At 45.3% G+C, this 288,358-nt stretch overlaps 1 protein-coding gene, 1 long non-coding RNA gene and 1 other non-coding gene across 3 annotated transcripts; 1 reads left to right on the forward strand and 2 right to left on the reverse strand.

Moving 5' to 3' along the window:
• The first annotated feature begins 4,951 nt into the window (after positions 1–4,951).
• On the forward strand, positions 4,952–210,834 carry Epb41l4a (erythrocyte membrane protein band 4.1 like 4A). The gene is made up of 23 exons (XM_032885655.1): positions 4,952–5,605; positions 96,091–96,195; positions 118,688–118,739; positions 123,625–123,703; positions 129,543–129,640; positions 130,753–130,873; positions 132,754–132,841; positions 134,929–135,017; positions 135,566–135,629; positions 148,729–148,820; positions 150,285–150,362; positions 155,621–155,742; positions 175,330–175,420; positions 179,228–179,311; positions 179,801–179,914; positions 182,538–182,585; positions 183,434–183,511; positions 196,600–196,719; positions 203,921–203,968; positions 204,743–204,811; positions 208,706–208,816; positions 208,932–209,013; positions 210,308–210,834. Exons 1-23 carry the CDS (start codon positions 5,507–5,509, stop codon positions 210,440–210,442), a joined length of 2,067 nt encoding a protein of 688 aa, XP_032741546.1. The 5' UTR covers positions 4,952–5,506; the 3' UTR covers positions 210,443–210,834.
• Positions 210,835–211,795: 961 nt separating this feature from the next.
• On the reverse strand, positions 211,796–212,796 carry LOC116884809. Its single transcript, XR_004385897.1, has 3 exons — positions 212,493–212,796; positions 212,176–212,238; positions 211,796–211,923 (listed from the first exon to the last, which is right to left on the reverse strand). It is a non-coding gene; the product is annotated as an uncharacterized LOC116884809 (long non-coding RNA).
• On the reverse strand, positions 212,327–212,460 carry LOC116885116. The gene has a single exon (XR_004385979.1). It is a non-coding gene; the product is annotated as a small nucleolar RNA SNORA13 (small nucleolar RNA).
• Positions 212,797–288,358: the final 75,562 nt, after the last annotated feature.

The following is a 288,358-nucleotide window of genomic DNA, read 5'->3' on the forward strand; positions in this document are numbered from 1 at the left end:
AATACTGTATTTATGACAAGTTGCATTCCAAAAAACTTAAGTCACTTTCTAGCTCTTCCAGCAATGTGCCAACAATGTGCCATTTTGCCGTACTCGTATACATGCAGTGCATGTGTGCACGTGTGTGCACCTGTGTGTGGAGGCAGAGGCCGATGTGCTGTGTCTTTCTCAATCGCTTCCCGCCTTTCTTTTAACACAGTCAGGGATCTGCCTATTTCTTCCCCCTTTGTGATAAGGTTACCGGCTTATGATTTATTCTTTTTATCGTGATGCTGTAGACCTGAACTCCTCCGGCAACGTGTAGCAGGCATTTTGTTGACTGAGCTGTCTCCTTAGCCTCTCTCCTCATTTTATCCCACTTGGCCAATCTCTGCAATTGCTCTCAATTAAACAGGCAAAAGGTAAAAATCTGTTGTTTAGAAAACTGCAAACAAATAACCAAAAAACCCAAGAGCCTGAAGGACGAGACTTCTCAGAGAGCCTGCGTGTGAATGGAGGAGGGACAGTAGGGTGTTTGTAAGTCCACTCCTAAACCACTTACGCTAAGTACAAACCATCCCATTGCATCCAGCAACAAAGACTTTGTTTTAAAATTGCATAATAGCTTCCAGTAATTCTAAAGAGCCTTTATTTGCAGCGCACAAGGAGGAAGAGACAGCTTTCGAAGGGGCAGGGTAGTCTTGGGAAGTGAGTTTCCTTGCAACGTGGGCAACAGCCTTGAGGCATTTCAATAAATGGCACCTGAGACTTCAGGACTTAGGAGGGAGGATAACTGGTTCATGACATAGCCATGAAATGAGTCAGAAGACAGCATAGTCTTCAAAGGCGTATGTGCCCAGGCACATTCTATATTAGAAAGAAAAATGAGTTTGTTGTCCAAGTAGCCAAGGCAGTAGCATTACCAAATTCAAGGATATTTTCTCTCCTCACAAGCTATTCCTTCTGTTTACATTGACCCTAGGGGATCTTCAGTAACTCTCCTTGACCGGCATTGACTTGATGGCTGAAGTAGATTAACCGGTGAGCTATTTGTAGGTAATTAGAAACAACCTCTACTATTTTGGGGGATAAGATAACCTCTAGTGGTTTACTAAGTGTCCTTGTAACTAGCTAGAAATGGAAATTCTCAAGACTAGCTCTAGACCTACTTAACTCTGGGTGTCAGGTCAGGAATCCGTGTGTTACGTTCATCATCAATGTTTCCAAAGGTTCCCCCCCCCCCCCAAATTATTGTTAAGCTTCAGAAGTTTGGAGGATGTAAAGTTACAAAAAGGTAAGAGATGACTTGGATTGCTTAAAGACATCTCTATAATGAGAATATAGAGGTTTTTTTTTCTTTTTTCTTTTTTTTCCCGGAGCTGGGGAATATAGTGTTTTAAAAAGGATTCTGAGGTCTAGAGAGACAGCTCAGCCATTAGGAGGCCTTTTGCTTTTGTAGAGAACTGGAGCTTGTTCCTAGCATCCACACAGGGATGCTCACAGCATCCATCTGGGAACTCTAGCTCCAGGGGATTCAACACTCTCTTCTCCTCTGACCTACACCCTCCTCATACATCCCAAACACCTAGCAAGTAATTCTGTGTCTGGCATTTTGAAGTGCGTGTTTCAGCCAGGGTGGAAGATGTCTTTGTAAACTGAAACACCTTTGAGGATGAGGAGTCTTGAACTGTTCCCTGCTGGTCCACGGATCTCTACAGAACTGCATTTACACTGAATTTGGATGTTACCAGACTCATCTGTGTCAGGCTTATTGTGACAAAATATGATTTCAAGCAAAGAAAAATATTTTATTAGAAATATTTCTGAAAGGAGATCAAGGGCTTGGTTCGAAAGCTTAAATAGGATTACTAAGCTGTGCACACACTGAAAAACTATTTTTTTCTGATAAAAATGACCATCATAGCTTGTGAATTTTTCAAGTTTTAAGAAACCGCCAACCGTTATCCAATGTGATTACCTCTTTTGAGCACAGTAGCAGTGAGACTACCAAGCTCTCTGCCCTCCTTGCTAAGACTCCGAGGGGCAGCTCCGTATGAGTGGTGCCCTGTGGAGATCTTAATTTTCATTCTTCATGGCTGATGGACGTGAACTTCTTTCCGTGCACTTTCTGCCTCTTGCACATCTTCCTGCTCATCCAGTCCATCTATAGTTTATTTAAAAAGAAACAACCACACTGGACCGTACAAAAATGCGTATTCTCACTCCGGGCCAAACTGTGTCTTTTAAAAATGTTCCCCATTGACTATATTTAGAGATAGGATCAACAAGGAAACAATTAAGGTTAAACGAGATCGTAAGGGTGATCCCCCGACACTCAAGGATTTGTGTTCTTATAATAAACCCCAAAGTTGCTTCTATGAACACTCGTATGGGGATATACACAGCAAGATGGAGGTTGCCTTCAGGTCAAGAAGCTCCTTATTAGAATTGGACCTTGCTGGCACGGTGAACGTGGACTTCCCGTTTCCAGAAAAATGTCTATCGTGTAAGCTACTTAATCTATACTCTATTATTGAGCAGACAATGACGATGAGCTTAATCATTTTATTGTGATGTTCGAAATTGGAAAAACATCCAAATGAATAAAAGATATACATACACACAATTTTGTGTGTGTGTGTGTGTGTAAAACAATGTTACTGAGCAGTAAAATTGAATGAATTATTTATACAACATAGACTGAGTCTTAGAATTGTACTGAGTGATGCAAAGCAAACTGAGGGGGGGCACTGTGTGAACCATTATATACATTTGAGAAAGTATAGATAATCTGTAGTGACAGAAAGCAGGTCAGCAGTGGCCTGGGAGGGAGGCATGGGGAGGTATGGGGGGAATCCGAGCATGCTGGAGTAAACTAGAGATGACGCATGTATCATGAATCTATCAGTTTGATTGTGGTGACAGTTGTATGGCTGTATATATGTCAAAATGTAAGTTGTATACTTTAAATATATGGAGCTTGGTGTGTCTGTTATATTCAGTAACGCTGCCAAAAATGTGTGGAATTTCCTTATCTGTAGGAAGCTTCAGTTTTGTATTAAATAGGTTTTTAATGCTCTTAATCTCTAATCTCTGATAAAGAGATGGAAAAGAAGTGCCTCACTTGGTAAGGGCTGCTGTGTGTATGGAACGCCATGGCTTTGCCACAGAATTACCACCGATTCTGCCCTCCTCTCACTAGGAGAGCAGCAGACAAAAATACCGAACTGAAGGACCTTAGAACAGTAGATGGCCGAGAACTCACAACGGAGAGACGAACGGGTACACTCAGGAGCTCCCTTTTTTCTTTTTCTTTTTCTTTTTTGGCTTTTTATAGGTTTAGATGGTTCTGTTACATATTGTGGTAAAGAAAGAAAACCATTAAGGTATAGTTCTTTCTATTTCTTCCTCCTCCACCCCTCCTCTCTGTCTCTCTCTGCACCTCTGCACCCCCCCCCTTCTTTTTTCTTTTTGATTTTTCAAGACAGGTTTTCTCTGTGTAGCCCTGACTATCCTGGAACTGTTTGGAACTCGCTCTGTAGATCAGGCTGGCCTCGAACTCAGAGTGCTGGGGTTAAAGGCGTGCATCAGTCTCATTTGGCGATTACAGGAAAGCTGCATTGCAGAAAAGCCTCCACAGTGAGGTATTAAAACCCAGAGGTTTAAGTTGGAGTTTTACAGTAGAATTCAAAGTTGCATATAGAATTTGATTAACACCTCAAAGCCTGCCTCAACATCAGAAACACTGGAAGATAAACTAGGGTTTTACTGGCAGTTGGGCGCATCCGATGTTTACTGGAAGTTGGGAAAAGCTAAGTTTCATACAGAAGTCCTTCGTGGGAAGTCACTGTGTGGACAACTCTGCCAACTGTTGCAAAAGTGTTTTCCTGTGTTGGGGACACAAAGTTTTTACTTAGGTTTTAAGCAAAAAAAAATTTTTTTTTGAGTTTTGACTATGCAAGCTAACAAGTGGTAGAGGAGCAAATTCATAGTTGATGTTAAGTTCTTTCTCGTTCTATTCTTTCATACAGAACAAAGTTCTGCAAGGCACCCCTCTGCTACGCCCGCTCCGCGGTGCGTCCTCCCTTTTGCGTCCGTGACTGTGACCAGTACTAATTTGCCCCTGCTTCCCAGTAAGAGAGCTCAGACTGCACCTGCTCCCAGGGCCAGCGGGGGTCCTGGGTCTTCCACACTCGGCTTGAATTGCTCGTGCACGGACACGACGACCCGCCAGGGGTCACTGTAGCCTCAGAGCTATTGTACCCACCAGTGCCTGGCCCCGGCTGGCCTCGCGGAGGGCGTGGGACTGGGACCGCAGAACACTGGGGTCGGAGCAGAACTGCGCCTTGCCTGCCTGAAGCCAACCTTCCGGTCTCCCAGGGAAACGAACGCGGTGACCTCGCGACCGCCGGGCTACTCGGCGCAGCGCACGCGTTCTCGCGGGGACCTGCAGGCACCCAGCCAGACTGACCACCTCCGCCCCGCCCTCCGCCCCCGGCTGAGACCCCGCCCTGAAGGGGGGCGCTCGGGTCACCGTCCCGGGGCTATCCAGCTTCAGATCCGAGGCTTTTTGCCGACGCCCCGGGCCGGGACCGGCTGTACCTGGGCTGCTCCCTCCAGGGCCCCGCCCCGCGCGCCACCAAGAACTTTCCCTGGAGCCTCGGAGGCCTGGCGCCCCGGGTTCTGCCGCGCCCGCCCGCAGGTCCTCAGACACCCGGCTTTTCCAGGACGTTCGGGGAAGGAAGCTTGAACTTGGCCATCTCCGCGGGATGAGTTCCGGGACCTTCGGACAGAAGCTGCGGGCCGCGACGAGCTGACCTCCCTCGGTTGGTTTCCAGGAGCCCTGGTCGATCCCCCGGCAGTGAGAGTGACGGAGGGAGTGGCGACCTTCGCCGGTAGCCCTGCGTCCCAGTCCTGGTCACCCTCCACACAAAAGAGAAGCTGAGCGCTCTCGACTCTGCCTTCCCTGCCTTCCCTGTAAGGGGCTGCGGGGCGGGGTCGGCGCTGGAAGTGCGCGCCCGGCGAGGACTCCGGAGCTGCGGCTGGGGAATCGCTCCAGTGCTAGCGTTGGGCTGGCGCTGCGGAGTACCGAGGGGCATCAGAGTCCAGGGAAGGTCTGGAGGGCTCGTCCCGCCCTTTTCGTGTCTCGGGTCGGCGGACCTTAGCCAGGCGACTCTTGTTGTCCTCAGGTCGCCGCCCCATTCTTCAGAAGAGGAGCTGCTGCGGCAGGATGCGCGGGGACGCGCCACCCCTGCTTCCCAGTTCTGCGGACGCTTTCCGGGCGACTCCGGGCTCTTGACGCCCCGAGGCGCGCTCGCCCTCCCACCTTCGCTGTCCGAGCCTCTCGGGGTGCCTTCGGCTCACCATAGAACCCCAGACCTAACCCTCACCCGGGGGCCCCACCCAGACCCGCGCCTCTCGCCCTCTACACGGCGCGCACAATAAATTAATGCTTCGCGCTTGAGGGGAGGCGGCGGCGGGCGCCGCGGTCGCTGCTCTCGCCTGACTGGAGACGCTTTCAGCCGACATGGGCTGTTTCTGCGCCGTTCCGGAAGAATTTTACTGCGAAGTTTTGCTCCTGGACGAGTCCAAGCTCACCCTCACCACCCAGCACCAGGGCATCAAGGTAAGCACAGCCCGGGGTGCGGTGCGAGGTCTGCGACGTGGGGGTCCGCGGCTTTGTCTCAGGCTGTCACCGGTCCAGCTCGGCCACCGGTGGAAAAGCCAGGCAGCAGTCCCCGGCCTCAAACTGAGGAGGGGGTCAGTCGGGCTGAGGTAACTTGGAGTTGCTTAGAAAAGTAACTTTGGTGTCACGAAGGGTCCTACGCCCAAACTTCCAGCAGGAATTCGAGATCCAGGGACGGGGACAGACCCTGCCTCCCCCTCCCACCCCGCACGGCTTCTTTAGAAGCTCTTAGGCCCCTCGCAGCTCCCAGACAGGCGCAGAATTGAATGGACAGGCTGCACCCCACTCGGGTGCTGGAGGCGTGCTTCTTGCTTTGTGGAAGCCTTCCTCCTCCAACCCCCCTTTCCCTGATAGTGTTCTTCGGGGAAGCAAACCAATTCACTCCCTCGCTGAAGCATTAATCAGGTCGTTGTGATTGTGCTCCTCGGATTGGGTAATGCTACGTTTGCCCCGAAACCAATTTTCCTTCCTGCAAGAGAGCTGGTTTTATCTCCATGTTTAAGCAAGCATCTCACAGTGCAAAACCATAATCGGTTTGCTCCTGTTTATAATAATTAAAACTGTATTGCTGCTCCTAACCCAGAGAACCCACAGAAAGCTGCGAACTTGCACCGACCCCACTTCCTTAATTTTAATGAGTTCATCTTTTTGTACCTGACAACCTGAGGATGCACCTGCGCGTTGGTTTCGCTTTTTCTAGCAGTGTAACTAACGAGGAGATCCGAAGACTCTGTGTGTTTTGTTTGTCTTTCCCTCTCAGTATTAAATCACCCAGGCATTTTAGTTAAGGCAGTCTTGAGTCTGCATGTGCCCTGGTCCCCAGCCATGGGGCTGGGGATGGAGTTAGAGTTCCCGATGCCCTCTTCCCTCTCCTTGTCTTTCAGAAGTTAACCGCATGAGGTCAGTTCTGGGCATTTCTTTGAGGGAGTCTGCCCTGATTACCTTTATGCCCATTAGAAAAACTGTTCCTGGCTAGAAGCCTTTTCGTGGATGTTGCCAGTTTGGACATACAGAATTAGGATTTCATGGGTGTAATTCGCCTGCAGAAGAAAGGCCAACGTGACCAATTAAACACTTAACCCCTTGCTTTGGGAGGTCGTGAGTGCTGCTCCTTGGGAATTATAATAAGCAAAATTCAATCAAATTCTTATCTTTCAGTTTTCCCCAAGAGCATTATGCCAACGTTTGTAGAGACAGTGTTCGTTTTATGTTTTTTAAGTTTTCTTCCTGTGCTCACCCCTCCCCCCCTTACACTCTTAAGAAAGTAGGGGAAAACCAAACCCTTACGGTAGGATACAATAATGGAACACTTCGTGGTGTGTTATGTGAGCAACATAGGCCGAAATAAAATCAAAACAGCATCAAAAAGGGCCAGCTCTTGGTGATACATACACAGTCCCTGGATTGGGCGTGGAAACAATCAGAGAAGGTTAAGTCATGATCAGATGCTAACCCGACAGAGATCTTTTGGAAGTGCAAAGGAATGCATCTGGAATCTAGGGTCACCTGCTGCAAGATCTTCCGGTTTAATCGTGGAAAGCCATCGTCGTCGGCCCCCCCCGCCCCCCCCAGCCCTGTCAAGTGTAGATTCTGTCAGGAGAGCAGCTGAGACTTGGGATCAGATGGAGTGAGTTTGTTAAAGAAAGGTGAATCAGAAATCCTTATCCGTGCTTATTTTTAATAACTGTGGCATTTACCTCGTTTTGCAAATGGGTTGAAAACTGCTGAGTGATTCAAAGGCAGAACGACGTCAAGATCCTGTCCTTCCAGCCCAGTGCCACGCAGCTAAGCAGTATTTAAAGCGGGCTCTGGTTGGAAGGAATCAGTTTCACCACAAGCTCGGCCTCTCTCAGTGTCACAGAAGCGCACCATGCTGATTTTGACGTCCGTGTGTGTAACACAGATGTCTGCTGGAGTTAACCACATTATCTGTGGCTACTACACCTTCTTAAAGACGTGTGCATCAGGACACATCTGCCTGTGGTCTGTACTGGGTTAAGCATGTTCGTGTTTGCCGGTGGTGTGAAGTCTGTAAAAGCATCTCCCGTGTAAATGATACTTAAACACTGAACATGCGTGCTGTTCATAATTGACTTAGCCTTCTTAAGTTATGGCGTATAGATGCAATTACTATATATATGTGTGTGTTTGCTGTTTATTTATTTTATGTGTATTGGTGTTTTGCCTGTGTGCATGTCTAAGAGGGTGTTGGATCCCCTGGAACTGTAAGCTGCCATGTTGGTGCTGAGACTTGAACTCAAGTCCTTTGGGAGGAGCAACCAGTGCTCTTAACTGTTGAGCTACCTCTTTTGTCCCAATTAAATTAGATAAATCTAACGTCTTCTTAAGCTTACCGGTGAACAATGAGCTTTAAAACCAGTTGTCAATGGCCGCTATCACGGCGAGCACTGCACTGATTTACTTGATGATTGGACATCGCTCAGTACAATCAACGTTAATGAAAGCTTCCACTGTTTCTAAGGGAGAAGAGGCCTGTGCATCTCTGTTTAAAAGCATAGAAGAAATACCTATGTATTCCGACCTTAGAAACACAGAAATTGGATGAAAAGAGATTCAGGGTTTTGCGAGTAGTCAGGAAGAGAAAAGTCTTAGGCCAGAATTTTTCCGGCAGCATGCCTGAGATTTAAAGTTCGGAAAATTGACAGAAACGTAACTCTAGTTGAAGCCATCACACTGGGAAATGCAGCTCTTGTTAGTACTGGGAGGAAAGGAAGAAGGACGCTGAAGAGGAGCTGAGAAACCAAGCACTGGGTTACTAATTGTGTGCAAAATTGATCCTCAACTTTACCTCACACCTCTTCTGTACACGGCTTACAATCCTTTGAACACACACTCCGACTTCCAGAACTTCATGGCTGTCTCTTGTTCGAAAGTCTTTACTTTTAACTTCATGTACTTGATGTAATTATTTTTTTCTTCTTCTTGTATTTTTATACTAACCGAACTATTTTCAGAAATTAGGTAGAAATGAAAACGAAGTTAAGCAACACCAACTAGCTCATTTTCCTCCAAAATTAAAACAAAAAACATCAATTAAGATTATTTTTTAAAAGTCCAGGTAAAGATGCCTGTCCCTGGGGTCTGAGCTTGAACCTTGGAATCCAACTAAAGGTGAAGGAGAGGCCCAACTGTACAGAGAGGACCTCTAACCTGCAAAGCACACCTCGCCCACAGATGCACACCCATACAGCAACAGCAAGAAGAAGAAGAAGAAGAAGAAGAAGAAGAAGAAGAAGAAGAAGAAGAAGAAGAAGAAGAAGAAGAAGAAGAAGAAGAAGAAGAAGAAGAAGAAGGACGACGACGACGACGATAAGTCTTTTCAAAAGTATTTTGGGAGATTTCATGATGCCCCTTTCCCCCCTATTCCCAAGTGAAGACCATCATGAGATCCGATGCCCCCTTCTGCCTTCTGAGGGCACCAGCCACACACACAGTGCACGTTATATGCATGCAGTCACCCACACACATAAAAATATTAAAGACACAAATAAGGACCACTAATTTTGGGTTAAAAGTATTCATATATTTTATGTTATTTATTTATTTATTTCTTTTTGAGCAGGTTCTCACATTGTATCCCAGGCTGACCTGGAGCTCGTGACAGTCCTCTGTCCTCCAAGCGGTGAGCTTATAGAACAGGCAGGAGCCACCACATGTGGGCTATGTCTTATTTTAATAGAAGGAATTTTTTTCTGATCCCTATGTGGACATATCTCTGGTGCCGGAGAGATGGCTCAATGGTTAAGAGCACTTGATGCTCTTGCAGAGGTCCACAGTTCCATTCCCAGAACCCACATGGCAGCTTGCAACCATCTGCAAGTCCAGTTCTGGGCGACGACTTTTCTGACTACCGCAGGCTCCCCGCACATGCACTCAGCAGCACACACGTGCACATAAAATAAATGGTAAAAGAGAAACATCTTCGCATTTCTGTTATGATGATGCATTGTGAGTTAGAAGACTGTAGTTATCAAATGTAGACATGTGAGAGAAGCTTGGTAAAAACATTATTTTGTGTGCATCAGTTGAAAAGTGGTCTTTGGACTTGTTTAAGTACCAAATTACGAGTTGAAAAGTTAGCAATGAAGTAAATTTCCATAACTTAGTGAAGGTTTTTCATTGAAAAAAAGAACCTGTGCTCTGGTTGAAAGCATTTCAGTACAAGGATGATAGTTGTTCATTTTATATGTTCCAAAATGTATCATTTAAATAGAAAATAAATAATTTTCTGTTTAAAATTTAATTGGGAAAACTTTTTTCTTGTAACCATTCTGGTGTTACTTAGAGATTTGCATTCTTCCTTTAGAGGTAAACTCACTTGATAGGCAGGAAGTCTTTTTCCTTCGGTCCCTTGTTGGAGTCCAATCTGTGATTGGAAGACCTGGGTTTACATAAGCTGAAAGCTATCAGATGTATGCTCAGCCGGCACAGAGCTTTTAGCTGTTTGTTCTGTACTGCTATCTCTTTAGACTGTTCAAGGAAAATTTCCTCTGTGCTTGGCCTCAGCTTTTGAGTAATATTTGTTCTGGGAAACTCTGGGTAGGCCCTTTGTGGTTCTCTGAGCAGGGAGAGGTAGAGCACTTTTCCTTTTGTTCTTTAAGCAAAACTTGAATGTGGTTCAAACTGTTCCTCTGGCTTGTTATTTGGGGAACAAAAGATTTTCAGAGGAAAAAGTCACAAGGTTTGATTGGTCCTTAGAATTGCTATGCAGATAAGAAAAAGATTAATATTTTTATTTTAGCAAGGTTTGGTCCTCCGAATGAACACCGAGGTACTCATTTTTCTAGGATGACTAAATTATTGAAACTGACATGGCAGTGAGATAGGGATTCCATTAACCTAAAGAGAGAATCTGTTTGTTTTATGTGTTTGATTATTGCCTGTGTGTAGTCTGTGTACTGGTGCCCAGAGGGGCCAGAAGAGGGTGTTTGGTCCCTGGAACAGAAGTTACAGCTGGTTGTGAGCTGCCGTATGGTTGCTGGGAATTGAACCTGGGTCCTGTAGAAGAGCAGCCAGTGCTCTTAACCACCTATCTCTTCAGCCCCTCCATTAACTTTTTAAAAATTTGGTTTTAAGATGCAACATATAATCTAGTTGTAAGATACAGTTCATTCACTCACTGTCAGGCCCTGTTACCTCCTACCCACCCCGAGGTTCCTGCGTGAATTCTGGCAATCAGTTTTGATTCTTTAATCAGAAACCATCTAGGGAACCAGACAAAAGTAGTTGGGTGAGGTTTTAAAGTATATATGTGTCATGAGGAACTCTAAGCCTCATTTCACGTGGACTAGTAAGACAAACTCAGAAGATTAGGGGGCAGGAAGTGAAAAGAAATAGTTTTCATAAATTTTATTATATATAGATATATCTATATATCTATATATAATATATATATATACTGATATATTTTGATATTTAGCATGTAACTCACAAAACCCAGGGACCTTATAAACAAACACAGCTTGAAGGAAGTGATCCTTTAAGTTCCATATAAGTGACATTTCTGTTAATGTAACCCGAATGCGGAGCATTTAGAAAGAAACTTGTCATCCCAGAAGCTCAGTTTTACCTACCACGTTAACTTTCCCTCTGCCTTTCCCGACCTCTCCTTTTGTAGCAGCCCATCCCATCTAGAAAGTCCACCGCACAGTCCCCTCATCTGAACCGGCTTTTGGGACTTGGATCAAGCGTTTCATCTGCTAAGAACTTCTCAGAGGAACCTGACTAGGCAGGACTAAGCAGCACCCATCCGTACCCCACACGTCTCTGTCTCAGTGCCCAGCACACTTCAAGCATTATTTCTGGGCTCATCTGTCTCTTCCTGCAGCTTGCGAGCCCATGCCTGTGAGTCCGGCAGCTAGAGCTCTGTGCTTCGTGTAATAGATGCTTATTAACTGTAATTTGAATGGAAGGGAGAATGGAATGCTTCAGTTGGAATGGGCTAGATTGAAAATCCTTACTATAGATAATGACATTCCTTTGGCATTTTATTTTTACTAGAAAAGACTGCAGAATAAAGTGAGTTCCACTGTGAAAAATCTGTTGCCAAGATACTGTAATTTTTGTATTGATAATGGGTAGGGAACGAGACGATTCGGTGGATTGAGTGCGTGAGGCACACTGAGGAGCTGATTGGCAGCTGTTGCAGAAAACATGAGTCACACCATTTTTTTTTCCCCGTGTAGAAGGGGTGGGGAGGAAGCGAGAGAGGCCAGCTACTTAATGTGGTCTGGGCTGGCTTCAAAGTGGCTGTATCTGAGGATTCCCTTGAATTTCTGATTCTCCTGCCTTTACCTCTCCGGTCTTAGGTCTTTCCTTTCTCTTTTAAATGTAACATTCTCCTTCCAACCTGCGTCTTCTAGAAGAAACACGGATTTCATGCATCCCTGAAAGAGTCTCCTGTTGCCTTGATTGAGAACAGTGCTGGGTAGCGTCCCAGTGTGGACTGGGATCCTGAGGAGCTTGGCTTCAACGTTTTAACCTTGCTCGCTTTACCCTGGAAGCAGCATGAACCTGATTTGGCACTGTTCTCAGCCTTAATAAATACTGGGTTTGTGGGGGAAGGAAGCACCCCCCCCAAAAAAAAACCCCTAAAAACCAAAACAGGTTGTCAGAGACTGCTTGGCAGAGGTTAGCTCTGACATTTAGCCCCTGTAAAGCTGGTCCGTGTGGCTCCTGGCCATCCTGCCCTGGGTTGCAGTAACCGATGGTGTTCTTTGCTGTACGTTTTGTTGGTAATGTCACATACTAAGACTAAATAGACACCTGTTATCACATGTCCTAGGCAAAGACAAGGTGTGTTAAGTTCAGGAACCAGTCAGTTTACTTTGTGACTCAAGGAGCTTGTAAACTGTAATTTGGAGAGTCTGTGCCATTCTCAAAAAAAAAAAAAAAAAAAAAAAAAAAAAAAAAGATGGTCTCCTGTGCCCCCGGAGCTGTGTGTGCATTTCCTGTTTGTTTTCTTTTTTAAGTGAAACAGCCATCCCTCCTGAATGCTGTCTATTGTTAAGACCTTTCTCTGTAACTCAACACTCTTGGAGAGATAGATCCCCAGGGGCTGAAGTGGCTCCTCCAGAGGCTGCAGGCTTGAAAGGGCCTGGCTGCTTTTCTGTTTCCTGGCCTAGGAGATTGACACTCCAGGAGGAAGTCTGAACAAGGAAGATGGGGAGGCTGGGAAAACTAGGGAGTGCTGGGTGGGAGTATCCAGGCCCGTCCCTAGCCCTCTGGGACAATAGCACAATAGCAGAGAGGTCAGGTGCCGAGGGAGGGGTCAGCCAGTTGAGACTGGAAGGGGGTGAAACCGAATTCTGCAGCTTTACAAAGGACACCTTCCGAGGCTGCCTGGAAGTCAGAGATGCGGGTTCCAGTCTTTGGGTGAAGGGTTCTGTCTGGAGTCCTGCGTTCAGCTGGGTTTGTGTAGCGGTGTATGCCTGTAATCCCAGCAGCCAGGAGGCCAGGGTGAGAATGTCGCTGCAGGTTACAAGCCAGCCCAGTTAACAGAAGTGAGTTCCAGGATAACCAGGAGCTACACGATGAGATTTGTGTCAAAAGAAACCAAAAGAAACCAAACAACAGTCCAGATTTCCACACAGCCGGTAGCCTGCCTGAAGACCGGGTTTGCGAGCTAACCACAGAGATTGTTGTGTATCGAGATTCCTTCGCGCCTTGCCGTTCATTCAGAAGCAAGTTTGAGAAACGATCTTGGCCCTTTTGCTACATTAAATATCATTTCTCAAAACTGGTCTTCCCGTCCCCACTGTTTCAAGCTTAACATGGGTTCACAGTTTGCACACAGGCAGTCTCCCCTCCATCTGGGGTGTTGTGTAGATTGGGGGTGCTATGTAGATTGGGGGTGCTGTGTGAATGCCTCTACTCCTTCCTTTGTGCTCCCTGTGTTCATGTCCTGTCTGACATATACGGACACGTATTCTTCTTGAGCCAACCTCAGTTTCCTTCTCTGTATGTTGAGCAACATGTTAACTGTTACCTCATTTTATTCGTGGAAATCTGAGAGGAGGCTTGTAAGATCAAAGATACTCAGTAAGTGGTGATTGATGCATGCCCTATGTTATTCTTGAAACACATTTACTTCTCGACTATCATGTTAATGCCTCCCACCTTACCACCCTCAGTGACGTGAGGTTTGAGGTGTCTCTAAGAGGTGTGGCTTGGAGCTGCACACCTCAGCAGCTGCTGAGAACTGAGAAGGGTTTGGCTGAAGGCAGCAGCAGTGCAGAATGGGAGATGAAAGGTGTTTAGAAGGAGGAACTGTAAGGCCTACAAGAATGTGGACATGGAAAGATCGTGGCCCAAGGGGTAGAGAACATTGTTGGTAGCTGTTCGTAACCCTAGCTCGCCCTTTCATCCCTGACGCAGCTGACCTTCAGTGTGGCCACTGGCCCTGGGAGGAAGTTGGTCCCAGCCCTACCCAGTCTGGTAAGGGTGATTGCTCTAAAGCTGTACCTGTTGCCCCTGGAGCTGAAGGACAGACAGCACAGACTCGACGACTGACAGGCACCTGCAGGCTTGCTGGTACAAGTGCTTCTGGGAAAGTGAGTCTATTTCCCGTCTAGCACATTGCTTATATACACAACCCCTCCTTATCGCCAGAACCATTTGATTATTGATTACAGCCCGTAGGACGCAGTGACTCTCAAGGTGGCAAAGAGGAAAAGACTGGACAGGTGACAGTGGTGTCTCTGATCTGCCCTGGGCCTTTGCTCTCTGTCTCTGGATCCCCTCAGCGAGAGCAGGCACACTTCCTCACTGAAGCAGGAGCTCTGTTATTGAGGACCTTATCAAGCTGAGGTACAGGAAGAGAAGAGGTCTGGATAGTGGCAGAAGAGAAGTGGTGAGGGCATTCGTACCCACTGGGCCGTGCACTGAGCAATCCCAAAGGCAGTGCAGGTAGTGGGGAAGTTGGGGTTGAGGTAGGGCGACGTGTGGTTGGTCGGTCGGTTGCCTGTTTCAGCATCCCTGGGGGTAGCTGAGATGGTGTGACAGATAGCTGGAATGGAGGCTGTCTTTTCTCAGATATGCAGGTCTGAGAAGCCATTGATAAGTGACTGTCTAGTCTCCACTGCTCTACTGAGTATTCCCTCCCCTCTGTCCTCCGTCCCCCTTTCTGTTCTCCCCGCTACTTCCTCATTCTGGTCTTGCAATCCAGTTGAGCCAGACTGTTTCCAGGTTTGGGAATGCTCCACATTCCTGCTAGTCACTCCTGCCCTCCTTAATGGAAGGAATGTGATGGGTGAGCCACCCTATCCTGACATAGGCGATCTGCCTCCAGTCTCCTTCCTGTGAGTCAGCTCTGCCAATATGGCCAAGTCACCTTCTCCGAGTGTTCACCCTTGTGAGCTGTCGTATGTGAATCTCTTAACGACAAGCCTCATGGGTGGTAGCTGCTGTCAGCCGGCTGGAAAGCCTTGAGGGAGGGGAGGCCTTTTTTATGGGATTCCCCAGTCGGCCACTGTGCAATGGCAGGGGTTGTTGGGTTTGTGTTGATGGGATGAACTGATCCGAACAGTAAAATGTACCTCTTCATAGACACGAGCTGATGAGGTTGAAGGGGACGTCTCCCCTTCTGGCTGTTTTAGGTTTTCTGGGCATATGTGTGTGATAATAAGAACGGGTTTTGCAGTTCTGATATTAGTTTTAGAAGCAGCTTCTGAAAAGGAGATGTAAGTTACACCCACTCGTAATACACAATTCCATGGTTTTTTAAAAGGTATATGTAAAGCTGTGCCGCTATCACAGCGGCCGTCGCAAAGCTCTTTCTCGTTAGCAGCCGACTCCCGACTCCCTCACCCTTCTCTACGTGCACAGTTCAGACATTCCATATAAGTGGTTTCGTGGTGTGTGTGTGTGTGTGTGTGTGACTGTGACTAATTTTCACGTGATCTTTTAAAGACCTATTCATAATGTAGCATGTGTCAGCACTTGACGCCTTCATTGCTTGTAGCCCCTGTTGGATATACTGTATAGTCCGTGTCTTTTTCCAGATGATGGGCTTTTGGCTCGAGCTCACCTTTGGCTGGTATAAATGCTGCTGTTGTGACAGTTCATTCTCAGACAGTTGCGTTGACTTATGTCTTACTGTCATATATGCCCAAGAGTGGAGGGTTAACAGCTTACGGGCTGCTTCCATAAAGGCTGCATCAGATCCTGTCCCTCACTGAAACCCCGGCCTCGCCACATCCTTCTGACAACATTTTATTTTCTGTCTCTTTGATTACAAACCTAGTGGGCTCAAAGTGGTGTCTTACACTTAAAGTTTTTAAAAATTATATTGCTCTATTGTGGTTGTATTGTGTGCATGCCGCGGTCCATGTGTGGAGGTCAGAGAACTTGTGGGAGCCTGCTCTCTTTCTGTTGTGGGTTCCAGAGACTGATTTCAAGTCTCTGGACTTGGCCACAAGCACCTTTACCCGCTGAACCCTCTTGCCTGGCTCTCACAGTTGTTTTGATCCGCCTTTTCCCCAGTGAGTAGTGAGTTCAGCATCGCTTCTCATGTTTACTATCCGTCTGCATAGCTTCTTTCGTGGAAAGCCCATTGGTCTTCTTTGTAAGTTTAAAAACTGTGCTATTATTATTATTATTATTATTATTATTATTATTATTATAAAACTACATCCTGTATACATGTGTTACTAGATACTTACTTTGCAGGCGTTTACTGCAATTCTGTGGGTGTCCTTCTTACTTTCTTGAGGGGATCTCTTCAAACATAATTTTTTCATAGTTTCGATAATACGATTTATGTTGTTCTTCAGTGACTCCTGCTCTTTGTATTCTGTTTGAGCAGCCATTGCTTAATGCCGAGGGATGGAACTGCACTCCCGTGCCTCTGTCAAAGGTTTGTAAGTCTAAAGTCCGTGATCTGTTTTTCCTACTTTTAGATGAGATTCTGTTGTCTCAGAATTGTTTGTTGAGATTTTCCCTCTTTTTTTGAATTGTCTTGACACCACTATAAAAAAAAATCACAAACAACTGCTGATAGGAACTACGAAGATTTCCCCAAACTCTCAGCTCTGTTCCACTGGTCTCTTATTTATTTTTTCTAGTTCCTCGGTGAGCTAGGCTTGTGTCGCTGGGAAAAGAAGACATTGTATTTAAACACTTAATTTTTGAGACAAGCCCTGGGTGCCTAAAACTTACTATGTAGACCAGGCTGGCCTTGAACGTGGGGACATCCTCTTGCGTCTACAACCCCAAGTGTCGGGATTACTGGTGTGCCACATCATGCCTATTTGGAGAGACGGATTCTTGTCAGCTTCCGGGTGCAGCGCTATTGTCTGTCTGTTTGTCTGTCCACCCGACACCCCCACAGCAAATGTCACCAGGGACTGTTTCAGGCATGGTGCCACTATTTCTGTGCAAGCTTTGGGCATTGCTCTTTATGTTCTGTGAGGGTTCGGCCTTTAATCCCTTTCTGTAAGTCACTTGGAGGAGGCCTGGAAAGGCTATTCGTTTGTATTTTATGAATTATTTCTCCTTGGCAATTTTGACAGGTGGAGAATATTAGAAAAGTTGTCCTTCATATATGTATGTAGTGTTCATCTGTTGCCTTGAAACACGCCGGGAAATTGCTCATGCCTTGTTCTAAGCGATGCGAGGTGTACTGTTTCCCCCCCTAATGAAATGATGTATAGATGGCTAGAAGACTCTTTGTGAACACGTATTTTTTTTCTCAGCATCCCTTTCAACCCTGAACTTGAGGGATTTCTAGCAGGGTTGCAGGTTAAAACCTGGGGAGCAGCCATGACTTTGTGGAATCAGTCTTAGATCTCCTGGGGCTAAGGGAAATCGTAGTCACTCCTTAGGGTCTTGGAACTGGCATGGTGTGCTTTTGTGGCCTTATCTAGATTATACATTTTTAAAGTTCACAGTCACTCAGTCATTTGAAAATTCTTAGTAGCTGGGTAAGCCACAGAAAACTCCTCTGTAAAGAGAGAGAGTGTCAAGAGCCCAGAATCTGGGTAGTGCCACCAAACCTTTCTGCAACCTCATTTCTGCTTGTCCCTTGTGTTGGTCCCTCATTCTGCTGGCCAGCAACTCACCTGTGTGACCCTCTGCCAGTGCTCACTCACCCTCATTGATTTGGCTCCAGAGAGCCTTCCTGAAAGAGCAGAAGAGAGAGTGGAGGAGGGGGCATAAGTTAGAACAGACGGGATTTCTGCGGGTGAGGGAGCTGGGCTCAGATTGTGGGCCTGGACCTGTGTGGGTTTCTCACCCCTTTGTTCTTGCCTTGGTGCCTCCCCACAACCCCCAGCCTCTGGCTTGCAGCATGGGAGAAAGGAAAAACGGAAGGCAGAGGCCGGAATTTATTGAAAGCGTTTAGGTTCACTGCCTGCCTGTCTCCTGTACTCCCAACCTCTTCAGCCACGTCCCTTAGAGAAGGTCTTATATCTACGGCTTGTCCTGGTTACCTGTGCAGTGTGGGTGTTTGGATTTGTGGGCCTCTCCCTGGCAAGGCCTTCTTTTAAGTTCACATAGAAATTATTATGTGGGATTTCTCTTCAGAGTGATAGTCATGGCCGTGCAGGTCAATTGTTTTTGTCCTTTTTTTTTTTTTTTTTTTTTGTAAATTTTTTTGAGACGTCTCAAGAATAATTTATTTCATGGCATAGTTTAAGAGCAGTGCTACATGGACTTTTCCTTTGGTCTTTATTGTTAAAGCCTTTGTGCTTTTCCCTGCATCCCTACAGCTCCGTGTTGACTCTCTCTAGGAGGAAAGAGTAAAACCTGGCTAGAGACCTTTTCTGTTTTGTTTTGTTTTTCTGAGACAGGGTTTCTCTGTGTAACAACCCTGGCTGTAATGGAGTTGCTTTGTAGACCAGGCTGGCCTTGAACTCACAGAGATCTGCCTGCCTCTGCTTCCCAAATTCTGGGATTAAAGATGTGCACCACCACACCCCACTGATGGTGACTAGTCTTATCACCTGAGAGGAGGTGCTACGAGAAGACAAAGGTAAAATGGTCCTGTCAGAAGGTTCAGGTGGGCTGAGGGATGTTTTCCTGATGGCCATCACTTCGCTATCACTATGATTATTTCAGATTATTTTTCCTACATAGTTTCTGTTTACAAGGGTCCTTGGAGGATACTCAGCATTCCCTTGAATTTCTCAGAAAGTCTTTTTTTTTTCTTTTTAGATACTTTAAAAACCTGTTCTTTAGTAGTTGTTTAAAAACAAGTTTTGAGTGTGAGGGTGATTGGGGGTCTGGAACAGTGCTGTGTATCTGTAGTTCCATGTACAACATTGTTATGAACTCAGATGTATTGGGATTTATTGAGCTAATTGTGTGCCTTGTTAAGAGGGAGACTTCTGTGCACAAGATGTTTAAGTGCCAGGTGGAGGGATAACATTCAGTTAGGAAACAGATATACACCACAGGACACTTTATGTGGGAGATTCCAGTTGTGTAGACGGTATTATAAGAAATTGTTTCTTGTATGTCAGAGCGAGGTTAATAGACAATGAAACTTTAGAAAAAAGTGTTTATTAGGTCTGGGAGTTTTCTAGTAGACTTAGCAGGGTCTTTTAAGAAATTAATTACATCATTTACAAATTGGGAAATTTGACTTCTTCCCTTGCTATTGGTAATACCTTTACTTTTTCTTGTCTAGTCGTTACAGTCTATAGTTAAGGCTTTTAGCTATATACTTAAGGAGAGACAGGGAGTGGACAGTCTCGTGTTGATCTAATTTTAGAGGAATTGCTCTTAGTCTGTGTCCATCTAATATATTGTTGGCTGTAGGATGTCATACAGGTGAAGGCAGGTACAAGATGGAACAAGGTCTGTCATTGGACGAGAAGGAAGGATGGGCGGGAGAAAAGTTTTAGAGAGAGGAGGAGACTGGAGGAGGCAGGAGAAGCAGCAGAGAGAACATGGAGGCCGATGCTAAGATTCCTCTCTGCACATTTACAGGTTGTGATGAATGTTCTTAACGGATGGATTTGTACAGGGCTTTGTATGTTTAGGTGGGCAATTATATCTTATCAATTGGATCAGAGGTTATTGTGTTGTGTGATCTTTCATATGGCGATTTAAGTTTAAGAGAATGTGGTGGCTGGAGACACTAGGTCGCCACGGAATTGGGATGTGTGTTTCTGGCATGGTGGCAACCTGCCTTGGGAACTGGATGGGTAGAGAGATTGCTGCCAGGCTCAGAGAGAAGCCATCGGCAGTGTGATATGGGATGGAGCAAAGCGGGTGAGAGGCTTTGCTGACTGAGATGAAGATTCTACCAGGTATCTTGGGGCACTGTGGTGCTGGAGCTAGTGTGGGATAAAAGACAGCATTTTTTTTTTTTCATGTGGAAGGTTTAATGAGAAAAGAGTAAAAGAAGAGAGGAAAAAGTGGCCGGCCATGGACACGTGGTGGGGGGAATGGGGGCAAGAACAGAGAAGAACAAAGAGCAAGAGGAGGAAGAGAGGGTAAGGGGAAGTCGACAGCATTTTTTTAAAAATAATTTTACAGCAACAGTTGGCCATAGTTGGCTAGCATAGCCTTTATTATTTTGAGATACGCGCCACCTATTCCTAAACTCCCTAGAACTTTTATCATGAAGGCATGCTGAACACTATCAAATGCTTTTATTTAAAAGCATCTATTGAATTCATTAACTGTGGCTTCAGTTCTTGAGTTTGTTTATATGGCGTGGTGATTTGATTAGGTTTGGCCCCCATAGACTCCTGTGTTTGAAGGCTTGGCCTGCATAGGAAGGTTTGGCCTGCATAGGAATGCTCAGCCACAGGGACTAGCACTATTTGGAGGTGTGGCATTGTTGGGAAGGTGTGGCTTTGTTGGAGGAAGTGTCACTGTGTGGGTGGGCTTTTAGGTCTCCCATGCTCAAGCTCTGCCCAGTGCAGAAGAGAGCTTCTTTCTGGTGGTACAGATTCCTCCTGCTGCCTTCAGTTCAAGATGTAGATTTCTCTGCTCCTGTAGCCTCCACATCTGCCTGCACTCCACCAAGATGATAATGGACTAAACCTCTGAAACTGTAACCAGCCCCAATTAAATGTTTGCTACTATTAGCGTTGCCTTGGCCATGGTGTCTCATCACAGCAATAGAAACCTAAGAATGTTACATTTATTGATTTATGTAAGAGGGAACCCACCTTTTCTCATTGGGATGTAGCCCACTTGGTCATAATGTATCATCTTCTTAATGTGTTACTGAAATTTGGTTTGCCAATATTTTGTTAAGAATTTTTGCATCTATGGTCATGAAAGAAATTGTTTAATTGGGCTTATGGTTTCAGAAGGGTAGGGGTCTCTTACTACAATGGCGGGGAACATGGCAACAGGTAGGCATGATATTGGAGCAGCAGCTGAGATCTCACGCACTGATCCACAAACAGGAAGCAGAGAACACATTGGGAAATGGCATGAGTCTGTTGAAATGTGAAAACCCTCCCGGAGTGACACACCTTCTCCAACGAAGTTCACGCCTCCTAATCCTTCCCAAACAGTTCCATCAGCTGAGGCCCATTCAAACCTCTGAGCCTTTGAACCAGCACAGCAACACTAGCCAACCTTGACGTGGGGAGGTTTTGGAGAGCAGAAGGCAGGAATCACTGAACACTATCTCACCGATGGATTGCTGGATGGATAGTCCTCAAGTGAGTCTTGGCATTAAAGACAAAACCTTCAGCTTTCCTATAGTTTTGGATTTTTTATTAGGGAGAAGCTGTTGATTTGGGCGGCCTGAAAGTGATGACTGTGGCTGCCCAGGATAGAGCAGCAGGAACATCAGCAGAGAGATGAGTTTGGTGGAGAAAGACCGGCGTACCTGGGGGTTTATCAGACCGCTAGGCTCTGCATTGGATGCCAGGGATGGGTAATTTTTAGCAATCCGGATCTTAAGTCTAGGATTGTTTATTAAATAATGCTCTCATCAGTGGATGATAAAAATGCTTGAGTGCAAAATGCAGCTTCTTTGGTGGGAGGAGGAGACAGATGTGCGTTTCTCTTCCTCTGTTATGTATTTTGGTTTTGGTTTTTGTTTTTGTTTTATTTCCAGTGCTGAGGACCGAACCCAGGGCCTTGTTCTTGCTAGGCAAGCGCTCTACCACTGAGCTAAATCCCCAGCCCTCATTATGTATTTTGGGAACATCACTCACAGGGATGGCGTGTCCCTTTCTCCATTTACAAAATAAAATGGCTGCCGAGATTAGCCCATTTATGTCACATGCCCCCCCCCCCAGGCTCGGAGGCGTAAACGGCTGTAAAATGTGCTCAGTTTTCAAGTGCTGCAGAGTTGTTCGTGGCTGTTTTGCTGTTTACTCACGAGTGGCCTCTGGCAGGCTGTGTAAGTCTGTACCTGAGCGTTATCCTAACGGGGTGAAGTTGGTAAGGTTAGCTGCTTTTCATTCCTGTGAAGGCCGACCTCGGCAACACACTGCAGGAGTGTGGTTGCCAGCCAACGACCGCGTCAGGACCAGATGAAAGTTAGTCACTAGTGTTGTGTAGCATGTAGTGTTATGTGTTAAAATTAAGAAACCGAGATTTAGAATGCCTTTAGACAACTCTAAATGGCAGGTTAAGTGTTTGCAAAAGGCTTTCTTATTATTTGCATTTGCTGGATGGTTTGTTGAGTTGGAGACAACTTAGAAAATAACCACTTTCTCCTGTGTGTGTGTGTGTGTGTGTGTGTGTGTGTGTGTGTGTGTGTGCGCGCGCACGCGCGCGCCTGAATGTTTTTTATGTATGTGCTGTCAACACGTGTGTGCCAGTGTGCATGAGTGTGAAAACTATTCTTTTGTTAATTTCATTTAGGACATCATTAAGTTAAAAATTAGCCTTTGTAATAATTTCAATTTTTTTGAGGATCAGGAGAACTTTGATAAATAATTTCTTTTAGAATATTTGCCAACACACCGTGAAGGTCTTTCCCACAGGCCGCTTGGAAGCTGTTGTCTACACCAGGAGGAGCAGCGCTGTGAGAGTGTCATAGAAACATCAGTATTGACGCAGGCATAATGGCCACATCCAGGGTACTGTTACAAAGGAAACCAGACCCCAGCTGACAGCAGATCAATTCTCTTAGGTCGACAGATTCCTTTGTGAGAGATGCTGGAGAAAGCCAAGGCCCCCAGCGTATTATCAGGTTATAAAACCTTGGGTTTTCTTTCGATTTCTTCCTTCTCTCATGAGCCAGAGGAGAAAGGAAAGCGACCTAATGTTTAACTATATTAAGTATTTGGGTGAGCCGTGTTTAAGGATAAACAGCTAACTGTTTTCCAGAAAAACCCTTTCTTTTAAATTATTGTTTTTTTTTTTTTTTTTTTTTTTTTTTTTTTTTTTTTTTTTTTCAGGTGGAAGGTCTCCTCTTTATTTTTATCGAAGTGCCTTTATAGTTAAAAAGAAACACAATGAAGGCAGGAGGGAACATACCATATTTAAAGGAAGAACCACTATTTCTCTGTGACTGTGGTTATGTTTTTCTATTTCTGTAAGCCAAGTCATCTGTTCAGGTTTTTTTTGTTCAAATGAGTCTAGAGAGCAGAGTGGGGCATAGCCAGGGGAGTTTCTCAGTGAGGCGAGCTCTTGTGGTCCTGAGTTTGATCCTCAGCACTGCATAAAGCCAGGGTTGGTGGTGCGCGCTTGTAATCTCAGGACTTGGTGGAGATAGGCAGGAGCATATGAAGTTTAAAGTCATCATTGGCTCTAAAACAAATTTGAGACCAACCTCAACTACACTAGATCCTGCTTCAAACACACATATGCACTCACGCAAGCAGGAGCACACACACACACACACACACACACACACACACACACACACAGAGAGACTGAGAGAGACTAACAAGGAAAACCTCTATACTGTGTTTTGCTTCTGAAGTAAAAGATGCTCAATCCTATAAATTTTATTTTGCTATAAACCTGGATGTCCTGCTATGGTGTACTTGTTACTTATGGGCAATTTACAAGAGAAATTAAACTCTAATCAGTTGAAAATTAGAAGCAAATGGCAGGTCTTTTAAATAGTGTACCATGGTAACTATGCTGGGATTATCTAATTCATTAAGTGTGATATATAAAAGATGGCAAATCTGCTCTTTAATTGGCTAATAACAGTCAGCCAAGTGGGTGGGCAATAAACCTCTCAGGTTGATTACCTCATGTTGTTGTGTAATGACTAGCAGGATGGTGGAGCTCTTGCTGGGCTGAAGAACTGGGGGTTCTGTTTTCTTAGATGACTGTGTATTTATAGCCATTGAACCTAGATGTTCTCAGCCTTGGGCAGAGAAGACTATTTCTGCAGTAGACAGTAGTCATGCAAAGATTCATAACTGGCTCATATGCTAAGAATGAGTGGCCATGAATTTTCAGCCCGAATCTGACAGCCCATTTCTCCAACTTCCAGGAAGGCCCAAAGAATAATACTGAAGAGGAGACAGAAAGACATAAGATCCTTTGGGTGGGGAGGCATGTTAGGCAATGCTGTCCTCCAGAAATGGCGTGGCTATTGCTTTTATGAACTCAGCTTACCTGTGGTTATTGCACAAGACCAAGGCAGCTATGCTTCATCCATAATGAGGAATGATTGATTGTTGACAGCTCCTGGGGGAGAGGGAGAGAAAGAGGGAAAGAGAGAGAGAGAGAGAGAGAGAGAGAGAGAGAGAGTCTCAAGCTCCAGTGAATAGCGTGCACATACATTTAGTGCCACATGGTCTTTGGGCTATTCAAAGGCAAAAAAAGAAGCAGTACAGAGGTGCTCATGTGTAGAGAGATCCAGGGAAGTTAAAGGGGGAGAATAGAGTGGATGTGACCATATTTTTATTGTATGGATATGGAATTCTCAAAGAATAAAAATTTAATCCATAAAAAGATTGATGTATTTTTCTCTAAAAAAAAACAGAAGTGAGGAAAGCACTGTGAAATTGACACACCTTCTCACCCTAGCCAGAGAAGAATGGGCTGAAAACCTCTGACTAGAAGGCAGTCTCAAGTCTTCTCTGGCTGTACTCTGGTGGCTTAGGATGACAGAAAGACTTCTTTGACTGGGCTGGCTGGTAAAGTTGTTTGTAGCACAAGTGTGAGGACATGTGCTCCACCCCTGAAACCTGGTTTGAAAAAGAATGCCTAGTCATGGAGGCAAACATTGTAAAAACATTGTAATCTCAGCTCTGTGGAGACTCAGAAAGGAAGATCCTGTGGTTTTAACCTCTCTGCCTAGCCAATCTGGGAGAGTTTTAGACAAAATGAGAGGCCCTGACTCACACGAAGTGGGCAGATTCTGGGGATGAAACACAATGGACTCCAAATGCATATGCATGTGTATAGAAACATACATACACACACACACACACACACACACACACACACACACACACACAGGAAAGATTTCTTTCCGTGTGCCTACCATTGTTTTCAAAAGATGAGCAGTATTTATGCCTTGGAACAGGGTTGCCTTCAAGTATGAAAACCAGGGCTACCAAGAACATAGGTGCTCATTCACCAAAACACACCTCAGCCCGCATGAGCTTTTCCACTGTAAGCTGATTCCCATTTGGGGTCGAGGAGGGAACGGAAGAGGCTGCAGGGATATTTTTATTGTTCTTCTTGGTGAGGGGTGGCCGTTTCATGTGATAAGTGGCTTGTAGTTTGCCTGCCTCCATGTGGGTTTTTCCACTGGTAACTGCCGAGTGGGTCAGAGCCAGAATCCTGACAAAGACTCTGTGGTTTCCTGGTGTAGAGCAGACAGGCACACCGCTTCTTGGCTTCACCGGTGTACGTGACTCCTTCAAGTAGATAGTTTTGTGCCTTGTGCCTGAGGTTGGAGAGCAAAGTGACTAAAATGTACCCAACCCTCCATGTTTAATAAAATCTCCTGCCTGGAATAGGATTTATAGCCTATTAGACGTGCAGTTGCTATGTTTTCTATAGGTGCTCGACTAAAAGTGTTCAGAATTAGGGGGACCTTGGGTCACACACCACATACCACCACTGCAAACCAGGGGTTCTTAACCTTCCTAACTCACAATTCCATTCTTCCCAAGAAAAAAAAATGTAAAAATAATGCATTTATTAATTTCTTCAAGATTTCATGCAATAGATTTCGATCATAGGCAGACCCCTCCGTCCACCCTGTGTCAGATCCTCTCTGCACTGTCCATCCCCCCGCCCCCATCACTTCCTTTTGGCCAACTGCTCCTAGGCATGGGGCCTGCCCTGGGAGTGAGGTTGATACACCAGGTGTCACACCATTAGAGAGAATTGGCTCTCCCTCTCCCAGCAGCCGTCCAATGGCAGGAGCTCCTCGGGCGAGGAGCGGACTGCAGGCTCAGTCTCTCCTCCCTGCTGAGATCTTGTCTGGTTTGCACTTGTGTAGGTCTTTCGAATGCTCTCTCAGTCGCTGTGCGTGCACACATGCATCTTCCCTATTGAGTTCGGAACTCGTGGAGTCATTCACCCCTCTGGCTCTTGCGATCTTTCTGCCTTGTCTTCTGAGAAGAGGCCTTGTGAGATAGACACACATTCAGGGCCAAGCTCTCTGAAGTCGCTTACTCTCTGCACATCACACAGTCGTGGGCCTCTGTGTTAACTGCTGTGTACTGAGGCCGTGCCTGGTGCCTGTGCTTACTGACCAGGCCAAGGTGACCTGATATGGCCGAGAGGAATGAAATCAGGCCCGGTTGGAGAGGCCACAACATAACTGAGGCTGTGACCATTTTATTGAGAGCAATCATACATTTTATACCTTTGTCAGAAAGAGAATGTAATGGCTTTGCCAGGATGAATGCAGTAGCTGCTAGGGTACAATGAAGTTTGCAAGCTGTGCGGGTTGCACAGGGTTAATGTCTGAGGCCAACTGTCCTGTCGAGCTTCCATGCTTCCTTGACCACTGAGGGAGCTTCCGTACAGAGAAACACAGAGGTCTGCATGTGTCACTGTGGGAATGCATCAGTCTCTCAGGAGCTGGAAGGCACAGTGTGCTCCAGGAGCCGTGGGCTCCACCTTAAAAAACCTATGAGCTAGGCCAGGCCAACGCCATGGCTCCCCGCATACTGTTCGTAAGAAGTTGCTTCTGGGGTGAAGGCCGGGCCACGCACTGTAGCACGAAGTCATTAGGTTCTGTTTCATGCCCATTCAGCCCAACAGTAGTTGTGTGTTCTCCTGGGGACCTCGTGACCTAACCAGCTGCAGACTCTTGGCCTCGCTGACAGTGTCAGGTACGGGTTCCACCGAGTGGATCAGGCCTGATGTGCAGTTTAAGAATTGATGGCCTTGAATTCAGTGTGGAGCTGAGGACGTCTGAGCTCCTGGTCCTCACACCTCTGCTTCCACGCGCTGGGATTGCAGGCATCCACCGTCCTGGCTTTCGGTTACTTTTGTAGGCAGGGAAAGGAAGAAAAGCACGGTTCTTTATGCAGCTGTTTTTATAATGTTAGGAGATTTTACACCACACCAATTAAAGCTTCCGGGCACGAGTAGGGACTACACAGTCGGCATGGGTGTGTACTTGCTATCCCATGGTTGTGGTATTTATGGTTATAACCGTTCATGCAGGGATGATGTTCAACAACTCATTCTGGAGCTGGAGTGATGGGGGCTCAGTGGGTAAGAGGACACTGTTCTGGCGGAAGACCTAAGGTGGGTTCCCAGAACCCACACGAACCATCAGTAACTCCGGTTCCAGAAGGTCCAGCGCCCCCTTCTGGCACTGCACACCTGGTGCACATACGTACAGTCAGGCAAAACACTCATACACATAAAATAGAAATAAATCTTTAAGATTTTCCTACAACTTCAAAAGTGTCTCCTATAATTTAGTTACTGAGTAAAGAGTTATTATTATTATTATCATTATTATTATTATTATTATTATTATTTTGCCAAGAGGTGTTTTTTATTTTCACAAATCATACAAATTTATATGCCAGGGCGGACTGGTAAGAGTTGACAGTCCAATTAGTGGTAACAGGGTGTGTGTGCTTGTGTGTGTGTGTGTGCGTGTGTGTGTGTGTGTGTGTGGTGTCCCTTCAAGGACCTGTGGCCAGTGGCACTGCCGTTGCAGTCTTGGGTTCACAATGCAGTGTGTGGCTCTTGCCCGTCGTGCGGGAGTCTCTTCTACATCACGAGGGGGGTCTTGGAGACTGTGGGGTGGGCTAGGATGGAGAGGGGAGGTCCTTCAGTCTAGGCTTTGAGAAAATTTCCCTCCACGTTTTCTCTTCAGTGGTCTCTTTGGCCTGCAAGTTGTTCTTCTTCTGCGTCTTGGGTTTCTTCATTTTGGCCTTATGGAAGTGGTGATTTCCCCATGTCCCTCCTATCTGTCATTTTCCTACGACCTGTGGAGTCTCAGCTTGCACTTCAGGTGTTCCCACTGGCAGTGCTGCCGCAAGAGACGAGTAGGGCGTTCTTAAAGTGCGGGTGGTGATAATCTAATGCACGTTCTGTCCAAGTAATGGCCCTGGGAGCAATAGCAGCTTCCTCGTAGTTGCTAAGGTGTGGGGGCTGAGTAAGAAGGGGCACAGCCTGGATTGTGAGCCTAGAGATACCGCGGTGCCTGTGTGGTCTGGAGCCACTGCTGTACTGACAGCGGCCGTTTCTTCACTTCCATTTGTAGACTAGACAGATGGCATCCGGAAAAAAAATCAGGTAGGCTTCCTGTTTCTAACAACTGCACGAGGACTTGGGGAGGAACAGAGGGCGAAGGCGAACATTTAAATGACTTTTCTTTAGAAATTATTTTCTTCATCAAGGCTACGTTGCAGAACAAGATCAAAAAATGCAATTAAAAGTTGCCCTCAAAGGCGAGGCAGTCAGTTCAGTGGGGTTCTAACAGTATTGACCTGACACTCCGCCTTCAGGGCCTCCTTCAGGGGAGTTCAGCAAGTGCTGACATCTTTCTCCTCCCACACTGGGCGGGCTGTTGTGGTATGCAGGACGAGCAGAATCCTAGGAAAACTGCTCAACCCAGAGAAGTACGCTCTCGGGAGGGGAAGAGACCCACAGAGTATCTGTTAAGGACCTGGAGTCTGAGGTGTGTGAGATGAGAGATTGCCGAGAGAACGTCTCAGGAGGGTTGGCACGGGCGGGAGAGGAAGGCTGACTGAATCTGTAAGTATCCACAGGTAAAGGAGAAAATTAGCTTCCTTCCTATAGGGCGGTGTTAGGTGAGGGAAGGACTCGAAATCTAGAAATGGGATGTGACATCTTGGGTGCACGGGGATCCTTGGTGGTATTTTAGGAAGTTAAGTGGGCAGCAGATGACTGCAGACAGGACTGGAGCTCGGGAAGCCTGGAGTCTGGGAAAGTGCTAGTGTAAGGTGTGAGCTGGGTGGTGACGGAGGGCAGAGGAGAAAAGATGGTAAGGACAGCATTCACCGAGCAGATTCATGTTAAGAGCCTGTCAGCTTCTGGGCCTGGGCCAGGTCCTGGATATAGCCATTAGTAGAATAATAGAGTCCTTGTAGGCTCAGCTCGGAGCACACAGCCTTGTAGGCGATTAGGGGCGTGGCCACCTGGGTTTACTGAGTAAATACCGGTGGGGACAGGAGTGTGCGGCAGCGATCGGAGGACGGGAGGAAATGTTTCTTAGGAAGTGGTGCTAAGGCAGAGGAAAGTGCCCATGCAAAGACCTCGGGAACCTGAAGCAGAAACAGAAGGAATCGAGCCAGGCTGGGGTGCAGTCAGATAGTGAAGAAAGGGCTGGTGCTGTGAGGTGCTGTGAGGTGCTATGAGCACTGTGTGTGGTGGTGTGAGGGGGTCAAAGGGATCTGGGGGTCAAAGGGAACTGGGTGTTTGGTGTAGAGGCTCATGGGTCCAGAATTGGGTTGTTTGTCTCCTTTCACCACTGTGGCTGTTTGCCACTTAGAGTCCCACCGGTGTGTACTCAGGCTTATTCCCAAGGATGGCTAATTTGCCTAATTATTACTACTGCAGCTGCTCACTGCAGGATACAAGCTACCAGAGACAAACAAGCCACAGCAGTTGTGTTTAGGAGTGTACGTTTTTAAGAGAGATAGTCACCAAGGTGTCAGGGATGAAGTTTGTGTAAGGAGTGTTCCTCCACTGCCTCTGCCTCTGTTCCTGTGTCCAGGTTCCTGCCTTGCGTCCTACCTGCCTTTCTTCAGCTACGAGTGTCACCTGATTGTAGTAAGCTGAAGCAAACCCTTCCTTCCTCCCGGTGGCTTTTGGCTGAGGTGTTTTACCGCAACAATGGGAAGCTAACTAAGGTTTCGGCCTCAGGGCTAAGCGGTTGCCATTCCGTGTGCCTAGAACATTCTTCTCCCAGAATTACCTCACAAGTTTCTGCTCACGTGCTTCCTCGAGGCTCTCTCTCCCTTCCACTCTGCACGTGGGACTTTCACACACGATTATTGAATGGATGCTTTGTAATGTGGGTTACATTCATTTCTGGCCGACTCTGACCTAGGTGCTTCTGTCAGACTTTTATTTTACTTTGTTTTAGGATAGGCTTTCTATTAACCTCTTCCCGGAAGGGGCTTGACAGCAGGCAAGCAGTGCCCGAGGCTATGGGTGAGCCACATTGAACACCACGGTCGGATGCCTGCAGACACTGCCTTCAAATCTACTGTACGATTTTGTTAATACACAGATTAGTTGGACTGAATTTTATTCTGTAGTTAAGCACATCGGGAGGATCTTAAGCAAAATAAAGAAAATTCAAGTTCTAAAGATGCTCCAGCGGGGAGGGGGAACTCTTTATAAGGCTGAGGACGGAGAGGAAGGAAAAAGGGGGCGGAGGGCTCTCCATGGTTGCTCCCATTTTGAATAATAATAATTCGATCATCATCATAACATAAATTAATATTATGATAATAATTAAAATTAGTATTATATTCAAATAATCCTATCATGATTATTAATTTTAATTAATATTTAAAACATGAGCAAAGTAAAATATCAATAAAATTAACAATACCATTTAAATAATAACAACAAAAGCAACTGTTATTCCTAAGATCTCCTTCTCTCGAAAGCAGCCTGGTCCCGGGCCTTTGTAAGTGCTGTCTCAGATTCCTGTTTAATGTGTGCAGGAACATCTTGGAGTTGTTTCTTGGGGATTCTAATGATGAGAAATCTATTACACCACTTAGAACACTTTGTCCATTAAAACTATGTCCACGGTTTCTTCACACTCCTCCTTTCAGGCCCTGAATTCATACCCAGCTGCCCTTTGGTGTGGGCTGGACTTTTCGTGCTTTGGGGACAGACAGGTCATGAGAAGGCCTGATGGGCTTCTCCGTCTCGTGACTCATGTTCCGTGGAAGGGCAGCCGACCTGCTCTAAGGCCCTGGAGGTGGTGAACTGAGCCTCTCACCAGCACCGGGGCGTACCCGTGTGGGATCTGATCCTTCAGCCGGAAGCCTGCCTTCAGGTGCCTACAGCCCTGGCTGAGCCAGAAGCAAGCCATGTAACTCGAGGGTCCTGGACTTTTGATTCTCAGATGCTGTGTGACCTTCTGTCTTAAGCCTTAGGTTCTGAAGTAATTACAGGGCAGATAGATGGAGATCGTGTTTGCTTGCTCTCTGTATAGCACTCAGTCACGGACTGGTTGCGTAATGTCAGACAGGCATGCATCCTGACCTCGTCCTTCCTTACTGTGCGTCGCTGGGCTGTTTGCTTAGCTGCTGACCTGCTTGAACTCTGCCTGCGAAGGGAGACGGTGGTGACAGGTCATCTTCTAGCATAGTCATGGGGCTCAATGACAGGGGACATGTTACATTAACTGTTAGCACAGTGAAAGCAATAGAAACCATCATACTTTAATGTAATATAATGCCTTTCCAAATCTTTCTAACTTAGGGATACACACACACACACACACACACACACACACACACACACACACATCTATATCTATATATGCATTTTAAGACAGGGTTTCTCTGTGTAATAGCCCTGGCTATCCTGGAACTCTCTTTGTAGAACAGGGCTGGCTTCCAACTCATGGAGATCCCCCTGCCTCTGCCTCCCAAGTGCTGGGATTAAAGGCATGCATTACCACACCTTGTGAAATAAAAAACGTTTAACTAAATAATTTTCTCATACTTGAAAATGTTAGAAATTTGCTTTTTAACTGTTGTTGTGTTCCAATACAGGGTCTTTGTTGTTTTGTAGCCCATAGTTCACTATATAGCCCAGGCTAACCCAAACGTCTTACAAATCATTCTGCCTCAGGTTCTTCATTGTTGGCTGAGAGCGTCCATCCTGTTGCGATTAGTGTGTGTGTGTGTGTGTGTGTGTGTGTGTGTGTGTGTGTGTGCGCGCGCGCGTGCACTCTTGTGCAAGTGTGCATACATGCACATCAGTCCCTCTTCTGGGAAAAGAAATTACTTTAGCAGGAGTTTACAGATCATTAAATTAAGAGCCAACTGCGTCAGAAGTCACAAACTGATCATTTACTTGTAAGTGTGTATTTACACTTGGGGACTGATAACGGGGAATGAGGGAGAGCAGTGGGCTGTAAACTCCCTAGCCAGTGCTGAGCCTGTCCTTCCTCGGCTGCCTCACAAGACCAGTTCGCTAACCGAGTTGCCATTTTACATGAAAGGCCGCTGTTGAGCACCACATAACGACAGTGAGTAGACGGCAAAGGCCTCCGGCTGCCCGCATGCAACATTGGATGCACGGAGGAGCAGCCTTGGTCGGACCTCTGAGGCAGCTGGTGAGGTGATGGCAGCAGTCTGTGGACTTGAAGCTCTTCCAGTGCAGGTCACCTGTTCTGAAGCCCAACTTTCCATTCTTCCTCCTTACCCTTCTCGGCCCGGCGGTGTTGATCCTTGACTGCATATTAGTCTCCTGAGGAGCTTCGGTTGTAGCCTTGTGGCTATGTAGGGATTCTGAGTCAAGTTGTTTGGATAGTGCTTTGAGTTTGGCTGAAATAAAACTCACCCCCTGGGAGCTGGAGAGGTGGCTCAGTGGTTAAGAGCACTGGCTGTTCTTCCAGAGGTCCTGAGTTCAATTCCCAGCAACTACATGGTGGCTCACAACCATCTGTAATGGGATCTGATGACGTACTCATGTAAATAAAGTAAATCTTTAAAAAGAAAACAAAAACAAAACTCACCCCCTGGTGACACCAAGGCCTGGTCAGGTGACTGGGTCTGCTGATGGAGGTTTCTAGACATCCCCTCTTCTCCCAGTAGTCTGTTTATTTAAGGCTGAGAGGCTGGCATTATGCATTGTTCATTTAAACTGTGACCTTAAAGCGCTTGCCCTTTTAAGTTGTGGGAAGGAACATTTATCTTTGTGAGAAATCACGGGCAGTGTCCAGCTATTGTGAAGAGGAATTGTTAGTTTGCCGCCCTTTGAGTTTTGAATTAATTTAGTAATCCCTGGGCTTCTGAGGAATTCCAACATTCAAATCTTCCTGTGTGCCACATTCTGGAGAAGAATTTTGGACGTTCAGCGTCCATATTCCCTGGCCACTCCCTGCACTGTGAGGTCTGAGGCTCTTTATTCCCTCGTTCTTTCTGACTGCCATTCTTCGTAAGTACGAAGGCCAGGAACAGGTGTCCTTACTGAGCAAAAGTCTCCCTTTGCTTTCGTCACAGCAGAAGCCAGTCAGCCGATAGGAAGGTGGCCCGCAAACTGATGTTAGGTGGTTTGTGTGGGAGACTGATCTGGACTGTTGTTACCTTTTCACAACTTTGTGCCCAACTGATGCATGTCCAGTCTTGATCATGTAGCCCCCAAATGCTCTTCATCTGACAGATCTCAAGATCAGAGGCCATTGTTTCTTTGAGCTGTTCTTGTCACTGTAATGTGCCCTCACACACAGTGGCCAGGCCAGAGGGGCAGGCTACTCAAGACCCTCTTTCTGGCTACTGTAAGAAACCACGAGGCAAGCTCACTCCAGGTTAAATGAGGGAGTTGGGCACAAATTCTCATTTCAGTACTTGGCTTTACTGTTTTCTGGCTAAATCTTTTAGAGCAAACTTGAATTTTTCTCTTTAATTGTCTAGTGCCTTGGCACGTTCATAAAATGTACAATTTGCTAAGCTGTTTTACATAGAGCCTCATATATGGCTAATGTCTACTTGAAAATATTGATACTATCTCAGTCGCTTGTGATGAGAATAAATATTATTTTGCAACTAAAAGAAAAACTTGCAAATTACTTAACACAGTTATGTTTTCAATACTAGTCCCACTGTTGAATGCTTTCTTCTGGGCATGGAGTGGCCATGGTTCTCTTGAGCTGTTGTCATTTGCAGGTATCTTCAGGAGTTAAAACATAAGAACAAGGCCGTTAACCTTCCATCATGGGGCAGGCAGGGTAAGGGACCAGGAGGTGCCACCCTTTTCCAAGGATTTATGGCCAGTTAATGACTGCTAGTTTTAACTAACAGAAGCCATTGAAGGAAGGAAGAAGGAAGGAAGAAAGAAGGAAGAGAGGAAGGAAGAAAGAAGGAAGAAGGAAGGAAGGAAAAAGGAAGGAAGGAAGGAAGGAAGGGAGAAGAAAGGAAGGAAAATGGGAGGATGGGTTGGTTTCTTTTCATCTACAGTTCTAGGGTGTCTGGTCCATTGCAGTTTGATGTCAGGAGCTGAGGGTGGCTGATCACATTGTTTCTACAGTCAGGAAGCAGAGAGTCATGGTTCAGCTACCTTTCCTTTGAAGCAGTCTGGAATGGTGCCACCCACATGAGGGTGGTCCTTCTCATGTCAGTTAACCTCATTTTTGAACATCCTTCACTGATGCGGCCAGAGGTTGTCTTCAGGTTGGTTCTGGATCCCCTGAGGTTGACAATATAAACTGCCCAAGTGGATGAAGATCATGAAGCCATGTCCCTCCCCAAGGAATGGGGCAACTGTCATATATATGTATGTGTACACACATACACACACACACACACACTCTCTCTCTCTCTCTCTCTCTCTCTCTCTCTCTCTCCCCCCACTGTTGATGTAAACATTATGTAATATGTGATTTTATGTTTTAAGTAACAGTTGCTTGTGTTTAAAATGCCGTGGTTTTTGGTTTTACATTTTCAGAAGTTCTCTTGAGATGGCCTTGTTTATACCTGAGTTGGCTGAGATCTAAGCATTTAACTCAGGTGGGAGTCAACCTCAGGACCATCATGTATCAGTCTTCTGAGTGCAGGGGCATGACATCTCATGCCCGGCTGAGATGGTTTTTAATAAGGTGTAGTTAAGACTTCACCTTTGAGATGAATATTCAGGGGCAACGGAGGATGTAGGCTCCCTTATTCATCCTCGGGTGGCGGAAGTGCTTCCTGACAGGGCTGAGCCTCCAGTGCTTGTATGGCTGTGCTCAGATTAGCCCTGATGGGAAGGCTCACTCTCCCCTTGAACTTTGACTCACCTTATTGATATATTAAGCTCTCCCTTGGGGTAGAGTTGAGCTCTCCCTACACTCAAGGCATGGGGTCACTTCATTGTCTTTTTAGCTAACTCTTGGGACACAGAGCTAGGAGCCATGCTAATGATGAGTTAATGTGACGTAATAGAAGAAATGAGAATGAATGACATCATCTTTCTTTCTTTGGTTGCTTTTCCTTCTTTGCAGGAGAGTAGGGACTGTGTGTGCAGTGTCTCCCTAGACTCTACTGTCCAATCAGAGTCACTGAGCCAGTAACCCGAGATGTGGAATTGAAAGGAAGGTAATGTTATGGTAGGTTGGTTTTGTCAGCTTGACAGACACTAGAGTCATCTGACAGGCAGGAACCTCTATTGAGAAAAGACCTCTGTAAGATTGGCCTGTAGACAAGCCTCTGGTGCATTCTCTTTAGTAATGACTGACATGGGAGGGCTCAGCCCACGTCAGCCCTGAGCAAGCCAGGAGGAGCAACCAGTGAACAGTGTTCCCCCATGACTTTGCTTCAGTTCCTGCTTCCAGATTTCTGCCTTCAGTTCTTGTTGCCCTGACTTCCCCCAGTGATAGAGTGGGACCTGCGAGTTGTAAGCTGAAATAAACCCTTTCTGCCCCCAGATCACTTCTAGTCATGGGGCTTTAGTCCAGCAGTGGAAACCCAGCTAAGACACAAGGTCAAGGCTTTGATTACAAACTTCCTGCAGTGTTTTCTCACCCCAGACTAACAGTATTGAAACACCGGAATCTGAGAGTTGAATCCCATCTTTTTTTTTTTTTTAATATTAGATTAAAATAAGTACATTATCCCTTTACATCAATATTGGGCTACATAGATGAGATTAGAACTTTCTGTGTGCCTTAAATGACTGTAATGTGTAAGCTTTAAAAAAAAAATCTATCAGGATTTAATGTCGTAAATTTTTATTCGAATAAAATTTATTGCTGAAGGTTTGATGTCCCAGCGGAAATAATTTAGGACCAGACAGAAGTAATTTGCTGTAAGGATATTTTATGTCGGGTTTGAGTAATTTTATGGGCTGGGTTTATGAGGCAAATGCTTCAGAGGCTGATCCATTACTACATGGAGATGCCTTTCCATGGTGACAGGCCTTCTCGGTGGCCCGGCATAGCCGCTGTGCTTGTTAATAACGTGACTAACAGACTGAAGGAGGCCCTGCTTCATTTCATCATGCCTCTTAAAAAATGAGAAGCACTGGGGTTGAGTCCTTTATTAAAGGCGCTAGAAATGTGTGTAATTGGAAGCACTAATTAAACCATATAAAAAGCTAATTATCTGGCTAGAAATGAGCACACAACTTAGTTCCTGAAGCCGTAGCACTAGAGGGAGAAAGGAACGATACTGTGGTTTGAAAGATCTGAATTCACATCGATGCCATCATTTCCGGAAACTTCTCCCGCCTCCAACATCTGTCAGGAGTCAGAAACTCAGTCTCTGAACCGGATCTGTTTAAAGATTTGAGAGCTAACAACTGTTTGCTTGAAAAACACACGATTGAGTTTGGATAGGGTCGATTTCTGTCTCCTGCATTTGGTTTTATGTCTCACCCTTGGTGACTGGTGTGGGCAATTCTTTTTATACAAACGTGGCCGCTTTTCAAGGATTTTCAGGGGATGTCCTTGTGAACTAACAAAGTGTCTAGGAGCTGATTCTCGTCTGTCGTGATAGTTAAAGTGTATCATTTTACAGAAAATCAAAACAAGGTGCGTAGTGTTCAATGAAAGCAATGTAATAAAGTTACAGCTTTTCTGGACAAGGAGAAGGAGAGGCAGCTCAGCCTAACACCAGGCACGGAGATGCCTTTCTCGATGGTTTTGGCAGTTTATGGTCTTCATGTAGCTGATCTCTGATCTCAGGGTTTGTAGCATTTGTGTTTCCTGATTTGATCTGAAGTTCTCACAGCCGGCTCTGCCTGGGCCTCTACTCTTGCAGTTGTTTCCCAAGACTGGGGCTGAGCGCTCCATGAGTGGAGGATGCTCTAGTACCCAGTGTTCCTTCAGGTAACTCTGACGGATCTGCTCGAAGGGTAGATTCACATTTGACTCTTAAAGGTTGTGCTCCTGGTTAAGATCACCAAATGCAGAAGCTGCGTGGCTTTCATATCATTAAAATAATCTTCCTGGGCTGGATATGTGGCTTAGTTGGTAGAGTGCTTGCCTAGCATGCACGAGGCCTTGGATTCTGTCTCATTATTGAATAAACAGGATGTATTGTCTCGTCCCTGCAATCCCAACACTTGAGAGGTCATACACCCACACTGAGTTTTAGTAGGTCAGTGCTCGGAGCAAAACGCAGCTGAAATTGCCTTTCTTGTATCTTATAAAATTAGAGTAGTCCTGGTATGGCAAAAAGCGATTGGCTCCGGTCTTAGGCTGGGCTCATGGAGCAGTTGTCTTGTCGGCTCTCAGGTGACCTGCTGGAGAAGGAGGGTTGGCGGGTGAACTTGAGCTCAAGGCCCCTCTCGGTGTGGTGCACGGTAGCCATACCTTTCCAGAATGCCTGGGCTTTGGTGTAAAAGGCTGTGTGTCTTTTCATGCCATCTTCTGGCCTTGAGAAGTCATCTTCCCTTCATGGATGGTAAAGAGGGGCTCAGCATGTGGGTACTTGGGTTCTCTCTTCCTCTGCGTTACAGCTAAGCTCCCAGGATGTTCCTCCTGCTGCCACTGGCCCTGGGTCCTGCTGTTACCCATTCTCTCCCTGCAGCCTTTCAGTTGTGCTTTAAAGCCCCCCTTTGTTTGGGAAGGATTTTAGACCTCTACTCTCTTCCCACAAGTATTTTGACATTAGATTCTAGCTTTATTTATAGGATTCGATCTAATTGTAATAAAGGAAATTTAAATGCATGGCAGAATCAGGGAAATTTGGCGAAGGATGACTGTTTTATATATGGAATCACATAAAAGGAAGCACTTGCCAAACTTCTGGTTCACAATTTTAAGGTAGTAACCTAGGTGTTTGAGGGCAGGTATATGAGCTCTCTTTGCCTCCATTTTTGCTCACACTGAAGACTGGAGGGTTGGCTTGGCTTCCCAGGTTGCCTGTCGCTTAGAGTTACTACCGGGAGAGGGAAACAACACGGATTTGGTGCCAATTCACTGTGCCCTGCCACCCTTATAAAGGGGTTTGCTTATGTGGACAGCTCCATGCACCCGCACACGTCTGTACACGCCTTTGTTCCTCACACGACCACAAGGATCTGATTGACGGGAGAGAAGGTAAAAGCGATAAAGAACACATGAGTGTGAAATGGCCGCCAACCTAGCCCAGTGCTGAAGTAGCACTGGCTGGTTAAGATTAGAGTTAACTCTTCAGCTGGGCCTTGCCATGGGAGCTGGTCTTCGCCATGCGATCAGTTGCTATAGAATAGTCTCCCTGTCCAGTCCAGCATCTGATGAAGAAAGGAGCTTGTATTTAGAGTACGTGTTGTTTGAAATGTACTTTGACCATGAGAGCCGACAGTTTCAGAGTGTACCCAGAGGCATGCTGGGATTGGGAGAGGCTCCTTGTCCTCTCTGCCTGCCCCTCCTCCAATGGCTGTCAGTTGCCTGGGTTAAAGCTCCTGTGTGATCCCTGCAGTTCACATCATCCCATGCTCTCATCCAGGGAGCGTCTTTGGGAAACACCATGTGGATTCCTTGTTGATGTTCATTTTCGTCATCAATTTGTCATTTGTATCTTGTGAGCCCTTGGACTTTTCTCCTTTCTGGATCATATCAGCTGTGAAAGATTTATGAATAAAAGATCACAGTCTTGGGAGAACTGCTTTTTGACCCAAGAAACTTGGCCTTAGGCGGGACTAAAGCCTAGCAAACTGTACAGACCAATCTGTGTAATCACAAGAAGCAGAGGCCATGACTTTTACCAAGGTACAACGTGCAAGGCCAGAACGTGAGAGCCAGAGTGAGCATGGGGCAGACTGGAGATTTTCACTCTCCGCCGCGCTTTTCAGTTCAGAGCCGTTTCAGCTGCCTGTGTTGAAATGGTTTCTCCCTGCACATGATTGATGTAAACCAAGAGAGGTTTTTAAGGATGGTACTCACTGGTGCAAACTGGAGGTGGCAAGATTTTGTTGTTGTGATTGGATTGTTTGGGGTCCCGGTTATAGGTGCAGAATTCTGCTGCATGCACACTGGTGAATTCTTGTCTGTCTGAGAGGAAGCTGCAGCGTGAGCTCCCCTGAGGAGTAATTAGGTTTGCTGCAGTTGGAGACGCTACCAGCACTTTATATGGTGATGTGAGTCTCTGAGAGACAGCTCTGGGAAGGCGGCGATGCTCATCAGAGAGGCTTTTGAGCCTTCTACATTGTTCCCGAAGCAGCTGAGGAACAAGTGTAGGCTCTGGGGTACCATAGGGTTGATAGCTGAGAGAATGTTGAGCATCATTGTGGAAGTAATTGGTTGTGGCAAGGCTACAGGGTATTCCTCCCATATTGAATACAATTAGACAGCCGGGATCCCCGGATTGCGGTTGAAATGGCGGGACTACAGATGACCATTGAATAAAAATCTCTAACACATGTAAAGGTCATGTTCAGGCACCTGCCATTTGCAGTAGGCAGAGTTCAGTGGGCAAGTACCTTGTTTAAAAAAAACAGGGGTTGGGGATTTAGCTCAGTGGTAGAGCACTTGCCTAGGAAGCGCAAGGCCCTGGGTTTGGTCCCCAGCTCCGGAAAAAAAAGAACCCCAAAAAAAAACCAAAAACAAAAAAAACCCCCAAAAAACCCAACTCTGCTGAACATTCATGCACAGATTTCTCTTCCTCCCTCCCTCCTTCCCTCCCTCCCTCTCTCCCCCCTCCCTCCCTCCCTCCCTTCCTTCCTTCCTTCTATTTTTGGGATAGGATTTCATTCAGTCTGTGCTATCCTTGAACCCTCGATAAAGCTGAGGATGGCTTAGAATTCTTGGTCTTCAGCATCCACCCATTAAGTGCTGGGTTTGACAGGCATGTGCCACCGTACCTGCCTTTACAGATTTTCTGTACAAAAGTCAAATTTCGTTCTCTGTATCAGTGCTGCTTTGTGACAGTTGCTTGTTTACTATTTAAAGTAGCTGTCAGCTGCCCGTCTCTGCCCTGGTGCAGTCCTCTTAGCAGCATGGGTGGCCCAGGCTCTTCTGTTTTTGTGGAACTTCGCTCAGCAGTGAACCTTCATCAAGGGCCGAGGAACATGGTGCTATTTCTTCATTCTGCATGCTCACAATTGTTCACGGAGGAATTTCTAGTTTACTCATTTTTATCACTGCTCTGTGTCGTCCCCTGGCTGATGGAATGGTGACTTTATGGTGACTTCTCATCCAGTTTGAGTTCTCATTGAAACTTGAACATTTTTGTGCTATGCTTGTGCTGCTGTATGAGAAACGGTGTTTGTATGTGTCATTTTTTTTTTCTTTTGAGACAGAGTCTCCTAATGTAGCCCGGGCTGGCTTAGAACTTATCATACTCCTGCCTTTGCCTGCCAGGTACTGGGATTGCAGTCAGACATCTGTCACCATGCCTAGTGCGGACTCTCTTATCACTGTGCGTATAAGAGGGTTGGGTTTAAGATGAAGAGGAATGGAAAAGTGAGTGTTCCCTGCAGTTGACTTTGCCATTCCCAGCATGCTCAGGGGCTTCGTGTTTTTGTCAGAACCTCTGGGGTGATTCTCAGCCCTTTGCTCTGTAGGTCACCCAGTGGAGCTAAAGGGAACAACAACGCACACTGCTGTCTCCCACTGTCCCCATTCATCTGGTCAGTGGAGTTAGGTGCTGGCACTCTTTCAGTTTCTGGATGAGCTTGGAAGTGCAGCACCAGGCTGAGGTTTCTATATCAAACTCAGTATCTGTGTCCACTCTTGGTGGTCCTGGGGAGGGGCGAAAGACCGAGAGATACATTTGGTCCACTTTCCTTGGAGAATCAGCTTTCCTTCAGTAAAAAACAGTATTTCCAATTAACCCAATTAACCTCTGACCCCAGGCAAAAGTCAAGCCCTCTTTCATTGAGTGTTAAATCAGCATCTCACTTCCCTTCGCCCCTCTCCTCCCCCCTTTTCCTCTTTCTTACCTATTCTCACATCCCTATCCTAGTTGCTGGTCTTGATCTCCTGCCTCAGCCCTGTCAGTGCTGGGATCACAGGTGTCCCATGCCCCTGCTAATGTGCAGTTTCCTTGTTAATTGAGACAGAGTCTGACTGTGCATTCTATCTGGCCTTGAACTTACAGTCGTTTCCCACTCCTCCCCAACCCCGGCCTAACCCTTCTGAATCATGAGCACTTGCGGGTTTAGAGAAGTAAAAGCCGAGTCAGGATTCTGGAGAGACTCTACTGTAGTGAACTCCTCTGTTGACTCTATATCTTTCTAGGACTGAACACCTGGAGGGAAAGAAACATTGTTGCAATGTTTATTACTTTGTTGTTCTATATCCTCGGTGCCTGGACTAATGTGCTGTTTTGTGGTATGAATCACTTTTATTTAGAAGACTTTCCTTGTATCAACATCTTTAACACGGTCAAATCATTTCTCCCGAATAAATAGACTTAAAAACAAAACAAAACAAAATGCAATGCTTCCCCCCACCCCCTTCCCCCTTGCTTTTTCTGTCTTTAGCTCTGGGTGACAAGAGTTCCATGGTTCTCAGTTCTGAGCTTGGGAACACTATTCATTCTTGGAAGGTTAAGCTGCTAGGGAACAAGAATGTCCTCAGCCCAGTCACCTGCAGTGTCAATGTCAGCCGGGATGAGCTGCTTTCTTCCGTGCTGCAGTTGGTAACGTCAACTTAATGGTGTGGTTGGGGACCTGGGTTATTCTGTGGGGCTGCTCCTGACATTTGAAGAATGCCACATATTTCTGAGCCAAGCACTCATTCTGCACTAATAATCCTCACGATGAGAGTTCTCCCAGGGATGGGTGCTTCATACCTTCCAAGTTTGCACTCTGGTGGAACTAACAAGTATGCACATGGGTTGCTCTCTCAACACGTGCTGGGGGAAACATACTTCCCTGAAGTGGAAACTTCCGGTCTCTTTGGAAAGTCAGCTGTGGCACGTGATGTTTTGTTGTGGCACACAGGTGTTTTGCTAAAGCAGACTCATGAAAGGATGTTTTCCTGACGCAGACACGTGAAAGGTCGCATGATGTTTAAAAGGAATATAAGTACGACCCCACAGACGGACAGCGGGAGCTCGAACGTTGGTTTGCCTTGCTCTGCCTCCTTAGTCTTCACTGGTGACATGAATTGGTTTGCCTTACATTGTGTCGTTGAGCTTCACTTTCGGTGACTTCACAGGGAGAAACTCACCAAAGAAATTCTTCAGAGATTCCTGTGGCTTCTTGCTGCTTCCTTGTACTTTGGCACCATAACTTTTCTTCCAGATTGAAATGCCCTTGCTGATTCGTGTGTGGTGTCTGCTGAGTGGACTAGAATGAGAACAACAAACATTGGGATCGCCCCCCAAAACCTATTTCTAAATAAGTTCAATTTCCTTGTATCTTAATAACCTTTCTTTTCTACCTCCTCTGGTGAGGCTAGAGGGGAGGTTGAATCCTTATTAAAGTAGGCTGTGAGAAATATATGCCTACAGTTCCCTTTCCCTCTCACAGTGGTCTGCTTTCTTGGAAGGGATCAAAAACTTGATGAACCAAATTCATCTAATTTGTCATATTCTGGAAATCATATCAACAGTCACTTGAGCATCACCCATTAGACTTAAGGCTGGCGCCCTGTGTAAATGGTGCCTCCCAGCGATCAACTAGGTCAACTCCAGTTGTTTCATTGTGTTCTAAAGAGCTCGACTCTGAAACCAGACTTTAGAGTGTGTGGCTCCTGTGAGGGAGAGCATGGGACCAATAGTGACACTCCTGCCTGAGTTCTAACTTTGCCTTTGGCCACGTGCTGGCTGGGGAAGTCACTTCCTCCTCGGTTTTCCCTTCTTTAAAACAGGAGTACGATTTTGATCAAGAATAAATATGTCGAGAACTCTAAAGGAATGTGACTGAATGTAAAGTAGCTGGTGTTTTCATGGAAAGGAAATAGAGGTGGTGTCTCAGTTTGGGTTTTATTGCTGTGATGAGACACCATGAACAAGACAACTCTTACAAAGGAAATCATGTAATTAGGGCTGGCTTACAGTTTTAGAGGTTCAGTCCATAATCATCCTGGTGGGAAGCTTGGCATTGTGCAGGCCGACTTGAGGCTGGAGGAGCTGAGATTTCTACTTCTTGGTCCAAAGACAGCAAGGTGGAGACCTCAAGCCCACCCTTATACTGACACACTTACTTCAACAAGGTCCCACCCACTCCAGCAAGGCCACACTTCCCATAGTGCCACTGCCCATGGGCCAAACCCAAGTCTGTGGGGCCAACTGATATTCAAATCACCACAGGTACCTCTCGTTTTCTACACACTTGACATATGTGTGGAAATTCCAGAGAGAACCCGTGGAGAAGAGGAAGTTCCATCAGAGTGGCTGGTGGTGACACAGGAAATGGGGAGGAAGGCGGGATGTAGAGAACTGACCTAAGGCGACCCTGAGCATAGGGTCACAGGAACCTCTGGTCCTGTGAGCACACCACACTTCTGCTGTGGCGTTCCACTCCTCAGTGTCTGTGACCTGCGCACTGTTTACCACAGGCCAAGGGACCACAGCCAGAGGATTGGGAGTAGGGGTGTCTCTGCTTTCTCTCTTCTTCCAAGGAACTGGATGGGGCCAGGAGTTCCTGCTCTGTGTGCACTGTGGGTATCTCTTTCTAGTCTTGAACTTATATCTGAGTACATTATCCAGAATGTCATTGTTAGTTATCAAGCTATGTAATGATTGTTTCATACACCACAGCAGGGAAGGCTGACAAGACGCTTAGTAGGTGACAGTACTTGCTAAGAACTCTGATGACTCAAGTTTGGTACCCAGAAAGGGAGAACCCATTTCCTACAAGTTGTCCTCTGCCCTTTGTGGCACCCCCCCCCAGTAAATAAATCTTTAAAAGAAGTTTGAAGGATACCATACACATATTTGTGCTCTATGTCAGGTATCTAGGAAATGTCCGTCCACAGTCCTGCCTTCACTTGTAGTGTACAGCCAGACATCAGTGTCTCCCCATTCCGATGCCGCTCTGGTAGCCTTCTCTGGTTTTCCTTCTTACTTCCTCCACAATTAGGGTCATTTCTCTACGTACGAACCACAGTGAGCTCACTTCTTAAATTCCTCAAGTGACTCTCACTGTCCTTCGAACAGAGTCCAAGCTCTTTGCCGTGAGCTACTAAGACCTTTTAGGACTGTAAGGTGTCTGACTCCACTCTCTTTCTCTTCTTACCTGGGTCCACTCTGCTAGGGCGGGGCATCTTCAGTCATATAAGCTGTTCCCCTCCTAGTTGCATCCATGGTAGGATGATCGTGGCTGACACTGTAGTTCTCTTGTTCGTGTTGGTAGCTGCCAGACTCCAGAAATAGTGTTGTCTGAAGGTGCTGTCTGTCCCTTCACTCCACAGTTTCCTGCTCTGGACTGGTAAATTAGGATGAAAGCAGTTCTTGACCTTAATTCTGATTCATTCTACTATTGTAGCTAGTAGGCATGATAAATAAGAGCTTGGGTAACTTGAACTCAGTCCTTGATACTTTGACTAGCGCATGTGTGATTGGCTTTCTCCAACCTAGGCACAAGGACAGCGTCTTGGCACACCAGCTCTCCACGGCGCAAGTCAGCAGTTGAGGCCTCAGAGCAGAGGAGCTGCGACCAGGGCCTTTCTGTGCTTGAGGTGTTGGGATTTTGACCTTGCTGGATTGTGTGGTGTTTGGTTTCAGGAGTCTTTTAAATAACCACGTGTATTGGAAATGACTCATTTCCCGAACAAAATTAATTATAACAGATTCCTCGTTAATTAGCAGAGCTTTCGCTCAATTTTCAAGTGTTATTTAAAGTGCTAAGCAGCACGGGAAATCCTGAGGACAGTACTTGAAAAATGCCAATTAACAGCTGCTAGGGACTTGATAATCCACACGAGCGTGAGAATACACATGTAGTATGCACAGTTACGCCAAGGTTTTCTTATATGAAATTTTAGAGATTATACTAGATGGCAACCTTTGTTTTTATTCAACACTGTATCTCTGTCACCGAAAACAATGCCTGTTGACTGAGAGATGCTTCATGGCTACAACCACCACCAACATCAAAAGTCATTTCTGTGCTCTAAACTACTGGCTCACAAACTTCGGCATTTGAACTTGAAAATTAACTGTATCATCAAGGTTCTCTAGAGGGAATATATATATGTATATATTAGAACACACATCTACACACATTAAATATAATTTGGGGGCTGGTTTAGTGCCCCGATGGTTCTCTGTTTACATGGAGGATCTGTGTACATGGGAGGCAGAGAAGCCAGTAGCTGTCGAATCCAGGGAGTGCACACTAAGCACTTGGAAGCTCCTTGGAAAACAATGAGAGTTGAGTTCATGCTGAAAGCTGGAAGAAGCTGGAGTCTGATATCTGGATGGAGGGACGGAGTCTGGCAGAGCCACCCAAGAAGATGGAGTTAGTACATTTCCCATCTGGGTCTCCATATACTGGCTGCAGCTGCCCACATTCAAGGCCAACAGTCCTCTCATTCCTGTCCCACATGTCGGTCCTCTTTGGAACTGATCCAAGATGTATCCAGAAGTACACTTCACCATCTTATAAGTAAATCTAAATCGGGTCAGATTGACAGATTATCACACCAGACTTTCTCCCTTTTATTAAAAATTTATTTTTCTTATACAATTTATCCTGATTATCAGTTTCTCCCCTCTCTCTACTCCTCCTAGTTCCTCTCCATCTCCCCTCTCATCTGGGTCCCTTTCTGTCTTTCACTGGAAAACAATAGGCTTCTAAGAGATGACAACCAGACATAATAATACAAATAGAATATAGTGAGATAAAACAAACCCCATCACACTGAAGCTGCACAAGGCAACCCAACCAGAAGGAAAAGAGCCCAAGAGAAGTCACGGGACCCACTTGCTCACACATTTAGGCATTCGATAAAAACCCTAAACTGAACGCTGTAGCATAGATGCCGACGACCTGGTGCTGACGCGTGTAGGCCCCGTGCTTGCTGCTTCAGTCTCTGTGGGCTCCTGTGAGCCTCGCTCAGTTGGTCGAGGCTGCCTTGCTCTCCTGGTGTCCTTCACCCTCTGGCTCTTATGCTCTTGTTGATCTCTTCTTCCATGGCGTTCGTTGAGCTCCGAGGGAAGGGATTCGATGGGGATGAGCCAGTTAGAGCTGTGACAGCAAACGTTTTAAAGCACCCATACAGGCAATGCGATGGCTCGGTAGGTAAGGGTGCCTGCCACCCGGATTGATGACGTGAGTTCCTTTCCTTGTAGCCACATAGAGGAAGAGAGAACTAACTCCAGAATGTAGCCCTCCAACTTCCACATGTGTCCCTTGGCAGGTACGTCTTCTCGCCCTCATATGTACACAGGAAATACATAGATAGATGAGAATCAGTAAAGTTGGTAAATACTTCGAGCTAGGTGAAGTTGGTGCGTGGATTCTCAACAGTCAGGCATGTCTGATTTGGTTTGGAGGTTGCTTTATTAATGGCAGTGTGAGTCCATTCTTATTGTTCAGATCTTTTTACAGTGTTTCCAAAGGAAAATTCTTTTAAAATCCAAGACGGTGATAGAAGTCTTTGAGTACGTTGAAACTCTGGAGTAATTCTGAAAGATGAAAGATGACTTCCTTTGTGCAGAAACAGCCGTGAGTCCGTGAGGTGATGTAGCTAACATGAAGCAGAGTTTGGTTTAAGACAATTCTTTTTTTTTTTCTTTTTTTTGGAGCTGGGGACCGAACCCAGGGCCTTGCGCTCGCTAGGCAGGCGCTCTACCGCTGAGCTAAATCCCCAACCCCCAGAGTTTGGTTTAATAAAAACGTTTTAACATGTGCTTGGTGTGAGGGTGAAGAGAAAGGAAGAAGGATACGTATCCCAGAGCTGGGGCTTCTCCAGGGTCGTACGTCATTATCTTACATGCCATTCTGGTGGGGTCTGAAGCTATTGTTTTCAAAACATTACTAAAGAACTAATGTGAAGGAGGATGGTTCTGGAGGGGCATCTGCCAGGGTTATACCTGCTGAGGTAAAAGTCAGGTTCCAGGAATGCTGGGAGGTAAGGTATCTTTCGTGTAAACAGAGTTAAAGCTCTTGCTTGAGAGTCCTAGAAAATGCCCTAGAAATGCAGTGAAACACTACCCTGGGTCCTACTCAGCGAGACCAGAAGCATGGGCCATTGCTACTTTTAACATTGAGAATGTCCGGACAGAAAATGGAAGGACAGTGGGCAGGAAAGGCCAGCCTCCATAGCCAGGGAAGCATCACACCATGGCAGGGACAGTTCAGCATGGCAGATGTGGCTGAGACAACAGGCAGAGCACATAGGCTAATGTGTCTGTGGATGCAGCAAGCAGAGGTCAGTGACCCTTGGACAGCGGTCGCAGTGAATGGGGCTGTCAGGCCTGCACTGTGGGGAAGGAGGGCAGGGTTAGAGATGCTGCGGTGGGACATCTGCATGAGACGTGGGGAGCAATGGACTGTGATGGTTAATATGTGCTTGCCCCAGGAAATGGTATGACTGGGAGGTGTGGCCTTGTCGGAGTAGGTGTGTCATTGGACGTGGGCTTTAAGACCCTAGTCCTAGCTACCTGGAAACCAGTCTTCTCCTGCAGGCCTCCAAATGAAGATGTAGAACTCTTAGCTTCCCATGAGCCAGGCCTGCCTGGATGCTGCCATGCTCCCACCTTGATGTTAATGGACTGAACCTCTGAACCTGTAAGCCAGCCCCAAAGAAATGTTGTCCTTATAAGAGTCGCCTTGGTCATGGTGTCTCTTAACAGCAATCCAAACCCTGAGACAGGGACATCAATGGAGGCCATGGAAGTCTTATTTTATTTTATTATTTTATTTTATTTTATTTTAAGGACTTGATTGACTAAGGCATAAAGATTGGCTCATAAGAAAGAACAAGAAACGAGATGGCTTACGATAGAGACATAAACAGATGAGGGGATGCAAGTAGAAGTATTCAGGACTGCTGTCAACCACACAGTGCAAGGAATGGCCACCAGCAAGATTATAAACACATTGTGAAGAGGCTTCTGTGGCATTTAGCAGTAGAGAGATGGAACAAGGACAGAGGCCTCATTAAGAAAGGCTCTGATGTCAGGCATAGTAGTATAAGGCTTGTAATTCCAGCACTGGGGAGGCAGAAGCAGGTGGACAAGGAGTTTAATGTCCAGCCTCAGCTACAAAGAGAGGGAGTTGAAGGCTAGCCTGGGCTAACTGGGAGGATTGAGGGGCTAAAGGTGCTTGCTGCAAAAGCCTCACGACTTGAGTTTGAGCCTGGAACTCATGGTGGAAAGAGAGAACAGGCTCCTTAAAGTTATTCTCTAACCTTCATACATATGCCTGCTGTCTCTATCTTCTTTCTCTCATGTCTGTCTGTCATACATGCATGTACACACAGTTTTTTTTTTAAATAAGGCTAAATTGAGAAATGGGATTAACGGAAGACTTAGAATGTATAAAAATTCATTCTTTTGATAATTTCAAATGTTTTGGGTATTATAAGCCTTCTAGTGATTTTCCCCTTCACACCAGTCTCTACAAACTCATTTCAATGTATTGAATATCATTGTGGAAAATGGTCTTTTCTAAACCACAGTATCTCACCGTGTGCCTATGTCACGGGTAAGCATTAGCTCCTTGCCAGTCTTGGGGCACACTTGGCTTTAGGTATGCATTGTCCTTTGTTTTAACAGTCAGCTCACAGTTTGCTAAGCTAGGGACTTTACTGACAGCACAGTCATATGGAATCTAAATGTCATTCCTGGGACCCTTCAACCTTTCCTATTTTCATTGTATTTCTGAAAAGGGAAGTGGAGGCTGTTAATTAAATGCAAAGGTGTCTGCACAAAGCACACTTGTGAATCTGCGAAGCATTTGCTGTGTTCAGGGTGGCGTTGCCTCTAGAGACATTGCCCTGTCCTGGCAGCATCTGGTCACAGAGTCCTGCAGGGCACGCAAGGCTCTTTAGAGAAAGATGGCAAGAGTGCTGAGAGAGCGGGGGGGAGGAGAGAAGAGAAAGGGGGGGGGAGATGTAGGAGAGGAGGGAGGGAGGGGAGGCCAGAAGGGTGCTGTGGGTGTTTTCTAAGGAGGTTATGGACGATCAGGGAAGATTATTAAGTGTTGGGTGGGATTGTGCAATGGTTCAGCTCTTGGTTGTCCAGCATGGCTCCTGCCTATGATGGGTACCGGGTACACATCCTGCCCTGCATTGGCCCTGGAGTGCTGGGCACAGCCGAGTGGTTGGTCTAACTATGGAAGGCTTTTTCTAGTTCTCTAGCCTTTCCGGCTGCTCCCACCTTTGGATGTTCAGTCAGAGTCGGTGCAGAGGTATGCTCTGCACATTGCCCTCAGTGGAGCCACCCTGCGTGGGATCCACGGCCACATCTTCCAGATTTGCCGTGTGTGCTCACTAGGACGGTTTCAGTAAACCGCTCTTCCTAATTGGGAGGCGTATGTAATATAGCATGGCCAGCATCACAGATATTAACATGCAGATAGCAGCCAGGCAAGGTGGCACACACACGTGTGGGCTGACGCACAGGGATCTCAAGTTTGAGGCGGCCTGGGCCATGTGGTTAGATCCTGTCAAAAAAGAAAGTGAGTTATCATATCTGCAGTATTTTGCTACTCAAAACATTCACACATAGCTTTTTATCTCTAGTCAAACAAGTAAGAAAGATGGTAATATTCTAACTCAAAGCAAAAATAAATAAATGAATAAATAAATAAATATATATCATGGTATTTTCTTTAGAATTTGGTTCTATTGAAATTCTCAGTTTCTCCTCATTTTTCCTTAAAATTTCATTCATAATTCAACAAACATTTATTTAGTACTTGTTGCTAAGAAATAGGTATCTTTTGTTAAATATTCTGGTTAATTTTTTTTCCCCCGGAGCTGGGGACGGAACCCAGGGCCTTGTGCTTGCTAGGCAAGCGCTCTACCACTGAGCTAAATCCCCAACCCATATTCTGGTTAATTTTAATTATCTTTTCAGATCTATTTTACCCAGAACACCTACATTAAGTTCTAAAGTGTCTGTGGATATGAAACTGTTGTGTAGCTAAATTCTGCTTAAGCCTAAGGAGTGTATCTTTTGTACATTTATTTCATGGTTTACTTCAGTTTGAGAAGTAAGCCAGGAGGTAGAGGTTATCCTTGACCTTAAACTGTTTCTTGAGGGTTAATTGATTGGTGATTAATGGGTAATTCAGAAATCTGAAAGAAGTCTTGGCAGAGTAAAAACCTTGTTTTATATTTTCACCTTTTTTGAAGATTTATTTTAATTTTAATTTTGTGTGTGTGTGTGTGTGTGTGTGCGTGCGCATGCACACGACAAGTGTGTGTACATGTGAGTGCTGGTGTTCTCAGAGGCCAGGCAACGTTGTCAGCTTCTGTCTTAGTTACTGTTCTATCGCTGGGAGTAGCACCGAGCAATTTATAAAAGAAGGTATTTAATTGGGGATTTGTGTACAGTTTCGAAGGGTGAAGCCATTGTCCTCATGTGAGCAGACAGACATGGTGCTAGAGCAGTAGTAGCTGAGACCTTTACATCCTGATGTGTAGACAGCAGGTATACACACACACACACACACACACACACACACACACACACACTCACACACACACACACACACACACACACACACACACACACACACACACACACACACACACACACACTCACACACTCACAGAGGCCTGGTGTGGACTTTGGAAATCTCAAAGCCCATTTCTAGTAACATACCTTCTCTGATAAGGCCACACCTATTCTAATGAGGCCATACCTCCTAGTCCTTCCTAAATAATTCCCTTACCTAGGGGCCAGACTCGAGCCCGTGGACCCTGATCTCCTTCAAACCAGCACAAGTTCCCTGGAGCTGGAGTTAGGGCAGTTCTGAGATGCTGACAAGCATGCTGGAAATTTGATACCGGTCCTCTGCAGCAGCAGCAATAGCTGGCATCTACTGAGCCAGTGCTCTAGCCTGTGTTTTCCTCATGATGGGGGCTCACACTCCTGTCCTCAAACTCCTCCTCCACCTCCGGTGGGCTGGTTACAAGTCTGAGGCACTGTGTTCAGGAAGATTACCATGTTGTTACCTGTAAGACATTCATATTCTCATGTTGCTGTAAAAATATAAAAAATAAAAAAGTAGGGTGGTCTTTTACCTCACTTGGTTCGGCACCGCGGTGCCCCAAGATGTCTGCTGGATATCTTGGCGGAAACACATCCCAACTCCGCAGCGGCGGCCCAGTGTCCCGAGCCGCTGCATAATTTCTTACACTTAAACCGTCACATAAAAGAACACACAACACAATAACCTTTGGCCCAATTGATAAGATATAATTGCCCACCTAAACATACAAAGCCCAGTACCATCCATCCCTTAAGAACATTAATTACAACCTGTAAATACACAGAGCGGAATCTTAACATCACCTGCCATGGCTTCTCTCTCTCTCTCCCTCCTGTCTCTTCTCCTCTCTGTTCCAGTCTCCTCCTCTTCCTTCAAACTTCTCTCCCGCCCATCCTTCCTTTCATCAATGACAGGCCTCCTTCTATCCTGTACCAGGCTTCCAGGCAGTTAGGAGGGTCTTAAAGCCCACACCCACAGTGACACACCTACTCTAACAAGGTCACACCTAATAATTCCAAACATATACAAGTCATCACAGAAGGGACATTCCAACATCTTTCAGAGCATGTTTGGAGGTGGTAGCCTGTTTTTAAATCTGTAGAACTCCCCCACCCCCACAACACACACACTTAAGGAACTTGTACCATCATGTTTTAGGTCCATGCAGCCACACAACAGGACAGGGACCTCCACAGACTAGATGATAGCAGTGATGAAAGCTGTCGTAGCCTTGGGCAGAGATGCAAAAGTCTATTCTTTGGGGAGCCTTTGGGGGGGAAGTACATGGCCTCTTGTGTTCTTTGCATACTAGAAAAGGGTTTTCTACCTTAATATCTTTATATAAAGTTCAGGGCTAGATCTGCTCAAGAAAAGGCACTTCATGTAGTAAATTAGTCATATTAGTCACCACCTGAAAGAGTGTCAGCCTGTAGTCATTCTCCAATCTGTTTGCATTTTGCATAGACCAAAGCATTAATAGAATTACCACCAGTAGCTTAGACTGAAGGAAAGGCCATCCAGGGACTGCCCCACCTGGGGATCTATCCTATATACAGACACCAAACCAAGACAGTATTGCTGATGTCAAGAAGTGCTTGCTGACAGGAGCCTGATATGGATGTCTCCTGAGAGGCTCTGCCAGAGCCCTACTGATACAGATGAGGATGCTTGCAGCCAACCATTGGACCAAGCAACAGGACCCCAATGAAGGAGTTAGGGGAAGGACTGAAGGAACTGAAAGAGTTTACAACCCCATAGAAAAAAAAAGAACAATATCAACCAACCAGACCCTCCAGAGCTCCCAGGGCCTAAACCACCAACCAAAGAGTACACATGGAGGGACCCATGGCTCCAGCTGCATATGTAGCAGAGGATGGCATTGTCTGGCATCAATAGGAGGAGAAGCCTTTGGTCCTGTGATGGCTCATTTCTCCAGTGTAGGGGAATGCCAGGGCGGTGAGGTGGGAGTGGGTGGGTGGGAGGGGAGCATCCACTTACAAGCAGGGGGAGGGAGGATGGGAGAGGGGATTTGACACTGGCATTAGTCTCTATAGTTTTCCTGGGGGTGATTGCTTGGTGGCTTACTGTCCTGAGAGAGGAGGTTCAGAGTCTTCTGCTTGGTCACTGATATCACATACCTATTCCGTGGTCAAGAGTCCACGTGGGAACTCTTCCAATGGATGAGTTGTCTGTGTAATCCAAGAACATGGTCACTACTGGAACAATAGCCACAGGTGGGACCATGAACTCTTCAGGCCTACGGTGATGTGGATAAGGCCAACTTTAGGAATCCCTTGATCACAGTAACCTTTACTAAGGTAGACAGTGACATTTTTATGGTCCTAGGGTGTGATAGAACTGTACCTTTTCAAAAGTAGAGTGGAGAGTGTTGTTCTTTGGGAGAATCGAGAGAAACAGAATTAGTGTTTGTTATGCGTTCACCTCCTGCCCAAGCTCTCTCTGATTAGAGAGAGCACCTAAAAGACAAACAGGTCTCCACCTGGCACTCTCCTTGACTGGTATCCTTTGTCAAGTTGCAGGTCTGCAAATGCTATAGTTGTGTCAGCAGAGACTGGAAGAATATTCCTTGATCTCACACACCCCCTGACGATCAGTTTGAACCCGTCTTGATAATGAGGAACCAGGAAAGTATTGCACTGCATGGTTGGAGTTGTTTGGGCTGTGAAACTCAGCCTGTGCTGATCCATACACAGTTTACCCTCTAGAAGCTGTGAAGCATCATTCTGAAGTGTGAAACATTTGTGGAAAAGAGGGTGTAGGGAATGGCTTCCTCCTTGGAGACCAACCTTCAAGAAGATTCAGACTTTACGTAAAAATTTGAATATAATGCGAACACTTAAGTTTCACTTGGGTACCATAGTATACTAACCGTATGATATTGGCACAGAACAGGGCACTTATACTTATAAATGAAATAGAATAGGCACTCCGGAAGTAGTCAGAAAGCTATAGTCACCTACTTTTTCTTTAAATATTTAAAGTTATATTTATTTCTTTATTTAGAGTACATGTGTGCACAGATGTGATGGTCAGAGGACAACTTAGCAGAGAGTCAGTTCTTTCTACCACGTCGTCATGGGCATGGTGAGCCTTCAATTGGTCAGCCATCTCATCGGCCCAACCCACCCAATTCTCATCAGAGATGTTAAAGACACACACCAGAAAACTGACACCTCTTTAATAAATGATCCTGGGAAACGTGGATTTCCACTTGTAGAAGAATGAAACTAGATCCCTACTCTTGACCTTGTACAAAGCACTAAGTCAAGATAGACAGAAGACCTTATATAAGGCTTGAAACATTAGTAACTTCAAGAGCAGAACACAATCAAAACTCCGTAGCTTTGGAAGAGGACTCCAGTAACACAAGAAATTACTCCAAGGGATTCCATGGAATTAAAAAGATTATGCACAGTAAAGGAGACAGTCACCCTCCAGGTTGGCAAAAACCAAAAATCTTTGTTAATTCTATACCTGACAGTAGATTAATATCGCAAGTATATAGAGAACTGTAAACATTAAGCAAACAAGTATTCAATGAATAGACCAAGGAACTGAATAGATGGTTCTCATAAGAGGAGATACAAGTGCCCAGTAAATATTTGAAAAGCTGGTCAACATCTTTAGCTCTCAAGGAAATAAAACTGCTTCCATTTCACCCTAGTCAGGGTGGCTGTCTCTAGAAAGACAGACAGCAGCATAGCGTAGCAAGGGTGTGCTGGTAAACCAATGTATGGCAATGCAACCTAATGCAGCCCAAACCTAAAAATAGAACTACCACATGACCCAACTACACCGCATGCTGGAGGGATTCTCAACATACCACAGAGAGACCTGTACACCCATGTTTGTAATGCTATTCGCAGTAGCCAAGAAATGGAACTGGGCTAGAGGGCCATCCAAAGAGTGGGTTAATAAAATGTGGTAATAAATATGGTGAGATTTATTTGCTATAAGGAAAAATTGTGACATTTGTAGGAATATGAAGGAAACTAGATAGAGATCATAATGTTAAGCAAAATAAGGCAGACTCAGAAAGGCACCTACAGTGTGTGTTTTCTTTCATTGACGGAAGGTACATGTGTGTGTATGTGTATACAAGTGTGAGCATGTGTGTACATGTGTGAATTTGTGTATGTATATCTGTATGTGTGAGCGAGTGCAAATGTGTATGTGTATACCTGTGAGTGTATGAGTGTATTAGTGTGTGTTTGTGTGTATCTGTGTGTACATGTGTGAGTGTGTGTGGGTGTGTAGGTGTATGTATATGTGTGAATGTGAGAGTGTGTATGTGTGTGTATTGTGGACGTATAGAAAAGGGTCCACGTGATTGAAGAAAGCTATTTGAGGTGCGCGGAGGGAGAGGGGGCGATGGAATACACACAACATGAAGGCAGAGGGGTGAGGTTTGGAGAGGATGCAGAGGAGGGGCAGGGTAAGGAGGGCAGATGAGAACCAATCATGACGATTGATGTATGAAAACAGAACAAGGAAGCCCGCCGCTTTGTTCACCAAGAGAAATTTCAGACTTTTTGTCTAGGCAACAATGCGAGCGTAATGAAATCATCTGAAAGGCTTGATCAATGCAGATCTTACTACAAACGTCTTGTTTGTGTGGGAACTGTCTTTGAAGTAATTTCCAGCTCCTAGTACCTTACTACCTGTGAATAAGTGAAATTACTTTATTACCTTTTTTGCTTATAAGCTGCTAACGTTTCTTTTTCTTGAGGTCCTGTCTTGACTTCCTTTGGTGAAGATCAGCATTGTACCAGTATAAGCCAAATAAACCTTTTCATCCCCAAACTTTTCATTTGCAGTGACAAATGGAATTTGAGTAGAAGTTTGAGGTTTATGCAAAATTTCTGGAAAAAATCAAACAAGATGGTGGGGCAGGTGTCCCTGATAGCCCAGCCTCCAACCTCCACCTGTGAACATCTTCCCCTTTCCCCCTTCACTCTTCTTAACATGTGCCTTCCAGATTCACACCTAATAATATTCCTTTTTACTTAAAGAATGTTCTGTTGTTGTTAATGCATTAATGTTTTGAGACTCAGAAAACAAAAACAGAAAACGCATAGCTGCAGATAGAAAGAAATGTTTGCTAGTACTGTCTTCACATATGGTTTAAAAAAGACCCCAACATTGACCAAGTCAGAATGAGCTTCACAGCTTATCAATCTCCCCCACCCCAGCATATCAATCTAAAGTATGTATGTGTATATATGTGTACACACATACACACACATACATACACATACACACACACATTCACACACACACACACACACACACACACACACACACACACACACACACACACCAGACATTAGAGTGGATCCCTGTAACCTCAGAATGTGGGAGGCTGAGGCTGGAGGATTGCGTGAGTTCGAGGTCAGCCTATCCATGCAGTAAGTTCAGGCTCAGCTTGGGTTCCTTAGTTACAGTACTGTTGCCGCCACAAACAACGTGGCCAAAAGGAAGTTGGGGATGAAAGGGTTTATTTGTCTTATAGTTGAACATTACTGGTTTTCACCAAAGGAAGCAGGGCCGGAACTCAAGCAGGGCAGGAACCTAGAGACAGGAGCTGATGCAGAGGCCATGGAGGGGTGCTGCTTACTGGCTTGCTCCGCATGGTTTGCTCAGCCTGCTTTCTTATAAAACCCAGGACCACCAGCCCATGGGTGGCCCCTCCCACAATGGGCTGGGCCCTCCCCCATTGATTACTAATTAAGACAATGCCTTACAGGCCTGCCTATAGCCTGATCTTATGGAGACATTTTCTCCATTGACATTCCCTCCTTTGGATAACTCTAGTTTTTGTCATGATGATGTTAACCATCAAGGACAGCTACATAACACGACTCGGTTTCAAAACTGAAAACAAAATAAAATAAAACAAGAAAATGTATTCTGTTAGTCTACTAAGAGATGGCTGTGTTTTGTTAGTTTCTGTGTTGGTTTGCTCTCTTGAGAAAGGGCCTTACTATATAGTCTTGTCTATCCTGGACCTCACTGTTTAGACCAGGCTGGCTTCAAGTACAGAGATCTGCCTGCCTCTGCCTCCTCAGTGCTGGGACTAAAGGTGTGCTGGTGCCTCTTTCTTTTTTTTATTTCCTTTTCTTTTCTTTTCCTTCCCCCTTCTTTCTCCCTCCTTCTTTTTATCTTTTCTCTTTTTTCTTAAATAATATTGTGATTAGAAAATAATATCCCCCCATCAGAAGTCTTCCCATGATTTGTGAATGCAGAACTTTTTAAAGAATTGTTTATTTAATTTATGTATATGAGTACACTGTCACTGTCTTCAGACAGATCAGAAGAAGGCATCGGATCCCATTACAGATGGTCGTGAGCCACCATGTGGTTGCTGGGAATTGAACTCAGGACCTCTGGAAGAACAGTCAGTGCTCTTAACCCCTGAGCCATCCCTCCAGTCCATGAATAAAGAATGTTATCTGGGAAAACAGACAACATAAGAATAATTACTTGGCTGAAAATTACCTTTGAGGGGGTTATATGGACCTATGTTCAGTATGACACCTTCCCCTCCCCCATCTTTCTTCACCTCACTGACATCTCCTGCCCCGTGGCCTTCTGCTTCCTTCCGTGGCCATCTGTGAGGCATTGGTTTGTTAGGGGGTTGGTTGGTCTGTTTAATTTGCGCTTATCGAAAGATTGAAGCCTTTGACAGTTCACACCACTGTTTCTTGTGTAGCTGCCGTGTCTTTGACGTCAGCATCATTCGGAATAATGCCAAGCAGCCTGCTAGTGATCCGTTCCATGCAAGGTGCAGGTACCGTGCTCACACTAAGTCACTCAGCTTCCACAGACACCTCACAGGGTGAATACCCCCACGGGGTCCATTTTACAGGAGCAGTTCTATGCTCAAGGTCACACAGCTCAAAGTTTGCCGGTTTGGGTTTTGGACTCACATAACCTGTCACCAGAGTCCATGTTCATAACGTCATAACCACTGCTCCAGAGTTTTCAACCCCAGTTTCATCTGAGAAAACTTAAAAAAAAAAAAAAGAGCTAATCCCTTGGATACATGCCCTAAGTCTGGGGACAAGGGCCAAAGCACGTTTGTATTTTTTAAAGCCTTTCCAAGACATTGTGCAAAGAATTCTACATACTTAACACAATAGCTTGTAGGTTTTTACTTAAATTTAATGGAGTTAGTATCAAATTAAAAAATCAATTAATTTTTATCAGATACAGGTGGCACACTCCCAGTACTCCTCATCGTATGTGGCTGCCCTGGAGTCCATGGAATTGTTTTCATCCATGAGAAAAGGGTAGGTCAGTGGGCCGTGCACCATGCTGTCGGATTTCTTCTTCATCATTGCCTTCTTTGACCCCACGACCCTCACCACTGCTGTTTATAGCAGCCCACGGCATGGCTACACTTTAGACCTCCTTGTCCTCTGGAGCCTGTCAATCCCAGAACGCCTTTTGACGTGTCAGCCTCTCTCTGACTGGGACCTGCCATCCTGCCCTCGGTTACTCCACTTCCCACCATCCCCCTCTTCCTGGCTTCATTTCTCTCCTGCAGCTAATGGATCACAAACACTGTGTGTCCTGCGCATCTGCAGGGTTTTCCATTTCCACTTTACACGGTGATACCCTCAGTGGGCGCCCTCGGTAGAAAGCCGCCATATTCCCTGCTGCTTCTGCCCCGTTTCTGCTAGAGGAGATTGTCTTCTCAAAAATGTCTGCAAAGCTGTGCAGGTCTACGTAGTAGTTGTTCTATGGCTTCTCACGCAGCTCTCCGTAGCTCCCTTTGCAGTTGTTACTGATCTTTTGCGTCCTGGCCTCCTGATTGGCCAGCCTTGGCCAGCCTCAGGGAATGACCCAGAAGAAATGATGCATCTATTCCTCTGCTCCTACACTGTATGCCATCACGTCCTTCAGTGGCAAGGTCCCAACTCCAGTCCACAGTCACTTCATCAGCTGGGCATCTGAACCTCGTTCTACTGCGGTAGCACTTGGCTCAAGTCTCTCCTCTCCTCAAGATATGTGGATGTGTTTTCCTGTCTGTGCACCTCCTCAAAATGGTGTTCTCCTCCTTCTCTCCTCTCTTGGTGTGTGTGTGTGTGTGTGTGTGTGTGTGTGTGTGTGCGTGCGTGTGCGCATGCATGTGTGGTGTGAGCACATGTGCATATGTGCATGTGTGTGCAGGTATATGTGTACATGTGCATGTGTGCATGTGTGTGCAGGTATATGTGTGCATGTGCATGTGTGAGTTAGTGTGTATGTGTGTTTGCATCAATGTATGTATATGTATGCATGCATGTACATGCATGTGTACATGTGCATGCGTGTGTTCGTGTGTGTGCAGGTGTATGTGTACATGTGCATGTGTGAGTTCATGTGTGTGTTTGCATCAGTGTGTGTATATATGAATGCATGCATGTACATGTATGTTGCTAAGCTGGCACTCAAGGGTGTCCCATATGCGAGGTAAATGCTGTGCACTGAGCTATGTCTCCTGCCTGGAGCCAGGTTGCCTTTGAACTTGTGATCCTCCTGCATTGGTCTTTTAACTTGATGGGCTTACAAGCTTTGCCCGGCCAGGCATGGCTCCTTTGACAAACTTTGATAGTTCTGAATTCTCTTCTGTCTGTGGTCTACCTACCAAAATCATTGCCTCTGTGATGTCACCAACCTCACATGCGAGATGTGCTCTGTGGTGACAGAGTTGCTGCCACTGCTGTCTCTTGAAACTGCCTTTGCTGTGTCTCTTTGGGTCCCCCGAATTGCATTTGTTCTTTCTTTAGTTCTCCAGAACCCCGATGTCACATCACGTCTTGTGTTGCCACACTGTGCTGTGCCTGCTTGTGAGGAGTCGGCACTGTCTCAGTCAGGTCCTCCTGTAGTCTCAGCATCACACCTAGTGTTGTGAACAGTGCTGGGTGGCATGGGGCTCTCTCGGGGTTTTGTGTGGGGACAATGCCTTGTTAGGAAACAGCCTGAACACAACTATGATGTACCCATCTGTCGCTCTGAAGAGACAGATGGAATCCGGGACTCCCAAACGGAATTCTTGGGATTTTTTTTCCTTTTTTCTCTCTCCACAAAACTTCAAGAGGCTTCCTCAGTGTCACTGTTGTGCCCCCAGCATAGTATCTTTGTAGATTTGCTCTGAATGTCACCCTTCATCTCCTGCTGACACCCTGCTTTCTGTGCTGACTAATATTTAGGACTTCTCAGCAGCTCCAGCTTTTGTGGGCAGTTGAGAAACATTCAGAGGAGCCGTATCTGTAGACACACTTCTTGTTCCAACGAGACAGTCTTTGCTTAAGCTCTAATCTCATTTCTCACTTCTGAAAAGGGTGACTATACTTTGAAATTTACGAGGATAGTTCTTGGAGGTACGAAGAGAATTAGAACAGGAAAGCTGTGGCCCTTGAGTTTGCAAGCTGCTGGGGAAAGGTTCCGTGTGTTTTGTTTTTATTCTAGCACAGGCACCATGTGCTAACTGCATGTGGAGGAGGTGTTGTGGAAGGTTCTATGAAGGAGACTCCTGAGGTGTCATGGAAGGTTCTGTGAAGGAGACTCCTGAGGTATCACGGAAGGTTCCGTGAAGGAGACTCCTGGAGGGGGAGTTTGAGGGATGTTCAATGATTTCACTTGTTGGAGCTGACTGTGGGGATGGGCAGAGCAATCAGGTGGACGAAGAGACCTGGACAAAGGAGGTAAAAAGTATGACCTACACTGGCTTCCGCGGAGTGTCGGAGGTTGATTACCGTAAGGCACATTGGGAGACGGAAGGAAAGGAGAAGTGACATGCAGCAGAGTCAGATAGTCAGATGCTGTCTCCGCAGTGCACAGCGTGTAAGCAGTGGGTAGCCTTTGGGAGTTTCGTTGGAGGAGCTGCAGGGATTGGCAACTGGCAAGATGCGCTGTGCAGTCAATGGAAAATTGTAGGTGTTGGGGGTGTGATGTGAGGCAGGACGCCAGTGGCTGGTGGCTTGGGCAGAGAGGCAGGGTGTCACTTGGGTTCCACTCTGATCCGTGGCCTCTGGCCGCTCAGCTCCTTACACTTCAGCTCTTGTCTGAATATCTGCTGGTTCCATCATCCCTGCTCTGCGCTTTTTCGTAAGTACTGTTCTGTTCTAACTTGCCCCGGAGAAAGAAGCGAGATTAGAAGTCAGGTACAGAATGGATAAAGTCTGCACGATGGTCCAAGAGCTTGTTTGATACAAATACAGCACCTCGTGCGTGCAGGCGAGGCTGTGTAATCGTTCTGGAACAGGGGGTTAATGCTTTCAGGCTAACAAACTTGGCAGTGTCAAACTCTGTAATTAGAATGTGTGAGTACTTACTGGAACTCTGCATCTCAATAAACAGATACGAATTAACTCTACTGCTTGAAGAGTTACCAGGGTGGCCCTCCATTCTTTAAAATTCAGCTGATTCTTTCACTGTCCTCATCCTGTGCCCGCCACAAAGCAAGGACGCCCTTCTATGTTCAGAACAAATGCCCACACAGTGAAACAGGCAGACATCATTGTAATGTGGTTACAAGCCCAGTTTTGATCCTCTTAAGGTTCACCCTTTGAAAATATCAGTGTGTGTGTGTGTGTGTGTGTGTGTGTGAGAGAGAGAGAGAGAGAGAGAGAGAGAGAGAGAGAGAGAGAGAGAGAGAGAGAGAGGGACAGAGACAGAGACAGAGACAGAGACACAGAGAGGAGACTGAGACACAGACAGAGAGGGGGAAGGAGGAGAGAGCCTGTGTCTGTGCCTACACCTGCCTTGCCCCTGTGTTTTTGTTTTTGTTTCCCCAGATTGTTTGGATTCAGGGTGAGATTAACCACTTATAGCTTCGGGTGCTTTTCTGATAGCATTTCCTGATAGCATCGAGCATGGCTACCTCTGTCACTATTGTGCTGTTGGGCTGTGGTTGGCTTATTGGCTGTGCCCAGCCCCTGTCTAGGTTAGAGACAGTGTGGCTGTTTGGACATAATGATCAACATAGCCAGTATGGCAGCACCTCCCCACCCCTCTTCCCTGATGCTTGGAAGGCTCTGCAGTGTGGTGAGGAGTTAAGTAGCCTGTGTCTCCTTCAGCCCATCATTAGAGAGGCCTCACAGATAATGGTTGGGATAAAATCTTTTGACCAGCCAGGCAAATGATGACTTGAAGTTCTTATTTCTCTAAAGTTCAGTCTGCGCTGTTGTTGGTGATGAGCAACTTTATAAAGTGTTGGCTGCCCTGAACATTTGTGGTCCCGTGGGTTATGGCTGCCGCGTTTCTGCATATGAACTCCTCAGGATAACATTTTTCATAACAGCCAGAACAAATGGTCTCTTATAAAGGCTTCTTTTACTTTCTATTTATTAACCTCTAGGCATTTATAAAGTCTTTCTCACTTGGGCCCTTTGGTAGGTTAAGAGAAAATACTTAACATAATGTTAAGGGATTCGTCATTTAAGAAATGGTAACGGGTTGTGTCTGTTGACTAAATGATGTGAAGTCATGGAACACTGGTGACCTTAGTAAGAGAGGGCAGCCACAGTATGACACCATTAACAGGCTTGGTCATGGCATATTGGAGTAACTTAAATTACTAGACATACGTATTAATCTTTCATCATTAATGATATTAATTAACAACCTCTGTAAATTTTCTTAGTTATTAATTTATCAGCTACACTGGACATTTGGAGAATGCAAGGAGTATTGCAAGCCTGTCTGTGGTTCATACCTGTAACCTCAGAGGCGGAGGCTGGGGCTCTCGGAAAGCCCGAGGTCTCTCTGGGCAGCATGAGAAAGCTATATTAAAACAAAACAAAACAAACAAAACAAAACAAAACAAAACAAAACAAGGATCGGGTGGTGGTGTGGCACATGCTTTAGGAAGGCAGAGGCAAGTGGGTCTGTGCGGGTTTGAGGCCAGCCCAGCCTACATAGTGAGTTCCAGAACAGCCTGACTATGCAGAGATCCTGTCTCACAAAAGCAATCAATTAAAAACAGTCACCCACAACAAACACTGGAGAGATGGCTCAACATTGAAGAACATTTGCTGCTCTCTTAGAAGACCCGGCTCCCTCATTCCCAGTGACGTCGGCTTCAGGGGATCCTGTGCCCTCTCTGGCTTCTGCCAGCCGCTGTGGCACGTGATACAAACGAACTCACTCAAGCCCACACAACACATACACGTGAAGATGAATAATATTATTATAAGCGGATAAAAGGTTGCTGTGTTTGTGTGTAGGTGCGTGTATGTGTGTCTGTGCACTCATAACCACAACCAGGAGTCTCCTTCTGTGCACAGTTGGCCTTCAGTATTTCCTGAGGATTTGTCCCAGCTCCTTCCCGCCCTGCAGACACCAAAATCTTAGTTCTTTAGATAAAGCAATGCAGCCCATATTAAATCTATTATGGAGTAAGAACTGTGTAGATTGTTGTGTTGTTTAAGACCTAATGACAAGGGCTGGAGAGATGGCTCAGTGGTTAGGAACACTGACTGCTCTTCCAGAGGTCCTGAGTTCAATTCCCAGCAACCACATGGTGTCTCACAACCATCTGTAATGGGATCCGATGCCCTCTTCTGGTGTGTCTGAGGACAGCTACGGTGTACTCATATACATAAAATAGATAAATCTTTAAAAAAAGAACTAATGACAAGAAACGCGTACATATTTAGTACATATGCATTTTTTTCCTTGAGTTTTTTTTTTTAAGTCTTCAATTGGCCGAATCTATGGGAAGAGGCACCCATATATGTGGAGGGGGTCTCTCTCCTCTCTCTCTCTCTCTCTCTCTCTCTCTCTGTGTGTCTGTGTGTGTCTGTGTCACTGTGTTTTCATGGCTGTACTGTTAAGTAATGGCCTATGATAATGGGAGTGTTTTGTTTTTCGTTGGGTTCTTATACAGACATTCATATTTTAAAACTCACCAACTGTTTGTATATTTCTCTCTAAAATTATTCTGCAATCGGTAGCAGCAATAAGATCAAAATCAGCCTACGACCCCAGTGTGCAGGGATGACCATTGGTTGGCATTCCTTATGGTTTAACCCATTTTAGCAGTTGAAGTCTTTGTGTAGAATATTCTATCCTAAAGCTAGGTATAGGCGTGTGTGCCTATTACCGTATATTACAGATGCGATAGGGCCAGAGGCAGAGGAATACTGAGAGCATCTGAAAAATAAGAGACAACGGGGTACAGAAGTGTTATTACAGCCTACATCTAAAAGTTGATATCTAGGCCCAGTCATGGTGGCACACACCTTTGATCCTAGCACTTGAGAGGCAGAAGCAGGGACATCTGTGAGTTCAAAGCCAGCCTGGTCTCCATAGTGAGTTCCAGGCCAGCCAGGGCTGCATAGTAAGACCCTGCCAATATAAAAGAAAGAAAGAAAGAAAAAAAGAAGATATTTTGAGCATTTTTGAATGTCATGAAGTAGGCTTTGAAGTATAATATTTAAAAGATATATATATATATATATATAATTTATATCTTATATTTAGTATATATAATATATGGACTTGGAACTGATTCCCATAACCGCCGGCCACATTAGCATCAACCGGATGACTTGTTTCTGGGGGCCGGTATCATTGGTGGGTACCGTTGTCCAGTCTGCGTTCTCAGCCGCCGTGCCTCGTCTCCGGACTGTTTCCTCTCAGCACACTGAATCGGAAATTGGCCGACTCCTAGGAACCTGGACATGTTTGAAATTATGAAGCCAAATTTGAAGAAGTGTTTTTCCAGGCCTGTTGGGAGAAGAGAATCAATTAATTCTTCAAAGCACTTGAGAGCCCTTAATGTAAAAGACATGGTGGAAAGCACTTACTTGTCTGCAGCCAGCTGCCACGCTCGGCTTCTTTTTTGTGCTTTGTTTATATAGCAGTTGCTTTCAAGAGGAATGTGTTCCCGCAGGCCACGCTCTGAGCACCACACTTGTATTGAAAGTCACGAATGCGTCGTGAGCATCTTCTCAAAAGCTTGCTTAGAGCACACTCATTCCGTGCAAAGTGTCTTGTGCCATTCTCTTGAATTCTGGGTTGTGAGAGGTTTGTTTGTGCCGCCTGGACAGACTGTTGAGACATGCTCTTTCACGAGTGTGGCCATGCAAAACCCAGGACTCTCACCCTTGGACTTTCCCTGGTTTGCTCATCGGGTAAGTGGAGCGTGCAGGCTCTCCTTCTGGATGTTGGTGACCACCGTCCCTTCACATACACCTCTTCAAACCCAACCTCCAGGCTTCCTCAGCCCGCGTCACCACTTCCTCCTGCTGCTGTTTCACCTTGCCTGGCGCAGAAGAGTTGATCTCGCCATCTCGGGTGTGCTCACCTGTATCAGGTTAAACTGTCATTGACAGTGAGCACTGGGAACCTCGAAGGTGTGCCTGGCATTATGGGAGTTAAAGTGCCCTGGGCCCAGCCTGGCCTCAGTACTGCCTTTCAGTCAGGCCTGCAGAGGACTCTCTGCTGAGTCGGGGAACACCTAGCCCAGATGCTTTAGATATGGGGGTAGGATAAGGTGAGCTTCCTGTGCCCACAGCTCAGTGGAAAGCAAGAGGAGAGGAGGTAGAATGGACAGCAGGGAGAAAAGGAGGTGGAGGGAAGCTGCAGATCGGATTGGCCACATCCTCCACATCCAGCAACCTGCTTGTCTCCTTGTTACTCAGTATCTCCTCTCACATGAGGATAGTCACTTATTAACCTCTTTTAAAGCCAAGTTTGAAACAGTTTTTAGGTTAGATTATTTCCCAACCATGTACTTCTCTTGCAGAGTTTAGTTAGTAATTGCCTCCTCGTTTGTGAATTGTCTTGATGTGTTCTGTAGAATGAAGTAGTTTTGCAGACAGATACTGAAACAAATCATCTTTTATTCACAGAATTTTGGATTCGTGTGCGCAGTTTGGTTTTTATTGACGTACGGCTTTATGTAGAGTGTCCATTTCTTCAGAGCAGGTAGTAACCGTTTAAAATCACTTCCTTTCCAGGTTATCGGATGCCGTCCGTAAGCAAACGCTTTTATTGCACTGCCTGCTTCGCTCGTTTGCGCGGTTATGAGACTGTATTAGGGACATCCTAATAGTTGATATTTCAGTTAATAAAATATCCAGTGCTTTTCAAAGTCTGTGACTTTGATGGTCTCTCCAAGCAATGCAAAACTTTAGGCTGACAGAGCCGGATGCACACGCACACGCATGGGTACATGTGTGTGCACTGTACACACATACCCAGTGGAATTTGAAATTTATTGCCTGAAGTGTTAAGTGGGAGACAGGTAAGCTATATTTGTATCAATTTCAAACGATAAGGTCGGTATGTTATTGAACACAGTGAATTACATGTAAAATATAGAGATTTGATGAAGATTGATTCACTAAATCAATTGTAAACTCAAAGGCTATGTATGTCTTGCTATCATCTGGTGGCCAGAGTGAGGCCATTGACCATGGGAAATGTCCACATCACCTGGGAGCCACATACTTGCTGGTACCCCTTCCGAGACCACATGGCTCAGAAACTGGAGGTGACCACAGTGGCTGTACTTTATCAAGGCCATCAGAGAGTTTATCTTAGAAATCCCCACGGGGATCCTCACTAGCAAAGTTTTCCATTGTTTCCTCATTCATGTTCTTTATCTGAGCATGCTTACCTGGGTACACACTGGTGTGTTCATGCATGTAGATGCCGCAGGACAACCTTGGGTATTGTTTCTTAGGTTCCATGACATATGTATGTATGTATATGTATATGTATGTATGTATGTATATGTGTATGTATGTACACTCTCTCACCGGCCCTGGAGCTCAGTAAGTAGACAAGGCTGGCCAGGCATGAGCCCCAGGGATCCACCTGTTTCCCCCGTACCCGTGCTGGGACCACGTTGGTACTGTATCCAGCTCTTCACCTAGCTGTATGGACAGAACTCCGGTCTTCATGCTTATGTGCAGGAGGTACCTTACTGAGCCACCTTCCTAGCCTGTGCCCTCACTTAGAGTCTGGCTGCAGTCCCACACTTGGAGTGCTTCTCTCCTGGCTTCTCCTGCTGTGAGGACTGGATCTGTAGAGAACATCCTGGGCCCTCACTGGGAGCTCTGGATTCTATTCCCTTAGCCTGCTCTTCCCTTGGTCCCTCCCTTAGCCTGCTGTGAGGTAATAGGGTGCCTTAGCTAGGCTAGGCCTTAGTTTTCTCATGTATAAGTGCAAAGAATGAGTCTTGCTTAGTCATAAAAGGATTCTTTTGTTAGTCCAACATGATTGCATTTGCTTTAGTATTTGACAAATTTGACAAATCTACTCTATTGATCACGACTCTAGTTAGTTATCAGATTGTTTATGCTAGCTGTAGTCACCACAACTTGGATTTTAGTACAGAAGTTGGTCTCGTGAATGGAGCCAGCGTGTTTCTGGGCAGGGGCGGTGCTGACACTTCCTCATCAAGGAACCAGACACTTTGCTTTAAATCTACCAGCGATGCGACGGTCAACCCTGATGTTTATCTAATGAGTGGAATCTCAGCCTTTGACCAAGGATCCAGCCACACATGCTGCCGTTGAATGGTTCCTCTTCTCTTCACTGTCACCTTAGTTCAGCCACCAGGCCTGTTGCTCCTTCTCCTGGATCATTTCCGTATTGCTCACGCCCCTCCCCATTACTCCAGCCCCTCCCCCATCTGCTTTCTTTGATCCAGAAGGCGTGTCTGAGAGCTCTCTGTTTTCCTGGGATTGGAGGTGCCCTGAGATGATCTGAAGGTTGACTGGCAGACGGCAGGAAATGCGGAGTGGATGGATGGGGCAGTGACATTCTGGCAGCGGTTGGCAAACCTTACTGTGAGAGTTAGGCAGAAAGTGTTTTAAGCATCGTGGGCTGTAAGGTCCGGATTGCAACCCACTCTGCCTCTGACAATATGCGAAACAACAGAGGCCTACCTGCCCCGAGAGCTTAGGCACTGCGCCAGCGTTGACCTCTGCACAGTGCTTTCTTTCACAGGCCACACACAGTCATTGTGTGCGTCAAATCCCAGCAGATGCAGTGGCCAAAAGAGTAAGGCTGGGGAGGGAGTGGCAGTGGGGGAAGGGCGTTTTCTTTTGTTCACTGCTGATAGAAGTCGTCCCTCTGATCTCAAGAAGTTGGAAGAAACCAGAAGAGCCTTTCCAGGGTGGGAACACAGGTGCTGTGGCCAGCAGGGCTGACCGACCCACCGCCTCGGGCTTGCTCAGGCACAGCTAGAAAGAACCTGGGCAGCGGGAGCAGGCAGTGGGAGGTGGGAGTCTCAAGCAGACAGACAGACAGAACTTTGCAGGGGAAGGAGCAGTCTGAGGGAGGCTGGGAGGGGCAGGATGCTGGGCGCAGCGGGGAAGCCATGCTGTCAGTTTGGTTGGCGAGGGAAGGGGTGAGGAGGGATCTTGAGGAGTATGAGGAGCTGAGGTTAGTGAAGTTTTCTTTGAATATCCACTGTGGGCAGACTTACAGGCAGAAGAATATTGTCTGCCGATGCCTTGGAATAGGGAGCAAATGGATAGATATCGGATGGCATAGGTTGAGGGCTTGTCCTGGGGCTGGTTGATGGAGACTGACCGTAGGTCTGAGGGAAGTCGGTTACCTGAGCTCTCCTTTGTCTCCCCACACCTATGTCAGTGAACGCCTGCTCTCCATCTTCCCTCAGGGAAACCTGGCTGCTGTTCTGGAGAAACCTGCCCAGTTAGAAGAATTCACTTTATTTTCATAGCTGCTGCTTCCTTTTCTTCCAAGATGGGTCAGGTGGGCGCTTTGCTCACACGCCCTTTCCTTTAGATATTTTAACACTCGAGGTCAAGGGACTCATAGTCCTTGTACTGTGACCGGGAAGAGTCACTCAGGAGTTGGCCTTGTGACCTTAGGTCAACGTCTGCTTTTCCAAGCCTGCATTTCCTTATCTATGGACGGAGATGAGTATTTCCAGCCTCCCGACGTCTCTAATCGTGATGGGCTGTGCTCAGGAAGTACTTCAGACGACGCCTACAGATTTTAAGGACTCGATACATGCTTCGGTTGCAACAGGGCTTAACACCTGGTAAATAATAGCTGCTCAATAAACAGTGACCGACAAGGGGAATGTGATGTGGGCGGGTGCAGACCGGCTCAGATGTGGTAAAACTGTAATCAGTGGCCGTGATCTTTGTGAGGATGAAATTGTGGGGTTCCAGAGAGACTCCTACACACACACACACACACACACACACACACAGAGAGAGAGAGAGAGAGAGAGAGAGAGATTTTTGGAAGCTGTAAAGTTCAGGATGAAAGATGATGTGATGTCATTTACACAGGCACAAATGTCTGCACGCATGCGTTAGCCGTATTAATAATCAGATGCTCCTGTATCTTCTAGGAGTCTTGCCTGACAGGCTCAACAAACACAGGAGGGAAATAATTAATGTCAACAATGCACCTTGCTTCCAGATGGAGAGCTAGCTGCTGGGATTGGGTTCCCAATACCCTTTGCTAGGTCTATAGACGAGTGGTTTTTATTGTCTTCCGAGAGTGATTTCGTGAACAGACTACAAAAAGGAAAGTGTTAATGAAATGATCTTTGTGACCTGGGGAAGCCACCGGCTGATTTTTGGATAAGACCTTGGGAAATTGGAAAGATACAGACTTGATTCAATGTATTTCTAGAATGCTGTCTACTTCCCATCCCTGCAATTCGAAGCGGGGAGGGCGGTAAATTTCTGACCTTTGCTTGTGGGAAATCTGGTTCCCCGAGGGCGCAGGCACCAGGATGCTGTGTCCATCTCTTTTCAGTCTCTCACCTTGGCTAGCTTTCTCATCTTGCCTTGGGTCAGCTTAGCGGCAAGCCCAGCCACGGGCCCCCATTTAGCCAGACGTGCTGGCCTTCCACTGAGAATAGTTTAATGGCCGCTCCAGTGATAAGTGTCCTGTAAAGAGTGGCCCATCACTCTGGAGCATCCTGGGAGGGGCAGGCAGCAGAAGCAGAAAGGATGAACCAATCGGCCTTTACTCTAGAAGAATCATGGAGGAGATTGCCGTGGCCTCATATCTCACAGTCTCCAGTTCAGCTTACCTCCAGGTAGCATTCAGAGAAGCCGGGGAAGCCTCCTCAGTTTCGAGCTCACCCCGAAGCCTTTCCATGTGTGATGTCTAAGCAGCATGGTCCCGGTTTCCCAGGTGATGGACAGCCGTGCCCCCTCTTCCCTCCCTCACCTCTTACTCAGTTAGCTGTTCGTGAGGGAACTGGAGCTCCAGCTCTCCTTACTGGGCTGATGCAGACTTCCCACCACCCCACATCCAGGCAGTTCTGACTTTAATGTTAATTCTGCCGCGGGTTCTTGAACTATGGCTGTCCACTGCTTCTAATCCCCCTTTGTGTCTTGCTCATCTCTCCCTCACCCTTGGCCGACTTTCTGTTGTCTTCCCCCCACATCCAAGCCTTCCTCCTATGTGGAGACTCCTTCCTCTGGGTAGCCTTTCCGCTGGAGCACAGGCAACCACCAAACGCACCCCGCTGGATTAAAACAGATAGGCAGGCGGTGCGCCCAGACAGGGCGGCAGGTGCAAAATGCTGTGCACAGATGCTCAGAGGCTGGGCCTGGTGTGGGAGAGAAGCACCAGCCGTGACGAGTGAGGGCGAGGTGGCAGAGAGAGCTGGGGGATCAGGGTGGAGGAATTTGGACTTCGTCTTTATTATATCGAAGTTCTAGTAAAGGATATAAAAGTCAAACTTGGCTTGCTAAAATATTCTGGCCGCCGTGTGGAGGGAACAGCAGAAACAGACGTGGGGACGATATCAAGAGACGGTTGTATTAGCAATCGGTATGTCGTTAAGTGTAGAATAAGGCAGACTCAGGGAGATGGGCACAGCATGCTTCCCCTCATATGCTCTCTTCATTTTGTGTGTACACACGTGTGTGTGTGTGTGTGTGATGGAAATAGAGAGCATGAGGAAGGGAGATGAGAAGAGGGGACGAGGAGATGAGAGAATAATAGGATGCATGTGACTTGAAAGCAGAAGAAGGAACGATTTGGGGGGAGCTGGGGACCAGCGAGAGGAGGAGGAGGTGGTGGTGGGGGTGTCTGTTAGTCTAGAAGAGGGAGAACAAAGCCAAATGACATCTGTATGAAGACACTGTAATAAAACCCATTCCTTCGCTAACCTAACAATAAACTAGACATAAAAAAGTCAGCCGCAGTTGTAGGGGGTAGACGGGGAATGGCAGTGGGGATGGAGTCGCATAGACGTTCGTGTCTAGGGGCTTGTCAAAATGGTCAAACTGGCTGGCATAACTGGGCCGGATGAAGTGTGTGGAGAATGTGTTTGCAGCCTGGATTGATGGGGTGAAGCCCCGAACTGGAGGGTCCCTTCTCAAATCCCCCTTTCCCTGCTGTCTAGACTTGGTGATTTTTTTTTTAAGGAAGTGGTAAGTGATGTTTTCTGCATTAGTTTCACTTTTCCTGTTAAAATGTAGCAGAAGAATTCTTTTCTTATGAGATGTTCTTGGTGGTCCCTGAGCACCGAGTCTCTCCTCTGGGTGGGTGTGGACTCGGGTGCCGACACCCTGGGTTTGCACCTCGTGTGAGCCCTTGCTCTCCTGTGCTCAGTGTAGAGCCTGGTTAGCTGCTCAGGAACTGCTCTGTGGCCAGGACGCCCGCCACTGCGCAGCCTCTTGTCTCTTGTAGCTGCCATACTAGTTTTGGTTTTGGGTTTTTTTGTTGCTTTGGGGGTGGGGGGCACGATAATTTTGTGGGAATGAACATGGTTTGGAAGTAAGATTTTACAGTGGTCTAGGCCAGTGTTTGGTGAAACATTTTCTAAAGTCGTTTTCTCTCCTTTGGCTTCCGCCCAGACCTGTAGTCTCCTTTTCTTAAATTTGTTGCTGTTGATACATTGTGGCTCTGTCGCTGACCTGAAATGGGTGCTGAGCAAGGCCCTTTTAGTATCTCTACAGGGAAAACGGGAAGGTAACATGGAGTCTCCCCCTGGCTAGTCAAAAACCTAGCAGATGGCTGGGTGGCCAGAGAGACACTCATGGTGACCTGTGCATTAGAACAGTGGAATAAGATTTGCTGTGTGCATGTGTGTGTGTGTGTGTGTGTGTGTGTGTGTGTGTGTGTGTGTGTGGAGAGAGAGAGAGAGAGAGAGAGAGAGAGAGAGACTGACTGACTGACTGACTGACTGACTGACTGACTGATTTAGTGTCTATGTGGAGGGGAACATGGCAGGAGACAGGAGGGCAGACAATTTCAGAAAGCCACATTCTCCCTCTCCGCAGAGCCTTTCTGAGCCCAGGGGCTGCAAACACAGCATCCTGTTGTTCCGCTTGTCTGTCAGTGTGTGTATATGTTTCATATTCATCTGCACCCCATCTCCTGGGGCTTGATGTCACAACCATTATCTGTCCACTGTGAGTTGCCTGCAGCATCCCATGAAGACCAGCGGTGTGTCTCCTTAATTGGCTGCTGGGGTCACTGCTCATTGACATGCATGTTTTCCATGCTTTTCCCTCCCTCTCCCTGACATTCCCCCCCCATGCTGTTTCTAAGAGGGAGGCCCTAGGAGGATGGGAAGAACGAGGGCTCTTGCTGAGAAAGGAAACCTGCTCAGGGTGTAGCTTCTCAGCTGGTGGGACCTTTCCAGGGTGTGACACACTCTTAGCCTTTTGAGCCATTTAACGCACAGAGGAAGAAAATAGTCCTGTGGTTAGGAAGCTATCAGGTCTCGATGATACCCGAGTTTATTACTTCTGTAGGCACGGGGGGCTCCATGGAGCCTTGAGAATTATGAGGTGTGCTTAAAACTCAATGCCCACCATTTCTGTCTCCTCCCTGAACTGCATGTTGTGTGTGATCTGAGTCTCTCACTGTGCAGTCTGGAACCTGTAATCCTCCAGCCTCAGCATCCAAGTGCTGGAATTACAGGTATGGCTCAGTATCGCCCGGGCTGACACTGATCCCTTGCTGGGGTAGCGCTCAAGACAAGAGAGGAAGAAAGCCTTTCGTAAATGGCCACAAAGCACAAGTACGCAGGTGGCATTATAAAAGCAAGAAATCTACATGGTAGATTCTAAAAAGAAAACTAGCTCCTCATGTCCATCCTGTTGTCCCATGCAGATTCTGACTAGATTTTAAAACTTATAAATTCTGTTACTCCAAACATATCAGTAAGGCGAAATAGAACTTATTTTATCAGTCAGATGTAAAACCTACGAAAGATGGAATGGATTGAGTACCAGGGAGAAGAGGAAAACGGGGCCGGAAAAGGAAAATGTGTCCTGGTGAGGGAGCAGAAGACAGACTTTTGGGGGACTTGGAATGATTCAGGAGCATTAGTGCCAATCACATCTCTTCCCCAAGTCTTACTCGCTCTTACCAGAATGAAAACTGGCCTGGTAAATATTTTCACACTCTGAAACAGTGCTGATGGTAGCAGACCAGAAGAGGAGCCAGGGTCGGGGTGGTCCCCAGGCTAGACAGTGAGTTCAGATGACAGGAGCAGCTCTACCATTCTAGATGTGCCGCTGGGTGCACTAGGTATGGAACGCACCCAAGGCTTGGTTGTAGCAAGAATGGCTTAGAGGAGAAGCGGTAGAGTACGTGTTCTAGTGTGCTTTCGGTTTCCGTGCTAAGCACCATTGGTGTCGTGACCCAGGGTCAAAACATCTTCATTGGCTTCTGCATCAACCCAGTGGGCCCAGTTTGGGGTGGATCTTTAAATGTTTTTGAGTGATGGCAGGACACCATTTGAAGTTGGATTCTTGGACTGTATCCATCTTCAACCCTTGTAAGAGCTTCAACCTTTCTGGTTCGCTTAATGTTCAGTGGGAACTGGAGCTTGATCGGCAAAGTCATTGTTTCTACTGTGTTGGCTTAAGGGTTTGTGAGATGTAGTTCTGTAGTGTGCTTAAAGGCAACTTCCTTTCCTTAAAATAACCATTGGCTTAAACAAAATCACAGGCTCAGGGGGTCAGAATAATATAGAATTTATAGACCAGAGACCGAAAGTTCTTTGTGCTTCAGTGGAATCTGACAACATTAAGAACTTGCACAGTGCTGGCTGCTTGAACACAAGTTCTGTCGCATACTGGACATGTGGCTGTGCCACACCTCCCAGTTTTAAATTGATAAAACTAAAAATGTGAGCTTCCAATGAAAAATGTGAGAGAGCTTCCTCAGCTCCCTCTTTTTCCTTAAAGATGACTTGAGTCCGGGCGGAGGTGGCGCGTTCCTTTAATCCCAGCAGAGACAGGCAGATCTCTGAGTTAGAGCTCAGCTTGGTCTACAGAGTAAGTTCTAGGACAGCCAGGTCTATGCAGGGAATCCCAGTCTTGAAAAACAAACAAACAAACACAAAACAAAACAAAACAATAAAATAATAAAATGTATAAAAAATAAAGATGACTTTAGCAAATGAACGGTATGTGCTCCTGCTGCTGTCTCTCCATTCTGCAAAGCCTGTTAAGCATGATCTAGAGCATGACTGTGTGTGAGCCTCCGGCAGTTAATGGGAGAGCCGAGACTGAAGCCATCTATGTGGTGCTTTATGCTTGTAAAGAGAGCTTCCAGGTATCTTTTAGTTGATCTTTCAAGACAGCCTGTGATGTGGGCTGGGCAGGGGTTATTAGTTCCACTTGCAAATAAGAACACTGCATTTGAAAGTGACTTAGCCAATTCTCTGAAGGTTGCATAGCCTTGCATAGACCTGGGAGGGTACCGGGGTCCCTGCCTTTTATTTAGTGTGGCAGGAAACCCCACGGGCCACTCTTCACCTTTTATATTCAGCTGAGGAGAGGACGAGAGGGCAGAAAGTCTGTCTCCTCTAGAGTGATAGGTTTGCTCACAACTGTATACACTCCTTTTCCTGTTACGAACAACTCGGACTTCATTTTCAGGACAGTCCCTGGGATGAGAGGTTTATTTCAGGCCACTGGACAGATAAAATCAGAAAGAGCAGGCACGTTGCTGTTGTGAGGGGAAGGGGGCAGTGAATTGGATGTGGGAACTGTGGATCTCAGCGTCTCCATTGTTTGAAATGACGACTGGGTCTGAGGTGCTCTCTGGCGTTAGAGATGAGGCTGTAGATTTGGAGAACACAGTGGCCTTTCCAGTTCCTCCAGCAAGTGATCTGCAGAACCAGGGCAGAGCAGGCAAGGCCTGTAATAATGTAATTAGTAATCAGAACTGGAACCGTCCTGTTTCGAACTCAGGAAATCTGAGTTTCCAAAGCCTGTGATTTAGGAGTTGGTGACTCACACTACAACATGATTCATTATGTCTACTGTAAATTCTCTTAGCGCCCTTGTGCTTTCTTCTAGTGCGTTAACTGTTTAACTGAAGGTTGTAACTAAAATTAACGGTTTTATTAGGTCTTTGGCTATTTGAGGATTAATGAGTAGCTTCAAATTTTTCAGACGTGAAAAAGTAAGTGAATTGTAAAATTGTAGTGACACAGATTTTCTTTCCTCACGACTTCTCAGGCAAACATTGGTTGTTTATAGGTTCAAGCTGAATTTTTTTTTTGGTATGTCAATCATTTTATTACCCTACATTAATCGTATAAAATGCTGTGTTTCAGACATACGCAAGCATATATAGAATACACTTTGATTGCATTCAAACACCCACTGTACTCAATTCCCCTCTTCCACCATTCCCCGATGCCCTTTCTTCTGTAATAGAACATTTTCTTTTTTTAAAGGTTATTTATTTTTTTAAGTTTTTGAGTCTATAATTACATCATTTCTCCCCTTCCCTCCCTTCCTCCAAACTACCCCCTATATCCCTTCTTGTCTCTCTTTTCATTAATTGTTGTTACGTGAATGCATATGTACATACAGATATATTCGTAAATACACGAGTGTATGATGTCATTCACGTGTACGTTTTCAGGTCTGACCATTGGGTGTGCTCTTCCCTGAGGAAGGCTATTCTTCCCTCTCTCAGAGTTCTCAGAGTTCCCTGTAGTTCCTTATATGTCCGTCTCCCCCCTCCCCTCCCCCGTTGGTGGTAGCATGTCTCTTGTCCTTGAAGTCATGTTTGGTCGTGTTGGGTGATACTTTCTGGGTGTAGCTTCTGATATTACTAGAAGACACAGTCTCACAGCAAACTCCCTGATCCTCTGGCTCTGAGCAACCTTTCTGTCCCCTCTTCCTCAACGTCCCCTGAGACTCATGTGCAGTAGTTGTTTTGTGCTTGTGTGCTTCGGGACTGAGCTCCACGGCCCTGCATTTGGTTGGCTGTGGTTTTCTGTAATGGTCTCTGTCTGTTACAAAGAGAAGTCTCCTTGACGAGGAGAGAGCCCTGCACTCATCTGTGGCTGTAAGGACACATGTTTAGAAGTTGTTAGGGGTTGCGCTTGTTTAGTAAAGTAGAGGTTGTGGTTCTCCTCCGAGACTCATGACCTCACCAGCTCTGGAGAGTTGGCTAGGTCTCCAGTACTAGACAGACATGGCTTCCCTCTTGTTCAGTGGGACGTGAATGGCATTTTCAAGCAAGTGGCTTGACACCGAGTAATAGGGAGAAATGGTTTCTGGACTCCACTCTGGTTATTGATTGGTGCTGAGGTATATTTAAGACAGCTCCATTTTACTGTGGGACAACATCTCCAGTCACTTTATTCACCAAGAAACAGTTTATGATAAAACAAACGGAGAGCGATTATACCGGCCTTTATTCTTCAGAAACGCAACCCTTTATTCATAATATTATGTTTTTGAAAATGTTAGAGTCTCCCAAGATCATTTCACCTTCGTCTTCCCCCCATACTGTATAGCGTCTTGTAAATGACTACAATTTGTCTGAATTTTCTGAACAAAAAAAGAGACACAGGAGAAGCACGGTAAATTCATGGTTGAGATATCATGTGATGCAAACTTAGAAACCTGGGAGATGTGAAGAGTGGCTGCCTCGTCACTGGGGTCCTGCTCACCTTCCTGTCTTTCCTTTCCCCTCCTCTTCCTTACCCAGGGTAATCTACTGAACGTTTACTATACACCAGACATTTGTATTTATAGCTAAAATTCGTGGCTTGCAGTCTTATCACAAGAGAGACAAACGGCTAGCTGTTGGTAAGTTTGAGATGGTTATATTCTTAGAAGTGGCACTAAGAGATATCTTATAGAACCAGTGGATTTTAGCATGAGGTGTTTCTTGTTTTTAAAAGCATTGGCTACACAGCATTTTCAGTTTTGTTTCTTGCACAACGCCGTCTCTGATTATCCTGATGAGAAGTATGGTTCTTCTGAATCTTAACATTTATGGGAAAGAGCGAGGTGAGGAGACCAGGGCTTGCTTCTGCACAGTACTTTTGGTTCCATGGCATTCCAAGTCACATGGCCAACTTTTCTCAGCCTTATATGAAAACGGGGGCTACTGATGCCTTGTGCCGTCAGTTGTAAGACTTAGATGATGTGAAAGCCCAGCACAGTGCACAGTAGCTGCTCATGGCTGGATCGTGGGGTGACTACCGGTCTGTGATGACATCATCACTCTTCGCCTCTGGAGAGTTTTGGTTGACTGTAGAGTGTACATGGCGTAGATGTGTAACCACCCTTAGTTTGGCTGAGTGGGAATGGATGGATACAAAAGAGAGCCGATGAGTTCGAGAGAGTTGTTCATGGCACGAGCTGTCACATTTACAGCCCTTCTAGAAGCTCTAAAGTAAATGGAAACGCCATGCTGGACTGAGGTCCTACCCGCAGAGAATGACGGACTAAGAGACCTGCAGATTTTAGCTTTATTCCAACAGTGTTCTTTCCTTTTTGCGCCTTTTCAGAAACTTGAGAAGAAAACCAGGCCTTTATTTTGCTTTCCAGCCTGGCCCATGAGCCTTGACAGGGTTTATCGCTTTCTTTGTGAAGCTGGGGGACTCTGTTTGAAGGGGCTTCAGTGAAGAGTTGTGTGTTGTGAGTGCATGTGCCTCTGAAAGTCCCTTGATAGGCCTGTGATGGATTTTGTCTTGGGTATACGGTTGGGTATCCCTTTGAGTTGGGTTGTGGGGTAGAGACTGATCACATGACCAGGGGACAATAGTGTTTGCAGAAGGACAAACTGTGATTTTTTTTTTCTTTTTTTCAGAGCTGGGGACCGAACCCAGGGCCTTGCGCTTGCTAGGCAAGTGCTCTACCACTGAGCTAAATCCCCAACCCCCAAACTGTGATTTTTAAACTATTCATTCTATGACTTCCTTGAAGCCACAGCCGAGAAGGGCCTTTATATAGTCCAGGCGTCCCATTTCACTATGTGGTCTGGAACTTCTGCAGTAGTGCAGTGACGCTGTTTTAACACTTCACTTTTGTATTTTTGTTTTCTTATGAATCTGGAGACCAAACCCAGGTCTCCGAGTGCGCTCGACCACTCTATCAGCGATGTTCTTCTATTGTGTTTTCAAAGCCTTCTTTACTGGGTGAAAAACACCCAGTTTTCATTTGGTTGTGGTGTATTAGAACCAGGCACAAAGGTAAGTTGAAGCAGAAGTTAGGTGTTATAAACGTTATGTAAATAGCTGAACGGGGCCAGCAAGATGGCGCATGTGTGGGGCAAAGGTGATTTTTGCACAAGCCTGGTGTATTAGTTGCTTTTTATTGTGATAAAATACCCGGACCAGAAGTGACTATGGTTCCAGAGGGAGGAGGATCCACAGTGATGAGGGATGCATGGCAGCATGAGGTGGGAGCAGGAAGCTGCATTTTATCACAGGAAACTGAGAGCGTGGCAAAGTGGGGCAAGGCTATAAACTCTCTAACCCCGTGTGACCTGTTTCCTCTAGGAAGGCTCTGCCTTCTAACGTTCTAAACTCTCCCCTAACAGCAGCAAAAGCTGGGGACCAGGCGTTCAGATCCCTGAGACTGTGGAGGGCAGCCCTCATGTAAACCACCATATCTGGGCATCTGAGTTGGTCCTTGGAACCCACATAGAGATGGGAGGAGAGAACAAAAAAACAATGGTTCATTGGTTCAGATGTCCACATTCTCCAACCTGCTGCACATGCCTCCTGTGGTACATGTTTCCCACACGCACATTCTCTCTCTCTCTCTCTCTCTCTCTCTCTCTCTCTCTCTCTCTCTCTCTCTCTCTCTCTCTCTCTGATAACAAATTAAGCAGTAGCTGGACGGTGGCCGTGGCAAGCTGTGCTCTAATTTAGGGCAGATCATTTTGCCGACAGCACAGATAACTGCGCAGCCCTACTTATGACAAAGCAGTAAGGCGGTTGGAGCTCTTCTGTCCTCGGAGAGCGTGCCTCTGCTTCTTTTTACTCCTCACCAGAAACGAGCTTTAGATCGTGAAATGCCACAAGGAATGCGTCTTTGTATAAATTACTCAGGCATTGTGTTACTGCAGGCAAGGTGGGAAGAAATGCATGCTGGGAGCAAGGCTTTTGGAAATCATTTCCTCGAGGGCTTTCCCCTTCCGATCCATTTCTGACCGCCCAGTGCCCTTTGACCTCCGCTCTGGGAGCTGGGACTGTCCGAGTCTTGTCAGTCACAATTCTTCTAGTCAAGTTGTCTTTCCTGTGACCCTAGACCTTCTGGACTGTCTGTCCCCTTAACATCTTAATGTAAGACCAGCTTTGTAGCAGCGAGTCTCCTTTGTATCTGTCCTGCTTCTAAGTGAGACCACAGAGACCCTGGAGGCTCTGCTACCTGAGGTCCCCGAGGCCTTCATGAAACTGGAGGTCGATTTCAGTGTTACTGTGAGTGCCACATCTGATGTCTTCACCGAGTGAGTGAGTGGTGAGTGTAGTCCCAGGGAGTCTCAGACTGTGGAAAGAACCAGAATGGAGTACTCCCTCCTCTATCTACCGACCACGTGAGCTACTGAATGAAAGTGTTTATGGTGTGTATGCGCGTGCATGTGTTTACATGTATATATGTATGTGTATATGTATGTATTTTGTGTGTGCATTGTTGGGGAGAATACTCTGGAACTGGACCTCAGGATCCTGTGCCTTCTGCATGCTGGATAGATGGCCTGTCTTACATTTTTGGTTGTGAACCTAACCTTTAACGGCTGAGCCGTCTCTCCAGCCCAATGGCCTGTCTTAAGAAAGCAACAAACGTTGTCTGTGCACAGGGACTCTGGGCACAGCCCTCTCTTCCAGCCTCACTGCCTCTGGGACCCTTCCTTCTTTTGTGAGATCAGCTGCCTGCCCAGGCTGTGTAAGGTGCCCCAGGAGGGAAACATGCTCTTTGGAATCGGTTTGGCCCCTTTCCCCTGCTGCTGCAGTTTTAAAGCACTGACCTTTGTAGAAAAGATAGTTATTGAAATGATTCGAGTGAAATATTTTCTTCAGTCACGACGGGATGGTAAATGTTAAAGGACGAGTTATAATGCGCTATCTGGAATTTCAGTGGCGTCTTGTGTTATGTTGTGGGATAGAATATAGATGATTCATTTTCAGGGTTCACAGCCCTCTCTTCTTATTTTTCCCACACAGCCTTCCTCCTCACTCATCCCCTAAGGAAGGACAAAAGGACTGGGGGTTGGGCAGGGGCTGAAAGAAGGCACTTGTCAGAGCAAGATGTAGGGTGTCTAGAGGGGTGGGGGCTGGTGCTTTTGAGGGGCCAATTAAGAAATGATGAAAGATTTTACTTAACTAAATTTCAGTCTTATAGAAGAGCTGAAGAAATAACGCGAAGGACCCTTGACAATGGGTCTAATTGTTAGTGTCTTAGGACTCCACATACCCTTCCCAATGGGTCTAATGCTTTATCATGATTTTCTCTTGTGCTAAAACGTTTGTGGGTTAAAACCGTGAAAATATTGCCTTTGAGAATCTTATGGCATGCTGTCCACAAACAAGGGTGCCTGTTTCAGTCATGGAACAGCTGTCGTTGTCAGGAGACTAGACACAACAGCATCCAGTCCACAGACCCTGGTTACCTTAATCTTGCCTTTTGGACCAGAGTGAGATCGCCTAGGATGCTGTGTTACGTATCCATGTTTCTGAGGACTCTTCAATCCAGTGACTGGTCCTTCATGACCAATACTCTCTGGAAAAGGGCTAGGTGTGTTGTGCTTGGGGTTGGGTGTGCGTGATGGTTCCTACCTGTTCCATTTTTATGCTTTCTTCTCTAACATGGTTTTTACTTGTTGAGTGTTAATGGGAAGCCCAAGAATTGATAGTGTTTTGTGTGAGGTTTGGTTTTCCTTTGTGGAATATCTGTTAGGCAGAGAACACTTAGGGCTGTGCAGTAGTCTAGTGATCTACACTATGTAGTGGAATATCAAACCCCTCATGTGTGGTGGGTGAACCGTGGGTGAACAGTAGTCATGACCCTCCATGATTGCTATTTTCCTAGCCTAGTAGCAGGGCAGGACTCTGCAACAGCAGTGGAGGGGCTGCAGCGAGAGCAGATGTGGAATCATTGTGGAGAATGCAAGTGTGAGTGTAGCCAAGGCTAGCCCATGGAGAAAGGGAGGACAGAGTCCGCCTCGCGATGGCAGGAATTGAAAAGTTCTCAGTAATCTTCATTACAGCACAGCTTGAAACAATTATGATTAGAAGATGGATGGATTCGTAGAGAGTTTTTCATAAACCCTCTTTCTAAAAATAGGATGTGAGCCGCCGAGCCTGTCCTCAAACGTCTATTTTAAGAGAATGTGTCTATTGAATAGGGACTGTTGGCCTATTAAATGCCTTCTTGCTTCTTGAGGCTTGTGAGAAATAGTCATCTGGGTGTTACAGAAAATTAAAGCAAGCCTATCAATGAGTTTTCAAAGATTTCATTTGTAAATAGAATTCATTTTCTTAAAAGAAATAAAATAAAGACGGAGTATGTTGTAGCCCACACCTGCCATCTCTGGGTTAAAAGGCTGTGTGAAGACAATGTTCGTTCGTTCGTTCATTCATTCATTCATTCATTCATTCATTCATTCATTCATTCATTCATTCATTCATTGTCTTCAGCCTGTAAAGAGAACTATGAACCACACAGAGTTTTTGAAACATTTGTATCTCTTAATATTCAGAAATTTTTGTAATTTAAAAGCCAATTTCTAAAACCTTGTTAGATACTGGAAAGTCAGATTTATAGAAGAGTTAACAGAAGTCACTGAGGGCTGACTACTCACTGTCCTTTAACGTTGCTCTCTGGAGTCAAACTGACACAAACAGATACAATTTTCATAACTAAACTACAGACTTTTTCTGGATTTTCTCACCTCCCCTTCCAACATCATTTATTTATTACCTTGTTTTGTTGTGTTTCTTTTCTTTTCCTTCCTTCCTTCCTTCCTTCCTTCCTTCCTTCCTTCCTTCCTTCCTTCTTTCCTTCTTTTCGTTCTTTCTTTCTTTGAGACAGGGTTTATCCCTGGCTCTTCTGGAACTCACGCTATAGACCAGGGTAGCCTTGAATGCACAGAGATCAGACTGCTTTCGCCTCCCAATGCTGGGATTGAAGGCGTGTGCCACCACTGTCAGCTCCACTATCCTTTCTTATTCTGAAACTTAATCTCGGATGCTAAACAAATTCAGAAAGATTATTTTTTGAGATTGTGGATTCCATAAACTTGACACATCTGAGCATGGCCGATGTGGATGAAAGTTGGTCTCTGTTTCAGTCATTGGTACTTACGTGGTGTAAATGTGATGGAACCCGTCTGTGCCTTACATTGGTCTTGGATTCCTCGTGGTCGTTATGATTTCTGCTGTCGAAGTATGGTGCTGTCTGTCAGCCTCTGGGCAGCCTCATGTTCGGTTCCTCTTTGTTTTCTGGGTTTCCTCTCACCACTGACGTGAATTTTTCAGGCTCCTGTTGTCACATGATCTGTCAGACACTGAGAGAGGAAAATGCTGTTTTAGTGGCAGTCACACTGCATAGATAATGTTCTTAGACTGTATGTGGCCTATGGGTGGCTCACCCTTAAGGCCTATTTTTCTCATGTATAAAATGAGGAAGGGCTTTCCAGAAATGAAAGAATCAATAATGTTGCCTATTTAAAAATACTCGCACACCACCAAGAATATAATTTTGTCTTTAGTATATTGGAGAGATTCCTAAGCTGCTTAGTTTGGATTTTCTACACTATTTAAAATGATTGAGTTCTAAAGGGACTTTTGCTTATATAGGTTATCATATGTATACCTATTTTTGCTATAATAATTAAAACTGAGAGATTAAACTAGTTTAAGGTGGAGTAATGGCATGTGTATATATATGTGTGTATGTATATATATGTGTATATATACATATATACATATATAGTGTGTGTGTGTGTGTGAGATGAAGACAAGTGGGAGGATTCGAGGATTATTTTGGGGAGGAGGAGGACTTAGTAGTAGGCGGATGGGGAGGGCATTGGGGAGCATGTACAAACAACGCAATGATTTGTGTATAGGACAATGTCACAATAGAAGCCATTTCACATATGCTAGCTCAAGACCCAATTGTAACAAACCTGGCTCATTAAATAACATGCAGCTGGGCATGGTGATAGAAGTTTATCATCCCAGCACTAGGAGGATAAACCAAAAGATTCAGGAGTTCAAAGTCATCTTCTGCTACACAGCAGGGCCAGCCTGGGCTACATGAGACCTTATTTCAAATCAACAAAGTAACAACAACACAAATGGTTAGAAGACTTTTGTGTCAACGAGATTGTTTTCATAAAGTAGGTCCTTTTGCAAAGTGAGACAATGTTCGTTTTGAACTTCAGCTGATGTCTGTGCTATCTGGCTTACTAGTAGTTGGCTGGGTTACTGTTTGATGTTATCGATGTGACATCAGGAACCATGTCAGTGCTTCTAAAAGAAGCAGTGCAAAGTCATGACTGACAACTAATTACATTGTAAGACTGTTCTACTTGCTTATCTGTTTGAGACAGGGTCTCACTCTGCAGCCCAGCTGACCCCGGACTTGGAACATTCCTCCTGCCTCTGTATTCCTAGTGCTGGAGTTACTGGTGTGACCCACACAGGAGTCCTATTCTGATTTCATGGACCATGGAAGGTTCCTCATGTTCTCCATGCCTTCAGAATAGCTGGTGTCACAGAATGGGTTTACGTGTGGGGAGAACTCCTCTCCTATCCTTTCTAAGTTGCAGGAACCAAGAGCTGCTCGTCTTGCTCCTCTCTTCCAGTAAAGTAGGAATCAGATGCTCATTTTATGTGGCTTTTGCGGAGTGAAAGTGTGGGGAAACGTCTAGCATCCTTCCTTAAATACAGACAGCCGGAGTAATTTATTCTTTTTGTTCTCTTTTGTCTTGCTGTAATTTGAAGTATGAGAGAAAGGATGAGTTAGGCAGGGGAAGTATTATAAAGGGTAGAACCAGGCTGGGAGGAAAACAAATCAAGTCCATTGTCTACCCAAAGATGGCAGCCTCTGCTTCCTGCAGCCACTCAGTGTACGTCCGCTACTCCTCCTGTACGTCCGCCACTCCTCCTGTCAAGAGGAGTCTTGGTCTTTTCCCTTCTGGGTGGACCTTGGGGCTTGTTTTACTCAACAGAACACAGTTCTGGGCAGTTGTGGCCTGTGCTCTCTGAGCCCTGGCTGACCTTAGAATGAGATCTCCTGCTGGAGAGACTTGTAAGGTGCAGAGCGAGGATGAGCCATCCGTGTCCCATTCCGCCCACTTCAGGTGACTTGCGAGTGAGGTCACACCGGGTCCTTCACTACAGTGAACAAACACCAGCTGTCTTGAGCTCTGGCCAAATTTAAACCTCGAGCAAGTGATTGGTGGTGTGTGCTGCTAAGTTTTGGGGTTGGTGCAGGCCAACGAATAGCTAAGCCCTAAAGCCTGAGAAAAGTTTATCCCCACTTGACAAGCATACACAAATTGTATATGGGGAAAAACAGCTTGAAAAAAAACCCCAAATTTTTCCACGATGAAGGGTTTGTTGTTGTTGTTGTTGTTGTTGTTGTTGTTTTTAAGTAAATGGATGTGAGGATGGTGCTTAGTTAAAGCCATCAAGAGCTGCTGCTGGTCTTGCTTCCCTGAGCAGAGGCCCACTGGTGCCTGAGAGGTCCTTTCTCTAAGTTCCTATGTATCGTACCCTCCTGGGCTATGCTAAAATACTTACTATGATTTATGTTTTCCAAGAGGACTGGACATCCTTTTGCTCAAAATACTGAATAAAGACAGAGTAGGTTTTGCAGGCGTAGCGGGGAAGGCTAGGCCCGTTCCCCATTGCGAAGGAGTAAGCTGTCTTGTTGATCGCAGTAGTTATCATTCTGTGTGGCTGGCCAAAACCTGCCTTTCTGGTTTGTGATGTTGCACGATTCGGCAAAGCTGTTATTACTCATTGGAGGGATCTTTTGTTCTGCCTGAAAGGCTCGCTGGTGGTATATTCAAATCACCTTGTCCTCCTTGGGAGTTGTCCCCTAAGACTACCTCTGAGTGGGTAGAAACTGTTGTTTCCGGAAAGTCGTTGACATGAAAACAGCCCATCTCCATTTGTGCGCTGTGTGGCACACAATTCACCATCCAGAAATGCCACAGGCACCGCTCTCGTTTTAAAGGCAAACGAGTGTGCTGTGACATTTAAGTCTTTTCTGGCTGACTGAAGGGGTGACGCTTTCCTTACTTGCTTAACTGTCTTATGCCTAGTCTTTCCTGTTTTCTTAATGTTGGAACATCAAATTCCTGTCAGATGTACTTCATTGCATGGGAAGATTATCATCTCTGCATAGTATGTATTAATTTTAGGCCCCTCTACTCTTTACTATCCTGAGTTTCAAACATAGGATACCGATTGCTTACTGCACTTTTAGAATAGGTTGAGTCTCTTGGCATTATATATCACCCAAGCAAAGGGGGAAAGTTTTAATTAAAAGTGAACTGAATTGATTTTCCTCATCTGAGGTAGCAGGGCGATGGCCCATTTCCTTTTTATCATCTTAAGTCTGATTGACTTAGGAAGAAAGGAAGCTTCGTAAGACATGCGAGAAGTATGACGTTTTCATTGTATTCCTGTTCTTCAAGTGTTCATTAGCTTGTAGTGAACGTTTAAGCTATCTTACAGGTGTAAATTATTAAATTCACAGGAGTATAGGCGCTAACACCTCCTCTCAAGCCATCTGGACTTTATTGCTTCTCAGCTTCTTGGATAAGGTCAAGTGCAGAATGTTTACGTGTTAGCAGAATTGAGAAGTAACAGATGACCTTAATAAAGGTCAAATAGATTAAGAGACAGGCAAAACCAGGAGACTTTGTAGGTCCACGGGATAGGGTTGTAACAAAGCTGAGATCTTAAAGTGTAAGGGACAGAAGCATCCTCAGGGTGAAGGGAACATGTCCTTGACTGGACCAGACCACATGGGGATCCTCCTCCACGTGGGAAGAATTCTTTTCCTGATATTTGAATTCTTATTCAGTACCGTCTCTACGGTCTCACTAATGGAAGTTGATTATTAGAGACAAAATTTTGTTTATCTATTTAGAAACTTCTTAGGCGTGTTGCTAAGTGCTGTGGTTGTAATTATATCTTCCGTGGCTTCTGGATTTCTCTTTAAAACGGACAGGAAAATGGCAGTGATCCTGACGGCACTCACATGCCTGTCCTCCACTATGGCCGGGAGAAGTGAAGAATCACGCGCTTCTTAAATTTCAAACGACAGCACCAGTTTGATTTGGCGTAGAAGGGCTTGCCTGGAGGCTTGCCGGAACTCAGCGCCCACAGTGATGGCTAATGAGGATTTTATCTGACTGCTGGAAGGGCTCAAAAAGAATTCCGATCAAGAAGTCCTGAAGTAACTTTAAAGGAGAGTAAAGCGTCAGTTCCTATGTCCTCATCTTGTCCGTGCCCATTTCTTTACTTAACACCCATGGCAGCAGATGCCAAACGCACCACAGGGCAGCCTCGGTGAGCAGAGCAAAGCGATGCCTGGCCTGTGCTGCCGCGCCTCGGGTTTTAAAGATCTTTTACACAAGTAATGTGCGAAAATCAGGTCTCTCCTTCTCTTCCTTCAGAGGCCACTTTGAGAAGATTTTCTTTTTAGTCATGCATGTCTCTAGTGTCTCAGGTGGGGCTTCCTTCCCCACAGATCTGTGTACCCTGGCCTCTTCCTCCCCTCTGCGGCCTTTTAGTTCACCCTTCTTCATCTTCCAGAGAGTGATGGTGTGGGGCTGGGGGGTAAGCTCGGGTTTGAGCCACAGTACCGCATAGAGCATCCCGAATGTGGTAGCCTGTCATCCCAGCCGTCGGTAGATGGGGGAGCGGGGGGTTAGAATTTTTATTAATTAATTTATTTAATCACTTTACATCCAATCGCAGTGCCCCCATGCCACCCCATCCCATCCTCACACCCCGGGGGTCAGATTTTTTAAGTCATTTTAAATCAACATATCAAGTTCAAGGCTGGCCTGGGCTGTGAGAGACTGAGGAAGATAGACTTGTGGGAACGGACAGCAAGAAGAGGGTCCTAAGCAGACTTGCTATCCCTGAGCTGTAGCCCCAGCCCTGTGTTTTCATTTCCTTACTGGAGATGGTTTCTTTGGACCACAAAGGAAAGGAGGATGGAGCCGTGGTTTTATTGCTGTTTTGGCCGTGTCCCTAGGGCACGTGTACACTCACCCTTTCTGCATAGAATACTGCAGAGGGAGTCATGTTCTTCCTCAGATCAGAACGGGATTCACTGCCTAACACTGGACGCTCTCCTTGTGGGTTCTCTTTGGAGGATAACACAATGAGTTGAAGGAAAAGAATCCTAAACGTTTTCAGAACCAGAGCCTCCGTAAGTGCAAAGCTGTCACAGAGTCGACACTCCATATAGTTGGGCAATGAGTTTAAAAGATGGCGTCATTCTCTCATGCAGGAGATTTTAATAATTTCCACATTGAGGCGGCTCCCTCACTGCCTTTGCTTTTCCTGAGGCAGGGTCTCATTTTGTCCCCCAGGCTGCCTTCGAACCCATGGCAGTCTGCCTGCCTCAGCCTCCTGAGGGAGGGCTGTGACTGCAGGCATGAGTTACCACCTCAAGCTCTGAGGCGGTTTTCCAAGCTTGCTTTTGCACACGCCCTTCATGACTGAACGTGTTAGGTCATGTTACGCTCTGTAAGTAGATTGTATGTATGAAAAGTGCCTAGCATTTCTAGAGGGTGTGGGAATACTGAAGTAATTTTCATAGGAAAAATCTTGACACGTGTGTGTGTGTGTGTGTGTGTGTGTGTGTGTGTGTGTGTGTGTGTGAAGTCTCCAGTGTTTCCTGCAAACTCCTTTCCTTTTCTTTTAATGAATCGCCCTCTCATTGGCGTGTTTGGGGAGAGACTACTTGGAGCTTGGAGCTGTGCCTGGTTTCCTTATTCATCCTGTGTTCTATGCCTGAACATAAGAGACCGAAGGAGCGAAGAGAAAAGGACGGAAGATTAGTTTTACATTCGCTTTGAAATATCAGAGAAGATGTTTGGCCATACTCCATATCCCTGAGAAGGTAAAGGGATATGGTCTCACTTGGCCAGGACTATTTGTTTGTAGGTGAATATCATTGCCCAAATCATAGGAAGGAGGTGGTGATGGACGGAGGAGTCCACGCTTAGTTGCTGTGGGTGTCTGCATGAGGCCAGGGTCTCCCATCAGCTGATGTCGTGGGGCCTATGAGATAAATAGTATTTTCCCAACTAATTCTTTTCACAGTGATGTAAGCCAGAATGAGCTTTAAAAACCCTCCTGGAACACTAAACACAGGAACGCTTAACATTAGTACAATAGTTTGTGTTTATGATGAGCCCTTTTATACTCTCACTCGGGGTTTACTTGGAACACTGTCCCGTCTCTTGGGCCAAGCTTTACTGCTTCTACAGGACAAGGGAAGGGCAGGTACTTGGCCACCCCTGAGAACTCAGGAGTAATGGAAACCTGGCTTAGGAGTCGGCCATTGCTTCTTGTTGCAGTTGGGCCCACAACTAGATGCCTCTACTACTGGACACCCCTGACTGAGCGATTCTAAGTCCTTGCAGTGTCACCTCATCACAGTCGAAGTCTTGGGCCGAAAGCCACGTCATGCATCGATGCCTGGGTTTAAATCACTGGTGTGTGTGTGTGTGTGTGTGTGTGTGTGTGTGTGTGTGTGTGTGTGTGTGTGTGTGTGTCTGTGTGTGTGTCTGTCTGTGTGTCTGTGTGTGTCTGTTTGTCTCTGTGTGTCTGTGTGTGTCTGTTTGTCTCTGTGTGTCTGTGTGTGTCTGTTTGTCTCTGTGTGTCTGTGTGTGTCTGTTGTCTCTGTGTGTGTCTGTGGGAGAGTCTGGTTCCAGCCTTCACAGCCATACACAGTGGAAAATTCTCTCCAGATAGGGAGGGTGGGTGTTCAGATTATATACTCAGTACAGAAAACTAAAATGGGAAAGTCTTTATTTTGAACATGTAGTTCATAGATGAAAGGACAAAAATTACTTAGTCACCTTAGATTTCTAAGGGAAAAATGGTAGATTTATCATTTCTTGGTTAAAAATCAAATCAAAACAAAAAGCCTGAGAAAGCAAGCAAGAGAGACCTCCTGTTCAGAAGAGGGTAGATTTCAAGGTTGTGTCACGTCCGTCATTTTTAGTGAGTGTTCAGTGAACCGGGAAGAGAAGGATGCCGTGTTCTCACAGCAGCCAGTGACCGCGGTCCTCGTCAGCGCAGGAAGAGAAGTGAGGGGTCAGTGGTGGTTCGTAAAGGAAGAACCAGAATTCTTTTTTTTAATTGAGAGAGTTTCAGTAGGAAATCGTGGCTGGCCTGACACTCTCTTATATAGACTAAACTGTTCTCAGACTTAGAGACTTTCCTATCTCTGCCTGGAAATAAGGGCATGAATCCATCACGCCTGTCCAAGAACCAGAATGTAGAAATATGATTGTCTCACAAGACAACATACACGTAATTGTTTAGTCAGCGTTGACAAGATGGCTGGGGATAAAACCGGTGTCCACATATGAGTTGCTCTTCAGTAATTTAACCAAACTGTAGCCAGTCAGGGAGTATACCAGCAATAGAATTATAAACTACCTAAGAACGAGGCTGTGTGAACTTTCCGTTTCAGCAGAGCAAAATGCTACATGTACAGTAGCTTGAATGAATCCCACCACCCCAATGCCTCCCAGAGCTGAAGGTCAGGGTCCGGGATCACCTAACACAACGATTCTCAACCTGTGGGTCATGACCCCCTTGGGTGTTGGATGACTTTTTCATGGTCATATCCTGCATGTCAGATATTTACAATGTGATTCATAAGAGTAGCAAAATTACAGTTATTAAGTAGCAACAAAGATAATATTATGGTCGGGAGGTCACTGCAACCTGAGGAGCTGTATGAAAGGGTGGTGCATTAGGAAGGTCGAGAACCGCTCTTCTGACCAGGATTTTTTGTCTTCTGATCTCTTATCTAAAGGCTCTGAGTGAGAGAATCTGTTCCCAGTTTAATTCCGGCTGTTGTCAGAAGCCCAGTTTTGTGCGTGTGGGGTAGCTCTTTCCTTGTTGGCTGTCAGCTGGATTCTGGCTCTTCTGAATCTCACCGGGAAAGGCATGCATGAGACAACTGGCTACAACGCATCTGCAGTCGGTGTGCGTGTCAGTTTTCTGTCAGCTTGACACAAGCCGGGGTCCTCTGGGAAGAGGGTACCTCAACTGAGGAGCTGCCTCCATCAGATTAGCCCGCTGCCTCCATCAGATTAGCCCATTGCAGGTCTGTGGAGGCAGGTTCTCGGTTGATGATTGATGGGAGAGGGCCCAGCTCACTGTGGGTGGTGCCATCCCTGGGCAGGGGTCCTGGGGTGTGTAAGAGAGCACCAAGGACCAGCTAGCAGTGTTCCTCTGCTTCAGCTCCTGCCTCCCGGTTCATGCCCTGCTTGAGTGCCTGCCTTGGTTTCCCTTAGTGATGGAGAGTGGTCAGGTCATGCAAGCCCGTGAAAGCCTCTCCTAAGGTGCTTCGGTCAGTGTCTAGCCACAGAAATAGAAAGCAGACGGAGACAGGAAACAGAGGGGCAGGGTAGTACTCAGTACACTTCCTCTCCCTTACCCAGTGGGAGGCCCACGTCATGAGTGCGTGAGTTCCTCCTTCAGTTTAACCTGTCTGTCCACGCTCTCGCAGACATGCCCAGGCATCATTGCCATGGCCATTTTAAATCCAGTCACCACAGAGCATCTCAGGCAGTCTCCTCTGTCTTTCGGGTGACAAGGACACGTGGGCTCCTCAAGCCTGTGCCTTCCCTTTCTTCTATAGAAACTGCTTTGCATGTTGGGCACCAATCACCACAGTCATTTCTTTGTTTCATGGTCACTGTACCACCTGACACACTGGTGGGGGTGACATCACGTTTAGAGGTTTCAGAGATAAAGGCAGGACATGTTTGCTTGAGGAGAGGCTTCTATAAATTTTGCTTGCCACAAAACCTAGGTAAAAATTTATGATGTACATACGTGTGTGTGTGTGTGTGTGTGTGTGTGTGTAACTGCTTTGAGGCATATCCTATCCTAGCTAGGGTTACTGTTGCTATGATGAGACACCACGACCAAAAACAAATTGGAGAGGAAAGGGTTCATTTGTCTTGTGTTTTGACCTCCACCCTTGAAGGAAGACAGGACAGGAACTCAAATAGATCAGGAACCTGAAGGCAGGAACTTATGCAGAGGCCATGGAGGGAGGGGTGTTGCTTTTTGTCTTGCCTGACCTGGCTTTCTCAGTTTGCTCCTTTATAGAAACCAGGGCAACTGGCCCAGGGATGGCACCATCCACCATGGGCTGGGCCTTCTCCCATCAATCTCTATTAAAACAAATATCTTCTAGGGTCTCCTGGCCTTCCTCTTCTTAGATGACGCTAGCTTGTGTCAAGTCGACATAAGAACTAGCCAGCACAATGCATGTGAAAGAAAACCATCTTGATTTTACCTAGTAAACTGTGTCACCTCCACCCGGATAGTCCCCTGGCCTGTCAATTTAATCACAAATTCCTAACATTATTGATTTCTTTGGTGTTTTGAGACAATGCCTCTTTACATAGCCCCGGCTGGCCTGGAACTTGCTTTGTAGATCAGACTGGCCTTGAACTCATAAAGATCTGTCTGTCTCTACCTACTTAGTGCTGGGAATGAAGGGTATGCCACTGTGCCCAGCCCCAGAATTAAGTTTTAAACTAAGTTTGCAAGATGATTCTAAACTTCTCATCAAGAAAAATATCTAAGACCTGTTAAACACAATTTTGAAGGATATTTTGGATATCAAGCAAGATATATTAAATTCCTTAAGATACTGGAACTATTGTTCCTTGAGTATCTGTGGACTTTAGGAGATGATGAAGGTATTTCAAACCCTAAAAGGAATCGTGACTTTTGAGTAAACAATAGTACAGTTTTTGTCCATTTGGAAACAAAGTTAGGCCCTATTCCAAGCACAAAAAATAATTTCCAGATGGAGTGAAGAGTTAATACACTAAATACAACTGTGTATGTATTTAAAGTACCAAAGGGTTGGCTCATACACTGGTTAAAGACTACCTAGCCCCCATGCTAGGAAATGCACTTGTCTGGTAAGTACATGAAAGAGGGCTTATTTTTAATGGAGTCAAGGAAATATCAACAAAAACAGTTCCCCTTTGCCGTATCCAGCTGCCCCTCCTGCAGTCCAGCTCAAGCGTTGGCCAGGATGAGGGAACATGCACTTTCACGGAACGGTCGGTCGTCGTGGCAGTACCAACTCCAGCTTTAAGTGTGATACTCTTCCATTGAGTGATTTCATTTCCAGATGTGCGTTGCAAAGAAACACACGGGGCCGTGGGCACCAAGAGACGTTTGCTGGACGTGCCACTGTTCCAGCAGGAGCTGCTCAGTAGTAAGGCCAGGGAGAGTTAGATGGCTTCAGGCAAACAGCTTAGTGAAACCTGAAGGGGAGGGGGAGCAATTCAGTTAACTAGTGCACTATTATAGAATTAATTATTAATTAGATCCCAATGCGGGCTTCACCTCAATGGTTTATGTTCCCAAAAGACAGACAGACAGACAGACAGACAGACACACACACACACACACACACACACACACACACACACACACACCACAGCCTTTATGTTTTAATTTGCCTTAAACAGCACTATAGCGGGGCCACTGCCTAACCTCCACTGCTGCTAGAATCCGTCTCCCGCGGGTAATTCCGTGTTAGTACTTACTAGATTCTACGTTCTGTCTTGGCTGCTGCAGACCCAGTTGGGCTGCCCTCTGGGCTGTGCTCTCCTGACTCCTTCAGGTGGCCCTGCCTCTCCGTCCTGCACTCTTCTCAGGCCTGGTGTTTCTCCTCCTTCCTCTCTGCTCCAAGCCCAGGAAATCCTACTATCCCGCCTCTGACCTCACCAGCTATTGGCTGTTGGCATCTTTATTTACCAATCAGAACCAACGGGGGCAGGTTCCCAAGAGCAACATGTAGACACAGTGGTGCAAGCAGTTTTTTGGGGAACATAATCATCGTTTGTAATACAAGCAGCTCCAGACTCTCTTTTCCAAGTGTGTAATTTTGTTCATATCATAATCTATTTTCTAAAAGCCCTATGGTATCTATAGTTTACTTGATACAATTGAGCGCCTAGTGGTCATTGTCTGAGAGAAGCTACAATTGAACAAAAGCCCTAGGATATACTGAGTGAACTCGGGATTTCTTTCACTGCCTAATCATTACCTGCCCATGATAGGGCCACAGGAAGGGAAGCTCTGACTCTGAGCTGGTGCTAACCAGATAGACAGACCATTGTTAATACTAGCCTGGATTACTGCCTGCTGACTACACGTTTCTTGTATATATAATTTTTTTTTAATATATAACATAGTAAGAAGCCTTAATCCAGCCTGAATGCTTATGCTATACCTGTGTCTTGGGAGCGAGAGAAGACAGTAGCATATTCATATACGTGTCAGTGCTTAAAATACAAGCCAGAGAAATATTTTCTGTCTGCCTGTGCTCATGTGTAAGAGATCAAGTCAAATATCCTGATGAGGGTTATTTAGCAGGTTTAATCTAGGGATTTATGATTTGGAGGTTAAAAATATAAAAGCTTTGGCTATTTAGTTTTATAGGTTTCCTATTCTATATACTTAGGAGAGTAGTGGTGTGTGTAGGAATCACTTTTTTCTTTTTTAAAACTTTTTATTGATTCTTCGTGGTTTTTCACATCATGTGCCCCAATCCCACTCATCTCTCTGTTCCTCCATATGTGTCCTTTGCCCTTGCAACCTCCCCACCAAAGAAAAAAATAAGTAAGTAAATAAATAAAACAAAAAATAACATGAAATAAATCTTGCTGCGGAGGCTGGGGTGTGTCATGGTGTGTCCCACCCTTTTGGGCACACATCTTTACTTGCAAATGTTCATTACAATGAACATCGATATGGCCAGAGGTCTCTGGCTTCTGCTAAACTATCAACCCTGGGTTTTCACACTGGGACCTCTCTTGAATATCCTGTTGTTGTCCAGAGTCATAGAAATCTTGCAGCTTTGGATCTGTGGGATCCTTTTATGCACTCCAGCAGTATATAGATGGGGTAGATGTTGGGGTGGACCAACTCAAAGCCCTGGAACTGAGCCTGGGTGGTGGCTGTGTTGTTTAGCCCAACAGCTTTCCAGTACACAGGCCACTGGGGGCTGGCTCTCCTGCTTTGCGCAGGTGAGGGGCAGGGCCAGTTCTCTTGCTGTGCCCAGGTGAGAGGAAGGGCCAGCTATCCTGCGTTTTGCCCAGGTGAGGGGCAGGGCCACCTCTCCTGCTTATAACAGCTGGCAAGAGGCAGACTGGCTGTCCTGTGCTCACACCATCAGGGTTAGTATCCATGCCACAAGGACAGCTCTCCAGCACTGCCGTGGCTAGGCACTGGGAGAGCTCTGCCACTGTGACACTCTCAGGCCAGTACTCCCATGCCCAAGCCACCAGGGCCAGCTCTGTTGCTCAGGTGAGATGCAGGACCATTCTCCTGAGTGCTGCAGCAGGTGAGAGGACCATGACATCAGGACCAGCCCTCATAAACTACCCACATGAGGGGTTCGGGCTGGCTCTCCTGCCTACTGCAGGCAGCAGCAAGGGGAGGGCATGTCTCTCCCATGCCCATACCATGGCTCTTCCATGTCTACACCTCCAGGGCCAATTGTACAGAGCGCAGGTGAGGGAGGGGGCTCTCTCAAGTGGTGCAACCAGCAAGGGAAGAGTCAGCTCTCCCACTCTCCTGCTCTGGGTGTCAGCTCTCCCGCTCTGCCCGGGCAAGGTGTGGGGCTGGATCTCTCATGCTAATACCTTCGGATAGGCTCACCCACATCCACAACACCAGGGCCTGATTTACTGTGCTGCCCAGGGGAAGTGCAGGACCCACTCTCCTGAGTGCTACAACCAGTGAGATTTAAGGCCAATTCTGCATGGCCTTCAGACACCGAGATGACTCTAGGAAGCAGCCCAGACCAGGGACATCTGGATGGCCTTTGAGGTAGCATGGACCACAGACATCGACCCTGACCCCTGATACTGCAGGGCCTCAGACCCAAACGTGGCCCTCAGCAGTAGCATGGGTTGGGACTTCACCACAGCCATCTCAGGTGTCAGTGGAGGATGCTCACAACAGGCTGGTCCTTACCACCCTCATTCTCCACTTCCGCCTCTCTTCAGAGTGCACACACGGTTGACTTCTCTTTCTCTCCCATCTCTCCACCACACACTTGTTCAGCATTGGTGCCTCTGGGGTCTTTTGAACACGCACCTGCCTGTCTCTGGGTGGCTTCAGCTGGTCCACCATCACATGACGGCTGGTGTGCCGAGTGTCTTTCATGTGTTCCTGCCACCACGTGGCAGCTGGTTTGTCTCTGGGTTTCTTCCGTGTGTGCCCGCCACCATTTCAGAAGTCACTTTCCAACTGACAGAATGGTAGGAGTTTTAAGCTTCTGTAATGCTTAATAAACTATTGAATGTTCTTTATGTAGAGGGTTACCTATCTTTAAAGAGTCATTTCAGGGCTAGAAAGATGGCTCAGTGGTTAAGCGCACTGGCTGGTCTTCCAGAGCGGCCAAGTCCAATTCCCAGCATTCACATGGCGAGTTGCTCACAACCATCTAGAATTCCAGGAGATCTGATGCCTTCTCACCGGTTCCTGTTGCCACTAGGCATGCACATGGAACACAGACATACATGCAGACAAAACACCTATACATATTAAATTAAACAGTGAAGACTCACTTCATCCTGGAGATAATTTATAATCCCGTAGTAGGAGGTGTTTGCATTAATTTAATGCTTCTAAAGTTTAAGGCAATTGTCAAAGGCTGTTTCTTTAATATACTGTAATTTTAGCACATCTGTCTTTGTGACTAAGGGAAAACCCAGAGAGAGCAGTGTGGTCTAACAAGGTTGTTCCCCTGAGAGGGCAGCTCATAAGAGATGAGAATTTGATTGTGTCCCATGGAGAAAGACTCGACACCTTGTTAAAAAGCAATGTGTGGATTATTTTGCAGAAGTCAACCAAAGGTTCCGTTGTCCTTGACCATGTTTTCCGTCACGTAAACCTCGTGGAGATAGATTATTTTGGTCTGCGATACTGCGACAGAAGCCATCAGACAGTGAGTACAACGAGCTCGCCTTTTTGGTTATAAATTTCTCTCTCTCTCTCTCTCTCTCTCTCTCTCTCTCTCTCTCTCTCTCTCTCTCTCCCCTTTCTGGGTGTGATTCTAGGTGTTTGGGTTTTTGGAACTGAAAAACGACACTGGAAACTTGACCCTCACTTTTCCGTGGTAATTTCTTTGTCCTTTTTTTTGTCTCACAGAAGTCTGTAGAGATGCTGGCTTCACCACTTCTTTGCACAGAATTCCTTTTGCAGGTGGCTCATGTGGCCTCCACCGTTGCCCCCAGTTTGTAGCGAGGCTCTCTCTGTGTGTGCTGTCCCACCGACTCTCTGTGTCAGGAGGAAGGATTCTCTGGAAAGGACAGCCATGATTGTCTTTTAAGAAAGGAACTGAGGAAGGAGAATATGTGTGTGTGTCCTGCCTCCTACGGCAGCTTTGAGGGTGTCTCAGGCTGTTAAAAGGAAATGAGTATAGGTGTCCATTCTTCAGTATGGTGGAGTAGGGACAGTCTACCTTTCCTGTCCACTGGTTAACTCAGGAGACGGTCCTGTCTGCTATGAAGCTTGCCACACTGCTGACTTGGGAGGTGACAGACTTTGAAGAACAAAGGATTGTTGATTTAGTCTAAGAAAGATTTTAACCTTAGATTGATACTTTACGCAAAAGTGCTCAGGGGCTTGTCTTAGAAATGCCCGACTGGCTGTGGTGGTTGGTTATGCTTGGCCCACAGGGAGTGGTGCTGTTAGGAGGTGTGGCCTTGTTGGAAGAAGTGTGACCCTGTGGGGTGGGCTTTGAAGCTCCGCCCAGTGTGGCAGAGTCAGTCTTTTCCTGACTGCCTTTGATCAAGACGCCAAAACTCTCATCTCCTTCTCCAGCACCAGGCCTGCCTGGATGCTGCCACGCTCCCATCTTGATGATAATGGACTGAACTTGTGAGCCAGCCCCAATTTAATGTTGTCCTTATAAGAGGTGCCTGGTCGTGGTGTCTGTTCATAGCAGTAAAACCCTAAGACACCGGCCATTTATTTCTGTCCTGTGCAGCTGTATGAAATGAAGGGTTCTTCCTCTTCCTTTAGGTCTGCTGGCTTACATGACCATTTGGGGATGAACTCAGTACAGAATGTGGCCCTAGGAATTCCTTAGGGTGAGAAGAAACAGGGAAGTGGGGTGCTAATAGTGAAATATGATTCCTTTAAAAGCTAGCTTCACAATCTATTCCATTAAATAAAACAGAAGTAAACATTGGGGATTTTGGTAGATCTGCACAGAGAACTGTATTCTACAAGGCTACAGACATAGTCAGAGATCCACTGAGCTCCGTCCCGTATAGACCACGGGTCACTCTTGTAGAACTGTAAATGTATACAGAATGAGTAAACTCAAGGCTTTGGAGGGTACCTCGAATTGCATTCATATTTTATTAGTAATATTTTCCTAGTGGAGACAAGTACAGTTTCCTGATTGATGTCAGACCTTGCCCGGGAAAAAGTGACTACCTTGCTAAAATTACACAGACCTTATCTGTCGGAAGATGATTCAATTGCAGTGTCCTCGTGTATGGGAGAGGAAAGCTGGAAAGTCAGAGGGAAGATACATCTGATGGAAACAGAGGCCGGAGTGGTGCATTGCTGGACGAGGTCCTTTAGTCAGGGAACGCAGGTGGCCTCTCAAGGCTGGAGAGAAGGCAAGGAAATGGCTGATTCCCCAGAGAGCCTCTGAGAGGAACGAGTCCTGCCTGCGTTTTTATTTTATCCTGGGAAGATTTCGTTTTGAACCTAAAGCCCCCAGAATTACAAGCAGATACATTCCCATTGTTTTAAGCTGTCACACCGTTGGCAATTTGTTGCAGCAGCAGGAAAGCAATCCTGGTGGATTTGTGGAGGAGAATCTCATTCTGCTTGCTTAGGAGAAGTGCAGGACTTTATAGTGTGGGTTTTCACATCAGGCAGAAGAAGCCCGCAGCACTGCCAAGCTCCCTGAGTGGTGATACCTTGTACTCTCTATGGTGTATGAGCAGGGCTCCTTTATGGTTTATGCTGCTGGATGTGTGTCCCTGATGGGCAAGCAATGTTGCTGCTTTGCAGAGCTTGGGTTTCTTGCTGTGAGAGAGGGATGGGGAGACCTGTTGGCCACTAGTGTTAGAATTTAGCACAGTTGTCTTGGTTTTAAACATTAAGATGTTGAGACTAATCAGAGGATGGAAGGAACCAGGCCACCTTTGAGGGTTTCAGAGACAGTTATAAATGGAGTATAATGCGGTAGAATGGATAGCTGCTGTCAGGAGTCACAGATATCTTTGAATCTCTTCCTAAGGAGATTCCCATGTTTCTTCCTAAAAAAATGCTGAAGTTGCTTATTAGCCCTTAATATCTGAATGATTCTGTTTTGTTTTACTATAACGGAACACCCGACGCTGGGTAATGAGTAAAGAAAAGGTATATCTGGCTTAGTTCAGGAGTTCGAAGGCATGAGGACCTCATGGACGTTGGCACACCGGCAGCAGGTATACGTCTGTGGGAAGGGGAGATCACGTGGCAAGAGAAGTGGGACAGATTACAAGAGACCACAATTGTTCATTTATAGCAGCTTTCTCCAAAGAGCTAAATACATCACTTCCTCCTGGGGCAGCTCCTTCAGTGATCTAACTATTCACTATTAAAGGTTCTATACTATACTAAAGGTTCCAAATACTGCCATACCAAGGAGCAAGCTTTCAACACACGAGCACTTGGGCGGTAATTAGCTGTGTTCAAACCATAGTAGGAACCTGTTCTGTATTGAAAGTAAAATGCCTCTGCCCTCAGCTCTTATGAGTGCCATGGGACCAAGCAGATTTTCATGAACGATCTCCATAGATTAGAAGGCATAGGGCATGTAAGTGGCCTCTCTTGTGGGAACTAGAGTGAGGGAAAGCAGTGCTCATTGTCTTTTATCAAGTAGGAGGAAGGGAACGGTCTGAAGGAAAGAGGAGAGAAAGTCACAAAGGGTCTAGATTCTTACAAATCCTCGGGAAGTTTTGAAGAAGCATATGATGACATTGGATCAATAGTAAGGGTACAATGGGGTGTCCCAGCCAGTCCTGGCCCCTGCAGTAGCAGTTATAACCATGCTGTCTCTCAGTATTAGAGTTGAGGCTCCCCTAATTACTCTTTCAGAGGCGGAAGTCTCAGACTCTTGGAACTTTTCTCAGAAGACAGAATTGGAACTGTCTCTGACACTCATGCCTCTAGACCTGCCATCCTCTGACTTCAGGAAGTTACAGAAGGGGAAAGATCCCGCACATGGGTAACAGTGACACATGGGTGTCCTCTTCCTTCAGTGAGCCAGCCCTCGGCTTCACCAGAGCAGTTGGAAAGAACGTCTTGTTCCTGGATCACTCCCTTCGCAGACACCACTGTCCCTCTTCTGTCACAGCGCAGAGTCCCAGTGCCTCTGTCCTGAGTGGCGTCACCTCTCCCTCTGGGGTAGCTCTAAGCTCCTTCTTTACTCTTCCTTTCCCAGCAGAGGTCTCATGGGTTCCTCCTCTTCTTATATCTTCCCGTTGTTCATCTTTGCTTTTTACGTCTTTTGTAAAGAGGCTGCCAGAGGCATGCTTTGCCTTTACAAAGAACCCGCCTTTCTGCCGCGTTCACGACTGTGGCTTACTCTTTCTTGAAATCTTACTTCGTTATAATGACAGCCCTGACTTCTCATTTTTTTCTATTTTCAGACTTTATTTTTTCTGGTTATTCTTTATCTTCACTCTTCCTCTGCCTATCCATGAGACACTGAGTTTGGCCTTTTGTTGTTTGTTTGTTTGGTTGGTTCTGTGGTTCTGTGTTTTTACATGGGCTTCATATTTAATAGACAAGCACTTACCACTGAGCTCTACTGTCAGCACCAAATATGGCTACTCATCGGGGCTTTATCCTTGATTCCCCGTGTCCTAACTCTGCAGAGGTCCACGCATACAGTGCTCCCTCCAGATGTTCTGGTGTTGAAGGTAACCTTCTCCACTGAGCGTGGGCAGACAAGCTCTCCCTTCTCTGCACACTTTGCATCTAGATGCTGTATTCTGCAACGGATATGAGGTCTCACCTGCTCTGTATTTTAGAAAATACCTAGACTGCCTGACGATGTTGCAAAGAAGGAAAGCTTTCCACACTTCTTACACATGGACCTGTCTGTGTCTGTGTCGTCTTTAGGTACCCGGTAGGGGAGCAGAGGACAAAGATGAAGCAGGAAAATCTATCAGTGATCCCTTTGACTGTGGCATATATGCAGTGTAGTGGTCCAGGGAGAATGAGGACAGCAGATGAAGGGAGCCTGAGGAGGAAAACCACAGGAAGAATTGTTTCCCTTCCGGGAATGACAGGGGCATCCTCACGAGGCTATGTAATGCCGACAAGCTCTCATTTTCTGAGGATAAATATGTGTTCTTTCTGGGCCATGTCATCTGCTCCGTAGATAAATTGTTGTCTAAAGAGTGATAATTTCTGCTCCTAATTAGTGTCTCCAGCCCAGGTATCTCGAGAGACATTGCCGTGTGCAAAGACATTAGACTCAAGGTTGAGGGGGTCTGGCTTTAGACTACGTTCTGCTCACCCCCACCCCCACCCCCAGGAGAGCTGTGTGGCACTGGGTGAGCCTTTCTGAACTTCTGCTTCATGCTCTGCAGTCATACAGTGACAGTACCAGCCTCACGGGATGGCAGTGAACACGGAAAACACCTCTCTAAATGGCAAGGCTGGTGGCTTAAATTGTGCATCGAGCGCACGTGTCAGGTCTTCCTCACCGCTCGGATGGCCTTTCAGTGCCGCAAATGTACCTTTGAAGTGAAAACTTCTTTGTCTTCCCCCTGAGGTCTTCTCTGCTCTCTCATGTTTCTGAGAGCAATGTTTTTTATTTTCATCTACTTAAAAAAAATATTTACCTTGCATATGATTCGAGGATATATCATCATGACTTTGGAAGCTGCAAATCTTGGCTTACTATAAATATTGATATTGTAATGCCTGTCTCATCACTCTCAATGGGCTCATTGAATTTAAATTTAATAATTGTACTGCACTTTGTCTTCTTTCTTTCCTTTATCTCTTCTGTCCTTAAATTTGTATTTTTCTTTCACTTTCTCCAAAAAACTTTATTCTCTGTAGTTACAGATTCATTTATTGAGATAAGTCGGGCTATCCTCCAATGTACTGTAGCTGAGGCTAGCCTCAAACACCTGATCCTCCTGTCTCTGTCTTCTGAGTTCTAAGATTACAGTTATGTGCACCATGCTGGGCCCACTTACATTTTTATCAATAAAAATATTTATCCTTAAAATATTGTAGATATGTACATTGAAAATTCAAACTATTTCCTTGAGAAGTTAAAAACCCTAGTTGTTGAACGCAAGTACAATTTTCATATAATTAATTAAAGTATTATACTAGTATTAAAAGGTTTTTTTGTAATTATGTGTCTGTGTACATCTAATTTTTTTGTAATTATGTGTCTGTGTATATCTATAGTAGGCGCGTATACATGAGTATGCAAGCCCCTGGATGCTGTGACTGTGAGATGCCCACATGGGTGCTACAAACTGAACTCAGGTCCTCTGCAAGAATAGTGTGTGCTCCAGCTGTTTGGCCATCTCTCCAGCTCCGGCAAGCCCTCATAGTTGCCTCTTTATGTCCGTGAGCGAAGGTTTTGATAGTAAACGATTGTTTAAATCAAACCCAGTGGGCTGTGTCTTGCAGCAACAGTAAATCGGCCTCTGAATCTCACTGGTGGAACACAAGGGAGTCTTATTTATTGCTCTGCTCAGGGCGGTCTTCTTTAAGTCACACGAAAATCAGGTTCCAGCAGAGCGTTTCTGCTGTATTATCACCAGGGCATCTTCCAGCCAGGGCTTTTTTGCAAGCGAAACAACATCCTCTAGGTCATCAATGAGCTGGCTTCCAATGGTTTAGGAAAGGTCTGGAATTTTATTCCCCAAGAAAAGACTTCCGCCAGAATATTCTGAGTTCCCAGGAAAGGTGGTGAGCTGTGGTGTGCTGTACTTCTCTGGGCCACGTTGTGAGTTAGACATTACACATATTAGAGATTAACTAGGCAATTAGAAATGCCCATAATTAGTTTCGTAAGACTTCCATCTAAACCAGGGTGCTCCTGAGAGGGAAAAGGGCTATCATTAAAAATTAAGCCTGGACAGTTGTGTGAGCAGGGCTGTTAGCCTCTCAACCATCTCTCTTCCCCTGTGTGTTACATGCTATTTGGAGGTTGGTAGGAGGGCTCAGCGGGTGAAGGTGCTGGCTGCAGAAGCTTGGCAACCCAGGTTCAACCCCTGGAACCCACAAAAAGGTGAGTGGAGAGACTCAACTCTGCACAGTTGTTTCCCGACCTCTACATGGGATCCGTGGCTCAAGTGTCTGAACATAGACCATGCATGCACACATATAATAAAAATCTTGAGATGCTAGTAGATTCGTTTGCATTCCCATAGATGTTTTGACTGGACTTCCTGTCTTTAATCCTTACGTTTTCCCAATCTTGGTTGTGGTTTTCTCTCAGAAAGCCAACTTTCATGGTGTCTCATTGTGGCTTAAACATCTTTAATAGGATTCCCAAAGAGAAAGCCTCAACTCTTAAGTGATGTCTTACAAGCCCTTCAGGATGTACAACCCTTAGTTACTCTTCCTGGCAGTGCGAGGGTGCAAGTCACCCAGGCCCAAGTTCCTGGTGCGTGACTGCAGGGCTCCTCTGCTCCTGCCAGCATTGTCTCCAGTGCTCGTGTGCTGCCTCCCTGCCTGACCACCTGCTTGCTCTCCCCTCCATGTTCCTGGGTAAGTCCTATCACCCATGTCTTATCACCCACATCTCTGACTTTTTTTCCTCCTTTACCCTTTCCCCCACTGTCTAGGAATGACTTCCATTTTTCTTCCTCTCACACGTTACTAGTGCCTTGTTTATAAACGTCCTGAGATTGGTTATCACCACCCATTACTGCTGGGTAAGCCTCTGAGCTGGTTTAGGAGGAAGATCTCTCCCCCTAATCCTGTGTGCAGACCAGGCAGAGGGTAGAGCTTCCAGAGACAGGTACCCGCCCACATTCCTAACGGTGTCTCCACGCTATCATCATTCTTGGAATTCCCTCCCCCAACTTCTTCCACTTAAAGCACATTCTCATTTAAAGCACAGTTTACCTTTCAAAAGTGGCTTTACCAAGAGGTGGGGGCGGTTGGTTAGCTTAGAAATTTATGGGATGACAAGGTGTGTCACACACGTGATATTTCTGATGCTCTGGCAGCTACGAGGTGCTGCTTGAGCAGCTCTTGTGTGCAGCGAGTGGGTAGTGCGACGTGTAAAAGGACAGGTGTGGCATGCGAGGACTTGGGGGACGGCTCTCTGTGGCGGGACGGCTTTGGACCTTCATTTCTGTTATTACATATAATGACGCTCGTAGTAAAACGTGTTTCTCTGTAGTGCATAAGCCATGCTTAACAAAATGGGAACAGACGGTGTTTTTCTGAAATGCTCCCTGTTTGGAGGGGGTCTCATCTCTCTTGAGAGGTCTTACAGTACATCGTGGGAGCTGACGTGTGTAAAAGGACCCTGGGAATCACTGTGAGGGAGCTGCCAAGTGGGCTTCATGCTTTCCTCATGTAGCTCCTGGGAGAAGCAGAGCTGATTTGATTGATGGAGTTTCTTTGTAGGCTGTGTTGGTTTTGACAGGACGTTGTCAAAGTGTGTGAAAGACTTCGATTGCCCTAGAGTGGGCTTCTGCCTTGTTCTGTTCTCCCTTTTCAGCCTGTCATTAGAATAGGCAATGGTGTGTCTTCTGCAGGTCTCTGTCTCTGTCTCTGTCTCTGTCTCTGTCTCTCTCTCTCTCTCTCTCACACACACACACACACACACACACACACACACACACACACACACACACACACACAGTGTGTGTGTTTATCAGGTGTATGGAGAAGGAGGGATTGAATTCTTAAAAGATCTTTATTAATGGCACTCAGTGTTCTCAATTTAAAAAAAACAACCCAAGCTAGAGTAAGGCAAACAGGTGAAAGTGGTAAAGGCTTAAAGAAAAGCTAGCAGAACTGAGACACCAGCAAGAGCACAAACACTTAAACATGTACGTACGTGTATGTGCATAAATAAAAGACGAGGTATGGCGTGGTAAACATTCTTCTACCAGAGAAACAGACGGCTGAGAAATTTAATTTATACCGTATTAGTTTTACAAAAGGGATCCTGTTGATTTTGTTTCCAGTGAACACTTGATTAAGTTAGACTGCCTTCTACCTAGTTAAGTCAGTGTAATCTATAAAGGATAGAATTTCAGATGTTTAATTGAGGATGATTGTGTTTGATTCAGATGTGGAAGCAGCGGCCTAGTAGTTAATGATTCCAGACCCTTCCTTCTTCCCTCCCTCCCTCCCTGCCTGCCACCCCTCCTACCTGCATTCCTTCTTTCTTTTCTTTTTTGATACGGGAGTCTTTCCATGTAGTCCAGGCTGAGCTCTAACTTGCCACACCTGCCCATAAATCCATATAAATCCATATGTACCACCGCACTTGGCCTACACATCCGATTACCAAGGAGGACTTTTTTTAAATCTGTAGAATTATGGTACGAATCTCTGGCAGATTAATTAGCTTTGATTTAACTTCGTTCTGAACCTCAAGAGGATTGCGACTGCTATGTCCTCCATGAACGAATAGACAGGCGGATCGGGCCATGACAGCCAAAGTCTGCTCTTGCTGTCTGTCTTTAATTTTCAGGAACCAAATGGCCAGTCATCTTTTAGCTGTACCGTCTATTCCAGTCATCTTTTAGCTGTACTGTCTATTCCAGGCAAGAGTCGCCGAGGACTCGTTGAGGTTGGCGTATGCTCGTTCCAACGGCTGCCTGCTTTTGAGGTGTGTAAAGCTTGACGTATGCCTCATGAGTTAACAGTGATTTACGGTTTAGGGGTCCCCCGGTCAAGATAGCTCTTGAGTTTCTTTTGGGGTTCAGGATATTCTCTGGGAGGTAGTTATTTAGGAAGTTTCTTTCTTAAACCCATCACCTTTACAGCCTTCCTCTCACAGCTCTGGCCTGGCACTGTGTTTGCTGTTTCTCACCTCAGTTTAATTAAGCAGCCGATCTTCCCTGGGCAGCCGCTGTACCTCAGAAGGGAGGTATGACGTCCCTGGTTCCGAGGAGTTTATTCCCAGGACAGAGACAGTAGATGTTCAGATAGCAGGTGGAGAGTGCTCTGGTGTTAAGATGACATTGCACAATGGCGGGGTGTGGGGTGTGGGGTGTGGGGTGTGGGGTGGGGTGGGGAGGTGTCTGCTGGGTGCTCAGCAGTCATCTTGGAGATCAAATGATAGTTGAATGATACGAATAGGCAGGCTCATGGGGTGGTGGCATATGCCTTTAATCTTAGGACTTGTAAGACGGAGGCAACAGATCTCTGTGAGTTTGAGGCCAGCCTATCTACAGAGCTAGTTCCAGGACAGCCAAGGCTACAATAGAGAAACCCTCTCTCAAAAAACTTAAAAAAAAAAAAATAGGAGTGCCATGGTAGGCAGAAAACAGATGCACCTTGGCCCTAGGAAGGGACAAACAGGTATCTCAGACCTGAAGATATATCACGGTCAGAAAGGGCGCTTCATATGGGTGTGTATGTCTCGCAGCCTCTGTAGGCTGCGTGTTGGGCTGGCATTAGCAGTGGAAAGCTGAGGAGGGATGGGTAATGGGTACCGTCTGATGGAGAAGCTGGGTTTTGGGTGGAAAGTCAAAAATTGTATTATTTGAGGTAGGCCTGTGCCGCAAACGTGCTCTGCCAGGTCCTCGGGCAAGCACAGCAGCATCCCAGCTTTGTTCCTCTCCGTGTCCATTGGAGCCGTTCTGGAGCAGCACTGTCTATGCCGTGCACTTGGCCTTGTTCAATCCAGAGGTCAGTCAGCCGGGCAGGAGCCTCGGAACAAACTGGGTCCCAGTGAACAGTCTCAGTTCTGCTGCCTGAGCGTGGACCACAGCGAACTGAAGGGAGAAGGCCCAGGCTTCTCAACTGTGAAGCTCCTTGTAGAACTGCTTGTACTGAAGGTCTTTCAGAAGCCGTCCCCGCAGTTTTCCACATAAGCAGGAAATACGTCCCTGAATGCATGAAATATGCTGATTTTTTTGGAAGTTTATTGTACTGAGACATAAATCTCTGAAACTCGAAAAAGAAATTGTACTTTTTCTAAATGTAAATATTTTAATTATTCCTAAATGTAAATATCGTTCCCGTGGCTTCTCCAGATTCTCCTTTACTATGCTATAAGACTGAGGCTTGGAGTTCAGAGTCTCATCAGATTTGAGTCTGGGCATTTTCCCTCAGATTTGCCTCCTTGAGTACATAAGGACATATGATAGCATCGAGTGACATGCCGGGCAGAGCAGGGCCTCCATCTGGGCCCGTCTATAGACGGTGAGAAAGAGGAGTGACTTCTTGCGTTCGCTCAGCGGTATGACGCTGTGCCCATTACTACTGACACCAGCTTCCATGTTAGCTGCTCTTCTGTTGCCATGAGAAAGCAGCATGGCCGCTTAGAGGAGGAAGGGTTTACTCCGCCTATGGTTCCAGAGGGATAAGGGGGCTGTCATGGCGGCAGGCAGCAGGTATGGCAGCTGGAGCAGCGGGTTGAGAGGTCACATCTTGAACCGCAAGCACGAAGCAGAGAATGGACTAGACATGGCTTAGAACTCCCAAAGCCCTCCCCTAGCAACACACCTTCTCCATCCAGGTCACACTTCCCACGCTTACTCAAATAGCGTTACCAACGGGGACCAGGTATTCAGATGCCCAAGATCAACGAGGGACATTTATCGTTCAAACTCCCACGGTTTCCATTTGTTTATTTTATTAAGTAGTAATAATAATTATTATTAGAGATAAAGTCTTACTCCGTAGCCTGGGCTAGCTTTAAACTCATGACGACCCTGTCTGAGCTCTCAAATCCTGGGATTACAGATGTAAGCCACCGGGTATGACTTGAACATTTCCATTTAGAAAGGAGGGGGAAAAACAAAGGAGGAAGAGGAAGAAGGAGGAGGAAGGAAGGGAAGGAGGGAAAGAAGAGGAAGAAGAGGAGGATACACCACAAAATAGTAGAAAAGAGATAAACGGAGGCAGTTATTAGCCCAGACAGTTTTCAGTTTCTAATCTTGCTTACATTTCGTTTTTAAAACCCAGAGGCAGATTTGCATATACTTACAGGGTTCAGTACGACATTTTGGTTTTGAGGTCAAGCCAGGCACCTTTAGCTCTTTCTTGGTTTTACTGCCCTGGGAGCTGTCCGTCGTGGTGGGCGGCTCCGATGTCCTGACCGTGGCTCTGTTCTCTGGATTTCCTTCTATTCCATAAAGCAGTAGTGCACGCTTGCAGCTGAGTAGCGCTCCGGTCTGCTTTGCTCCTGACGAACACTGAGAGGGCAGAGTCCTGGCTTCTCCGCCATGCTGGGGGAGAAGGAGGCTTAGTGTAGGTGGTGTCCTTAGGACGTCTAGGCTGATCCGTTTCCTTGTTCCTCTGTCTCCCCAGGGGCTGGCTGGGATTTCAGGTTTATGCCTCCACACTCAGGTGCATAATTATGAGACAAACAGAAAGCATCTTTGTGGGTTGCCTACAACTTTACTAGACCAAGGCAGCACTAACCGATCGCTTTGCTGTCAGTGGGTATGTCCTGTTCTTCTGTTCTCTGAAAGGCTGTAGAGGAACAACACCCTTAGGCTCCTTCAAGGAAACCTTTGCCATTTTGAACAGATCTGGGAAGCCTCGTATGGAATATTTTTGAGGCCTTAATATAAAGGTTTTTACAATTACGTCTTGTTTTCCTGACAGATTCTGGATCCAGTCTTTGCCTGGAAGCTATTTTTTAATTGTAGCACTGGCTGCCTTCTGATAAGACAGGGAATGAGAAAGGTTTATTTCTGAACTAACTCTCTGTCCTGGCCTTTAACTTTTCTCCTCCTCCTCCTCCTCCTCCTCCTCCTCCTCCTCCTCCTCCTCCTCCTCCTCCTCCTCCTCTTCTTTTCTCTCTTTCTCTCCTTTCACTCTATTGTACGCAGGAAAGTGAAGCCACTGGCACTTTCTCCAGTCTGTGTGGAGATCTCCCTATCTGGATCACACAGTTCATTAGGTCCTGGTCTCGTGTGTGTGTGTGTGTGTGTGTGTGTGTGTGTGTGTTAGCAATGGTAACACACACACACACACACACACACACACACACACGTATAATTAGGTTCCTTTCTTCCCACTTCTTCTGGTGAAAGCCTCCAAGACCCCAGGCTTCCACTGATACTCCTGTGTACGGTGTTTCCTGTTGCTCCTCCTTCTAAAGTCAGAGAGGAGTGACTGAAGTAGGCCCTGCTCTGGGAGGGCCCTGCCCGATTACCACAGGACGTTGGCTTGATGTCCATCTGCAGGGAAACTGCTGCAGGCTGCCTCCCAGAAGAGAGAACTGATCTGACTCATGCTTTGCATAGTTTCCCTTCCTAACTACAAAGGCAGGGGGTCGATGGGGGCGCAGGGCGGCATAAAAGGAGCTGTTTAAGGAACCCAGGAGAGGGTGATGCCGATTACCCGAGAGTGTGGAGAGATGTTTGGATTTGGTTTCTCTTTGGAACACAGAAGCCAAAAAGGTTTACAGGTAGAAGAGGGTTTTGACCTTTAAGGCCTGAGACTCTAAGGAGTATCCGAGTGGAGATGGGATATTGGCAGATACACGAAGAGGAGTTCTGGTCGGGAAGCAAGAGCCTCAGGCATTTCGGCTTTTCCTGACTGAGAAGCTAAGTAGCCAAAAAAAAGGACTGTGTGGCCAGAGGGGAAGGGGTAGGAGGATAGAGGAGCACTATCTCAGAACCAGAAGGTGAGCATTTTGAGTGATGGATGGGGAAAGGATCTGTGTTTGCGGATTGGGGGGTGCTGTGTGCCTCCTGGTTTCAGGAAACACAGGAACACATGGTTTCTAGTCTCCTGCTGCATGCACGGTTTTTACTGTCAGGGACTTGTGAGTCTATGAAAGCAGTTGCTCGTTGGTAGCCTATAGAGTCAGAGTGAGGAGTGCTGTGATACCCGACAACCGCATCCCCCGTGAGTGGCTGAGACAGGAACACCGTTGCTTTCCGATGCTTCTGTGTAAACGGTTTCCTGTGTCGTGTTATTTAAAATATGACAGTTACCTCTAGGCTATGTGTCTAAACACATAAAAGAATGAGACCTAGGTCTCATCCCATAAATCTCTTGATGTTTCCCTCCCTGCTCCTCGTCTGAGATGGGAATTATTTCTAGTCTGATGTATTTTGGTCAGGAAATAAGTGCTCAGCCTATGCTGAGGATTCAAGGAGGCTGAGAGGGGTAGAATATAGAACACGTGTTGTTCTCCCCACCTGGTTATTATTTAAAGCACGGGAATGACATGGACAGATATAGGAGACCAAAGCCTTGGGCGGGGAGTGTGGGGAGGGCACTTCCGAGGCTCTACTCAGTGAAGGGGCTATTGGCAGTTGATCTCTGCTGAGGGAGGTAGAGTCACTTTGGTAGGGGGTAGTGATGTGGCCACTGGTGGATTATACATGCCCCCAGTGGATTCCCTCACAACCATCTATATGTGGACAGCACTAACTGGACTGGGATGATGATGATGATGATGATGATGACGGTGGTGGTGGTGGTGGTGGTGGTGGTGGTGGTGGTGGTGGTGATGGTGATGATGATGATGGTGATGATGACGGTGGTGGTGGTGGTGATGGTGATGGTGATGATGATGGTGATGACGATGATGATGAAGTGGAGGAAGAAGAGGAGAAAGGAATTGGAGATACGAAGTTGGAAGGGGAAAGAGACAGTTTGGGGATTTGGGGAACATTGAAGGAAAGTAGTCAGGGTATATAGGTAGAATATGTTACAACATTTAAGATAAAAATATGTTACAAATTTTCAGAGAATTTTGTTAAAGCAACCTTTTTTTTTTTGGATAGTCATGGTGGTCACAGCTATAACTGGATGGGTTTCTGAAAGAGAAATTAGGCCAGTGCTACCCCAAGCTACACAGTGATACTCCTCTCCCAAATAAAGGAGTGGGTATGTGGTTCAGTGGTAGAATCCTTGTCTAGCATGCACAAGGCCCTGGGTTTAACCCTCAAAGCAAAACAAAAACCAAAAAACAAACAATAACAACAACAACCACAACTAGTCAGTATGATGAGGGATGGCCAGGAACGATTTTGTAAGGGAAACGTTGATGTCACAAGAAGAAATTCACCCTGCTGTGTCCTGAATAGCTGAGACTGGCAGGGGTGAAGTGGATCATGGGGTGTCTGTAAGATAACAGGAGAGTGTGGCACAGATGCAGGCAGGTGGGTAGTTGGAGGGAGGACTGTGTTTGATCTCTTCTGACTGCTTTAGGATGGCAGAGAGAATGCCAAGGGGTCGTCTAGGTAGAGAGTATGATTTAGTGGGATTCTGTTGGGCACTATGGGCAGTAATGATTTAAATTGATACCCCTGATTGGTTCAGACGTGAACTGTTTCTCCATTGGCTCATGTGTTACAGACTTGGTCTCCATCCGATGATGTTACTAAGAGGTTAGTAGATCATGAAGCCGTTAACTTCTGTGATGGCGTCATCTACTGATAAGTTCATACTGAATGGACTTTGGGGGATAGGGCCAAGCTGCAGGAGGTGGGTCGCTGGAGTTACAGCTCACAGTGTTCAGACCTGAGTTCTCTTTGCTTCCTGCTTACCTGAGATGAAACTAGCCATCCCCTCATGCTCCTGGCACTGCAGAATGATATGCCACCATGTGTACCTTAAACCACATGTGTTCGGCCATGGTGACATGGTAAGTAGTTAATGTAGAAATGACCTAATATTCCGATGTTGTGATGTCCAAGTCTTCAATTGTGTGTTACCATTGTGTGCCTGCATAAGGAAGACATGGTCAGTTGACTCTGTCCATACTCAGTGGACACTACAGAGGGGAGGATGTGTAAGGGACTTGGAGATGATTACAAGAACCTGACTGATGGCTGATGAAGGACGGAGTGAGGGGCTGAGGAAGTGACAATGGAGAGCTAACTGGACCACTGAGGCTGATGTTTTAATGTGGTCAGAGCATTAGAAGAGGGAGCCAGAGAAATAGGAGTTGCTGAGAGTAGGAGCCAGGAAATTCAAGTTTCTAACCAGACTCTTCCAGAGAGTAGAACGTTATCAGTTCTCAGAACCCACGGGACTGTGCCGTAGGGCGAGTTAACTGCTCCGTGTTTGCGTCTTGGTTTTAAATGGTGACTGTGGTAGATTATATGGTGTAGAGCCATTAAGAGAGTCAACGAGTCTTAATAAAGTCTTCAGTAGTACCTGGCATCTGACTATGATGGGATATGATGGGAGAGGAGTAATTAGATTCACCAAGTCCCTTTCTGTTGATATTTCCCAGGGTCTGTGAGTGACCATGATGGGGGGCGGTGGTTCTTTATGAGGAGCCAATAGTGATTTGTTGAAACTCACTTCTGCTGAAAAAAAAATGGGGCTCCCTCTCTCTGTGCAGATGGTTCCAGGGACAGGCTGTTGTTTTTGTCCACACTGAGAGGTTGCTCCAGTATAGAACTCAGGTTTTATTCATACCAAGGAGCAAATTAAAGCCATAACCTCTTAATGTTGATTAGAGTCCTTCAGTTCTGTACCCAGGGGTAATGAGCAAAGTACAGATAGCTGTTGTCTCAGGCTTCGTGGAGTGCGAGTGTGAATTATGTTGAGTCCTTAATTCCCCAGAATGACCTATTCTTCTTCCCTTCCTTCCTTCCTCCCCTCCCCTCCCTCCCCTCCCTCCCCCCTCCCCTCCCCTCCCTTCCCTTCCCTTCCTTTTGAGATCTGTGACACAGACTCTTTTGACTTCTTAAATAAAGAAATTTTCATTATTTAACATGCATATGGCAATACTTTGTCATGCAGAAAGCAAGATTAAACCCTCCCCATGGCATAGGCCTGTAATCCTAGCCACTTGGAAGGCTGAAGCAGAAGAACCATTCAATACATATTTTGAAGGCTGGTGTCTTAGGGTTTTATTGCTGCTATGCAACACCATGACAAAAAACAAGTTGGGGAGGAAGGTGTTTATTTGGTTTACACCTCCAGATCACAATCCATCGTTGGAGGAAGTCAGGACAGGAACTAAAGCAGGGCAGGAACCTGGAGGCAGGAGCTGATGCAGAGGCTGGATGCTGCCCCCTCTCCCCCCATTGATCACTAATTGAGAGAATGTCTTACAGCTGGGTCTCATGGAGGCATTTCCTCAAGGGAGGCTCCTTCCTCTCTGATAACTGTAGTTTGTGTCACATTGATGCCCAAAGCCAGCCAGTACAGTTGGGATATCGATTAGTGAACAGTATGAGAATTTAAAATTTTAATCCTGAAACTTTTGCCTAGAAAATTGATGACTTGTGATATTATCAGCTAAGGTGCATAAAAGAAACCCATGGCGTTCAGCCAAGACCGTCAGAGACAAGGAAGGTTCTGTCAATTTCTCCTAGTTACACCAGTGCTGTTATTAAGATTGACAGGCCAGGGTGGAAGGATACCTGGCTGCTTGCCTTGTGTCCTGGAGAAAGAGTGAGAGCAGTAGGACAGCGGTCATGCTGAGCAACTGGGTGTTTGGGGTTTATGGTAATAAGCAGGCTTCATGAACCGGGAATGAGACAGTGTCTTAGTTAAGGTTCTACTGCTGTGAACAGATACCATGACCAAGGCAACTCTTATAAGGACAACATTTAACTGGGGCTGGTTTACAGAGGTTTAGTCCATTATCATCAAGGCAAGAGCATGGCAGCATCTAGGCAGGCAGAGTGCAGAACTGAGAGTTCTGCATCTTCATCTGAAGGTTGTTAGCTGAACTCTGACTTCCAGGCAGCTAGGGTGAGGGTCTTGAGCCCATGCCCACAGTGACACACCTACTCCAACAAGGCCACACCCATTCTAACAAGGCCACACCTCCAAATAGTGCCACTCCCTGGGCCAAGCATATTCAAACCATGACAGAAAGGTATGTTTTGATTTACTGCTATCTTTGTATAGAATAGGATCCAGTCCAGTTTGTGACACACACACACACACACACACACACACACACACACACACACACACAAGAGAGGGTTTAAAATAGAAGGGAACTAGGAGGAAAAGTGACACCGGACTGAGATGCTCGCAGTGAATACAGACTATTTCTCCTTGGAACCATGTGACTAGGCAAGACGGCAGTGCACCCTAGCCCAGTCCGGAAATGCCACACCCTGGTGGTCAGCGTCACATAGTGCGATCCTGGAATCTTTGTGTATCTGTTTACTCCCACACTGTGTAGGTGAAAGGACTAGAGTAAGCCCCACTTTTTTTTTTTCTTTCTAAAAATTATCTATCAGCCTGAATTTTGTTGCTATGACAGTACTCGCGTCGAGACTGGTACATTACCAAGCAGATTCAGTGTTATGTGTGATCCAAGGGCTAGATGTCCAAGATGAGACAGGCGCACTAGGCCTTGTGCTGTGTCATAACGGGTGAACGAGAGGAAGAGGCAAAGCCGGAAGAGAAGCCTTGCTTCGTAACAACCCTGCTCCCATTCGTAATCCTTCCCCAGGAAAGCAGCATCAGTTCACTCAGGAGGGCGGCACCTCATGAACTAATCATCTCTCCAAGGTCACACTCTCTCCGTTACACTGGGGACCAATTTCATCAAGAGCGTTGGGAGAGGACAAATGGTGTCCTAACCACAGCACCGTGCTCGTGAATACTGATGCCATAGCTACCGGGCAGCACCAAATGTAATACGCTGGCTGCTCCCTTGCAAAGGAATATATCGTCACCCAAAAGCAGGTTCACCCACCTTAACCACAGTTGGGAGGGTTAGGGAGGTGGTTCAGTTGGTGAAGTGCCCTGACTTGGGTTCCCCAGCACTTACGTAAGTGCTGGGCAGGGTGAGGCTTGCCTATAACCCCAGGGGGTGTGGTGCGGTTAGGCAGATCCCTGGAGTTCATTGGCCAACTAACCTAGCCAAGTTAGCGACCTGCAGGCTCAGTGAAAGACTCTGTCTCAAAAAAAAAAAAAAAAAAAAAAAAAGGTGGAACAGAAAATTGGGAGGAGTTGGGAAGGACTATGACAAATACATAGATACATAGTATGCATGTATTAAAGTCTCAATTAATAAAAATATACAAAATATATAAGAATGAGGAGAAGAAACTGAGGACATCTGATACGGACCTCTAGCCTCCACATTCTTCTGCACAAACACACAGGTACACCACATCCACACAGACACACATGTATTTTATAACACACACGGGCATTTGATACAATTAATGTGTATTTTTCTAACAACAACACCAACTGTAGCATAAACAGATATAGGATGTTGGGGTGATCTTTATAACAACACAAACACAGAAGCATTCCCAACATAAAATATAACAGACATGTATTTTATAGCAATATAAGGTTCTTTATCCCCGTACATAAATCTTGAGGAGTTTTTAATGAACAATTGTTCAGTGTTTTTCTCTTAGTAAAGACTTTTTGCATTTCCCTTGGAGTTTTCTTCGTGTCTAATTTTAATAGCATGCATATACACATTTTATGTGCTTTTCTCGTGCTCTAGATTGTAATTCTGTGTCTGTGTGTCAGTAGCTAGGCTTTAAGTACCTTAAGGTTAAAGGCAGGCCCATCTTACTTCCCAGGACGGTGCCTGGTGTGACGTATAAGGGGTGTGAATAGAGAGTGTTCTGTGCATGTTAAGCAGTGTAAAGCCTAGCCTGGAACCTTAAGATTGGCACCGTGCGTTCAGTAGCAAGTGTCTGCACCCTTTTTCCTCCTGGGGTTGAGCAGCAGCCTGGTATGTTCAATGTGACCAGACACGCACTGCGCTTGATGGCTTGTTGATAACTCGTGGTGACAAGTGCCGTCGGACGGTGGCTGCTGTTGTTCCAAGGTCATATCTTTCCCTTGGTTGAACATAAGTGTATTTTGCATGTGAGGATGTTGGCTTGTGAAGCCTGGTAGATTGTGTTTATTATTTACGTTCCGGAGCATTTATCATTGTCTGACCTCTGTCACCTCTGCCTTCCATTTTGATAAAATGAGATTTGTGCCTGGCAAGCCCTGGATGGATGCTTAGGGATCTGACGTGCGGGGAGTTGATTGAATGGCCTTTGATTGAGTCTTGCTTTGTGCAGAATTGTAATTTTTTATCTCAGCTCCAGGGCTTTATTGTGCTTTTTTTTACATAAAAATTTAATCATTCTCATGGACAGAGCTTAAACTGTCCAGGTTATTATTACTGGGCTTTGTTTGATACACCATGGGTTCCTTCCTATCCTGTTGAGATAAAAACTTCCTTTCTGGTTTCTTCTCATGGCCTTTTCAGTGTTAAAAAACAAACAGTTTTCTGAAGTCAGAAATCCAGAAAATAACAGTGTACACACGCATTGAGCATCATGGTGCACCATTGATAGATGAACTTTTATGTTCTTGCCTATCAGCCAAAAATAAGCATTAGAAAGCAGTTCATTACCCGGAATGCCTTGAACTGAAGAGCACATAAAATTTGATACTTTGGAATTATTTTAGAAGATAAAGTTTAGAAGTGTTGCTCTTACTGGGTCCTTCCTGGTGTCAGTCTCCCCTCCCATTCCCCTATTCCTCCTTTGGTGCTGTCTGTCTCCTCTCTCTGTCTCTGTCTCTGTGTCTTGTCTCTCTCTGTGTCTCTGTCTCTGTCTCTGTGTCTTGTCTCTCTCTGTGTCTCTGTCTCTCTCTGTGTCTCTGTCTCTCTCTGTGTCTCTGTCTCTCTGTGTCTCTGTCTCTCTGTGTCTCTGTCTCTCTGTCTCTGTCTCTCTGTCTCTGTCTCTCTCTGTCTCTCTGTGTCTCTGTCTCTCTCTCTCTCTCTGTGTCTCTCTCTGTGTCTCTCTCTCTCTGTGTCTCTCTGTCTCTCTCTCTCTCTCTCTCTCTCTCTCTCTCTCTCTCTCTCTCTCTCTGTGTGTGTGTGTGTGTGTGTGTGTGTGTGTGTGTGTGTGTGTGAGAGAGAGAGATACAAGGCCTAACATTAAAATCCAGTATTTGGAGTGCTTTACCTGTGGCAAAGATGAGGAGAACCTCTAAGGGCCTATCTGCCTCCAATTCTTGCTCTCATGGGCTTTTATGAATGGGTCACCAGCCATCAATGACATCTTGAGCCCAGCTTGGTGGCATCTAAGAGAAGAGACCCACTGAGCCGCAGAACTATGAGATAATAATAAATTGTTGTTGTTTTAAATCTCACCTTTTTTTCCCCACAATCTGTTATGTAGCCATAGAAGTCTAAGCGACTGCTGTGTTTCTTTAGCTTTCCCTCTGAAACAAATAGGCATACTTGAATTTTTAAAAAGTATTTATTAACCCCACACACGTGTGCACTTGTAAGATGAGTATGATATGTGCGTGTGAGGATGGTCATGCGCCATGTTCCATGCATCAAACTCAGGCTTGACAGCGATCGCTGTTACCCTTGGGCCACCTCAGCCTCAAACCTTTCTACTTAACACCAAAGGAAAGAAACAGTCCAGCTCCTGTGCTTTCGTCTCATGGGAAGGATCCTTAGTTTTTTATACAAAGGAGAATGAGTCTGTTTTGTGTCCTAGCACAGTAACAGTGGGTTGATTTTGTTGTACACCATGCACCTGAATTTCCCAGTGAACCAGAGTTTTAGCACCAAGACAGCTTCTTCTATCATAGTGGGCTCCCCGGAACCCCCCTGCTTCAAATAACTCTTCTGCTTTAAAGGTGACTCCAGGCCTGGCTGCGTGTCTGCAAGGCCAGACAGCAAACACTGTTTTAAGTTGGTGCGTTTGTGTCTGTTGGTTACTTTGTAACGTCTTAGGAATGTAACTTCTCACTGCCGTGAGAGACAGTGGCAAATGATGCAGATGAATTGAGGCTGGTGCTGCAGAGACGGGACTAACTGGGGCACTAGGTATGAAAGCTTATCGTATATAATGTGAAGTAGAAGGTAAGGGGATTGCATAACATCAGAACCACTATATATAACACTTCACCCAAGGCAGGGGGAGGGAACACTGGTAGATAGGTTCTCCAGGACTTTTCTTGTAGCCCCTGAATCTTTCAGGGGTGTCAGGGTGGAGCTGAGTGATCTCATGAGGATAAGGGCAGAAGTGCTAGGAGTTTGGAGGCCATGGTTGTAAAGTGCCAGCTCCTCCCTCCTTGCTGTAAGAATGGTGCCTTATTTAGACAGACAAAGATGGCAGGGTAGGGGCTGGAGAGATGGCTCAGCGGTTAAGAGCACCCGACTGCTCTTCCAGAGGTCCTGAGTTCAATTCCCAGCAACCACATGGTGGCTCACAACCATCTGTAAAGAGATCCGATTCCCTCTTCTGGTGTGTCTGACAACAGCTACAGTGTACTTATATATAATAAATGAATAAATAAATTTAAAAAAAAAGATGGCGGGGGTGTGTGTGTGTGCATGTGTGTGTGCATGCGTTCGGTCCTCCATATTTGTCTAGGATAAATAAATGATGGAAAGGCTTCATTCAGCTTTTTATCCCATGGTCCCTTCAGTGCCTTCTGTGGAACCTTTCTGCCTTCTTTGGGCTTCTGTGGCCTCTCCTTTCTCCTCTTGCAGATGGAGAGCTGAGGCCGGAGGCTTGCTTCTTTTGGTGATCTTTGTTTCACAGGAAAAAAAAAAAAGGAAGACCTTCTGCAGAGCCAAGAATTTTCCTATTCCTGTCTGCAATCCTATTCCTTAAAGATTGATTTGAATTAATAAACTGATACCTTAGATGGGCTAAAGCCGGTTCCCAGGAGTGAGCCGCACACCTTAATAGCAATCGAGTGTTGCATGGATGAGGGTGAGCCAGCAGATGAAGACTTTATGTGAGTTGCTCTGTTTACTCCGCATAGAAACGCGGTGGGGAGGGATATCCAGGGTTTTTCAGTTCTTTGTCTCCTATTGCATGATGATGGCCGGGAGATCGAGGAAGAAATCCCTGTGGATCTTTTGCTCCAGGGTTCAGGTCCTCAGCTGAGCTGAGCTCCCCTCGTGGATCCTGAATGATGATTTGAGTTGAATTGATTTTCTTCTTCCTGATACCCAGTAGCAACTGTTACAGGGCATGGAGCAGCTAATGAAGAGGTAGCCACTGCCTTCCAAGTAACCCAGCTCATTCATACGTGTCTGGCTGTTACCCACCCGACAGCGAGTGCAGGCCGGCTGAGAAGCATTTGCTGCCCTGGCTCTCCGGGCACCAGCAGCGAGTGCTTTTCTCTTTCCTCAGTGTTCTGGCCGCAGAGCACTCCTTGGTGTGTTTGCGGCTATGACATGTTGCATGGTTAAGTGTTTACGTGTCAACAACTATTTAAATGCCATTGGAGTAATGCTTGAGACATAGCCTTATGCGAAGGCTGGCGACACATGTCTAACCGTTATGACTCCCCTTTCTGTCTCACAGTATTGGCTGGATCCCGCAAAAACTCTCGCAGAACACAAGGAACTAATCAACAGTAGGTATTTGATTCTAATTTTTCTAGAGGGTGGTATGGGCAGGGTGAACTGTGTGTGATTTCGTTTAGCGCTGGTGAGGGAACAGCGGGACCAGAGAGCAGCACTGAGCTGTATGCTGTGAGGCTCTCTCCAGACTGGGGGGTGGGGGTGGGCTTAATTTAATCATAGACTCAGCCGATCTATGACTGTATGAAGAAGTCCTAGGGATGCACACTCTTCGTTTTTATCTGTGACTTTCCTGTATGTTTGTCTTTGAAACCTTAGAAAGGTGAAAGGCAGAGAGGAAAGCATTCGGTTATGGAGTGTTTGGTTATCCAGGGGACACCCCGTGACTTGTAACGTTTCTGTGACTTTGGACAGAGATCGTTCATTGTCAGGAGTTATCTTTTGGAATGGTCAATATGAATTAATTGGAAGAGTTGTTGTAATTAAGTAGTATTCTTTAATCTTTTTTAAAAGATTTATTTTTATTGTATATGAGCACACTGCAGCTGTCTTCAGACACACCAGATCTCATTACAGATGGTTGTGAGCCACCATGTGGTCACTGGGAATTGAACTCAGGACCTCTGGAAGAGCAGTTGGTGCTCTAACCACTGAGCCATCTCTCCAGCCCCATATTCTTTAATCTTAATATCCATACCCATGGTTTTTTCATAAACACATGCGCAAATTTAAGTATGCAAAAGAATAATCCTTTAACAAATTTTTGTGGTAAAATTAGGGAAGTTAAACGTTTGAAACATCTTGTGTGTAATTCCGTGACATTTCATAATTCACATTGTTGTGACTCTCCTCATCCACATCATTTTCATTATCCCAGACTGAGCTCTGTGGCTAACTGAGCATTGTATTTAAATTGTGACTGACTGCCAGTCAGAACTAGTGGGCCCCTCTGCCTTTATGATCTGTCTCTCCTATGCCTGTGGGCCCTTTCTCTGCGGTGATGTCAGTTGTGTGAGCTTCCATGGATCCCAGCACAGGAATCAGCTACGCCTCAGAAAGGAACTAGAAACCCGAACTGCAGGACCCTCAGGAGCACGTGCAGATTCTCTGAACATCAGCATCATTGTCACCTCTTTCACTTCCTACCTGTCTGATGGAAATCCACAACATTTACAAAGTATAGCCCTGGCCCATCTGAACCAATTAAAAACAATAACCCTCAGAAGCTCAGAACAATTTCAGGAATAATTATTTTTAAAAGTAACTTGTGGGTTTCTCATATAAGGAAAAACTGAGGTAATAAAAAATGTAAACTTCTTAATGGGATACAGTGTTTTATGCCTATAATCCCAGTACTGTAGAGGCTGAGGCATGGGGGTTGCCACCAGTGGAGGTCAGCTTGGGCTACATAGTAAGTTCTTGTTTCAACAGGAAGCAGGCAGACACAGGCGCTAGTGAGATGTCCCAGTGGTTAGAGCACTGGCTACTCTGCCAGAGGACCTAAGTGTGATTCCCAGTACCTACATGACAGCTCATATCCTGTACGACCCCAGCCCCAGAGGATCCATTCAGGTCTTCTAGGACTGTAGATTTCCCTACCAAGTGCTCCAGATGAGTTTGCTCCAAAGGTCAGTCTTTCTAGACAGTGCACACACAGTACCACATACCAGGCATGGGTAGGCTTGCTGCTCATCCCTGTGGTTTCAGGCAAGCTTCTTCCCTTGTTTGTGGCTGAGAATGAAATATTCATGAACTTCGGGTGTTGTTTGAGACAGACTCTCACTGTATATCCCTGGCTGGCTTGGAACTCACTATGGACCAGGCTGGTCTTGAACTCACAGAGTTCCACCCATCTCTACCTCGTGAGTGCTGATATTAAAGACCTGGGCCGACACTGGGCAATACGAACTGACACAAGCCCCTCCCCATGTCAGTGGAAAAGGCCAAAGTCCTCAAAGAAAATTAACTCAAGCCGAGTGTTTATCACTGTGCATTTTTCAAGTTTCTGCTTAGCTGCTCATGACTAGACACAGATGAGACGTCTGTGCTGGGTGAATAGGGTCATCTGTCACGTTCCACTGAATGAAAGTAGCTTTGGAGTCTATAGAATGTCTCTTCCCTTTATCCACCTCTCAGCGGCATGCGAGCCTCCCTGCCCCCCTGGGCGCCAGAGACCAGCCGCCTGGCCTGAGGGCACAGGCTCACCCATCTGCTCAGCTTGACTGAAGCAGACCGTCAGCCATCCCTGGGCTTCCTGGCTCTTCTAAATATTTAATACTCATCTCCCTCGTGTCTGTGTTCAGGGGGAGTAGCGTGTTTGTCAGAAGTACAAGCGGGGATTGAATACACATAAAACCCAGATATATGGAGTTGCGATAGGAAATTAGACTAAAAGTCTTACAATGTAACCTTTGTAAGAAAGCATTGAGTGTAAGGAGTAGCTCATGAAGGAAGGCAGAGCTGGGGGTGGGGGATGGGCCTGCTCTTGATGCCCTGGGTGTTCAGTTAATACAGCTTTGGAAGAGAGTACAAAACGTGTGTGACTATGTGATAATAGCCAATAATGTGGTTTGGATATTATAAATTAGCTTTATTTTTATGGCTTGTTCTCCCCCCTAGCTTGTAAGTTATGACTTTCATTTATTTAACTAAAAATGAAAGAAGACTAGAGTTTCTTTGTATCTGTTGTATGCTTTCACTAGGCTCGTGGCCCCATGCTTTCTGGGTAGGGGGCGGAGCCCTTGTTGAATCAGTCAGTTGCAACACTGACTGACAATTAATTGGAACGCCAAATAAAAAGTTCCTTTTGAAACAGAGGAGGGGTCTGGCGGTGGAGGCAGGAGGATCAGGACTTCACTTCAGCCTCAGCTGTACCGGAGATTTGAGGCCAGTGTGAGCTGCATGAGACCCTGTCTTAAAACAAAACCGATGCATATTAGAGCTATTAATAATTACTGCCAGCTTGGAAACCAGTGCAGACCACATCCATTCACTCAGCGATGAGAACTACTTCTAGGAACAGCGTACTATAATAACAGTACCCCAGGGACCCTCCTTATAAATAAAGCACACTGTGTTTATTTGATCTTTACCCATTGAAAGTGCAATTCCAGGCTTTGGTTTTGAATGTTGAATTTTGTTGTTTGCTGTGTGTGGTAAATAAATGAAAAGAAATATCTTTTTGCATAGGAGAGACTATGTTCTTTGAGAACAGTTTGAGGGGCTAGAGAGATGACTCGGTGGTTAATAGTCCTGGCTGCTCTTAAAGAGACCTGGGTTTGGTTCCTGGTTCCCAGACGCAGTTCCCAACAACCTATACATTGAGTTGCAGGGATCTGACTCCTTCTTCTGACCTCTGAGGTAACAGACGCACAGATATGCAGGCAAACATTCACGCACGAAAATGGAATAAATGAATCAAATGAATCTTAACAAAAATTAAAAATAGTTTAAGAGTGTACCACATATTGTGCTGTCTCATAGCCTCTCTGGTAATTATTTGGTTTAAGAAATACACGTGATTGAGAAAGTTCTAGCTAATTGATTTGCAGAGTTTTGCTTCTTCCTCTTACCCGCTGTTGCCACAGTTTAAATTCTCTCGTGTGTTTTTCCTGACACAAACAACATAGATTAACTTTTTTCCCCTATGAGGTGTCAGGTTTTGTGCTCAGGACTGTAGACTGGCCGCCCTCTCCACACCAGTATGTACAAATCTCTATCTGTTTTGGTGTCCTGGGGCTGTTCCACTGTCCCTCACCTGTGGCTGACTGACATGGTCCCCTCTGCAGCTCTGCACTTAGAAAAAAAAATTTATATACAGTTGAAGTGATGAGCGGATAGTTTTTAAAAAAAATTATTTGTCAACATGCTTTTTTGATTATGAAAACAATCTTTCCCTCCTCCCACCTTCCTTCCTTCATGAGTAACTCAAAATAGAAACTGATAAAAATCGTATATAGACTGTCCAATCAGCTTTAAGAACCAGTAACATTGTGGTATGTTTGTAAGTGTTTTCCGTGTTTGTGTGTGAACATGCACTTGCTTTCAGTAGTCTTGAACCTTAACTTTTCCATCTTGTATTCTTGTATCTTTAGAAATATTTTGGAAATGTACTTGTGTGTGTGTCTACATGTATCCATTGTGTGTATGGGTAGGTGTGTGTGCCTACATGCACACACTAGAAAAGGGTACTTTATTCCCTCAAGACAGGGTCCTTTATGGCACCTGACTGGCAGTCAGAAAGCCCCCCAAAAACTCCCATCTCAGCCCTACACAGTGCTGAGGCTGCAGGCACAGTTGAACTATATCCAGCTTTTTGCACTGATGTTGGGGTTTGAACTCAGATCCTCTTGTTTATATAGTGAGCACTTTTACCCACTGAGCCATTTCCCTAGCCCCGAATTTTGTTCCCCTCCACCAAGTAAAGAACCTTCCATTTTAGCAATTTAAATTTAAAATCATCAATAGGTTTTAGAAATGTGTATAAGTTAGGCATGGCGGTACATTAGGGTAGTTTCCAACAGTGGGGACACAGGTTAGGTGGATCTCTGTGAATTCAAGGCCAGCCTGGTCTGCATAGCAGGTCTCAGATAGGCCAGCCAGAACTACATAGAGATGCTGACTCATACATGCGTCACACGTGCGCATGAACACGCATACACACATACACACACACACACACACACACTCACACACACACTCACAGTGTCAGTGGATACATAGTATACCTAGAGGTAAGTTGTAATATTAATATTATTTGATATGAGAGCGTAAAGCTTAAAATATAATTTGTATGTAAATGAACTGTCAACTGCTTGAAATAGACGGTTTTCATATTTAATGCATTCTCCATATGTGAATATAATTATTTGTTCCATATTACAGTGCAACGTTGATTATAATATGAAGTGTAACTAGCTTTCACTGTTCTTTTTAAAGCTGGACCTCCGTATACTTTGTATTTTGGTATTAAATTCTATGCTGAAGATCCATGTAAGCTCAAAGAAGAGATAACCAGGTATGGCATTGACTTTATCTTTGAATAATGTGCTGTGTGAAAGGCTGGATTAAAAGCCGATTAAAAGTTGGGCTGAAACACTTGCCTGTGTATCGAGCCACGTGTTGCGATGCGTGTGCCGTGAGGATTAAGTTGTAGCCTTGCTGGGGAAATGACAGGACCTGGGTGCCCTGCTGATAGATTTTGCATCTCTGGGATGGGATAGTCTTTGTCATGGTTCAGTCTTCAGCTTTTGTGTTTTTGTAAGAGCACTCGTTTGAACTGCAAACGGAGGGCATTTTGATGCTACTTTTGTGTTAATAAATATATATTAAGAAAGCCAGTTATTTTTCTTTAATTAGTTGTAGATGAAACATTGGCTGTTTAAATATTTCACTTATCTCTGCAGGAAATGAAAAGATAAGTCACTTTTAATATTAACAGAGGAAATAAAAGATCAGAATTATAATGTGTTATTTTGTCTTTCTTACCAAAAAAATATTTCAGTAAAGACAGATTTTCTCGTTGGTATTGGTTAGATAGATCACCAAAATACTCCACAGCCTCCATAGAGAAGGCCATGGCCTTCCTGATGAACTTCCTTGGCCGGCGAACTGGCTGTGAAAGCAAAAGCATTTGTCATAACTCACACAGTTAATTTTCCAGGGAACTTTTATTATGGACTGAAGTAAAGCTTCATACATTATGGGAAAAGCTAGAATTCAGATCGACAAAGGCAATCTGTGTGGGTTTTTTTTTTTTACCCCTTTCTATTCCATCTTTTTATATGTGCATCTGCATGTGTGTGGGGCTGTGCACATGCAGAGGTCAGAGGTCAGAGGTCAGGTAGGTATCTTTTGCAATCGTTCTTCCTTTTTGAGGAAGGTCTTTTATTGAGCCGGAAGCCAGTTTGGCTAGACTGGCAGACTAGCCAGCCCCAGGGAAATGTCTGCCTCTGTGACCCAGTGGTGGGCTTGTAGGCATGCACCCTTGTGCCTGGCTCCTAACATGGTGCCAGGGATTCGAACTCATGCCCTTGTGCTTGCTCAGCAGCAGGCACTGTGTGGACCTGGCAGTTTCCCCGCCCCCTTTGCATTCTTGTGCTTTTCAGCTCAGACTTTCATCTTTATTTTGGACTCATTGGGCTTTCCCGTCTCACTTTGATAAGGGACATTTGGTTTAAAAGCAGCAAAAGTCCATTATTTTGATGGATTCTGCCTCGGTGTCTGTCTCGAAAGACTTTTGTAATCAAGCATTGTGTAAGGTGATGTGTGTTTGATTGCTAAGTACTTAGTCAACGTGAATTCTAAGTAGTCCACCCTCTGTCCTGACGGTACAGTGAAGTTGCACTCAGAGTTAGTTTCCAAAATTGTTTGTGTTAAGGAGGGGAAAAAACAAGTTTATAATCCATTTCTTTACCTGCGTTTAACTCATATAAATGGGGAACAGAAAATTTCCTTCTGAATCAACTGACGCTGATGCCCCGCAGCGTTGCAAGCACAGCCATTTCCCTTTGGGCATCGCACCAGATGCTACAAGAACCAGATGACACGAATAGCTTATAGGTAGTGACTAGAAACAAACTTAAACATAGGTAAGCTAAATGCATGTTTAATAAGCGATCACTAGGTGATAGGCAGAGGACGATGCTGTGGGCTCCCGTGAGTTGCTGCACCGACAGGTCCATGATGCAACAGAGTGGTGAACAGATGGCGTAGAATAACGTGTGTGTGTGTGTGTGTGTGTGTGAGTGTGTGAGTGTGTGTGTGAGTGTGTGTGTGTGTGTGTGTGTGTGTGTGTGTGTGTGTGTGTGTGTGTGTGTGTGAGTGTGTGTGTGTGTGTGTGAGTGTGTGTGAGTGTGTGTGTGAGTGTGAGTGTGTGTGAGTGTGAGTGTGTGTGAGTGTGAGTGTATGTGTCTGAGTGTGAGTGTGTGTGTGAGTGTGCGTGTGGAGTGTGTGTGTGTGTGTGGGGTATGTGTCTGAGTGTGGTGTGAGTGTGTGTGAGGTGTGTGTAAGTGTGGGTGTGAGAGTGTGGGTGTGTGTGTCTGAGTGTGAGTGTGGGTGTGTGTGGGTTGGTGTGGGAGGTGTGGGGGTGTTGGGGTGTGACTGTGTGTGTGAGTATGAGTGTGTGTGAGTATGTGTGTGACAGTGTGTGTGAGTGTGTGAGTGTGTGTGAGTGTGAGTGTGTGTGAGTGTGTTGTGTGTGTGTGTGTATGTGTGTGTGAGTGTGTGTGAGTGTGTGTGTGTGTGTGTGTGTGTGTGTGTGTGTGTGTGTGTGTGTGTGTGTGTGTGTGTGTGTGGAGTGCGGTGCACAGGTGTTATGGCATGTGTAGAGGTCAGTCTTCTTTCTTACTGAGGTAGGTTATCTCTTGGTTTGGCTGCTGTGCTGTGCTGTGCACTCCTGAATGGACCGGCTCAGGAGCGTCCATTGTGTTTTCCTGTCCCTGGCTCCCATCTTGTGGTAGGAATGCTGGGATTGCAGTTACCCACTCCCACATCATCTGGTTCCGGAGGTGGAACTCAAGTCACCAGGTTTGCTCAGCAAACGTTTTTATAGGCTGAGCTATTTCCCAGGTTAAAAGCTAAAACTGAAACTCAAAAGCAAAAACTCCCTTATGTGCAATTAAAGGAAAACCATTTTTGTGGCTAGTATTTCCAAACTAAGTTTCAGTGCTTTCACGTTTAAGTTCAGGTAGGCGTCCTAATACTTGAGAAACTGAGGCAGGAGGATTGCTCTCAGTTGCAGACCACAAAACAAGCAAGAAAACAATCACAGATTCCAAGAAGATGCTTATCTTGATTCTGTTCTTTGGGGTGTTGGTCCAGCCTACTCTGTAATGGTTTTCGCATTTTTATAATTTTATATGAACTATAAGGTAACGGAAACTTTTGTGTGTATAGTCTTCCATCTGACCGGTTGTGTAATTTTGAGAAAATTGTGTAACTTTTTTTAAAAGATCCCAGTTTCCTGGGGTTGGGGATTTAGCTCGGTGGTAGAGTGCTTGCCTAGCAAGCGCAAGGCCCTGGGTTCGGTCCCCAGCTCTGAAAAAAAAGAAAGAAAAAAAAGATCCCAGTTCCCTGACTACATAACAGAATCACAGGGTTTCCATGTAAATATATTTTAAAATATCATAATATTTCATATATCTTGCTTGGACCTTGCTGTTCAACTAGTTCTGTTCTGATAGATGGGGTTTTATATTTGTACAGAAAGATGACTGGGGGAGTGCAGTCACTTGGCCCACACAAGCACTGACTCCTGTGCAGATGCTGTAAATGCTCAGTAGATGGGTAGGGCGGCTGAGATGGGACAAATGATAGTTTGTATTTCATTGCTTCAAGAAATAGAAAAAGATCACCGTAGAGCCCTGAGATTGGTCCAGGTCTATCCACGTAATCAGAACTGTCTAGGTGTATGAGTGCCTTTAGCTATGCATCAACCTATCACGTCTTCAGAGCATGCGTGTCTGGAGTCGGCGTGTTAAGACTGGGTCTCCTCACTTGCTCTCTCGTCATTCAGTAGCCGCATGGAGCGTCCTGCTCTGTGTGACTGTCTGAAGAGAAGTTCTGGCTTCCATCTCTGGAAGGAAACAGTTTTTGTATTTCTAACTGTGTAAGGTGTTTTGTTTGAGTTTTTTTTTTAATGACCTCTTAAGGAGGTCATTTTAGTTTCTAAAGTGTTTCATAGGATTTTAGTATTAAACTCACCCATTTTCATTACCTGGCCCTTGATCTCTAGCAAGAGAGTTGGCCCAAGAATTAAGCATGTATCTTACCATCTACTGCACAACATGAGCTTAACCTGAAGGATAAGGAGTTTTGTTTTGGTTTTTTTTTTGTAGGGTATTTAAAAAAAATCCTCTTTATTCTAAAGGATGGGAAGTGGGATACATGTGGGACAACAGACCAGGTTAAAACATGCAAAGACCGGAAGAGTTAGGTTAAACAGGACGGCAGACAAGGTTAAACACACAAGGGTCCTGGACGGTGTGGAGAGGAGAGTTACAGCCATACTGTCAAATATTTGTGATTGAATGTGGCTGTCAGGGATGGTTTTCCTGCATTCCTAGGTCCCTCACATGGCACCTAAGAGCATTGTGTCAGCTCCTAGAGCAGCCAGTGAGGAGGTTTTGCCTCAAGCCTGCACCCACACTCCAGCTTGATATCAGTCTTCTGGAAATGGCCAGTGTGATCTCTACCATTTAGATTTCTTCATAGGGCTTTAGCTGTAAGCAATTGGAGGAGGGGCATTTATCACAGAGGATTTCTACACTTGATTTATTTTCCTTGTCTTTGCTTCTCCCTGTGGCATCAGGCATCATCACCTTATAGAGGAAGGGAGATCACAGGGCAGCCTGAAGGATATGGGTATATGAGGGCACATTAGTGGCGGCAACTGGATACAGTGTGCTGGTTTGTGTGGATGTGTGTGTGTGTGTGTGTGTGTGTGTGTGTATGTGTGTGTTGGTGTCTCTTTTTGTGTGCGTGTGTGAGTATGTGTGTTTATGCACATGCATGTGTGGATGCCTGTGTTTATGTGTGTGGATGGGTATGTCAGTGTCTCTTTGTGTGTGTGTGTGTGTGTGTGTGTGTGTGTGCGCGCGCACACGTATACGGGTGTCTTGGTGTCTCTTTGTGGGTATGTGCGTGTGTTCACATGTGTGTGTGTGTGTATTCATGTGTGGATGTATGTGTGTGTATATACAGAAGCATGGGTAAGGATGCATGTGTGGATGCATGTGTGTGTGCATGCATGTATAGATGCATGTGTATGTATAGAAGCATGTGTGTGTATGCATGTATGGATGCATGTCTGTGTGTGTTTGTGTGTGTGCGTGTAGGCCAGAGGTCACTGGGTGTCATTCTTCAGGCACTGTCCACCTTGAATCCGGAGATGAGTATTCTCAGTCCATCAATTCCTCGATTCCATCAGTTAGGCTCGGTTCGCCTGGGAACTCCAGAAATGTGTTCCTATCTGCCTCCGGCAAGCTGGGCGTATAAGCGTGCTGCCGTATCTGCGTTTCAGTGCAGGTTCTTGGGATCAGACTCCGGTTCTGCTTGTACAGTGAGTGAGTGCTTTTATCAACAGTGCCATCCTCCAGCCCACGTATAGTCTCCTGACTGGGAGAGTTCTGGGATCCAACTCCTTGGGCTATAGTTCTGTTTCTGTTGCTTACCTGGCAGTGAGATCTTGGGCCAGTTACATCATCTGTGCAATGAAGATAACAGGGCTGGCCTCGTTTTTTCCTGGGCTATTGTATGTAAAAGCCACAGAAGGCGTTAGTCTTTACAGTGCTGAAAACACTCCTTGGCACCATGACAATAAAGGTAACAGGGAGCGAGCCAAGCCGAAACAATGAGCCGAGTCTTACTGCGTGGGAAGATAGATGGGAAGGCACCACAGTGTTGACTCTGGCTGGGACACATGCTTTGGGGCCCTGTAGCTGAGACATAAAATCCAGGCAGGGTCCTTGTGATGTCTTCCTCTTGAGAACAGCATTTGCTGACGTACTGACAGCGTTTATACTGACGATGGCGACTCTACCTTTAACCTTCTCACTGACCCCATGAGTTGGTGCTGTCCTTTCCCAGTCCTGAGAGGCTGCAGCCTTTAGAGAAGCTAACGCACAGCGAAAGGCTACAGATGCAGCGTGAGGCAGAACCACTGTGCAGGCCAGAAGGTCTGCCGAGAGACTTCAGTAACCCAGTGTGGCCGTGTGACGTGCGTTAGGTTGATTTCATCCCTCTTTTTTTTTTTTTTAATTGAAGATGCTTGGTTTTCTCTTGCTGGTCAGGGCCTGAAGCTTCAAGTCTGAGCAGCACCAGAGAGTGTTAATCTCCTTTCTCCATTTCTCTTTTAGATATCAGTTTTTCTTACAGGTGAAGCAAGATGCCCTTCAGGGCCGTCTGCCTTGTCCTGTCAATATTGCCGCTCAGCTGGGAGCCTATGCCATCCAGGGTACGTTCTGCAGTCCATTTGCCTCAGAAATGCTTGGGGGAAATAGTTGAATTTTTTTTTATTTGTATGTAAGCTTATATATATTTTTTGCAACTCTTCTTATTAGATACTATTTTGAAAAATAAAATGCAACCAATCAGAATTCAAATCTTGACCTTCAAAATCCCTTCAAAAGATAGAAGAATGGAGCTGGCTAACCTTTTTCCTTAAAGGGGTTGGTATGGTTCTAGAAATGGTTCTAGCTTCAGGATTAACCCTGATTCCTAAGTAGAAAGCCACAGCCTCTTTCTCCCCTCTGCCTGAGTTCTGTGACTCTGTAAGCCCAAGCCCATCCCTGTCCTGTCTCAGAGACTACACCATGGCTGTCAGCATGGTGACAGCAAGCCCAGAGTGATACTTCCTGGGTCAACATGGTGGCCGTGTCAGGTGACTCTGAGTTAGTTGGTCCCTTTGAAAGCTAAACCTGGGTGTGTTTCAAATTTGGTGTTGGAAAACGGAGGCAGATAGCTTGGTCTTTGAGACACTATAGACTAGACATTAAATAGACTAGATGTCTCCAGCAGAATGTTAACTAGATAAGCTGACGTGGGGCTTCGAAGGTAGATTATTGGAGGGAGAAGTGGTTTGCTTCTCTGTTGAAGGTTGTCAGACAGACCAAGTCTGTCACGTGCAGCATGGTTCTTTTGAGTACCACGTTCACTCGCTTGGTTTCATGTCCGAGAAGGAACATGGATCATACCAGTGTTGCCAGAATATATAACCTTAAACTCAAAACGTGTGCATTCACTGTATTTGTAAATACTGATAAGAAGAATTGAAATAAAATGATGACAGACTGTGGGAAAGCAAACAAAACACTCTATTTTCTAAACCCTAGTTTGTTTATACCACACTCATGTCTTTGGTGAAGATTTTTCTTTCGTGTTTTATTAAAGCCATCGAGTGGTTACCTTAGCCGTGTTGTTTTATTGATAAAAGCATTTGGAGAAAAATGTTTAAGCATGGTGGATGATTTCTGTTCCTCTACTCTTAGAAGCACTTCCCACAAATATTGTTACCTGTGACAGCGAAGGGAAAAAACTGTATGAATAAAAAGTTATTTTGTTTTCCAGCCGAACTGGGAGACCACGACCCATGTAAGCACACTGCGGGGTACGTGTCGGAGTACCGGTTTGTTCCTGATCAGAAGGAAGAACTGGAAGAAGCTATAGAAAGGATTCATAAGACTCTAATGTAGGCTCATTACCCATCGCGACAGCCCTCATCAGTGACAGCCAAGACAGTTACAATGTTCCCCGTGATAGGCTCCCCTGTGCTGTGGGCGCTCGTTTGCTTCTTTTACAACAGTAAATGCTCAGAAAGCCCCAGCTATCCAGATAGTGTAGAGGAGACCTATTCCTAGCCTGGTACTTAAAGTCACCATGGCTGCAATCCAGGACTCCTAACCCCTCGTCCCTGTATAATTCCCGTAGAGAAAATTGATTTTGTATGGGTTTGGGCACTGCGAGCTGCGTTCTGTCGTTTTTCTCATCACTAGTAACCTGTGAAATCTTATAATATGCAAATACTACTTCTAAGTATATGAAAATAGCTAAACATGCCTTCATGTGTTTGATATTTGCCCAGTAGTAAGTATATATGTCTTTAGAATTAGAAGCAAGAATCCTGTCTAGGCCATGCCACATGAGCCTGTGCACGAAGACACAGGCTTCTGCAGACGTTATGCCAACCCTGAGGCACCGTGAGGGTCCATCTGCTCCCCTGAGAAGACTTTCAGTTAATTGCCCAGAGCCATGACGTTATAATTTCATTATATGTATTTTGGTTAAATCCTCTGTACTGATTAACTTCACTCTTTTGCTTCTTGTGTAACATTCCCCTTCGAATATACTTAGTTACAGATCTATTATAGTTAAGAAAAATGTAGAATTAATCTGCTCAGCAAAAGTGTTTGCTGAGTGGATCTGCCTCAGTGGTTAGCGGCAGAAGTCAGTTGTGGAGTAGCAGTCGGAGGAGCCGGCTCTCCGTCTTGGATTAGCATGCACTAGAATGCTCTCTTGCCTGGAAAGAGAATCCTTCATTTGAAGGTTTTTGCTGAAGTGGATGCTAACAAGAGAGAGCTTGTTACACATTATAAAGGGCAGTGTGTTTGGCACGGACTGTGAATACTAATTCTACTAGGAGTTTGAAAGTCTAACTGCATTTTGAAATTATAGGGTTTCGGCTAATGGCCCTCATACGTGTTTTATGCACTTGTGTGGCCGGTTGTCTAGGAACGAAGCATGATCAAAGTTTGGCGGTTTTCTTGTGACCGGTTTATGAAGAACGTTCTTCCAGGCTTTCGTCTAAGTGCACAGAGGCAAAAGTGAGGGGACACATCAGAGAGCATGTCTCAATTCCGAGACGTTCTTTTATCTTTTGTTAGCCATCACCCCCCACACACCCCACACACACTCACAGCTCCCCCCACCAGTTCATCTGTGGAGCGTCCTGGCAGATGCTCGCCCTTATTAAGAGCAAATGGTGTTTTCTGGGTGTTCTCCAGTAAAGGCCTTAGGAAAATTTCTGTCCTGATTTATGAAAGCGACAAGCACTGTACAGTTTCTGTACATTAGCTAATGTGCTTCCAGACGGCACCTGTGCTCACGAGCTGCTGGCGTGACCCCTGCTGGGCAGGGCCCTTCAACTGTGCACCCGGTGTGGTGCCAGCCCCAGTTGCTCCTGAAGTGCGGCTGCCTCTGCCCCTGCCACCGCTGCTTCTGGTGTGTGGAGACGTCTTGCTCCTTGGGAAGTGACTGTTTTTTTAATTTGAACGCTTATATTCCCAATAATCTCTTTAGGAGCTTTTTAAACAGAAAAACTTTTAACACATACTGAGAATTTGGGAATAGACTGTAAGAAGCAGAAGTAGGCCTGGTAAATGAAATTAACTTAACCTAAATGTTACCTTCCTGTCACCCAGAAGGCTGAATCCTTCCGAGGCACCGAGCCTTAGCCCTTGCTAAGTTAGTGCAGAATGTCCCTTGTTTGCCCAGTGAACACCATGGAGTGTCCTTCTCTGTGAGTGGAGTAGCTCTCGGTAAAACACAGCGTTGTGTTTTTTCTGGGTGCAGGGGTCAGGCTCCTTCCGAAGCTGAGCTGAATTACTTGAGGACTGCGAAATCCCTGGAGATGTACGGCGTTGACCTCCATCCTGTCTATGTGAGTAACGTTTAATTAACACAAAATATTGTAAGCGGATGACATTTTTGTTAAAAAGTCAGAGAAACTCCCTGAGGGAAGCTGCGGCCCTCCTGTCTAGCAAGCAGAGGATGACACCGCCTCCTGTGGTTTCAAACTGAAAGCGGCCCTTATGCAGAGCAAACCCTAATGAGTTCTGCATAAAAGTCAGCGATTATATTTCCAAGCGTTGAAAACAATCAACTGGGCTTGCGAACACAGTCTGGACAACAGTTCCAAAGGGCTCAGCTAAATGTCAAAACGGTTTAAAAACCAGTCTGTAATTGACGCCATTAGAAAATGGAAGGACTTTCTAAAAATAGATTTTTTTTTTGTTATGGCTGAAAAAATGAGTTTTTTGCCAGGTAAAGTAGGTGTTGGGCAGTGGTCCTGGCTGGTGGATGGAGTTGAGTGGATAGTGTTCTGTTGACAGGAGAGCGGTTGTGTGGCTAGTGGTTGGCCGTTTTCTTCAGTAGCCAGGAAACCTGCCAGGTGTTGTCAGTGAGCGTCCATCAAATCCTTATGAAATATTCTAGAGCCAGGTCCTACCCTCTCCAGCATTTCTCTGAGTATCTCTTTCCTATTTGCACCCCTGCATTTATTTTATAGCATGTCTTTGGCTCATTAGTAGTTTCTAAAACAAGAAACCTATTAATTCACGCTTCCTATTAATTCAGTCATTCAGGAGTTTGCCGTGTAGCCCAGACTGGCTCAAACTTTGCTTGTCTTTACGTGTGGGGTGCCCGGATTCTAATTTTTAGAGTTAGAAACATCCTTGAGTATGCATTCAGTGTGTCAGTGGGAGTTACAGACTTGGAGGAGGCAGAAGTTCTCCGGTATTAGATGCTGGTCTCGTTGGAGAATGAAACGATGCCTGCTTTAAGAACGCCTGTGAGGTCTGGGTGGCAGAGTTCTGAAATCTTAGCACTCTAGTCCCAGGTCGAGGCAGGGCCGTCTCATTTGAGACCAGCCTGGAAAAGCAACGGAGAGAGGAATCTTTAAAACGGAAAGTGGTTGTCCTCTCCCTTGCTGGCCAGGTCAATCCTGGTAGGTTTTGAGGTGTTTAAAAGATACACCTCCTGGGAAATGTATAGAGGCTCCTGCATTGTGCTTGTGGAAAATTCTGCAATGTTTATCTTCATTCATATTCAACTTTTCCAGTTTGGGAGGGTGGTGGTGAGAACCTCTGGGAAATGACCCGGATGTGTTGGGTCTTCCTTCCCTCCGAGGATGAGTTTCTGGAGACAGAGGTTGGATTTCTCTGGAGCAGTCGTCTTCTGCTTGCAGGAAGCAGGTGTTTCAGCGGACAGCTCCGTGCATGTTCTTGGTATCCACTTGGCCTGCGGCTCTGCCCATCCCAGGGTCCTGTCTTACTATTTGAGATTTACCGTTGCCTGGAAGAGAAGGTTCTCCGGGGTTTATGAGAAGACGTTGCTCTTCTCAATTTTTGAGAAGCCTCAAAGTTACTAGTGGAGGTAGGAGGGGCCGTGATAGACGTCAGGAACTCAAAGCCTCTGTCTGCAGGCAGCTGCCTAAAATTTCTCCTGGTCAAAGCTGGGCCTCACAGCTTTATCCACACCTGAGAGCAAAACCAAGACAAACGTCCCTTGACAGAAGCCGGCCGGTCTCGGGTTGTGGCTACAGGATTCTTTGAAGCCCCAGTATGTGTTTACACTCTGCCTCCTTCACTGGCTAGTCTGAGGTAACCGATTTGGTCATTCATCCTCATCTGGATTTTAAGCTGCATGGTGATTCCACCTAGGTTTAAGGACCCGTGCATAAGCAGGGTCGGACTGTGTGTTGGACTGCTTCTTTTCACGAACGGAAGTCACAAGTATAGATTCGACACTAGGAAACCTACTCTGGGATTGGGGGGAAGGAACGTCAAATTAATTACTATTGAAGGTTAGACAGTGTTTTGTTTATTTGATGTCTTTCAAAGCCCAAATCCAGTATTACTCCAACAAATTACATCTGTACGGCCAATGGTAGTTTTCACCAAGAGGTTCTTTATGAATAAGGTAACGGTTTTAGGAATATATGTTTTGTTTGTTTGTTTGTTTTTTCAGGGAGAAAATAAGTCCGAGTATTTCTTAGGATTGACTCCAGTGGGTGTTGTCGTCTATAAGAATAAAAAGCAAGTGGGGAAGTATTTCTGGTAGGTATAACTTGGGGACAGCGTCAGTGTTAAAGTGTGTATTTGTATCCACTGGGCTTTTGGGGGGCTTGCAACTTGTGTCCTTTCAGTAGTGAGTTGAAAGGCGGATGAAATTGATTGTAAGTTTATGTAACTTCTTTGTAACGTTCAGTTGTTGTTCTGGGCTCCTAGTTTATGGAACTGTGTAGTAGGATTTCCCACCCACTCTCTCCCACCCACTCTCTCCCACCCACTCTCCCCGTGTGCCGCTGGACCATGTATCCAGGACTAACTGGTGTTTTAGCTCTAAGAGGAGAAGTGGAGGGATTGGGGAGGCCCTGTGTATGTCTCAAAGGTGGTCCCTCTAGGCCTGGGGACTCCAGGTGGAGAAACAGGACGTAAGGAGGATGCCCAGAGTCGAGGACGTCAGGGATGCCCTGCAGCGCCCGCCACAGTAGAAAAGAGCCTGCGTTTCTCAAGCCTTTTCTGCTGGATGCCTCTATGACTTTCTGAAAAATGCCGAGCCCTGGAAACAGCAAGCACGAGACAATGTCTGCTTTGTCTTTCAGGCCTCGGATTACCAAGGTGCACTTCAAGGAAACCCAGTTTGAACTCAGAGTCTTGGGAAAAGACGTAAGTTTCTGTGGGCATCTAGCTGCTCTGTGAGAGGAGAGGATGCTGTCTGCTCATTGGTCACTTAAGAGATACGTGGAGTGAAGCTACCATGCTTTCTTCAGCTGTGGCCTTGCGGAACGAGGTTGATTATGTCACACACACATTTCTGCAGAGGGGGAAGAGGAATGGTGCCGGGGAAACGCCATTTCAGTTTTAGCAAATGAAAGCAAACCTTTCCAGGCAGAGGAGAGAACAGGGTGATCTGGGTTATATCTCAAAGTTGCTTTTCAGTCCTGCCTGTGAAGGTGGGATTCGTGTAATCTGAAAGGCGTAGGCTGTGCAAAACTGCAGAAACGCATCTTCATTTGCTCTGAAGTAAACAGAACAACCCACTGGGGATCAGATGGTCGTAGCCTTGCTGGGTGTGATAGACGAACTGGATGGAAATTCTGGATGCTTCCAAGGGAGACCAGAAGCCAAGGGATGGGGCCTGCTGAGCTCATGGCGCTGTGGCAGTGTTTGAGTGGCAGGTACAACGTGTGTGGCTCTGCCTGTGTTTTCACATCTTCACAGGTAGCTTGTAGAAGCTGGTCCAAGATGGCAAGGTGCGAGAGATTCCATTTGATCTGCCTGTGAAGATAACGCTGCCTTCTGTGCTGTTGGCGCAACCCATGAAGGATAAATGGGTGGAGAGGAGAGGGAGGAGGAGCCTCTCCTCTGTCTCCTTTTATTGTGATTTCATGCGAGTGAAACAGAGAATGGAATTGAACTGACTTCTTTTATGTGTCTCATAAATTCATCTTTAAACAGGCTCTTGGTATGTTTTCTTGTCTGGCCTCTTGCTGTGTAGCCCAGGGTAGCCTTAAACTCACAGCAGTCCTCCTGCCTCAGCCTCCAGGTGCTGGGATGACAGGTGTATGCTACCACGGCAAGCTTTGAATTGACCGTGTTTCGGTGCTAGAGAGATTTTAGGTTTAAACCGGTGCTTTTATGACCACACACGGAGCTGTCAGCACCGTGTGTCAGCCCCCAGGGTTGGGGACACAGTTTTTAACAGAGCATCTCACATCTACAGACTCCTCCTTAGCATCTGTTCAGTGGCTAATGAACTGATGTTTGAGGTGAACTGCAAAGTTAAAAACTCTAATACTACCTGTTCTTCCTCAAGGGTGGTGGTTCTCAGCCTTCCTAGGGCTGCTACCCTTTAATGTGGTTTCTTATGCTGTGGTGACCCCCTCCCCCAACTATAAAATTATTTTTGTCCCTATTTCATAACTGCAATTTTACTGCTGTTGTGAATTGTAGTGTCTGTGTCTTCCAATGGCCTTAGTCAACCCTTATAAAAGGGTCATTCCATCCCTAAAGGAGTCATGACCCACAGGTGAGAATCACCGCTCTAGGGCGCCCCCTACCCCAAAGATTTAGTTGATGAAATTAGAATTGGGTTTTGAGGTGAATTTGAACTTGTGAGATTACCAGATCTTCAGACAGTGGCAGGTCTGAAGTCACGTACAACTATAAATTAATTGTATAGTTTCTTTATTTTGGCGGGGGCTTGGAAATTAATTTTGTTTTTAATGTCTAATTAGATATGTCGTATCTAAAAGATCCGCTAATGTATGAGTAGATTAAAGTCATTTGAGAAGTAGAGACGCTAGTTAGTGGGATTTTTGTAGTTTTCTCCCTGTCTTGCCATGGGGTTTATAGGACTTAATGCAAAGAACCCCATGTACCAAATGCAGGCTAGACGGGCCCCCCACCCCGGGTGCTATTCCTGCTATTCCAAGCATCCTTCCCCTTAGGCCTCAATGATTTTTATGAGTCCCTCTTTTCTTTTCTTTTTTGTTTTTGAACTATGCATATGTTATCACTGTGGAGCTTTAAAATTTCTTCCGTTGTCTCAGAAGAACTTGCTAATGTCGCCAGCGTCTTGAACAATCACCAGCCAAAACTGAGGACAGCAGGGTTGACGTCCTCGTGTCTTACCCAGCTCAGCCTCCGTAATACATCTCCAGATAGCAGCTGGATTCCTAGGCATTTATACACTCAGCCTGTGTCCTCCCTAGAGGTAGAATTCATGTCATTAAGTTCCCGTGTCCCCACCGTCCGGGGTCCTTGGAGCCTGTAGGAGTCAGTGACTTTTGTGTAAGGTGCCGAAGCTGGCCAGTTACTGCAGAGCCTTTCTCTGTATAGCCCAGGCCATGACCTTGAACTCCTCATTGCCCCCTTTATCCCGTCTGATGGGATTACAGGCACGCCTCATCCTAAATTTGTTATTAAATAGGCATATTAATTTAACCAAAACATTCTATTTCCTGAGTATTCTTGCTTACAGGGCTTTTTTTCCCCCCTTTTTTCCACCAGGGTTCCTCTCTGTGAGGCAGTGATTTGCATAATGGTAGAATTAAGTTGATTATTATGGGGGCCTAGCTGTAATCACAGATTGAATTAAAAAGCCCGTTAAAACCCATCACCTGGAACAGTAATCTCATTCAGCTTGAAAAATGGCTGAAACGCTTAGTCTGCTGGTTTTCTGGTCGGCTGGTCTGGTTAGAGGCTTAACTCTGAGAGCTTAGTGCTTTGAGGCCAAGTTCAGAGGCTTTCGGGCATTGTATACACTTCAAAGTGCCCTGCGGTTTAAACCGCACCTCACAGAAAATGCAAACTCTGAGTAAAGGTTTTGCATAAGAATGGGAGAAGATACAGAAAATACAGCATGGAGGAGAAAGTATTTTCTATTATCCTAAAAATTAGAGGAGATGATTTTTAATATTTTGGTATGATTGCTTATAAATATTCCTGCTCCATTAGTGTGAATGTGGTATGTGTTTATATGTGCATATGCACACATGATCCTCGGCATGATGGCGTACGTCCTTCTGTGTTCTGCGGCCCAGTCTGGCCTTGGAATTACGAGTCTTCTCGCCTCTGCCTCCGGAGTGCTGAAACTGTAGGCAAAGCACTGTGCTCAGTGCGTGTGAGCGTTTGTACTCGGTATTATGTCATACACATGTCCCTTCTTCTGATATTCATATATATGTGCCTGCTTGGTTTACTGTTTCTTAGTGCAAATGTGCACTTTCTTTCCATTACACTTTCTGACTGCTTTTGCTTTGTGTGTTTTATTTTTAATTATGTGTTTGGGAGCGGCTATGTGTGGGTCCGTGTACATGTGAGCACACATGACAGCACTGGGTTTCTCCAGCACTGGGGTTGCAGGAGCTGTGCATGACCCGGATGATCAGACCTGAGCTTCCTTCCTTCCTTTCCTCCTCTTTCTCTCTCCCTTCTCTCTCTCTTCTCTTTCTTTCTTTTTTCTTTCTTTTCTTTCTTTCTTTTTTCTTTCTTTCTTTCTTTCTTTCTTTCTTTCTTTCTTTCTTTCTTTCTTTCTTTTTTTAGGCAGCTTCTCAATTTGTAGCCCAGTTGGACTCAGACTCCTTCTAGCACTCCCACTTGAGCTTCTGAGTGCTGGGATTGTAGACATGAGCCCCACACCCAACAGCCGTGAATTCTGAATATAATTCTCATGAATTGTATAGATCAACAATTACATATATATATATATATATATATATATATATATATATATATGAAGTGGCTAATGTGCTTCTGTTATTTCTGTTTCCTGTTTGACCACATTGGTCAGAATGTCTGCAAGTGTTAACTGGTCTGGGAATGTAAGCCCTCTGTGGGTCTCGGAGTACTTCTGTCTCTAACCATCCATCGCCTGTCCATCCCTGAAGGCGGGAGATGACAGTGTTTTGCCCAGCCGAAGTACTGAGGAGCTCTAACTCTGCACTTAACCACCAGGGTATTTTGGATGTGGGGAGACAGACAGAAGAATCCTGGGTACTTAAGAGCCTTTGCCTTGAGAGGCAGGAGAGCCAGAGCCCTCCTCAGTAGGAAGGACAAGGCTGTGTGTACCTGTGTGGGAGGAGGCCCAGGAGCCCTCCTGTGCATGGCTTGAGTTTGAGGTTTTTTCCAGGCATCTCGGCAGAGATATTGAATAAAGACTAGACTGTGTGAGTTTAGAGTTCAGGACCAGAATCAACATAATATAAGAACTTGAGAATCATTCGCATATCCCAGGATGCTAGTTTTGATAGAAGTTGGGAAAGGAGTTAGAATCAGTTTTCTCAGCTCTGGCAACAATGAGAGGGTACGATTCCAAACACCTAGCCTGTAACCTGACAGATAGGAGGTGTATTTGTGGGCTATGAGAAAGAGAGAGTGAGCGACACGAGAAGTCCTTCATACACTGTGATACTTAGCTCGGCTAAGCTTAGTGTCATAGGATGTAAGACCAAAAGGCTCCTGGCAGCCCAATCAGGAGTAATTAAGCCAACTGGCAGAGCTTGGGAGAGCTTTAGGGAGCATTTGCAGAAAGTGATGGTAGCCAGGGCTGGTCACTGCTGGCCAACCCAGGAGGTTGGCTTACATACATGGGGTTCTTCCACATAATGAATGTACATCACTACTGCACAGTTACTGTGGATCCTCTCATTTTGTTGCTTGACCCGATAATGTCGTCCTCCATGCTCCATGCCTCCCCCTTGTTACAGACTTTGTCAGCTCCCTTCGGTCTGGGATGTTTGCCTAGCATTTCTTTCTTTTATGGCATGGACGTTTTAAACACCCTCCTCCCGTCCTGTCACCAGGCAGAGTCCTCTCATGCTTCTCTGCTGATTTGTGGTGAGCGTATGTTTCGCATTCCCAGCTCCATAGTCACACTGGCGAGGTCGTGTCTGTCTCGGCGTTTCACATCTGGAGACGCATAGTGGCCATCTGCTGGCCCTTCTTGCCTGTTGCATTTGATCTGTGGGCTATGATGTCACCTAATTTCTCCAATGTATAGTTCCTGTTGTGGGTAACCCCGCCCCCCAAGCTAGGAGGTAAGTTTTCCGTGGGGAGACATGGTAAGTCACGGCAAGCACTTCTCTGCCTGTCAGAATTCTCCTGTAGTCAACATTCACCCAACATTTTTATCTTAGCCGGTCTTTCACGGTAAGGCTGGAGAATGCTGGGTTTTGGATTCACCCACGTCCTCCATCTTGAGTTTCAGACCTCAGCAGGCCACTGTATGAAGAGCTCTACCCTCTCTCTCTTTCATTATACAACAGTTTTTGACATGGCCTTACTAATCTTTTTCCCCTCAGTGACTCATGCTACATTCCTGCACCTGGAGGTTTGGATGCCCAAGAATTCCTAGGTTTGATTAGTAAGCTTTTCCCCAAGCTTGACCTCTGTCCTCATTATTATTATTATTATCTTTCCTTTAGAGAGCACCATGATATTTATGCATCTTGTGTCTATTTTGGCCCCAGTTTTGGTTCAACCACATCTTGAAGATCTTTGGTTCCTTCCAGTGGGAAATGATTCAGATCTTGGAGAAATGGGTGACTGTTACTCTTTGGTGACCTTTCTGCTGCCTGAGCTTTTCGGTGGCCAGAATCTTTGCATGCATCTATGCAAACACTGCCCCAGATACACATACATGAACTAGGAGTGTATACATATGTACATGTGTATTTAAGTGTGAGGCGTACTTGGGTACAGTTTAGAAGTGACGAGCTTGCATCACTTTCTTTCCTACTCATCTCACATTTTAAGCCCTTTGACCTCGAGGACCTCCCCTTCCGGTATCTGTGCATGTAGTCATTTGCTTAGCCCTAAATTACGCATCAAATAGTGTTAGAGTTGCGTTGGTCAGAACACTGAATTTGCAGTCTTTTCACCCACATGTGAGGACCTAAACTGTCTCGGTTCACAGTTTACTTGGCCCGCCCTCCGTCCCTCATTCCTTTCTTCCTGCTTCATCGCTGTGGTTGTATATACCCTCACAATCTAATTAGGTTTATTTATTTCCAGTTACGGTTCCTTCTGCCTCACATTCTTGCTTGTTTAAGTCTAGGGTTTAAATATGTAGAAGATTAACCTTCTCAAGGTTGAAACTGTGCATAAAGATACGCTCAGAGCAGCATCCTGAACTCCCATACTCTCTGGGCTTTCTCGCCTTTTCTTAAAGCTACTGAATTTTACTGCTTCCTAGATAGTTTTTTTTTTGTAAGGAAAAGGTGTGTGTGTGTGTGTGTGTGTGTGTGTGTGTCTGCACGTCATTCTTTCTTAACCTGAAGGTTGCACAGTGTAAAGGTATTTGTACTTTTCTCCTTATTTTTGTTCCAGAAATAACTCTGTTGTTGAAATATTCAATATCAATCCTGGGCTTCTACCCCGCCTTTGATCATTTAGTTCCCAGAGAAAAGACACACACGACCTTTATATTTACAATGTCCTTATTCTGCACAAGAGCTGGGCGGGTTCTGTGCTATTATGTCTATTTCCCAGCCAGTAACCCCATTAGATAATTTGCCATGTTTTGTCTGGGCTGCTCTTAACTCCAATTAGCCGAGCCACGTGGCTGTTATTTTAAGATTCTTACTCCATGACACCTTCTCCTCTCTCCACCTTCTTCTTCACCTCTCGTGGGTCTTCTCTGACCTGGAACTGGCCTGGGAACCTTAAACCCCACCTATGTCTCTCCTGCCCAGCTATTGGCTGTCAGTATCTTTATTTACTAATCAGAAATGACTTGGGACAAGGTCACACTACCACACTTGGGTCAACCAGGTCTTGGGGGCCTGCACTTGACATCACAATACATAGCACCAGGCCAAACCTCGGCATAACTCTGTGTCCGTCCATCAGGAACTTTCTAGTTTTATATTTAACCATTTCTTCCCGGATGCTGGGCTGGAACCCAGGCCTTGTGTCTACACCCGAGCCTCGCCTTCTGCTTGCTCTCATAAGCATCAGTGGGTGTGGTCCCATGGTGTGGTTACCCCATTGCTTGTTCGTGAGTGTCAGGTATTTTCTTTTTAATATTTTATGTCCCTTTGATGAGTAACTGTCCATCAGTGTGTGTGGAGTGGCCGTGTGGCATCAGGTCTTTGGAGTAAGTTGTTCAGTCAAACAGTAAGCACACATGCAGGCTTTTTGCTTGACATTTCTATATATTCCTCCCCGACTCCAGACCCTCACAGTCGTTCATTTCTACACACAGTATGAGGTGTCTGAAGAGACCTGGAATATAGATGATCAAGTGTGGCCGTCTTAGCAATATTTGGGCCCCGATGCTTGTAACATTTTTGTTCCAGTCTCTTATAATTAATGATGGATTTCTAGGCTCGTGCTTAGGTCGTGTGGCCTAAGTTCATGGCTACCATTGGCTAACGTTCGACAGTTTGTTGTTACGGTTTCACCCATGTCCCATGCCTGTAGTAGGGGACAGGGTGGGGATGGTGGAGGTAGAGTGGGGGATGGTAGCGTCTACCTGTAGACACCTTAGGAGACTGAAACGACCTAGTCCAAGGCTGGTGTGAGAAGCCCTGTCTGTGCTTCTCACCTGAGCCGTGTTGTGGCCCCTGTGGCCTTCTGTGATATCACCCTGTGTCTGCCACCCTTGCCTCTGGCTAGCTTGTGCTCCTGCTGGAGGGAAGCCTGTATCTTTCAGCCCATGGTTCTTTCCTCCTCTGCTTTATTCGTTACTTGTTTTGTTGACTTTCTCCATAATCAGAATAGATTAAACCACTTTTTCCCAAAAAGGAGCAACATTTTTAGAGTGAAGACTATCAACTACCATTAAATGTAAATAAATGGAGTTAACCCATTAAAAACTCACTGCATCTTACCTGATGTCTATGCCTTCACTTCAACAAACGCAATAGTGTCATTAGAGTGTTTCCTAATACCAGCTCCCAGCACGTTACCCACTCAGCCAGCTCCACGGCCCATGCTTTAGTGCTTTGGCTGCAGAGGTCAACCAGGGTCGCAGAGTTTAACCCTGTTTCAAAAACCAACTGCCACCACCAACAAACCCCCGAGCCAACAGCTATGCTGCATATATTTCAAAGGTATTTATAATTAATGTGAGCACATGTGCACACTGTAGATGATGCACATACGCTGAGAAGTGTTTGTGTTTTCTATCCTTTCAAACGGGAGTACTTAAAGTACCCTTTCTTAAGACACAGATCTTTGTCCAAAATAATTAGGCAAACCTCCTAGTTCCTTGTCTAGTGGACATTGACAGTGCACATTAAGCTGCGAGTGATTACCCAGCATGCCCCATACTTATGCCTATGGCCTAATGCACTCCTGTTGGGCCTTATCCTTTGAGGGCAGTATGGTACACAAAGACACAGCTTGGCTTGAAAGAACAGGTGAGATGCACCCAGGACTTCAACATTTCTCTCTGCCTCCCCTTTTCAAGGAATAACAAAAGTGGCATTTTAAAAAAAATCAGGTTTGGACTTGGCGAGCATTGAAGGACGATGAAAATCATTAGAGCAAACATCACGCCTGTGTCTCCTGCACGCCGGCACAGTCCAGTGTTTTAAAACAGCAGCCGTTCGGTCTCAGCCGTTTGAAAGGATGAACTTTCCTCCCATACTTAAAAGTCTGTGTGTCTGGTTTGAGTTTCCAACCAAAGAACATCTACCGTTCGCAACATCACTGCTTGCCTTTGTTCTATCAGAGTCGAGAAGGAAGTTACCTTGCTTGTTGCTTAACGAGCTTTTTATCCCGTTTGTTTCTCCCATCATGCCTGAAGCAAGTTTAAAAGTACAATAGACCGGGCTGGAGAGATGGCTCAGTGGTTAGGAGCACTGGATGCTCTTCCAGAGGACCTGAGTTCAAATCCCAGCAACCACGTGGTGTGTTACAACCATTTATATGGAGATCTGGTGCCGCCTTCTGACCTGCAGGCGTACATGCAGCAGAATACGCATACATTAAATAAAAAATTTAAAGTAAAAATACTTATATAAATCTTGTTTTTAGATTAGTGCAAAAATATGTATAGTATTTCAAACTTAATGTTTCTCTTGAGCCTCTCCTGCTCCTTGGTGAGGCCTTGGTAGGAAGCCTCTTTGCCATAGTCTTCAGGCATTTTCACAACTATGGCTTACCATCCTTAGAAATGCTCATCTCTTGCTCTCCAGTGGCCTGTGCGTCTATCCTTTTAAAATTGCATTTATTTAACATGGATTTCTGTATGCGAGTGCTTGTGTATGTGTGGGAGCACATGTGTGTAAGAGCACACATGGAGATCAGAGGAAAACCTGTGCAAGTTCGTTTTCCCTTTCCATCATGTGAGTCCCAGGATTGGAGTCAGGTCATTGACAGTTTACCCTGAGTGATCTTACTGAGCCCGTGTGCTTGAGTGGCTTCCAGTGACCTTGGATGTGGGAATTGTTTAATAAGAATGTGCTTGTTCCCATAACTCCTGGGGGCTGAGGAATGACAGGACACGCACCTGTGGCTGCATCTCCACAGAAACAAAGAGAAGATGGTTGACTTTGTGACAAAGACTCTTGTGTCAAGAAGCACAGGCTTGAGAGACACTGAAGATGGAGTGGACGCCCAAGTGGCTGTGCCTTTTCAATGTGAACCACTTCAGTAGTGATCCTGTCAGCAGTGACAACACACAGAGCAGAAGCCAGCAGAGTAGCTGTGTGATACACACACACACACACACACACACACACACACACACACACACACACACACAGAGAGAGAGAGAGAGAGACAGACAGACACACACACACAGAGACAGACAGACAGACAGACACACATGCTTGTACTTGCATGCACTCATGCATACATGCACACACACATACTCACGCACACGTGTACACACACACATGCTTGGACACACTCATGCACATGTGTCCACATGCGCACACATACTTACACACCCATCCTGAAGCTCACCAAGAGAGACATCCAGCAACAAAGAGCAGAAACACCTAGAAAGTGAAAGGTGCTTGGTTGGGAATTTGTGGCTCTAATAACACAGGTGCTCAGTTCGCCCCGATAATGCAATCAAAGATGTGCCTCAACTTGATGCTCCTCAGAGACCCCAAGGACAGAGGCACCCACACTCTATCTTAGCTGCAAGGGACTTAAGCTTGGCTAATTTACCAACTGAGAGGAACAGACCCAGACCACAGCTCTGCTTGTGGCAGCATGAACGGCTGAAGTGCTCGAGCCGTTCGGGTGACTCAGCACGCTCGGGATGCTGGGGGAGGGAGGGTGCATTAGCTGTACTCACACAGGCTTTCTTCAGTCAAGCTTCTGAGTGGAAATGTGTGAGTGGCCATGTCTGTCCCGAAATGGTCCAGAAATGCCTTGTTGGCTCCTTCGTGCCAGCCGTTCATGACTGAAGGACTCTGAATTTACTCCGCATACCCAGCTCTGGTTTCAGTAACATTAATCTTCCTGTGGTATTTGAGTCATTCCATCAGTAGTGCAGAAGAAAGCAGGCAGCTTGCTGGAAGCCTTCTGTAAGCGGGGAATGAGTTCATACTTGCATCTGTTCGTGGCAGAGGTAATTAGGGGGCCGAGGGAGGCACCCCAGATCCTCTAGTATGTGTGTATGCCCAAGAAACGAGAGAACCCAAATTCCAGTTGCATTTGAAGTACCTTTTATCACTGCACGAGTGATGATAGATTGAAATGTATGTTAAGAATTTACACATCCCTTGACATCTTTCAATAAGAAAAGCAAAATAACACAGGCACGGGAAGGATAAAGTGAAAGCAATCGGAGGAAAGTTTAAGATTAGGAGGGAATCAGGGGCTGGGGATTTAGCTCAGTGGTAGAGCACTTGCCTAGCAAGCGCAAGGCCCTGGGTTCAGTCCCCAGCTCCGAAAAAAAAGAAGAAAAAAAAAAGATTAGGAGGGAATCTAATTTATTTCCAAGACTGAGTACCTTTGGAAATTTGGGTTCCGTGTGATTAAAGTTTCTGAAACTTTGACCTGGGTACACGATGAATGCTTTTGCTGAAGTGTGTGTTAGAGACTTGGTCTCCAGTTCTGTTTCCAGCAGGTGGTGAGACCGTGTTCGCCGCCATGCCTGATGCTCCTGCCATTGAGACGCACAGGGAGATGGCTTGTGCCTGTGTGTGGTGTGTGGCAGCCTGTCCTGCTTTCCCCTTTCCTTAGTGACTTACCCCTGGAGATTTCATCACAGGCAAACTCATCAATGGATGACGGACTGGGATACTGTAGTGGTGGCAGGATCTGGAGATGGGGTACTCGGGACCATGGCGCAGGGAGGGATTGAATTGTTTTTTTTTGTTTTTGTTTTTTGTTTTTGTTTTTGTTTTTTTCAGAGCTGGGGACCGAACCCAGGGCCTTGCGCTTGCTAGGCAAGCGCTCTACCACTGAGCCAAATCCCCAACCCCGGGATTGGATTGTTAATCGTGAATCTATCCACCTTGCGTTCCCCGTGCAGAGTGAGTGCGTGTGTGTGTGTGTGTGTGTGTGTGTGTGTGTGTGTGTGTGTGTGTGTGTGTGTGTGCGCGTGCACGAACTTGAAAAGAGAAGTGAAGAGAGCCTGCTCTGTAAGCCCTACCATCTCTTCACGGGAGCCTGCGCTTTCTTACCTGCTGCAGTCTCTGCTTTTCTTCTGCTGTTGAGGAAAAAGATGTCCTAAATTCACCGAATTTCTTTCTCATCTCTAACTTTAAGACCCTACGTCTTACACAAAGGTTACCAGATAGTCTCCCGTGGAAAGCAGTAACCGTCTTTGAAACCCACTTGACCTTCCTGTGTCTCTCCCCAGCCTCTCTGACACCCTGTCTCCTGGCTCCCCTTCTCTGTTCTGGCCATCTATGTGTTCTCAGGGGACAGTGCTGTGTGAGAGGCTGTGGCCCCACTTTTGAGTGGGGCACCTTTGTACTTCCTGGCTTGCACGGCATTCTGTGAGCATTTTAACCTAAGACCTTGTCCTGACCCTACTGCCCATTTTCTCCAGTTCCCCGGTTTGCTGCTTACTATTGGTAACACCCAAACAGAGCGCCTGAGACTCCCCAAAGTCCTTCCTTTACGTCATAAGGTTTTAATGTGGAGGTAGCTTTGCTGAACGGTGGCATAGTTCTGCCATGTCCCAATGTATTTTACAAATACATTCCTGAGTTGGCAGAGTCATTCCAGTTGGGCTTGGGAGGACTTCCTGTACGTATACAATGTCAGATTGCTTGTTAAAATGGTGGGCGGATATTCCAGTTACTCCTGTGCACGGCCGGTACTGTGTTTATGAGTCCATAGGAAACCCATTCCACAAGGGTCTCTGTGTTCGAGACTGATCTTTGACTCTTGAATGTGAAGCTAAATTATCAATGTATAACTTCATAGGGCTTATGGTGCTCATTCTGGTTTTGCTTTATTTTCTGTCTAGCCATTTAAAATAGCATTTCGTACGCACACAAAATAGAGTGACCTTTAATGTGTTTTTAGTTTCTTACATATCGAATAACCACAAGATTAAAATGGCAGTTAAAGATTTTTTTTTTTTTTTTGGTTCTTTTTTTCGGAGCTGGGGACCGAACCCAGGGCCTTGCGCTTCCTAGGTAAGCGCTCTACCGCTGAGCTAAATCCCCAGCCCCTAAAGATTTTTTTGTATACCTGACACGCTGAGTCTATCATAATTTAATTTTATCCACCTGATAGTTTAGTGTGCTGGAGGCCGCCCCTCTCACTGGTTCTCCCTGAGACTCTCCTGACAGAGTTTAAGTGTGACTTCTCCCTCTCTGAAAGCCATAGGCTTCACACTGTATGTGTAGACATCTCCCCGCTTTATTAGGAGCTGAATTCCACAAGGTTTTTGTGTGCACAGGGGCTGCTTGTGATGGGCAGTTTCGTAGGGTTCCTGTGTATGACAGGCAGTTCCGTAGGGTTCCTGTGTCATTGCTTGGATTATTTCTAGTCAGGAAATGATGCAGAGGAGATTAGAAAGGTAACTGCCTTGAGATTTAAATAGAAGTTACGCTTCATAATTGCAGTCAATGGGAAGTGTTTTTGTTGTTGTTTTTAGGGTTTTACGGTGTGGCCTTGTCTATCCTGGAACTTACTCTGTATGCCAGGCTGGCCTCGAACTCACAGAGATCTGCCTGTGCCATCACTGCCTAGCACGGAAAGTAATTTTTAATTAACCTTCCCGAAACAGCCATCTTTCGGTGCCGATCTCTGTTACCTGAGTTTCTGTTCCCTAAGGGAGGGCTGCCATCCGAAGTGTCCCCACCAGTAATTGGTGACCTCTGCCTGTCTCTTGCAGTGTAATGAGACCTCGTTCTTTTTTGAAGCTCGGAGCAAAACTGCTTGCAAACACCTCTGGAAATGCAGTGTGGAGCACCACACATTTTTCAGGTACGTTAATGGGACATTTTGTTCTCTGTTAGGGGAAACGAAGGTGGTGTTTGGTCTTCATGGCAAGTATCCTGTTCTGTGAATGTAGAAATACTTCCTTAATGTACACAGCCCCTCGGTCTCCTGATGGTGTTCATGCACGCCTGTGCACACATTGTGGGTGCATCCGTGTGTGTACATAGGATAGATCTTTGCTCACACCGTGAGAAAGAGTCAGGGATGATTTTTAGAAACTTTATGTAAAAACTACAGAATTACCTAGCGTCTGTATGACATGGATGGAAATCTGGGGCTCTGCTGTGAATGCCTTTGAGGTATCTCAGTGCAGACGGGTAATCCTCCTGCCTCTGCAGGTGTGTACCTCCACACGCAGCTCTGTAAGTTTACTTTCCACATTATTACAGTTTTTTTTTAATATTATTGTTTCATGGCCTCGTGTTGTAAAGTTTAAATCAAAACAAAGCAACATCAGCTGATAAGACATTGTTTATTGACTCAAGATTGGCTTCTTCCTCGTATGCCCATATTCTCTCTATGTGGGACAGGACAGTTTCCTATGTATTGGGAATATCACAAAATGACCGCCAATCCTCCAGGCACATGCCTTTTATCCCAGCAAGGGAGGCAGAGGAAAGATCTCTGAGCTCCAGGTCAGCCTGATCTGCTTAGTGAGTTCTAGGCCAGCGGGCTACATCACTTGTCCTTTGTACAGTTTGTCCTTTGTATAGTTTGTATGTTAGGGGAGAGAAGTGACCCAGGAGCCTAAGATTTCCCCACATTCAGTGGCCCAGGATCTCTCCATGCCGGTGTCTGTTCAGAGTGCCCTGACATGGAAAATGCTGGAATATTTTGTACAAAAAGAGTGAACCAGAGCATCTAATGTGATTAGCTGCCATTCAGCCTTCACACGAGTACGTTAGAATGGCAGAATCCTCAAGACAGTGTAAGACAGAACATGGGGAACTGCCAGCAACCTTTCCTGGAGACCAAGTCTGGGTGTCTGATAGTCACGCGCCTGATATTCCAAAGTGAGCTGGGTTTCAAACTTACCTTAAAGTAACTGGTTGCAGTTCTTGACCTGGACACACGGCTGTAGTTCAGGGAGCTTGCTGTCTTATAGAGCATTTCCAGAACTCAGGTGAGGCAGCTTACAACTGGCTTCAGCTCCAGATCCAGGGTATTTGATGCCCTTCTCTGGCCTCCATGGGCAACTGCACTCACATGCACATACATGCAGGCACATGCACGTGCACACACACACACACGCATAATTAAACATAAACTTTAAAATAATAACTGATTTTCTTCTTCCTAGTATGTAGAATAAGGAAAATATTTGACTATCTAGTAAATAGTTTCCTGTATAGCTCTGTGTTCAAATATTATATAAGTATTCGCATTCACAGGCCTTTGTTTTTTTGTTTTTTTTGTTTTTTTGTTTTTTTGTTTTTTTAAATTAACTAGGATGCCGGAAACAGAGTCAAATTCACTGTCAAGAAAACTCAGCAAGTTTGGGTCCATAAGTTATAAACACCGATACAGGTAAATGACATTTCCGCCCTTGGGGTTTGTGTATGTAAACAGGTTTTTAATTCAGTTACCTACATACAGGCATAATGAAATACGTGAGTCTCCCCTCCAGCAGTGCCAACATGCTGTATAAATAAATATTTCCTGAGAGAAATGACCTTTCAGTTTTAAATGTATTTAACATCTCCATTAGCTATGTAAAGTTATGGGCTTTCAGAGCATAGCAGACTTTATAAATTCGGGATTTCATTTTGCTTTAATTATCAATTGTTTCCAATTATATTCCGTGATTATAAAACAAATCAGATATTCTGGATTCTAACTGACCGGTTGTGATGTTAGAACATTCAGTTGATCCCATATTGAGCACCGTATAGTATTTATATCCTACATCAAAACATGTATTTGCCTTTTTCATACAGAACTTACATATGTATAAAACCTGCTTGTAGCACTGTTCATTACGCATTAACCTTGTTGAATGTTACACCATATTGTTTCCTACTTAATATTGCCTCAGTCAGTCATCACTGTCTTCTGTGCTATTACCTTCACTGAGGAAATGGAGAGTCAGGGAAGCTAAGGGACTTTTCATAGTAACCTGGCTAGGAAGCTGGATCCACGACCCCATGGCCTGTGCTTTCCGATTGTGAGACAGGCTCCACCTGTGGAGAGAAAACTCTGACCACCATGCAGCTAGATAGTGAGCTCTGTAGTTTGAAAAAGCGTTCGTTTTGTTTGAGTTCCTTCTGTTCAGTGGAGAGCTGTGGTGTGTGAGGAAGGCCTCAGGGCTCCCGATATAGAAAGACTCAGCTCGAACCACTCGGCCATCAGAGATGAAGTATTACTTAGGCAGAAAAGCAGCCCCCCAGGCCTGGTGAAGCCAAGCAGGTTGCAGAAATGCCACCAGGGGATGAGAGGCTACTCCATCTGCAGATGAGGGACATCAGTGAGTGAAGCGCTTGCATGGGAGATGTAAAAGGGAAGTTGGGTTTACAAGACTGCAGCGTGCCAGACCTTAATTCTCTTCTAATGACCCATCTGAAGTGTCAAATCTGAGACACGAAACAACCAGGAAGAATGATCAACAGTAGATATCCAGTACTTCCTGTGAACATGGCATCCGGTAGGGCATTTACTCTCTTGATGACTAAAAAAAGTATTATTTATTCGAGGTACTTCTGATTTTCGTATGAAGGTTTTTGTTGATGTGTAAATATTTAGCCTTTAGTTTTTCAGAGCTCCTCCTTAGACAAGAATATAATTTTGAGATATTTAAGAAGGTGGTACTTACTTTTATTCTGAGAAGAGTGGGTAGTAGCTAGTATTTATGCTGTTTTTCCAATCATGGTATTGGCACTGCTAGAGAGAACACACTTAAATCTGTCTCCTTGTCAACAGACTGCAGCTAATGTGAAGGCATCTGTCTTATTAGTGTTTAGATGATTAAAATTATAATCACGCTGTTTAACGTACACTGTAGGTAGCTGGCTTCTGCAAATATAGCCATGCCTGCTTTCTAAAGTTTATTGAAATGCAAATATTATGGCTACTGGGAATCACTATTGGAAATTATTTTTATTGGATTTTGCATATTAAATATAATTTTTTCAAGAAAGCAATTAAAGGTAACCTTTGCAGAATTGGGCTAAATGTGCTCTGATTTCGTGGCTAATGTCAGCTGCCTGTTAAATCTTAGTGAGACTCAAATCTATTCATCTGTGTGGAAGAGACACTCACTTCCGTGCCACCCGTGGGACAGAGGCGTTTCATCTGTCGGCCGTCCGTCAGGCAGGACAGGTCTCGGATTGCTGGGTGGTCACTCATGTAGGCTGTTTAGTGCAAGAGTTGGCAAACTAACATCCTTTTAACCAGTATCATGTGCCTGCCTCTTTGTTAAAGTGATCTGGAGAGAACCTGAAATGGTTGTGGAGTACAGTAGTCACCTCTCGCAGGCTCTGAGAGGGGGGCAAAAGAGCCATGGCCCAGGGGCTGCAGTGTGTGTGTGTGTGTGTGTGTGTGTGTGTGTGTGTGTGTGTGTGTGTGTGTGTGTGGTGTTTGTGTGTGTGTGTGTGTGCTGTGTGTGTATGCTGTGTGTATGTATGTGTGCACTGTGTGTGTTTGCTATGTGTGTGTGTGTGTGTGTGGGGTGTGTGTGTGTGTGTGGTGTTGTTGTGTTTGTGTGTTGTGTGTGTTTGTGTGTGTGTATGTGTTGTGTGTGTTTGTGTGTGTGTGTGTGTGGTGTGTGTATGTGTGTGTGTGTGATGTGTGTGGTATGTGTGTGTGTGGTGTGTGTATGTGCTGTGTGTGTGTGTGCTGTGTGTGTGTATGCCATGTGTATGTGTGTGGGTGTGTATGTGTGTGCTGTCTGTGTGTATGCCATGTGTATGCCGTGTGTATGTGTGTGTGTGGTGTGTGTATGTGCTGTGTATGTGTATGCTGTGTCTATGTGTGTGTGCTATGTGTGTATGCTATGTGTGTGTGCTATGTATGTGTGTGGTGTGTGCTGTGTATGTGTGTATGCTTTGTGTGTGGTGTGTATGTGTGGTGTGTGTATATATGTTGTGTGTGGTATGTGTAGTGTGTGTGTGTGTGTGTGCATGTGTGTGGTGCGTGTGTGGTGTGTGTATATGATCTGTGTGTGTGTGTGTGTGGTGTGTATATATGATCTGTGTGTGTGGTGTGTATATATGATCTGTGTGTGTGGTATGTGTAGGCTGTGTGTGTGTGTGTGTGGTGTGTGTATGTGATGCATGTGTGTGGTATGTGTATGCTGTGTGTGTGTGGGGGGGGGTTATAGGAGCTCTCGCACTGTGTGTGTAAGTGGGGGAGACTTGTTCAGGTCCCAGTCTTTCTTCTGTCTTGGGGCTGTGGTGATTCTTGCATCTTTGGGACAGTTACTCAAGAAGGGAAAGCCCGGCGTCGTTAGGTGAGGTGGGATAGTTACTCAAGAAGGGAAAGCCAGGCGTCATTAGGTGAGGTGGGACAATCAGGTTTCCAAGTTAAACTGGGAAGAAGGCTGGGCTGAAGTCTGATGCTTTGGTTCTCTTGGTTTTGTTTTGAGGAACCAGTAATGTGAAATGCAGACTGATGAAGTCTTTGACTAACTAAGTATTTTGTTACACATTGATATCTCCGTTTTGGAGTCCCTTGAACATCAGCCTTTCCCCTCAGCTCTCGCTAAGCTCCTTGAAAGGCTGGGTTGCAGGAGCTTCATAGGGGGCTGAGGAGCAGAGTCCTGTCTGTGGGATTGAAGCGCAGGAGCTCTCGGACTTCACGATGTTCGCAGGGTCTCTCCTTGGTGTCAGGTGCCTTCCCAGGCACTGCCTGTTGATCTGAACAGCGGCCCACCAAAGGGGAATCTCAATTACAGAACAGACATCAGAGCTCTCCCCTGGGAACGTAATTAGGCTAAGGACCCGCAAGCGGCAAATCTGGTGTCTGAAGGCCACGTAACTTTCCCCGCTTGCCTCGGTCACTTGGATGCTGGAGGAAGTGTGGCTTTGCCGGCCAGAGCAGAGAAGATGCAGTGCCAGGGTGTGGGGCAGCATGGAGGTGGGGTACCTCATAGGGTACACCCATCGCTAAACCCACAGAGAAGCACTGTTGGAAGAGGTGCAGCGTAGTGTAGATGACAGAAAGGGGGCTGTGGAGATTAAACAAACAAACAAACAAACAAACAAACAAACAAACAAACCTTCAAAGACCAAACAGCTAGGGAAAGACAGCTCTGAGTTTTCCTCAGGGCTTGGAGTTTCAGATTAAATGGCTGAGTGTTCTGTTCCTCCATGTCTGCAGACTGAGCTGTACTGACCCGACGGGGAGCCTGAGACACGTTCCAGACCTGGGTTTGTGAAGCCTGTGGTAGATTAGTTGGCGTTTCTGGACCTTAGTCTTATTAATCTTGGGACGTTATTTTCTTATTACTTTGTTCCTGAGAGAGAGACTATGTAGAAAAATTGAATAATAAAGTATAATCTCATTATCAAATGCCCCAGTGGTCTGCATATTTAGTTATATTTTTATGACAAATGGGTTTTCCTCTGTGCAGTGAGGGATCCATTGTCGAAGCCTCTCTGACAGTAGGGCAAGTCTGGAGTAGGTGGTCTTAACTTCATGTTCCAATAATAATGTCTTGTCTCCCTATGGAATCCTTCAAGGTTTTCAGGCAGAAAGCCTGTGCACACAGAAGCCTCTAAGCCAGAGGGGAGGTTTATTTCGGTTTGCAGTCTCACAGATTTCAGTTGAAGGAGAGCTGGGTCCATTGCTTTGGGTCCTTGGTAGAAGTACCGTGGTAGTGGGGGTGTGGTGGGATGCACAGATGAGCTCATGCTGGAGAGGAGGGGGTGTCAAGGGAAGGGGGGCAGATAGATCTGGGCCCCACACATACACATTCACTCCAAAGGCACCTCGGTTCACCTCCTCCCTCTTCTGCTCGCCCCCACCTCCTAGCAGTCTGTTGGGCTATAAACTAACCAATGGATTAATCCACGGTGAGCGGACCGACCTCACAACCTGGTCATCTCTTATTTGGGGCCACTGGTCGGAGGCCAAACTGTCAACATATAAGACTGTGTGTGTGTGTGTGTGTGAGAGAGAGAGAGAGAGAGGGAGAGAGAGAGAGAGAGAGAGAGAGAGAGAGAGAGAGAGAGAGAGAAAGAGGGCAGAGAGAGGCAGAGAGGGAGAGGGAGGGAAACTTAGGCTCTCACAATCCCTGGAGAGTCAGGCCTGTGTGGGCTTCCAGACCTGTTTTCCTATCTGGACATATGGTTCGTTAAGTGGAGAGAGATAATAAATGACTAACTGTGCCAGAGCTTAGAGAAATCCCACCAATATTGCCAAGGATACTGTCCCATTGTTACCGCATACGGTCCCATTGTTGCTGTGTGGACATGGGCAGTCTTGTAGAATCACCCCTTGCATGGTTCCCCCACCATGACACGTCTAGTTTTTGGCTGTGGATCTCAAGGCCATCAGCAACGTCTATTTTTAGCCCGTTCTTCGACCTAAACCTGAGCCCAGCCTTTGGGAAACCTCCCTCCCTCCTGGTCCCTCGGCAGGCACTTTTCACACGCTCTAAGCCCCTCCCTTAGTTCAGTGCCACCTTCTCAGTAGTCGTATAATGGACATCAATTAAAAACCCCAAATGCTTTGGCCTGTTGAATATGTGCTTTCTTTTTCTTTTTCTTTGCAAGACCCTCTGGCTGGACTGTGTTTAATTCTGTGCCGCACGGTTTTGCTTGTGCTAATCAAAGTGTCGCATTTTCAAGTGGCAGGACGGCTTTGCAAATGAGCCGAGATCTCTCCATCCAACTTCCCCGGCCCAACCAGAACGTGGTGAGAAGTCGAAGCAAGACTTACCCCAAGAGGGTAGCACAGACGCAGCCCGTGGGTGAGTAGTCACCGAACCCCAGGACATTCAAGCGTCTAGAGACACGTTCCAGACCTGGGTTTGTGAAGCCTGTGGTAGATTAGTTGGCGTTTCTGGACCTTAGTCTTATTAATCTTGGGATGTTATTTTCTTATTACTTTGTTCCTGAGAGAGAGACTATGTAGAAAAATTGAATAATAAAGTATAATCTCATTATACTGGTGTGTGAAACTCGTTCAGGTGGTGACTGGGGTTATGCAATCCTTTTATTTATTTACTTTTACTGTTTTATTTTGAACACGTGGTACACATGTTTATATGTATGCAGGTATATGCTAACATTGTGGACATGTGAATGAGGGTGCACACGTGGCAGTGCACACGTGGCAGTGCACACGTGGAAGTTGGGCCAACCTTGGGTGTTGGTCTTCGCTTTCTGTCTCGTTGGAGACAGGGTCTTGGTTGTTTATAGCTGCATGTGCCAGACTGGCAGAGCTGTGACCTTCTGGGGGTCGTCGTGACTCTGCCTCCCATTTTACTGTAGGAACAAAAGGGTTACAAGTCCACTACCACACCCAGCTTTTACCTGGGGCCAGAGGTTTGTAACTCAGGTCCTTACACTTGTACTGCACTGCTTTGGCCGTCCAGACATCTCCCTCTCTAGTCTCTCTGTTGCTAATACTAGAAATGTTGGTTTGATTCTGGAACATTTCAAACAATTGGTAATTATGATTACTTAACGTTATTGTTGTTATTTCTGTATTTTGGAGGAACAGGGTCTCATATAGCCCAGCCTTGCCTAGACTATGTGGGCAAAGCTGGCCTTGAACTCTTGCTCTTCCGTCTCCACTGTCCAGGTGCTGGGATTGCATGCGTGATCACCACACCCGGACAGTAACTGGTGATCACCACCGAGCAGGTGGACTAGTCCCTCGGACGATTCCCCCGCCTTCTTTAATGACTAAACTTTGTTTTCCGAGAAGTTTTAAGTGAGTAATTTCCTAATTTAGTGCCTCTGAGATTGAACCAAAATAGCTTCTAATAAAAGATTTTTAAAAAATATAATAAAACGTTGTTGATATAATTGCACGGAGCCCAGAACATCTTTCTTTTTTTTTTTTAAAGATTTGTTCATTTTATTTATATGAGTACACTGTAGCTGCCTTCAGACACACCAGAAGAGGGCATCAGATCCCATTACAGATGGTTGTGAGCCACCATTGTGGTTGCTGGGAATTGAACTCAGGACCTCTGGAAGAGCAGTCAGTGCTCTTAACTGCTGAGCCATCTCTCCAGCCCAGAACATCTTTTTTAAAATTACTATTTATTTTTATCATGAAACATAATACAGAAGTACGTGAAATCATGGATACGCATTCATATTTGATTATGGGTATCTGTATGCATATGACATTTAACCGCAGTAGTGGTGCTCAGAATCCTAAATCGTATCGTCAGCATCCTGTCTCCCCAGTCAGGATCATGTTTAACACATGGTAATTATTCACTTCTCTTTATAACTTTGCTGCTCCTGGAGCCCTTTTCTAAGCACATTTAATTGTATGTTTTCAATGTTGTGTGAATAGGTCATGGGATGTGGGCTTGGTTCTTTTTGTCAGCTTTATGTACAGAACGCTGAGGGCTAAGTATTCACTCTAATGCTTGTCGGTTTTCCTATGTTGGTGTTGGTGGTGTTGTTTAGGTATTTTACATTGCTAATATATACGATTTCTTTAATAAAGCCACCCAGTCAGTCAGTTTTACTCTTTGGTGCTCAAAGCTCACAGGATTTTCTTGCAAAGCGCCTCTCCAGGCCTTGTCTGGTCCTCTCCAACCTCATACAACACCTCCTTCCACCTCATAAAAACCCTGCAAGAAGAGAGTGCACTGATAAAAGCAGACTTCCTTCTTACAGCAAAGGAAGCATGGTCCCAGGAGCTGTAAGGACGAGGGGCTTTCTGTTTCGGGATAAGAACCCTGTTCTTTTTAGTCTTTCTACCATATTCTTTGAAATGAGTTGTTAAGAATCAACTCTAGCCATTGGGTAAGAGCTGGTGTAGCCTGCCTGCCTGTCTGCCTGTCTGTGTGTCTATCTGCTTCCCTTCCTTTTCCTTTTCTCCCCTTCCCTTTTCTTTCCTTCTTTTTCCTTCCTTCTTTTCCTTCTTTCTAAGGCAGAGTCTTTCTTTTATAGCTCTGGTTGTCCTGGAACTCACTGTGTAGACCAGGCTGGCCTTTGGCTCATAGAAACCTGCCTGGCTCTGCCCCTCAACTGCCGTAATTAAAAGGCATTTGCCACCGAGCCTGACTTGACGTGACATTTGATGTTCACTGCTTCGTTCCATGCTCACACCATGAAGGAAGTGAGCGAGTTTGTTGTACGATTTCCTGGATGTAGGAATGACGCCTGATTTACCATTTCTAAAGTCAATTTAATCTGCCTGACTTGGGGTCTCCTCCTCCCTGTTAGTCTTGAAGACACGATCCTTTATGATGATTCTGTGATGGCGAAAGCCCCCACAAGTTAAATGTGCAGTAGAGTGTCTTGCTATGATGCCCATTTCACTGAGAAAGACTGTACGATTCCAAAGACGGGCCTCCCTAAGTTGAAGCAAACATTTGAAGAGAGTTCTTCAGTCCTTATGCTCAGCCATCACTGTGAGCTTTCCTGTCCAAACCCTGCCCTCGCAGGCCCTGTGGAGGAGGACGTCTCCATAAAACTGCTCCGAGAGAGACAGGGAAAGACGGTTCTACAATAAGGCTTCCTAGGCTCAGGATCCCAACCACTTAGAGAATCCATCTTGCTGGCCTGCCTGCTCCTCTCCCTCCCACACTGGTTTACCCAGCCCAGCCTTCCTCTCCCGTCTCCGTTGCTAGGACACAGTCATCACTGGCCAGGAATGAAACAGTCGCATTTGACTTTTTTTTTTTTTTTAAAACAGGCTGGGGATACAGTGCATTAGTAGAGTGTATCAGGGCCCTGGCTTTTATCCCTAGAGTTGGGAGGGGGAGCTTACAGTTTTTCACTGGCTAAAGGGAACAAAAGTATCACCTTACTAAGAAACCTTGCTACAGTTATTCAGAATATTGGAAAACTTGGACAAAATGGCAGAAACAGAATCTTTTTTTTTCTCCCAGTATTGGGATTGAACCTAGGTCTGCATGCTTTACCACTGATCTATATCCCCAGGTTTCTTCCTGATTTTTATTTTGGGGTACTGGAGAAGTGGCTTAGCAGTTAAGAGTACTTGCTGCTCTTCCTGAGGACCCAAGTTAGGTTCTGAGCACTCGTAGCAGATGACTCACAGCCACTGTAACTCCAGCTCCAAGGCTACGTTCAAACAGGCCTACATATAACTCAAACACAACAACAACGACAACAACAACGACAACAATAATAATCATTTTTTTCTTTGTATTGGTTCAAGCTCCTCATAAGTCGTCCAGGCTGGCCTCAGACTGTTCTACCAGACCAAGCTTAGCAATCTTTAAAATGCAGAGTCATTGTTCTAAGACTCTCCTTGAGTTTGGCAGAAGTGGAGTTGTAGGTTAGAGAAGACAGAGGTTCTTTTTACTGTGATAAGACCAACTGCTGCTTTTCATGGACTGAATTCTATTAATGTGCTCACCGAGGCTTTAGAACTACAGTTTTTGGAATTACCAGCATATACTCTCACCTTGCCATTCCGTATTTTGTGTAATTAATAAATTGCGACAGACGGGAGACAGTCAGTTCTTGTCAGTGTGAGGTTTTAGCTTACGATGCACCTTTTGGTTTGGGAGATGTTCTTTTATTCCTTCGGAAGAGGAAACAATTCAGTTTGCATAGACGACTCGCCCCACTTAACCTGCACCCCAGCTCTCTGAGTTCAGAGAACCTTGTATTTCTCTCTCAGTCAGGAATAATAAATGTCTGGTAGCTTAAAGGTCATTGTGTTTAGAATCTGCCAAGCTTAGGCCTTGGCACCTCTGTGAGGAAGTACATTCCAGAGTCAAGACTCTGCACCCCACAGCCTGCTGCTGCCCCACCCAGAAGAGTTCAGTGCCAGGGCAGGCAGCCAGAGCATTCCTGCAGATCAGAGCTACCTCCGTGGATAGAGCACCGGTCTGTGGATCAGGAAGGGAGGTAGCAGGCAGGAAATACGCATATTTTCACAGCCCCATCTCTGATAAGGTCTTGGCAGGTGGGTTCTTGTCAGAAGTGTCTCCTGTAAGTAGACAATAGGGACAGAATATTTAGATAGGACCCAGACCGAGCCAGAAGAATAATGGCATGGTCTCCCTTTAAAAAATATATTTTATGTGTATGAAAGCTTGCCTACATATATGCTTGTGTACCCTGTGCATGCCTAGGCATCCATGAAGGCCAGGAGAGGGCATTGGATGCCCTGCAACTGGGATTACAAAAGGGATTATAAACTGCAGTGTGGGTACAGGGAACCAAACCCCGTCCTCTACAAAGGCAGCAACGTGCTCTAAAGCACGGACTCATCTCTCCAGCCTCCCTGCCCTGCCTTTCTGTGATCTACATGGTACTGTCGCTCCTGTGCCTTTCAGTGGGATATTTCTAAGAAGTCAAATGCTTCCCCTGGGACCCACTGTCAGCAGCCAAGACTATGCTATTACTCTTTGGCTCTGCGAAAGGCACTGAGAACACCGTGTTCAAAAGGATGGGGAAATGACTTCCGGGTCAGATCCTTGGGGCTGGGTGTGCAAGCTGACAGTTACTGCTGGGGCCATAGCAGCAGGAAATAGACCCACTAGTTTTCATGAATCTTCTAGTGTTTTAGGAAGCATAAAACCTGGATGTTTATGGGTATTTTTCAGAATTTAAAGTGTGAGTAATTAATTTCATTTAGAAAAACCGTGTGCTATGTGAGTGACAGGTTTGGTTTGTGGACCACCTCTTTGAGTTCCTTGATTGGCAGAGTTGGGGAAAATGGTTGACCGAACCCATGACCATGAGATCCTTCACCTGTCTTGGTACTCCCAATGGGTTTCCTTAGTAACACCTGGGAGAGTCACATTTTCTTTCAAAACTCCATCACTCTTGGCACAAACATTTTGTTATTAGTAGGTTGGTCAGCCAACTACAAGGGAGCGAAGTCGCTGCACAGATCTGGACCCTAACCAGTGATTCACCTGTGGGTGGCTGCCTGGCACATCTGTTGGGCACATTAGGTAGGTCCGGCCAAAGCAGGAGAGATGGAGAAAGCTTTGATGCTGTGAGGAACGGTCTTACCTGCTGCAGTGCAGCTCTGGACTATTGACGTGTCGTGTCCAGAAAGGCACCTATTGGACACTTGCTCTAGCCACTCAGTGTGTTGAATGGGAATTAAGAGAAACCCAGCAAAGCTTGTGGCCATTACATTTTTTATGGTAATGCAGAGAAAGGGGAATCTGTATATATCAAGGGACTGGTGTATCATCCACCCAAGGCAACATGGATCCAGTAAGTCTAGGAAGCCAGATCTAAATCTGCACTTGGCCTCAGGTCTATGTCACTAAGTATGCAGCATTTTAAAGGCACATAACTACCTTGAGCCTCAGTTTCTTCATCTGTCAAGTGAGGATGTTTACCCTGGCTCCTGGGTTATTGTCCTGGAGATGGTGTTTCAAGCAAGTTGAACATCTTACTGGGCTTCAGCGGGACCTTGGTACACTTTAGTTTCCTCCTGAAAACCATCCCATCAGTGTTTGAATTATACTTAGGATGGATGCCGTCATACAAGGATAAGATGACCGTTACTGAACTGTCAGAAGTGGAGGGTGGGGGATGGGAAGAGGCCACGCAGGTATAAAGAATAGGGGTGGAGAAGGAACTTGGGGACTTTGATGTCACTGAAGAAGATTCAGTGTTAAGAGAATTCCAAAGAACAGGCAGTTCGAGTCACACTGTTCAGTTTTCTTCCCTTTGTTTCTTGAGATAAAGTTCCAGGCAGCTTGTGAACTCGTGGTCATTCTGCCTTAGCCTCCAGAGTGCTGAGAACACAGTTAGATATCTTCCTTATTGGCTTCCTGCTTCTTTAGAGCATGCTTTAGTCCGAGCTAATTTCTTTAAATTGCGGTAAGAAAACACGTGCTACAAAGGGTAGCATCTTTACAACTTTGAGTGTAAGTTTGACAGTGCAAAGCAAAGCACTCACAGTGTTGTGTGACAATTCCCTAGAACAGTTCCCTTTAGTGTCATCCTCGGTAAACACTCCCCTCCCCTCCTGCCAATGCCCCCCCCCACACACACACACATTGGCTTCAAGTGCATAACTTCTTCCTGCCCATTTGTAATGGAGACCTACCTGACAATTTTTCAAGTTTCCATAATTAATCATCCTTTCTGTGCCTGGGAGCTTTCCTACGAGAAGGAACTCGATGCTGGTCCTACTGGGTTCGTTTTCACATCAAGCAGACATTACAAAGAGAGCAGGCAAGAGAGGACAAGGGTGCAGAGCATTGGGAGAACATTGTTTAATACAAAACATGGGGATCCCAGGGCTCTGGATCAGGGAATTCTTAGTAAGCTCAACAATGTCACTTCTCTAACATGAACAGTCTGTGTTATAGGCACATCCTAATGACTTAAATACTCAATAGTCAGAAACTGACCTAGGAAGGCACACTGTGTCCAGTACTATGTATCTGTCAAAGGAAATCTGAGAACAGAGTTTGAATTTGTGTTGGTATGACGGCACACACAGCCCCACAACACTTGCTATGAATCCACAAGGGACCTACCAAGGGAAGAGAATGTTGTTAACTAAGGTTTAGTGTGCATTCCTGTGTGCCTGGACCTGTACATGAGCTCTGCAGATGATGTCCCACTCAGTTCTTTTAGGAGATACTATGACCATGGTTTAGGTTAGAAAGTTGGAGCTTGAACTTGCCTGGTGATCACAGAGCCAACATGGCTGCTGTTAAGTATATAGAATCCTCTTTGGAATATAGCATAAGCAGGGAATGGGGGAGGGGACTAAGTAGCATGGCCCTGGTAGTGACTCCTATTGTCCCCTTGAATAAAAAGACATACAGAAGTCAAGGTGGGGTATATGTATGTGTACGTGTGTACACACACACACACACACACACACACACACACACACACACACGCAGGTGGCTGTATTACAAGCTGGTTACAGTAGACACCTATAAAGGGAAGTGTTTCTGACCAAATGGAGAATGGGGGGGACGATCCGTTTCGTTTGAATTTTATTTCATTGTTTCTGTGTTGTAATTTTTAAAAGCCCACTAGATAATTGTCAGGAATGCATTATGCTGGAAAAATGGCTTCAAACATACTTTCATTTCTCCAACAGAAAGAGTATCAAAAGGCTCTGAGCCAAGGACGCTGATCTAGAAAGCATGCAGTGTGATTCGTAGAGCAAGTAAGGGGATATAGTAGCAGGTCAGCCTTACAGAACTGGAGTGCCAGGAATGTCTCCAGTGTCAAGAAGCCAACGGGATGAGAGGACAAAGAAGGACAAAGGCCTGTGGGCTCAGAGAGGGGAGGGAATGTTACTGAGCAAGGCAGACTTGGGGCTCTGGATCCAGGAATCCACGAGTTCCCAGCAAGTGACCAGCCTAACGAAGTTCTCTCTGCACTGGGAGCAGAGCCGAGTTGCCAGAGGCAGGTGTAAGGGATCTCTGTGCCGGTTCACGTTAGCCCGGTGTGAGAGAATTACAAACTGTGAAAGAGGAGAGAGGGCTTTATTCCTGAGAAGGAAGCGTCCTTGAAGAGTCAGAGGTAGAACAGGGGCTTTGTTGTAGATAAGGAGCCAAGACCAGAGGAGATGGGGTGATTGCTAAGAGTAACCGGTTCTTTGGCTGAGAGGTTATCTGGATTAAAATCACACAGGGCTGGGGACTGGAAAAGTTGAGTGGAAGGAGACTGGAAATGATGAGGACGGAGGATGTGACAGCGCTCACACCTGCTGGGCTCTTCAGGATTGTTTGTGTTTGCTTCTCCTCTCCAGGTCAGCCAAGGACAGGAAAGGGAAGACATTGGTGTTAATTCTTTTCCCAAGGCATTAGAACAAAGCACTCTGAACCTAGGCTGTGCTGTGGTGGCTGTGCAGACATGCACAATTCTAGAGAATTAACATGATGCTAACTTTGTTTCGCACAGAATATGATTTGGACTCTTCTTTCTTAAAGTGACTCTACTGACATAAAGCCAAGTCCGGGTCTTCAGTTAGTCTCCAGCCTGGGTGCAAGAATGCTCTGAGGAGAATTTAGGCTGCTCGGTGCCTGGCTATCCAAGTCTTTCCCTTGGAAAAGTACGCTGTGAAGACAAAGCAAGAGGCAAGGGGAGAAAAGTTTATGGTTGTAAATGATTTCTGGTCTAACAGACCGGATGTTACAGCATAGTTTCTCACCCCATTGACCATAAGAACAAGGAAGGGTATGTAAACTTTAAGGACCCCTCTTCTCCCTAAAATTCTCTTATGTTCTCTGGCTTACCTGCCTCAGAGTTGCAAGGATCAAACACAGAAAAGATACAAAAGACTTGAGGAGAAACAATGCTATATGAGTGGTTGTGGCCACTTCAAAGACCTCACAGATGTGTGAAAACTCTCATCCCATTGTAAAATATATCTTTGTGGGTCTGGAGAATTGGCTCCGTGGTTAAGAGCGCGTGTTGCTCTTGCAGAGGACCCACGTTCCAGTCTCAGCCCCTACATGGTTGCTCATAGCCACGAGTAACTCCAGTCTAAGGGACCTGATACTCTCCGCTGACCTCACTGGGCAGCAGCCACACATGTGCACATGCATGCATGCAGGCAAAACACTCATAGACACAAAACAACTTCAAATAATTTAAGTTTACTTTTTGTCATTGGGAATATGTAGCATTTTACCTTTCAAAAAGAAAACTAAAACCGAAACATTTTAGCAGATTCTTTAGACCCCCCTCCAAGGTTAAATGAAATCCTTATATCAGCCGTAACAACTCATGCTCCCATATTACTTATAAATTATTCTTTTAGTTAAAAATTAACCAGATGACTCTGACATTTTGCCTCTTGGGTTAGCTCCTGTCCCTCTGGGTGAGAACCAGGGAGAGGCGGGCATTACTCCTGGGAGGCTTGTGTAGTTTGTGTTTGCCTTTGACAGCTGTGTTCACACAGCTGTGGACCCAACTCTTCTTGAACCTCATTGTGCTTTGGAAGCCAGTGGTAGGACTGGCCGTGCTTGGTCACTTGTTTGCTGTCCGGATTCATGGGACTGTGCCTTGATTTCAAGTCAGGAAAATGCTCTGCTGGTTAAACACGATCCCAGTGCACCCCCACTCCTCCCCAGGCAGTGGTTTTCAGAGCCATTTTGAAATTGTTTGGGGCATGGGTTTTCTGAAGCAGATAGCACATGAGATTTACAGCTCTGGTTTACCCTCAGCCTGTGAGCATCTGCATGGCTCTGTTTCTCTTGGTTCTTGATTTCAGTCTGAGTTCAGGGTAGCTAGAGTAGATGCTGCGAGAGGTGAGGCAGGAGAGAGAGGAACGACATTCACTGCAGCTGGAAGTGTCCTGTTTAGCACGCGGAGTTCTTGGCTCTGTGATTTCTAACTAGAGGGCAGACCAGACAGCCCTGGGTTAGTGTGGCCTTGTTTGCTGTAGGAATAGGGTATCTGAGGAACTCTCAGACCCCTCCAGAGAAGGTGACTTGGAATGCAGTGGACTGGTCCCTTAGCTCTACAGAGCCAAGTATCAGGGGCTGTGCTGTGGACCTTTGTCCTGCACGGAACAGCTGGTTTGCAGAGAAAGGAAAATGGAGTTGACCTTAAGAAACACTGACAATGGAACTGCTTTGAACACAGGGGAAGGGAGACTTTGTATCAGTGAGTTACAGTTTGTGAGATCCTTCAGAGTCTTCACCTTGATTCCCCTTTAAATCAGAGCTGACTTTGTCACTGGACCACTTAGTAACACTGTAAAGGAGATAGTCTTGTTTCTTTCTTTCTAATTAATGAGGAGACCAAAACAATTGTTAAGAATCCTCAGCGCTCATTCAAAAGTGGACAGACAAGAACAGACTAGGATTTGAATCCAGATCTTTAGGATGCTAGGGAACATAATAAAAAAAAAGTATAAAAATTTAAAAGTAAAGCATCTAGAATTACTTAAACCTGCTTTCCCCTCCTGTTAAATGATTTATTATTTCAGCAGGTACAACTTGCTTAGATTTGTTTGTGTGTGTGTGTGCGCGCATGCGTGTGCGTCCACACGTGTGCCTATGTGTCAGGATAGAGGGAGCTGTGCCATCTATGCCATATGTGGAGGTCAGAAGACAAAATGTGGGAGCCAAGCCTCTTTCTACATCATTGGATCCTGGGGATTGAACTTGAGTTCTTAGGCTTGGCAGCAAGCACCTGTGCCTGCTGAGCCAACTTGCTGGCCCCTAATGGATATTTCGCTGTCACTCTGCTGGAACTCGATTTGTACTAGTCCCAACTGGTCTCGAACTTGTGCTTCTCTTGCCTGGCTTTGGAGTGCTGGGCCTCACAGAGCTGAATTATCATGTTTGGACTTTCTGGAAGAAATGATCTAAGGTTTGGGGGATGGTGTTTTGTCAGGCAATTACATGTCAGTTGCAGTGGGCTCTGGGGGCTGGAAGTGTTTGTTCAAGGATGTTCCCTTTTGTTCCCACCCTTTTCTCTTCTGCTTTGAGGCGGGTGCTTATTTGTGCTGTGTAAAAGATTTATTAACGTATGGTCAGTCTGATTAGATGCATTCTGGGAAACTACTGTGTGCTCCCTCTGTGTGAGTGCTTGGCATTCCAAACATAGCTGCCCAAATTGGAAAAGGAAGGAAAACCGAAAACCTTTTATGTGTTCACATTCAAGCCTTAACTTTACCGCAAAGGACACCTGTTAGCTTCTTATTTAGCAAGAATTTATCGAGCACCTCTGTGGCGTGTGACCCTATTTCATGCAGCAAAATAAATAAATAATAACAAACAAACAAACACGGCTACTCATCTGTACAAGTTACAGACACAAGACTTTAGCACTGGTAAACGCTACGCCAAGGACTGTCTATAAACCATCTTACTTAATCCTCCCGTTCACTGTATAAGTGGTTGATGGTAGGTAGAGACCAGGAGGTTCAAGATCATTTTAGATCAGATAGTAATGGGCAAATTGGCAAAGATGAGAAACAGCATCTATAGATGCTTAACCCCTTACAGCTTTCCCCTGTAAAAACACAGTTCAGGTAGGCAGGCAGGCAGGCAGGCCACGCCAAGTGTCAGTGAGGCTGACTAAGAGAGGAGAGGGGCTGAAGGGATGGCTCAGCAGTTAAGAGTGCTGGCTGCTCTGTCAGAGGACAGAGATTGGGATTCCAGCACCCCTGTGAGGTAGTTTACAAGGGATCTGAAGCTGCCTTGTGGCTTCAGTCAGTATACATCCTCAGACATACAGATAAATAAAACAATAAAGTATAAAATAAAATAAAATAAAATAAAAGTCTTTAACAACAATAACAAAGGCCAGGCATGATGGTTATATCTTTAATTCCAGAGGACAGGGGTGGATCTTTGTGAGTTCAAGGCCAGCTGTAGCTATGTCTCAACAAACAACAACAACAACAACAACAACAACAACAACAACAAAACAAAAATAACAAATTCCTAGAAAAAGCAAGGAGATAATTTAAGTGTGGCTTGAGGTGATGGTGAAAGAAGCCATTTTGAAAGCTGGTGTAGTAGGTCTCCAGCTGGTATATGCATTTCCTAGAACAGTATTTAGGAAGAAAAATGAATAAAATTTTAAAATCATCTGTAGGATAGTAGCTGAGGTGTATATAATAAAATGTAGTTTAGAAGGCAGAGGGCGTGGCTTTTGTTTGGTTTTTACTTTTTACTCCATGCTCCTGTCTGTGTGTCTGCCTCTGCTTCTCTCTCCAGGCCCCGCCCCTCCCCATCCGTGTCTGCATCCCTCTCTGTGGCAGGCGGGCGGGGTGAGGGATAGATAGTAACACCTTGCTTCTGCTGTTTTCTTCAACTCTAAAGAGCTGGTGTGACACTAGACATGCTGGCTCTTGTCCCCAGTGTGCCCCTTGCAGTAGATCGTCCCATATTGTACAAAGGGAAACCAAGCTCTCCTCCAAGTGAAGTCTATGTTTCTGTGTCTTTAAACCTCCTTGGTTGGTGTTGGGGAAGTAAAGATTCTAATGACCAAGTAACATTTCCTTCCTAAGTCATTTTCTCATTTTGACGTAACACAGTTGAAGGACCCAGTGGACCTGTCACCTAATAGAATATTCAAGAATCATTGCTTATAATGTGTCACCCCCAGATTTGTAAGTGTTAGAGATGCTTTGGGATGTCAGTCTGACCCTCACTTAGCACAGCACTTTTTATCTCTACTTGCTTATGTGCACAAGAAGCATTAAAAACCAATGGGATTAAAGCGGTAATAGAGTCATCATTAAACTGCTTCACTCTCACAAAAAGTAATTTTTTTAAAGATAAGATTTCACTGTGTATCCGTCATTGTCCTGGGACTCTCTTTGTAGGACAGTCTGGCCCTACAAACTCACAGAAATCTGCTTGTTGCTACCTCCTGAGTGTTGGGATTAAAGGTGTGCACTACCACATCCCAGCCAACAGTAAAATTAAAAACAATTATTTTGTTATTTATTTATATGTGTGTGTGTGTGTGTGTGTGTGTGTGTGTGTGTGTGTGCGCGCGCGCGCGCGCATGTGTACATCTGGGTGCTTGTAGAAGCCAGGCCAAGGCATCAGATCTACTGGAGCTGGAGTTACAGGCAGTTGTGAGCTGTTGCTGTGGGTGCCGAGAACTAAACTCTAGTCCCCTGAAAGAGAAGCAAGAGACCTTAACTGTGCTGCAGTCTCTCTAGTTTCCCCAAAGTAAAATTTGTCCCTTTTGTTTGTGTTGCTTTTCTGACAGGGTCTCACAGTGTAGCCTTGGCTGGCCTGGAGCTTGCTGTGTAGACTAGGCTGTTCTCTGACTAAAAGAGATCTATTTTAGATCACACTGCTTCCAGAGTGCTGGGATTAAAGGAGTACACACCAGAACTGGTCCAAAAGTAGATTTCTTAATTCGGATATAATACAAGTAACGATTAGGAAAACGAGACCCATTTATCTCACAAGGCTCTACGTTCTAAGGACCAAAGAGTTCCCTTGGCTGTTAAGAGTGCTTGCTGCCCTTGCAGAAGACACAGGTTTGTTCCCAGCATCTGTATCAGGTGACTCCTACTTTCCTGTCACGCCAGGTTCAGGAGATCCAGTGTCTTCTGGACATCAGGATATATGGAGTGTATATAAGCTCATGCAGGCACATAAATACAGACATAATCAATAAATATTTAAAGGAACTGTTGTAGATTTCTACCCCGTCTTTAACCATTTAGTTAAAAGACACACACCCCTTTATATTTATGATAAACCTTAGTCAGCACAAAGAGCTGGGCACCTGTCTACCCTCTCTGATAGTAAATCCATTTCCTGTTGATAAAACTGAGTTTTTCCTATGCCTCATCTGAGCTTCTCTTAACTCCAGTTGGCCATCCCTCAGGGCCACATTTTCAAGACTCACCTAACACATGGCAGTGTCTCCTCCATTTACCTTCTCCGCATTGTGGATCTCCTCTGACCCCCTAAACCCAGGAAGGAACCCTAAACCCCACCCATGTCTCTTCCGCCCATCTTTTGGCTGCTAGCATCTTTATTCGCCAATCAGAAATAACTTGGGGGCAGCGTCACATCGTGTCACTTGGGTCAACCTGTAGACTCTCTCATCTCTGGGACAACCAGGTCTGGAGGAACCAGTATTGTTAGCATTAGAATTCAGGCATCAGTTGACTTTCTATGTTTAATATTTTGTCAACATTAGTATTACTGTGGCATATTAATTCAGAAGTCAATTTCATGTGTGCTTTTGTGTGTGTGATATACATTTATAATGTACATGTATGTGGTATATGGGTCTGTACATAAAGGCGTGAGGGCTAAAGGAGGATGTTAGGTGTCCTGCTCTGTCACTCTACCATAGTTCTCTGAGACAGGGTCTCTCTCAGAGCCTGGAGCCCACTAGCTATCTTTACTAGAAGCCACAGACATCAACACAGACCCCTCCTGCTGCGTGGCCATGGACCCAGCCGTGGCCCTCAGTGGCAGTGTGAGCTGGGATTTCACCATCACCTCACATGGTGGGACAGGGTACTACGTACAAGCTGCTCATGATGCTCAAGTGTGCTGCTTCTCTCTTGCTTCCACCTGTCCATCACATACGTACACACTGTAGTGGTTCCTGCCATGGAGGGCTACACAGGTGGTGGGCCACTGGGTGTCCTCCTTCTCCCACACTGACAAGTGGACCACCAAGGTCTACTTTAAAAAGGCTTGTTTAGGGCTGGAGAGATGGCTCAGTGGTTAAGAGCACTGACTGCTCTTCCAGAGGTCCTGAGTTCAATTCCCAGCAACCACATGGTGGCTCACAAACCATCTGTAATGAGATCCGATGCCCTCTTCTGGTGTGAATGATGACAGCTATGTTGTACTTAAATGTAATAAATAAATAAATCTTTAAAAAAGAGTCTAGATCCAGGGCTTTGAGAGTTGGCCCACACCTACATCTACCCTATCTCTGAATTCATGGTGTGTATGAAAGGGCTGGCTCTTTAGTGCAAAGCTGCAGGATCTCCAGGACACAGGGCAAAAACAAGATGTCCCAGAGGAGTCCCTGGAGGGTCCAGTATCGATAGTGTAGCATAAACAAAAGGCCTCAAACCAGACCAGTGACTCATGCAATGGACATTTATAAGTGAAGGGAGTGGGGCTGAAAGGCTGTACTGTGGAATCACTGTGAGCTTCCATGGTGAGATTGTTTCTCTGCTATGTTTTTTTTTTTTTTAATTTTTAAAATTTTTTTGTTTCAAGGGCAGAGGGGAAGTCGGGGCACATGATGTGAAAATCACAAAGAATCAGTAAAAAGGCTTGTTTTGCCTTTGTTTTTGTTTGTTTTTTAAGTAACCCTTGGGGATGGAGAGATGGCTCAGTGGTTAATAACACTTGCTGCTCTTCTGGAGGACCAGGGTTCGATTCCCAGCACCCACATCAATCATCCCATGACTGACAGTAACGCTACTTCCAGGGGCTCTGGGCACTGTCACCATCTTCTGGCTTCTGGGCACTGAACACATGGTGCATGGACATGCATGCAGACAAAACAGCCATGTGTGTAATAAAGTAAATTTTAAGCTCACCTTTATATACAGGTATGCGTTCTTTGTGTACTATAAAGCATTGAGTGGCCCAATTCCCTCCACTGAAGGAGTGAATCCTATGCCTGAGGTTTGAGAGAAGGTGGCTAGGGAGGTTTTGCTATCCTGTACTTTAAGATGTAGGGTCCCATTGGGCTTTGAGGGCATTACCAATATCCTAAGGAATTTATATACCAGCTCTTTCTTCCTATGTCACAATTTATGCCCTGAAATCACAATGAAAGTAATTGGTATCTGGGAACATGATACGATTTGGTTCCAGAGATCAGGGCTCTTTGTGGGCCCTGAAGGTTGGATGACAGGTGCTTCAGGTTGCTGGTGGGCTCTCCAACACGAGTGCAGTTTACCGAGGAGTTAAACTCAAGCCTCCCAGAGAGAAGGCTGCACACTGTCTTGTTTGGAACCTGGCGTTCTAAGCAGTAGAGGGGGAATAAAAACATCTCAGGCTACCTGTGGCTCCGTGTGTGAGCATCTTTGTGGAGGACTGGCAAAAACGGGCCTTTGTGTTCGTGTACCTCTCCTCCCTAAGTGATTGTGCCAGTAAGAATGGAGGCCAAATACCCAGGCTGGGCTGTGTTGTGCTAGGGAAGAGGAAGCTGCAGGCAGATGAACTCTGGAAGGTTCCTTTGTGCATTGACGTATTTTCCTGCCACTCCCATGCGTTTAATCTTCCCTCTAGCGTGTTGGTAGATGCCTTGTTTGATCTCCTAGTTGTCATGAAGCAAATCGATGTTGAAAGTCAGTACATCTATAGAGAGGAGGTAGATGTGGTTAAATGGCCGTCTTGGGACTTGGAAGCCAGAAACTCTTAAGACGGCAGGGACCCTTTTGTCTGGATGAGCTGACATCAGGAATTTGAACTTTAAATAATCGGCCGTTGGATGCAGAAACACTGCCAGTTTCCAGCCCTCGTGTTTCAAAACCTGCTTCTGTTGTACACTTCAGTGAGGCTGTGTTCTGCCAGGTGCAGACCTTCCATGGTAATAGGGAGAAGGTTGTCTTTGGATCATTTTGGTGTTTGACTGTAATCTCTGGAATTAGAAAAGGGGACCTTTTATTTTGCTAATTTATTCTACTTTGCCATTTTATCCCATAATACTCAGAGAGGCCGGGGTAACTAAGGCAAGGTGACTTTGTACTGCCAATCTGGGAATAAAACTGAAACAGTTCCAAGGGCTAGCTCAGTTTTCTTCCTGACTACATCGTTTCTTCACATAGCTTGTGCTGGAGTAGATTCAGTAAAACTCCCAGATTTCTTGCGTGAACAACACCATGATGTATTGCGATATTTTTTTTGTCCTAAGTATATAGTTGCTTATTTTTAATCAAAGGGTAGGGAAAGGATAAAATAGGATTAAGTAAAATAGAATTAAACATAAAGATTTACAAATGGGGTGGGGCCGTGCTGGAGAGGCGTCTTGGCAGTCAAAGAGCAGCTCTGCAGAGGACCTCACGGTGGCTCCCAAGCATCTGAAACTCCAGATGCGATTTCCTTTTCTGCCTTCTGCAGGTACCAGGCATGCACATGGTACACTACCGCCTTCAAGCAAAGCAGTCATAGTAGAACAAAAAAGTCAGTATTTTTTAAGTCTACAAATTGATACTTGACAGTAGCTAAAAGAAATTGTTCATGTGGCACAAACGACTTCTGTGCAGACACTCCACGTCCTTTTATTTTTCCTGCATATGTTTTTCTTACCAAACATGGGGTTCTGTTTTCCAATACCATGTGCTCACCTAGTCCAACTCTAAATGAATAGAAACGGCAGTGTGTGTGTGTGTGTGTGTGTGTGTGTGTGTGTGTGTGTATGTATGTAGAGAGAGAGAGAGAGAGAGAGAGAGAGAGAGAGAGAGAGAGAGAGAGAGAGAGTTTAACAGAGTCTCAGTCGCTCTATTTTTACCAATGAAGACGGATTTACCAATGGGAGCCGGATGCTGGGGTGCAAGCTGGCTAGCTCAGAGAGGCAGAGAAAGCACCCAGCCGACCTTCCTCCTCAGCCCATGCCCCTCCAGGAATGCCGTTCTCTCAGAAAACCTCCTTCAAACTCATGACCCTCCCTTCTACTCCCTGTGTGTCTCTCTGTCCGTCCTCCTGACTCCCTCTTACTTTCTATTTTTTTTAATAATCCTATGTTCACTCTTGGATTAAAGGTGTACACTATGGCTGAGCCACACCAGGACTAAACACAGGTTTTTTTTCCCCAGTAAATAACACAGTCTTGGGTTCACAGTGTGCTCAAATATCCTGTAGCCACACTGAGTCACATCAGAGTTTTGACCGTGGTCTGACAAGTGTCATGTTACAAATTGTGTACAATTCTACAGTAGTAAAATAAACGTTTTCTCATTGAAAAATGCATGCATACTCATCCTCAAATCTTGACATCACAAGATGGCTGAAGAATTGTCCCTAAGTCAAGTAGCTAACTAGATCTGGGCAAGTTGATTCTTCCTGGACAACTGCTCCTACTGAACTGAAGGACAGGGCCACGTAAGCACCTGTGGCCAGCAAGGCCATCTGAGACACAGCGGAGTAAAGGTGGGCACGGTCTAATCAAAGCTGTGTGCCCGGCTAACCCAGACTCGCTCTCATCCCTCAGACTCACTAACCGTTCTTAGTCTAACAGCCAATTGTTTGGGAGAAAGTCAAGTTTCTTACTCACTTTCATCTAGTTTCCTCTAACCATTTCTCCTGAAATTTAATAAGGAGGTAGTCAGGTCTCTCCCAGTTGACCTTTAATTTATATTGACTCATGCTATCTGTACAAGGTGTTTAGATGGCAGATAGAAAGCAACACGCAAGTGCGTTGAGGTGGGGGAAGATTTAAATCTTGCTGGCTGAGCTGATAACGTTTCAAGCAGATTGACCGGGGAGCTATAAGGTTAAAAGTTCTGGGTTTTCCTTTCGTTTTTGTTTTTAGACTTATTTATTTTATTTTTACATGCATGAATATTTTACCTGCGTATATGTATGTGTACCACATGCATGCCCGGTGCCCATGGAGGTCATAAGAGAGTGTTAGATACTCTGGAACTGGAGTTAAAGGTGGTTGTGAGCCACTCTGTGGGTGCTGGGAACCAAACTCAGGTCCTGCAAGATAAGTGAGTGCTCTTGAACACTGAGCCATCTCTCCAGCCCCTAAAGCTCGTATATTAAAATGAAGTGATATTGGTGTCTACTTTACCAGGCTATTTTGGGGTTACATGAGTAAATACACACAGACACAACCAACACTCAATAAATACTAGCGTTTGTTAGCTTCTTCAGCTACTTCCGTGACTCATCTACCTCATGCTTAGCGTTGAATAGGCACTGGCTTGGTCTCTGTCTCTGAAGATGCCCGTGAGGAACAGCCCTAGAGAAGATATTTCCGCCTGCCACTCATTGGCTGGCTGACGCTCCCATCCTCCAAGAGAGGTGCGTGCTGGAGAAAAGTCACCACCAGGGCCACACAAGTCCTTCCCAGTCTCTGCCTTCAGATCAGAACCCAGACTTCATAACCAGAATCCCTGCAAAGTGTCTGCTGTGGGCTCCCCCTGCTGGCCCGTCCAGCCTGCATGCAAATCAGTGGTGGGATAAACTTAAAAATTTAGCTTTAGATTCCGAGGCATGTTTTGTAAAAGATACATTTGAAAACTTTCTTTGGCATATGAAGACACATGACACGTGCTCGTGTCCCTTCTTGCCGTCTGCATTTTGAGATGGAATGCTCTCACAGTTTTCAATTTGGGGGAGTTTCACTGTGATTTCAAGGGGGACCAGTCGTGACAGGCGGAACCACTTTACAGCACAGTCCCAAAGAACTGGAAATGTGTTATGTTCCAATATGGTAGTGAATATTCCAGAATCTTGTTTTTCAGAGTCTGTTTTTTTTTTAAAAGTCAATGATATGAGAACTTATTAATATTCTTCAAAGGTCATAGCTTAGGCTCCTGGGGCAGCACTGTATGTATCAAATAGTAATATCTCAGGTCTCTTGAGTGGTCAATCATTTATCTGGAGTCATAATCTATCAATAAAATGTGCCACAAATGACCCCACATTGCATTTTCTTTCTTTCTTTTTGTGCGAGAGTGTGCCTGTGTGTTAGACTGTGGATGCATTTGTGGAGACCAGGGACTTGGAGCTTCTCAATTAGGCTAGGGCCTGCCTGTGTCCACCTCTCCAGCATTGGGACCACAAACACCTTTCATCATGTTTGAGATGAGCTCTGGGAACCAAGTCTGGTCCCCAGTCTCGCATGCCACCCACTTTCCTGACTGAACCACCGGACCAGCCATAAACTTGCATTTACGGATAGTCATTGAGGGCCTTTATGTTTCCCTCCCCACAGTCTCCGGTCATCCACCTTTCCTCTACCTTTGTTACTAGGATCGAACAGCATCAATCGGATGACTGCAAACATGGAAAACGGGGAGAATGAAGGAACCACCAAGATCATTGCGCCCTCACCAGTGAAAAGGTCAGTGTGTGCGGTACGTGATCTATGAAAGGTTAGCAAGGCTGAGAATCGATTCACTTTGGTAATTAACTGATTAGCACTTTTAACCCACCCAGGGACTCTAGTAGACAGTGTCTAAGCCAAAAAATGTATTACGTCAGCAAAAGTCAGACACCGGAACCTGCCTCTCATGGAGGAAGTCACAGACCGTATGCATGCCCGGTCTGCAGCGTGTATCAGCACACTGAAAATTCCATGTGGTCTTTAAAATCGTAGTGCAATGGACTAAACTTAAATCTTAAGAGACAATATTCCTCACAGTGGTGCTCTGAGCACTGGGATGAGGTCAGCAGCTTTAGAGACCCCAGGGCCTCAGCATTCAGAGGTTGCATATGTATGAAGACCCGCCATGTTCCTGGGCATTAGTTTCCCAGAGCCATTCCCACTGGGAAAAAAACCTCCTCTTAATATCCTATATGAATTGGTTCCTGAAAGATCTGCTTTGTTCTCTGTTAAGGGAGTTTTAGAGAAATTTTTTCCGGTCTCCAATTACATCCATGGAGGAGAGTTATCAGCACACAATGAGCAGCTTTGAGGGGCTCACTTTCCCTGTAGAGGCTACCCTACTTGCATCATGGAGAGGAGATCCCAACAGTCAGAGCTGTGTGATATGCAGGGATGCCTTAGCTCATCCTCCACTCCATCCTTTGTTAGTTAACAATGGCGCCTTCATTCAACTGCTCTGTAGTGACGCCGAGGAATGAAGGCCAATTCCCAGTAAGAAAATTACAAAAATAGAAGATTCCAGAGCTGTGAAGTTTCCCCTACACTTTTTTGGGCCCGTCTCCTTTTCTTCAGTTCTGAGGCATTCTCCTTACAAATCGACCTTTTGGAAGGACACATTCCTCACCTTTGAATGTGTCTTCCCTCCCTGTTTCCCTAGTTGGACTTGCATTGCTGGGTGGAGGTAACTACGGCTGCAGGTTCAGGGCTTGCTCATGATATAGCCGACATAAGAACAGTGATCTTCTGTGAAATTCAAACCTCCAAGCCTCATGGAGATAACCCAGTCTCCTTTGCAACCCACTGTGCTGCAGATGAGAAGGAGTTCAGGAAGGGAACACAGTTACTGTGTCACTTGGGATTTTGTTACTCTTTAACAGTCGGCTGCTTGTGGTCGTTTCATCTCTCTCGTCTTCCCTGCCTCCCTCTCCCCTCCTCAGTTTTCCTTCCTAACTTAGTAAACACATACACTTTGTGCTACTGTACTAGATCTTCACGGGCCTTCTTCTTTTTTCTCAGTTCAAAAGGAAAGTATTTACTTTGAAAGCTTGATCTTTGAGATTTTGGTTTTAAATTATTGAGCAATATATTGAACCTATGTAAAACATGCCTACTATCTACTAAACCTTTGATGCGTGTGCCCTGGTCGGATGTACCTTGTGCAGGTGTATGGCTATTCCTGTGTGGATAGAGTGTCCCAACAGATGTTTGTTACTTTTGTGTTTGCAACACCCTTGTCACTTTCTCTGGTTTCTCTTTCTCCCCATGTTGCAATTGCTAAGAATTCTGCTAGGGCCCTATTCTGTAACAACACCCAGATCCCTCTAAGGACCAGGATTAAACGTGGATTAGCAACTAAGTAACTCTTTTTCTCTGCAAGCTAAGACTCCAGAGGAAGGGAGAAGTGACCCTTGTGTCCTTCCGCTGGTCTCTTCTGTTTCCCTAGGTGTGCCTGAACAATTTGTTGGGCTTGAGTAACTACTCAGTTATATTTACATTCTTAGGGCAGAAAGATGATACTGGGTCAGGAAATGGCACTCAGAAGTCATTCTGATCCGGAAGGATGGAGCCAAGATATCCGGAAGCTAGACAGAGGTCAGATAGGGTAGCCCGATCCTCCCCGGAGTTAACTTTCAGTCCTTCAGAGCCAAACTTGGAGCCAGGGAGTCTGGCTACTGCTGTAAAGTCTGCCTAGCCTCATGTGAATGGGTGCCCTGTGTCTTAGTTAACCTTTGTATTGTTGTGACAAAACACTTTGACCAAGGGAACTTATAAAAGAAGACATTTAGTTTGGGGTTTGGGGTTCCAGTGGATTAAGTCTGTGGCCATCATCCTGATAGAAAGCAGGCAAGCAGGTATGGCACTGGGGCAATAGCCGGGAGCTTGCTTCTGGTCTGTAAGCTTGACGCAGAGAGAGCTAGCTGGGAAGAGCCTGGGCTTTTGAAGTCTCAGTGCATGAGTAACACACCTCTCCAAACTGCTCTACCAACTACGGGCCAAGTATCTAAACACAGGAGCCTATACAGACCAGTTTCGTTCAAACCACTACACGCAGCTTCTCCTCCCTTTCAGCTTGCTGCCTTTCTCTACCTGGTGGCAGCTATCGCTTCTCTTCCTGGGAAGGACTCTCTCCCCTCTCCTCCTTCCCACGCCCATCATTAGGCAAGTATTCTCTCTTGTGGAGCAAGACTCCAGTTCAATCCGAGAGCAGTTGGTGAGCCCCATCAATATTCCAGTGTTCCACTTGTGGGCACATGTTGCCCGGCAGGCCAGTATTACAGAGCTCAAACCTCTCCTGGGTAAGTCTCCCGCTGGCTTTTCAACCCAGTGGCCTACACAGACACTATGAAAGCTGGTCAGGAGGAAGAAGGTTTCCAGATCATTCAAGCTTGGTTTCTGTATATGCTGCAACCCAGTTGTGTTACTTCCCATTACCGTCTAGTTATGGCGGCAAGCAAGAGCAACGGCAGCCGCCGTTCTGGGAGCCTCTGCGGCCTCTCTGACTGAACTCATAGGAAAGGAAGCAGATGGTAGAAATGGAGGAACCCAGATAGAGATAATCACACAGCATGTACCGAGGACTGGGATGGTTGGTAGCTGTGCAGTCTCTGAAATGAGGCGAAACTGCCCAGTGGAACTAAGATGTAACGTTGCATGGGAAGATGGTCCAAGCAGAGGAAAAGCTCCTGAAGGTACAACATGAAGGGGTTTAAACAGGAGCTGTTTGCATGCAGCAGGCCAATGACAAGGCTACCTCCTCAGTGATAGGCTCCCCTTCATCCCATGGCTTTAGTTCTGCTATCAAATTCATTGTAACGGACAACTTAATTATTAAATAAAAAGTATTTTTATTATGAAAAAAAAAACTTGTAGGAAGGTATCCCACACCAGACATTGAGATTTTTATCTAGTAACTCATGACTTCTGGAGAAAGTACTGTCATTTATACAGAATACTCCATTTAAACTCCTTTAAAATGTGCATATATATACATGTATATATGTGTAACTACACACATATATAACACAACATCATATACATTTAGATACAGCATATAATATACAGGTACTCCGTATATAGACCATCCTGGTCCTAACCTTAGAGATCCATTTGCCTCTCTGTGCCTTCCAAGTACTTGGGTTAAATGCCTTTGCCACATACCCTGACTTAAGTTATGCTTTTAAATTAATTTACCAAGTAGTGCTTTTGTGTAAGGCCTTTCCACAGATCTTTCTTTTTGACTCAACAAAATGAAATTCCCACTATCTTCTCCTCCTCACTACAGTGGAGTCTTTAGAGAGTTTCTTAACAATTGGTCAGCTTGGTTTTTCTTCCCATAAAACTAGAGTCAGGGAGGAGACACAAAAGTGCTTACAGGAGAGACACATTTATTAATCTGTCATTTTGGGTTCTTTTTGGAAGGAGTCACAGCTATAAACACGGAAGTATGTGTACATATACGCCAAAGCGGTTTTGTCTTCTGAGTAAATCTGTGAATTAACGTAACTTTTTGGTCAACTTATTTTCTATTCTTTATTATTGAAGTTTTAAAAAAGCAAAGAATGAAAACAGTCCTGACCCCCAAAGAAGCAAATCTCATGCACCATGGGAAGAAAACGGGCCCCAGAGGTGAGCAGGCTCTCTGCCTTTGGACAGAAATCAGCAGAGGGATGTGTCATAGCTTGGTCAGTCAGGAAACGGACTGCTCTGTGGCTGAAATGCTGAAGTGGGAGTTTCCTAATGTGAAGCCTTTTAGAGCAAGAGAAAGGAAGCCAGTGTGCATCGCCTACAAGGCCACTGTAATCATTTAGAGCAGTGGTTTTCCACCTGTGGGTTGTGACTCCTTTGGGGATCACATATCAGATGTCCCGCACTTCAGATATTTACATTATAGTTCATGACAGTAGCAAAATTACAGTTATGAAGTAGCAATGGAATGCTCTTATGGTGGGGGGTGGGGGTCACCACAACATGAGGAATGATTGCAGCATTAGGAAGTCTGAGAACCACCACTCTAGAGTAAGGTTATAGCTGAATAGAGTTCCGAATGACATTAATGGTAACACCCACACTCGTGAAAACTCCCAACCTGGTACATGAACTTCTCTCTCTCTCCAGTGGACTCTACAACTCCCCCAGTGACCGCACTAAGTCACCAAAGTTTCCCTGTACCCGGCAGCGCAACCTCTCCTGTGGCAGCGACAATGACTCCTCGCAGCCAATGAGGCGAAGGTGGGCCCAACACAGTTCTGATTGCAGTGTGATCGGAAGCTTGTTCTTTTTCTCTAAACAATGCAAGTTAGGGAGCCTAAAGTGTTTCTCTGAAACAGTTTTAGAGAATACTTTTATAAAATATTTACGGTCACTTGCTTTCTGTATTTAAAATGGCTAACTTAAGAACCACAGATACGATGCTAGCTGTATGATGTGCATTGCAAAGCAGCCACAGTAAGTGTTAAATGGTACCACTGTGGAAAGTGGAACCACACTTTAAAGCCCAGGCGTTCTGTCGTCTAACGTGTTAGCATCTGTGAGCCTCTTTCAGAGCACACACTGTGAACCTGCTGCCTTCTACAGCGAAGGTCGGGATGCACATGTGGTTCTGCTCCTGTGCAGGCTTAACCACCACCAAATTAGTATAAGGTGGGGATCGTGTATCTGTGTATCTGTGTGTCTTATGTGGCTTAATCGTGTTAGAGGCAGCGGAAGGACAAAGGGGCGGGTGGTGGTGGCAGGGCCCTGTCCTCTCCTCTGAGAATGTGTGGGAGGATGATGCGTGCGTGGGAAGGAGATGGGGCCGAGGCTTTAGATGTCTCTCGGGAAGTTTGGCTTTGAAAGAGAGGAGAGACAGGTGGAAGAGGAGGAGTCGCATAGAGTCAAAGTTTACACTGAGGGCTGCTGCGATGGCTCAACTGGTAAAGGTACGCGCTGCCAAGTGTGAAGATCCGAGTTCAATCCTGGGACCCAGATAGTGGAAGGGGAGAACCAACTCCTTCAAGCTGACCTCTGACCTCTCACGCACAAGCACTAATAAACAAACACGCAATGATAAGAGAAGGTTTATGTTGATAACATTAAAAGCTAAAAAAAAAAAAGGGGGAGGTTGACCTGGAAGTTGAATCTGTGTGAGAGGTAAGTGGTAGTTAAGGAAGATGGTTGTGAAGACAGTGGCTTGGGACTCTTATAGCACAAGGGGTGGGGCGGGGTGGGGCGGGGTGGGGTGGGGTGGGGTGGGGGAGCTAGCCTTTGTTGTCAGCACAGTTCCGTAAGTAGCAGGGACGTATTGGTAAGTTTTTGTTTCAGGAAGAGGGAAGATGGAAGCGTCTTATCTGATGCCGCCTTTGCCTTTGGGAGGAGAAAGCAGAGAGACGCTAAGGCAGAGGCACCTTAGGCAAAGGAAGATGTTGACAGCATGCTCCAGGAGCAGTACTTAGGTCAGAAAAGGGTCAGTCTGTCGAACGGCGGAAGCATCATCAGGAAAGCAGTTTGTCGGTGTAAGGAACATTTGCTTGCTCAGTTCCTTCTGCCGCTGGTGCCCAGCTAGCGGCTGACCCAGAAAACCTGGATAAAAGGCAGAGCCGGGGAAGGTCTGAACACTGTCACGTGGGTCACTGGACACCCAAGCTGAGGGGATGCCATAGGCAGGGGTCATGGGGTCAGAGGCGCAGGGTGAGGACAGGAGAGTAAGCAGGGATGGTGACAGTTTGCAGTCATGCACGTCTCCTCTATGCACTGTGCCTTAAAGAGTCATTTCTCTTGTTTTTAAATTGTGTGTGTGTATGTGTGTGTGTGTGTGTGTGTGTGTGTGTGTGTGTGCTGGGGAAGGGTGTGTGTGTGTGTGTGTGTGTGTGTGTGTGTGTGTGTGTGTGTGTGTGTGTGTGTGTGTGTGCGCGGGGGCCTGCAGTGCTCACTCCCGGGAGCTGGGGTTACAGGTCACTGGGAGTCACCTGACAACTGAACTCGGGTTCTCTTCAGGAACAGTGCCTGCTCTCACCTGCTGTGCCATCTCTCCAGCCCCATTTTCTTCTACCTCATAACTGTTTATGGAGGTCCTGTTAGCACTGAGGCACTCTGGGCTAGAGGGATGGCTCAGGGGTTCGGAACTCTGGTTGTTCTTGTGGGAGCCAGCTTTGATTCCTAATTCTCAAATAGTAGCTCACGGTCGTCTGTAACTCCAGTTCCAGTGGATTCTTCTGCCCTTGGAGGGCACCAGGCACATGCATGGTATGTAGGCATACATGCAGACAAAACACCCATGCATGTATAATAAAGCCACTAAAAGGAGAAACGGGTCCCAAAGCTCTTCCAGGGGAAAGACAGGATTCCGATTCATGTAATGAGTGTTACATGGTCTGGTTCCAGTACCTGTGTGTTTTTAACAAGATGTCCTATTAGAAGTGCTCAGAGGTAAACAGGAAGTAGGGGGTGATGAGATAATAAAGGTCAAAGCTTTGGAGGTGGTTAGAGATAATAAAGGTCAAAGCTTAATGAAGGTGTAGGGTAGTGAGTTGTGGGTGAGGCTATTATAAGAGATGAGGAATTCCAGGCCAGGGCATTGGGAAGTACATCCAAGTGAGAGCTGGAACCACTAAAAGTTGGCTTAGAGGGCTACAGACCTGGAAGCCACAGGGTAACCCTGTTGTTGGACAAGGGTAGCTTATTCAACGTGGCTGTTACTCATAGGCTACAGCCTCACTGTAGATGACAGGATGCTTGGAGCCAGCGGTGGTGTGTGGACATAACTGACAAGCGAACCAGTCCAGAAGGCGTCTGAATTCACGGATGTGAAGCTCTGCGTGCTCTCTTAGCTGTCGATCGAGCTGCCTTCTGTAACGTCTTCTTTTCTCTTCCTCAGGAAGGCTCACCACAGTGGGGAAGACTCAGATCTAAAGCAACGGAGGCGGTAAGGAAGCAAAGGGAGGAACCAGAGGGGAGAAAGGATGCGGGTGTTCGTGGGGATTTCTCCCTCTCTGCGTGTCTCGCAAGTCTTTGGGTTCTAGCGCCAGTGGCAGCCGGGTCTCAGTCTTTCCCTCTGTTCCGTCCCTTGCTACTTCCCCTTATTTCCTGTTCCTTTTGTGCCCCTGAGGAGCTGTCTCAAGCTGTGCCCTGCCCCATTCTAAACCACTCCACCACGTGGCTTAAAGTGATGACAAACATTGTGTGTGTCCAAGTGGATCGCACAGGCAGAGGTCAGATGGTTGCCGCTGCTGGGCTGCCCAAAGGGCCTGCCTCTCTCGTGTATGTCGGCAGGGTGTTTGGAGGCACAGGCTTCTTTAGAGGGTGGTAGAAGGAAGCAGGACGCAAATTGCCTTCTGGGCTAGTTTTGGAACCCGCAGGCTATCTCCCTCACCTCATTCTGTTGGTAAAAACTGTCACATGATCAGTACAAATTCAGAGTAGTGGCAATAAGTCTGCCTGCCCCTGTGAGGGGCTGGAGGAGGCGAGGAATCCCTGATTTACCCTCCATGTTTGTGTTAGCTTTGCCAAGCTGGTTTTGTTTGGCATAATGGATCTTCCGAGTCCTTTCTGGGAATCCCTCTCATGTCCAATTTCCTCTTCGTCCTGTCCCGCTCTCTCTCTCTGAGTTGCAGCGGTAGCTCAGATGTTTGACCGAATCCAGAAACACTTCACTTAAGATGCGTCTTTGAGTTGGCATACATGACTTTTCTACCACATTACTTGTAGAGCGCCTGATGAACCTGCCTATAGTCTGTCATAAATGTTTTTGTTTCCTTTTTGCTTTGTCTTCAGGTCGCGCTCACGCTGTAACACGAGCAGTGGTAGTGAGTCAGAAAATTCTAACAGAGAACACCGGAAAAAGAGAAACAGGTAACAGCCAAATGCCGTAGTTCCTGGACCCATGCTATGGGGCTGGCGCTGGCCTTGGGAGCGGATGTGTTCTGCAGGCCTGAGCCTGCCTTCTTTGTTGCTGGCCCTGAAGCCACTGTTTTACATCACTGATCTAAGTAATCTCTAGAGTCAGATCATTAAACAGCTTGATAGTGGAAGTACCTTCTTGTCTTTTTCTTTTCAAGATAATTCTATATTTAGGTCATAATATGTGTTGGATTTATGTAAGATGGGAGGAGTTTGTCATTTGTGTGGTGATTCCTCTTTGAAGTACCTCTGGATGTGATATCTCTTATCTCATCCCAAGTTGACACTTATCATCTTAGAGAGTCTATTAATCTTAGCTTCTCCGTGTCTACAGCATTTCCAGTCACATGAGGTCCACCAGGCCAGTGTATTTAGTCGGACGTTGAAGGACTGGATCTTTTTAGAGCGTGTTCCTAAGATCAGTTGGTAACAGCGTTAGTGTTGGCCAGTGTGTTAAACATGTCTCCCTAGTAATGTCCAAACCGATTACTTATGAACAACAGGTATTCGTGAGCTATGGAAACACCACCAGGGCAGGCGTCAGAGGGATTTGACTGTCAGTTTTACCAGTCAAACCTAGTGGTCCTTAACTGGGAACGCTCTGCCCTTTCGGAGGACGTTTGGCTGTGTTTGGAGACATTTATTTTTGTTACATTGGGATAGGAGAGATTATTACTGACCAGAGTTGATGCTAGGTGTTCTCCAATGTGGAAGGCAGACGCCATAGCAAAGGTGCATCCGGTACTAAAACATCAGTGATGCTGAGAGGGAGGGAGGGGGGATGGAGGGAGGGAGGGAGAAGAGAGGTAGGGAGGGAAGGAGGGAGGAGGGAGGGAAGGAGGAAGGGAGAAAGGGAGGGAGGGAGGATGGAGGGAGGGAGGAAGGGAGGAAGGAAGAGAGAGCCCTTCCGATCACCAAGAGGCTCAGGCCTGCTTGTTCTTTTCTAAGTCATCTTCTCTTCTCTGAGATGAAGCGGTTGGACTGGACTCTAAGGTCATTCTTTAGTGCTTGGGAGCTTTGTGCCAAGCACAGAGGGAATGGTCTACACTGACTGCAAAGCTGGTGTAATAATGACCCAGACAGCACCTCGAGAAGCCTCTTGCTCAGGGAAGCTTCCCGCCTCCCGCTCTCTTAGAGGCTGGAATTACACGGGACAGCCGCAAGATCTCCGTGTGTTCTGACACTCCTCAGAGAAACAATTTCAGTTTGTGTGTCTGTGAAAATCCAATCATTAGAGGCAACTCTCCCTTAGGGGCCTTCTTCCTGCTGTAAAAGCAAACAGTTTCCTACAAAACAAAACAAATTGCTCGCTTTTTCTGCTTAACAACTTGTGCTCATTTCATCACGCCAGAGTCTGTTTGTTTTATTTCGTGCCTCCCAAACTGTGCTCCTCAATGGCCCGCTCTCAACGGCCAGAAGAAGATAACCTGCTTAAAAACAGTGTCTTCGGGAGCGGAATGTGCTAAGGGCGACATTTGCTATTAAAAATGAAACGGAATCGGAAGGTTGCACCCGATCCTTAAATTGTTCGATTGCTGGCCTGGCTGTGCTGGCTTATGTCCCTGTAGCTGCCTCTTTCCTGGAGAATTTTACCTCTGTCTCCCACAGATTTTTTTTAAAATCATATTTCTTGGTGTTAGAATGGCATCGCTCCTGAATGGACAGGGGTCTATGTACTTCGTAGTGACGACGATGAGAAGTGGTTTTCAAAGCACACAGTCACATACTACAGAAAGCATACAGAAGGCTTTTGTGATTGCTTCTGCCTGTGGCAGTGTTGCCTTGGGATCACGCACGTTCCTGTGTCCCCAGGAGATGAGGCGTAGCGGACAGCAGGCAGAGGAAGAAGCGTGTTTAGCTCTGACCACTGTCCAGGCAGGTTCCGCCTCAGCAGTCAGGTGTGCACGGAAGGAGGGCTCCGTGTCAGGTTGCCCCTTTTGGGTGTCCACTTGCCTAACTCCAGCCCCTCCCTCGAGGAGATGCCTCCTTTTGCATCAGACCTGAACATTGCCCCTTCAGCTCTGCTCCTGTTAGGATGGCTTCTGTGTACAGCAAGGGACTGCTTCTTGACATCCGACGTTGTGTGAATTCGGGAGACCCAGTGAGGTACTGAACCTTCAGCCTCCTGCGCTTCCCTCTCCTTGGCTGCTAGTGGGGCCCAGTGACTTCTCAGCACTGCCCTGTGCCTTTGTGAACGGTTTGCGGTGACCATAGCATCGGTCACACAGAACCTGGTACCTGCTGATGCTGTTTCCTCGTCTCTGCTGCGAGGGCCTACCTGACACAGCCCACTCTCTTGTCTTGGTTTGGGAAATTGTAACCTTGGGGCAACTTTTGGGCAAGCTCGTTTTTTACATGGTTTTTAGCGAGTACTGATTACATGTAACAGTCATTTGGTTATGCCATTTTTACACATGAACAGGATCCATGTCAACCACTGTCGCTCCCGTTGCCCTCCCTTGCCCTCTTCCTGCTGCTCTCACTGATCCGGCCCCTTCTCTCACCCAGTTTCCCTTCTACTTCCAGGTCTCGTTTCGTTTTTGTTTTTGTTTTTTTGTTTTTGTCCCCTTCTTCCTGGGTTTTACAAATATTTATTTATACATAAAGGGAGCTCCCTCTTGGTATTTTTAAGACAGGGTCTTGTGAAGCTCCATTGGCCTCTAACTTGCTGCGTAACGCAGGATGACCTTCAAGCTCTGCTCTTCAATCTCCACCTCTGGGGGCTGTTAGAGGTCTGCACCACTGTTGTGCTGTGTTTATGTGCTTCTGGGGATCAAGCCCACAGCTTCATGCATCCTGGGCAAGCACTCTACCAACCGGGCTACATCTCCAAGCTAGGAAATCTCTAGTAGGCCTGAGGCCACTCTGGAAATTTTTGTTGTTGCTCCTTTTTCTCCCTCCCTCCCTCCCTCCCTTTCTTTCCTTTTTTAAAAATAAACCCGACTTATCGGTGCTTACTTCTACTCTATTGATTTCATGGGTAAGATTTGAACACCTCCATTGTGTGTGAGGAGATATGCTGTTTACTAATAGAGTTCATCCGGAAGAGGCTTTTAGCACCACCTAGAGAGTCAAAGTCTGGAGCTGGAGATATGGGTCAGCGGTTAGGAACACTGATTGCTTGCTCTTCCAGAGGTCCCGAGTTCAGTTCCCAGCATCCCCATCGAGGCTCACAACCCTCTATAAAGGGATTCGGTGCCCTCTTCTGCCATACAGGTGTTCACGCAGCAGAGCACTCATATACATAAATATAAATAAATAAATCAGTCAAATCGAACCTGGGCATGGTGGCACATGCTTTTAATCCCAGTGCTCAGGAGGCAGTCGGGCAGATCTCTGTGAGTTCCAAGCCAGCCTGGTCTACAAAGTGGGTTCCAGGACAGCCAGGGCTACACGGAGAAACCGTGTGTCGACAAACAGCCAAAATCCAACAGTGGAATAACTGACAAAAGAGTTGTTTTCTCATAGAATAAGCGTGTGCCCCTTGGGGTTCAGAACTGCCGAGGATGCAGGGGGTTCTTACAGATGTGTTTCTGCGAGTGTCTTTCCACGGCGGAAGGCCCCGCCCTCCTTCATGAGGGCATCGTTTATGTGTCTCCAGCCCTTTCTACTTCTGTTATTCTTCATGTCATGATTCCAGTGAATATCCTACTCTCTGGGGGACTGAGAGCTGGGTGTGTGTGTGTGTGTGTGTGTGTGTGTGTGTGTGTGTATTTCACACCATTTCTACGGTCAGCTAGAGGTTGGTCACAGAAAGTTTGTCATTAGTCTGTTTTGAAGCAGGGTCTCGGTGAGTGAGTCTGGGTGTCCTGGCACTCATTCTGTAGACCAGGCTGGTTTTGAACTCACAGAGATCTGCCTGCCTCTGCCCTCTGGGATTAAAGACGTGCACCATCACAAAAGTCGCTTGCTCAAGGTCTCAGTCGTCAGGACCTTCCCCCTTTGTCTGTCTGGTTATGTCCTCTCCTCTTCATTTCTTCTTGTTTCACTCTGTATTTTATCATTTTCCCCTTCGTCTTCTTGAACCTTCTGTCCCATGCTTCTTCCTTCTGATGTCCCTGAATTATTTCTTTGCTCAGGAGGCCCTGGTTTTGTGCCAGGACAGTCCAGGATTGGGGTCAGCATCTCGGCTCTGCTGTGGTGATATTTGGACATCGCTTCACCAGCTCAGTTCTGAGCACTGTAGGTCTTTAACATGGGGCAGGGGATAGAATGCCTGATGGGCTTCATTGAACGTAGGATCAAATGAAATCTTTGAGGTGAGAGTGCTTTGGGGTGCAGAGTCCCAGTCCAGTCCCAGTCTGGGGTCCCTGCATCTCCAGGTCCTTTCTCCTCTCCCCCTTCTCACCTCTCTCCTCTCCTCTCCTCTCCTCTCCTCTCCTCTCCCCTCCTCTCTCCTCTCCCTATTCCCTCTCCTCTCCTCTCCCTATTCCCTCTCTTCTCCTCTCCCTCCTCTCCCTCTTCTCTCCTCTCCTCTCCCTCCTCTCTCCTCTCCTCTCCTCTCCTCCCCTCTTCTCTCCTCTCCTCTCCCCCTCCCCTCTCCTCTCCTCTCCTCACCTCTCCTCTCCACTCCCCTCCTCTCCTCTCCTTCTTCTCCTCTCCTCTCCCTTCTCCCCCTTCTCTCTTCTCCTCTCCTTCTCCTCTCCCCACCCCTCCCCTCCCTCTCCCTCCCCTCCTCCCCTCCCCTCCCCTCCCTCCCCTCCCTCCCTTCCCTCTCCTCTCCTCCCCTCCCCTCCCCTTCCTCTCTCCTCCCTCCTCTCCCTCCCCCTCCCTCTCCCCTCTCCCTCCCCTCCCCTCCCCCTCTCTCCCTCCCCTCCCCTCCCCTCCCCTCTCCTCTCCTCCTCTCCTCCCTTCCCTCTCCTCTCCCCCTCCTCTCTTCCCTCTCTTCTCTCCTCTCTTCTTCCCCCCCTCTCCTCCCTCTCTCCCCTTCTCCTCCTCTCCCCCTCCTCTCCCTCCCCTCTCTCTCCCTCCTCTCCCCTCCCCTCTCCCCTCCCTTTCCTTTCCTCTCCACCTCCCTCTCCTCTCTGCCTCCTCTCCTTTCTTCCTCCCCCCTCCTCCCCATCTCCCTCCCCTCCTCTCCCCTCCTCTCCCCTCCCCTCTCCCCTCCCCCTCCCCTTTCATTTCCTCAATCTCCCGTTCTCCCCACCTGCCCCTAACACACATTTAGTTCGTCTCACCAGTCGCCGTCCTTCCGTCTGGGGTCAGAGACAGCGCGTCATTGCGTAGGGCAGGATTCCCCTGCTGCGTGGTCTTGAGGACATTGTGTCAGGAACAGACTAACGTGTTTGTGCCTTTCCTCCAGGGAGAATTTATTAAGTAATAAACAGTCTGTGCGGGTTGGCAGTGGTTTGCCTAGTCACACTGATTTCCTCAGTGGCCTGTTGACACACGGGTTCTTCCACTCCGGTCTTTATTTCTGATATTAGCTCCCAGGTCACGCATTACACATAACAATAAGAACATCAATTCCTGCCTACCTCCCGTGTATGTGTGCGCTGCAGAATGGCTAGAGAAGGCTGACGGAGATGCAAAATAAAGTGGTTTTTGCTTTTTTCTTTCCTATCAGCTTCTGCTTCTCTGGCCTCCTTGAAAAGTCTTGAACTCTGTTGCAGCCTTTTAACCCTTTGTAGACATTTCTAGAACCATTTCTAGATTCTGTCCCACAACCTGATGTCTGCAGTAAGTTCTCGGGCCTGGTTTTCCGGATATGGATTGTATCCCGTCTACCTGCATACGTTCTCAGGGGGGCATGTTTTCTGTTTAAGTCTTACTATGTGCTCTGTGTGTGAGGTTAAGCATCCCTAAGGTGCAGACTCATCCCAATTCTGCATTCATGCTCATGGTGGAGTCAAAGTGTCTGGTTAAGTCTTTCAGGTGAAGACACCCCCCCCCAAACACCCTGTGCTACACAGTGCGGAACAACTTAGGGCAGGGAACAATTTGATCCCAGCATTCAGCGTCCTAAGCGCTGGGGTTAGAGATCGGCACCACTCCACGGGTTGTACACCAGACATTCTCTCCGCATCTTCACCCGTGGCTTGTTTCTAAGGGGGCTTATAGCTTGTGTGTACTTCAGATACTGTGTTTCGGTGATAAGATATCAGGTATCCCAGCCTGGCCTCACACTTGACTGTAGCCAAGGTGACCTTGAATTCATTGATTTGCACCTACACACACACACACACACACACACACACACACACACACACACACACACACAAACACTCAGAGAGGGAGAGAGAGAGACAGAGATACAAAGAGAGACAGAGACAAAGAGAGACAGAGAGAGACTCACACGCTGAGATTATAGGTGTGCACTGCCACTCCTAGTTAGAAAGTACAGGAGCCTCACGTGCGCTAAGCTAGCACTGGGTCAGCTGAGCTCACCACAGCCTGCTCAAGCTTCAGTCAGAGCTTTCTTCGCTGTTCCATCACTGAGAGACAACTGTTCTGGTTACATTTGCCACACGTCGAGCCTTCAGAATGCTGGCACTGTGCAGCTAATGATCCCTGTGCACATTAGGTTGTATTTTTTTTAATTGGTTGGCAAGAGTTTTGAGCTTTGTCCCCGAGATCTGAAGGGTCAGTCAGCAGTTGAGAAGAGGTAGGAGATTGTTGAGACTCTCGGAGGAGCAAGAGAGGATGATGGGGTGAATATGATCCAAAGACATCACATGTGCATGTAAAACGTCACAATGAAACTCACCATTTTGTATAATTAGTACACGCTAATAAAAACCTTAAAGCATAAAAAACAAACAAAGAGACCAGCCAGTCTGCCACTATAGTCTTGAACACATAGGACTGCACCCTGAACTTATCCGAGACACATGCTGAAGGGAGACCCAGGAAGTGGACTGACTGGAATAGAGGTTTTCATCCACCAGCTCTCCCTGTAAACGCCCTGAGCTTGATAAAAACATTCTTTACATTCAAGAAAGAAGTCTGCAGAATATCCTGCTCCTGGTGTGGGCATCACAGGGAGATCTGTGGCTTACCCACTTGTTTCTTAGCTTTGATGTGCTGCTAGGTTTTTAGAGTTTCAGAGTGGGAGATTTGGAGAGGTGAGGGACGCAGGCGAATAGTTCAGTGGTTTTTACCTAAGTCCAGAGGATTAGAGTGTGAGGAAGGAGAGAAGCTGGGCCTGGCTGGGCTACAGCACGATGGCAGCAGGAGACTGTCCCTATACTTATCCCGGGAGGTCTGCACAACAATAGTTAAATGTGAGAAGCGTTGTGTGCTCTTGTGAGAAGTAGGGAGCCTGCTTTATAAAAACGATCCTGCCTTGAGAGGGTTCCATGCCTGTGGCCTGGTCACTTTACCATTTGGATCTTTGATTCTCAGGCTCAGATGGAAAGAGTACCTGTCCTTTCTTCCCTGAAGGAGGCTTGTGAAGATTCAGGAGACAATGCTGTGTTCGGCATAGGCAGGAGGTGCTAATCTGATGGGAACGTTCAGCTGCCTTATGTTCTCAAGACCATGGGGAAAACAGAGTGGAACTGGTTCCCTTCAACAAAACTGAAGTCGGTGTCTGAAACATGATCCATTTTGGTGCGGGTGCTTTGGAATTTGTTCCTGCTTTTTACTGTTGATAAGTTTCTTGTCTATTAGCATCTGAAGAATAGCTTATGATGGTGCTAATATGTCCCCTAAGGGCTTTTATATTATTTCCTAATGTGGGTGACTTGATTTAAAGACAAGATACAAACTGTGGTTATGAAGGGGGACAGTAGTTCATAGAAGACAGACTGCGGTCACCACGCTGCAGATGCAAGGGTGGTGATTTCTGTTTTACTAGGACATAGCAAGACGTAGACCTGTGGTGTGGGTGCTGTAGGGCTTCAGAGTGTAATGCGAGTTGACAGAGAGTCTGTGGCAATAACAAAGCCTCCACATGAGAGACAACCCACAGATCTCTGAAATAGGGCAAAACAGGTTTTAAAATCACAAAGACAGGAGAGTTTCAAGGCGAAACTGCGTCAGAGGTCACCCATTGCAGTAGCAGGGGCATAGGGAGCATGTAGAAGATGGTAAAACAACTTCAGGAGCAAATCAGAGGAATTTATTGACGGCAAGGGGAGGTTGGAAAAGCAAATGCAGTTTTTGTTTTCGGGCCTTAAGAGAATACATCAACAGATGCCTGGAACCAATAAATTTCCCTAGGGAAGAAAAGCTACCGGCAAAAATAAGAAAAGATTGCTTTATGTCAGGTGAGGCAAAAATGAGTGGAGCTGATCCGAACACAAGTTCAATCTGTGGGGACCTGGTGATTTAATTTCAGCAGTGGAGCGGGCACACAAGACAATTGTCTAGAATGTTACGCGGCCGTCAAAGAGATGGGGTTTGGAGATAAAACACAATAGAGAAACATTGGGCCTTAAAGCTAGAAACGGTCTTTGCAATAATTCTTCACATGAGGAAGCTGAAACCTGACCACGAGAGATTAGCGGGTTTGCTCGAAGTCTCTGGGTCAAATAGTGGCTAAGCTGGGAATAGACGGAACGCAAGAGCAGGCCTTACGCATTTGCTCCAAAAGATTTCAGGTTCAGCATTCAGCGTGGCTTTCGTCGCTGTGCGTTAGAGGTGAATTAAGAGCCAGTACAAAGGAAGGTCTTGTGAAGAACAAAACCGATAAAAGAAGAGGACCGAGCGGGCCCCGGGGTACTTGTGTAAGAATTTATTTGATAATAGGACGATTTGTGCAGAACTCTAATTGAGAGGAAGAGAGAGAATAGGCATGGCTGTTATCTCCACTTCGTTATCAAGTGGGGATGTGGCATTTCATCTTCACAGCCTTAGCAAACTTAATTAAGTGTCAAGTAGAGTGCAAATCTAAATTGCATGGGCAACTGAGGAAAAGTAGACTGTGGGGGCCTGGTGAGAAGTGCAGAAGGTATACCAGAAGTCCCTGCCCTGAAACACCTTTGAAATGGTTCTATTTGAAAGCATTCTCCTTCTCTCCCCATCTCTTCCCTCCCCTCTCCCACCTCTCCTAGACTCCTTCTCTGCCATACATTAATTTAAAAGTCAAAGCCTTGTTAGGATCTGTTTCCCACACTGTCTGTGGACTCTGCTTTCTGGTGGGGAAATAGACAAAGTGGGTTGAATGTAAATTTAAGGAGGGATGGAGAGATTCCGGCAGGGAATGCCTGGGGTTTTGAGGTTGATCATTTGCATTCGAAGCATTTGTAAGCGACTAGATCTGCAGTGTAAATGATACGGGTCTCCCTTCCCCCTGACAATCTCCTGCCTGTGATGTTTTTAAAGGTTGTATGCCAGTTCAGGGCTTTTAATATTTCTATTCTTTCATGATGTAAATCCTTATATCAAAATAACATGTAGCTGGAAGTTAGCAAAAACCGCTTGGATATTCCACATCTTTAAATGAACCAGATTTAAGAATCATGCCCAGAGGTGGTGCATGCCTGTTCTCTCAGTATCCGGGAGATCAAGGCATGAAGAACAGTAGTTCAGGCTATGTAATAAACCCTGTCTCAAGAAAAGAAAAAAAAATCATTGTAGGAGATGTGTTTCTCACACAAAGATTTCCTTTAATCACCAATGATGAGAGGGGAGGGGGGGGGAGAGAAAGAGAGAGAGAGAGAAAAGAGAAGAGAGAGAGAGAGAGAGAGAGAAGAGAGAGAAGAGAAGAGAAGAGAGAGAAAAGAGAGAGAGAGAGAAGAGAATATCACTAACCCCTGCCTTTAAGGACTGAGTGCTAAAATATTCTTGCTTCTACGTGCAAGGATTTCTTTTTGTTCCCAGGTTGCACCTGTGTCTTCTGGAACAGTTCAGTAATGGAAGAAATGACACTGTCGCTGCTGTAATGAGGCTTCATTAACCAGAGGCCTTTTGTAAGCATGTAATTTCAGACCTCATTACAGACTGGACCTGGGTGTCCACACCAGCATCACTCAGGAACACTGCTTCTCTTGCAACTCTACAACAAGCCTTGCATTTTTAATGCATCTGTTAAAATATTTATGAAAGACCATTACCTGTAGAGGGCATCTGTCTTCAGAGCACATGGGTCATGAGGGGGTTAGGAAGTAGGAGCGCCTCACTGGCCATACTTGAGACTCTCCAGTTTGAAAAAAGTATGTGGTATGATCGGAAATTCACTTTGATGTGGTCCTTTTCACTGGCAAGGCAAAGGAACACACACGTGTGCTCCCAGGAATTTATTCTCACTGTGTCGGTGGCTGGCCTACAGTCCCCCATATGGACCAGGCTGGCCTCCAATTCACAGAAACCCTCCACCTGCCTTTGCCTTCTGAGTTCTGGGATTAAAGGTGTGCGCTGCTATGCCCGGCCAGTTTTTTATCATCTGAGTGTGATGGCTAACCTTCTGGATTTTACGGTCAATGAGGATGTACACACAGTGCTTGTCTTCCTTCTAAATGTATTTACAAGAAAGCATGTGCTAGACTAAGCCTGTCGCAGTCTTGCTAGAACTAAACTTGAGATGATGAAAGATCCTGATTTCCTGGATGAACATGTCGTAGTGAAATTTAAGGCTGCCCATGAACTGTATGGTGATTCTATGCAGAATTTCACGTCTAATTCTAAACCCAGAAATCAAGTGTGAGCTCCTATGGGAAGGGATGTCTGCCATTGGCCTGATCCTCCCCCCTTGATGGCATCCAATGAGCCCTGACCCCACTCCTGGTAGTGTATCAAGTCTCCTAGCAAGTCGGATGGCTTTCTGTCCTGTTTGATGTGCAAGGGAAGTGCTGCAGTGAAAACCTGTGACATAGATGTGTGCCCACACTTGTGTTAGTGAGCATATGTTCTTGTATGACATGTTCCCATACATATGTAAGTGAGCATATGTTCTTGCATGATGATGTCAAATGGAAGGGCTGCTTCCAAAGGATGATAATGGCAGATTACATACTTTCTTCATATTCCTAATGTTAGTGTCCGTATCTGATTTTTGGTTCTAATTTGCTCTGCAATGAGAAGATGGAACAGTATTCTTTGTGGTTCCCTGGGATTTCCCTCCCTTATAACAAGTAGGTCCACCCTTTCCCACCCCAAATGTCTGCTCAGCAGTTCTGGGACATAGCTCATGGGGAATAAACAAATAATGGTGGAATACTTAATCAAAAGGGGCCTAAAACAGTACCACAAAAGTCAGCAAAATGACAGCAGCTGATACACGTCTTTCAATAATAACTTTTTATATTAATATTCTTAATTCCCCAATAAAGAGACACAGACTAGTAATTAGGATTAGAAAATAGCAGGGCTGGAGAGATGGCTCAGAGGTTAAGAGCACTGTCTGTTCTCCCAGAGGTCCTGAGTTCAATTCCCAGCAACCACATGGTGGCTCACAACCAACTGTAATGAGATCTGGTGCCCTCTTCTGGCCAACAGGCATACATGCAGGCAGAACATAGAAAGAAAGAAAGAAAGAAAGAAAGAAAGAAAGAAAGAAAGAAAGAAAGGAAGGAAGAAAGAAAGAATCCATCTTTTTGTAACTCAAGAAAAATACTTCATTATTGATGATAGATACGTTGGGGTACAAGGGTGGGAAAAGATACTCCAAGCAAATGGAACTAAGAAGCAAGCAGTGTAGCTATCCTAATATCTTGACAAGATAGGCTTCATAACTAATCAAAGAAATAAGGAAGGCCACTTCATGTTCATCAGAGGAACAATCCATCAAGAGGATCCTATGACTTACATACATGCACCAAACATGAGCAAACCCAACGTTGTAAAGCTAGATCTTCAGCCACGGATTTAGCACAAGAGAAGTTTGTAGGTGACTTTGACACCCCATGCTCACCAATATACAGGTCACCTGGACAGAAATTAAATAAGGAAAACTGAAGTTAAGTGACATCATAATTCGAATCTAATCTAATCTAAGATCTACAGAACATTCCTCCCAACACTAAAGAATACACGATCTTCTCAGCACTCACAGGTCTTTCTTCAAAACCAACCATGTCCGAGGGGACAAAGCAAGTCTTAATGAACACAGGAAGAGTAAAGGGACACCCTGCATTCTCTCTGGCCAGTGTGGAATAAGGCTGGGTGTCACCCCCAGGAGAAAGCACAAAGCACACACATGCCTGGGGGCCATAGAACACAGCGCTAAAGGATAACAGAGGTGCGGGAGAAATCAAAATGGAAGCTCAAGAGTCTTAGTCTTGAATGACAACCCAGCACGCCACAATCAAGGTAGGAGCATGGCAGCATCCAGGCATGGTGCAGGAGGAGCTGAGAGTTCCACATCTCCATCTGAAGGCTGCTAGTGGAAGACAGACTTCTAGGCAGCTAGGATGAGGGTCTTAAACCCATGCCCACAGTGACACACCTACTCCAACAGGGCCACACCTTCTAATAGTGCCATTCCTTGGGCTGAGCATATATAAACCATCACAGAAGGTTTGGACAAACAGTAAGAGACAACACCCAAAACTAGTAAACAGGAAGAGATAATCAAAGTCATATCTAGAATTAATGAAAGGAATAATGAAAGTGATAGACAATAGATTCAATGAAACGAAGAGTCAGTTTTACGGAAATATTAACCAAGTTACCAAGTCCTTAGCCAACTTAACCAAAAGACAGAGAAAAAAAGATTCAGACGAATCAAATTAGAGATGAGAAGAGACAGTGTACCAGACTCAGGACATACAGAAACTAAGTATATACATTATAGTGAGTTATTTTATTACATATTTAGTATGGACATTCTATGTTTATGTGTATATATTTACAGGTACACCTACTTACAGATTTATTAATCCAGTTTTTATTCTCAAATCAAAAGTGATAATCATCAAATCGCTGTTAAATATCTGGAGAGTGAGGTTGAGGTGATTGGGAGGTTAGGACTGAAGATTTTGGGTTACTCTGCTTCCCTTTCCATTCCCGCGTGCATCTGATTTCTTCGTTGTCTCTAAGACAGGCTCTCGGTGTCGCCAGGGTGGCTCAGAGTCCTGACTTTCCTACCTGAGCCTGCCGAGTGCCCGCCTCATGCCCGCCTCAGAGGTTAACTTCAGATGCCTGGTTTGTCTTTCCAGAATACGGCAGGAGAATGACATGGTTGATTCGGCGCCTCAGTGGGAAGCCGTGTTAAGGAGACAGAAGGAGAAAAACCAAGTGGATCCTAACAACCGGAGATCCAGGCACAGATCTCGCTCGTATGTGGGTTCTCCCTCCACTTTCCTTCAAAACCAGGGAGCTTGCCGGCAGCTTGGCAGAGCAGGCAGAGGGACACGCAGTCTCCTAACGAGTCACTTCAACCCAGAGTATACATTTTTTTTCTATTCTTTTTTTCCCGGAGCTGGGGATTAAACCCAGGGCCTTGCGCTTGCTAGGCAAGCGCTCTACCACTGAGCCAAATCCCCAACCCCCGGAGTATACATTTTTATTTGTTGTTTTCCCCTTCTTACACGTGTAACATCCAGCAGCCATTTTTGAAGGCTTCGAAGCTGGCACTCAAACTGTCATGGGAACAAGGCCATCAGTGTTTTGTATTGCTTTCCACCAAATGCGTACATCCAGCCAGGTCAATAATAGTTTCCTTTGTTCTGGAGCCAGGCTGTTGGTAAAACACCTGCTGCTTTGCCCCATTGGAGTCTTCAGAATTCTCTGAAGTCTTGTTCCGAATCGAGCCAGACTGTCTTGCTGTCAAATTACCATCTGCGAGCAGTCGTCATTGAATGATTCATTACGCCCCAGCGTTGAGATTTGCCTGCCCCTCCTGTTGCCAGGAAATAACACAATTACCCCATCATGGTGAGATTTCCCGTCCCCCAGATTAGTTTTCTGTCAGCTGACAAGGTGGTGTGCTTGCACAATTGTACGTGAACGGTGTGTGCGTGTGTACCTGTGCACATATGCTTTGGTCTGTACATCAGGAGTTAGGCCACCTAGGCCTGCTCCACTTGCTAAGCATGCAGGTGAGCTGGGACGAACTTGAAAAGTTAGCCCCAAAGCCTTTCGAGATCCTGGGTGGTCAGGAATGGTGTGGTGTGCCTTACTCCTGAGAGGAGAGAGTATTGTCAGAACAGGGAGAGGATGGAACTCGGAGGTTGAAGCCACAACCGGCTGGGTAGGTCTGAGGGAAGCAGGCAGAAGGAAGCTGAGTGGGTGCTGTTAAGTTGACAGGCCAGGAGAGCATGCTGGAGGCCAGGAGAGCATGCTGGAGGCCAGGAGAGCTTGCTGGAGGCCAGGAGAGCATGCTGGAGGCCACGGCACAGAGCCTGTGAGCCCTGTGTTTGAAGGGATACGCCTCAATCAGAGATACTTAGATTTTGATTAGAATGTCTGTCTTTTTTTAAAAAATATTTATTTAATGTACACGAATAACATTGTAGCTGTCTTCAGACACACCAGAAGAGGGCATCAGATCCCATTACAGATGGTTGTGAGCCACCATGTGGTTGCTGGGAATTGAACTCAGGACCTTGGGAGCAGTCAGTGCTCTTAACCACTGAGCCATTTCTCCAGTGCACAAGTTCTCTTATTCAAGGAGTTGTAACAAAGACCCGTGTAGGTTTGCAAAACAGCAAGGTAATTTTATTCTACCCAGGCCAATATGCTGTCAAGAGTGACATTGTGTCACACACTTGAAGGTGCCCAAGGACCCCAGGTACTCAGGGATCTGGGTTCTTTCTCCATGCTGTCTAAATGGCATGGAGAATATGGCTACTAGGGGTGAGCTTTGCATAGTTCTCTGATTTGATTGGCTGAAGTGGATTAGCAGACCTTTGCTCATTGCGCACATGCTTTCCCATAATGCATCTGCGTGTAATCATCTACATATCCAGTCACACACAGGCCTTTGATGGAAAGCAGAGCTTCTCTCTGCTCGCTGACGTAGAGGACTAAGTTTGCCCTGTATTGCATGCACCTCAAACCAGTTCAGGCTGAATCGGCCGTGTACTCACAAGCCTGGACATAACCACAGCATGACTGAGTAGAATCTGTCTGAGTTTAATGGCCGTTAATGGGAATGTGAAAGTTATTCATTGTTCGAGTGGGGTGTGCATACAGCTTGATGGGTGTGTTGTCCAGAGGGGGGTATGTCTGGGTAGTGCATGTAGTTCATGGTGTCAGGCTGCCGAGGGTGTTATTAGAAGGAGGATATGTATGTATGTATGTATGTGTGTGTGTATGTATGTATGCGAATATATATATGTATGTATATATGTATGTGTATATATGTATATACATATATACATACATACATATATATATACACATACACATATATAGCTCCAAACCTATCTCAGCTTGCTATCTCAGGTTGTCAAATTGTTCCCACTGCTCACCTGCTTCAAGACTATCTCTGCCTAGATTTTGTATTACAAGCTCTGTTTCTATTTTAAAATAATAATAATAATAATAATAATAATAATAATAATAATAATAATAATAATATTGCTTGTGCTACGTCCAACAAGCTTTCAGTTGAACATGACTGGGTCCTATCTATTGAGTGTTATAAAGCTCAGCATTACTTGGTATATTTTCCATTTCTATGACGTTTGTGTTTGCTGCTGTGGTATAAACATATAAAGGGTCAGCATCAGCCAGGCTGAACCTGCTTTCCACCCGAGTAACCTTGCCTCCTTCGGTTGTGCAGAGGGGCCTCGCCTTTGCCCTTCAAACAATGGTTGGTGTGTGTGAGAGTGGGCTCCACCGCCCCCTGGTGGCCACATTGTATTACACTGAGAAATACTAATTACGAGCCCGAGGCTGCATGGGGAGTGCTGGGCCAGATGAAATGCAAAGGCCAGCGTATGTAGATAGATGTTCAAGGAAGTTCCAGGATGTTCCCGAGCAAACTCCCACAGCCGCCCTGCTGGCCTCCGTGTTCCTAATAAGGACAGGGAAGGAGGAAGGGGGATAAACCTTAATTCACTTTTTCTGACCATTCAGGAATATCAGAAGCACCGAGTGTGTTCACTGTTCTCTCTTCTCTAAGTAAATATCATTTTTGTATTTACTTATTTTCAACTTTAAACTCCCTTTTAGAGATGTGGTTAGATTAAAGATGGCCACCACCGTATTTGTTACTTTGAAATGAATATCGTAGGGTTTTGTTGTTGTTGTTTTGTTCTGTTTTGAGACTGTGTAGCTCAGACTGGCCCTTGAGTTTGCAATTCTCCTCCCTTGCTGCCAGGGGCTTGGATTAAAAGCTCATGGGTACAGACTAATGTCTCTGGTTGGTTTAAAGTTGAGCTGTTGCACAAGTGTAGATAGAACTGCTTTTGAAAAATACTGGACCGATATGGGTAGCTTGTTTATGTTTGTTATATTCTACTGACAACTGAGGGACTTCTTTTGAAGAGTTTAAATGAAGCATCTGCATAAGCCTTTTTTCTTGTCCTTTTTTTTAAAAGACAGCGTCTTATGTAGCTCAGGCTGGCCTAGAACTCAACATGTAGCTGAGGATGGACCTGCTCTCCTGTGCTATCCCCTGTGCTCAGTTATAGGCATATACTGACACATCTGTTTTATGTGCGCTGGAATAGAACCCAGGACTTTGTGCACACCAAACAAGCTCTCCCAACTGAGCTACAGATAATATAAAATTTATATGTGCAGATATAGACATAAAGTAATAGAGTCACCATTAAGGTAGCTGTCGTTGTATTTCTTAAATCATGGGTGGTCTAGCAGTCAGAGGAAACTGTCGTTTTTCCAGCTTCAGAATAACCCCATGCCCTGAGCTCTCTGAGACTAGTGGAGATCTTAGAACTGGGTTTATGCTAAGTTCTCAGGGACAGAATGACTAGTATTTTGAATGGACTCACATGACTTATTTACGTGTAAAAAGTTCTTAACTTCCCCCCTTCATAAGTTAAGGAAGTCTTCTGCCTAAATGTACAAACAGAAAGGAATAAATAAGAAACAAATTATCCGAAGCTCCAGTCGTAGAAGACTGCCCTGTGCTGTCACGGTCTGTTGCTTGGTGTGTCTGGCGTGCAGCACTGCAGGACTAACGGAGGGCGTTGCATGGTTTGGCTGCTATGGCTTTATCATGAGCTATGCTCCTACTCTTTTGTGTGTATGTATGTGTTGAAATTACACTGCATTCCTTTTGAGTGCATGTGTGTGTATGTTTGTGTATGGTGTGTGTAGGCATCAGGGGACAACCTATGAGTCTTTACGTCTATCTGAGGATGGGACTCGGGTCACCAGGCTTGCTAGCAGGTGCTTTTACCTGCCAAGTCATTATACACACACCTGCTAAGTTTCTCTCTCTCTCTCTCTCTCTCTCTCTCTCTCTCTCTCTCTCTCTCTCTCTCGCACACGCACACGCACTTTTCTTTTTCAAAAGCAAGTGTTCCTCTTCCTCACATCTCACACCAGGCTTGGCATAGCGGCCATGGGTTGTGTGTTCCTTGTGAATTGTTTTTCTGCCTCCTCAGCTGTTGTGAACGGGTTCAAGCCTCAGGTGACACCGGTCTTCATCTGCCCTCTCACTGTCTGGGACCCAGGCCTCGCCTCCTTTTCTCTCAGTCTCTAACCACTGCCCGCTGTCAGCGTTGATTCTGCGGTCACACTCTAGATCGTCATAACTTGTCCACTCACTTCTGTCACCTAATTTTAGCTACTTTCAGATTCGTAATTTTCAGGTGGGGGACAACTTTGTCTTTTCTGGGACACTAGGCAATGTCCAGAGTCATTTAACAGTTTTAGTTACATCTATTTATTTGTGTGTTAGGGGTCAGATGGGGACTATGTGTCATATCATATGTGTGGAGGCCAGAGAACAAGTCTTTTGGGAGTTCCCACCATATGAGTCCCAGGGATTGGACTCAGGTTGTTAGACTTGGTGGAGAGTGCCTTTCCTGTGGAGTCATCTCATGGGCTCCCTAGAGTCATTTTTGTCTTTAACGTTAAGGAGGCTACTGGCTTCTAGTGGTTAGATGTTGGGGTGTCACTGACCTAATCTTACAAAGCACGGGGAAGTTCCCAAAGAGTCAGTGCTCAAAATATCAGCAGTGAGGAGAGCTCAAAACCTTCTGTAACAGGAAGACGGGTAACCCACCTTTCCAGTGTCCCTGGGAGAACCGGCTGTGAGCACAGCAGCGCCTCCACATCCACAGCATGTGATAGATGTTGGGTGGCGTCCTCTGAGAGCCGCATGCTGGCCCACCGTTGGGTGGCATCCTCTGAGAACCGCATGCTGACCCACCGTTGGGTGGCATCCTCTGAGAACTGCATGCTGGCCCACACTGTTGGGTGGCGTCCTCTGAGAACTGCATGCTGGCCCAGTGTTGGGTGGCGTCCTCTGAGAACTGCATGCTGATCCACCGTGAGAACCGCATGGACCCACCGTTGGGTAGCGTCCTCTGAGAACTGCATGCTGGCCCACACTGTTGGGTGGCGTCCTCTGAGAACCCCATGCTGACCCACTGTTGGGTGGCGTCCTCTGAGAGCCGCATGCTGATCCACCGTTGGGTGGCGTCCTCTGAGAGCCGCATGCTGACCCACCGTTGGGTGGCGTCCTCTGAGAGCCGCATGCTGATCCACCGTTGGGTGGCGTCCTCTGAGAGCCGCATGCTGGCCCAGCATGCCTGGAGTGGAAGAAAAGCTTAGTACTCTGAAATCTTTGCACCTTCTTAGTTATCATTTAACAGTTTGGCATACTGCCCAACGGATCAGATGGGCAGAGTGTAGGAAGGACAGGTTTTGTTCAGGAGACCTTCGAGACCGTTTGTATGATCTTTAAAGCATAAAATTTATATGACACAAATCAGTATTCAACAGCGTTCTCGGTCGGACCTCAGTGCTTTGGCTCCTACCCCATACCATAGTTCATTCCTTTTCATTTGATCTGAGGAGCAGATTTTGGTTGTCCTTTCGCCAGTCCACACACACAAAGGAAAAGTCACTTAGTCTGTTCTGTAGCTAAATAAATAGCTTATTGTCGTCTGTGGGTTCAGAAAGCCCAGCCATGAGGGACAGATGAGAGAATCGACAAGATTGTGTGCCGAAAGTGATACTGGACCTTGGTATAAAATTCCACAGGGCAGGGTGGTCTGTGGCTTAATTCTTGGCCTTTTTATTGGTATGGCTTAGGACCATTTGGGGATCTCCTATAGATCTCTCTCCTGAAGGGACGGTGGCAACAACTGAAATAAGTTCACCATTCCTCGCTACAGTGGGGGTTCACAGTTAGCTTGATGGTTCTAGAACATTGGACACAATGCTACCTATCATTCTGGTCTTTGGGTAAAGCATGTCAGCATGAGTGCAGGCCACAGATGGGTTCTTTGTGGCCTACATTTCACTGTAGAATTGCCCCTTGAGATGTCACATGAGGCGGGGGACATTATTGTACCACTTGCCTTCCCCTTGTGGCTGTTGCTTGTACTAGGTCATGGCAGATCGTGTTGAGAGTCTTACAGTGGGCAACGGAAATGAATTCTCTGTTTAAAAATAGCGGGCAGTTGGTGAACTGGCTCAGCAGGTCAGGGGTGCCTACTGCCTTGCCTAAGGAACTGAGTTCTGGGGACCAGAGAGCTAAGTGCTGCAGACCATCCCGAGTGCACAGTGGTGTGCACACATGTGCACACATAAGTAAGTGCGATGGAAAAGTAGACAGTGAGCTCAGGAACCAGAGCCCCCAAATCACTGCTCAATCACTACCAGGGGGTTTGCACGTGAGCTCCCAAATGTCTGAGTTCATCTGTCCATCCTCCTCCCTCCCTCCCTCCCTCCCTCCCTATGTAGATTTTGCTTGTGATGTGCATGGTCTTACTACGTAACACCAGATGGTTAGGCTGGCATCAAAGCTGTGGTGAGACCCCTCCCCGCCCCTGCCTGGCTTCCAGGCCCTTTCATAAGCGAGGCTCTGGTAACGGCTCATTTTTATTTATGTACATTTATGTGCGTTTTTCAGTCTCACTAGCCAATAATGAATTGGCCTGCTACCGTTTCTCTGATAATTGTAATGGTTCTCGCTGCTCTCTCTGCTCTCTCTGCTCTTACTGCTGCTCTCTCTGCTGCTCCTGCTGCTCTCTCTGCTCTCTCTGCTCTCTCTGCTGCTCTCTCCTGCTGCTCTCTCCTGCTGCTCTCTCTGCTGCTCTCTCTGCTGCTCTGTCTTGCTGCTCTCTCTGCTCTCTCCTGCTGCTTCTCTGCTGCTCTCTCCTCCTGCTCTCTCTCTCTCTCTCTCTCTCTCTCTCTCTCTCTCTCGCTCTAGCTCTCGCTCTCTCTCTCTCTCTCTCTCTCTCTCTCTCTCTCTCTCTCTCTCTCTCTCTCTGCTAGCATTTCCTTTCAGCAGCTGGGTGGCAAGGGAGACCTCACAAAACTATCGCAGGTAACTCAGGGTTTGTGAATGACATATATTGTAAGGGTGAATTCTGTCTCATTTATTTACAGGAGAAGTCCTGATATCCAAGCAAAAGAAGAACTGTGGAAGCATATCCAGTGAGTACTGGGTCTCCCTCATGGGTACAACTTTAGAATATACATGTAAATATTGTACATGTGCGTGTGCGTACACACACACACACGTGTTTTGCTTGCATGTATGTATATGCTCCATGTGCATGCCTGGTGCTGCTGGATCCCCTGCAACTACAATTATGGATGATGGTGAGCCACCATGTGGGTGCTGAACCTGGGTCTTCTGCAAGAGCAGCAAGTGCTTTTACTCGCTGAGCCATATGGTCACCGTGATATGTGCCATTTGCAATTGGTTACAAGATAGGCCAGTGCTACTGCAAGGAGCCTTGGTCTGGTGCCCAGCAGGTGCCATGCTCATTCTGTGTCATCTGATGCTGACATCGGGCTTCAGTGTCACATGCCAGCAGCTGACTACAGGCAGACCGATGCCTCCTGGCCAAGGTCACTAAGTTTGCCTGTAAATGCACCTCAGCTGGGCCAGTCAATCTGTGTAGAAAAGAAAGGCACGTCACAGGGCAAGAAGGTTATCAATGCAGGGAGTGGGGGCCCTGAAGAGAGCAGGCCTAGAAAGCTGGGAAAGAGGCCAAGGACTACAGGAAAGAGTTTCTCCCATTTCCCCCGAGCACATTCTAGCTTTCTCAGCCTTGTGCACATCACACGTGTGCACAGCTTTTACTAAGCCCATGTTTTGAGACGAGGGCTGAACAGGAAGGCTTGCCAGTCATGAAAGGTATTGGTGTGTGCAGGCCCAGCGGCTTTCTGTTTCTTTTAACCTCATTGCTTACTCTTTCCTAGGAAGGAGCTTGTGGACCCATCCGGGTTGTCAGAGGAGCAGTTGAAAGAGATCCCATACACTAAAGTGGAGTGAGTACAGTCTCGGAAGTCTCCGCCCAGTCTTATTAGTGTCAAAGTATATTGCTCTCTTTTCTATTGCTATGACAAAACACCATAACCAAGGAAACATAAGAAGAAGTGTTTAATTTGGCTTACAGTTTCGGAGCATTAGAATGTTGTTGTAAAAATATAAAAAATAAAAAAAGTATTGTTGGTCTTTTATCCCGCTAGGTCCTGAACCACGGTGCCCCAAGTTATCTGCTAGATATCTTGGCGGAAACACATCCCAACTCCACCTTGGCGGCCCAGTGTCTCCAGCCGCTGCACACTTTCCTACACTCAAACCCTCACATAAAAGAACACACAACACAATAATCTTAGATCCAATTGACAAGATATAATTGTCCACTTAAATATACAAAGCCCAGTACCATCCATCCCTTAAGAACATTGATAACAACCTGTACATACACAGTGTGAGATCTTTACGTCAGCCTCCGTTGTCCTGCCATGGCTTCTCTCTCTCCTCCTCTCTCCTCCTGTTCCAGTCTCCTTCTCTTCCTTCAAACTTCTCTCCCGCCCATCCTTCCTTCTCTTCCAATGACAGGCCTCCTTCTATCCCGTACCTGCCCCTCACCTGTACTTTACAAATTCAATGGGGAGAAGTTTCTGGTGAAGTCACCTGATTCTTGAGTACAAGACTAGGCTGCTGTCCTTGGGGCAGTGGAATTAGCATCAAAATACAGATAACTCCAGGGCAAACCACAACATTAGAATCTGGCTTAGAGTTGGAGATGGCAGAGCAAAGGTGACAGGAACAATTGAAGCTTATTCTGACCCAGCGTAGAAAGCAGAGAGCATACACTGGGATGGCTCAAGTCTTTTAAACCTCAGGCCTACCCCAGTGACACACCTCCTCCAACAAGGCCACACCTCCTAATCCTTCCCAAACAGTTCCACCGTCTGAGCACTAGGTATTCAAAAATGAGCATTCGGGGCTGGAGAGATGGCTCAGCAGTTAAGAGCACTGACTGCTCTTCCAGAGGTCCTGAGTTCAATTCCCAACAACCGCATGGTGGCTCACAACCATCTGTAATGAGATCTGATGCCCTCTTCTGGTGTGTCTAAAGACAGCTACAGTGTACTCACATATATATAAAATAAATCTTTTAAAAAGAAAATGAGCATTTGGACTCCATTCCCATTCACACTACCACAGGAGGGAACAGCTCATTCTTACACTGTGGTCCATGCAGCATTTCCATCTGACTGAAGATTAATGTAAAGAAAGAGGTAGAAAAGGTGTATAGAACCATTCTTTCTGTGTGGTGGTTCAGGTTTCTAATCCTTGAACTTGGAAGGTAGAGGAAGGAGGATTGACACAAGTTCAAAGTTAGCTTGGTTTCTTGTGAGTTCTAGACCAGCCTGTGCCAAAGAGTGAAACTGTTTCAAACATCATAAACTGCTCTTGTCCTGTACTTCACGACTCTCAGCTCTTCTGCTTATTTGTACATAAGACATTACAATAAATGATGAAAATGTTCATTTAAAAAATTTTTTTGGCTGAGGTACCCATTGATAACAAAGTCAGTTTTGTATATTATTTTAACACTAAGAGATTATATTTTCCACAAAACTGTCATATGAGCTGAAGTCAGTTCCCATCTGTGGTGGTTTGGACATGATTGGCCCATGGGAAAGAAGGCACTTTTAGGAGGTGTGGCCTTGTTGGAAGTGTGTCATGGTAGGGGTGGGCTTTGAGGCTCCTCTGTTCAAGCTCCACACAGTGTGGAAGAGTCTCCTCCTAGCTGCCTTTGTGGTTGCCTTTGGGTCAAGATGTAGAACTCTTGGCTCCTTCAGCACCATGTCTGCCTATACAATGCTATGCTTCCAACCATGATGATAATGCACTGAGCCTCTGACACTGTAATCCAGCTCTTAATTAGAGCTGCCTTTATATTTTGCCTTTATAAGAGTTTATAAATAAATATTTGCCTTTATAAGACGTGCTTCAGTCATGGTGCCTCTTCACAGCAATTATACCCTAGGACTCCATCATGGGACCACACTGAACTGAACGGCTTTGTGCGTGCTTAGCAGGGATCTCCAGGCCCCAGCCCTGGCTGCTGAGCTCATGTAGGCTGTTATGTGCCTTGTAGTGGGTCAAGGGGAAACTGGCCTGGATTGTGTATACTGAAGTAGACTAGAACCTGAGTGCTCTGCTGGCTCTGCCTCCAGACTCAGAGATCCCGGGTGTGCTCTCCTAGCTTGGTTTAACCACTAAAATGTAAACACAGCTGAGAATTCGGTTGAATAATCTCCAGGAATACGGAGGGAGCACCCTTTGCTACCTTCCCTCTATAACCCAGTATTCCCCTCCAGAAAAGCCGCAGGCCCAGCCTCCCCAGCCTCTTCCCACGCCAGCCACCTCTCGTTACCCTTTGTTTTTACCATATATGTACATCTGTTTGTGTGTCTGTATATATGTACATTTGTCTTTATGTGTGTATGTATGCATGTGTGTATGTGTGTCTGTACATGCTTGTATGTGTATATGTGTATATGTATGTGTATATATATGTGTCTGTATATGCATGTATGTCTGTATACACATGTACACGTGTGTATGCACATATGTATGCATGTGTGTATGCATGTACATGCATGTGCATGTGTATGTACATGCAGGTGTGTGCATGTACGTGTGTATATGCATGTGTGTATTGCATATGCATATGTGTATATGCATATGTATATGCATGTGTGTATAATATGTATGTGCATGTGCGTATGTATGTACATATGTGTGTACATATATACATATGTGTCCACTCACTTGTGTGGCACAGCTTGTGGGACCAGTTCTCTCCTTCCATCATGCTGGTTCCTGGGACTCACACTCAGGTCAGCCTTGGCGGTAGGCTCGCCAGCCCTTTGCCATCATTTTTAGGTCAAGGTTTGATTTTTTTTTAAAGTTAAGTGCTTATGGCATAACATGGGACATTCTAAGATGTGTTCACACTGTGAAATCGTCAGTCAGGAAGGCACACTCATCTACCACTTGATCTTTATGTGTGTGCCAAGAACATTGAAGAATTCAACAGTTTCCCAGCGTGGATGGAGTCCCCTAGAACTGACCTTTTCTGACAGGGAGATGAAGCTTCTGTTTTCACTGTTGATATTTCTTCCCATATTCTTGCAGAGAACTCAACTGAATTCTCAGAAGTATTTAACTCTTTGTGGTTAAGGCAGGCTAGGTAGAGCACAGCTGTGTTCTCAGAGTCTGGAGGAGAGGTGGTGAGCATTCAGGTTCTACTTAGATCTGCATAGTCCAGGCCAGGACTACCTCATGAGACCCTGTCTCCCAACAACAGCCACGAAGATTGTGGACACACACACACACACACACACACACACACACACACACACACACTCTATGAAGAGCTCCATTTGCATGTGTAAACAGGACAGCATTTTTCTTTTGTAAAATACTGTGAAATTTAGACTACTGCTTTCAAAGACCATAAAAATTAAGTCTTAAAAATAAAACAAAAACAAAAATCCCAAAACAACTCCTCCAACCCCAAATTCTCCAAACCCTACCCTCCCAAGCCCTCCCCCTCCCTCTCCCCCCAAAAAACCCTACATCTGTCTGGCTAGGTGCAGAGAAATATGCCCATGGTTCAGAGTGTGGGATGTGGAGCTTGGGGAGCAGGGGTTAAGTCATCTTCAGTCTGAAGCCAGCCTGGATTCAGGAGACCCTGAATAAAATGAAAAACCCACCTGCAAAATAAACACGAGAGCAGCCTGAAGAGAGTAAAAGCAGCCTGAAAGTTGTTTAGAGTTTATCGTTCAGGAAAACTGCACATCACCATGCTGTTTTGACCTCTGTGCTTGTGTCCTCGCCTTGTCCCGTTTCCTCAGGACTCAGGGTGACCCTGTCCGCATCAGGCATTCGCATTCCCCGAGGAGTTACCGGCAGTACCGCAGATCCCAGTGCTCAGACGGAGAGCGATCCGTTCTCTCGGAAGTGAAGTGAGTGGTCAATCTCATGGCTCCAGACAACACAGCCCTCAGAGTTCCCTGCCCTGCGGAGCTTAAGATCTGAGTTCTATCTTCTTCATAAACTCTGACCCTTTCTCTTTGGCAGCTCAAAGACAGATCTTGTACCACCACTTCCAGTCACCCGTTCCTCAGATGCTCAGGGGTCTGGAGGCTCTACAGTTCATCAGGTTAGTAAATTATGTATATATATAATTTATATATATATAATATACGTGTGCATGAAGTATGAGCATGGTCTGTGTGGTCAGAGAACTGCTTTCAGGACTATTTTACATGGGTTCTGGGGTTTGAACTCAGGTAGTTTTGGACTGAGCTACAAGGCTCTACAGTTCATCAGGTTAGTAAGTTATGTATATATATAATTTATATATATAACATATGTGTGCATGAAGTATGAGCATGGTCTGTGTGGTCAGAGAACTGCTTTCAGGACTATTTTACATGGGTTCTGGGGTTTGAACTCAGGTAGTTTTGGACTGAGCTACAAGGCTTTTGACCACCGAACCATCTTGCCAGCCCAACAGATGACATTAAAAAAAAAAAAAAGCTTTTTTTTTTTTTTTTTTTTTTAGTGAGGTAGGGTCTCACTTTGTAAGCCTGTCTGGCCTGGAACCCCTTTGTTGTTGATCAGGCTGGTCCTGCCTCTGCCTCCCGCATGCTGGGGTCAAGAGTGTGCACCACAGGTAAGCAGCCTATGAGAATTTGAGAAGCATCCTGTGCTTTCAGGAACTCCTTTGGACACAGTATTGAGTCTCTATTCTCAGATGTTATTACATATGAAGCCATAGCAACCCATCTGCCCTAGGAGGCCCAGGCAGCTGTCGTGAGGCCTGTGGGTGGAATTCTTGGTGTTTCCATCTGACAAGTCCCAACCAAGGGACTCCTGGGTATGGTGTGCAGGCCAGGTAGGCAGGTGATCTCTCTTGCCCTCTGCGGCAGTGACATGTCCCAGGTGATAGGGAACTCCATGATGTCACACTGCACATGAACATTTATTTCATGGTGTGGCTCTCTGGAACGGAACCAGGGGAGGCTTTTGTCTCCTCTCCAGTCTTCAGAAGAAAAAGCCTTGTTTGATAGTCTCTTAAGTAATGCTTGCACAGATAAATTGTGCCCAATTTTTATGAAAGCTGATGTGTACCCAATTGTCAGACCAAGATTAAGCACATTTTGGTTTTGTAGTTAACTAGAGGGAACTTTCACACATTAATTTTTTCCAAGTAATTACAACATTCAGTGCCATAAACGAATAAATTTGGGGTGCCATGCTATGTAGCTCAGGCTGTTTATTTTTTTCCTGGGCTTCCACGTGTGTCCCTCTGTGCCTAGCTTCTGGTGTTATTTTTTTAAGTACTTGATTTGGTTCTTTTGACTGTTTTGAATTTTTTCTAGAGAAGAAATGGGTCTAAAGACAGCCTGACTGAAGAAAAATCTCAGTTGACTGTTTTGAATTTTTTCTAGAGAAGAAATGGGTCTAAAGACAGCCTGATTGAAGAAAAATCTCAGCTTTCTACAACCAATCTGACTGGAAAACATACAGCAAAAACAATAAAAACCATCCAGGCTGCTCGGCTCAAGACAGACGTGACTGGGTGAAGGGGTGTAGGGAAATGTGTCACTGGTACTTTTCAAACTGTGAATTAGATAATTACCCATGTATCTTGGACTTGTGTCCTTAGCACAAGAAAATTGGCATCTTTTAAGGATTTATGTACAACATTCTTGTGCTGTGGGCCTTTGGAAGGACAACCTTATGAACTCACTGGATACCACCATCTCTTTCCTGAAATTCTGACCATCCAACTGTGTTTCTCATCTCCCCACCACAGCCAAGACCAGAGGCTTCGGATGAGCCCCTGGACTCCCAGCTGCCATCAGACTGTAGTGACTTTTATTCCCACAACTGTTTGTATTATTGTATTTTGTGACATTTAAGTCCCAATGGTTATTTACAAATAATGTAAAAAGCTGTTAAGTGTTGATTTGAATTTAAGTGTCCTTGTGTTTTCTGAGGAAAAAAAAAAAAGCCCATGTAGGCGTTGTCCCCTACCCTACACACCTGTCCACCCATGTTGCCAAGTTTTGGATCCTTACCTGTGATGGCTTTTCACACAGGAACAGTACTCAGAAAGAACCTTCTGTATCTTGCCAGTGGCTGTGTGTGACCCATCCTTTCCTGTAGCAATCTCTAGCTTCCTTGAAATTCTCCATTCTTGTTATTATTTAAGCCTCTGCTGGGCTCAAGAGCTATGTTGGTCTTGTAGCCAGTTTTATTACTACCTAGTGATTCAACTTTACCCCACAAATGCCTCTAGCTATTTGAGGATTCAACTGGGGGTCGACTGCTCAGTGACACAGTGCTTGCCAAACTCTACCCTCAGCTCCCGAGGTTCAACTGTGACCTTTGTCCCCCTGCTCTCAAAACTAAAACCAAATCTAAATATTCCTTCCCACACAGTGTCCTGTCTCAATGCCTTGATACACCGCTTTAATTCTAGGCTGCCTCTACACCCCACATCCTTTGCAGCTTACCTCACTGTACCTTCTTCGGCCCACCTTCGTGGAACTGCTTTGCTCCCCATCTTGCTTTAATAAAACCTAAGCCTTAGCGGTCTGGTCTCTTTACTGCTTCGACGCTTCCAGCCCTCCCGGCTTCCCCATTGGCTCTTTCCAACTTTGCTCTGCAGTGGCACCCACCCCCACCAACCACCTCTCATGTTCCCCTGAATCTTGGATTCATCTCACACAGGAAGCCTTCCATTTGTGATACTCTACTCTGAGGACAGTTTTTAAGTAAAATGCACAACCACGAATCCCCACGGAAGTACTAGCTGTCCCTTCCTGTTAAGCCAAAAGGGGACTATGTCAATCTAAGCTGAAATCTAGCTATCAGCTTAGCTGTCACCTATGAACTCAGTTAAGGTGGCTGCCAATCACACAACATACGAGTCTCAGAACGGCATATCAAAGTATTTATTCACAGCCTTGTTACAAGTGTACATCCATCTGTGGAGTTCTGACACACTTTAAGTCACCCATGCCTCTTAAGATCCAATTTCCAAATCATCGAGGACATCCTAAAAGTAAAGATAAAAACGCTTTTAGTGCCTGTCTCAAAAAACTTATCTGGTAACATTATCAACATTCAAAGCCTTTAGTGTTGGTAAAACTATCCAATTTTTGACTTATAGGTAAAGGCTGTGATTTATGAGTTACCGTCCGCATTAACTCCAGATAAGCAGCGGCAATAATACAAGAGAATAAGACTAATGATTCGGCATTCCAACTTATAAGGAAATCGCACAACTAGTGCTCTGTATTCACCCTACCTTAAGCCACTCTGTGCTCCCGCGTGTCGTTCTGGAAGTTATCCGTCAGCTTCAGACACCTACCTGCCAAACGAGTTAAGAACCAGTTAAATAAACTACAGTCGCGGCGTTGGACAGAAAGTTCACCTACATACATAAGCTAGAGTAGAGTTTCTGTTACTTATGCAGCTCCTGAAACCCAAGATACCAAACTCCAGGGAGAGGAAAGGCCGCAAAGCATTAATTTATGCCTTTTTTGACACCACATTCACTAGTGACCAAAAGTGAACGGGCAACACAAAGGCTACATGAGTAGAGCGTTAGGCGATCAATCCTACCTTGTGACTTGGATGTCCGCGCATTTCCGCCCAGTTGTGCGCCTGGGCATGCGGCGGAGATCTACATCGCAAACGGAGCTCGGCTTCCACACCGACCCACTTCACGCGGGGTCCGGCGGGCCGTGCTCCTCACGCGGCCACCGAGTTAGCGCCATCCCCCGATTTCCCGGGAAGGGGACGTAGGCCAAAGCCTACCGCGGACACGCTAGATGGCAGGCCACAGCCACCTCCCAAGCCCCAGCTACCAGGAAATCCATACTGCGCGCCGCGTGAGTGCAGAGAAAGGACGCGTCGCCCTCCCACAATGCTTTTCTACGACCGGAAGAGACCACTGCCCGCTGGAGTGGGGGGAAGACGGACTGTACCACGGCCGCCGCGCTCTCTCCTGCCGCCGTGTGGCCGGAGGGAGAAGTGCACCGCGGGAGGCTGCGGCGCCGATTTCCTAGAAAGAGGGCGCTCACCCGGTCCCTTTGCTTTTGTGGGACCGGTTCTGCCCTGCACCCCACTCCGCACAGCAAATAGGATGATAAGGAGATTTTGTCGAGTGTGTGTCCAGCTATCCCCCCTTCCTGGCCCAGAGCATTTGGTCAGTGATGAGCAGCGGGCATAGAACTGGAGGAGCTCAGACCCAGAGCTGGGGGAGGCTGGATGCTTCTCTTTCTCCGGATAAGGAGCAGTAAGGTTGAAAATTTATAAAGCAAAACCAAGGCCTAGGACTTACATGCTCCAGGTTCTGTCTGAAATGCCCGTGAATGGGGATGTGAATGATCTCTCTTGCAGTCTGATGTTGGACAATCGACAAACAAACAAAAACCAAACAGCATTAAGATCCGGGTAGAGTGGCGCGCACTGCCCAAGTTGAGGGAGGAGTTCAGGCTCAACCTGGACTACTTAGTGATTTAGAGGCCAGCCTGGGCTACACAATCTCCAGTCTCAAAACAAAATCCACATACCACCACCCAACCAGAGAAGCTGGGTCGTGGAGGAAGAGGCTTTTAATCCCAGCATTTGAGAGGAAGAGGCAGGAAGATCTCTGAGTTCTAGACTAGCCTGGCTTATACTGAGTTCCAGGCCAGGCAGAGATACATAAGTGATACCTAGGGCTATATAAGTGAGACCTTGTCTGGAAACAAAACAAAACAAAACAAAACAAAACAAAACAAAACAACCAGTATTGCTCAATAGAAACACAGCGAGGATTTCAATAGTAATTTTAAATTCTCAAATTACCAGATTACAACAATACAAAACAAGAAAACTTAATTTGAATAATAACCCAGCACTCATAAAATAACCAGAAGCAAGTTTTAATAAGGTGCTTTGATCTTTTAAAATTCCCTAGAAATCTTTAAAAAATCATAAATCATAAAGTACCAAAAAAAAAAAAATCGGCAAATTCCAATTCAGCAAAGGGACATTTTATGTGTCTCCTAGCTGACGGTGCTAATTACAGCAAGGTTGGTGGTGAAATTTGTAAGATCTGGGAGCATCAGGCTGTGGTCAGTGTGAGCGGAGCGGATGGGGAGGGTGTGCTCCAGGGAGATGAGGGAGGTCATATACACGCTGTATAAAGCTCACTCCTGAGGTAAGGAACTAGATTGCATGCTGAAAATTTAGAGTACATCTTCACCTCAGAAACGAGCAGAGGTTCTGAACTGGTTGCCTCTCATGCAAACCATAAGTCCTTATGAGGTGTTGAGACCAGCTGTATGACAACAAAAAACATTCTCTTTTAAATAAGTCCTGTGCCTCACCCAAAGATCACAGTCTCCTTCCCTCCCTCCCTCCCTCCCTCCTTCCTTCCTTTCTTCTTTCTTCTCCCTCTCCCCACCTTGAAACAGGTTCTTGCTATGTGGCCCTGGCTGGTTGGTAGCCCTGGCTGGTTGGTAGCCCTGGCTGGTTGGTAGCCCTGGCTGGTTGGTAGCCCAGGCTGGCTTTGAACTCGCGTTGGTTCTGCTGCTTCAGCCTCCAGAAGCATCGTAATCCCAGCATTCACCACCATGCATGGCTTCTGCACCTTTGTTTCTTTAAAGCCTGCTTTTAAGATGAATGAATGAATGTCAGTAAGCTGAGTTGTGTTCATTTCACACTTGTTAACACTTGTTAGATGTTCTATCACAATTACTTTTTCAAAGTAGTTTGAAAAGGAAGAAAATTTAGGTCCCCAGATGAGTTATCTTCACACTAGAACCACCCCGAGAAAGTAAGACAATACGTCTGGGGCAATGACCACACGGCGGTGAAGTGTGTTGTGACCAGCCGGAGGTAGCGTGTAACTCCTGACCTGCTCTGAGAAAGTCACTGTAAAGTCTTGCATGGCAGAAAGGTTGGGAGACCAGCACCATCAAGATTGCCATTTAGACACCAAAGGGTATGATATGAGGACGGTGGTGGCCTGTATCTTCTTGCCTTCTTGCTAGACAGGGCCAGAGTGAGGACATTTTCTGGTGTTAGGGCTGGCAGGAGAGCTAGCTTTACATCTAGTTCTGACACTTAGGCTATACGCCTCTGCTCAGAGCCTGCATTTTCTCCTTTGCAGGTAACGGCCATCTATAGGTGTCCATATCTGTGCATAAAGAGTTAAGGAAGGGTTTGGACTTCTCATGCTATCCCTGGTGCAGAATGACATCTAATACACGACCAAACGAGCCGAGGCAAAAGCTTCCTCTTTATCCTGAGTAAGCCTTGGCTCTTCAAGGATCACAGTCTGTGGTGTGTGTGCGTGTGCGTGTGCGTGTGCGTGTGCGTGTGCGTGTGCGTGTGTGTGTGTGTGTGTGTGTGTGTGTGCGCGCATGCGCGCGCGTGTGCCGCCAACTTCTCTTTAATGACTTTACATCTTGCTCCCACCTGCTTCTCCCCGCTGCGCTCTGGAGAGTACCAAGATAGGTGGAGGGAAAGCATGCTCGCTGTGTCCACACTAGACGAGTGGTAGGAGGCCAGCAACCATCTCCAAATTCTTCATCTTTCTGACGACTCAACGCCGCACATCCTGTTAGGGAAAGCCTTGTGATTAAGGCAGGCAAGAAGAAAGGACTCGGGCTGGAGAGATGCTCAGCAGTCGAGAGTGACTTGTCTTCCAGAGGTCCTGAGTTCAATTCCCAGCAACCACATGGTGGCTCACAGCCATCTGTAATGGGATCTGATGCCCTCTTCTGGCATCTCTGAAGACAGCGACAGTGGACTCATATAAATAAAAAAACAAATAAAAGTTTAAAAGAAAGACTTAGATCAAAGCTGCACATTGTAGTCTACGCCTGTCATTGTAGCACTCAGGAGGCTGAGTAAAGAGAGTCTCAAATCTAAGGCCAGCCTGAGCTGCTGAAGACTAGCTCAAAAAACAAGAACATCGGGCGTGGTGGTGCATGCCCATCATCTCGGCTTTCTTAGAAGCAGAGGTAGGACAGCCTGGGCTGCACAGCAAGACTCTGTCTCAAAGGAGGAGGAGGAGGGGGAGGAGGGGAAGGAGGAGGAGGGAGAGGAGGAGGAGGGAGAGGGTAGGAGAGGAGGGGAGGGGAAGGAGGGAAGGGGAGGAGGAGGGAGAGGAGGAATAAAGGACATTGCAAGGATATGGAGCATTTGTAGTCTGCTCTTCCCTTTACCTCTACCTCTGGAGCTGGGGTACCACGTAAGGATGGGTGGCCACATGCAGCACTAATGAAAACTGAACCACTCCATTTTTCCCTGAGGTAGGCAGGATAGTTCTCCAAGATATCTGCACTGTTATGGTTCCTAGGCTTTCCAGTGGGATGGGACGACTAACTGTTGCTTTCCCTTGGCACCTTCTGACACAGTGAGATCCAGTCTTCAGAAGGAGGGTTCTAGATCAGGCATAGCACGATACCTCAAATTCTCCAGATTCAACACAAGTGCATGACTCTCGGCATGACTACCATCATCCCATGTGGTGTAACATATATGTCCCAATATGTATGCACACGCACAAGTATATGTATTTTGAGGTAAGCTCATAATATATCTTCATGTTTTCTCTCAAACACCTCTAGTGCGACTTATCTCTCCCTGACTCTTCCACAGCACTACTCTTCCTCTTCGTTCCTCAGGTAGATTCCCCCCGTCTCCCATGCCTTTTTCTTAACGTCTGTCTCTTATTGCTTTGGATTGATGTAAATATTTCAAGTCATCAGAGAAGGCTGCTTGGGCATGGATTTAAGCTGACAGAAAGTCTTTATTAGCTGGCCAGCAACTCCCCCGAGGGTCTGGGATTTCAGTGTAGCCCAAGACTTCCTCAGGGTGAGCTTTTAAGTTCAAACCCATGTCTTGGGTGGCGATACTTCAGTTAACAAGAACAGTTGCCCACACACTGAGCTACAGAAGCCCCAAACCAAGGCTAGCACATTTAGAAACTTCCCAGAACTATGGACTGTGATGGGCTGGTCTTTATTTTCATTTTGGCAGTGGCTATGTGCTGAGTTTTATGGCCTGAATCTTACTTCTATCATGGAGTCAGTTGGTCTGAGGGTCTATTTAGTTCTGAGGCCCTGTTCCATCAGGAGGGTTTATCGACAACATCTTGCTATTTTGTGAGCTATTAGTTGTTTAGGAAAAAAGAAAGCCAATTAATGGATACTATTTGGCTCACAAAAAGTAGAAAAAGCATGAAATGATACAGAGGCCAACAAAAACATTTGCCAGATAACAGAAGAGTTACAGTAAACGTAAAAACCAACAATGTTGTTAGTTTCTTCGTTCCTGTGACAGAATGCTTGCCCAAAACAGTGTAAAGGTGGGATGTCTTGTTTCAGCCCACTGTTTCAGAGGGATCTGTCTGGGTGGGCATGGCTCTGTGTGCCTGGGCAGAGCATCACAGGGGCAGAAGTGAGTGCGGGAGGAGGAAGTTTTCAAATGGCTGACAGGAAGCAGAAAGAAAGGAAGTGGATTGGGGACCAAATTCAATCTTCACACCCCTGTCCTCAGCTACTTCTTCCTGCTTAGCCCTGCCCTTAAGAGCCCACCACCTCTCAGAAAAACAACACCAATGGGGACTAAACACACTAGTCTGTGGACACATTTTGTATTCAAAGTGCAACAAGGACTGATTTTTTCGAAAAGTGGCAAGAAATTGATACCAATAAGCGCTAAGGAAATACTACCATGAAAAACAGTAAGTAAAGTTTAGTGAGTAAAGAATTGAAGGAATAAAGAAAATAATTTGTGATTTTGATTTATTTCAGTAATATAAAATTTCTCTATTCAAATTAATAAAAGGAAGGACATTCTATGTATTAATTGACTAAATACTTTATTTTTTTTTAAGATTTATTCATTTATTATATATGAGTACACTGTAGCTGTCTTCAGACACACCAGAAGAGGGCATCGGATCTCTTTACAGATGGTTGTGAGCCACCATGTGGTTGCTGGGAATTGAACTCAGGACCTCTTCCAGAGTAGTCTGGTGCTCTTAACCACTGAGCCATCTCTCCAGCCCGACTAAATACTTTAAATAAATTTAATTTATAAGTAATATTATCCTTACTAAAACATTTATTTTTATATATATGAGAAATTAGGGAAACCCAAGATAAAATGAGGCATTTTACAAATGAGAAATTAAAATTTAAAATATGCCAAGAAACCCTGTGAAAATGTTTATAACCCTATTCATATATAGCAATACTAACATTTATTTGTTTTTGAGACAGGGCCTCCAACTTACTATGTAATCAAGGGTGATCTCAAACTACTGATCCTCCTGCCTCCTCCTTCCAAATGTTGGGATTAGAGTCCACCTTCACTCCTTGTGTGTGCAGTGCTGGGGATAAAACCCACGGCTTCAATATGCTAGACAAGTGTTTTACCAACACAGCTGAGCTCACAGACAATAACTCCCAATTCTGCATTTCTAATCTTTATATATTGATTTCCACTAAAATCCAGGTAGTCTATGGTTGGACAAGCTTTGCTGTTTTCTTTTGTTCTAAGTTTGGGGTATATGTGGCCTTTATTTTTTGTCTTACAATCTTTTTTATTATGAATTATTGGTTATTTATTATGCTAAATAACTGATCAATGATATGATTCAGTAAGATGTGCCGATCTGAATTTGATTAAGAAGGACGATGTAATAATCCCATCTGCACCATTTTAGAGATCGTGCAGAGGGGAGACTGATTAAATGAAGGAGATACTGCTGAATGAAGGCCAACTCAGGAAATTTCGTCAGGCCTGATGTAAGTACAGATAATGACCACCTGATGGCAGTAAAAGACAACCGCAAAACCCACCCTGCTTCACAGAGCTGCATTCACACAACGGTTCGATTGGAACAAACGAAATTAGTGAAGCCACATCTGTATTTGAGCAGAATATCCTATATTCTATTTTCTCAAGGTTGGTTTTTATACTAGTTTAAATAGACCAGGCATTGATGTTTTAAAAAAATTCTGATGGAAAAGATTTGTTTTTTTCTTATTCATTTAAAAATTTTAATTAATTCATTAATTGCATGTGAGGTGTGTGTGTGTGTGTGTGTGTGTGTGTGTGTGTGTGTGTGTGTGTGTGTGTTGGGGCATGTGTAAGCCAAGGTCTGCTAGGGTGGTAAGTGGACTATTTGTGGAAGGCTATTCTCTTTCCCCCTAGAGTCCGCTCCAGGGACTGAGCTCAGATCCACTGGCTTCGCCAAAATCACTTTCACCCATTGAGCCATCTTGTCACCCCCAGATTTGTTTGAACATGTTACTCCAGGTAATCCAAAAGAATATATTGTATGGGGTTGGGGATTTAGCTCAGCGGTAGAGCGCTTGCCTAGTGAGCCAAAGACCCTGGGTTTGGTCCCCAGCTCCAAAAAAAATAAAATAAATAAATAAATAAATAAAATAAAATAAAAGAATATATTGTATATTCTGGTCCAGACAGGAATGGAACAAATTTGCGTGGTAGCCTTCTGTGTACTAAACCAAGTGTCCTATGTGAGTGTCCTAAACCAAGCAGGAGCAGGAAGCTGGTGTGACAGCCCCAGAGCACAGGGATGGGGGCTGCAGCACTAGGACGTCCTATCGTGGCTATTCTGCGCTTTGTGGTAGGTTTGTTTGTTTGCTTTCCCCTTTGGTCAGGTATGGCTCCGCTGCTGAATCCACATCTGAAAACAAACACTGGCTTAGCTAGAACCGTGTGGGCTCAAAAACAGTGAGGAAAGGGCTGGAGGGATGGCTCTGAGACAGAGCACACAGTTCTCCTCAGACCCGAGGACCAGAGTTCAGATCTCGGCCATGGTGGGAGGCTGGCCTCCAGCAAGGACCTGCATGTGTTCGAGCGCGTACACACACACACACACACACACACACACACACACACTTTTAAAGATTTTTCAGTAATTAAATTCATGTGGCATTTGTTTACTGTCTATGTTTCCAAGGATATTTTTAGAGAAGTCTGTCCCTCTGCCAGTGGCTCTGCTGCTAACACCACAGGGTTATCTGGGGCTCAGCTCACAGGAGGCCTCAGCACAGGGAGGGAAAGGAGAGCACCAAGCACCAAGCACCAAGCACCAAGCACCAAGCACCAAGCACCAAGCCTTCAGCTTCCTTCGCTCCTTTAGTTCAGTCACTGTTAGATTCAAAGTCTCTCAAGTCTCATCCTGGAGACTGGGAGACTTGAAGCCTGGGATAAAAAACTCTCCAGAGTCACGGAGCCCAAGAGTGGAGCTGGCAGATGGGAGTGGTTTGTGAACTTTGACCTTTCCCTCTGTAAGTCTGGTCTGTGATAATCATTTAGTTCTGTAACGCGCTATCAAACGCATGGTTTGCGATTCTCTATAGGTCGTGAGTTATTCATTAGGCCCAGATTGGGTTCAACACCCTTTCCAGCAAACTTCCCTTTTTAGCTTGGTGTCAAGCATCAGAGCTGGGAAGGGCTTGGGACTTAGAAACCTGAATTTGAGTATGACTCTTGTCAAAGTCTCACAGTGCACTGCCTGATGGAGTGACACCGGGGCTTTGGTGTGACAGTAATTGTGTATACTGATACCTTGTTGACTGTTCAGTAGATTGGTATTAAAGGAAAGAATACTAGAGATGTACCTAGCTTAAAACAATTCTTTTCAACTGGAGGTTTATTTCAAGATACCAGAGGAGCTTCTCCAATTTGGTATGATGCGAACTCAAAGATCCGGAGTACAACGGTCAAATCAGTGGATTAAAACAGGTGTCTCAAGAACAACTCTAAAGAGATTACATTTAAAGGCCAGGATCTCTGTCCTAGAAACAATATATGCACAGACGTTCGCTGTAGCACGACTGGGAAGACTCGGGAGCTGTGGTGTGCAGTGGATTTGGTATCAACCAGGTGCATACCATGTGGCTGGTAGAGTAAGCGTTAGCTTGGGCTTCGCTGATGGAAAAGAAGAGAAGGGGTGCCCCTCTTCTACTGACTTCTCCAATTAAAGGTTTTACACCTCAGGCGGGGACCTTCACAAGCTCCACGTCTCCAGAAAGTTGTGTGCGGCAGAAAGAAACTGCATCATACTGGGAAGTGATTGCAGCAAATGCAGCTCCTGGGTCATGGGGGTTTCTCGTACTCGAATCTATTAAGTGAGGTCCCAGTCTGTGTCTTCCCGAGGGGCCAAAGTAAGGCAAAGTGGGTGACAGGTCTAAAGAGGCAGTTCTGAGTGTCACCTATGACTTTCTGTTGTGTTCCCACCGGGAATGGCCGATGTGTGAGCCGGCGACTTCTGTTTCATCAGGGCATTCAAGCAAGATGCTGGTAAGGACGTCAAAGTGTTGTATGAGAGAAGCTGGAGAGTTTAAGGTTCTCTTTTTAATTGTGAGAGCTTAAAGGTTGCCCTCTTAAGTCATCATTAAACTAGTGTAAAAATTTAAAGGATGAGGAAACTTCAAGATTTGCTTATCCCAGGAGTCCTAGTACATCTTGGCGCTCACCCCTCTTCAGTTAGCATTTCTGATTGTTTTCTGAGACAGCTTTTAAAGATGGTTTTATTAGCATTATTAGTTATGTGTAATAGTGGGTTTCATGATCACATTTTTTTACATGTACACAAGGCATTTTTATTTTATTTATCCCGTTTGTCCTGCCCCAATTAATCCCCTTCCTTTCCCAGCTAGCCCCTACACCCCCAACCTTTGACCCAGTGACTTTCATTAGGGTTGTTTATAGGAGCACAGACCTGGACATGGTGAGGGTTCGTAGAGACTCAGGCACCTTCCAAGCGATACCACTGAACTAAATGTCTTCCCCTCCCTTAGAAACCATTCACCGCCCATAAATCCTTAGGGCCAGTGGGGTCTCATGAGCCTCCTCCATGCCAGGGTGTTGAAGGGAAGTCTCGTGGAGATCTTTGCAGGTGACCATAGCTGCTGTGGGCTCAGGAGTGCCAAAGCTAAATCACACTCAGAGGTCAGCACTGTTGCTTCCAACCCCGACCAGCAGGAAAGGAGCGACACCAGACGTTCTCCTCAAAGCAGTTTATTCAGGAACCCTTTTGTCTGCAAGCAGCAACAATGTCTCAATCCAGCCCCTGAGCGCACTCCCTTATAACCTCCCTCAACCGCCTCAACCGTCCAGTCTGTGTAACCTCCCTTCATAGGTCCACGTCACATGGCCTGATCTATCGTCATGGTGCGCCTGTGCAGCTCTCACGATGGGGCGTGGCTTACTTTCAGGTGCTACTCGTAAGACTCAGCAGCAGTCCGGGGCGCCATCTTGGGATTGCCGCTGCACCCACTCCCCACATCTCCCCCTTCTTTGTGTTTTTGGCAGAGAGAATGCCTGTCTTAGGTTGCCCCCTGCAGCAATGCCCCTTACCCGTCATCGGGAGACAAACAACTTAAGTTTGATCCCTGTCTTAGGTTGGTGACACGCCCAGGGAGTCTTACCCATCATTGACTACTTCTCTAGCATGCCAAGCCACACTAAGGAGACTGTCCCGTCTCCACCGCTGCAAAAGCCTGAATCATTAAGGCTTGAGTTCTGCGTTGATGAAACCGCATACGGCAAATGCACCAAAAGGCTAGGACGCTCATAAGAATCAGGCACAAGGTGAGTCCAGCGAGTCCTGTCCAGTCTTTTAGCTGGGAGGCAGCTGTGGTGATCCAATCGGCCAGTCCTCCAGCTAAAGATACGTCTACATGGGTAGAGTTGATATGGACGATAGATTGTCTAAGCTCCTGAACCAGTACAATAAACACAAAAGGAGGTCACATACAGACAGGCGTAGCCTTAAAGGAAACATTAAGCATTGCCCTTGCTAGAGGGTCCAGGCAATCCAGTTTGAGTTCTTAAATGGCCTATAAAGGAACAGTACTTAGTGCTCTTAACCACTAAGCCATCTCTCCAGCCTCTCACAAACTTTATTTATCTAAACATAAGCATTAATTAGAAATGCCAAATCCTGTAATATTGTCCAGATTCAGCCATACTAGAAATTCCTGAGCTGGCAGGGCAAGGTTGGGAGTTGAGAGTAAGCAAATGGAGTCTTCCTCTTTTCATGAGGGTGTGTTATCAACTCCATTACCATTTTAAAATACTTTCAAGACTCTAGCCTATAATTCTGTATTAACACAACTGAAGCTTTATCTCCAATGAGGATAACAAACAAAGGCTTAAGTCCTCTGGTAAGGTGAGGTACTTAGCCAATTAACATATCCTTAGAAGCTTAAAATTCTTTTCTGGAGCAACAGCTACTCCCCAAATATTAAAGTTCATTTTGAGAGCAAAGGTTTGTAGTAAAAATTTCCATATACACTGAAAGATTCAAAGTTCTAACTTCTTACATTGAAGAAGTGACAAAATTACATAATATAAGGCTATTATCCATTCTTTTGTAAAATTTTTTATGATATCACTTCATGGGCTCTGTACAATTATAAGCAAGCTCACGAAATGAAAACTCATCACAATCGCCAGGATGTAAACAAACTGCATAAAAACAATCCTCTAAATCTATCTTGAGGGGCTGGAGAGATGGCTCAGTGGTTAAGAGCACTGACTGATCTTTCAGAGGTCCTGAGTTCAAATCCCAGCAACCACATGGTGGCTCACAACCATCTGTAATAAAGTCTTAAAAAAATTAAAAAAATTATTTAAATCTATCTTGAAATGGCAGTTGGAGTAAGCAAACAGGCTATATAATGCTCTCACAAGTTCTAAAACCTCATCAATCCTTCGTAAATCCTGTAACAATCTCTACCTGTTTGATTTTTTTCTCAATTACAAAAGTTTGAGTTAGTCAATGTAACACTGGCAATCCTTAATCACAATCCTTAAGTTCTCCTTGTAACACCAGAGCACAATCACAACTTTGGAAAGTCACCTGAGTTCTGAGTACATGACTAGGCAGCTGTCCTTGGGGCAGTGGAATTAGCATCAAAATACAGGGCAAACCACAACTTTGGAAAGCAAAACTCAACCTCCAACAAACAATCTAGTCTCCAAAATCCAGTCTCCAAAACACCGAGTCTATCCTTCATGCTACAAGGTTTGACTGCCAATTTTTATGTATGAACGCACGATGGTGTGGTCTCCAATACCTCAATAAAGAGACATTACCTTAAAATCTTTTAGAAGCCTGGTTTCTAGGATAAGAGTTCCATAAAAATATTATCCCAATTTAGACCTGTTTCCCTAGATTGGCTCATGCCACATGTTGTCTCCATCCAAATTACCAGTTTTATGTCAACTTTCTGTTACCAATGTTACATTTTTTTTAACCATATCCAATAACTTATAGTCCATAACAAGACATGTAAAGAATATTTATACATTTAAAACCAATCAGAAACAAAAGTGAAGTGGCTACACATACCTTTAATATTTAGACCAACACCATTTTTACTTTTCTAGCTGTGATTTTAAGAGAAGCACCTTGTCACCTGTTGAGTCCAATAATCACAGTCAAAGATTTTTCTAAGAGAGACAGCCATCAGTTCCATTTCCTTAGAAGCTGTGAAGCTCCTGGTGTCTTTAGGATCGGCTAGTATAAACATTTAGCCAGCCCCCTGCGGAGCTTGCCCAGCAGACTTAGGCTTCTAGCTACGGATGCAGGCTCCAAAAGCCAATTGAAACTTTTTATTTATTTGTTCCTTTCTTGAAAGGAGTTAAAACTACATCAATGGGTGAATCAACCAGCATTTGAAATTTTAACCTTTTCTTTTAAACATGAAACACAAAACATTCAAGCAACAGGAAACAAAATCCAGACATAAATTGACATACATGGACATCTTGGTGCACCAAGGACAGACAATAGACACAGAGGAAAAGAACTAGATGGTGTTCCACCAAAGAGACCCAGACATCCTACCTAAAGAACCCAGAACCAGAAATAAGCACTTCTCCAATAGGAGCCAGCAAGGAGGCAAGACGTCTCCCACCTCCTTCTGTTCCCAGGAGAGCTTCAAAAAACTTAAGCTCATTTCCTTCTTTTGCCAAAGCATCTGTGGAGAGTCCGGGAGGACTTTTTCTCAACTCCATTCTCTCTCTTGTCTAGGGTGTAAACTGTCTCTAGTCAGGGTCCAAAGACTAAAAGCATCTATGAGAATCGACTTTGCTTCTCTAGATTTTAACATAACTCTAAAAGAACACATACACAAGAACATTTTACCATTATTACCTTGTCCCCTTTTGACAAGGTTTACTCACCACTACCCCAAATCTTTATCTTTGCACATGCTTTCAATTCCTGCGATCCTTCTGAATTCTGCTTACTGGGGCCTTTAAAATCTGTATCCACCACCTGAGTTCCCATTGGAGGGTTTAAATGGTGGTGGAACTGAAGTCGAGTTCAGCACTTCCTTTTGTTGCTCTGCGGGGCGGCCCCGGACCCGATGGTTCTGCCTTTAGTTTCACTTTCTCTAAGCTGTTGGCGATGCTTTCCAGATCATCTTCTGACATTTCTCCCTCACTAGAAGTTCCCTCTGTCTCTGATTTTTGAGAATGTTCCTCTCTAACCTGACTTATCGCCTCATTGCCCTTTTTTTTGCTCTGCACCACATCTTTCCTTGTCTCCTATACAATTTTTCACTAATTTCCATACTGGCATTACTCTTTTTGGTAAAACCCCCTGCTCCTTGGCAAACCTCAAATCTTTTCCTAATTTTTTCCAACTGGGCATCGTTAGGTGTCCTGTTACAGGAAACCATGGAGCAACTTGGTCCACTGCTTTTAAAAAATTCTCTACTATTTCTTTCTTCAGCCCGATTCCTTTCACTTTTAACAAATCCTTGAGGGCTTGGCAAACTGTCTGAGCTGATGTTGAGTTCCCCATTGCGCTTGGTGCAACTTGTCCCAAAATCGGGAACCTTATTGTCTCAATCCGAGAACTTAACTCGTCCCACTTACCTGGGAACTTACCGGCTAGCCACCCTGACTGCAATGAGTTCTGAACGAATTTTCTCATACGGGCCACCACTTGTGGCTTCCAACCCCGACCAGCAGGAAAGGAGTGACACCACGACGTTCTCCTCAAAGCAGTTTATTCAGGAACCCTTTTGTCTGCAAGCAGCAACAATGTCTCCATCCAGCCCCTGAGCGCACTCCCTTATAACCTCCCTCTGCACAACCTCCCTTCATAGGTCCACGTCACATGGCCTTGATCTATCGTCATGGTGCGCCTGCGCAGCTCTCACGATGGGGCGTGGCTTACTTTCAGGTGCTACTCGTAAGACTCAGCAGCAGTCCGGGGCGCCATCTTGGGATTGCCGCTGCACCCGCTCCCCACACAGCACTCCACCTTACCCTCCATTTTCTTACATTCCTTCCTCCTCTTCTCCCTGAGATTCAGAGAGGAATGGGGACGTGATACTGATGACCCCTTTGTGGCTGGGCATTGCACAGCCATTAAACTGTGACCAGTTATGTGTGTCTGTACCACTGAGCACTGCAAACAGAAGCTTCTGACAGTGGCATTACTCTAAGGGCATAAACACAATCATTTAGAAGGCAATTTGACAGGCACGTCATATCTCTTCATCAAAACAGCAGCCATGGCTTCCCCACTAGGACTTCCAACCTCCCAGCCACAGGCTGTAGAATTGGTTTATGCTACCAGATGTGAACTCCCTCTTGTGAGGTGGGCCTCAAATCTAATAACAACACATACTCTCACACACTTACCTCTCTTGTACCAGTGGGCTGTTTTTATGTCAACTTGACACCAGCCCGTGGAAAACCATGTAAAAGGGACTGGGGCCTCCGCCATCACTCACTAAGAAAATGCCCTACACGTTTGCCTGCAGCCCAATCCAATGAAGGCGTTTCCTCAGCTGGGTCTGCCTCTTCTCTGATGACACTAGCTTGTGTCAAGTTGACATAAAATTAGCCAGTCTTCTCAGCCAAACAACAGCAGCAATGGCTTACCCACTAGGGCCTATGACCTCCCCAGCCACAGGCTATTGACCTGGTTTATAATACCAGATGTGAAATCTCTCTAATGGGGTGAGCCTCAAATCCCAAACAAACAGACAAACCCCCCCCCCCCCCAAAAAAAAACCCAACAAAACCAAAAAGCAGTTGGCTGTCTTCGTAGCTTACTTACCATGTTGTATTAGTACAGTTATCTTGCCTGGTTCTTCAGTGTTATACACATAGAGCTCCCAGCTAAAGTAAGACTGTTGGTGCTATTTCTCCCCCACCAGCCTGCATAGCACCTTTTTGGCACTGTGCAAGCTAGCCAGTGTCCAGTCTACTTACAGCTTGATTTCTCTATGTCCTGCAACCAAGGTATGTGGTGTCTTCAGTAGCAGGGTCTTACCATCTAGTAACGCTGGGCAACCAACAGCAGCACTGATTGTCTGTGTTGTTTGGGGGTCTTCCTGAACAACGGCTTGTAGGTGGGCCACCCAGGGTCTTGCTCTGTGGACCGGGCTTAGTCTCCCCAAAGCTGGGATTACATCTGTGAGCCACCATGGCTAGAAATATTAAGATATAAAATATAACCGTTATTCCTATTACCAGAGAAATGTCGAAGACCTAAATGTCAATGCAACACAGTCTGTTCAAATACCGCCCCGTCCTAAAGGAGTTTCTGGGTAGGCTATCCCAAGTAGTTGTGGCAGCCAGCTCTTCCTGTGGGAGCCCATTGTCAGCTCTGCTGTTGGTGTTAGGGTCCCTGAGGCAGGGGATTCAAGAAGCCGTTTACCCTGTGGGGAACAGCTGGGGTTGCTTAGCTGCATCCCTTGCAGCTTGAGAGACTAGGATAGTGACATAAACACAAGAGCCCTTGTCTGAATCCAGCTGTCCCTGGCAGTGTTGTAAGGGGAGAGAAGGCTTGGGGAGGACATTTTCTCTCAGCAGCAAAACATGGCCTAGTTGGTGTATCTTCTAGGTCAGATGTGGGCATGTTCTAAGGGTCTTGTTCAACAGCCTTGCCCGCAGTGGTGGGCTGATGAGAGCGACTCTCAGTAGGCTGTTGACAGTAGACTTGTGTGAAGATGGCTGGCTCCAGACGACCTGGATTTGAATTCTGTCTCTGTCTGTACACTCCGATTATGGGCAGAGGTGGAGTTAGAATGGGAGAAGAGGGTTGGAGAGGTAGCACTGGCTGCTTTCCAAAGGACTTGGGTTTGGTTTATAGCACCAGCATGGCGGCTCACAACTGTCTGTATCTCCAGTGTGTGTGTGTGTGTGTGTGTGTGTGTGTGTGTGTGTGTTAGAAAGACTGGAAGAGGAAACTAACCTCACAGTGCAGCCTGAAGCTTAGGAAGGTATTTCCCCTGAGATTGGACAAAAAGGACCTAAGAATATGGAAGAAAGTCATTTTCACAGTGTAAGCAAATGGAGGTACCTGTAACACTGTCCCGGGTTTTCATCCAAGGGTCAGGGAGGAGTGGGGGAAGCTGGTTGAAGGAGAAGGAAGGAAGGAGCTGCTTCATGCTTGCACCCTGTGTGGACCAGCTCAGTGTGTGCACAGCTTGGCCATAGCTATTAGTGGGAGTGCAGGGAGCAGTGGGCGGAGTCTAGACAGGAAACCATCCGACCAGGGAGCAGTGGGCGGAGTCTGGACAGGAAACCATCCGACCGACCTACTCGGGTCTTCAGTTTCTTCACCTACAGAAGACCCAGTTCCCCCGAGGTTTGTAAGCTCCGGTGTCTGCTGACATCCTAACCAAGACTGGATGTGCATATGTGATTTCATATTGACCAATATTTATTTATACCTAGGCTTTTCCAGAAAACTCCGCTTCCGTGTTTTCTCTCTGGTGGCATACCGACTGTGTTTTCATATGTGTTTCTCCAGTCGTTTTCATCTCTACTATATTTTCTACAGAGAAGCTGAGTAAGCTAGGGCCTGTTGAACAGTTTGCTTTAAGGCTTTCCCATGGGAATTCTGCTGATCCTGTCTGCATATGGTGTCTCTGTTTCCTAGTTGAAAACTCACAGGCCAACTAATTCTAGAAGGTAGAAGAAATGATCCATTAAATATAATTAAATGTCGAAGAGTTCCCTGGACCTCTTGGAATGCATGAATTATTAATGCTCTTCTCATCCATAGCAAAAAATAGTTTGCTTTGAATTTTAAGAATCTTCAAGACACAACTCTGTCTCAAAAGCATAATTATCAATGAGTTGTCAGTGCCTGGTGAGCTCTAGAGAGGGATCTTGACTTCGCTGAGATTTTTTTTTTCTTTTCCGGAGCTGGGGACTGAACCCAGGGCCTTGCGCTTGCTAGGCAAATGCTCTACCACTGAGCTAAATCCCCAACCCCGCTGAGATGTTTTAAATGATACAGTAAGGTATGTGTTCAACCCAACAGAAACCAGACATAGCTGGAACATTCTAAGTAGACAGGAAGGGGGAACAGCCATTTACCTCTGATTCTTTGCTGAAATTCCTAATTTCTGGATTATGATATGAATGCTATTTATTTGGTTACTTAAGAAAAAATATATTGTTCCATTAGTTTTTTAAAAAATCATTTAAAACACTCGAGATTATAATATACTTAAATTGTTTCCCCCTTCTTTGTCCTCTCTCCAAGCCCCTCCATTTGGTTGTCCAATTGGAACACACCAACTGGTCAACCCACAAAATGTACATTTATTAGTTTAGTTTCTAAAAAAGATTTACTATTGTTTTCTGTGTGTGTGTGTGTGTGTGTGTGCGTGCGTGCGCGCGAGCGTGCACTCATGCATGTGATGTCTGTGAATGTGTCCTCAGACTAGAAGCTGGAGTTGCAGGCGGTTGCGAAGTGCTCCATGTTGGTTCTGGGTACCAGATTCTGGTCCTTTGCAAGAGCCGCAGACTCTCTAACCACTGAGTGAGCCATCCTCCAGCCCACTTTGGATTCTGGTAGGCTGTCTTTTCAATGGTGCTGAACAGAGGATTTCCAGTTTGGCATTGTACAGCAGTTACAGAAGAGCAGAGGCGATGGTTACAGCAAGCCTGGCTTCCCTGCCTGAAACACGAGACCTCCTTATTAGGTCTCTCCAATTTAGATCTAAATCATCGCTTCATTTTCTGCTGTCTTATGACACGCGGGGCCTGAGGAGGGAGCTCATTTTGAAAGCTTAGCTGTCAATTCATCCACAGCAGAAAAAGTCAGTCTCCAGAAAACTCCAAACCTTACCAGCCCACAGCAGGCCTGTTTGTGTGTTGGTAATAGAATGGCATATCAAGTGACATAAGTGTCTGTATGTGAAATACATAGCTTTAAGGAGGGAGAAGTAGACCAAACTCTGTTCTGAAGGCACGGCTGTATCCACAATGAACCAGAAGGCAGCAATCACACCAGTTATGACCCCAGGCTTCTGGTAGCATTGTCCTTTGTCATGTTTGCCCCACGCTCTTGGGGTTGCTTCAGATGACCCGGACCCACGCTGGGCTAACTGGATCCCTTCTGGGGAGCTTCTGTTTGCCAGAGTTGATGGGAAAACTGCTGTCCCTTCCATGTTCCTGAGATGCAGAGGAAGCTGTCACCTGTGCAGAATGCCTGGCTGTGGTACGGCAAGGCTGGGATGGACGGACAGAGGCGAGCAGAAACGGTGGTACTGTTTGATGTCTGGATCTGCATATTGTCAACTCTTTTAAGTCACATCTGTTTTGTTTATGTGAGTCCTGTTTCTGTTATTTGTAGTCTGTCTGATTTAACCTTCAGGCAGGAATAGCAGAAAAAGTCTTGTTATAAGATGTCATTTTCTGGGCTGGAGAGGTGGCTTCAGTGATTTATACTGACTGCTCTTCTAGAAGACTCAGATTCAGTTCTCAGCACCTACCTAGAGACACACAAGTATCCCAACTCCAGTTCCAAGGGACTCCATATCTGCTTCTGGCCTCTGTGGGCGTCAGGCACACAAGTGGTGCATAGACATATGTGCAGGTAAATTATCCATACATGTACATTTTTAAAAAATAGTCTCACTTCATGATCATAAAAATACAGATTTTAACTCAATGACAAAACACACTTGAAATCTATTAAGCTTATATTTTGAGCAAGATGCTACAGTAATTCCAGTATGCATTTGCGCAGTTAACTTAACAACAGCCTGTGTAATGCTCAATGACTTGAAACAATAAGAATTTAACTTATGAGCCTCTGTCTTTGTTGGGTGATCCTTTTGTCTGGATTGGACTATTTGATCTTTAGTGGTTTGCTCATGAATCTCTAGTATTTTTATCATCCTTCTGAGAACAGAGTGGTTTAGGAGTGGTGTCCCTCAAAGGTTTAGACGTTGCTGGTCTCCTCAGTGGTATGCACAGGAGTGGGTGGACACTGGGTTTCTGTCAGGCAGCTGGCTTCACAGGGACATCAGAGGCTCCATGAAATTGAGTTATGGAGGCTGTCAGTTCTCACACTCAGCCCTGTAATGCTGGCTATGTAAAATGAAATGTATAGTATGTGTATATGTATGTTTGTGCATATCTGTGTGTGCATGTATGTATGTATGCATGTATGTGTGTATGTATGTGTGTATGTATGCGTGTATGTATGTTTATGTGTATGTGTGTATGTATGTATGTGTGTATGTATGTTTGTGTGTATGTGTATTTGTATGTATGTGTGTATGTATGCATGTATGTATATGTATGTGTGTATGTTTATGTGTATGTGTGTATGTATGTGTGTATGTATGTATGTTTATGTGTATGTGTGTGTGTATGTATGCATGCATGTATGTATGTTTACGTGTATGTGTGTATGTATGTATGTATGTATGTATGCATGCATGTATGTTTGGCCTTTTAAGCAGTCTTGTTATGGTAGTCTTAGTTGGCTTCAAGCTCACTCTGTAGCCTCAGGCTTATCTTAGTCTCTTGATCTGTGTCTCACTGACCCTGTCTTTCTCCCTCTCTGTGCATTTGCCAATGCGAGGGTCAGAGAACAACCTCAGATGTCATTCTTACTCTTTGCCTTGCATGAATAATGATTCTTCTGTTCGTGTAGCATCTTAATACAGGGGCACTGGGGTGTTAGATGTGTGCTACATAGGTTCTGGCTTGCATAGGTTCTGGGGATTTGAGCTAAGATCCTCATGCTTGAGCAGTGATTTATCCACTGTCTTGGTTAGGGTTTCTATTCCTGCACAAACATCATGACCAAGAAGCAAGTTGGTGAGGAAAGGGTTTATTCAGCTTACACTTCCACATTGTTGTTCATCACTAAAGGAAGTCAGGACTGGAACTCAAGCAGGTCAGGAAGCAGGAGCTGATGCAGAGGCCATGGAGGGATGTTACTTACTGGCTTGCTTCTCCCGGCTTGCTCAGCTTGCTTTCTTATAGAACCCAAGACCACCAGCTTAGGGATGGCACCACCCACAATGGGCTGGGTCCTCCCCCCTTGATCACTAGTTGAAAAAATGCCTTACAGCTGGGTCTCATGGAGTCCTTTCCTCAACAGAGACTCCTTTCTCTGTGGTAACTCCAGCTTGTGTCAAGTTGACGCACAAAACCAGCCAATACAACCACTGAACATTTTCTTAGCCCCAGACTCATAAGTGCTCCTCTCCTCTCTCCTCTCCTCTCCTCTCCTCTCCTCTCCTCTCCTCTCCTCTCCTCTCCTCTCCTCTCCTCTCCTCTCCCCTCCCCTCCTCTCTTTATTTTCTTTCTTTCTCTTCTTTTTCCTTCCTTCCTTCCTTTCTTCCTTCCTTCCTTCTTTCCTTCCTTCCAGTTTTTCAAGATAGGGTTTCTCTGTGTAGCCCTGGGTATCCTGGACCTCTCTCTGTAGATCAGGCTGGCCTCAATCTCAGGAATTTGGCTGCCTCTGTTCCCTGAGTGCTGGGATTAAAGACTTTTGCCACCATGCCTGACTTAATAGTAATCTCTATTCTTAATGGGAAGAACTGAAAAGCTGAAGGGGATGGATTAGAGCAGAAGATATGAGAGCAGGCTTCATCTATTCTAAAAGGTGTGTGTGCATGCACATCAGAAGGGAAGCGATTGTTCAAGGTCATGAAGTTAGGAAGCAGCAGAGACAAGACTTGAGCCTTGATCTTCTGGTTGATAATCTTCTCTCTTTCAACATTCTGTTTCTACTTTTGCTGGCTGATCTGAATATTCTGGGTGCCATGCAGTAATTAGTCTCATTCTTAGATCAGTTTTGCATGGCTTTAAGGTTGCCGTGGAAAGTTCTTTGTTGTAATAAAGGGCTTACAAGTATTTTCCCTCACATTTGTACCTGCGACAAAACGAGTTTCACGTTCTCAATTTGCAGTAGAGCTGCTGTTTGAAATACTGGCTGTTAGTTTAGAGAAATAGGTGCATAGCTTTTAGTACTTAGTGAGTTCTTAGTTACAGGACTGGGGACATGGTGACTTAGGCACCTGGGAAGCTGGACGGTGGTGATGAAGAGATCTGCAGAGCAGAAGAGAGTTGCCAATGAACAACAAAGAAAGCCACAGGGCAGCCTCGAACCTGTGCATTCCAGGGAGAGGGTTAGTGGCTATCAATCAAGTTGGGGATTTTTATAGCCTTGTGTATGTGGCTCTGTGCACAGGTCAGAGCCAGACTTCTGCGGGGAACTTAAAAAGAGTAGAATATAGGGAACAGAGCCAGGGTGCAGACAGCCTGTCTCTGCATTACAAGACCCACACACCCCACATCGTGCCTCTGTTGAAACCTCCCTCTTGTACTTCACTTAACAGTGTGTTTATTACGTCTCTTTAAAACAACCTTCAGCTTGCTTGCTGGTGGCAGTGGTCACACATGCAGCATTGGTTCAAGAAAGTCAAAGATCCCCAAATGGCCGTCATGCTGGGAATAAAGGAAAATATGGGCAACACATGGAGCCGTGTGTGTGCTCAGAAGTTCAGAGAACCCTGCAACTGGGAACCAGCATCCACTGCCTTCCTGTAGTCTCCATCTTTGTTCTGGCCACGCAGTAACCTAGGTCAGAGAAAGCCATAGGGCAGCCTTGATCCTGAGTTTCATCTGAGCTTTAGGGTCTAGGGCTGTGGTTCCTGATATTCCTAGACCCTAGAGATGGGACTTTATATCTAATTGTCATGTAAGTACAGAGCCTTTCTCCTGTGCTAAAAAGAGGGAAAACTTGAAGCCACAAGAGTCAATTACCTGAACTCATCTAACAACACAGACCTCTTGAGATGACGGATATCATTTAATAGTATTAAAGAAAAGAACCCAAGGAGATTAAAAGAAACCAGATCAGTATCAGTTAGATGGAAACGGACTTTTGAAAAGTGGCCAAAAAGAAAAAAGTTCAGGTAGGGCAATACCACTTAGTAAGATTAAGCTTTTAAATCCCAAGAATGGGATTAGGAACGGCCTCATTGATAGGTGCAGAATTGCCTCTGCATCCCCCTGACTCACCTTCGTTCAAAGCATTGAATACGTCAGGGAAGACTGTGGAGTGCTTGGAAATTTACTGTGCTGTGACAAGTGCTCAGAGATAAAGAGTTGTGGGATCAGCAGATTTCTGTATTTATTTATTTGCACTGATCGACCAGCCCTTTCTAAAGCTGCAATGATGAAGGGAAAGAAGACTGACCAACCACTAAGGCACTCTCAGTCCCGCCTGAAGATGGTTAAAAGGCTGACGCACGCACTGTGGTGGTCGTGCGAGCTTTCCATCGCCATAATACATACATGAGACAATCGGCTTATGGAGAGAGAAGGTTAATTCTGGTCTCCAGTTAGCGAGGCTGTTCCCACTGCATGGGAGCCTGCGGTGCAGGCAGCGTACCTTAACAGTGCTGAACTTTTCACCTCGTGGTGGATGTAACAGAGAGGAGGAGGGGGAGGAAGGGGAGGAAGGGAAAGGAGAGGAGGAGGAGAAGGAAGAGGAGGAGACAGGGACTCAAGGTCATATTTAAGGACACAAGCTCTCCAAGAGAGAAGAGTCTCCAGCCCAAAACTTTTACCACCTGCTACACTTTTATCTCTTAGTATGGTGCAGTGGGGTGGGCCTCAGACCTTCACACACAGGCCATTGGAGAACAATTGTCCCAGATCTAGCAAAGGCTTATATACGCTTACTAAAACAACATATAGTCCGAGAGTTTTCTAGGTTGCTATTATTAACATGGATGTTATTCCTTACATGTTTATAGATAATAACTGCTTTTTTTTCATACTAAGGGGTACCTGGCCTGGCTGCTTCTCTTTCTGTTTGAGTCTTTGAATGTTTTTAGTTTTGAGACGGAGTCACCTATCACCTTGGCTGGCCTTGAACTCACTATGTAGATGAAGTTGACTCTGAGTTCCTGATCCCTCTGCTTCTCCACCCCAAGTGTTGGGTTCTTGGTGTGAACCAGCATGGTGGTTCTATAAAATGCTGGCAATCCGAACAAAGAGCCTTTGGCATTTAACGGATACTCTACCAATGAAGTTACACCCTCAGTCAACTTTGCTTAAATATCCTACCTATATTAAAATTATTTTGGGATCATTTTAGATTGACAGAAAAATTCCAATTACACTATAGCAAATTCCTGTCTCCTCTGTGCACTCTCTTATCTTCCATGATCTCCAGTGAGTGGTAAATAAGACTTTATTAGGAAAAGGAGTCGTTATAGTTATAAGTAATCTTAGAATGAAGAGTTTATTTTTATAACGTCGGGAGAGTAATTTGTGGCATCTGTGCTTTTTATTTAGAACGAGTGAGTTTATTAAGTATACAGCAAACAAAAGCAAAAGGATACTAGGTAGCAAATAGCTGACAGGAGCATCAGATAGAAATCATCAAATCAGGCGTTTGTTACATCTGACAGAGATTACTGGAGCAGCTGAACTGAGAGCTGGGTATCCTCATCGAATCAGAGCTTACAGCATCCAGCAAAGATCAGTTAGGGAAGCTGAGGCAGTCAGCTGAAGCTCCCAGCCGAGCAGCCTCTCCATGGATGAGTTTCCTATGGCCGAGTTTCCTATATCCATCGCAAGTAGTTTAGATCATGGGATAACCCAAAGAATCCTCTGTGGAAAACAGTCCACCTTCTTGCTGTTCTCAAAGACATTTTTTTTTTTAAAACCCAAAGCTGCTCGCTGTCTTCCTCTTTACAGCATTAAGGGGCCAGGCCTGATTTTGGAGGGCACCTGATATAAACATATATGGGTCTGAGTGCGTTGTGGGGGCAACTTGGCTTCTCGGCTTCTTGGTGAACTCAAACCGCGCATGCTTACACTGCAATGTACGCTACAGATGTGAAGACAGGCATGGGGAGAAGGGGGGGGGAGGGCTAGTTTCTCTTTCGACCCCTTTTCTGAACAGTATACCACAATCCACCCAGTTGCTGTATCTCCGTAAAATCCACTAGTTGCTGACAGTTTCCAAGTCCCCTCCTCCCATACCTCCCTCTTCTCCCCGCCCCCACACCCCTCCCCATTGCCTTAGCAGGTCAGGTATTTTGTAAATATTCACTGCTGTGGGATTCTCTGTCATTTTTTCTCATAATTAAATTAAATGAGGGTTTTGGAGATGAATAGCATAGGGGTTAATTGCTTTTACTACTGGTTATGTTGTTTGTATGTAGCTTAGCCTCAGAATTTCTACATAACCGATGACTGCCTTGAACGCCTAATCCTCCTGCCTAGGCTTCCAGAATGCTAGGATCACATACATGTGCCACCTTACCCAGCTTCCCTTTTACACAACTTCTTAAAATTAGAAAAAAAATTATGTGTATGAATGTTTTGTGTTTATGTATGTTCGTGTACCACGTGCATGTCTGCTCCCTGTGGAGGCCACAAGAGGGCGTCAGATCCCGTGAAGCTGGGCTACTAGATGGTTGTGTGCCACCATGTGGATGCTGGGAGTCAAACCAGGGCTATCAAATGCAGAGCCATCTCAAGGTTGCCTGCTGCGTCATCTGGGAGGCTGTACATCTACAGACTTCATCCCTGATGATGTTGATTTTGGTCACAGATGAAGCAGTTTTCTAGCTTTCAACATTTTGAATTTGTATACTATTTTGTTGCCTAAAGTATTCCAACTCTTATGTCCTCATATTTCTTTTGCCTTTCTTAAAGTATTGGCTTAAATTTTCTTTTTTCCTTTTTGTTTCTAATCTTATTAATGTTTGTTGCTGTAGAACAACATATCCCCAAGACTTAGGGACTTACAAGAGGCATCACTGTGTGGTTCCCATAGGTCTGGAATCTGGGTGTGGTTTAACTGGGGACCTCTGGTTCCTCACAAAGCGGCCATCAAGGCATCCGTGGGAAGGTGAGGACTCTAGTTCTTTCCTGGAGAGGATCTGCTTGGGGTTCTTTCACAGGGTTATTAGTAGCTGTCAAGGCCTCAGCAGACCAGTGCCATGTAGGCTCCTCCAGAGAGTAGCTGGCTTCCTTTAGCGTGAGTATGAAGGACGGTACCCAGATGGGCATCACAGCTTTCCTGTAACCTAATCATGGCAGGGACATCCTGCTACCTTGTGTTAGTTATGTGAGTCACTCATCCAACCCCCATTTAGAGGGAGGGATGCTAAAAAAGCAAGAGCATGAGAAGGCGGGAGCCGCGGAGGAGGCTACCCACCACCCTCCATGTTCTCTCTACACATATATTCTGCCACTTCAGTGAGTTAGAATGGTCAGAGGAGAAAAGAAGGAAGAAGCAAAAAAAATTTCTGACGAATTAGGTATTTTGTTTGCAGTAATTTTAGCATCTGTCACAATAAATATGGCGTCCACTTCTCATTCTTATTAGTTATTTAATTCATCTATGACATGTGTCTTCCAACCCATATGTAGCTATTTTGGCCCAGGATGTTGGCTATCTGAGATCTGGAGAATTCGTGTGTGTGTGTGTGTTTGTGTGTGTGTTTTGCCTGCATGTAAGTGTGCCACACATAGAAGTGCCTTTAGAGGTCAAAAGAGAGTGACAGATCCTCTAGAATTGGATATGAATGAGCTGCCATGGGGTTGCTGAGAACCAAACTCCAAACTCGGGTCCTCCCTGAGAACAGCTGGTGCTCTCAGCCTCTGAGCCTCCTCTCCAGTCCCTCACTGGGATATTCTTCTGAATTTAGCCTCTGAATTTAGAACAGACTTTCCACCTGGACGGGGGACAGTTATTCCTGCGGCTGCTCAGCCCCCGTGAGACACCAGCTCATTTAAAATATCCTGACCTGGAGTGTTTATATGGCAAGCCCCTCCAGAAGGAAGGATCCTGGTGCCTTCCCAAGTGGCTGTCTCCCATACAGGCTCCCTGACTGTCATCGCAGTCTCTGTGAGCCCCTATGAGCCCTGCTTAGTTGATTCTGTGGAGCATGTTCTTGTGATGTCTTTGACCCCTCTGGCTCCTAAAATCCTTCCTCACCACGTCTGCTGGGTTCTCTGAGTTCTGCAATGTTTGGCTGTGGGTCTCTTTCTGCATCTGCTCTCATCAGTTGCTAGAGGAAGCCTCTCCGATGATGATTGGGCTAGGACTTGGTTTTGATTACAGCAGAATATCATTAAGAATCATTCATGGAGATGTCAGGAATGAGTTCCCTCTCCTGGTGTGGTCTTCAAGTTGGACCAGTACTGGTTGGCCACTACCACAAGTTCTGAGCCACTTTTACTCCAGCACATCTTACAGGTAGGACAAATTGTAGGTTGAAGGTTGTGGCTGGGTTGGTGTCCCAGGACCTCTCTTGGAAGCCTTGCCTGGTTATAAGATGGCTGGTTCAGGCTCCGTATTCCTCATTACTAGGAGTCTTGCCTAGGGTCACCCTCAGAGATTCTAGGGAGCTTCCATTGTACTGTTTCCACATCGCCCCTGAAATGCCCCCTGATTCCAGTTGTCTCAGTTCTCTCTCTCTCTCTCTCTCTCTCTCTCTCTCTCTCTCTCTCTCTCTCTCTCTCTCCCTCCTCCATCCCCTGTCCCCATCTCCACCTGCCCCCAGGCCACCCACAAAGTCTATTCTATTTCTCCTTCCTAGGGAGATCCATGCATCCTCCCTAAAGCCTTAAAAATAAAACAAAATCTTAAAAGGAGAATCTGGACTTGGGGACTTGGGTGTAGCGCAGTGGGGGAGTGTGTGCTTAGTAGATAGGAGGCCCTACTTTCTACTTATAGCTCCAAAAAGGAAAATAAACTTTAGATTTTGAGCTTGGTACTACCCACTCCTCTTTCTCCGTGTCTCCATGGCCCAGGTACGGTGTGATATTTTAGGAATGAAGAAGTTAGGACGGAGATTCAGAGCGGAGGTGCTGCTCACCTTTACTGGCTTCTTTTCCTTTTGAATATTTAAAAATACTTTTACTTATTCACTTTACATCCCTCTCAGTGCCCCCTCCCAGTCACCCCCTCCCACAATCCTTCCCCCATACCCCTCTCCCCTTCTCCTCCGAATGGATAGGACCCCTGGATATCCACCTTACTCTGGCATTTCAAGGCTCTGCAAGGCTGGGCATTTTCCCCCTCACTGAGGCCAGACAAGGCAGCCCAGCTAGTAGACTGTATCCCATGGGCAGGCAACAGCTTTAGGGACAGCCTTCATTCAAGTTGTTTGGGACCCACATGAAGGCTAAGCTGCACATTTACTGCATGTGAGCAGGGAGGCTTAGGTCCAGCTCACGCACGTTCTTTGGTTGGTGGTTCAGCCTCCGAGAGCCCAAGGGTCCAGGTTAGTTGATTCTGTTGGTCTTCCAGTAGAGTTCCTATCCTCTTAAAGGTTGCAATCCATCCTTCTATTCTTCCATAAGTGTCTCCAAGCTTTATCCATTGTTGGGCTGTGCCTGTCTACTTCTCACCTATTGGTTCAAGTGAGTCGTTTAAGGTTCTTTTCAGTTCAATCAGTCTGATGGGTGAGTTAGAGAGTCAGTGTTGGGGGTCGGGAGCATTTGGAAGCCTACCTTAGTAAAAGAGCATTGTAGGTGGAACAACTTATCTAGAGTCTATTCTTGTCTACCTCACCCTTGTGGGACCTGGATAAAATATCAGTCCTGTGGCCTGGGGCTGTTTTGTGCATGAAGTGCTGTCATCGTTTTGGGGTGTGGACTCGGTTTCTCAGGGTAGGGTGTGTCCGTGTTTGGAAGGGCACATTTGGTGGGTGAGAAGTGACACCTGGATATGAAATAAGCAGGCTTTGCTGCAGTGATGTAAGTGATCCCTCAGGGCAGCATGACAGAATGACACCACTGGGGTTGCTCTATTTTTGCTCTTTTTGGCACATCTTTCTTTTCCTCACTGGAGCAGATGGGCAGCTCTGAGCTCATCACCTCAGGGAAGGGAAGTGACAGTGTGGAAAGAGTCTCCAGAGTTGTGTTCCAAAGTCGTAAGTCCTTAGAAATAGAGTAAGTGGGGAATGGACATACTAAATGGAAAAATCTTGAGGAGAGACTAGGGATTTCCCCCAGATCAGAGAAAACTCTTGGCGTGAAGGGGAACTAACTGTACCATTGGTAGGTCTCAGACAGGCACTCTGACCCTGGGTACCTAGAGCCAAATGGGGCCAAAGATGACCTTTCAGAAACTCCCATATACCATGGGCGTGAAGCCACAGACAGGTCACACGCTGATGTCTAGGACACCTGTCTTGTCTTCTGCACCTATGCTCATCCATCTAACATGTCTGACAAGTCCCTTACACTGAGTGGTCTTCACAGCCATGCAATTCTCTCTCCTGCTTTTTCAATGCCAGGCAAGAGGAGTGAGGAGATTCTTCATCTCCATGTCCCACAATAGGAAAGGACAGCTGCGTGAGGCTGTGGTTCCTGGGACCTTATGTGCTCCAAAGTCAATCTGTCTGAGGCCCTGATGTCTTTCTTCCAGCAGAGTGCTGTGTCCTGGCTCTGAGTCATTCATTATGGCTTCATTTCAGGTTCCATGGATTTCAAAGATGTCTGCCAGTACCACAGGCTTATAAGCTCCTATGTAATGTCATTGAAGTTTGAGTGTATTTATCTTTGTCAGCAGGTCCAAGACATCATGTATCTCCTTGGTTCACATGTCCACCCCTAAGGTCATCACTGTGAGTGGTGGGTAGAGGATGGGGAGAAGAATGCAGAGTCCCAAGCCCTCTACTGAATGTGGAAGCCACAGATACTATCAGACACAGACATGATACACATACCACCATTTTTATACAAATACCTAGGACAATGGAACACTACAGCAGTATATTGCAGTAAACATTAGATGATTGTTCTCTTTCTGTGTTAGCTACACTCCAGATGCTATGATAAATGTCCCATCTAAAGCAAATTAAGGGATAAAGGGCGTATTTTGGATCACAATTTCAGGATATAGTCCATCATGGTATATAAATTTTGGTAGGAGGAACTTTGACAGTTGACTGCATTGCATCTGTACTCACAAAGCAGAGAATAATGGCCACTATGCTCAACTAGTCCAGAATTCCAGACAGGGAATGGCGCCACCATGGACTGGTCTCACACCCAAGCGACCCACTCAAGGCAATCCCTCACAGGTGTGTCAGGAGGCTCGTCTTCCAGGCCATTCTAGATCTATACAAGCCATGTAAATCCTCATTATACTTGGAAATGTGTGTCTACCACTTGTCATACCTGACACAATGTCAGTGCTATACAAACGGGTCTATTGCACGGCATAGAGAATGGTGATGGAGGAAAATAAAGCCTGTATACGTTCTGCACAAATACAGCTTCTCTCTCAAATATTTCGGGTCCATAGCTGGTCATATTGCTAAATGGGAAACCCATGACTATTGGACTCAACTTTCTGTTTGTGATGACCTCATTCTTGGGTCGGGGATTCTCTGTGGGTTAAGCCCTTGGGCCTCTAGATGATGAAATGAAGTGAGCTACCTCAGCTCCTGTTACAGTCTACCTGATAACTGAGGTTGCTGAGTGACTATGTGTGTGTGTGTGTGTGTGTGTGTGTGTGTGTGTGTGTGTGTGCCCATTTATAAAACTTATCCAACATGAATACATTGCTAACAGACATTTCATGTTCTGCGTGACACACTGAAGTGGAAATTTCTGGTTTCTTTAGAAACTCAGTCATGTCACATGATATTTTTCTGCAAGCTGCCTTGTGAGAGGTTGTTTTGCTGAAGTAGGCACGTGAGAGGGCATATGACGTTCTGCTGGAGCAGATGCTTACGAGGGTGTATGATGTTCAGAAAGAGTATAAATGTAATCCCACAAACAGTAAAAGGATGCTTTTGCACTGCAACACTGTGCACTGTGAAATGCTATGCTGACCTCTATCACTGGCCTTCGCTGGTCTTCGCTGGTCTTCGCTGGTCTTCGCTGGTCTTTATCTCATAGAGAGAAACATGCCAAATAACTTCTTGTGGTATTCCAGCCAATGCTTGCCACTTCTGTTGACTCATGATGATTTGGCAGAGTTTTGAGGTTTCTGCTAGATTGAGCCACTGCTATTAATTCATGTTTGGCATTTTCTGTTGAACTGAACTACTGATATCCTGACAATGAAGAGTGGAGTCAGCCCAAAGGAGTACTTCTAAACAAGTCTACAATCCTCTCTTCCTATAAGCCTTTTTTTTTCTCCAACCTCTGGCCCATGGGTTAGAAGGGAGGTTGAAGCATCCTAGAATCCTAAATAAAGTAGGTTTAGAAAAACTCTAAGCCTACAAGACAGTGCGATAGTGTAAAACTATTATGCACTCAGAATGACGTGACTTAAAAGTTAGGAATTGTTTTGGGAATTACCCAGGTAGTATTTTTGGAATGTTGGCAACTGCAACCTTTGGAAGGGGAATTGTAGAAGAACTAGAGGTACACCATAGCCATTCTTTCTGTTTTCTTCTGTACTCCTGGAGACAGAAGTTCAGTTAACTTTCTTATAAGCACTTGGACCTAATAAGGAGGAAACTAGTTCCTCAAAGAAAACTGGAGTAAGGGTAAATGGATGCTGGATAGAAGAACAATATTTGTTTTTTTATAAATTAATTCATTTTTTTCTTTTTTCTTTTTTTTTTTTCGGAGCTGGGGACCAAACCCAGGACCTTGCACTTGCTAGGCAAGCGCTCTACCACTGAGCTAAATCCCCAACCCCTAATTCATTTATTTTACTTATTCGCTTTACATTCCACTCACTGGTCCCCTTCTGGTCACCCTCTCCCACAATCCTTTCCCCATCTCCTTCTCCCCTTCTCCTCTGAGTGGGTGGGGATCCTCTGGTTATCTCTCCACCCTGGCACTTCAAGTCTCTTCAAGGCTAGGTACTTCTCCCACTGAGGCCAGGCAAGGCAGCCCAGGTAGAAGAACATATCCCATATACAGGCAGCAGCTTTTGAGATAGCCTCAGCTCCACTTGTTTGGGACCCACATGAAGGACAAGCTGCACATTTGGCACACGTGTGTGGGGAGGCCTAGGTTCAGCCAGTGTACATTCTTTGCTTGGGGTTTCAGTCTCCGAGAGCCCCAAGGGTTGAAACATCTTAGACATTTAACAAATTAATACTTTTACATATATAAATAAATGTGATAAAATTGTGTTCTTCATGCAGTAACAATGGTATTCGTAGACTATACTAAGTCACAATGTCTTTCTCAGTGCAGTAAGAGACCTGTTCAATGCCATTTGGTTCCAATTTTGTCAGCCAGACTCTCTTTGTTCATACTTGTTTGAAGACAAGGTCAAATTCCTAAATTTGATGGCCTTCATGAATGTGAGGAGTTCCTATCCCCTTCAGGGCTACAACCCTTCCTCCTATTCTTCCATAAGAGTCCCCAAGCTCCATCCACTGTTTGGCTCTGGGTGTCTGCATCTGTCTGAGTCAGTTGATGGGTGGAGCCTCTCAGAAGACAGCCATGGTAGGCTCCCGTCTGCAAGCATAACAGAGCATCATTAATAGCATCAGGGATTGGTGCTTGTCCATGGGATGGGTCTCAAGTTGGGCCGGTTATTGGTTGTCCATTCCCTCAGTCTCTGCTCCATCCCCAATCCCTGTGTTTCTTGTAGACAGGGCAAGTTTTCAGTCAAAATTCTGTGGGTGGATTGGTGTCCCTATCACTCCCCTGGGGTTCTTGCCTAGCCACAGAGAATATTCTTTAAAAGGTAAAAATATTGTATTTTCTGTGTAAAAGACTGATATTATAAGTGAGAATTAAAAGGTAAGCAGTTGGGAATACCTCTCAAAGGCTCATGTGTTGAAGGCTTGACCCTCCTCCTGCACTACCAAAAGGAAGTGTTAGCACCCTTAGTGGGTACAGCACAAAGGAAGGAAGTTAGGTCATTGTGGGCATAGCCCAGATGGGGTCATTAGGACCCCAGCCATTTCTCCCTCTCTTCCCTCACTGCTGGAAGCTATGTGAAGACGCTTCTTGTGCCAGATGCTTCTTCCATAATGCCGTGCTCCATCACTGGTCCAGGAGCACTGGGGGCCACCAAATGCAGACCAATCCCTTGGAGACTGTGGGTCAGAGCAAAGCTTACAGCTTGGTTATCTTAGTTACTGTAAACCAACCAACCAAGCACTCAACAGTAGGGCTGAGGAGATGCCTCAGCCAGTTAAGGTGCTTGTCACCAAGTCTGCTGACCTAGTTTAATCCCTGCCACCCAAATGGTAGAAGAAGAGAATCAACTACTTCCTGTGGCCCCCACGGGTGTGCTGTGGTATGTGCACTCATGAGAGAATGGCACACCCCACCCCCACCTTTTACACAAAGTAAATTATTATCAAATAAAAATCTAATGAAACAAAACACGTAGAAAACTAGTCCATCTACACAGTGAGTGCTTGACATTGCTGCAAAGTTGTTTTTTATTTATATCTTAGTTGTAGGCTTTTTAACTAATATCATTTACAAGGGACTTGAGACTTTAGAGGTAGCTTTCCAGATGAGCTAGCATCGGGGTGACATGTGTTACCTAAGGATAGCACATGCCCAGGGCGTAGTATGAGTGGTGGTGTATTGACTCTTTCCCACGCTATTCCCCCATTTCTTGCTCAGGGCAGTTATTTAAAACCACATGGAAGGAGGGGCACGAGTCCACCTCACAAGCAGTCACCAAAGCCTTTCTGTGCCTTCTGCATCATGATTACAAGATCAATTGAGCAGTTGCAGAATGAAGGCATTTCTTATGCTCCAAGCAGAAACTGGGTTCCATGTAGAGTGCTGTCTTCATTCTGAAAACGATCTGATTAATGTCTTACAGAATTCTGATGCTGATCCAAACCAGGAAACATTCCAGTTGAGTTCCTATAGAACTCCCTAGATTCTTTGTAAAGCACTGAAAGACAGAGTATTTAAACTCCTTAGATTATTAGATGAAAGTATATTTATTTACTTTTGAGGCAGGGTGTAGAACTGGCTGGCCTGTTCCGGTTATGTCAACCAGACTGACTTAAGACTCCTTGAGTTCTGCCTATGTCTATGGAGTACTGGGATTAAAGGGCTTTGCTACCAGGCTTCAAATTTTATTTCCAATGAGTTCTATTTTATAATGGTGTTTAGAAATCTGTGTCTTTAGCATTATCCTGCCAGGATTGACAACAACCAGGACTGAAGTATTTTATTGGAAAACTTAAGAATGGAGGGTTCTTCCTTTTTATGAGAGTACTGGTTAATCTTGCAGTTGTGTCTGGAGTCCTTACTATTGCAATAGTTAGACCTAGCAATTGGATAGTGTGACTTGGGGTGCCTGTGTCCTGCCGATGGCTCCACACTGTCTCCCCCCTGTCAGCGAGCCTTACTCCAATATGTGAATACATCACTCAGCAGTCGCTTCTTATGCAGTCCCCTTAGTCCTTGGGTCATAGCCTTGTCCATCAGCTCCTCAGGCTCTGTCACATTTCCCCCCTGAATTTAAACTAATGTGAAACAATAGGAAACCTTGGCAAAGAGTAATTTTTTATAAAGGATTTATTAATTTATTTTACGTATGTGACTATACTATAGCTGTCTCCAGACACACCAGAAGAGGGCATCAGATCTCATTGCAGATGCTTGTGAGCCACCATGTGGTTGTTGGGAATTGAACTCAGGACCTCAGGAAGAGCAGTCAGTGCTCTTAACCCCTGAGCTATCTCTTTAGTGGCAAAGAATAATTTAAAGGAAAGCAGTCTGATGTTTTGGCTCATTGATAAAAATCCAAGGAGGGAGCTGGATGCTCATGACAAAATCACTGTGGGTGATTAGGAGAACTCTGCCTTCTCCACCACGTGAATGCCAGAGTCACATGGCAGAGTCATCTTTTGCGTTTTGCCATAGTAGATAGTGCATAGCATTCTGATGAGCTGGCAGTACAAGGGTGACCAGAGCACAGATAAAAGCCACTTATGCAGTCACTTCCTTTTTCATATTACTTCTGGTGACCCCTAAACCAGGAAGACAAAAAAGATTTAATCCAATATTTATACAACAGGATTTAATAGAACACATTTGGTAGAAGATTTGTTTTTAAAGGCGAATGTTAGTAGGGACATGGAGGTGTTCAGTCAGTGTGTTAGAATTTCAGTTGTTCTGATAAACACATTGACCAAAAGCAACTTGGGGAGGAAATAGTTTATTTCACGTTACACTTCCAGGTAACTGTCCATCATCCAGGGGAGGGAGGGAGGGAGGGAGCTCAAGGCAGGAGCTGAAGCAGAGTCCACAGAGGGGCGCTGCTCACCGATTTGCTCCTTATGGTTTGCTCAGCCTGCTTTCTGAACGCCCCCAGGACCACAGCCCAGTGGTGACACTGACCACAGTGAGCATTGCCCTTCTGCATAAATCATCAATAAAGAAAATGCACCACGGGCTTGCTACAGGCCACTTGGGCGGGGCAGCTGAGGCTCCCTGTTCCAGAAGGATGAGCTTGTGTCAACTTGACATAAAAACTACCCATTGAAGTCAGTGAATGCCTGTTACACAGGCATGAGGATCTGGGCTTGGATCTCCAGCACCCATGTAACAAGCCAATTGTGGTCACATGTGCTTGTAACCCCAGTGCTGTGGTGTTGGGCACAGACTGGCAGATCCCTGGAAGACGTTGATCACCCAGCCTTGCTGAATCAATAATGCTGTCTAAAAAATTAAGGTGGAGAGCAGTTGAGTAAAACATCTGATGTTGACCTTTGGCCTCCACACATGCATGCATGGAAATGTACATACAACCATGCAATAATGTATAACACACACACACACACACACACACACACACCCCTACACAAACATGTATAATACACACACCCCATACAAATGAATACCACCACCCACACAAACATGTATAATACACACCCCATACAAATGAATACCACCACCCACACAAACATGTATAATATACACACACACACACACATTCAAACATGTATAATACCCCCATATAAACATGTATAACACACACTCATATAAACATGTATAATACACCTTCACATGTATGACACTGCCTATACAAACATTTATAACACACACATCCCATACAAACATGTATAATGCATACCTATATAAACACATATAACAAACATACAAACATGTACAAAACACACATAAACATGTATAACACACACAAACGCGTATATCACACAACCATGTATAATACACACATACACATAAACATGTGTAACATCCACACATACAAACATGTATAACACAAACATACAAACATGTATAATACATACACATTCAAACATGTATAATACAACACCCCATACGAACATGTATAATACATACATACTCATATAAACATGCATAACACACACATACAAACATGTATAATATACCCCTCATACAAATGTACAATATACATGCATATAAACATGTGTAACATATATACAAACATGTATAATATACACACCTATACAAATATGTATAATACACACACATACACACCCCTGTACAACACACAATTATATTAGGAAGACTGTTGTCAAATCAATAAATGTATTTGAAACATATTTCTCGTCAGCCTAACTTGCATTGTTATAACCATCTACTATTTTTACTGAGAGCCTTCAAACAGTAAGACGCTGGGTAAGACTTTTTTTCAGCACATAAGAGAGACTTAGAATTTGTCACTATGGGGCTTTGAAGACTAAGCTACTTAGTTTCATTTAGTAGTTGTATGTGGCAGGTTTTGTGTCTTGTGTATTTTGGCGTACTTTTTAAATGTTATTTTCCCATTATACCTGGGATCAGTGAGGTAACGGTCTTTAATTTACACCTTTTGTATGATCCAGCAGGACCTAAATTAATCCTTTCCTTCATGAGGAGGCCAAGGTGGTTGTGCCCTTAGGTGACCACATGTCACCCTAATGACTTCCCCACTTCCTACTGCTACAATCTGTCTTTTGGCACCTGAAAGCTGCCCACACTCTTCATCCGGTGGGCATATTAGTTCGCCAGGGCTGCCAGAGCACAGGACCACACCACAGGCAGCTTCGGCAACAGACCTTTCCTTTTTCACAGGTAGGAAGGCCAGGAGTCTGAGATCAAGGCGCTGTCAGGCTGGGCTCTTTTGAGGTGCTGTGTAGCAGGGAATCTTTCCGCCCTGCTTTATATTTCTCTGTGCTGGAGATGGAAGCCAGGCCCCCGTAGCTGCCGGACACCTGCGTTGACACTGAGGCACACCCTCAGCTCCATCTCCATGTTACTTTCCCTTTGTGACTTTCAGCGTCTGAACTTTCTCTTTTTACAAAGGACACCAGTCATGTTGGGTTAGAGCCCACCCCGCATGACTTCGCTTTAATTACCGCTGTGAAGACCTTATCTGGAAATGCAGTCATCCTCTGACATCCTGGGGTGTAGGATTTCAACATGAATTTTAGGGTGTGAGGATGCAATTAAGGCGCTAACACAGAAATACTTCATGTCACATGGCACTTCTGAGGTGTCAAGATCCTTCACAAAAAATATGTACTGTAAGTGTCATGTCGGAAGCAAAGAGTCACTTCCACGGTGATAGCAATGTAGCGGTTGACAGGGCAACCTAAGATTTACCTTCCCCTCAGACGACAAGGAAACAACACAGACTGAGCTAGCCAGTGCCTTGGTCTGTTCCCTGTTGCCCAATACAATACCACTCACTGGGTAAGTTCTAAAGAGAAGAGGTTTTTCATGGTGACTCTTGGTTCTGGAGTCCAAGATGAAGTGCTACGTCTGGTGATGGCCCTGTTTCTGGAAGAACCTGAGTTAGTCTAACAGGCCACATGGAGAGCCTAAGTATGTGCACATGTTCCCTTTTTAATTTTATAAATCATATTCTTTTAAAAAGATTTTATCTTTTAATTATACGTATATGTGTGTATGTGCATATGAGCACAGTACCCTCAGGGGCCAGAAGAGGGCGTCAGACCCACTGGAGCTGGGGTTACAGGCAGCTGTGAGCCGCTGTTGTGGAAATTGGACTGTGGTCTTCTGTGGGAGCAGTGTGCACTACAGAGCCATCTCTGCATCTCTCTTCCTGGAAAGCCACTCATATGCAACTATTTGGCTTCCACCCTAATGATTTTATTTAATCCAGATCTCCTCTCTGAAGGCCCGCCTCTAAACAACATTGGTTGCTTGACGTTTTCATCTACTTAATATCTTACTGGGGAGGGGGGTAGTGAATTTCAGAAGAGAAAAACCATATTTAAACCAAGGAAGCAAGCATGTGCAGAATGGAGTCTAAAGTAAAAATGGCACCAAGGCCTGTCAGAACCTTGCATATCAAATAATTAAAAATAGTTAACCCTTTTTATATCATACAGCTGTATTTTTGTTACCATCTCTCTCTCTCACATACACACACATGTACATACACACATGCATGCACACACATACATATGTACACATACATATACACACATGCATACACACATATATACACATACATGCACACACAAACATATACATACATACACACAAGCATATACACATACATACACACATGCACGCACACACATACACATGTACACATACATATACACACATGCACTCATGCACACATATGCACACACACATATGCATGCACACATGTACATAACCTGATACTCAGCACAGTGTTGATTTAATATGTACTGTTTAATAGGAGCTGTCAATTTCTTTACTGGTTTTTCAACTCTTTAAGTGTAAGGAAAAATCCCTAAATAACTATAAAAGATTGTACAATAAAACCAAAATGTCCAAATAGATAAGAATGTATTTCTTTGGAAACACCTATAAGCAGAATTGCATTAGAAAAAGATCAGGAATTGCCAGTAGACAAATGAATTCGGACGTTCTCAATAGCTTCTGGCACTTAGCGCCTTGGCTTCAGCTTAGAAGCTGCAGTTAGAAGCTGCAGTTGTCTAGCACTTTTAGTGTGTGTGTGTGTGTGTGTGTGTGTGTGTGTGTGTGTGTGGTGTGTGGTGTGTATCATTATCCAGATAAAATGACTTGGAGAAGGTTAGTGGTTGGTTAAATACTATAGAACAGCAGTTCTCAACCTTCCTAATGCTGTGGCCCTTTAATAACAGTTCCTCATGTTGTGGTGACCCCCTGACATAAAATTATTTTCTTGCTACTTTATAGCTGTAACTTTATTACTGCAAATAAATAACTGATATGCAAGATATCTGATATACAACCCCATGTGAAAAGGGGTTATGACCCACAGATTGAGAGCTACTCCTATAGAGGGTCATCCTATAGAATCTCAAAGACTTGACCAGATCAGACCAGTGTCCATTTGCTGTTATCGCTGCATTTCCAGGGCAGTACAGGGAGCCAGGACCAGTTGTGAAGAGGAGGGAGAAGGGCGTTGCCCCAGCTTCTTCTCCAAGGAAACCGACCTGTCTCTGAAGGACTGCTCTCAATTAAGGATGCCAGATCAGGACCTGTTGTGAGCTATGTTTGTTCATAGTGGTCTCAGTCAGTAGCGGGACAAAAAGAGAAACGGAGAAACCCACCTGCACCCAACTGCCCTCACCGAAGGCTGGCACATCCAGATGTCCCTGCAGGCTGCCCGTTTTGCCCCAGTGAGTTCTGAGAAAGCAGGATTACATCATGTTTGACTGTTTCCAGTAGCTTCTCAGAACTTCTCTAATTAATCTGAGTCATATTTAACATAGCTTAGAAGCAATGGGGATGGGTACCAAGTTGTTTTTTTTAAGTAGAGTTTTCTTGAGCTATTATGAAGGATGGTGATTAATACTATGCTTAGGTTGACAAATTGCTCTTTCATTAATTGGTAAGAACCTGACAGCTTATCCCTTTTCTTGGAAAGTATTAATGTTTTTCTGAGGAAGGCAAGAAATAGAAGAATCTTTCCTTCCTATACTCCTCCCCAGGTTCCAACGTTATGCTCTATGGTCTAAAAAGATGTCTCGTGTTTCCCCTTCTACGCTTATTAATCTGTCTCCTATCAGTCTCAACACACCCATGGGCATCAGTTCTCACGTCCTCGCTTTACTTTCACGTACATATACAGTCCTCCCTAGTGACTCAGACAGAACATGTACGTATATTCTTAGAGGTGGCATCTCACTTGTTTTCAAATTATAGCACCAAACAGAATTTTAGTTAAACTTCCAAGCCAGTTAAATATGAATATCAGCGAAGAGTCAGTCATGGTTGCTGCATTTTATGTGACATATTTCAATGGTGGAAACAATTTTATGGTGATAAGGGACAATCCTGCATCTTGCAGGTGAGGGAACGGGATGAGTGGAAGGCTCTCCCCTGTCTGTCATCCGCCCTGTCATCAGTTCTTTGTCTATGTGTTTCAGAATCCCAAGAGTTCCAGGTTCTCTGAGTGCTTGGACCGTTCGTTCCCGGTAAAATGATGGGTGTCCTGGGCTCTTAGGAGAATAGTTCTGGCTTTTCTCCCCACGCCCACTCTTCGAAAAACAAGTTAAGTATGTGCTAGAATTAGAGGTAACATTAAACTATACAGTTTGAAAGAACAACTACTAGGCATCGGGAAGGGTATTTAAATGAAAACCTTAGGGGAACTATTGTCTTGGTTTTAAAGGACTAAATAAATGGGTTAGCTAGACTGTGGCCAGAAATCTAAGCACTAATTTTTCTAAGTGCTTATATGAGTTGCAAAGGACTGGAAGGAAGATAATCACAGACATCTCGAGCTACAAGCCACCTGGGAAGCTCTGCTGGGAATAGACTGACCTTGATAAATGATGCCAGGCCTTAAAGGAGCAAAAAGATGAAGAGGCCATCTTTTCTCTCTTTTAGGACCGATCAACAATGAGTTTATAATTCAACTAGTTAAAGCATTCAATATACTAGCCATAAAGAAATAATAACAGTTTAAAGTGATAGGCTTTCTGATTGCTTTGACTTGATCAATACACAATGTATGCTTGAACCTAAGCACTACATGGCCATCATAAATATATACAAACGTTATCTGTCAATCAAAATATAAAGTTATGGCTGTCGGGATGGCTCACGTGTTAAAAGCTCTTGCTTCACAAGCCTGATGACTCAAGTTTGATCCCCAGAACCCCTGGTAGAAAGAGCTGACTCTTGGAGGCTATCCTGCACACGTGTACTACACATGGTAGTCATAGCAGTAAACAGAGCCAGGCATGGTGGTGCACAGCTGCAAGCCCGGCATTTAGGAGCTGGAGGAAGTAGGATGCAGGGTACAGTGCCACAGTGAACTCTAACAAAGAAAAGGAGACAAACAAAGCATTAATTAAAGAAACAAACAGATGGGGCTGGAGAGAAGGCTCAGTGGTAAAAGCACTGACTGCTCTTCCAGAGGTCCTGAGTTCAAATCCCAGCAACCACATGGTGGCTCACACCCATCTGTAATGAGATCTGATGCCCTCTTCTGGTGTGTCTGAAGACAGCTACAGTGTACTTATAATTAATAAATAAATAAATAAATAAATAAATAAATAAATAAATCCAAACAAAGAGAAAATAAAGAGCCAGCAAGACGTCTCAGTGGGTAACAGCACTTGTCACCAAGTGCCAGTTATCCAAGGTTGATCCTTATAATGGAAAGACAGCAAAGACTCTCTCCAAATGTTGCTTCTGACTTCTATAGGAACAAGCACACCATCCTATGGATGTAAACACAAGAACCCAAAGACAGGATTTAAAAAAGTCTGTAAATGCTCTTCCAGCACAGCCCGGGTTTTTTGAAAGGGTTTTGTTAAGCAGCTCAGGTTGGCCTTCAAATTGCAAAGCTCCCTTCTCACTGTGATGAGTTCTGGGAGTATAGGCATGGGTCACCATGCCAGACAGGGTTGGGGGAGACAGTTTCAAATCAAGAGCATTTATCCATCCTTTCTGGTTAGTCACCTGTTTTCCTAATTCAACAATGTCAACAGGTATTGCTGTCTGTATCAGATGACTTAACCTGGGGAGGGTTCACTCCTTAATAGGATTAGGAGAAGGACACATCAGGAAGGCTTCTGAGAAAAATAAAAAGATAAGAATAATCCATTAGAAATTTATTTCTTTTTCATTTTTTATTGGATATCCCTTTGACCTCCTTTCATTGTCTGATTGTTCTGGCTAGGACTTCTAGTATTATATTGAATAAGTAGTGTCTAGTCCCTGATTTTAGTGGGATTGCTTCAAGTTTCTCTTCATTTAGTTTAATGTTAGCTACTGGTTTGCTGTATATGGCTTTTACTATGTTTAGGTATGGGCCTTGAATTTCTGATCTTTCCAGGGCTTTTATCATGAAGGGGTATTGAATTTTGTCAAATGCTTTCTCAGCATCTAATGAAATGATCATGTGGTTCTTATCTTTCAGTTTGTTGACTACGTTGATGGTTTTCCATATATTAAACCATCCCTGCATGCCTGGGATGAAGTTTATGTGATCATGATGGATGATCATTTTGATGTGTTCTTAGATTTGGTTTGTGAGAATTTTATTGAGTATTTTTGTGTTGATATTCATATGGGAAATTGGTCTGAAGTTCTCTTTCTTTGTTGGGTCTTTGTGTGGTTTAGGTATAAGTGTAGAAGGAATTTGTTAGTGATCTTTCTGTTTCTATTTTGTGGAATAGTTTGGATAGTATTGGTATGAGGTCTTCTATGAAGGTCTGATAGAATTCTGCACTAAACCCATCTGGTCCTGGGCTCTTTTTGGTTGGGAGACTTTTAATAAATGCTCTATTTCTTTAAGAGTTATGGGGTTATTTAGATGGTTTATCTGTTCCTGATTTAACTTTGGTACCTGGTATTTGTCTAGAAAATTGTCCATTTCCTTCAGATTTTCCAGTTTTGTTGAATATAGGCTTCTGTAGTAGGATCTGATGATTTTTTTTAATTTCCTCAGATTCTGTTCTTATGTCTCCCTTTTCATTTCTGATTTTGTTAATTTGGATAAATTCTCTGTGCCCTCTGGTTAGTCTGGCTAAGGGTTTATCTCTTGTTGATTTTCTCAAAGAACTAACTCCTGGTTTTGTTGATTCTTTGAATAGTCCTTTTTGTTTCTACTTGGTTGATTTCAGCTCTGAGTTTGATTATTTCCAGCCTTCTACTCCTCTTGGGTATATTTGCTTCTTTTTGTTCTAGAGCTTTTAGGTGTGCTGTCAAGCTGCTGATATGTGCTCTCTCCCATTTCTTTTTGGAGGTACTCAGAGCTATGAGTTTTCCTCATAGCACTGCTTTCCTTGTGTCCCATAAGTTTGGGTATATTGTGCCTTCATTTTCATTAAATTCTAAAAAGTCTTTAATTTCTTTCTTTCTTTCTTCCTTGACCACATTATCATGAAGTAGAGCATTTCTGTCATTTTTTGTTGTTAATGAAGACCAGCCTTAGTCCATGATGATCTGATAGGACACCTGGGATTATTTCTATCTTTCTGTATCTGTTGAGGCCTGTTTTGTGGCCGATTATATGGTCAGTTTTGGAGAAGGTACCATAAGGTGCTGAGAAGAGGTTATATCCTTTTGTTTTAGGATGAAATGTTTATAAATATCTGTTAAGTCCATTTGGTTCATAACTTCTGTTATTTCTCTATGTCTCTATTTAATTTCTGTTTCCATGGTCTGCCCATTGATGAGAGTGGGATGTTGTAATATCCTATTATTATTGTGTGAGGTGCAACATGTGATTTAAGCTGTAGTAAGGTTTCTTTTATGTATGTAGGTGCCCTTGCATTTGGAGCATAGGTATTTAGGAGGGAGAGTTCATCTTGGTGGATTTTTCCTTTGATGAATATGAAGTGTCCTTCCCTAATTTTTTTGTAACTTTTGGTTGAAAGTTGATTTTATTTGATATTAATATGGTTACTCCAGCTTGTTTCTTTGGAGGACCATTTGCTTAGAAAGTTGTTTTCCAGCCTTTTACTCTGAAGTAAGAGTCTGTCTTTTTCTCTGAGGTGTGTTTCCTGTGTACAGGAAAATGCTGGGTCCTCTTTATGTATCTAGTCTGCTATTCTATGTCTTTTTATTGGGGAATTGAATCCATTGATGTTCAGAGATATTAAGAAAAAGTGATTGTTGCTTCCTGTTTTTTTGTTTGTTTGTTTTTTGTTTTTTGTTGTTGTTGTTGTTGTTAGAGGTGGAGTTATGTTTGCGTGTCTCTCTTCTTTTGGTTTTGTTGCTAGGAGATTACTTTCTTGCTTTTTCGGGAGTGTAGTTTCCCTCCTTGTGTTGGAGTTTTCCATCTATTTTCCTTTGTAGGGCTGTATTTGTGGAGAGATACTGTGTAAATTTAATTATGTCATGGAATATCTTGATTTCTCCATCTCTGTTAATTGAGAGTTTTGCTGGAAATAGTAGCCTGAGCTGGCATTTGTGTTCTCTTAAGGTGTGTATGACAGTCTGCCCAGGATCTTCTGGCTTTCATAGTCTCTGTTGAGAAGTCTGGTGTAATTCTAATTTGTCTACCTTTATATGTTACTTGACCTTTTTCCCTTACTGCTTTTAATATTCTTTCTTTGTTTTGTGCATTTGGTGTTTTGATTATTATGTGACAGGAGGAATTTCTTTTCTGGTCCAATCTATTTGGGGTTCCATAGGCTTCTTTTACGTTTATGGTCATCTCTTTCTTTAGGTTAGGGAAGTTTTACTGGCCCTTTAAGTTGGAAGTCTTCATTCTCTTCTCTACCTATTATCCTTAGGATTGATCTTCTTAGTACATCCTGGATTCCCTGGATGTTTTGAGTTAGGAGCTTTTTGCGTTTTACATTATCTTTGACCATCCTGTTGATGTTTTCTATGGTATCTTCTGCCCCTGAGATTCTCACTTCTATCTCTTTTTTTTTTAAGGTTTATTCATTTATTATATATAAGTACACTGTAGCTGTCTTCACATATACCAGAAGAGGGCATCAGATCTCTTTACAGATGGTTGTGAGCCACCATGTGGTTGCTGGGAATTGAACTCAGGACCTCTGGAAGAGTAGTTGGGTGCTCTTAACCGCTGAGCCATCTCTCCAGCCCCACTTCTATCTCTTGTATTCTGTTTGTGATGCTTGCATCTATAATTCCTGATCTTTTCCCTAGGTTTTCTATCTCCAGAGTTGTCTCCCTTTGTGATTTCTTTATTGCTTCTATTTCCATTTTTAAATATGTGATGGTTTTGTTCAATTCCTTCACCAGTTTGGTTGTTTTCCTGTATTCTTTAAAGGATTTTTGTGTTTCCTCTTTAAGGTTTCTACTTGTTTACTTGTGTTCTCCCATATTTCTTTAAGTGAGTTATTTATGTCCTTCTTAAAGTCCTCCATCATCATCACAAAATGTGATTTTTTTAAATCTAAATCTTGCTTTTCTGGTGTGTTTGGATATTCAGTATTTGCTTTGGTGGGAGAACTGGGCTCTGATGATGTCATGTAGTCTTGGTTTCTGTTGCTTAGGTGTTTGTGCTTGCCTCTTGCCATCAGGTGTTAGCTTGTCCTGCTGTCGCTGATCACGGCTTGACCCTCCTGTAGTCTTGCATGTCAGCACTCCTGTAGACCTGTTTTCTTTCAGCTGGATCTGGGAACAGAGAGCTCTGCTCTCAGGTGTGTAGGCGCTCCTATCGACTGACTTTCAGCTCTGAGCACAGGCAGAAAGCCGAAGGGTCCTTCCCCTGACTGCTCCTAGGTCCCTGTGCCCAGAGGGCACAGATGGCACTAGTTGATTTCCTCTTGGGTCAGGAATGTGAGCAGAAAGTAGTTGTCTCCTCTGAGTTCTCAGGAGTTTCCACACTTCTAAGGGTCCAGCTCTCTCCCCCATGGGATTTGGGTGCAGGGAGCTGTGGGACCAGTTCAGTTCAGTCCCATTAGAAATTTATAATTGAAGTTATATGACATAGTGACATTTGTCTCCTAATGAGTCAAGGATCCACTACTATCTTGCAGGATTCTCAATGTGGGTAGGGTGTGTTGCTCTAAAGGAACATTTGACAATGCCTATATACAGGTTTTACTGTCACCACTAGACTAAGTTTTTGATATCTAGTGGGGAGAGTACAGCGATGTTTCCAAAATCCTATTATGCACTGGACAGTGCGTCCCATCTCCCTAACCCACCGCAAGCAAAAAGTGACTGGGCACAAAATGACAGTGGTTGAGAAAACTGGTTAAAGGAAATGACGAAGTCCACTGAAAACAGGGGAAAGAAATGAGTCTTTCTACAAGGCTTTGCACAGACAGGAATAAGGTGGCTGGCACCCTGTGGTGAGAAACTTCTAGAAAGCAAACAGTATCTCAGGCATGGAAGTGATATAGGGTGGGATGGAGTGGGGAGTGCTTGGAGCATTGCCCTGAATTTCCTCCCAAATATTTGTGAAAGAGCCAACATCTATTACTAAAGATGGGGAGTTTGTTTTCTCCTCAAGCTCCTTTACTGAAGAGATTTCATGGCCAGAGCCGCTCTCACCTACTTCTGTTGGCTTCTGACCATCTTCAGTCAGGATGAAGGAGATAAGATCCACTTTCTCTTCAGATTTACTCCGCCTTGAGAAAATTCCTGCATTTTTGTTGAGCTGTCATTTGGTTCTCAACATCTTTCAGCAGCAGCAAGTGTTTATGCTTTGTGGCTCAATTTTATCCCCACCCCCATCCCAATAAGAAAATCTTATCGCTCCCTGTACACTCTTGCTTGCATTTAGGTAAAGATAAGAACATGGTGAAGCATATGGTATTTAGTCAATTTGAGAATTTCATAATGCATACAATGTATTCTAATCATATCCATTCCCCATTGCTCCATAATTCCTCTCAGATCTACCCTGTCCTCTAACTACCCCTCCCACCTCTGTGTACAGTCCTCCTCCTCCTCTCCCTTCCTTCCCTCCCACCTCCTCCCCCGCCCCTCTCCCTCCTCTAACCCTCCAGGTTCAGTTCATGCTGGCTGTATACTCACAGGTATGGGGCAATCTACTGAAGCATGATCAGCCTACGAGGGGTCACCCCTTAGAGAAAGTATTTCCTCCTCGTACCGACATCACTGGCCTGAATGTTGTTTTCCTCTTGGTAGATCTGCCACCTTGTCTCTTTGGTCTGGGATCTACTCCATTGATTTTTACAGCCGCATTCTTCACATATGACCTCCTAACTCCTTTTTGTGCGGTGTTTTCTTCTGTGCAGTAGCTGTAGATAGTCAAGGCAAACCCCACCCAGCCTGGATTGCTGGGTTCTGGTAGGTTCTATAAGCATCTGGTGGCTGTGTGGTACTCGCAGCACAGTTCAGAACCTGTGGGAGGCTCCTTTCCATCTTTGGTGTTCCTCATCGTTTCTCTGCACTAACACACAGCTGTGGCAGTGGCTGAGTGGGTTGAAATTCCAGTAGCAATTTTAGTCCGATGGTAGAGGAAGCAAGGGTAAGGTGTTTGTTGGAGAAATAGCCAGTGGTCTAAAAAAAATATAGTTCTGTTCCTCCTTTACTAACTATAATTACCTGTAGAGAACCTTTTGGGGCCACTTTTTGTTTCTAGACACTTGGCAGGAATTTGACCAGAACAAAAGAAAGAAGCTCAAGGCAGGAATCTGACTTTGGGCCTGGGCTCAGGAAATAGGCCCAGATTAAGAACATTTGCATTTGAGTTAATGCAAAGCTCAGAGAGGGCTCAGTGGTAGCATGTGTGGCAGTCCTTTTGTCTTGTCATCCAGATTAGCCTCGGAAAGGTGTTTACAGGGCTTTGTTTTATTGTCTTGCTTTCCCTGGACCCAGAACTGATCTTATTATTCTGCATGTTATTAAAGTGGTATAAAAACAGATTGGAAAACAAAAAGCTCAGCTCAGCCTCAGAACTGGCTGGAGTCATGTTAAATGTTGTCTAATTGTCTTTTTTCTTGTTAATCCTCACTCCTGCCCTGGAGAACCTGTTGACTGACTGAGCTGGCTTACTCAATTACCCACTCAGTCCTATACAGCTTCCACACTGCCATCTTACCAGGAAGTCCAGTCCGCCTTTAAACACCATACTGAGGGCACATGAGTGTCTGCCATATCCTGTGCCCCAAGCATCTCGATGGTTCTCATTCTGCCTACCTTCCTGGAGTTTAAACACTTTAAAAAAAAGGTTCTTCCTTCTGAGGCTTTCTCTTCATCTCTAACTTGATTCCTTGGTTATTTTCTACAACAGTGCTCACTCCCCATGCCATTGAAAGACCCCCGGAACAGGGTGACCCTCACTCAAGTCTCGGAATGACTTGACCCCCCAAGAACTCACATAAGGACGTCCTTGCTGTAATTTACACGAGGTTTATTGATATGAACCAGTGCGCTGGGGTCGAGACTCGTATCCTACTCAGGGGCAGAGGAGTTCGACCCCCAGTAGCTAAGAGAAGGGGAATTTAAAGGAAGAAGCCACAACCCAAGGGGGTAGGGATGGCGTCATTGGAAAATGTTGAGAATACCAGTAAAAAATCACAAGGAGAAGCTTCCTGTTTCTCAAGATTGTTCTCTAAGATTTTAATTTAACTTTTTGTTCGGCTAGTTCCTGGGAGAGAGTTGTCGAACTGGCTGGTGTAATTGCAGTTCCAGGGCCCGACCAGTTTCTTTCTTCTGCTCTGAACTTTTGTCTGGAGGTGGGGTGGGGGACCTTAAAACTTCTACCTTTCACCATTAGCACATCACATTCCTTAATATGGTTCTTAGTGATGTCACCTCTTTGTCTCTTTCACAAACTCATCCTGGACGAGCTTCAGCTATGAGATTTGTTTCCTCTAAATTACAGACCCTGGATGCCATTCTCCCGAATTCTACTTCCCTTCCATGCATCCAGTCCCCCAATCAACTTGATCAGTTGTCCCAACAAATTTCTTTTGTCAGACTCAAGAGTTTCCTCCACTATCAGACTGGACTTGCTACGAAGACTGCAATCCAGGCAACCACACTAAGAGTCTACCTGGAAATCCATGGGCATTTCATGGATGGGATTCCCAGTGACTGCTACCGGGGCCACCCTCAAGTACCACCATCAACAGCAAAGATTGGGGAGCTACGGACAAGCGCTAACAGTGCACATAAAGCTTATTATGTTCTTTGTGGCAGCTGCTAGGCCTTACATGATGCCTTCAAGGCACCTCAGAGCTAAATGTCTCTGCCTTATACTTCATTTGCCTTTTGCAGGGTAGCATTTGGCTGTCCTTGTGTCTCCTTGTTTGTTTTGCCTTAGGACCTCATATTACTTCTGTTCTGGTGGGAAGATGAGTTATTTTAACATTCACTCCTCACCATTGTTGGGGTAGAAATCTCGGCTCGCGTCTGGACAATCCACAACAGGCCAACACAGTTCCATGTGGAAAGGTTTAATGAGAGAAGAGCAGAAGAGGGGAGGAACAAAGATCGGTCAAGAGTACATGGAGGGAAGGGGACAAAGGGGGAGAGAAGGGACAAAGGGGAGAGGGCAAGAGAGCAGAGAAGAGAGAGGAAGAGCAAGAGAGCAAGAGGGTGAGGACAGGGCAAGCAGCCCCTTTTACAGTGAGTCAGGCACACCTGGCTGTTGCCAGGAAACTGTGGGTGGAGCTTAGACAGAATGCCAACAACCATAATGCTGCCCATTAAGATCAGTTTATTGACCTCTACTTACTTGTCCCATCTGGCTCACACACGCTTATGGTAGATGAAGTGTCCACTTTATTTAATGTGGACGTTGCTGTCTCTCACGACTGTGCTTGGCTCAAACTCTTACTGACTCATAACTTTGTCATTCACTTGAACTTTGAGATAATGTCCATCACCAAGCAAAGGTATCTGCCATCTTGGGTTAGAGTGGAAACTATGAGAATTACTGGCATGAAATAGAAACTGGAAAGCATAAGTTTTGAGAGTTTAGAGGAGACCTTTTAGAATGTCTGAAATGACACGATGCTGGCAGCTGCTACAACCCCAGCTTAGCCCAGGCATGATTACTACAGCTTCTGCTTCTGTTTAAACCGTCTTGCTTCCTATGGCGATTGTCACTGACAGAGCAAAACATTGAAGCCTCCGGAGAATGGTATTCCTCCCTCCCTCCTTCCCTTCCTTCCCTCCCTCCATCTATCTGTCTTTCTTTCCTTCTTTCTTCCCTCCTTCCCTTCCTTCCCTCCCTCCCTCTCTCCTTCCCTCCATCTGTCCTTCCTTCCTTCCTTCCTTCCTTCCTTCCTTCCTTCCTTCCTTCCTCCCCTCAGGTGTAGGCCCAACCTGGTACGTCCAACAGAGTGTGGTAATATTAATGGCAGAAAAAATTGAGATGGAGAGAAATAGAAGGAAATTAAGCTGAGTTCCAGAGTCCCCATATTCTAGCTATGGTGCAAATGATTTAATAAGCCTGGCATGTTTTACTTTAAAAGCAGTTTTGAAAATTTGCATGAAAATGACATTTCGTCTATCAAGCTCCGTTTCAAACACATTTATATTTTTCTCGGGTCCTCTCCTTTCCTGAAGAATGCTTTAAAGCGGTACACTTGGCTCCATAGATGCCGGCCATAGGTTTTAATTCCACGTTTATTTGTATTTATTCCACACACTCAATCACACAGCTGGAAAAACCATTTCCCTTCTGCCACTGGCCAAAACAGCCTGCTAGCTGAGAAGAGATTTAAATAGCAAATCTTCCTTCCGTTTAGTTTTAATGTTGGAGACTGAGTGAGCAATTCAGAGTAGCTCTCTGTGAGCCTGACTTGGCCATACCATAGGAAACCTTCAGTGAATTTCTCCTTGTTCTTGAGAATTCTTGAGATATGATAGTATCTATTCTCCACCCCCGCTCTTTCTCCATACACACCCCCAAATAATCTCCTCCTGAGTTCATCTTTCTCCTTTTAAGTTAGTGCCCATATGGGCACAGGTATGAGGTCGTTCCCCAGAGCATGGGAAATTTACCAGTGGCCACGCCCTCAAGAACGATTCTCCTGCCTCAGCAGCCACCGCCTACCTCTGTTTTGTGCCTTCACGACTGATTCTTTTATCCTATGCAATTTCTTTTATACTTAGAAAAACTAACATCCTTATGTATTTCTTCTCTTACCCCTTTACATTCCCAGTGATAAGGGGGTACAGCGTGGGCGCTGAGGAGATACAACTCTCAGGATGCACACGGTTAGCAGGCCCTCAAGAGAAGAGAACGCAAGGCCAGAATTTGTAAGCGTAGAAAGGAACCGTTTTCATTTCTCTTAGCAATTTATTTTCTGAGGTATTAGAGATGGCAGAAAGATTAAACTGAAAGTTTTTAGTGACCGAACCCAGGGCCTCGCGCTTGCGAGGCAAGCGCTCTACCACTGAGCTAAATCCCCAACCCCAAACTGAAAGTTTTAGTGAGCAACAACCTTGAATATTCCTTAGGGTGGGCTGCAAAGTTTGGTAAAGATATTTGAGACAGCCAGGGCAATCCAGTTTTTCTTGAGGGTGTATTGTTTTCACAGGTAGATACTTAGCAAGAAAATAAAATATTCCTTAGCCCATAAAACAGTATACTATAATTAGAGGGTATTCGGGATTTTATTTTTTATTTATTTATTTATTTATTTATTTATTTATTTATTTATTTTTATGGTATGATGTCATGAAAGCTACCACCTTATCAGTTTTGAAAAGCGCCGTTTATAAGGAGGGTGAAGTTCCGTTTCTGCTGGTGTAGACAGGTGTGAATCTCCTAACTGCAAAAGCAGCGCCTCGTGCAGCAGCAGCATCAGCGGCAGCAGCAGCTTTGTTTCCGGACTATTCCATTTCCCATAGAAAATTCTATTGGTGCATCGTTTTGCTTAAAAATTATATGGTGTGCCTCGGTAAGGCCTACAGCACACAGTATCCGGGCTGAGGTAAATTACCAAGGTCTAGAAACAAGCAAAAAGAACATCGAATGTTGTTTTGTCAATTACAGGAGTCATTTGGCCCCATCTTTTAAATTGACACGATATTTGCAATTCTTTAGCTCCATAATAGAAAGATAATTTTCAAGTGGCCTTTTTATTTTTTTTTCTACTGTTAAGGTTTCCACTCTTAGTTCTGGAACTTGGGAAAGCCTCTGTGGGAGGGCGGGGGGTGGGGCTTCGTGGTAGAGCACTTGCTTACTGGATGAAGCTTCCGGTTTGATTTCTAGCACTACAAACCCAAAATAAATGTAACCAGATAAAGTAAAAACTTCTGTGGGCGGTAATTTGATAAGTCGGCAGATGGGTCCGTTTCCTTTCTCCCCAGTCTGTCTACTCTTCTTACAGAAACCCGAGTCATTTCTTAAACACTTGAACCAGGTCTCTTTTTTTTCTGCTTAAAAATCGTTCAACATTTTTTTTTTTTTTTTTTTGCGGCGTTCGGCCCAGAGTGAGATCCACACACATTCTATGTCCCATAATGTTTTTACATCTGCACTTTTTTTTTTTTTTTTTTTTTTTTTTTCCGGAGCTGGGGACCCAACCCAGGGCCTTGCGCTTCCTAGGCAAGCGGCTCTACCACTGAGCCAAATCAACCCCACATCTGCACCTCTTATTCATTGGTCTCAGGACCCCCTTACACCTTAAAACTCTACTGAGGTTACAGTAGACTTTCTGTGGATTATACCTACCATTATACAAAAAAAATTTAAAATCTGTACTTGTTTATGTAATAATAGTAATACCACAATGAAGTGTCTAGTGAAAATTAATTATTTTTCAAATAAAAAGCATTGAGAAGAGCAGCAATGTTTTCCAATTTTGTAACTTCGGTTTAGTGTTTGGATTAACCTGGTTGGAGTCTCAAATCTACTTGCAATTTACTGTGAATCTCTTGCTCTCCCCATTACTAATTCGCTCATCTGCAGAGACACCTTCCTTTCCCATTCGCTTCTACAGAGAAAGGCAAGGGCAGGTAATGCTCTGGTGGGTGGCTGTAGAAGTGAATGTAGGTCCTGGGAAGGCTGGAGTGTAGGGAAACGCCAGGGCGGGGAGTTTGGAGGGAGGGAGTGGGTGGGTGGGCACCCTCAAGGAAGCAGGGGAGGGGGGATGGGCTGGGGTGTTTCCAGAGGGGAAACCGGGAAAGGGGATAACATTTGAAATGTAAATAAATAAAATATCCATTAAAAAATTGTACAAGAAAATAAAAGGGAAATAGGAACATTAAAGAAAACACAAAGCAAGACAACCCTGGAGGTGGAAAACCTAGGAAAGAGAACAGGAACTACAGATGCAAGCGTCACCAACAGAATACAAGCGATAGAAGAGAGAATCTCAGGCATGTAGAAGATACCACGGGGGAGGGGATTTCAAAGAAGACAGATACCCATGGATGAGAAAACGAAAAACACAGTGAAGTCAGCCTTGCATTATTTTTCAGCCTTTGAAAGAAACCCAGAAGCATATTGATATTTATTGTTTAATGCTTAATATGCCTGATCTCAAAATATATTAGGAATCTAGAATAAGTTTGTCATCAATAATTCTCATTAAACAGAAGAAAGTTATTTGTGAAATTTCTTTTTTGTTTGCCTTTTGAGTGTGTGGTGAGTGAGTGTGTGTGTGTGTGTGTGTGTGTGTGTGTGTGTGTGTGTACTCTCATGCCTGTGTGCCTCTGGGGGCCAGATATTGATGTGGAGTAGCTTCCTCAATCACTCTTTGCTTTACTTTCTGAGGTAGAGTCAATCATTGAACTTGGAGCTCACAGATTCGGCTAGACTGGTTGACCAGCAAGCCGGATCCTCCTGTCTCCACCTCCCTAACACTGGGCTGGCTTTTTACATAGATACTTGAGATTTGAATTAAAATCTACTTTCAAAGAAATTTAAGGAGCTATGATACAACCATTAAAGAAAATCAAATGACTTCTAATACTTCCTTGTGAAAGACCCCCGGAGCGGGGAGACCCTCACTCAATTCTCCGGATGACGAGACCCCCCAAGAACTCACGGGAGACTGATCTTGATGCAATCAACAAGAGGTTTATTGATAAGGATGACAGAAACCAGTGCACTGGGGTCGAGACTTGTATCCCATGCAGGGGTAGAGGAGTTCGACCTCAAATGGTTGGAAGAAGGGGTATTTAAAGGAAAAACCATACCGAATCACAAGGTAGAACCTCCTGTTACTCAGGATTGTTCTTTAAGATTTTAATCTAACTTTATGGTTAATCAGTTCCTGCTACTATGGTCAGCTGCTATTATGGTTAGCTAGCTTCTGGAACAAAGTGGCTGAACCAGCGGGTGCAATTACTCTTTCTGTGATCAGCTAGTTTCTGGAACAGGCAGTTTCAGGGTTGGGTTTTGGCTTCAACTTTTGTCTAGGGGGCAATTTTAAAGTTTTTCTTTTCACTTGAAGTTCATAAAATTGTTATTTAAATAACCACAGGTGGATAAGGCAAGAAAGTTAAATCTTTCTTATTAAACAGAAAAGCTAAGTGGTTTTAATCTAGCTATTAATCCATTCATCTCTCTCTCTCTCTCTCTCTCTCTCTCTCTCTCTCTCTCTCTCTCTCATAATCTATTTTGAGACTTGTTTTTCTGTGTGACCCTGGCAGTCTTGGAACTTGCTCTGTAGACCAGGCTGGCTCGGAACTCACAGAGATCTTCCCGACTGCCTCCTGGCACTGGGGTTAACGGTGTGTGCTACTGTGCCTGACCATGGTAACAATACCATTTTGGAGAAGTAGAGAAATCTGAAGATTGACAATCTTCTTTTGATTATTAATTTCAACTTTCATACAAAGGCATAAAAACCTTTAAATAAAATTTGAGACCCAGTTAGATTGCTTTCATGTACCCAAAGCCATTGTCCCATACCTTGGGAATGAGATCTCTTATTGTGTTCTTCCTCATTTTCTCTGTTAAGTACCTTGAAGAATGAACATGATCGACATGGAGAATTCTGGTTACTTAGTTTTTGTTCAGCTCTTGTTGGGAGTCTGTAGTGAGATGGGGTTCCAGCTTTGCTTGCTAGATAAAACACAGCTGCTTGCTTTCTTGCAGGGTCTTCTTATCCACGTGACCTGAGGTTGGGCCAATTCGGTGCTATGCTAATGTTACTCATTAGTTCCTTTACATCGGCTATCTGACTATACAGTGTAAAACCAGACTTGGGACACTAAGAAGCTCATTCAGAAATTCCTTCAAAATTCCTAAGAGTGAATTTTAACATAGACAAATATCAAAGTGTCATTGAATCAGGATCTACTGACAGTGGGACTCAGGACCCCGCTGATCCTTTTAACCACTCCTTTTAGAAACAAAGCCACAGAACGCTGGCAAACTACCCAACCAAAACCTCAGAGGTGGAAGTCTCACATCTTTGTTTTCATATCTGCCCAGAGGATTCTGAAGAGGGAAAAATACCTCAAAATAAAAACGGAAGAGTTCAAAGGTTTTTACTTTTTATTTTTTATTTGGTAACCTGATTCTGTTCTGACAGAGGTCTTGAAGTATCAGGGGACTCTATGAAGTCTTTCATGGCAATTTGGAATAAAAGCTCTCTATCCTCAACTGCACTCAGCATACCAGTCCTTCGTGCTGGGATGGGATATGGACTCAGCCTTTGATCACCCCTGTGGCATTTAATAGATGTTTCATAGAGTTCAGAATTTATTCACCTGTCTGTGCTTGTGTTTCAGACTTTAACAGACTTGTTTTTCTACTTAGTCTTTTGAAAAAGGTTTGGGTAGAATAAAGAACAAAATATAGATTAAAAACATTGATGACATCTCTTTCTGGAGAACGCATTGGCCCCTTTCTCACAGCCGTATTGTTTTCAATGTTCAAAATGAAAAACTTCATAATGTGAAAGATTGTTAATCATAACTTTGAGTTTTTCCTCCTTTGAATGAGAAATCAAGTCGAGAAAGAACTATTTCATTTTCTCTGGCTTACCCGAACCATCTAAGTGGGATCATTTTTGAACTTCAGGAGTTTCTTCCACTATTCAGTGATGCGCCTTTGACAGTCTTTATCTCATTGCTGTTCACATTTCAGATCGTAAGTATGCAAACCTGTGCATCCGTTTCACCGTTGGCAGATAGTCAGATTATTGCAGACTTTTGGTGTCACAAGCACCGTTGTGAATATTCTTTTTAAAACCTTTGCTGACATTTAGCTTACACACCACAAGTCTCATTTGAGTGTATTTGTGTCCTGTGGTTTTTAGTGCACTTACAGAAGTGTGTAACTATCAGCAAAATATGTTTGGAACATTTCTTTCCCCAGTACTCATTAATAGTCATCCCCTCCCTTCCCATTCAACCCTCCCAGTGCGTGGAAACCTATAATCTGCTTTGCATCTGTGTTGACTTGATGTTTTGAATAATCTAGGCAAATTAACCATGCAACACACAGTCTTTATTGTCTGATTCTTTCACTGCACACAAGGCTTTCAAGGTCTGTCTTTGTATGTGTCAGTTCTTCAGTCATTTTTATTGACAGGCGATATTCTATTTTATGGACATAATACATTTGTTTATTCTTTCAGCAGGTGATGGACACATGGGTTCTTCTGTTAGGGGTTTTGACAGACTGCTGCAGTGCAGCCATTTATGTACACGAAGATGCCATTTTTCATATAGGTATATAGGATGCAGATAACTAATATGAAAGTGCTGTCTTATGATAACTTTATACATACTATTTTGAGGAACTTCTAAGTTGTTTTGTGTCATTCTGTGTGCCCATGAACAATGTCAGTGTCCCTGTATACTGTGACTCGTTTTATTATTTGTTTTGACAATAGTTGTCTAATACTGGTATGAACTGGCATCTCGTTGATTCCAGTTTGTATTTCTTTGACAAGGAATGGTGTTGAGTGCTTTTCTATTTTCTTACCAATTCTTTTTTTCTTTTTCTTTTTTTTTTTTTTTTTAGATTCAATTGATAAGATATAGTTGCCCACCTAAACGTACAAAGCCCGGTACCATCCATCCCTTAAGAACATTTGTAACAACCTATAAAGGTACAGTGTAGAATCTTAATGTCACCCGCCATATTGTCCTGCCATGGCTTCTCTCCCTCCTCTTGTCTCTTCCTCCTCTATCCCAGTCTCCTCCTCTTCCTTCAAACTCCTCTCCCACCCATTTATACTTCTCCTCCAATAACAGGTCTCCTTCTATCCTGTACCTGCCCCTCAACTGTATTTTACAAATTTAATGGGGGAGAAGTTTCTGGTGAAGTCACCTGATTCCTGAGTACGTGACTAGGCAGCTGTCCTTGGGGCAGTGGAATTATCATCAAAATAGATAACTCAAGGGCAAACCACAACATTTCCCCCTTTTTGTCCAGTTAAAAAGCCTTTTCACTTATATATAAATTGAGTATAATTATTACCATTCTACAATTTATAAAGCATATGATATACTCAACACCCAGTCTATCACTATATCAGTTAAACAGAACATTTATTCATTCCAGCTTAAGAACGGCTTAAAATCTATATTATATCTTGGCTAGCTTGTATACTATCTGATAACTATCTAATAAAATATGTATATTCAGAGTTATACAGCCTGATAGGCTATGAGACTATAATCAGTCTTCAACCCCGTCAGAAATCTGAGAATGACCAAATATTATACACATAGGAAGCCTAACACAGCTTCTAGAACTGAGAGGTGGGTAGAGACAAATCTCCACTATCACAGTCCCCTGTTAGCAACATGTGAGTGTAAGTCTTCAGCCTTCTGGCCCAAAAATCAAATGATAGACTCTTGAAATGCAGATTTTGAAGGGCTGATCACCCTGACTTGGCAGAATTTATCAGTCAACTATTCTGCATAATTTGTCCTTTTCTGGACAGTATTAGTCTGCAGATGAAACAGGCAGTTTTGTCCAGTGGCTGCCTAGCCACAAAGTATTGCCTCACCTGGTCGTAGAGATGTTCAAATTTTTCATTAACGCCACCAAAGGGGAACTGTTAGGAGCAGATATGTCTCAACAAAAGATAAATAACTTTAAATCTCAAATTTTGTGGATTTCTGACGTTTTTGAAAACCATCTATCTATATAAGACAATCTGGACTGTTGTCTTTATATCTTAATAATATCTTGAAAGTACTCTCACAATATGTTTGCTATTTGGCCCTTAACTCACATGTGTAATCAACTCAGAAGTTTGTAATGACATCAATAGGGCTGGCTCTAAACCTTGTACTTTTAAACTTTTAACAAATAAATTCTATATCAAAGCAAAGATAAGATTTTAGCTTAGTTAGCAAATGAGATTATGACTGTACAACTCAATCTAGCTAATTCCTCCCTGTTAAATTACAACCAATTTTAAATTCCTCATAAAAACAACTTTAGAATAACCACTTCCAGCCTCACAAAGTCAGGGAATCGGGGCGACGACTCCTCCATAACTTCTTCAAGCTGTACATAGGCATTGAGATATCCTTGGTGGTAGGGGGTAGGAAGAATGAAGCAAATTCTGTAGCCGATGTGTCCTGACTGGACCCAGCTGAAAGTTCTTGAGACCAGGAATCCAAGTAGGCACACTCTGTAAAATACAACTCTCAAGACAAAAGTTTAGAATTGAGATATCTTTTTGTTTGACTCTCCTGAATAAATTTTTCAGGCGGTCTACCTCTATCAAATCTGATCAGTATGACTCTGTGAGGTTTCCAGAGCCTAATCACACTTTTTAAAAACACAAAGACAAAATCTTTCTCCCAAAATACTGTGTTCCTTAATCTGAAACCAGAAAAGCTTGTATCTTGCACTCTCTCCCAGAGTAATAATATAACCATAAAACTCAAAGCCACACCCATCACGAAGACTACACAATTTTTTAAAGAAGAAAGTAAGCTAAACAATGAGCCTGATAGGCTTTTGTACTCTGTGATATCAGGAAATTAACCCAAAATTCCTGTGGAGCCTACGTTAAGAGAATCCGAGCTTCCTGTTGTGGTAAATATCAAAAGTAACCACAAACCCTCGCTAGCTGGCATCAACGAGCCATATGGCCTTTAGTGGGGTAATTCATAAAACAAACTAAACACCTTTTATCAGTTCTAATATCAATAAGCAACATATCAAACCAGGACTTTTGCCCAAAATATATCCATCTGTTAAGCTCTCTACCCGGAGTCACAGATTTTTATTTAACCTTAATAACTTCTATAATATATGCCTGTATTCACTCTCCCTGGTGTTACAGACATTCATCACAACTCTCTACTTGGAGGTAGTGACTGATTTTTCCCTATCCAAGTTCTGAACCGTGGATGAAAATCCCCACCTGATTCAGGTAATCTCTTTACTTTCTTTTTCTAAAAACAAGCTTAATCACCTTTTAATAATATCTGTAATTAAGAAGTAGCTTGTCTAACTAGGATTTCAACCCAAAATTCCTATGGAGCCCATGTTAAAAAGAATATGAGTATCCTGAAAGACTTTCTAAACAACTTTCTTTAAAAAGCAGTTTTTAATCTCTAACTCTCTGAGCTGCCATTACTTATCACACAGCAGGGGACCTACAGCCTGCCAGCCCAGGCAGCTTCCCCATTTCTTTGTTTGAATTCCCACCCTTAAGATATCACATGACTTAACATGGCGCCGGCCTCCTCTTAACTTAGAAAATAAAAACTTTCTCTCAACTCTCAGGATTACTAGTGGGTTCTTGCCCATCACATTGGTTCGCCATCTGTTGTTGTAAAAATATAAAAATAAAAAAGTTTTGTGGTCTTTTACCCTGCTAGGTCCGGTACCTCGGTGCCCCAAGATATCTCCTAGATATCTTGTCGGAAACACGTCCTAGCTCCACGGTGGCCCAGACCAGTCGCCCCACACTCCATTACACTTAAATCTACACATTAAAGAACACATAACACAATAATCTTAGATCCAATTGATAAGATAATTGCCCACCTAAACATACAAAGCCCAGTACCATCCATCCCTTAAGAACATTCGTAACAACCTATAAAGGTACAGCATATAATCTTAATGTCACCCGCCATATTGTCCTGCCACGGCTTCTCTCTTTCTTATTGATCTTATTCTTACATCCTACTCAGTGAGTGATTCGAAACTTCTGCCCCTTTGACTACACATCTTATGGTTGAATTATAAGACCTCTTCGTGTATTGCAGACAAATGCCCTTCTCAGTTGTAAGAACCTCAAGGATTTCCTCCCATATTGTGGCTTATTAATCTGTGCTGGATGTTTTCAACTGGATGCAAACTAGAGTCACCAGAGAGGAGGGACCTCAACTGAGGAAATGCCTCCATCCGATTGGCCTATGGATATGTCTGTGGTTCATATTTTGATTGATGAGTGTTGTAGGAGGGTCTAGCCCACTGTGAGGGTAGATGGTCCCAAATTCTACAAGAAGGCAGGCTGAGCAAGCCACAGGATCCCTCTATGGCCTGTGCATCAGCTCCTGCCTCCAGGTTCCTGTTTTGAGTTCCTGCCCTGCCTTTCCTACATGATGTCAGCCCAGATAAACCCTCTTCTCCCCAAGCTGCTTTTAGTTGTGGTGTTTATCACAGCAACAGAAAACAGAATGGAATGACTTTATTTCCTTAACGATGCCTTTCATGTTAAAAAAGACTTAGTTTTTCCTTATTCACTTTACATCCTGTTTACTACCCCCATCCTTGCCACCCCCTCCCACAATCCTTCCCCTTCCCCCTCTTCCCTTCTCCTCTGACAAGATGGGGACCCCTCTGGGTCATCCCCCCACCTGGTACTTCAAGTCTGTGTGGGGCTAGGCCCTTCCTCTTCCACTGAGGCCAGATAAGGCAGCTCAGCTAGAAGAACATATCCCACAGACAGCAACAGCTTTTGGGGTAGCCCCCATTCCAGTTATTTAGGACCCATATGAAGACCAGGCTGCATTCATATCTGCTACATATGAGCAGGGAGGTCTATGTCCAGCCCATGTATGTTCTTTGGCTGGTGGTTCAGTCTCCAAAAGCCTCAAGGGTCCAGGCTAGTTCACTCTGTTAGTCTTCCTGTGAAGTTCGGGGCCCACAATCCTTCCTCCTTTTTGTCCACAAGAGCCCACAAGCTCTAGCCTTTGTTTGGTGGTGGGTGTCTGTATCTGTCTGAGTGAGCTACTGGGTGGAGCCTCTCAGAGAACACCATGCTCCTGGCTGCAAGCACAACTGAGTATCATTAATAGTGGCAGGGATTGGTGGTTGTCCATGGGATGGGTCTCAAGTTGGGCCAGTAATTGGTTGGCCATTCTCTCAATCTCTGCTCCATTCCCAACCTCTGCATTTCTTATAGATAAGATAAGTTTTGGGTCAAATGTTTTGTGTGTGGTTTGGTGTCCCTATTGCTCCCCTGGGGTTCCTGCCTGGCCTCAGGAGGCACCTTCCCCAGGCTCTAGATGCCCAATGCTGTGAGTCACAGCTAAGGACACCCCCACTGATTCTTGGGTGCCTCCTCTATCCCAGGTCTCTGTTTCTTCCCGAAGATGTCCCCATCTTCCCTGCCCCCAGTTCTATATTTCCATTCATTCGTATGGCCACAGGTCATCCCCTTTGCCCCTCCCTGCACCAGATCCCAACCCCTCCTCCCCTCCTGATCCTCTCTCCCACCCAGTTCCCTCCTTCCATCTGCCTTCCACAACTTTTCCATTTGAGACTCAAGCATCCTTGCCAAGCACAATCTTTAATTCTGATAAACTGTAATTTTATTTTGTTGCTGAAGCCTTTAGTGGAGACCAGGATAGGGTGTCAGATCCCTTGCAGCTGAAAGCTTGTGTGAACTATCTGACGTGGGTGTTGGTAAGGAGAGTTGGGTCTTTTGCAAGAGCAGTATGTGTTCCTAACTCCTGAGGCATCTTCCTAGCCTGCTCATTTTTATCATTAACAAATAATCAATATATAAATAATAATATAAAAATAATGGACATCTTAAGACCTTTTCACACATACACATAATGCAACTTGATCATGCTTCTTCCATTTGTTAACTTCTCTTCCCTCCTGTTTGAGTCTTCTTCCCAAATAGTCCCTTTTCTACTTTCAAGTCTTACTCATTTATTCAATCTAGAGTTTTTACGTATGAGGGAGCACAGGATACTGTCCTTCTCAGTCTGGCTTGTTTTGCTTAACATGATCTCTAGTTCCACTTGTTTTCTTGAAAACAGCAGACTTTCATGATTATTTATGACTCAGTAATTCAAAGTGAGATTTTAAAAACAATGTAATATATTTCCCAGTATCGTTTGCAAGGGGAGGCAGCTTCGTTTCTTTTATAGAATTGTTTTTATTGAGCTGGAGTAGGATCTCTGGGTGATGTGTTTAACTTTACTTTTAATAAGCTTCCACGGGGCACTACATGGAGTTCGGAGAAGAGTGTCAAATCAGTGACTAATAAAATCAGAAAAGTTATAAAACACAAATATATTCAAGAACAAGCCTTTGATGTGGTCCGATGTCAGCAAATACCGTATTTCCTTCAAGTGAACACTCCCCAGGAGAAGTAAAAATAGACCCTTTTGTTTAACTACCTTTTATGTGTGTGTGTACATACACTTACATGTATGCATTTAACGCATGTAAAATAATATTATTATCCCTTGAGTTTAACTTCCGTGTGTGTGTGTGTGTTTGTGTGTGTGTGTGTGTGTGTGTGTGTGTGTGTGTGTGTGTATGTGTGTGTATGTACACATACGCTTATATATACAGTGCATAATTTCAGGTAAATATAAAATAATATGATCCCTTGAGTCTTTATCAAACAACTTCGATGTTATTTGTCCCTCATTCTCCTTCTGTATTGGCCCCACTCCCACTCCCCGATTGGATGCCCCTCCCCATTATTCTGTTTCCCATTTGGGAATGTTGACAATGGCCTCCACAAGCATCATAGACAAAGAGAAACCCCCATACCAGAAACTAAGAACCTCCTGTTGATGGTTGGTCAGGGTTACCCATATAATTCCAAAATGATATAGGTTATCATATTATTGCCTTTGATTGCCCCTGAAGGGCTGAGGGTGGGCCTTCATTGCTGAAAACACCATATGACTTGGAAGCCTAGATCCTGATCTGACTTGAAAGCCTTCCTTTTGTGGAATAGCTTCCATGGTTCCAGAAAATACTACTCAAACTGCCAAGAGGTGGGGGGAGAAGATAAATAGTCCTACCTAAATGCAGTATCTGTGAGTCATGACTATTACCTGCATGGACAGACATGTGTAATGGTGTATAAAGTGGCATTCACATGTCAATGGCAACCACAGCTGTGACTCAAGGCCCACTCAACAGGAGGATGTCATGCTTAGTACTGGAAACTGAACCAACCTCCTAGGGATAGTGAAGCCAGAGATTTGAAAAGAATCTACTGTTGCTACTATTCTAGACCAGAATACTTTCTTACTACATTTTCGTTTTATTCTTATACCTAGCAATAAGAATACTTATCACTCTTTATCAGAGAAGCCTCTTTTTATAGCAGATAGAGACCATCAGAGAAAGCTACAGCTGGACAGAATGCCCAGAGCAACAAATCGTGGGGAGCCCAGATGTATCCAACAGACACATCTATTCCACATCCCCTGCATCTGTGGCTCAGAGAACATGGGCGAAGAAGTGGGCAAATGATTGTAAGAGTCAGACTACCAGAAAGTCTGCTGTAAAACACTCTTCCAGAAATGGCTGCATAGTCAAGACCAGAGCAACGACAACATTAATAAGCACACTAACATGGATGAGAGAAAGTTTCATAGGATCCCACCTCGGGACAAAGAACTGATGAGTATTGATTGCTGGATGGAGAATTATCTTCTTCCAGGGATGTGCCCCCTATTGGTTGTTGAATGCAAAGTGGTCAGCCTTGAAACCATAAATATACAAGCAACAAAAATAGGTTTGACAGGTTCTCTGTATTTGTACATACACATGTATGTGTGCATGTCATAAATATAATCAAAGAAAAAGAGGCTATCAACTGGAGAGGGGACAAGAGAATGTGGGCAAGAAGCTGGGAGCGAATGAAGCGATGTAATCATATTTCAGTCAAAAATCACTAAAAAGTGAATAATAATGGAAAAGCCCCTTTGTCTACACATGAGATCTACTTTAGCTCTGTTCTGCAGGGTTTCGATGCTCACTCGAGACCCGTGCCTCCTGCTTTTATGCGTGTGGGAGTCACTGCCTCAGGAGCTGTGGTGATGGAATACGGCGTGACCGCAGACTTGAAATCAGTGCCTGGAAAGACTAGAAAAGTGTGGGGAAAAAATGAAACAAGGCACAAGTTAAGGGGTGTCTGACTTACAGCGGAGACGTGAGCTTTTCACACTCAAACTCAAGAGTTGAGCTTTCTTCATCTTGAAGAGGATTCATCTCTCTGTATGGACTGTAATGTCCAACACATCTTAACCGTAGAGCTCCACCCACTGCCGACTTTGTCACCTCAATACTTCCGGAAGTAAGCGGAGCTTCCTGTCTTCCGGCAGCTCCTTTGGTTTCTTCCTGTGCCGGTTTCCAAACAGAAGCTGGAACTTTTAATGCATGAACTTAACGGTGTCATATCCACATTAAAATTTTCCAGTGATTTATCATTGCTGTCTTATAAATATCTTCAAGTTATCAAGCATGCTCAACGGCGACGTGTGAGTACGGAGTATGAGTCACACAGAAATATGCATGCCAAGTCAAACAAAGCATGCTATAGAAGCTTAATTCCAATGTCCAACTGTTTATAGCCCACACCACTTTCTTTACAAAGTTGAACTAAAATACAGGACCTCTTTAGTTTCACAATTCTAAGAATTTATATCTTATTATTTTTAAATGTTTAACAGTTAAATGATAAAAATATGTCCAGAATTCTGTGTCACCATGGTAGTTTGTATATGCTTGGCCCAGGGAGTGGCACTATTATGAAGTGTGGCCTTGGAGTAGGTGTGGCCTTATTGGAGGAAGTACGTCACTGAGGGGGTGGGTTTTGAGACTCTCCTCTTAGAGACAGTCTGCTCCTGGCTTCCTTTGGACGAAGATGTAGAACTCTCAGCTTCCCCGTGCCATGTTCCTGCCTTGATGATAATGGACTGAACCTCTGAACCTGTAAGCCAGCCCCAAGTAAATGGTGTCCTTATAAAAAGTTGCCTTGGTCATGGTGTCTTTTCACAGCAGTAAAACCCTAACTAAGACAGTCACTAATGTCCTTTCTTTGCCTAGTACCGTCTGGTTTATCAAGTGTTTTTTGTGACCTGCTTCATAGTTTTTAATTTTTTTATTTATAATTTTTTTTACTGTTTAAGATTAAAGTACATCCTTCTCCCTTCTCTTCCAACCCCTTTCATGTCTTTTCACACCTTTCTAATTATTCATAGCCGTTTATTCTTTGGTTGTTACTGTTACATGCATGTGTGTGTGAGTACATGTGTCAGTGCAGTTGGCTGAGGTCATTTAATGTTGCTTGTGTACATTTCCCCCTTGAGCTTCTCACTTGGTGTTGGATGATTGTTTAGGGTGCTCATCCCTAGACTAGCTCTCTCTTTCTCAGCAGTTTTCAATCACTAATCCTTCACCAAGGGCTAGGGCTCTGTGTGATTCTCCGCATCTACATTGACATTAACTCAGGTTAGTGTTCAGGTCTTGTTTAAGGAGCTGTATTATTGAAGTTTCCTGGATAGGTTATATCTAGAAAAGTCGATCTTGCAGCAGATTTTCCTCCTCTGGCTCTTAATCATCTTTCTATTCCTCCTTTGTGATATCCCTGAGGTGGGAGGGTGGTGTTGCCAGTGTATCAGGTAGGGGCCGGGCACCCTACAGTCAGTCTCTGCATTTTGGGTATTTGTGGCTTTCTGTAGTGGAAATCTATAGATGAAGATCTGCTACAAAGCAAAACAAAAACAAAACTAAAACCGAAAAAAAATCTTCTTTGATAAGGGATAAGTGCCATCGTTATCTGTGGCCATAACTATTTAGAATGCAGTTGGGAATTATGCTGGTTTAGGAAAGTGACTATAGCCTGTTCTCTGAGATCTGTAACCTTATTACCATGGGTGGTTGTCTAGGGTTGTACAAGGTATGGATTTCATATTATTTAGTGGGTCTTAATCCATTAGGCAGCTCTTGGTTTCCTCCAAGATGTAGGTGTCACTATTACCTTAAGGGATACCTTGCCGTGCTGATCATTTTGTGGTTCATAAATAGCTAAGTAGAATAAAACTTTCTCCCCTCATCAGCCTGCACAGTACCTTCAGGCATGACAAGAGATAGTGCACAGGGAGAAGGCTTTTGATCAGATGCAGACCAACTTTTGAGTCCTATATCCAAAGTTTGTGGTGTCTTCAACATTAGGGAATTATATTCCCTTTTTGAGGGGCAAGGAAAACAGCAGCAGCAGCATATACTGTTTTGAAAGTCTCTTGGACTCTCCTGATCAGTAACTCAAAAGACGGCTTTTCATACAGGAGTTTTTGTTAGATAGTCCATGGCATTTGGAGGGAGTATTATCACCCCAAGTGGCATAACTTCATTTAAACTATATACACATATATACAAATTCTCTCTTTTCCCTCCTTCTCTCTCTCTCCTCTCTCTCTCTCTCTCTCTCTCTTTCTCTACACACACACACACACACACACACACACACACACACACGAGTGTAGTTTTTAGGTAAGTATAAAATATGATTCATTATGACTTTTTCAAGCATCCTTAATATAACTTATCCATCCTTCCTCCTACTTGTGTACTGATATCCCTTCCCACCCACTCATTAATACCCCCTCCCCCAATTTCTTTTTTTTTCTCATCTTTATTAAATTGGGAATTTCTTATTTACATTTCAAATGTTATTCCCTTTCCCAGTTTCCAGGCCAACATCCCCCTAGCCCCTCCCCTTCCCCTTCTATATGGGTGTTCCCCTCCCTATCCTCCCCCCATTACCACCCTCCCCCCAACAATCCTGTTCACTGGGGGTTCAGCCTTGGAAGGACCAAGGGCTTCCCCTTCCACTGGTGCCCTTACTAGGCTATTCATTGCTACCTATGCAGTTAGAGCCCAGGGTCAATCCATGTACAGTCTTTGGGTAGTGGATTAGTCCCTGAAGCTCTCGTTGGTTGGCACTTTTGTTCATATGGGGTCTTAAGCCCCTTCAGCTCTTTCAGTCTTTTCTCTGATTCCTTCACTGGGGGTCCCGTTCTCAGTTCAGTGGTTTGCTGCTGGCATTCGCCTATGTATTTGCTGTAATCTGGATGTGTCTCTCAGGAGAGATCTATATCCGGTCCCTGTCAGCCTGCACTTCTTTGCTTCATCCATCTTATCTAGTTTGGTGGCTGTATATGTATGGGCCACATGTGGGACAGGCTCTGAATGGGCATTCCTTCAGTCTCTGTTCTAAACTTTGCCTCCCTATCCCCTCCCAAGGGTATTCTTGTTCCTCTTTTAAAGAAGGAGTGAAGCATTCGCATTTTGGTCATCCTTCTTGAGTTTCATGTGTTCATTGCATCTAGGGTAATTCGAGCATTTGGGCTAATAGCCACTTATCAACGAGTGCATACCATGTGTGTTTTTCTGTGATTGGGTTACCTCACTCAGGATATTTTCCAGCTCCATCCATTTGCCTATGAATTTCATAAAGTCATTGTTTTTGATAGCTGAGTAATATTCCGTTGTGTATATGTACCACATTTTCTGTATCCATTCCTCTGTTGAAGGCATCTGGGTTCTTTCCAGCTTCTGGCTATTTTAAATGAGGCTGCTATGAACATAGTGGAGCACGTGTCTTTGTTATATGTTGGGGCATCTTTTGGGTATATGGCCAAGAGAGGTATAGCTGGGTCCTCAGGTAGGTCAATGTCCAATTTTCTGAGGAACCTCCAGACTGATTTCCAGAATGGTGGTACCAGTCTGCAATCCCACCAACAATGGAGGAGTGTTCCTCTTTCTCCGCATCCTCGCCAGCATCTGCTGTCACCAGAGTTTTTGATCGTAGCCATTCTGACTGGTGTGAGGTAGAATCTCAGGGTTGTTTTGATTTGCATTTCCCTTATAACTAAAGATGTTGAACATTTCTTTAGGTGCTTCTCAGCCATTCGGCATTCCTCAGCTGTGAATTCTTTGTTTAGCTCTGAACCCCATTTTCTCCATCTCTTCTTCACATTACCTCTATCCCATTCCCCTTCTGGGCTCTCCCCTGCCCTTTCTTTCCTGGTTTCCATGGTTACCCCAGGTTACATACACATATCTGAAGATTTAGAACTAGGAACTGATAAAAGAGAGGACATACAATGTTTATCTTTCTGGTCTGGGTTACATCATTCAGTATAGAATTTCCTAGTTTTATACAGAGGCGAATGTTAGCAGCAAACCATTGAACTGAGAACAAATCCCTATTGGAGGAATTAGAGAAAGGATTGAAGGAGGTGAAGGGGTTTGCAATCCCATAAGAATAACAATGTCAACCAACCAGAGCTCCCAGGGACTAAACCACTACCCAAAGACTATACATGGACTGACCCATGGCTCCAATGCATATGTAGCAGAGGATGGCCTTGTTGGGCACTAATGGAAGGAGAAGCCCTTGGTCTGCCAAGGCTGGACCCCACCAGTGTAGGTGAATGGGGGGTAGATAGGGAAGGAAAACCCTTATAGAAGAAGGGGAGGGAGATGGGATTGGGGGCTTATGTCCCAGAACCCTCGAAAGGGAATAACATTTGAAATGTAAATAAAAAATATCTAATAAAAGAAAAAAAATAATAAAAAAGAATTTCCTAGTTTAAACTCTTTTCCCATGCCTTTGCAGGGAGCGTCTGCTTTGTGAGTTCCAAGGAGTCTCGCTTCATAAGCTTTAGCTTTTCACCACTCTTTGCTTTTTTCCAGACAAAGCAGATGAAGGAGAATTGAGTTTTTCCACTTCTTGCTGAGTATTTTACTTCCTGTGTTCTTAAGGATGCCGCAAGGAGTCTGTGATAGGAGATTGTTCTAAAAATGTGAATTTCTATCTTTCATTTTAGTTGAATTTAAGAAGTAGAGACATTTAGAAACACTAAAGCTTGCTAGTTGTGTAAACTTTGGAAGAATTTATATGTTATAAATTCTCTTTTTTGGATATTTTAATGACAACTTTAGAAAGTGTGCATTCGTGAACACAAGAAATTTCAACTATATCTATTTCTGTTTATAGATGATGTAAATGTTGAATCTTGAAATGTAATTGTCAATGATGATTTTAAGTTATCCTGATTGTATTAACGAATTAAAAATTGTAACCATTCCTTCTTTGTAGCATGGTGTGTCTAGCAGACTTATAAAATAAAGTAGAAGAATTGAGGGAAGAGCATTGAGCAAGCTCAATAATAAATTGTGTAAACATGATATTCTGCCATGTTTCTAATGAGCTCCAAGCTGTAATTTTCTAACAGAATGAAATAACTCTGTCAGAGGCAAAATCAATACCTTGGAAGCACACAGCGATGTTCTGTGAAATTAGAAATGGACCTCCCTTTTCCATTATAAAGTCAGGATAAGTGACTTAGGTAGTGGGAGCACATAGAGTCTGTGGAATTCAGAGCCGTGACTCTCAGCAGAAACTAAGTTTGAATGTTCTGTGTCTTCCTCACTCCTACCACACACACGTGGGGGTCAGGGGTGACATGTGAGGGTCAGGGGTGACATGTGAGGGTCATGGGTGACATGTGGGGGTCAGAGGTGACATGTGGGGGTCAGAGGTGACATGTGGGGATCAGAGGTGACATGTGGGACTCATAGGGTGACATGTGGGAGTCAGGGTGACATGTGGGAATCATAGGGTGACATGTGAGAGTCAGAGGGTGACATGTGGGAGTCATAGGCGAACGTGGGAGTCAGAGGGTGACATGTGGGAATCATAGGGTGACATGTGAGAGTCAGAGGGTGACATGTGGGAGTCATAGGCGACACGTGGGAGTCAGGGGGTAACATGAATGTCAGAGGGTGACATGGAATTCAGAGAGTAATGTGGAAGGTTAGAGGGTGACTTCAGGGTTCATGCTCTCCTATCAACTTATGGGCTCTGGAGGTAGAACTCAGCCCATGAGTCTTGTGTGCACCTCTTCCCCCTGAGGCACTGGGTCTTGTGTGCACCTCTGCCCTCTGAGGCACTGGGCCTTGTGTGCACCTCTGTCCCCTGAGGCACTGGGCCTTGTGTGCACCTCTGCCCCCTGAGGCACTGGGTCTTGTGTGCACCTCTGCCCTCTGAGGCACTGGGCCTTGTGTGCACCTCTGTCCCCTGAGGCACTGGGCCTTGTGTGCACCTCTGCCCCCTGAGGCACTGGGTCTTGTGTGCACCTCTGCCCTCTGAGGCACTGGGTCTTGTGTGCACTGAGGCACTGGGCCTTGTGTGCACCTCTGCCCTCTGGGCCACCACACTGGGTCTTGTGTGCACCTCTTCCCCCTGAGGCACTGGGCCTTGTGTGCACCTCTGCCCTCTGAGGCACTGGGTCTTGTGTGCACCTCTGCTCCTGAGGGACTGGGTCTTGTGTGCACCCCTGCCCTCTGAGGCACTGGGCCTTGTGTGCACCTCTGCCCTCTGAGGCACTGGGTCTTGTGTGCACCTCTGCCCTCTGAGGCACTGGGCCTGTGCCCCTCTGCTCCTGAGGCACTGGGTCTTGTGTGCACCTCTGTCCTCTGAGGCACTGGGCCTTGTGTGCACCTCTGTCCCCTGAGGCACTGGGCCTTGTGTGCACCTCTGCCCTCTGAGGCACTGGGTCTTGTGTGCACCTCTTCCCCCTGAGGCACTGGGCCTTGTGTGCACCTCTGCCCTCTGAGGCACTGGGCCTTGTGTGCACCTCTGCCCCCTGAGGCACTGGGTCTTGTGTGCACCTCTGCTCCTGAGGCACTGGGTCTTGTGTGCACCTCTGCTCCTGAGGCACTGGGTCTTGTGTGCACCCCTGCCCTCTGGGCCACCACACTGGGTCTTGTGTGCACCTCTTCCCCCTGAGGCACTGGGTCTTGTGTGCACCTCTGTCCTCTGAGGCACTGGGCCTTGTGTGCACCTCTGCCCTCTGAGGCACTGGGCCTTGTGCCCTCTGAGGCACTGGGCCTTGTGTGCACCTCTGTCCTCTGGGCCACCACACTGGGTCTTGTGTGCACCTCTGCCCTCTGAGGCACTGGGTCTTGTGTGCACCTCTGCTCCTGAGGCACTGGGTCTTGTGTGCACCCCTGACCTCTGAGGCACTGGGTCTTGTGTGCACCCCTGCCCTCTGGGCCACCACACTGGGTCTTGTTGAGACACACCCAGCACTGTATGTGGGTGACTCTATGCACTCTCCTTCCATCTCTGATTCCAGCGCTCTCTGGCAGATCTTGTTCTTTTATGTCATCCTGCTTTTTGGTTTGAAATGTCCTTGTTTTTCCAGGACCTTGAACTATATCACTATTTTCACTTACTTCAAATAGTTCTAAAATTTTGACATAAGGCTCATAGACACAGGTGCTCTTGTCAGAACATCCTCAGCTGTGTCACGAGTGCATGGTTAAGTTGTGCTGTCGGCATCCCTAATTCTAGGAATTTAAAAGTCTCTTCCTTATTTCTTCAGTGATACACTGGTACAGAAGTGTTTTGTCTGGTTCACATGTATTCGTGTAAATTGGTATTTCTCCTGTAATAATTCCTAGCTCTACTATGCTATGACCTGATTGTTTCTATATTTATATGGTTTGATGGTTAATTTCCATAACTTCTCTCTTACTTTGTGAGAATCCATTCTGTGGTGTGGTGTGTGTGTGTGTGTGTGTGTGTGTGTGTGTGTGTGTGTGTGTGTGTGTGTTTAGAATTCAATGTAGCCATACATGCTGGCCAAGTGATCTACCACTGAGCTGTGTTTCTAGTCTGGAACAGTGTCTTTTTTTGCTTCTCAGTGAGGATATTAATTATACAAAGTTTTCTTCACTGTTGCATTTTGTATTGCCTTTCGACTTCTTGTTTCTATCTCTCTCTTTTTTCATATTGGGGGCAGTCTGATCAGTATAGTACTGACAGCAACAGATCTGAGCGTCAAACCTCTGACATTTGAATGTAATATGTATCTGAGTACTTGAGATATTCTGCTTGCCAACACTGGTTGGCATGCTGGAGCCTTATGTCATCGTATACCCATTTGGCCAGATGTCTTATGACAATGATGTGATTATAATTTACTATCTGCTTCACTTTGGGAGGAGTCTGAAGTCTGAGAGGCGAAGCTAGGCATGCAAGCACTGCCTGATCCTCTGGTGAGAACCCTGGACCCCAGGAGAGCTCTCTCCTGGCGGGCAACACAGATAAGTTGATAAGTACAGAGAGTGAAGTGCCTCCCTCTGATACACTGGGAGGGGACACTGGAAGCCCCTGCTCTGCTCCTCTTGTGTTTTATCCCAGGGTTTTTTTCCCTTTGCCGATGTTAATTTGGACCCTTTCACTATTATAAAATGTAATCACCACTATGTCAGTATTTCTGAGTTCTGTGAATCACAGAGCCCCAGAATGCAAGTGACCCTTCTGTCCTCTTCCTTCTCCTCCTCCTTTCCTTTCCTTTCCTTTCCCTTTCCTTTCCTTTCCTTTCCTTTCCCTTCCCTTCCTTTCCCTTTCTTTCTTTCTTTCTTTCTTTCTTTCTTTCTTTCTTTCTTTCTTTCTTCTCCTCTTTCTCCATCTCTCTCTCCTCCTCCTCCTCCTCCTCCTCCTCCTCCTCCTCCTCCTCCTCCTCCTCCTCCCTCCTCCTCCTCCTCCTCCTCCTCCTCCTCCTCCTCCTCCTCCTCCTCCTCCTCCTCCTCCGTCTTCAAAGCCTTACTACCCAGACCTGGCTGGCCTCGAAGCAGTCTTCCTGCTTCTGTCTCCCAAATGCTGAGGTTAAAGTCATACCTGACTGGAAATTCTTAATTGAGTCTTCATATTTTATGAAAAATACGAAGTATATATTGGCATCCCAAAATATGAAGACGAGAGCCCTTCATTTCACAATGGAGTAGGGATTTTTAAGGTTTTCTTCAGCTATCCCTAAAGTCTCAGGGGTCATTCCCGGATGCTCTGGAATGCAAAACTCGTTCATGTTAACACCAGGGCTTTGTGTTCCTCACGATGTTCACATTTGCATTAATGGCATAAAACAGTGATGGTAAAGCTGCATTATCCTCTGCTGTGAACTAAGCTATAGCAGTCTTTAAATTTATTATTTCTTCCTGTGTGTGCTTGCATGTGCACAGATGCGTGTGCACACGTGCACACACACACAAACACATGCATGCTCATATAAACTTCATGTGAAGTACAAGGAAAATCCCAGGAATTGCACTCTTCCATCATGGGTTCTGGGGATTCTCAGGCTGTTAGACATGCACAGCAAGCACTTTACCCACTGGGCCATCGGGCCAGCAAACCAGTTTCAACAGCGCACAATGTTGTAAGAAAAGACCAGTTTCCCTTGAGGCTGATGGGCTGAAGTAGTAAAACTTGTAAATTGAATAGCAATTTTAAAATATTTTATGCGAGAAAATAAGAATTTCTGTATGCAGAAATGCATCAGCCATTACAAAGAGAAACAGTGCGGGCCATTTAGTTGAAATCACCATTTTCCCAGGCTAACCGGGTTTTATTTGAAAGCCTGAGAGACAGGGCCACTGGTGTTGGTGTTTGGTAGACAGTTTTATTTTATTTTTTAAATGAACGAAGTGAGCCTATGAATTAAGGAAAACAAATGATAGTTTTGACTTCCAATAAGGAATCTCAGACTTTAAGAAAAAAAAAAAAAGACCCATAGAGACAGGCATGGTGGTGCACACCTTTAATCCCAGCGCTCAGGAGGCAGAGGCAGGTGGATCTCTGTGATTTTTAAGTAAGTTCCAGACATCAAGGATCCAGGGATATATAGAAAGACCTGCCTCAAAAAAATTATAAGTTTATAAAACTTAAATTGACCACTGGGAATTTTCCAATATGGCGTTTTCTGATGAAATCAGCAATAATATTAACAACTGTGTTTCACTGGAAATTGTGTAATGAAATTTGCCAACACTTTGAGGATCTGTATAACTTGAACAAAGATTTGTCAGTGATATACAAAGTTACACATTGATAAAAGATACATTCCCAGTGTGAAATACATCAGGGCCTTTAATGTCAGAGAGGGAAGAAGTTCATAAGTGAGCGACAGCTTTTGCCTGGCAATTTGTCTTTAGGAAACCATTGCTCTCCTGTCTCAGTGCACAAATATCTGAAAGATGCTGTTCAAACATTCTTCCCTTTTCCAGGAGTGTCTTGCTGTGAGGGGACATTTTCTCCACATACTTCAGCCAAAACAACATGTTGCAGCTGGTTAAATGCAGGAGCAGATACAAGTCCAGATGTCTCTTATTAGGACAGACATTAAAGTGTTTGCCAAAAATACCACTCATCTACTAAATCTTTTTTGTTGTTGTTGTTTTGGAAAATGTAATTATTTTCATAAATTATATTACTAAACTATGTCCTGGGTTCATTATTGTTATTTTGAAATGAGTTAATAAACATTTTAAAATGCTCATTTTAATCTCACGATGGCAAACTTGAATAGCTGTAACTCACACGAAGAGAGGTCTTTGAATGGAAAATAGAAAGTGGTTCTCATTGAGGAGTCTGAGAGCTGTGCTTCGGGACTAAGAAGGGAGCTGCACTTTTGAGGACTGGGTGTGGTCGAATGCTCTTATTTGTGGGTGCATTTCTCTGGAATTGTTCCTTTCTTTGTTCCATCTAAGGTTCCTTTACTCCCTGACATGGGGCTGGGTGACGGCATATTGGGACAGAGTCAAGAAGGGATTTACAAGCCCCTCAGCCCACTACATGGAAACGGCTCTCCCTCCATTTTACTTAATGGTCGTGACTTGGAGACATTTCTGATTTTCTCTCCTGAAAATAGCTTCTGTGTTCCCATCAAGACACAGGTAGGCTCAGGGACTGGCTGTTTGCTGGCAGCCCTCCCCTCTTCACCATTTTTTGTTGCAGAATGTCTACTGCATTATCTAATTTTCAGAGAGTTATACTTTAACTCTGCCGATTCCTTTCTTACCTTTGTAGGCATCTGGCGGGCCACCCTCTCAACAGACGGCCTTGATTCCCGGAACTGCGCACGTTCCTGTCCACGGCAAAGACATTGCCAATGAGGGTCAGTTGAGGATCTTGAAATAGGAGATCAAGCTGTGTATTCAGGTGGACCCTGAATGCAATCGCAGTTTAAAGGAAGCCAGAGGAAGACGTACTACAGACGAGAGTAATGGATGGGCTTGGGAAGGTGCGTCAGAGAGGTTAAGAGCGCCTGCTGCTCTCGCAGAGGACCCAGGGCGACTTCCCAGCATGCATGCTGGCAGTTCACTGTCACCTGTGACTCTAACTCCAGGAGACTGACACCCTCTCCTGACATCATGCACAACCGCATGCATATGGTGCGGAGATGTATACTCAGGACCTGACACAAACTCAAAATTAAAAAAAAAAAAACTTAAAATAAGAGTAGGAGCAAATAAAGAAGCAGAGATACAAATTCCCCAGCCAAGGGGAGCATCAACCAGGAAAAAGTGACAGAGCAAGGGGACAAGGCTAGCACAGGAGTTTCAGATGTGAAGCCACCAGACGTTGGAGGGGATTAAATGCTGTTATCTTAAACAATTCACTGTCATGATTGTCTGTAACAACTTCAGTTAGAGTATTTTTTTTTTTAATGCTATGGGGAGGTTATTTGGGAAGTGGGAGGGACTGGGGCGACGGAGGCAGAAGAGAGAGAGAGAGCAATGGAGGGTGACTATGATCATCTGCGTCATATGGGACAGGAGAATGTCACAGGGAAAGCCGGGTGGGTGGTGGCGGTGGTACTTGGGATTAAGAGGTAGGAGGATCTCTGAGTCTGTGACTCTACAGAGCGAGTGTCAGGACAGCTATGGCTGTTACACAGAAAAACCCTGAAAAAAAATCAATGAAAAAGAAAAGTGCACACGTCCCTTCTCTGGGGTGTGATGATGATTTAGGAGGTACCAGGCAGGAAGTGCATCCATCCACCTGTATCAGTCAGGCGGTATCGCAAGTTTCCAGTAACTTGAATGCCTTGACAATGGAGCTAGGGAGGCAGAATAAAAACAGAAGAAGGGGGAACAAAATAATCATGGGAAGTAAAGTGAGAGACGGACCTGGGAGGGAGAGAGGAGGGGAAGGGAAAAAGCAGGGCAGAATCAGGTGTGGGAGGAGATGGGGGAGAAGTAGAGAGGGTCAGGAAATTGAACAGAGGCATTTAGTAGTGGGTGATAGAGGGGGTAACTACTAGAAAGTCCCAGATGCCAGGGAAGCAAGCGGTATCTAGGACCCAATGGGGATGACACCAGCCGAAGTACCCTACAAAGGGGGGAGAGAACCTGTGGAGACCATATTCAGTAGTTAGGCATGGGCCTCAGTTGAGGGATGGGGTCACCCACCCATCTCAAAAATATTAACCCAGAATGGCTCCTGTCTAAAGGAAATGCGGGGACAAAGAGTGGAACAAAGACTGAAGGAAAGGGCATCCAAAGACTGCCCCACCTAGAGACCCACCCCATCTGCAGACACCAACCCAGACACTGTTGCTGATGCCAAGAAGTGCTTGCTGACAGGAGCCTGATACAGCTGTCCCCTGAGAGGTTCTACCAGAGCCTGACAAATACGGATGCTCATAGCCAGCCATCAGACTGATCACAGCGACCCCAGTGGAGGAGTTAGGGGAAGGACTGAAGAAGCTGAAGGGGTTTGCAACCCTATAGGAAGAACAATATCATCAACCAACCAGATGCCCCCCAGAGCTCCTAGAGACTAAACCACCAACCAAAAAGGACCCATGGCTCCAGCTGCATATGTAATAGAAGATGGCCTTATCTGGCATCAGTGGGAATGGAGGTCCTTGGTCACCAAAGTAGGGGAATGCTAGGGTGGTGAGGTGGGAATGGGGACACCCTCATAGAAGCAGGGTAGAGGGGTGGGGTAGGGGATTTTCAGTGCAGAAACAAGGAAGGGGGATAACGTTTGAAATGTGAATAAATAAAATAACCAATAAAAACAAACAAAACAGAACCAGAGTGCCTGGGTGCCTCCCATTGGTGGAGGCAGGGGAGTGGCTGGGTCACCTATGTTTTACTTAGTCCTATGTTTTGGGTTCTCAAGAAAAGCTTGCCCAAGAGACTTAGGAACAGCTAACAACAGTAGGAATTTCTTTTCCAGCTCCCAGTCTTGGCGAAATATCAGGCGTCACTTACTTTGGGGAGGAAATGAACTGTATATGCCATTTTATACTATTGGTGTAGGGGGATGATGCCATTGTAAGGTCTGAGATGAGAATATTCCCGCGGGACTGTCCTCTGGCCCCATGCAGTTAAGGCAGGAAGCTGCTTCCTTCCTTTCCCCATGTTTGGTGTTAAGGCA

The sequence above is a fragment of the Rattus rattus genome, chromosome 15 (assembly GCF_011064425.1).
Source record: "Rattus rattus isolate New Zealand chromosome 15, Rrattus_CSIRO_v1, whole genome shotgun sequence".
Classification (NCBI taxonomy): Eukaryota; Metazoa; Chordata; class Mammalia; order Rodentia; family Muridae; genus Rattus; species Rattus rattus.

What these genes read in the sequence shown, in the direction of transcription:
- Epb41l4a (XM_032885655.1), top strand. Translation starts at nt 5,507, where the DNA reads ATGGGCTGTTTCTGCGCCGTTCCGGAAGAATTTTACTGCGAAGTTTTG. An exon ending in CTCAAAGAAGAGATAACCAG is followed by an intron (nt 123,704 to 129,542) that starts GTATGGCATTGA and finishes TTTCTCTTTTAG; the next exon opens with ATATCAGTTTTTCTTACAGG. An exon ending in AGGATTCATAAGACTCTAAT is followed by an intron (nt 130,874 to 132,753) that starts GTAGGCTCATTA and finishes TTCTGGGTGCAG; the next exon opens with GGGTCAGGCTCCTTCCGAAG.